Genomic DNA, 241,414 nt, shown 5'->3' on the forward strand with positions numbered 1-241,414 from the left:
ATCCTCCTCACAATCCGCCTCATAATCCACCTCTCTTTTCGGGATGGCTGACGTATGTCTTGTAAACAAATACAACAACACAACACCAGAAAAGCTAATCTATTATAATTAAGAAAAAATGTTAAATTGTATTTTGAAATAAAGCTGAATCAGGATAATAAATTTTTATGCTTTGCCGATAGAAAGATAATTAACTAGACACACTTTGTATTCTTGACATTCTGTTGAACAAAGTGTACTTTTCTCAGAGAGGTTAAATTTGTTTGCTGTGTATACTTCCCTACTTTTTTTCTCTTTTTTTTGTTTTTTTTTTAAATTTAATTTTTTTATTTTTTTATAAATATACAATGTATTATTAGCCCTAGGGGTACAGGTCTGTGAACCGCCAGGTTTACATACTTCACAGCACTCACCATATACACTTCCCTATTTTTATCATTCTGAGCAAATGATGTTGTTTTACATGAAGCTAAGATAAGATTTTCCTCCTGTATGTAAGTCTTCATCTTAGAGAAGTTCACTCAAAATTTCACCTTCAGTACAGTTTTCCTTATTTATTCATCCTTATTTGTCAACATACCTTTCTGAGAGTGGGTTTTTTAGTAATGTTATTGATCTTCGTCCACTGTGCTTTGGAAATTTTGAGAATCCACCTGTCCTGCAAGTGGGGAATAATATATTAGAAGAAATCATTACTGAGCAGTTGGAGAGATGGATGGACAGATGGAAGAGACCTCAATATGGATCAAGTAGGGTTTTTTGTCTAGTGTACGTTTATCCCTGGGCCAGTCTCTGAGAAGCTGTGAGAGTAAGAATCGTGATTTCCATTCTTAGGAAGCTTGAGATAATGTTATGCTGAGCTGCAAGTAAGATCCTCCCTAAGGGGAATCTATCTTTATCCGTGGCTCCCTCCCTGAAGGCAGGCTGGATCACTCTAAGATATATGAAGTTCTGGAAAAAATTGTTTTGGGGGCTCTACCTATGTAAACAACTTGAGTGACCCCAAACTAGTGTGTCAGCCCCATTCTAGAGGTCCAACCTCTGCTTCTGCCAAAGAAGCTGGCTTCCACACCAGCCACTGGGGTTGATGAGCTTACCAGGTCAGCATCTTGAGGCTCTGGGGTGACCTCTTAGGTGGCAGTCTCAGAACATCTCACAGCATCTGGTGGACCCTACACATGGGAGAGAAGGTTGCCTGAGTGTGTGGGTTTCTGAGTGTGTGTGGGTTTCTGCCTTGCCTGGGGGCATTGTGGGCTCCACCTGTTCATAGGTACTAGAAAGGAGACCGGAAAATGCTGAGGGAGACACTTCAAAGCACAGGGCTCCATAAGACATGGGGCTTGAGGCAGGGCTCCTTGCCTGCCAGGACTAATGGTGCTTCTAAAAGCATTTCTTTTTTCAGCTGTCCTTCCTCTGGACTCACTGTCACTTGCTTTGTCATAAATGCCCATGGTGTCCAAGGCACTAAGTAATTACTTTGGTAATAGAAAATTCCACCTCCCTACCTGGAGTCTGACATGCCATCACTGAATTTCCAAACAACCACTTTAATGACAAGTCTAGGCACAGACACACTTGTATTTACCTTCCAAGGCTCTGAACAGATTAAGGGAAGGAAATATGATCTCTTGCTCCTGACTTCAAACCAGGTGACTCCAATGTTTTTCTCCAGTGCTTAGTCATTTGCCCTGTGTGGGTGAGGAGCTGGTGGGCTAGATGGCTTTCTTCTTCTAAATGAAGAGCCTCCAACCAAAGTACGACCACAGAGCTGTAAAAGCCAAGTAGTAAAGACCTTCGGCCGGAGGCAGAACTGTCTGGGAAGCTGGAGTTCAGAAGACAAAAGTGGGGCACGGGAAAGATCGTGGAGTCTACTGCCCCCCGTCCCAAACCCAAAGAGGAGCACCAACGAATGCTGATAATGTCCTTTTCCTTTAACGCAAAGTGCCTTGGGCAAGCAGTGTGGCCATAGAGCACAGGAGACGGAATGCAGGGCGCATTCATTGAAGGACTCTTCTCCTTTGGTCGGGAGTCAAGTGGGGCTTTTCCCAGAGAGGACCCACGAGCTGCGGTTCCATCTCGTGACTTAGCTGCTTTGGAGGCATGAGGACATGGTACCCTCAGCACAGGTGTCAGTGTCGTCCTGGTGAACACTGGCAGGGACAACAGTTTCAAGGAATCTTCAAGAAGTTTTGAGGACATGAGCGACTCACAAGTGGGTTCCAGGGCAGAAGAACCCAGCAGGTGTGTTGTCCCTACCGCAGTGGGCAGACATCAGCCTTTGGTTGTGCACAAGTGAATATAGTGTTTAATACACATCAAAAGTCTTCCTCCCCTCCGCAGGAAAGTATTTCTTAGAGAAATGAAAAGAACTTGTTATGACTCTTTGAGAAGATCACGGATATTCTGGAGACTCATTTTCCTTATTCCAGAGGTGGCATGAGGACAAAGAACGCCCCATAAGTCTGCTGTGTCCTTAGTGTGAATGGTCAGACCGCCGTTCTTTTCCGATTCTCGGCAGCTATCACTGTGTTCTCTGGGCACATGCGAGGGCACAGTATCCTAGTTTTTCAAAAATGTGGGCTTCTTTGCTGGACCCTTCCCCTGGTTGCCAGTTACAGTGGTGAGTAATTATGTGCAAATGCATGTTCCCTACTGAAAGTTGTGAGAAGCAGAAAACTCGTTTCTTCAGCGTCCTTGAAAAGACACTAAGGCATGTCTGTGTGCCAGCAGCTTAGAAATGAAAATTTCCACATTCCTTGTGCCTGGTCTCATTAATTCTCTCCACCCCACTGGTGTTAAGGTTTTATAAATAAGCAAGTCAGGATTGATTTGTTCCATTTCAGCAAACTGTAAAAGAAAACAGTCGAGAAATCAATCCCGTCATCTTTCCTCCCACCCCTGCCCCCCGGCTCATTGCTCTCTAAAACTGGGCGAACGTTGGTGTAGCCCCTCCAAATTAGGTGAGAGATGATTTCATTTCAGTAATCTGCAGGGAAGTTATTTCTGGTTTGCACAAACATGCCAAAATAAGGGAGCAGTCTTCATGAAGAGTCCAGTGTGATTTTTCTCTGGCTACAGGGAAACTCAGGATGTAGGAAGACCTGACTCCTAGTATCAGGAGGGGTTATGGCATTTAGTGGGACCTACATGGATGTAGCCTAGAGGAGTGGAAGCAACACTCAGGGAAGAATCAGAACACCGGGGTGGGGGGTCCTTAAAGGTGTCTGGTTGTGGGGTTCACAAACCTGAACCTGGAGATTGCAATCAAGGGTGGCCTTTTGGATACAGACAGGGAGAGTGGAAGAATCTTCTGCTGGAGAAGATCTACTTTTGTAGGTTCCATATTTTAGGCTTCCGCATCTGCTCAGATTCCCACACTAACATAATCTGAAAACCCTCCCATGGTTCATATTCTTTCTACTACTTCTCAGCTGATTCGTCTTCTTGCCTAAACAGCTCCAGTGACAGGGCTCCCAAAGCAGCCATCTTTGGACAGATGGTCCCCAAATTCCCTGCTAGCGCTATGAATCTACACCAACGTATGAATGTAAACAGGAAACGCAGTAGTGTGAAGACCGAGTTGAAGCTGTCGGCTTCACATGATTCCTCAATGCAGTCGCTCTTCTGTCTATAGCTAATGAGGGCAAAAGCAAGTGCAAATTTATTTTATTTTAATATATTCTTAAAACATGTGAAACTACACCCCCATCTCTGACACAGGGTGTTGCTCTTTTCAAGAGGGAAAACATTCACATCAGGATTGATTTAATTTTTCCCCCTTTTAAATCATAAACAGTCCTGGTACAAGAAACAGTAGCTGTTATTGATTAAAAGTTCATTTTCCTTGCCTGGGCTGATGATTGATATTTGGAGGGGAGGAGGGGTGTTGGATTTTTGGCTGGGAGATTTGAAGTGGGGCAATTTTGTCACATTACCTGTTCTTTATAAGAGTGTTGGTGTTGGAGGAAATTTAGGTCTGGGGAAAGAGCTTTTTTTCCTCTGTAAATTTTAGTAGATGTTGGTCCAACTTTTTGTTTTATTTTGTTTCTTGCTATGCTGGGTTTATCAGCTTTAAGTACCTGCAGTGCACGTGAGCCTGTGAGAGCCCCTCTAAATGGGCTTTTAATGGTCTGTTGAATAAAGCAGCTACCAGTTCCGGAAATGCATGCATTTTATAGGTGTGTATTTTCAAAGCTTCTATTTGGGAGTGCTAGCCGAGACATGGCATTGTATATGTTTTTCACAGACTCAGTACGGCAATAAAGACTGCCTCTGGAAGCATTAAAAAGCAAGGAATAAATTTCCTTGTCCCATTTATATTTCTGACGTCAAGAATAATAATTCTTGTGGTTAAAGAAAGAAAAAGTATCTTTCCTTTAGGAAAGTCATTTGAGCTCATCAGAAAATTATAATTTCACGGGAGAGTGGCAATCGAGTTCATCGAATGTGTGTGTCTGTGATATTTATAATCAAGGCCTAGGGTTTTTGAGAAAGTAAGAAGTGATCAGCAGTTATAGAAAAATTCTTTGCCTTCAATTTTCTAATTTGTATGTGTTATAAACATTATCTCTCCTTTGGTTTTCAACCGAAGCAAACATGCACCATACACTAGAGATCCTTGAGCTTGTCAGTTAGTGGAACATCTGGAAGTGATAGTGATCTTTGCACAACACCGTTTAATATTGACATATTAAATCTAAAATAACAGAATATATAATATGACACCAGGTTTTATTAGATAGCAATAAAGACAGCAAGTAGCTATAACCAAACATTTTTTTTTAAATGTGGTGGGAAAACCTAGAATTAAAAGATACTCCATTCAATTAATTTTTCTGAAAAACTGGGGAGACTTCTTATTCATATTTAATGGCAAAGCACCTTGGCTGAAACTGAACAAGTGGGGTTCCATGGAAGCATGGTTTGAAAACCCATATCCTAGAGATGAACAGAAATTCTGAATGTGTTTCTAGAGAGCTTAGGTATCGTCAGTTGGACTTCCTCAAAGTTGATTAAAAATCCTCAGGACGGTTTAAATCTGAAGCCAAGGGAAAAAAGCAAATAAAGAAATGCTGATAAATTTGACTACCATGAAATGTAGTCAGTTTAGTTTGTTACATAAAGCTCCATAAGAAAAATAAAAAGGCAAAAAGGAGAGAGTGGAAAAAATATTCACAACACATATTATAATGTGTTACTAAATCAAAATAATACAAGTTTGTAGAGTTCAGTAAGTGACCAACTAGTCCTTGGTAGGGTAGAAAACAATGGTCAAAGGAAAATGATAAGCAATTTACAAAATAAGAAGTATAGACAGCAACGTGCATATCAAAAATTACTCAACATTATTGCTAATTAGAGGAATCCATATTAAAACAATGAAATAACACTTATTTCCTTCAATCTTTGGGTTTAGAGAAAGGAACACAGTCATACAGTTCTATGTAGAGTAGTATAATTTTTAGAAAAATAATGCCATGACATCTAGCAAAAGCTTCAAAATTTGTTGTACTTTTAATCTAATCAACAATTTAACTTCCAAACGTGTTACCATCTCTCATTTTCCCCTTATGTAAAGGCTTTTGTATGATATTTTTTGTATCATTGTTTAAAGTTGAAAAAAAATGGAAATAGTTTCATTGTCTAATCCTAAAGGACAGGATAAGTAGGTGATAGTATAGCACACAATATCACACTGTAAGGTCTTTAATTTGCGGTTGGTTACAATGTTTCCTTACTGATAGCAGTAGGTATTCATAATTTTAATGAGAAAACACAAGTTTCAAAGATGTATTATGCTATGATTCTATTTCTGTTAAATTATATGTGCAAAGTAAGTGGCTAGAAGTTTGTACATCATGGTATCTTTTTTTTAAAGATTTTATTTATTTGACAGAGATCACAAGTAGGTAGAGAGGCAGGCAGAGAGAGAGGAAGGGAAGCAGGCTCCCCACTGAGCAGAGACACTGATGTGGGGCTCGATCCCAGGATCCCGGCATCATGACCTGAGCGGAAGGTAGAGGCTTAACCCACTGAGCCACCCAGGTGCCCCTGTACATCACAGTGTCTATCTGTCATTATATCTGGGTGGGTGGAATGGAATTGTGTTTGTTTATTCTATTTGTTTTTTAATCTACACATATTTTCTTCTGTAATTATTATGTGTATCAGATTGAGGGGAAAAACAAAGGTATATTCCGTCCTGGAGAAGCTATGTAAAGAGACCAAATGATATATCTAGCCTAAGACATGTTATTATCTCCAACAATCATCTTTTCTCTCTAAAAATAATCTCTCTACAGATTCTTCTTCTGTACAATGCATTTTACCCATTTTATTCATGGGTCATCTCAGCTGGTGATGACTGTTATATTTCTCCAAGGGAATGTATAGACAGTTTCTATGCAGTAAACTCCTCCAATCACCAGTAATGAAATCAAATCACTCTAAATTAGGGTCTTTGGGAGGGAAAGGCCAAGTCAATAAATAGCTTTGTATGATTTGAATGAATCCCTGAAGAAGTAAGTCAGACTCTTGGCTTTCATGTTATTCCTAGCCCCTGGAATAAGAATGTTAGCTCAGTTGACTTAATGCTTAGGAACACAAAACAAAACAAAACAAAAAAAAGGAGAAAAAAAAGGCAATAAAATGTTAAGGAAAACCAAAAAAGAAAATAAAACAAAATTTAAAAGTCTCAGTGTCCATAACAAAGATGAGGATACTCATTTTGTCCCATTTTCTGAGCATCTATTTAGAAGATTAGTATGGCCTAAACATGTTTTAAAATGAACATAGGAACAAACTTAGAAGGGAAAAAAGAAGGAGAAATAACATACAGATTTTGGAGTTGGTGAGAACTCTAGGATTCACAGCTCAGCCCTGCATCTTGCGAACTTTGAGAATAAAGAATCCACTTAGTCCTTCTAAAGGGAGATAATACCAAAGTAAAATTAAATACATGTACGAGCCAATTAGTAAATGTCAGTTTCCTTCTCGGGAGAAGAGTAAGAGGGAAGAGGAGGAAAAAGCAGGAGATCTTCGCTTCTAACCCTCATGTTTGGGCACAGCCCTAGCAGTCTTGTGGGGAAACTATTTATGTGTTTGGAGGGAAGGATGTGGGTACATGATTGGGAGGAGGGAATATTTTAAGATAATTTAAGCATCCATCCGAGAATCAGAACAGCAACAGCAATAAAAAAAAAAATGCTGGTCATAAAGAGTAGTAACATCTGAGATGCTACGGAGTCCAAGGGACACGGACCTTTGATCTCATCTTCGAGAATCATCAGGTTCTCTCCCTGCCCCGCTTCCTCCTGGACCATGCTGAGGGGTACCCTACTGGATGCCTACTCTGGTTTTGCTGTTTGGCAAATGAGAAAACATTTTTTTCCCTCTCTTTACCCAGAATAATGCTTTGAAAAGACAATATTTGGTTGTTAAAAACGCTTTGAGCTTCAGGGAAGGTAACACTAAGACTCAAAGCATTGTTGTCCTTGTCATGCGCGGCCTGGCGGAAAGAACTCTGACGCTGGAGAAAATGCTGTCTCGCTTCCAGTCTAAGTGGGAGACAGTTTGGAGGAGATTTGAAATTTTAGGAGCTCTTGAAGCCTGGCGAATGTGGGGCAGGTTTGATTAAAAAAAAAAAAAAAAAACAACAAAAGTGTTTGTGAAGTGCGTGGTGGGGGCTGGGGCTGGTGAAGGGGAAAATGCGAGCGGACGTGTGGTATGTACGTCGCACTGAGTGTGGTTTGGGAGAGTTGGTGTGAATTAGGAATATCATGAATGTGAAATACATCTACCACAAGGTCTGCTATTGTGGGTTTGAGCTTGGAATCCTGAAGTGTTTCTTTAGGATCAAAGCTTTGGCAGAGTGAGGTGGGCACGGGGACAGGTTCCAGTCTGGCCAGAAGCAAAATCTCCACATTTTCCTCAGGAGACATGTAGTCTGAGAAAATGCTTTTGGTTGCTCTGAGTGTACGTGTTCACGTTTATTTTGGAGTACTTTTGAAATTTCTTAAGTAAAAACGCTTGTACTCGAAAACAGGGCAATCACGACAGCTGTTTATTCTCTGTCTCTCCGTCTCTGTCTTTCTTTCTCTCTCTCTCTCTCACACACAGAAACACATCAGTATTTATTCTTGGATGCTTTACTACAGTCACTACTTTTGGGTGCACACAATGAATTGGAAAGAGTCCTTTTGAGGTCCGTCGGACGCTCTGTGCCCGAGCCCTCTGGAGGAACAGACGTGCCCCAGTGCTCTCAGCACATTTCTTCTACCACAGTCAGGCTAGCTGACTAGTGAAGTATGAAACACACTCTAGGCATTTAGGGAAAGAAAAGGTGACCTGGACGGATGTGGGCACTTGCTGTGTCTCGGGGCAAAGACAGCACGGCCACTGAACCGCGTCGCACGAGGAATGCCCGGTTGGGAAGGACAGCCCTGAGCGTTTGGGCCAGATGTTCACAGCATCTTGCACCTTCCCAGGAAATTAATTTTGGGATAAAGGCAAAGCAGATGACTGGAAAATGCTCCTGTGATGGAAATTAAAAATGTCAGGGAATGAAAGACATAGGAAGTAAGAGTGCCCTTTGGAGGCAGCTCTCGCAGCTGCATCTGAGAAGAGTAAGGCGGCGTCCGCTCCCGGCCACAAGCCCACCATTCAGCCCCGTTGAATGAAATCCAAAAGGGAATTTGGCTTCACTTCCTCTGACCTCTAGAGGTGGCAGTGGAGGAGGATTGTTCCATTCCCAGTTTCCCAGCCTTCCCTTTCTCCTTCCAAACAGAAGACTTTAGTGGAGCAAAGTCTCCGCCGCTACCAAGTGGCACAGAAGCAAATTCTTAAAGGATTAGATGTTATTTCTATCTGTAGATAAGTACTCAGTAAACGTTTGTTTATTGCGTGTGTGGAGGTGGTTAAGGATTTTGGAGCGGCTCCCCTGGGTCCGAGGGCCAGCCACAGGGCGGTGCATTTTCTACGAGATGTAGCACTCACCTCTTCCAGCAGTCCTACAAGGTAGGTCGTCAGAACTCAGGAAATGGAGGCACATGGAGATGAATGTCATATTTGAGCGGTTGGAGGTTGGTAGTTGAATCAAGAACCACCCACCTTGATTGATTTACGAATGTTGAACCATCCTTGTAGCCCAGGGATGAATCCCACCTGATCATGGTGGATAATCTTTTTAATGTGTTGTTGGATCCTGTTGGCTAGGATCTTGTTGAGAATCTTAGCATCCATATTCATCAGTGATATTGGTCTGAAATTCTCCTTTTTGGTATGGTCCTTGCCTGGTTTGGGGATCAGGGTAATGCTGGATTCATAGAAAGAGTGAGAAGAGAGAAGAACCACATGGTCCTCTCAATTGATGCAGAAAAAGCATTTGACAAAATCCAACATCCGTTCCTGATTAAAACGCTTCAAAGTATAGGGATAGAGGGAACATTCCTGAACCTCATCAAATCTATCTATGAAAGACCCACAGCAAATATCATCCTCAATGGGAAAAAGCTTGCAGCCTTCCCATTGAGATCAGGAACAAGACAAGGATGCCCACTTTCACCACTCTTGTTCAACATAGTATTAGAAGTCCTAGCAACAGCAATCAGACAACAGAGAGAAATAAAAGGTATCCAAATTGGTAATGAAGAAGTCAAACTCTCTCTCTTCGCAGATGACATGATTCTTTATATGGAAAACCCAAAAGACTCCACCCCCAAACTACTAGAACTCATACAGCAATTCAGCAGCGTGGCAGGATACAAAGTCAATGTGCAGAAATCAGTGGCTTTCTTATACACTAACAATGAAAATACAGAAAGGGAAATTAGAGAATCGATTCCATTTACTATAGCACCAAGAACCATAAGATATCTGGGAATAAACCTAACTAAAGAGGTAAAGGATCTATACTTGAGGAACTATAGAACATTCATGAAAGAAATTGAAGAAGACACAAAAAGATGGAAGACCATTCCATGCTCTTGGATCGGAAGAATAAACATTGTTAAAATGTCTATACTGCCTAGAGCAATCTATACTTTTAATGCCATTCCGATCAAAATTCCACCGGCATTCTGGAGCAAATAATCCTAAAATTTGTATGGAATCAGAAGAGACCCCGAATCGCTAAGGAAATGTTGAAAAACAAAATAAAGCTGGCGGCATCACCTTACCTGATTTCAAGCTTTATTACAAAGCTGTGATCACCAAGACAGCATGGTACTGGCATAAAAACAGACACATAGACCAGTGGAACAGAGTAGAGAGCCCTGATATGGACCCTCAACTCTATGGTCAATTAATCTTCGACAAAACAGGAAAAAATATCCAGTGGAAAAAAGACAGTGTCTTCAATAAATGGTGCTGGGAAAACTGGACAGCTATATGTAGAAGAATGAAACTCGACCATTCTCTTACACCGTACACAAAGATCAACTCAAAATGGATAAAAGACCTCAACGTGAGACAGGAATCTATCAGAATCTTAGAGGAGAACATAGGCAGTAATCTCTTTGATATCAGCCACAGCAACTTCTTTCAAGATACGTCTCCAAAGGCAAAGGAAACAAAAGCGAAAATAAACTTCTGGGACTTCATCAAAATCAAAAGCTTCTGCACAGCAAAGGAAACAGTCAAAAAAACAAAGAGGCAACCCACGGAATGGGAGAAGATATTTGCAAATGACAGTACAGACAAAAGGTTGATACCCAGGATCTATAATGAACTCCTCAAACTCAACCCACACGAAACAGACAAACACATCAAAAAATGGGCAGAAGATATGAACAGACACTTCTCCAATCAAGACATACAAATGGCTATCAGACACATGAAAAAATGCTCATCATCATTAGCCCTCAGGGAGATTCAAATTAAAACCACATTGAGATATCACCTTACACCAGTTAGAATGGCCAAAATTAACAAAACAGGAAACAACATGTGTTGGAGCGGATGTGGAGAAAGGGGAACCCTCTTCCACTGTTGGTGGGAATGCAAGTTGGTGCAGCCTCTTTGGAGAACAGTGTGGAGATTCCTCAAGAAATTAAAAATAGAGCTTCCCTACGACCCTGCAATTGCACTCCTGGGTATTTACCCCAAAGATACAGATGTCGTGAAAAGAAGGGCCATCTGTACCCCAATGTTTATAGCAGCAATGGCCACAGTCGCCAAACTATGGAAAGAACCAAGATGCCCTTCAACGGATGAATGGATAAGGAAGATGTGGTCCATATACACTATGGAGTATTATGCCTCCATCAGAAAGGACGAATATCCAACTTTTGTAGCGACATGGACGGGACTGGAAGAGATTATGCTGAGTGAAATCAGTCAAGCAGAGAGAGTCAATTATCATATGGTTTCACTCATTTGTGGAGCCTAACCAATAGCATGGAGGACAAGGGGCGTTAGAGAGGAGTAGGGAATTTGGGTAAATTGGAAGGGGAGGTGAACCATGAGAGACTATGGACTCTGAAAAACAGTCTGAGGGGTTTGAAGTGGCAGGGGGGTGGGAGGTTGGGGTACCAGGTGGTGGGTATTATAGAGGGCACAGCTTGCATGGAGCACTGGGTGTGGTGAAAAAATAATGAATACTGTTTTTCTGAAAATAAATAAATTGGGAAAAAAACCTGAGAAATAGAAAAAAAAAAAAAAAAAAGAACCACCCACCCCAAAGAAGGAGTTCCTTCCATACCAAGATGATGGGGACCATCACTGATTACATCCTCTCAGACAATGATTAGGCAGTGCCGTGTTTACAAGGTGTGAAGTGGGGCAACATCTGTTATTGTATCATTGTAGAGAAGGGTCCCCCAAACTCGAATTATTCCCACCTGTTGGCTGATAGACCAAATCCATTCCAAGTTCCGTTCTGAAGGAAGCCCTTGGACTTAGAATCAGAGTGGAGTAATGTAAAAGACTACTAACATTGAATCTTTGGTGGTATTTCTGGCATTTCCCCTGACTGCATGCGATACTCGATGAATCAGGCTGCCTTTCTGAGTTCCAGTCTATTCGACGACCAAGCAGGAATGTGCAACATCACCTGCGATTTCGCCACAGAAAATGGTCTTAACTCAACGATTAAATTTGATGAATTTCATGAAAGAATTTGAAAACTGTTAGATCATTAAAGTCAGAGACACTGCTTTTCATCTTTGTGAACCCCAAACACCTGGGAAAGTGCTCAGTAAATTGGTGAAATGGGTGAAGTAGTATGACTTCATATTCAACCACAAGATTTCCATTTTTCTGGTTCAGTTTAGGCAATTGTTGCCACATAGTGGTCTCTTCTTTCCAGCGGCCTGGGGAGGTGAAAGTGACTTGTGTAGTAGACCTGAGGAGAGCACGAGAGATGGCTGAGATTTGAGCCATATGAAGTGCCCAGCTTCAGCAAAAACCCCGAAACCTGTCATGGAAATAGCAAGACTGCCTAGATTCAAGGGCACAAATGTGCTTGAACAACATATCAGCGATGGCCAGTGTTGACCAGTGACAACCAGATACTGTAAAGTTACAGAAAGCATAGTTCTTCTTGTATGATACCAGAAAGGTTGGGAGGTTTCCTCTCTCGCGACCCCTATCAGTGTTGCAGACGGCTGGATTTTAATTTTCCACCATCCTGACTGGAACACATTAAATTAGATTTAAAGAAATAAGTGTATATACCACTTACGACCCTGGCACTATGAATCAAAGTTCATACTTGTTAGAAAAGCAATATGTAACTTTTGACTGAGGAACAGGCTACATAGTCCATATAAAACGTGTGCAAGTGCTTACGCCCACATGAAGAAGCTTCCTAGCTAGTAAATCTGACTATAGGAAGCCTTTTGCTGAGCTCTGGTAGAAAACAGAATCACTCAGGAGCACCTGGGTGGCTCATGGGTTAAAGCCTCTGCCTTCGGCTCGGGGTCCTGGGATCGAGCCCCACATTGGGCTCTCTGCTCAGGGGGGAGCCTGCTTCTGCCTCTCTTTTTGCCTGCTTGTGATCTCTGTCAAATAAATAAATAAAATATTTTTTAAAAAAGAAAACAGAATCACTCAGAAATGTCTTTAAATCCCACTTATATTCATTTTATCATTTGCTATTTCCCAAGTGCTTTATACATACGAATTAACCTGAGCCATACAATAAGCCCACAAGGTAGATGATAATATTATCATTTTGTAGATCATGGAAGACGAGTGAAAAAGACGATAATCCAATAATCAACCTTCTATATTTAAGAATGGTCCAGAAAGGCTGTGTGTATTCCCACGGACTCAGTTATTGATTCTGAATGCAAAGCCCTTATGACTGGTGTCATGGCAAACAGGAAATAGATGACAGAACCTCCTAATAACTGTGTAATTTTAAGAAGCAGATCAAGAAGACATGAGAATTGGATGGGGAACAGATGGCTTTCATCTTTCCTTACTACAGTACATAGTGAGAAGAATGCAGAGTCCACTTGGGTGTTAGAAAACCAAAGTTTTCTTCCGTGTCTAGTACTCACCTACTCTCCCCTCTTGGTTAGGGGAGACACATAAACACATCACAATAATCGAACACGCACATTTGAAGCTGGGTCACCCCATTCTCTTAAAGAGGCTACAGAGAGAGAGAGGAGAAAGAAAGAGAAAAGCTTTGGAACAAAGACCAACGACATTATTTTGCTCTTGGTCCCACTGCCTCATCAGGGCTGAATCATCAAGTTACATGCATGTATGTATTAACTCTGAAGAAGTGTGGAGGGAGAGGGTAACCTTCATGATTCTGGCAGTCAGTGAGGCACAGCACCTGGGGTCATGGATTCCACAGCCTTTATGTGTGTATTATCAAGCTGTACTGATTGAGGAGAATAAAAAATTAACAGCTCTCCCTTCAAGCCTTACCTACCCTAAAATATTTTCCCATAAAATTGGGTAATATATGCTTCAAGACATGGGGATTTTCAGTCAGTTCCCCCTATCCATTCAGCACACTCTTCTCCTCTTGGTTGTTCCACAGGGTCAGAAACGGGCCCCCCTTGCCCCTACCCTCAAGCTCCTAAGCTACTCTGAGTTTTCAGCCCCTGTCACAGCTTCATTTCTATCAGCCTCTACCGGACCTAGGTATTTTGATTCCAACCAAGGATTGACTGACCTTCCATCCTGCCATTTTCCTTCCAGGGATGCCTGTGGTTTGAGCAGCTCTAACCACTTCAAACAGAGCCACTGATTAAGACACAGCTCTAACAATTGGATGCAAAGCTTCTGCTCTGACAGTGACCAGCATCCTGTGCCCTGACAAACAGCCAGTCCAAACACGCTGGAGACTAAATGGAGCTTTGGGGGAAGAGTGGTTAATTGTGTGTTGGTTCCCATGGACAGAATCCATGTTTCCATGTGTCATTTGCAGACTATCCAAGAGGAATTATAGGAGAGGCCAGATGAAAGGCTTGGTATGAGTGATAAATGGGGATGAGAAAGTGGAGACTGGTTGGGTTAGATGAACTTCTGAGAAGGTCACTTGTGGACATTAAAGCTGGGCATTGTGCCCTACATGGCTTGAATATAGGCTGTCCTTGCTTGGATTCCTGAAGTCCTGTCGTAGGCTCAACATTAGGATCCAGTTACTCACAACAGAGCTTTATTTGATCTATTTTGGTTTCTATTTGACTACACATATTTCTTGAGCACCTTCTATATGCCAGGTACTACATGCCAGAATCAAGCAATGAACAAGACAGAGAAGGTCTCTGCCTTTAGTATGGTTAGCGTCCCATTGGTGGAAACAGAAAACAGACCAATAAACAAGGTTATTTTGGGTCATAGTAAGTGTTTTGTAAGGAACAGTAAAGGGATTAAACAGGGAGAGATGCTAAGTAGTGACTGGGATACTAGAAAACCTCTTTAAATTAGGTGTTCAAAGAGGCCTTCCATTGTAGAGGGTGGAGGAAAATGCGAGAGGAGACAGAACCAGTAACAGGAAGAGCCGAGGATGGCCGCTCACAGTGAGCATTTGCAAGGGAGACGAAGAACCACACAAGACAGGAACTTAGGACCTGCTGTTCCTAAAGGAAGCCATGTGGTAGAAGCAGCCTGAAGAGGGAAGAGAGCAGACCACAGGACATTGGGGGAAGCCAACAGAAGCTACAACATGAAGACTGTAAGCTATGGTAAAGAATTAAGATTTTACTCTAAATGTAAGAATCTTTTGCACAAATGGGCTGCAAAACCCACATTTTGCTTCCTTCATGTCAACTCAATAGTCCATTCTCCTAAGTTTGCATTGACACTTTGATAGCTACATTAGGGATATCAAACCCTAATCTTTGGCCTGTACTGAGTTAAAATATAAGTATATAGGATTGAACTGTAAGTGTATAGTATTGCAAATAATTCACTAATGGCTCTTTCCATGCCAAAGATCTGTTCTTCTCTCATTTGGAATACTCCCTCTAATAGCGTCTCATGATTTACCATTTTTCTTTGGCAGAGAAATTAATTCACACATTAATTCAAGAGAATGGCTTCTGGAGATAGATTTTACTTTTATCAATTATTGATGATGGGAAAGCTATAAAAGGATTTTTTTTTTTAGAAGGGGCAGGTGATACCTCTCTTGGTCTGTTGTTAGATTCAAGTAAACAGTTTTATGTGAGAGGAAAAAAAATTGAGATTATGACTCAAACTTTCCAGTGTTAAGAAATTGTGTGTTAAGTAAGGCAAGGCACCTGCAGTGAAATACTAAATAAAATCAAAGACTCAAGCCTGGGACTAGTTTTCTCAAAAATGTTCATTGAATAGTTTCTACCATATGATTTCACAGGAGTATCTATAATCTGCCATTTCCCAGGCATCTGGGTTCATGAATATTCAGACAGGTAGAGTGCTGAGTACTTTATTGAATGGTGACATCTGGCACTCCTGGATTAAGTGATTCTTCTAGTCCTAGGAGAAATAAAATAGGTTATTAAGAATACTGGGTTTTATATAGCATTCACTAATTAATGAAGAAATACATTCTCTATCAGTCCATTGAGTTTTTTCTGGGTAATAACCTTGTACAAGTTGTTGTTATTAAGTTCCCTATTCACAATATTATACTTGACATTCACCAGTTTTGTTTAGAAGTTTTGTTTTTAAGCCCTAGGCACTATTCAAAATATTGAGTCTACTTGGATCTCTGAGAAATTTTATGACCTTATTTGATAAGCTGCAATAAACTTACTTTAATAAAAATCTGAAACTCTAGGATCTAACTGTTAAATTGGCCCTGAGGAAATTTCTGGAAATGTATGGGACCATAGTGAACTATAGATCCCAGCTCAAGACTGTTTGGCCAAGGACCCTTGGGGATTATAAACGTGTGTGAAAATCTTTTATGCATTTTGTCTTTCCATTTCTAAGGCACAACAAGTACAGGCGTAGATTGTAGGTAAAGTATATTCACATTTCTTAAGCCCATGTTTCTTATTCCAAACTATGGGCATTCAGAGTCTGTCGCTGGTGCCATAAGGAATCCCTAGACTCGGACATTGCCTGCTTTAAAGTGCAGGTGATTTTGTATTCCCCCACTATTTGTGCCTTACCGCCCCTTTGAGAACATAACTTCTCTGCACTGATGCTTCATTTCTTCACCAGCAACCTCCACACCCGTTCAGATCTTAATGTTCATGGTGCCTGCTCTACATAAGCCTTTTCTCTAAAAATACCAAATCGTCCAGAACCAATAGCTTTCATGGAAAGTCCATTACTTTGTTACTTCTGGCGGCACATGTGTTTTCCTCTGGCTGCCCAGGCTAGCGGTGCTTCCAGCAGCATGGCTAACTGGCGACCCAGTGTAGTTTCTTCTCTTCAGCCTGTCAAAGTCTTGTCTGACACAGGTAAACTGGACACGACTATAGAAACATGTCAGGGCTTTCAGTGCCACCTCTAAGCTGTCACAGCCACCCAAAAGTCCCCCTAGCATTTTGGTGAGTGGTTAAAGCTTTCTGGGTTCAGCACAGCACTTCACCCCAAGGTAAGATTTCTGCATGCAGAACTTCATCTTCAAGGTCTGCATTTTGCTTAAAACTAAAGCTCCGAAGGCTTCAGGTCAAATTCTGTTGCCGTATATTTCCCCCTTGCCATTTAGGTTTGGAGAGTCCTCAAGGGTTCCTTTTGGAACCTCGGGCCCATTATTTTGTTGCATTTCTGCTCTGCTCTTTCCACTTCGCCGCTGCCTTCAGTATGTCTATACTGACTCATATACTAGCTTTCTCTTCCAGAACACGTTTAAATAAAGTTGTAAGTAGGGATCCAAGTTGCTTTTTCATTTTATGTTCCATGGAACTAGTGAGAGGGAGAGTGACTTGTCTCTTGCACAGAACAGCCCTCAGAGGACCAGCCTTTGGCGTTCCACACTCTGCCAAAGCTGATAGACAAAGCATGGGAAATTCAGAAATCTACTCTGTAAAAATGCTTGTTGCACTCTCTTCTAATTTCTATCATGCTAAGCATCCGATTTTAAACCCACCTCTGTTTTCCCCTCAAGGGAAAGCTCTCCTAAAGCAATAGTGACCACAGTTTTCACTCAGCACCTTGCCTCTCGCACTTAGATGGTGTCTCAGTTAGTGTCTGTTGAACTGAATTTAAAACCAGCTACATAAACTCAGTAGATTGAACTTGGTCTTCTAGCACAGCCTGATTAATTGATAGCTCTTCTCTTTAAAGTTCTATTTCAGGGTACTCGTTATATCGTTCAAGTCTGACACTTTCAGAAATAGAAGGTTGAAGAATTCCATCCATAGCCAAAGTGGTTGAAGTGTTTTGATTCCAAAGTGAGAGTGTACATTGCCTCATCTGGAGCCTGAGTGTAGATGAATGTTTGGCTCTTCAAGATAAGTTTGCCTTCTATAAGATCACCTCGGATAATGGAGGAAAAGCTTCCGTCTGTCCTTACTAAAAATAAAATCTCTGGGTTTAATGGAACACAAGATGTCTCCCTTGCTCGAGATATAATGCAGCTGGGGTAGAATTCTCTGATGGTTTTTATCAAAAAATGCCCTAGTCTCCATCTCATTCCCTGAAGCACTGGGCAGCTGCCAATTCATTCAGAATCTATAGGCATCTGGGAAAGCTCTGGTTTGATTGCCTTGGTCAGGTTGGACAGAAGTAGACCCAGACATCGCTCTTCTAGGCATGGCTTCTCCGTTATTGCCTTGAAGTTGATCCACTCTGTAAGTTCAATCGCCTTGAAAATTACCTTTAGTTTTCCATCACTCACATTACCTTAGTCAGTTTCTTAGCTACTTGGATTTTGTGTGGAATATTTATCAAATTAAATCACACCAGTGGTCTCCGGGATCCGGGATCCATAAGCTATAAATACATTTATAGTTAATCATTTGACTAAATACTTTTCTGAAAGAAAAAAATATGTAAAAAAGGATATCTTCTAGGAGTTTCCAGATTGTAAAAATGCAGATCTTGTCAGCATTCTGCAATATCCATTTAATAGGGCTCTGTCTAACCTGGAATGGGAGAAAGAACCTTAGAGAAAAGTGTTAGTTCTTGGTAACCAAAAAATTAAGTGCATTTTGTGGGGGGTGGTTTAGGGTTTTTTGTCAGAACTAAGCATAAACAGAGCTAATTTTGGAGTTAATCAGATTTCAAAACTATAGGATATTTTTTAAAGATTTTATTTATTTATTTATTTATTTATTGGGGAGAGAGAGAGAGAACACATGAGCAGCGGGGAGGGGCGTAGGGAGAGGGAGAAGCAGACTCCCCCCTGAGCAGGAAGCCTGACACAGGGCTCTATTCCAGGACCCCGGGACCATAATCTTGGCTGAAGGCAGATTCTTAATGGACTGAGCCACCCAGACACCCTGAGCCTCAGAACTTTCTTTAAACAGAAACTCTCAGAACAACAAACATCTCTACAGCTTCCCAATCTCCCCAGAGCTTACAGTGGAGTTTCTGTCACAGCTGCCTGACGAGGCTAGTCACACTGAGCAGGAGGCCCAGCTTTAGAAGTAAAAAAGTGGAAGTAGAACAGTGTCACTTAGCAGCACATTGTTTTTCCAGTGTTGTTGTGGTCTCATCAACTAGAATGTATGGACAGGGATGACATATAATACCCCTTTAAGGCAAAAAGTGAGACATATTATCTCATGTAACCAAACGCTGAAGACAGGCATTTGAATTCCATCAGTCTGTCTCCCCTCTACCTTCTGGTCTCTTCTTTTCTCTCCTGGCTTCTTTCTCTGCATACCAGTCCTGTGCTCTTCAGTCAGCTTTAAACATAGTTTCTGCAGCTTCCAGGCTCACATCTCAGTTTTGACATCAGAACAGAATTGAATCAAATAGCAATTTCTGTATTTGTAGTAAAAACACAACATCGTGCTCAGTTTCTCCCTACAAGTGATTGCATCTTGAAAAACCTTAGTCCACAGATGAAATGTCAACACAGAAATCCTGAGTTTTATAAAATATATGAGATTTTTTTCAGTTAACTTGTCCAAATAAAATATGAATGTCAGGAATAATGCAGTAATAAGGCACATGAAAACCCCGTGAGACTCCGGTGGGAATGTGAAGTGGCACCACCACTTGGGGTAACAGATTTGCACTTTCTTAAAATGTTAAACATGTATCTGTCACAAAATTCTAACTTTCTCACTCCTAGGTATTTATCCAAGGAAAATGAAAGCATGTATTCACGGAATTATATGTACACCAATACTCGTAGAACTCTCATATGTAATAATGTAAAACTGGCAACAACGCAGAGTGGATGGATAAAGAAACTGTGGTATATCCATACAGTGGAATACTACTAAACAATAAAAAGGAAGGAACTGTTTATACAGACTGCAGCCAACATAAGTAAATCTCAAAATAATTATATCCAATGAAGGAAGTCAGAACGAAAAAAGTACATATTGTACGATTCTATTTATTTAAAAGTGTAGAAAGCAAACTAATCTGTCCTGACAGGAAACAGACGGCTTCCTGGAGAGTGGGAGCGCGGGGAAGAGGAGCGGAGGGGAGAGCACGACGGGGCAGAAGGAAATATTTGGCAGTGATTGACATGTTCATTGTCTTGACTGCAGGGATGGTTTCATGGTGCTTCATGGTTAAAATCATTTCACATCATACACTTTAAATATATACATTTTAATGTGGGCCAATTAAGCCAAAATAATTTTGTGGAAGTCAACTAAAGTAATGCTTAGGAAAAAAATTATAGTATAAAGGCTCACATTAGAAATGAAGAAAGGTCTCTGGGGTGCCTGGGTGCCTCAGTTGATAAAGCACTGGACTCTTGATTTTGGCTCAGGTCATGATCTCAGGGTGATGAGATCGAGCTCTGCATCAGACTCCTTGCTCAGCAGGGAATCTGCTTTAGATTCTCTCCTTCTCCCTCTGCCCCTCCCCCCCATGCTCTTGCTCGCTCTCTCTCTCTAAAATAATAAATAATTAAATCTTTAAAAAAAGAAATGAAGAAAGTTCTCAGCTCAATACTCAATACTTCTATTATAGCAAAGTTGTAGAATATAAATTCAATACACAAAAATCAATTTTATTTCTATATACAATAAATATCTAAATGACATTTTAAAATGATATTTAAAATTACCATTACAATAACATTAAATGTCTGAAGTTTTAAAGGATAAATTTCACAAAACAGCTGCATGACTTATCAGAAACTTTAGTATCAAAAGTTAAAAAGTTAAGAACTAAAATTAAAAAGACCTAAATAAATGGAAGATAAACCATTTTCATGGGTCAGAAGACTGATATTAAGATGTCAGTTTTCCCCAAATTGTTCTAAAAAATCAATTGCAAACCCAGTCAAAATAGCTTTTTCTTGGTAGAAATTGAAAAGCTAATTCTAAAATGTATATGGAAATTCAGAGCATCTAAAATAGAAAAATCAAGTTGGAGGACTTACACTCCCTGTTTCTAAGCCTATAAAGCTACATTAGTCAAGATAAAATGCTGTTGGCAAAAGGACAGACATAAGGATCAATGGGAGAGAATTGAGAATCCGGAAGTAGATGGTAATGCCGCCAAGGTATTTCCGTGGGTAATGTATACTTTTTATCAACAAATAGTGCTAGAACAATTAATTTTACCAATAAAAAGACAAAACTTGACCCTTACTTTCACCACACAGGAAAATTAATTCAAAATTGACCTAAAGGTACTAAAACTAAAATCCTTTTGGAAAAAATTATAGGAGCAAAATTTTGTGACCTTCAGCTAAACAAAGATATCCTAGATTGGACCCCCCAAAATCTGCAAATGATAAAAAATAATTGATACATTGGAGTCCAACAAAATTAATTTTGCTTACTAAAAGCAGTATTTAAAAAAATGAAATGGCAAGACACAGACTAGGAGAAAATATTGCCAAAAAATGTATCTGACAAAGAATATGTACAAAATGCAAAATACAAAACACATTTACGTCTCAGTGTTGAAAAGAACAACAATATAAAAATATAAGCAAAATATTTTAAAAGTCATGTCACCAAGGTAGAAATATAGATAATAAGTGAGCACAGAAAAAGGTGTTCAAGATCATTTGTCTTTAGGGTAATGCAAATAAAACCACAGTAAGATACCAGTACACACACATGAGTATGGCAAAAATTTAAACAACTGACCATAACAGATGTTGGCAAGGATATGTTTACAGAGCGACAGGCTCATGCACGTTGCCCGACAGGCTCATGCACAATTCTACTCTGTTTTTATGCAAGAGAAATAAAAACATAAGTTTACTCCAAAACTTGTACTCAAATGCTTATAGCAGATTTATTTATAATAGCCCCAAACTGGAAATGACTCAAATTTCCATCAACTAGAAATATTTTTAATCAGACCTCATTTTGAAAAACAAACGTGCTCAGTCCCAATTGGAAAGCTTAGAATCACATGGTTTTCTCAACTTTTATAGTCATAGCCAAATGTTTTAATTGTCAATGAAAAAGTTTTGATTTTTACCAAAATTTAGAAGACACTCCTCCAGGGCCCATTAGTACCACTCTTATAAAGGGAAGAAGAGGGAGGCTTTGTGGGTTTCACTCTTATTAATTGTCAGACACATAACATAATGCTAAAAGCAACTTTAGAAAGGGCCTTCAAACAAATGCAATCTCCATTTAGTTTATTTTTATTTATTTTTACTTTTAATAAGATAATATGTGGTTGACATAATTAGTTTAGTTAATTAAATTAATTTAACTTATTAGATAAATTAACTAGTTAAAATTAATTAATTAACTAACTAGTTAGTTCAATTAGTTTCAGGTGAACGACATAATGATTCAACAGTTACTATCATGTATCTATCATGGAAAGGTCACCGCCATAGCATATTATAGTATTACTGACTAAATTCCTTCTGCTGTACTATTCATCCCTATGACCTATTTCTTCTATAACTGGAAGTTTGTTCCTCTTATTCCTGTCACCATTTTGCCCACCCTGTTCCCCTTTGGCAACCAGTTTTTTCTATAGTTACGAATCTGTTTCTCTTTTTTATAATCAGTCTTTCCCCTGTTTCTACACATCTTGACAGGAGGGAGTCTTTCCAAATAGACACTCATTCTCTGGGCTCTGCAGAGAAACCCCAGCTTGTATGACCCGATCTGAGTCACCAGGATCCCATGTCCTCATTCGTGCACCGCTGTAGCCATGCTTTCTGAATCATTTTGATGAGAAATCAGAAGAAAACATGAGAACCAGTTGGGAAGCAAACTTTTCCTTTGATGTGCGTTAGTATGAGAACCAAGTATCTGGTGTGAACAATTGTCAATCCTTGAACACACACACACTTTTAATACAAAATTGTCACTTAAGCAAAAAACTTACATTTTAGCTGATCCAATGAAGAGAAGCTATTTGGCACAGACTTAATAAAACTTCCATATAAAACCAGCAAGTAGGGGCACCTGGGTGGCTCAGTGGGTTAAGCCTCTGCCTTTGGCTCAGGTCATCATCTCAGGGTCCTGGGATCGAGTCCCGCATCGAGCTCTCTGCACGGCAGGGAGCCTGCTTCCCGCTCTCTCTCTGCCTGACTCTCTGCCTACTTGTGATCTCTGTCTGTCAAATGAATAAATAAAATCCTTAAAAAAAAACAAAACAAAACAAAACCCAGTGAGTAGCTGCCAGAGCTTCCATGCAGAGTGGAAGTAACTTGATTTATCCTGATCCTCCGAGAGACATCCAGCTTTCCAGAAGGAGACCGGTAAACAGTAGGGAGGGCTACGGCTGAACTGGGAATGCTGCAGGCGAAGTCGGTGCTTGTAAATATGCCTTCACATTTCATTTCAGATTTCAGTCTTTACCTGTGTCCAAGGCTGGGCTCGAAGCTGGGCCGCTCCCAGCACGGTGAATTCTTGAGGTATCCGGAAATTCCTTTTTCAGAAGTAGGTGTATTTGGGCTACAAGAAGACAAAAAGTAGAAACACATGAAAAAGCGATAGAGAACATTAACTTAGTAAGTTGTATTAATTAAATCCAATAAAAGCATTGGTAATTCAAATCCTTCAGTAATCCCAAGTTTTCATTTTATTGGTAAATTCCAACCATTTTCCATGTCATCCCTTAGAAAATGTTGTAAATGTTCCCTCTTGAAGTTAAAATGTGTCCAACAGAAGGGAGAAAGAAAAAAAAATGAATTTCTGGGAGAACTGACACACACTTAGAAATTTACTTTTGAACAACTAGGAACTGGGTCCATTCCTATGAAAGAGAAGCAAAAGCATCAACAAATCCACTGTGGGCTAGAAGGTCTGAAATTTTCTCTAAACAACAATGTACATTCTGTGCTTTTGCGCCCTACATTCAGTCGGGAGAGAGACCGATATACTCCCCTCTGGAAAGGTCTTTTGCTTTCCACGCAACCCTGTTCAAATCTCCCGTCTGAAGAAGAAAAAGCAACACTGAAGAGAGATCCTTGTCCTAATGTCTCCCTGAAGGCTAGGTGGCCTCCTAGCCACTGCAGATGACGGGAATGGGGCCAGCAGATCTGTCGGTCATTGGTGTCCTTCAGAGATGACCAGATAGTCAGGAAATCAGACCCCATGGATTGTCCTAAGAGACAGCCTGGGCTGAGCACATCACTGAGCGCAGGAAATGAGGCCAAGGGTAGAGTAGGCTGCAGGGCAATTTGGTGCGCAGTTACCTGGTGAGAATCGACCAACTAAAATGAAACGAAGAGGAAAGGGCTGTCAAGTTACTCAGCCGCGGGCCCTTGAGCAACTTGGGTTTGAGCTGTGCAGGCCTCACACACAGATTTGTTTTCGGTAAATACGGCCCAGCGCTGTGCAAGCATTTCCCCTTCCTTACGATGCTCGGTAACTCCTCCAGCGTGTCTGGTTGCTGGAATCCAGTGTGCGATGCGGACAACCCACAGGGTGTGTGTTAACGGACTATTTCCTAGGCTCCCAGGACAGTCAAGCTTGGGAGGAGTCAAAAGTTACATGTGGATTTTTGACCTAACCTCCTCATTTTCCGAGGGTCGACTGTGCGTTACCCTCACCGGCCGGGCAGATGGAATTGCTACCGAGGTCTGACAGGTAATGCTTGGCAGCAGGGCGTGCCCTTAGTCAGAGGCAGGAATAATTGGAAATGGGGTCTTGTAGAGGCAAAGGTGGAAACTAACTTATTCCTCCTGTTTCAACAGATAAGGCCCCGAATCTCATCATCAGGGGGCAGGAGGCTGTGAATATTTTGATTTCTAACAAAAGCCTCATTTGCAAATTGTCCCTGGCCTTCTTGTAGCCACAAAACTCTGGCTAGTTAGACTTTGGAGCACACAAAAAAATATACCTCCTAAAATGTGTGTTTTGTCCCACTTAAATACACTAATTGATCTTGGTAGGAAAGCTTTGAATTAATGAAATATCTGAATTAAATTTATCTTAGAAGTAAGGTTTTATAACTTTCTATACTTAAACTATTTGGATTAGGCTCACAATATGTTGCTTGCTAACGTGGCACTCAGGGGACCTATTTAGTGAATGCAGAAAATGATTTTAATTATACATACCAAATATTTATATTTAGATCACAGCTGTAAATTGTTTGGAAAGGTTATTTTCACTAAATTGCTTAAAAATTCTATTTGCAATCTTTATAAGAGCCAAGGATTTATTTAATAAGCTCTCACTTCTTACCCCATGAACCTTAAAAAATGTAAGTGCCTATCCAAGGAGTCATTAATTATACATTAAGGTCTTCTAAATTTTCCTTAAACAGCAACTATAAGGACTATGCTCTGTGAACTTTAAGTCTTGTACCTTGACTGTACAAAGCCGGAACCTACATGAAAATACTCTTCCACGGTCACTTACTATAAAGTGTTCAAGCCGACCTCTCTCGCCGCTCCTCCTCCCCTTTCCCACTGCAACTTTTCTCTTTAAAATTTATCATCATCTAACACACCACAGAGTTTATTTTTCTTGTTACTTTATTCTTTGTCTCCCACCCTGGGCTATAAGCTCTATGAGGATAAGATTCCTTGTCTGTTCACTGCTCGTCTCTATCACTGGAATTGTGCCAGGAACATAGTATTTGCTCAGTAAAGAATTGAACAAGTGAATAAATGAGATGTGTCTGAGTTCTGACATCTTTTCATATAGAACACAGACATTTATTTATTAAACACATAACAGGTTTACTCCTGGCCATGTATGTTCTAGTGAATGGCAAGAGAGAATTCTGCCATAAAGAAGCCAAGTCTTTTCGCTCACTGCAGATAGAAACTGTGGGAATATTTGTGAGAGCAAGCTAAAATAACAACCATTCCAGAAGAGGGAGTAGTGGCTGATTCCCCTGAAGGTGGGGATCATTGAGGAATCTCTTCATGTTCACCTTAATATGAGTTAAATCTTAAAGGAAGAGGATGGCAACGTTTCATGTAGAAGCAGGTACAAATTAATAGTCAGGAAGTAGTTGAGGTTATGCAGCTTTTCAAATTTTATTCAATCAATGGCCTTGCTACAAGCCTAAAATTTAGTCATCCTGCCTTTAATCTTACCCCATAATTTAATCAACTTGATTGTTTCTTCTCCAAACCAATCCCCCATAATGCAATTGCTTTCTCCAGTTAACGTGTGAGCACGGGAGGGTGCGTGCGTGGGCTCACATACAGCACACACATACATGCTCAGGATCCAAGGGTTTTGTGATAAATTCTTCTATACTTTTAACAAAAATAGCACAGAGCTTTCTCTCTGTGAATCTGAAGTTTTGATTAAAAAAAAAAAAGCTTTTGGGGGGTGCTTACCCTGCAACTATCACACCTTTCTATCTGCTAGAATATTTGGAAAGAACTCAGTCCTGTTTGACCATCTCAGAACATCTCCCATACCACAGGCTTCGCACTGTGTATTAGGCAAGGGCTGGGGCTTGAAGAAACAGACATCTCTCCCACCAACGCCTCTAATACCCACTTCTCGATGGAAGCCATCAATGTCAGCCTTGTGTTAAAGGGAAATGAACAAGGAGATAATGAAGTCTCTATTGGGTTTTGTGAGTATGTGAGTTTAAAAAACAAACCAAGAGAAACAGACGGCAACTCACATTGTTGAGACATATCAGATCCATGAAGATTATTCTCTCTTAAGTCCAAACTTATCCAGACCTAGGGGCACATGGGATAACTGGGAACATTACTGCTCCCTTTTATTGAGAAAGCTCAGAGGGCATGGAATGGGCACCGAGTGGCCACTCAGCAGGTGCCTGGGAATGCTGCCTGTGACTTTAGGGACTCTCACAGAAGACAGAGATTTGCCTAAGACCGTTCCACCTGGACTTTGTCGAACTTTATCCTCAGCCAGAATTAATTTTTCCACTATTTTAACTACAGTGAAGCGCTGTTGTCATTTTTTTCTACTCTGATATACACTTGTTAAAGCCCTGTATTATTGGTTCCAATCTTTAGCCCTCACAGGGTTTCCTTTTGTTTGGTATAGGACAGGGATAATGGCATCATTTAATCAGTTCCACATTTTAGGCTCTCTCTTGCTTTCTCTCTCTCTCTCTCTCTCTGACAAATGAATAAGATCTTAAAAAAAAAAAAAAAAAAGGTAAAACTGAAAGCTGTAGAGCCGCGAAGGCCTACTGGCATCCGTGGATGTCCGAGTCCCTGGATATAGCTGTAGCCTAAACTAGTTCTGCCCCTACAGTTTTTGGTTCGGAGAACTAAAAAATTCCCACCACACCCTCCCCCCATTTTTTTTTTTTTTTTGGCTTAAGCCAAATTTAGTTAGGTTTTCCATCATTGCACAAGAAGGGGCTGGTACAGATGGAGAATGACTGAATTGTCAAGATCCATTCCAAAATTAAAGTTCCCGATGTTCCGAGGATAATTACATTATGAACTGGGTGTGGTGTGTTTCACAAGGAAAACTGAAATCTGAAATAAAAATAATATAAAACCTCAATTAAGTCTGAGGGCACATTTGTAAAAACGTACAGTGTTCCACTATTGGAACTATTTTGTGAGACCGATGGATGGATAGATAGGTAGCTGGACGGGGCTTACCCGGAGGTGTTGGATGAAGCTGGGATGTCTGTGGTCCCTGGGGAGATGGTGTGCAGGGTGTAAACGGCCTTCCTTGACAGAACATGGAGTATTGTCTCGAAGGTGTTGTGAATGCCTTTGTTCTCATGATGTCTCAATTACATCTTCCTTTCTAGATTGTAGTGGCATTCTGTAACAATACCACCTGTTACTAAGAGGTGCTCAGTATCACTTTGGCCAATAGGTTGCTTTTAGCATGTATGGGTACAGTGAAATTTAAAGCTACACTGAGAAAATCTGTCGTGGGTGGTGACCTTTCAGGGGTAGTGTTGAAATCTGGTTCATGATTAAAGCGGGGTGTGGTTAGAGAGCCAGGGACGGAAAATTCTCTTTTGGCAACGTGGTAGAGATGTGGGGTTAAACTGTTGAAACAGCCACAAAAAGCTGTTGCCAGAAGAGAAAAATAAAACTCTAACAGCAGCTTTAAGCTGTGCCAGGTACTGTGTTAAGTGCTTTATGCATGATCCCATTAAATTCTAAAAGCAATGTAGATTTTCTACTACTTTGCACATGTTACAGATGAGGAAGTGGAAACAGAGAAGCTACATAATCTGTCCAGAGTTTCACAGGTAACTGCTGGTGAAGGCTCGGTTTGCATTCATGTCTGTCCAATTCCAGCCTCCTGCTCTTTCTAACTAAATGACGGCTCATCCCGTTGGCACTTCCCTCTGATCTTAAGGATTCATAAACATTTCTCTGCTCTATAGCATGCACAGGATTTTGTTTTACTCCACTAGTCCTCATATCAAAATCTTCTCTGCTAAAAAATCAACACTGTGAAATACTGACTTACAGACATGGGAAAATGTTGAATTTCCTTCCTCTGTTCCTTGGCCCGGATTATCATGAATTTTTTTTGTTGTTGTTCCCCTCACCTGCCTTTGAATTAAAGAAAGACAAATACCATTTAATTTTTTTTAAAGTATAAAATCTCAATGTCACTTCCTATCTCTGTTAAGGAACTTTTTACAGCAGTGAATATTCTCAGAAGCCTCTAAAATTGAAAGAAAATAGACACAGGACATGTCCTGGATTAGCAGGCACCTTTAGGTGTGTTTTAGAAATCACTGTCTGTTGCTCAGTCTCCTGATAAGATCACTGTTGAAGAGGGAAAAACCTCTAGAAGAAAATTCACCCTCATAGCCACTATGGGATGGGTTAAGTGATGCTTGACCCTGTCTGAGGAAGAGCAAATGCATATGTTTGTAAGAGTCTTGTACAGGAATGTTGCGAGTCTATTTTTACCTCGAACAGGAACACATTCTTGGTCGGGGAAAATACCGGCTAATATTGATGTGCCTACAGAGAAGTGAGCATTCTGGGAAAATGGAATCAATGTAATTAAGATTTCATATTGGTTAAGGTAGACTGAGGGTTTTTTCCTGTTACTAATTAAGTTTTTAAAACATCTTTAAACACTGGGATTTTTTTTTTTTACATTAGAACTTGAGAACATGGAAGTTTGCCATTTCTCCAAATTAAAAAGAAAGTTAACAAACATACTAATTTTGAGAAATATAGACTTATTATGACCGGCCATTCAGTTATCATGCCCAAGTCACTTATCTTTCCATTCACACACAGCTTACTTCTTAGGCCAAGAAATAAGCACTTTCCTAAAAGCACTATGTGCCTTGAATATAAGACTTTTGGAAACAAACTTCTCTCAAACAATTAAATACTTGTAAGAAAAGTCAAAGGCAGCTTTTAAAAACTTGAAGTAACGGTGGTTAGGAGGAACTTTGAGGATGGGTAGCTCTGATGTTGGGGAAAGTAGAATCCAATTTCCCTCTGTCCAGCAAGAGCCTCAGTGCAGAGAGGAGAGAGGGGTCTGCACACAGACCTCAGGCCAGCCAAGGTCTTGCTTTCCGCTTCTTACACTGAAGCAAGAACACGGGGTTGGGAAACATCTTTCTGCAGATTTCTCACCAGGTGAATAGCATGCAAGCCCACCTCTGAGAGTATGTGACTGGAGAACATTCCCTGTCCTAACTGACGACAGATGCCATGCTGGTAGGCAAGGGTGCTTCCTGTATCGTCCAGCTGCAGTCATAGTACGGAAAGAAAGAACCACGGAGAGAACCAGCCCCAAGCCCCACATTAAGGCAATGGGGAGTCCAGCGTGGCTCTCATGATAATCCTCCTGGACGAACAGTAGAAATCCTATCACTATTGACAAATAGTGTGGGACTTGGGGTTGCTTTTACTCGCAGGAGTTATTCTCTTGTTTCCTTCTAGAGGCTCCTTTAAAATTTTTTAAAAGAGGTGTAATGGGTTAGATTGAAGAAGGGAAATAGCAGATAAGAGATGAATCTCATTAGTAGGAGAGCCATACTTGATGCAACATTCAGTCTTCGGGAGAAAGATGTAGTGGGGAACAGATGGCATAGAGGAGATAAACATCTCCGGAAAATGTTTCTACATGCAGATAAATCCAAGGGCAAAAGCTTTTAGTTTCATCACTCCGTGCCATTTAAAAAATTAAAAGAGAGAGAGAAAGGGATAGGAAACTGTGATACTCTTTAAGGCTATCATGTGCCAGGAAGTGAGCAGCTTTACAGTGATAGATCGTCCTGTTGTAGGCAGCCTTCTTAGATATTGAGAACAACAGTATCTGGCCCATGGCCAATGCGCAAACGAATGCTCATCTATCTGCCATAATCATCCAAAATTCACTCAACAAGTAGATGTCCCAGTATTGTTTACTAGTAGATCATTAATTACATTTCAAACAGGATTTTCAAATAAAAAGTCTGCATATAAGTCATTAATCGAGGCTCCCTTTATGGGAAGGAATAATGGAAAAAAAAACACAGAAATTGGAAGTCCCATTTGATGACCTTAAACATATGGATATAGATTTTAGTCAATGCATTTCAGAAAGAAAAGAAAAAAAAAAAGAAAAAATCTGCTCTAGAATTTTATTCTTTGCATTCTAGACCTTGTCAGGAAACACACGAGAGCATCCTCTTATCCAGGCTCGGCGCAGATTAGCATCACATCAGTGGACTGAGCTGCTCTCCTTTGAATAGTTCTCCAGGACTTGGAGCATAAACAGAAGGGTCTGTGATAGGCCAGGAGCTGAGTAGAATCCTTTGTAAATATATATTTACTCTGCAGAATTTCTGCTATAGACATAGGACTATTTGGGATAAGGGAGAAGTAGCGGGGCTCTACCTCAAACTCAAAACAAGATCTCTTTCAAACTACGAAACTGTTTGGTTAAACAGGCTCAGAAAGACTCTGGATTTGAGATCGGGTCTGCCAGGCCACAATAACAGTGATAAGTACCGACTGAGTATAGTTTACTAATGAGTTCAGGGCTCTAGGGAGAATTAGAAAGAAAGCAAATATTGGGTCCTTGTCCCTTGAGAACTCATGGCCCAATGAAAAAAGGACTACCACATAATTGCTTACAAGAAATGCTGAACTAGGGCAGGTTTTCAGCCAAATTACTAAAAAACACTGCCAAAGCTGTTTGATCAGCATGCTTGTTGGCAGAGTGTTTCAAGGATCCCTCTCAGCCTGCTCCGTGGTCTTCCACCAAATCTCACCCAAGGGACACTCAGGAGCCATGTGCTCCAGAACGCCTCCCAGAGGACATACCCGTGCACTGTCAGAGCCAGCCAAAGCGGACGACTGCCTTCCTGGGTACTTACGGCGTCTCCCTGGCTGGCAGAAGTCATCACTGCTTTACCATCTAAGTCAAATGAAGTTGCTGTTAACTTCCAGCTGACCCTGGAAACCAGTACAGCATTGCTGGTGATGCGCTTTCTAATTATTTGCAGATGACCGTAGCCAGGTCAGTGTGCAGTTGGGATGACAGATTTTTTGGCACCGATTTTTTTCTGTCTCTTGTTTTTCAACACCCAATTTGTTTACTGGTTACTTTAGTCAAGTTGACTTGGACTAAGGAGACTAGAGATGGCAGTGACTATGCAAAAAGGAAACTTGTGACTCACATCAGAAGTGCCAGACTCTTCGATTTGGGTGGGACGTTATAATGCCTCAAACCATAGCCTTCCGTTCCATTGGGGTCACCCCCAGACCACTGAGACTTTTGTATACCTATCTTTATATATTTTATATACGTGCATGTCTGTGTGTGTGTGTGGTGCATATATATACAGGGGGTGTGCACACTGCGTGTGTATGCAGTTGTGGGATCCTCGCGCCGGTGGCTCCCAATGACGCGTGCCTCCCCGGCTTGTGTTCCTGCCCTTGGGCTGGCCCCACACGTGCGGATTCTGGGCTCTGACGCAGCCAGCATGACGCAGACCGAGGCTTGAGAGCCGAGGGCACCTCGGGGCTTCTCATCTCCGCGTCCGCCTGCTGGGGCCCGAGCCCCGGAGTGAGGCGCCCCAGTCTGCCAGGGAGGCCCTGGGGAGAGACCGAGGCCTCGGCAGCCCTCGCCGGCCCGTCGTCAGGTTGAGGGTCGCACGTGCGGCTGCAGCAGCCCCTTCAACGGCGCAGCCACGGCCCCGCCGCGCCCGGGGAACCCACAGGACCCGAAGGACAGTGACGCGGTGCTGTGCGGCGCTGCTGGGCTTGGGCCGGAGGACGTCGGAGGGTCCCGGTTCCCCGAAGCGCCGTGCGCCGGCGTCGGCCCTGGAGAAGCGCCCGCGCGCGCTCTTGCATTTGCTGGTATTTCGTAATTACGGAATATTTAATCAGGAAGACGAAGTGCATGACCTGCCGGCGCGCATTCCCCATCATCAACCCAGCATCGTGACGCAGACGCCTGTGCGGCCGCGGGCGGAGGAACCGAACCCGGCCCGGCCCGCACGTCCCTTCCCGCGCGGCCCGCACCGGGTCTGGCCCTCGGTGACCCGCGGGCCCGCGCCGCCCTTCCGCAGGGTCGCGGCGACGCACACTCGCACCGCGGTTCGGTTCGGGGCGGGACGTTCTGCGACGGGGTCGCCGCGCGCTCCGTGACTCGCAGCACCGAGTGTGACCTGCGGGTCCGCCCCCGTCGCGGTGCGGGATACTTCTCTGCTGCGGCGCGGCGCCCGGCTGTGTGGACGCGGCACGGCCGGGTCGTCCGCTGGGCTCTAAGGGACAGACCTCGGAGCGGGTCCTGTGACCCACTGCGGCGGGACGCACAGTTACGGAGCCTTTTTTTTTTTTTAATTTATTTATTTTCAGCGTAACAGTATTCATTGTTTTTTCACCACACCCAGTGCTCCATGCAAGCCATGCCCTCTCCAATACCCACCACCTGGTACCCCGACCTCCCACCACCCACCACTTCAAACCCCTCAGACTGTTTTTTCAGTCCATAGTCTCTCATGATTCACCTCCCCTTCCAATTTCCCCCAACTCCCTTCTCCTCTCTAACACCCCTTGTCCTCCATGCTATTTGTTATGCTCCACAAATAAGTGAAACCATATGATCATTGACTCTCTCTCCTTGACTTATTTCACTCAGCATAATCTCTTCCAGTCCCGTCCATGTTGCTACAAAAGTTGGGTATTCATCCTTTCTGATGGAGGCATCATACTCCATAGTGTATCTGGACCACATCTTCCTTATCCATTCATCCGTTGAAGGGCATCTTGGTTCTTTCCATAGTTTGGCGACTGTGGCCATTGCTGCTATAAACATTGGGGTACAGATGGCCCTTCTTTTCACTACATCTGTATCTTTGGGGTAAATACCCAGGAGTGCAATGGCAGGGTTATAGGGAAGTTCTATTTTTAATTTCTTGAGGAATCTCCACACTGTTCTCCAAAGAAGCTGCACCAACTTGCATTTCCACCAACAGTGTAAGAGGGTTCCCCTTTCTCCACATCCTCTCCAACACATGTTGTTTCCTGTTTTGTTAATTTTGGCCATCCTAAGTGGTGTGAGGTGGTATCTCAATGTGGTTTTAATTTGAATCTCCCTGATGGCTAGTGATCATGAACACTTTTTCATGTGCCTGATAGCCATTTGTATGTCTTCATTGGAGAAGTGTCTGTTCATATCTTCTGCCCATTTTTTGATATGATTATATTATATGTTATATGTTATCTATTATATGTTATCTTTATAGATCCTGGATATCAACCTTTTGTCTGTACTGTCATTTGCAAATATCTTCTCCCATTCCGTGGGTTGTCTCCTTGTTTTGTTGACTGTTTCCTTTGCTGTGCAGAAGCTTTTGATTTTGATGAAGTCCCAAAAGTTCATTTTTGCTTTTGTTTCCTTTGCCTTTGGAGATATATCTTGAAAGAAGTTGCTGTGGCTGATATAGATTTTTATTTTTAAGTAATCTCTATACCCAGCGTGGGTTTGAACTCACAACCCTGAGATCACGAGTCACACGCTCCACTGACTGAGTCAGCCAGGGGCCCCTGCATGCTGAAGCCTTTCATTTTCTCTATTCAAGTTGTCTTTTTCTTACTGATATGTAAAAACTTCATATACTCTAAATGCAATCTCTTTGCCAAGTATATAAGATGCAAGTATGTATTAAAAACTCACTGAATATTGTCTTCTTAGTCTTTCTATGGCTTTTTGAAGAACAGGAGTATTTAACTTAGCATAGTCAAATTTACCAATCTTCTACTTTATGGTTATCTTAGGAAATTCCTTTCCATCCAGAAGTTATTTTTTATGTTCTTAAAAGCTTAAAGTTTTTACTTTCAGATTTTGGCTTTAACCCTACCCGACGGTTATTTTTATGCATGGCCTCATGTAAGAATCCACTTACATTCATTTCTCAGGTGGATGTCTAACTGTCCTACTATCACTTATTGAAAATTGACTTTCCCCACAGATCTCTCATGCCACCTTCATCACATGTGAAGAGGTGCCAGTCTCTGAGTGGGTCTCATTGTTCTGTTTCACTGGTCTTTTTGTTTGCCCCCATGTAAAAGCACAGTGTCTTAGTTACTGCCTTTATAATGAATCAGGATGTATGGGAAAGCAAGTTCCTCCCACTCTCTCATTATTCAGAAAAGTTTTGTCTTCTTGGCTCCCTCCTGTATTTTAACCTTATACCACTTCCTTCAACCAGCAATCATGCGAAGTGTGGGGAGTGAGGCATCAGGCACAATGGTAGACAAGTATCTGTTGGTGACAGATGAGTATAAAAGTGAGCTATTAGGGCCCACAAAGATTTTTGCCCATTTTTAGTGTAAAAAATGGAGAAATATGTCAATGATCTTTCCTCTCGCTCTCTCTTTCAAAGATTATTTATTTATTTGAGAGAGAGAGAGAGAGAGAGAGAGCACAAGCAGGGGGAGTGGCAGGCAGAAAGAAAGGCAGGCAGAGGGATAGGGAGAAGCAGGCTCCCCACTTAGCAAGGAGCCCAATTTGGGGCTCCATCCCAGCACCCTGGGATCATGACCTGGACCAAAGGCAGATGCTTAACCCACTGTGCCACCCAGGTGCCTCATGTCAATGAGTTTTCTTGAAAATAAATGATACCTCATTAATAATTAAAATGAATTAAGGTCAGAAATCCCTTCTTGTTAGTCTTGCTTGAGTTATTGAGTTGGATCTGATACACTAGTAAAGTTTGAGCAAAGGAAAAGACAAGTATGACTTTCATTTTTCCAAATCTGTTAGATCCTTTATTTATATACAGATCCTTTATTTATATACCGGATCTTTTATTTATACACAGAACCTGCAGAGCTGATCCACAGTAGGTACCCGATAATGATTGCATGAATGAATAACCTTTTCATTTTCTTGAATCAGACCCTAAGAACTTAGAACCTCTAAGTAGACTCCTAAAAATTCACCCATTAAGAGAAGACATTCATGTCTCTTCCCATTAAAAAAAAGAAGAAGAAGAAGATTTCCCTCATTCCACCTTTCCACTCATACCCATTTGCCATCTTCTTTTACTAATATTCACTTAAGAGTTTATTTCCTCACTAACTCTTTGATCTTGGTCTTGTGAAATTTGGCTTCTGCCCCTTCTATTTCTCCAGCCACAGCTGTCTCAATGGTTAAAGATCTCCAAGTTGTCAAATTCAAAGCTTTTTCCTTGATGATAGAATCCTCTATCAAGAAAGATAACTATTGGGCGCCTGGGTGGCTCAGTGGGTTGAGCCTCTGCCTTCAGCTCAGGTCATGATCTCAGGGTCTTAGGATCAAGCCCCGCATCGGGCTCTCTGCTCGGCAGGAGCCTGCTTCCTCCTCTCTCTCTGCCTGCTGCTCTGCCTACCTGGAATCTTTCTCTGTCAAATAAATAAATAAAATCTTTAAAAAAAAAAAAGAAAACTATTTATCAGTCCCCTTTTTTCATGAATATTTTGTCTCTGCTGAGGAAGGATCGCTAATAATCACTGGGCATAACTTAAATGCCAGTATCTACATGGGTCCTTCCTTGGTCATCTTAACTGGGAATGATCTCACTTCCTTAAAATGCCTAAGTATTTGCCTGAGCCACAATTTTCTAGGCTGTGATACATATTCCACTAATATCCACACAAATGCTATAAATCAATCTGTGAAAATTTCCAGCACCAACTAAAATCAGAAAACTCTGTATTATGCCTTCTCGGGCAGAGTGATAATACACGTTAAAAGTTCTGAAAAGTCCCACAGTAAAGAGAGCTAAGTTTAGACCATGATTTCTGGAATGTTTCTGGCACGAAATCCTTTTTAGTTATAATACTTAGTAACATTTCAGAGGACATGATGGTATGTCGAACATTAAGAAATGATACTCAACTATTTGTTTGACTCACGCTATATCAAATTTTATTTCTTTTTTTTTTTTTTTAGATTTTATTTATTTATTTGAGAGAGAGAGACAGTGAGAGAGAGCATGAGCGAGGAGAAGGTCAGAGAGCGAAGCAGACTCCCCATGGAGCTGGGAGCCCGATGTGGGACTCGATCCCGGGACTCCAGGATCACGCCCTGAGCCGAAGGCAGTCGTCCAACCAACTGCGCCACCCAGGCGTCCCTCAAATTTTATTTCTTAACGTGCTCACCTTTTCTTTCCCTCTGGAACAGTAATGCCTACAAAGCTGGGACTTTGGTGTCCTCATGGAATCATGCTTCCTTCCCAAGGGCTACTTTAAAAAAAAATCCAGATACAGACAAAGCTATCAGCCTATAGTCCCAAACACTGAAATCTGAGGGATTTCATTTATAATCCAGTGAGAATTACCAGCTTCAGGTCAGAGGGACAAGCTTAAGGATCATATTTGAGCTGAAACTGAAAATAACTATGAGGGCCCAAACATGGTATTAAGTTATGTCAAGATGGTTTAAGGAAAGAAAGCATGGCATAGCCAGGTTACACTCCTGGGTGTGTAGTGCGTGGCTATGTAGTACTGTGTCCAGATGAGTTTGCTGCTGATCATGTGCACGAGAATCTCTCAGGACAGCTTGTTAACATCTAGGTCCTTAAGCCCCACTGCAGATCCATTGGGTTATCTGGGAATTGGATTCCAGAGTATCTGCAAATTTGTTTTAATACGATTCCCAAATTATTCCATCCACACCGAAGGTTTAGAACAACTGCTCTAAATGCAGAAGATTTGGCATATCTCCAGGAAATACTTCTCACTTTACATTTCAAGAAAGCAGTTGCCTTAGGAAACTACATATTTATTCCAATGACGTTGCTGTTTCTCCATCCAAACATTTTTTGTGACTACGCCTTTTGTGTTGCCATAACGGCCTCTAAAACATTCTTTGGTATCTACTCATGGCTGTAAATCTGTACTTTGAAAGAGTGGATTTGCATGTTAGCAATGGTTACTACCATTTAAAAGCATGTGAATGAGGTAAATGGCCAAGCAAGATAATATGGTTAGGGTCTTAAATAGGGTGTGATCATGAGAAAACTAAACCAGTTTTCTCGGGTGGTTGTAATGAAGTACAAAGATGAATACATTTCAAAAAAACCTATGCATATTTTCACAATCGCTGTATTTATTTGCAATGAAAGTTGTTAAAATATTACATTTGGCTTGTAAGAACAAATACTCAAAATATTCTGTTTCTAAATGTTCCTGAAAATTCATTCACGCTCTGTACATGTACAGAAACATGTACACATGGACGGTAATTCAACATGATGCCTCAAATTTCAGCATGTTGATGACTTCTTAGCACAGATGTTTTCAGATCAAGTTTTCAGAGGATGAAATCAAGAGAGCCAAAAGCCAGACTGGAAGGGAACCTGGGGGTTGCATTCTCAGATTCTGAATAACATTTTTATTTGGCTGTTGCTTGATCAGATGTAAGTCCACCATTTTAAACATCTGCTTTTCTGTCCTGATTTCTCTTCTGACCCCAGACTTCTGTTCTGCCCTGGTGCTTGTTTTCTGAGTCCTGCTGCCTCTAATAAGGTTAGATATTTGAGCAACTGACAACAGGATCACATTTTCCTGGCTCTAAGGAGAAAATAAAAATGGCCAGTGGTGGGCAAACAAGCATATGCTTTGTTCAATTTATAGATTTGTAGATCAAATGTCACTGCAACTTTCAAGACATTTTGCATTCTAACCAAGTTTATAAAACAATCACAACACCACAAAGACAATTTTAAAAATTTCAGGATAGTTTTCCTCCCGCTAAATTTACTTAAAAAAATCTCACTAAGGGGTGCCTGGGTGGCCCATTTGGTTGAGTGTCTGACTTGATTTTGGCTCAGGTCATGATCTCAGGGTTGTGAGCTAGACCCCTACCTTGGGCTCCAAGCTTACCAGGGAGTCTGCTTGAGATTCTCTCTCTCCCTCTCCCATTGCCCCTCCCCCTGCCTCTAAAATAATAAATTCAAAAATATGTTTTAAAAATCTACTAAGAGTCAACGTAATTTTCTGAGCCTTAGTTTTATCATATGTAAAATACATATAATAATGAGATTGAGTTCAAAGTGTCCTTGGAAGAATTAGATAATTCAAGTGTAAAATACTAAGTGCTCAAAAGTGTTAGCTATTGTCACTATTTTTATTATACATAGCAACTGGCACAGTATTTGGCATATGTGGTTGAATAAGCAGTAGCTATTAATATTGTTATTTTAAAAAAAACCTTGCTAATGAAATAGGAAGATAAATTAATCAAAACTTTGGGGCACCTGAGTGGCTCAGTCGGTTGAACATCTTACTCTTGATCTCAGCTCAGGTCTTGATCTCAGGGTCATGAGTTCAAGCCCTGCACTGGGCTCCATGCTGGGTGTGGAGCCTACTTAAAATATTTTTTTACTCAATGGCTATATATCCTCAGAGTAGAAACAATTCCAGATTCTTACTTTTTGGACATTGACTAATGTATTTTTTATTCTAACCAAACATTAAAAGCATGAATTCCTGTGTGGAGCCTGATTTTTCTGACTGAGATTTGTCCACATGTAAAAAAGTCTTTAAATGCTGAAATCTGCTAAGATTTTAGTCAAAGTACTTTCACACCAAGGAAACGACAGTCAAGGAATTAACCTGAAACCTTATTCATTTACATGTTTGTGCGAGCTAAAGAATGTTCAATTTACTGACAACTGGTAAAAATAACCTGAGGTGAAGAGAGATGACCCAGGAATCCTATATTCGAAGCCAGACCCACTTTTTAAATTCTAACTTGGAGGCTAAAAATGGTTCAGTAAACTTCCCATGTCTTCTTCTTCCTCTTCTTCCTCCTCCTCCTCCTCCTCCTACTCCTCCTTCTTTTTTAAATACTGTGCCCTGCTGCACTTCTTGGCTTTTACCCGGGCAAGGAAGAAAAAAACCTGGCAAATATCATGAGATCAGTGGCTCTCGGGGCACTTCTTGTCAAGCAGGAAGTGCCAGAAATCTCATAGAATGTCTAATACAAATTTTCTCTTGCAGACTCTAGAGGTTTGCATCTGGATACACATCTGCATTTTCTGGGTGCTGGGCCAAACTGTTTATCCATTGCTAATAAACATGTCAGCAGCTTCTTTGCTCTCACATCTGTTGTGAAAAATGTTATCTTTCCTGAAGTGTATTTATTTTGTCTTTAATACCAGCTTTCATGGATTACAAAATAGAGATATGCCTTCCCTTAACAAATTCCATCACATATGCTGGAACATGCCCCATCAGAGTGATGCGATAATTTAAAGATGTATATTCTATCTCGGGTCCTGAAAAGGAAATCCATGTAAAGAAGAGCAGCAACTCTCAGAAAGGCCGCACCGAGGGAGGCGATGTGCCTCTCCATCAGGTTCATCTCGAAATCTATGCGAGACACTGTGTGCATCACAGGAATTCAGTGCAAAGTTTTAAAGATCTGTTATCGGTTGTTTCATTATAAAGGCTGTCTTCAGTCAAGCTGATGACTTCCTTGCCCAGGGAGACACCTCCAAACACTTGCTCCTCATTCAACATCGTCCAGAATGCCTGCGCTGCCGCGTCACCAGCACTGGAGCTGCTCAAAGATCTAGCTGCTCTAGAATGGAAACGCTTGGCTGTTGTATAAACAGTAAGTGGTCGCCCATATTTCTTCCTCTTGCTAGTTTCTCATTTTAACTCATACTCAAAAGGTCCATTTTCTCAAGACTCCATTCATCCTCAGCAACTCTTTCTTCCTTGCCTTCCCTCACCAAATCCCACCCTCTCAAAGTAATTAATCAATGAGAAAGGGACCTCTTTCACGCAAATAGCATGTCTGGAAATTCACCACATGCAGCTTGGAGGAGCAGGTGGGAAAATCCCGACACCACGTGCATGGTAAATGGGATGAGGGCTGTCAGAGATGTACCTGTGTCCTCCTCAGACTCCTCTGAGGTTAAGGATAACACCACATACCATTCTCTGAAATCCAAGACCTTTCCACTCAACTGGCAAATAGTCAATTCCTGCTAAAGTCAAGGAGGAAGTGGTGAAAGTCCCCAACCTTGCCACTCTGCCCCTTTAGCTCTGTAGAATAAACCAGAAAATGATGTGCCCATATATGAAGTTCTTTGTTAAATGTTTGGGTCAATATTGGAAAGAAATGTACCATTGAATTGAACAGCGATTCATTAAAGAAAATAGCAAGGATGCACACAGAATTTTAAAAGTCAAAAATTTGTTTTCTAAAGGTCAATAAAATCCATCCACTTTTGGCAAGATGAGCCAGGGAAAAAGAAAACAGAAGGCACAAGTAAATAATATTAAGAACAGAAAAGGCGACATAAGTAGAGAAACATCTCAAAAAAGACAAGAAAATATCATTGAAAGCTAAGTGATGGTAAATTTGAGGAGTTAGGTAAGATGTATGCATTATTAGAAAAATATAATTTTACAAAAGTAACCTAGAAGAAATAAAAATCCTAACCAATCTTTTACTATTAAAGAAATTGAATCAGTTGTTAAAATCTGCCTAAAAATAAAGCAGAAGGTCAAGACATTTTACAAATAAGACTATCAAATATTAAAGAAACAGATAATCTCAGTCCTACACAAAACTTTTTCAAATGGGGGGGACCCCAACTCATTTTTTGAAGCAAGTCGTAGCTAAGACATTCTTGAAAAACTATGTTGAAGGGACTCATCCTACCAAATACCTTATTCTTAATATAAAGGCTCTAATCATTGAGTGAGTGTGATGTTGGTGCAGGGGTAAACACACAGCACAGTGCAATGGAGTGGAGAGACCAAAGTCAACTCATTCAAATACAGAAACCTAACATAACAGAGTTGTTACTGCAGAATACTTAGGAAGAAGATTTGTCTTTTCAGGAAATGGTACTAGTCTTCCAGTAAATGGTTACCAGTAAATGGAAACTGGTAATTTAGTTATTCATATAAAAAATTAAAATATGATTCCATCTTACACCACACATTTTCACAAAATCCATATAAATTAAGAGCAAAATTTTTATAATTTTAAGAAAAAATTATATGAACTCAGATTATGGAAGCATTTTTTTAAATACAAGAAATGCAAATCATAGAAAAACATCAGGAGCACATGGATAGCTCGGTTGGTTAAGCATCTGCCTTCAGCTCAGGTCATGATCCTAGGGTCCGGGGATGGAGCCCCGTATTGGGCTCCCAGCTCACAGGGTAGTCTGCTTCTCCCTCTTTCTATTCCTCTCCCTTTGTGCCTGCCTGCTCCTGTATACTCTCTCTCACTCTCTCTCTCAAATAAATAAAATCTAAAAAAAATTAAAGTCATCAAAATGCTGTTAGAAAAGTTAAAAGTCAAGTCACACCAGGTGGTGGGTATTAGAGAGGGCACGGATTGCATGGAGCACTGGGTGTGGTGCAAAAACAAGGAATACTGTTATGCTGGAAATAAAAATTAAAAAAAAAGTCAAGTCACAAACTGGCAGAGGATATATGTGTATATATATATATATATATATATATATATATATAATAAATTATGAAAAAAATCTTGGAATCGAATATGTCAAGAACTCCTATGAATAAAATTTAAAAGGACAGATAATCCCAATTTTTAAAAGTACTCAAAATACATGATACATAAATCAGAGGGGGACACAGAAATGGCCTATATACCTATTTTTAATACTCAAAATTTCATAGATGCAAGAATCCTCAAAAAAATATTAACAAATGGAATACCTTTAAAAAACCATTCACTGTGATCAAATGGAATTTATTCCAGGGATACAAGGGTGGTTCAGTATTTATAAATCAATTAACGTGATCCATCACATTAATAAAAAGTATTAAAATTATATGATCATTTCAATAAATGCAAAAAGAAGCATTTGACAAAGTACAACATCCATTCATAATAAAAAAAAAACTCTCAATAAAGTATATTTATAGGGAACATAATTCAACATAATAAATGCCATGTCTGAAAAACCCACAGCAAACATCATGCTCAATGGTGAAAAACTAAGAGCTTTTCCTCTAAGAACAGGAATAGGACAAGGATGTCCACACTCACCAGTGTTGTTCAACATGGTGCTGGAGTCCTAGACACAACAATCAGACCACAACAAGAAATAAAAACATCCAGACTGGTAAGGAAGAAGTAAAACTTTCGTTACTTGCTCATGATGTGATAACTATATAGACAGAACCCTAAAGACTACCAAGAAACTACTAGACGAATTCAGAAAATTTGTGGGATACAAAATTAATATAAATAAATCTATTGCATTTCCATATATTGAACTAACAGAAAGAGAAATTAAGACAACTCCATTTACACTTGTATCAAAAAGAGTCAGATACCTAGCAGTAAACGTAACCAACAAGGTGAAAGACTTGTGTTCAGAAAACTATAAAACACTGATGAAAGAAATTGAATATGACACAAACAAATGGAAAGACACTCTGCGCTCAGGGATTAGGAAAATCAATATTTTTTAAATGTCTGTACTACCCAAAGCGATCTATAGTTTTAATGCAACCCCTAACAAAATACCAACAGCATTTTCACAGAGCTAGAACAAATAATCCTAAAATTTGTATGGAACTACAAAAGAACCTAAATGGCCAAAACAATCTTGAAAATAACAAAACTGGAGGTATCACAAGCCCATATTTCAAGATATACTATAAGATATTTCAAGGGGTCTCCAATCTGGAGGGCTTGAGGGCCAGTAATCAAAACAACTGTAGTAATAAAAAGAGAATGCCACTGGCACAAAAATGGACACGTTGATCAATGGAGCAGAACAGAGAGACTAGAAATAAAGTCACAATTATATAGTCGGTTAAGCTACAACGAAGAAGGCAAAAACATACAATGGGAAGAGAACAGTCTGTTTAATAAATGGTGTTGGGAAAACTGGACAGCTACACGTGAAAGAATGAAAGTGGAACACTTTCTTATACCAAAACCTCAAAATGGACGAAAAACCTAAATGTGAGACCTGAAACTACAAAATCCCTAGAAGAAAAGAGGCAGTAATTTCTTTGACATTGGCTGCAGAAACATTTTTCTAGATACATATTTCTTGGCAAGGGACACTAAAGTAAAATTAAACTATTCGGACTACAGCAAAGTAAAAAGCTTGTGAACAGTGAGGGAAACCACCAACAAAACAAAAAGACCACCAGCTGAAAGGGAGAAGATATTTGCACGTGATGTCTCTGATAAGGCGTTAGTATCCAAAATATATGAAGAACTTACATAACCCAACACACAAAAAACCCAAATAATCCAATTTTAAAATGGGCAGAGGATATAAACAGACAGTTTTCCAAAGAAGACATATGGATGGCCAACAGACACATGAAAAGATGCTCAGGACCACTCATTATCAAGGGGAATGCAAATTAAAACCACAATAAGATATTACCTCCCACTGTCAGAATGGCTAAAGTCAAAAACACAAGAATCAACAGGTTTAGCGAGGATGTGGAGAAAAAGGAACATTCGTGCGCTGTTGGTGGGAATTCAAGCTGGGGCAACCCCTGTGGAAAACAGTATGGAAATTTCTGAAAAAGTTAAAAATAGAGCCACCCTATGATCCAGGAATCACACTGCTGGTTATTTACCCCCAAAATACAAAACACTAATTCAAAGGGATATATGCATCCCTATGTTTATAGCAACATTATTACAGTGGCCAAATTACGGAAGCATGCCAAGTGTCCATCAATGGATAAATAGATAGAGAAGTGGTTAATAAATATCCTTACCTATCTATATCTATATCATCTATGTCTATGTATCTCTGTCTGCCTTTATGCCTATCTATCTGTCCATCGTCCATCCATCTATTTTTGACGGAATATTATTCAGTCAGTTTTCCATCTGCAACAATACAGATGGAGCTACAGGGCATGATGCTGAGTGAAATAAGTCAGTCAGAGAAAAACAAATACCCTACGATTCACTCATGTGGAATGTAAGAAACAAAATAAATGAAAAAAGGAAAGAGAGAGAGAGAAAGAGATTCAAACCAAGAAAAAGACTCTTAACCCTAGAGAACAAACTTTTGATTATTAGAGGGGAGTTGGGTAGGGGGATGGGTGACATAGATGATGGGGATTGAGGAGTCCCTTTGTCACCATGAGCACTGAGTAGTGGATAGAATTGTTGAACCACTATATTGTACTCCTGAAACTGATATAACACTGTATATTAACTATACTGGAATTAACATTTTTAAAATTAAATAATAAGAAATAAGGATAATTTAAGAAAACACAGCCACAATGAGATATCATCTGACACCAATCAAAATAAAAAACACAAGAAATAAAAAGTATTGGTGAGGATGTGGAGAAAAAGGAATCTCGTACACTGTTGGTGGGAGTGTAAGTTGGTGCTGCCACTGGAGGAAACAGTGTGGATGTTCTTCAAAAAATTAAGACTAGAATTGCCATATGATCCAGTCATTCCACTACTAGGTATTTATCCACGGAAAATGGAAACACTAATTTAAAAATGTCCACCCCTATGTTTACTGCAGCATTATTAACAATAGCCAAGTATGGAAGCAGCCCTCATGTCTGATGAACAGATAAAGAAAACGTGGTACCCACACATGTGCACATGCACACACACACACACACACACACACACTCAATGGAATATTACTCAGCCACAAAAAAGAATGAAATCTTGTCATTTTCAACAAGATGGATGGAGTTAGAGAGTATAATGCTGAGTAAAATAAGCCAGTCAGAGGAAGACAATTACCCTATGATTTCACTTATATGTGGAATTTAAGAAACAAAAAAAATAAACAAAGGAAAAAGGAGACAAAAACCCCCGACTCTTTAAATAGAGAAAATAAACTGGTGAAACAGGAGAAGGGGTTTAAGAGCCCAGTTACTGTGGTGAGCTCTGAGTAATGTGTCGAATTGCTGAATCATATTGTACACGAAACTAACATAATACTGTTAGTTAATTATACCTGAATAAAAATGTTTTAGAAAATGTTTGTGATTTCATTAGTAACTAGGGAAATGAATAGTTCTACAATCATAAATGAAATACACACACACACACACACACACACACACAAAGTGACAAAACAAAAAGTTGTACTAATCCAAATACTGATGAACATGTGGAACAAATAGGACTATAAATTGGTACAAGAATTTTAGGAAATGGGGCACCTGGGTGGCTCAGTGGGTTAAACCACTGCCTTCGGCTCAGGTCATGATCTCAGGGTCCTGGGATCGAGCCCCGCATCGGGCTCTCTGCTCAGCGGGGAGCCTGCTTCCTCCTCTCTCTCTCTGCCTGCCTCTCTGCCTGCTTGTGATCTCCGTCTGTCAAATAAATAAATAAAATCTATAAAAAAAAAGAATTTTAGGAAATAACTGTATTTAGTTATACAGAAACTACTCCTAGACTATGACCTAGTAATTTTCCTCTTAATTTTCCAACCTATGAAAATTTTTAAATACATCAATGAGGAGATGTACATAAACGTGTTCATAATAGCAGTTTTTGTAATAGCAAATAAATGAAACAATCCAAATGTTTATCCATAAAGAATGAATAAAGGGTGACATAGATAAATAATGGAATTCTTTACAGTGAAAATTAATTAAACACCAGGTACTGATAAGGATTAATTTTTAAAAAGTAGTAAGCCAGAAAAGCAAGTCACAGATGCTATCCATCAGGTGTCCATCCATCCATCCATCCATCCATCTCTGTATCTATCCATCTATCTATGATGCCATGTTGGTAAACTTCAATAAAAACAAAACTAAACATTTCTTGGGGCACACCCATAAGTGGTAAAATTTATAAAGAAAAACAATCGAATAACAAATGTTCTGAAAGGATTAAAAAGTCAGATGCAATCAGAAGGAGCTTGCAAAGACTTCAACATATTGACAATATTTTATTTCTTGAGCTTACTGGTATACAGGCATTGATACTATTATTTTTTAAAATGCATACAGTGTGTATATTCAAGTGCTATGGGAATGAATCACGTTGATTGCCATATATGATTTTGTATCTATTTATTCCAAATGTAATAAATATGGAATGTAGGAAAAGGAAAAAACATGTCAAGAATTTAGAACGGACTAACAGAAAGAAGACGGCAGACTCGGGGACCGTAGCTGTGTCCTGTGTACAGGGCTTGATAAATAAAAGCATGCCAGTTTAGAGACCAAGGGCGGTAAAGAGGGGATAGTGAACATGTCAAGATTACTTAGGCTTCTTGGAGAGAAATTTTGATCTGAAGCCAAAAAAGTGCTGGATGTGGAGCCAAGACAGAAGTATCTAGAGAGAGCTAGAGGCCAGCTGGCGTTAGCCCAGACGTGGTCCGGGGAAGGGTGAACAGGTAAGGGTGAAGTAAGCAAGCCCTAATTCCAGGAGAAATGGGCATCATTCCAGGGAATTTGAGAGCTCTTCCAGTGGTCAAGCTGACAGGAACTCTGCTGCTCTTTAAGAATCCACAACAAACATTTCCATTCATAAAGGATCAAACTTCATGTTTCTGCAGACCCGGTGTGCATAAAACATGCTCTCAAGAGGGCTTTAGAGAGATGCAGTAGATGGATGAAGGCATCTTATGTGAGCTTCTTCCTTCAGAAGTAGGAGGACAGTCCTCTGTGAGGTCTTCAAGGACAGCAGTGGTGCACCTGTTAGATGACCAAAGAGGGAAAATGACTAAATCACACTCAGGATGCCTACATTCCGTGTTTATTTTCAATGCATAGATCTATGACCTTGGGCTGCCACACCATTCCTTCGTGCTCCCGTCTTCTCATCCGTAGAACAGTTGGGCCTCCACTTCCTTCAACATGTTCCAGTTCTAAGCCTGCACGGTGCTATGATTCACAAACTCAATGATCCAATTCTAACTGCAGTTTCTCTGCTCAGATTATTTTCCTAAAGGCTAAAAGAGGAAAGAGTCCACAGAGGTTTTTACTTCCCCCAATTTTTCATTTTCCAGTTTGGCTCAGAGGTACCTGCTCTCTGCAGAAGAACCATGGGCTGGTAGCTTGCTGGGTACCGCCTTCATTCGAAGTCCTGTCTACCTCAGTACCATCACTGGACATTAAACACTTTATTCCTAAAACATATCTGTGGAATGGGAACACTAGCGGCTCAGCTTAGAGTGGCCCTTCATTTAGAAAGTGATTTTCAAAGTTAAAGGCAATAGAGACCTTTTTGGTTTCAGTATGGAATGCTTAAAGTGAGGGTATCACTTTTTTTTTCCTCTTCCACCACATGGAATTTTTGTTTTTAATGGCCTTCAAAAATCAATTTTTAGCTTAAAAGTAAATATTTCTCCTGCTCTTAAAATGCTAGCATTTGAAAACCAATATATACTGGCAAATAACATGGAGAACAGACATGCAGAACACTTAATAATGATTGAATACATAAAGCATTTTTCTTCTGTTGTTATGTGACAGTTGGATGAGTTTCAACTTCCTGTTCTCCGCACAAGCTCTAAGCTTCCAATTCTGAGATTTTTCCTTTTCTTCCTCCTCCCTGCCTCCCCATCCCTTCTTGCCTCCTCCTTCCTGTTTGGGAAAACACAAATGGTTTTGATTACATAATAGCTGCAAACTTTATATCTCCCACTTCAGCTGTTACACATCATAAACAGAAAAGTGAACTTCAGACTCCATTAAGACAAAGGTTGGTCTGGATTGTTGGGAGGCCTTTCATGTTGGTATGGTTAAAAAAAAAAAACCACATTGAGATATCACCTTACACCAGTTAGAATGGCCAAAATTAACAAAACAGGAAACAACATGTGTTGGAGAGGATGTGGAGAAAGGGGAACCCTCTTACACTGTTGGTGGGAATGCAAGTTGGTGCAGCCTCTTTGGAGAACAGTGTGGAGATTCCTCAAGAAATTAAAAATAGAGCTTCCCTACGACCCTGCAATTGCACTCCTGGGTATTTACCCCAAAGATACAGATGTCGTGAAAAGAAGGGCCATCTGTACCCCAATGTTTATAGCAGCAATGGCCACAGTCGCCAAACTATGGAAAGAACCAAGATGCCCTTCAACGGATGAATGGATAAGGAAGATGTGGTCCATATACACTATGGAGTATTATGCCTCCATCAGAAAGGACGAATATCCAACTTTTGTAGCAACATGGATGGGACTGGAAGAGATTATGCTGAGTGAAATCAGTCAAGCAGAGAGAGTCAATTATCATATGGTTTCACTCATTTGTGGAGCATAACCAATAGCATGGAGGACAAGGGGCGTTAGAGAGTAGTAGGGAATTTGGGTAAATTGGAAGGGGAGGTGAACCATGAGAGACTATGGACTCTGAAAAACAGTCTGAGGGGTTTGAAGTGGCGGGGGGGTGGGAGGTTGGGGTACCAGGTGGTGGGTATTATAGAGGGCACAGCTTGCATGGAGCACTGGGTGTGGTGAAAAAATAATGAATACTGTTTTTCTGAAAATAAATAAATTGGGAAAAAAAAAAAAGTAAAAAAAAAAAAAATTCTGTAAGGAAAAAGAAATGCACTGGGCCTAGCTACTGACCATGCCCTGAGTACCAATCGCTCAGCCTAAAGATACCAATTCTAGCCGAGGAAGAAGTGAAGCCTGGATCCCAGGACTAACACAGCCCCTGCAACATTCACTCAGCACCCCCCGGTTTTATATGTGAGTACCATTACACACCAGAATGTTAAGCTAGGATACGTAGAGCCTGCAAGGAAACACCATGTAGTGTGCACACCCTATCGATTCTTATTTTCTCTTCTCTAATCTGGAGCTTCCTTTGGCATTTAATTTTACAAATAAAGCTCTATTACTTTCATAATGCTCGTGTAAAGAAACTAGGAACTAAGAGTAGGGAAGCACTTTTTATTTTTCCACCATTTGCGAATATTCATTGAGCACACACTATGGGTGAGGCACAGTTCTAGATCCCTGGACTCCCCCAGTGAACAAAACAGACAAATTTATCTACTGGAAGGGAGGAAGGCACTTTTATAAAGCAGTATCTCCAGTTAAATTTTAAAAAGGCAGCATCAGTAAGTGTATTATACAGTCTTTCGAAGGTGAAAAGTATTGCGGGACCCTAGAGGAGATACATGGGAAATCTGTTTGGGTGGAGAGTTGTGATTTTAAACAGAGTGGTCAGTGAAGCTATGTTACAAAATGGACATGTGATCAGAGGTTATTTGAATTTTGCGAGAAGAGATGCTAATGATGTTTCCATATTTGAAAAAAAAATTATTCTGGGTAAAGACCCATTTCAACTGTTTCTTAGGTAAATCATTTATGCTGTTTGGAGATGTGAATTTAGATGTTTATCTTTATACCTTGCTTTGCAGTAAATCTAATTCATTATAATACAATAATTTGCATTGACCCCTGCTATCTAACAGGCACTCTATTAAGCACTAGGGATACACCATTAAGAAGGAATGCAGGATCTCTGTACTCTTGGAGTGTCCATTCTCGATAGAAGAGTCACCTAACAAACACCTAAAAGAACAAGATGGTTTAGGCCACGGAAATAAACAGGCCTATAGCATATAGGTGCAGGAGCAGAGTCTCTGACTTTGATCTGAGCTCAAAATGAGAAGACTGTGCCTATGTGAAGGGTGTTCTCAGCATCAACAAGAAATACAAAATCTCTGAGGAGAGAGTGCTGTTGACTTGTTCTAGGACAAGTACAAAGGCCAGTATGGCTAGAGTAAGACGGAGAGTGGCGTGAGATGATATGACAAAAGCAGACACTGTTATGAGTTGAATTGTGTTCCCCAAGATGATGTTGAAGTCCTAACCCCCAGTGCCTGGGAATGTGACTCATTTGGAAATAGGGTTTTTGCAGATAATTAGTTAGCAAATAATGAGATCATCGTGGTGGGCCCTAATCCAATATGACCATGTCCTTATAAAAAGGGGAAATTTGGACATGGAAACAGACACAAACAGAGAACATCATGTGAAGATGAAGGCAGAGGTTGGGGTATCTCATCTTCAGGAACGCCAACAATTGCCAGCAACCACAGAAGTTAGGGGACAGGCATGGAATGTGTTCTCCCTCACAGCCACCAGAAAGAACCAACCCAGCCGACATTTTCATTTTGGACTTCCAGTCTCCAGAACTGTACAGCAGTACATTTCTGTTGTTTAACCCACCCAGTTTATGGGGCTTTGCTACAGCTGCCTCAGGAAACAAATTCAGGCAGAGACAGATGCCCTAGACATTTAGATTTTAGTCTAAGTGCAATGGGAAGATGCTGAAAGGCTTTGAGGATGATCTAATGAACATCTTGAAAAAGATCATATTGATGCTGCCATCTGGTCATGGCAGTGCAACCAGAGAGAACCTGGTGATTTCACCAAAGGAAGCACAATCAAACTTTACACAGCAATTAGAGAGCAACATATACAGTATAGTTTTATACTATACTGTATAAAAGTATATATAGTATATACTGTATAATGTATATATAGTTTTATACTATACATATACTATGTATACTACATACTATAGTATGTATATTATAGTGTAAACTATACTATAGTTATATAGTATAACTATATATATTATAGCTATATATACTATATAACTACATAGTTACATAGTATAACTAGAGTGTAACAGTGTAACTAGAGTGTAACTATAAAACTATTCTCTATAATGTATATATAGTTTTATATTATACATACATTATTTATATAAATATACTATTTATACAGTATACTATATACTGTGTACTGTCATGCACAGTATGTTTTTCTTAACTTTTCAGCAATTACATTTCCATTTTTAATCTTTAAAAGCAGCTTCTTGGATACGAGTTTTAAAACTGTAAAATTTGAAAATCTGCAGATTTTCAAATACTGAAGGAAGTTCATTATGTGGCATATAATTTGACCCCTTTTGTGATTAGGAATATCCATTTTAGTTCATAAAATATTTCTTAGTTTGAATGTTATGTGATGCATGAGGCATTAACATAAAAATAAAGACAGATACGCTCTTGACAAATGTATAGTCTAGAGAAGACAGATACACAAGAGAGTATCAATCTTTGACAGTGAATAGTAATGGAAGGTATAGAGAAGGCTCTAAAGGAGCAACTTGAAGAACTCAATGATGTTTTTTGGAGGAGATGATGCTGGAGCCAAGCACAGAAGGTAAATAACAACTGGCAAATGACAGGAGGAGGAGGATATGCTCCAGGAGAAAGGAAGAGTCTGGCAAATCCATATGGTTTCCAGCTAACCGTGAGCAGATGGGAAGCCCTAGAAATTAGAGCGGTGACAGAAATGTGAGGGCAGAGAGAGGCCTGGTCGTGGAGGCCCTTGTAGGACAGCCACGGCCCTTCGACATTGTGTAGGCAACAGGGGAGATGCAAACGAGAGAGAAGATGCTCATCTCAGTATCAGCCAGAGTTCTCTGGTTGCAAGCGAATCTGAAATTGACCACTACAAAAAAGTTCGTGGCAAAAAGTTAGAGGCTTATGGAATTGAAGGAAACCCTGAAAAAACCAGGCACTGAGAAGAATTCCAGCGCAAGCCCACGATAGAGGTGGCAGGACGGTAGTGAACAGCTTACTCAGGGATGAACCATTTCCAGCTGTGCCTCAAGAAAAATGTTACTTTATCAAACAAAAACCCGTACATATGTATAAAATGCCAAGTAGTTTTTAAAAAAATTTGTTAATTAACATAAAATGTATTATTTGTTTCAAGGGTATGGGTCTGTGACTCATCAGTCTTACACACTTCACAGCACTCACCACAGCACAGACCCTCCCCAGTGCCCATCACCCAGACACCCTATACCTGCCCCCCCCCACCCCCAGTAACCCTCAGTTTGTTTCCTGAGATTAAGAGTTTCTTATGCTTTGTCTCCCTCCCAATCCCATCTTGTTTCACTTTTTTCCTTCCTTTCCCTATGAGCCTTTGTCTTGTTTCCCAAATTCCTCGTATCAGTGAGATCCTATGATAATTGTCTTTCTCTGACTGACTTAGTTCATTTAGTGTAGTCGCCTCTAGTTCCATCCATGTCATTGCAAATGGCAAGATTTCATTTCTTTAATGTAAAATGGCAAATAGTTTTGTAGAAATTATAATAAGAAAAAAAATAATCTCCACACTGATTTTTTACTCCAAAGAACTACTTTCAACCATTTTAGCTATTTGTCTTTCTAAGAGCTATCTCTGTATTTGTGAGTTTAAAAAAATGCCTATACTGCTAACCAGAAACAAACACAAAGATATCATATGGTCCTCCATGTGCAGAATGAGTTGGGGACAGTAGCAGAGATGGAAGGAAGCAGGGGGAGGCTCTGGGATGCTATTATCTTAGTACAAAAATGATTGTGCTTTGTTACTATGGATCTGAATAACTTAAATGTATGCCTTAAATTGTCAAAACCATATGTTATTTATTCTGAATATAAACATAAACATAACAGGACTACGATGCTCACCTAACATAAATCAGAGAAATTAGGGTTGCATCAAAATGCACCTGTAATGCAGGAAAATTATGAATATATATTTTGGGGTTGAAAGGAATCCTTTTTTCAGGAAAAAAAAACATTAGGGAGATGTGAGTTTGCTTACGTCTCTGTCTTGCTACGAGCAGAAATAGCAGCTCAGTCACATCTTCCATTTATTGGCTGAGCAAACTTCTCTTGATATTCATAGGAAAAATTCTCTTGATTTCAGGCCAGATTGAAAATAATCCACTTTTTCTCTGAGATGGTTTAGATATTAAGCACACAGTTTCCACTATGTCTTTTGCATTCATCAGATTCTTTTCTGTCTCAGCTTTTCCCCTTCTGATCTGCTCTGCAGGAGGAGGGAGAGCAGCTTGGGTGTTTGGTCTCACAAGATGGAGCTATGTGCTCTCAAGTCTCTTCTGAGCAGTTTTCTAGGTGAGAGAGTTGTGCTTGGTCTCATCTTTCCTTAAGAGTCTTATTCTGTAATTCTGTAAACCATCCTTACCCATCTAAATACCCACGTACCAGCACATGTACTTAAAGAATGGAGCCTATCTTTCAACACCTGAGGAAAGGTCTGAACAACTCATGGAAAAACTTCATCATCAACAGAAATGCCTCTTATGCCTGATGGTGAACAATTTTACCCCTTTAGCCAGGATTAACAGGGGTGCTTGGAAACTTTCTCCACTCTGTGATGCCTGCGGTCGACCACAGCAGTGGATTTCCAAGTGCACCGGAACCTCCCTCAGTGCTGGTTTAATACAGGGACCCCTGTGTTTCTGAGGTCCGAACTCCATCTGATGGGTCATCAAGTTTGATATGGAAGAAAATAACTTTTTAAAAAGGTGCTTTTGTTTAGCTTTTTTAAAATACTGGGGTCCTAAAATGGTAAGCAGCATCTTGAGGAGAAAGAAAAGAGAATAATCTCCATGAGTGGAATCAGATGCCTGTGGCCTGTGCCTGTTGGTTCAACAAGATAGGACCAGAGGTGACAGGAATACCCGTTATAAAAATTGGGACCCCAGTCAACCCAGTAATATCGGGTTGTGGGTATTCTGTAATTCTGTAGAAACTGTAAGAACTAAAGGAATGGTGGTCTGACTTTTTTGGTGGGGGGCTTGAGGGGGTCCACAGTTCCTCCCAGTACCTCACAAGTTTCCCTTTTCTAAAGAATATATTGCAGGGATGAGGGTGGTGAATAAGAATCATGTTTTCTTTTTGAGAGTCGTTCCTGTAGTGAGCCTCTGTGTGTAAGACATGATGTCAAATCTAGCATATATACTGGAATTTAGAAAACGGTGTAGACTCAATATGAATGGTTCAAACCCCCTCAGCATCTGCTATGTTGCTTTTAAATATCACTTGTCTCAAAATCTGCACTTCTGACCTAGGTAGAACAATAGGGACAGTATTTACCTTCCCCTATGGAACAACCAAAATAGCCAGATTAAATATATGGAATAATGATTCTCAATATGCAGGCAACAGAGGACAATGATCCCTGAGAAACAGAAAGCGCATGAGGTGAGCCCCACAATTATCTCAGATTTCCACTTTGTGGAAGTTGCCAGACCATAGCACATGGACAGAAAATCCAGGTAGAATCCAGGAGACTCACTGAGTTGAGTAGATAGGGCTGAAAATCCAGAGAGATCAAAGTAGCTGATGGTTACAAGACAGTGAACCAGAGGACACAGGGCTGCACAGAGAGAGAACTCTAATGAATGTCAAAGTATTCCCCCACCCCTTGAGTACTCATTGGAATAATGATCATTGGAACTGAGTACTCATTGGAATAATGATCAATGCGTGAATGGAAGAAAACCATTTGAACCAAGGAAAGAACTTCCTGAAAAGTTCAGTGTTAATAGTACCCATCAGTCACATAGGGCCAGGAACAGTACCTGCTCTCATCAACCCTAGGAAACTTCATAATTCACAATGAGTTGGGAAGAGTTCTTAGAAGAGACGTGCTTCAGTAGTGAAGAATAACTAGTTCTTCAGTAGTGAAGAATAACTAGTTCTAGGCCAAACACCCTGTTCTCCACCCAACAAACCTTAAAAGGACTACCCCAAAACACCAAATTATTTCTAAGTAAATTAACTGCATCCCAAATGAAAGCTCAAGAATATTATGGAAACAAAAATATCCAGTACCCCAAGATATAAAACTCAATATGTCTGGCCCCTGGTTAAAAAAAAAAAATACCAGGCATATGAAGAAACAGGAAAATAAAATCCACAGTGAGGAGAGGAGGTGATCTATTGAAATTGACACAGAACTGACACAGATATTTGAATTAGCTGAAGAGGATATAAAAATGGTTATTGTAACTGCATTCCATATGTTCCAAAAGTTATATAGAAACATAAAGGAAATTTTAAAAAAGCAAATCAAGCTTCTAGTGATGAAAACAAGAAGAGTCTGAGACGAAAAATACACTGGATGTGATTAACAGCAGATAGGATCTTGCAGGCGGAAAGATAAGTAAACTCGAAAATAAAGTAATGGAAACTGTCCAAGATTAAGTGCATAGAGGAAAAAAAAGCATAAATAAAGTAGCCTCGGTGAGCTGTAGGACAATATCAGCCTAACAGGGATATATCAGAGAGAGGAATGGGAAGAGGCAGAAAAAGTACTTTAAGAAACAATTGCTATTTAAAAAAAAATAATGAAAACTGTAAACCCAAAGGTCCAAGAAGCTCAATTATTTCCAAGTTAAGAAATATGAAAAAAATTATACCCACAGATTCCAGTCATAATCTTTTCAGAAAATTTTTAACTATAAATTCAATGTCTTCATTAGATTTAGGGCTAACCAGATGATTAATTTCTCCTTGAACGAGCTTTGGTAGTTTCTGTCTTTCAAGGAATTGGTCCATTTCATTTAAATTGTTGATCTGGTGAATTCTACCAAGCATTAAAGGAAGAAATAATACCAACTCTGCACAAGCTCTTACAGAAAGTTGAAGAGGAAAGAATACTTCATAAATTATTATTTGGTTCCAGTATTTCCTGCAGTCAAATGTTCTACCCCTGAGCTATACCCTCAATTCCAGTATTTCTTGAATACCAAATCGGAAAAAGATATTATAAACAAAGGAAATGATGGGCTAATATCATTTATGAACAAAGATGCAAAAATTCTAAAATACATGATCTAAGTAAATGAAACCATATCAAAATAGATAATATATTATTAACAAATAGAGTTTATGTCATGAGTACAAGGTTTTACATATAAAATCAAGCAATGTAATTCATATTAAATTACAGAAAGTCAACCATCTTAGCTGTAGGAAAAGCACTTGACAAAATCAGGTTCACTCCTGATCAAAACTCTAAGGAAACTAATCATAGAAGAGAAATCTCTCAATTTGAGGAGGGGCATCTAAGAAAGCCCAATGGCTAACATCATTCGTAGTGATGAGAGACTAAATGTCTTCCCCTAAGTTCAAGAATAGGACATAAATGCCTGCTCTGCTACTTCTATTCATCATTACACTGGAGCTTCTGCCCAGTAAAATATGGTAAGAAAAATAGGTAAAAAGGGATTCAGATAGGAAAGGAAGAAATAAAACTATATTTACAGATAATATATTCTCTAAGTAGGCAGTCCAATGAAATACACGGAAAGCTACTAGAACTAGTAAGTCAGTTTACCAAGATTATAGGATACAAACCAGTATCAAACAGTGGGGCACCTGGTGGCTGAGTGGGTTGACCATCCAACTCTTGATCTGGGCTTAGGTTGTGAGACTGAGCCTCACAGCAGACTCTGTGTTGCGCACGGATCCTGCTTAAGATTCTCTCCCCCTCTGGCCCCCCACCGCCACTCACAGGCGCTCTCTCTCTCTAAAAAAAAGAAAAAAAGACAGTTTCATTTCTATGTGCTAGAAACAAAAACTCAGAATTTAAAAGACATATAACTCATAATGGCATAAGAAAATATGAAATACTTAGGAACAAAGCTGACAAAAGATTTATAAGGCCTGTATGCTAAGACTTTGCTGAGAGAAGTGAAAGAAGACCCAAATAAATGGAAGAAATATGTTGTGTTTGTGGGTCCAGAGATTCAATACAGTCAAGATGTCATTTCTTCTCAAATTGGTCTGTGGATTCAACAGATTTAGAATCCTGTATATTGTTTTAGGTGGCACGTTGCCTGTGGAATTCAAATGGAATTACAAAGAACATAAAATACTCATATAATACATCTTTGCAAGAGAAGAATAAAGTCTTTAAACCAAAGACTCACTTTACAGCTAGATTAATCATGACAGTATGGTGCTGGCGAAATGATAGAAAAATAGATCAATGGAAAAGAATAAAATCCAGAAGTGCACCCACATATTTATGGACAAGTGATTTTCTATGAAGATGACAAGGCAATTCTGTGGACAAGAGGATACTATTTGAGAAGTGTTATTAGAGCAACTGGATACCCGAGTGCCAAGCGTGCCTGTGACCCACACCTCTTACCATCTGCATAAATTTAAAAGGAATCCTAGACCTAAATGTAAATTGTAAACCATAGAAGTCTCTGAAGGAAAAGTTTCTTAAGACACCAAAACATGATTCATCCAACAGACAAAAAGTCGACAAGTTGTAGACCATTAGAATGAAATACTTCTAATCTTTGAAAGACACTGTTTAAAAACATGCAAAGACAAGCTACCAACCAGGAGAAAATATTTGCAAATCATAAATCTCATGAAGAACTTGTATCCAGACCTATGAAGTACATATTAAATTCTGTAATAAGAAAACAACCAACCAACCCAATAAAAAATGAGCAAAAGATTTGAACAAGATACTTTACCAAAATAAACATATGGTTTATAAGTACATGAAAAGATGCTCAAAATCATTAGTCATTAGGAGAATTCAAATTAACACCATATCACTACACACCTATTAGAATGGCTAAAACTAAAAAGAATGACCGTAGCAAGGATTGGTAAGGGTGTGGAGGAGCTGGGAACCACTGGTGGATGCGCAAAATGTGGAGCCATTTCAGAAGACAGTTTGGAAACTTATTAAGAAGTTAACCATGTATCTACCATTATCCAGTCATTCTACTCCTAAGTGGAAATGAGAGCATCAATCATACAGAGACTTGTATGCAAATATTCATCGCAGTTTCTTGTAATAGTCGAAATTAGGAAACAACCCAAATGCCTATCAGGTGAATGGACAAACAATGTATGTTGTAGTCATACAAGGGAATACTACTCAGAAGTGAAAAGGAATTGGGATGCCTGGGTTGTTCGGTCAGTTGGTTAAGTGCCTACTTTTGGTTCAGGTCATGACCCCAGGGTCCTGGGATCAAGTCCCGCATCAGGCTCCTTGCTCAGTGGAGAGTCTGCTTCTCCCTCTGCCTGCTGCTCTCTCTGCTTGTGCTCTCTCAAATCTTAAAAAAAGGAAGGAAAAAAGAAAGAGAAATGAACTTGACAAGTGCAGCAATATAATGAATCTCAAAATAATTAGGCTGAATGAAAGAAGCCAGAAAATAAGAAGAATGTGCACAGTTTAATTCTATTTGTAGAAAACTCTAGAAAATTTAAATTAACATGTAGTAATAGGAAAAAATCCCCACTGGATTGCCAGGGAAAGAGGGAGGAGAGAGAGAAGGGACCAAAAGGGTAAGAGGACACTGGTGTAGGTGGTTGATAAGCTCGATTCAACTTCTTGATTACATTGATGATTTCATGCACATATACATATATCAAAGCCCATCAAATTATGCATTTTATTATACATCAGTACTATCTCAATGAAGGTATTATAAATGTCCTCTATTTCTTTCAAATCTGTTTACCTGCCTTTTTCACTGCCCCAAGTAGATCCTTTTTTTTCCATTTTTATCTTTTTTACTATGTTATATTAGTCACTATACAGTACGCCATTAGTGTTTGATGTAGTGTTCCAAGAGTCATCGTTTGCATATAACACCCAGTGCTCCATGCAGTACATGCCCTACTTAATACGCATCACCGTGCCAACCCACCCCCACTTCCCCTCCCCTCTAAAGCCCTGTTTGTTTCTAGGCACAGCCTCTCATGGTTCGTCTCCCCCTCGGATATACCCCCTTCATTTTTCCCTTCCGTCTTCTAATGTCCTCCATGCTGTTCCTTACGTCCCACAAACCTTTGCTTTGTGTTCTCTAATTTCTCTCAGAGAATTACTTTTTGTTTGAAATTCTGAAAAAGAATGACTCCAGCCCATAAAGGCTTTAGGAATGTTACCAGTGTCACTTTGATGTTGATTAAGACTATTTTTATGGTCTAGCTTTTATGTTTCATAAAGTTTTCATATCAGGCTAAGCAAAGAGCTATAATCACTACAGAAATTATGGTGAAAGTACATCTTTCTAGGAGCTTAAGAGTCACCCAAGTTTACCAACTCTTGCCTGGAAGACAAGAAGATTTCTACGTATCACTTCTTTCAAACAAGGGGTAATTACCACATTCCAGGCGTTATAATAACTATTTGAGGGCTTACTACACCATAGGTACTAAGCCCAACATTTAGTCCTTTCTCACATTCTTTCATGCAGGTGTTTATTATACTCCCATTTACAGAGCAGCAATGTGAGGGTCAGAAAAGTTAAATACTTGCCCACTTTCACTTATCTCAAACACAGAAATTCTTGCAAAAATGCTTTTATTTCCTATATAAATATAAAATCTAAAAATTTTTGCCTCCTAGTCATCTAGAGGTCTTTCTCTGGTTCTCTAGTTTGGAAGAAAAGAGCATTTGTCATTGCATATTCAAACACACACACATGCACACAGTTTTTGGAAGGCCTTTGCAATATTCTTTTTAGTTCTATGACTTCATTCCTAGGCCTATTTTCATTCATTTTAGACTCTGTAGTTTCAAGGTTGTTCTAGCTTTAAAACTTCTCCTGTGAGTTAAGGAGCCCAAGCATATACAGAATATTAGTTAGAAAATGTCAATAATGGACTTCAAAGGGATTGAGAAAGTTGTTATTCTTCATGTAATAGAATGGGTTGAAATGTTGAATTTCCTTTAATGAAAGGTTTTAGTACCTTTCATTGGTAAAATGTTCCTGCCCAAGGAATGTAAACAACCGGTATCTTGGTGTATGGTGAGGGTTTCTACAATAACACCTGAACAGCATGAGGTGCAGGTAGTTTTCAAAGTAAAATAGGACTGGAAGCAAAAGGGTCATGCACCTTGTCGTAAGGTGAGACGTCAGTTATGCCCCATGGGCTGTTCAAAGGGGTGCGGCAGATGTAAAGAAGGGGAAGCTGGAACAGAGCCACATAACACATGTCTCCATTTCAGTCGTGGAGCAGACGGAGCACAGAGCAGATGGCCCCTTACTTTGATGAATGATCAGAAGGGAAGCCCATGGATGCCACAGAGAAAGGGAGCATACAAAATGCTTTTAGGGACCACGTGTCAAGGAGAACTCCAGATGGGATGGTTAGCCCTCACTTCTCACTCCCACATCCCAATCCCTTAAGAAATTAACAACTGCAAAGGGTGATCCGTAAAAGACAGAACAGGATCAAATGGTTAATGGGTAGGATTAACGTTTTCTTCATCAAGTTTCCACTCCAGGCACATGGACCTACATTCTTTCTTTTGGGGGCTTTGTCACTGTTTCTTCTCCTGGAAACCCCTGCCCTTTCTGCCCAAGCCGAGTCTTTCTGCTCTTCAGGACTCTGTGCAAACTCTGCATCCCTTCAGCTTTCCCAGCCCATGATTACTGTCCCTTCCTGGATTTCCAAATTACTCCGTTTGTAACAGCCATTCTTTAATTAATAATAAATTGGATATATGATACTCTTTTTTATAAAAGAAACTTCTGAGTAAAAGTAACTTGAGATCTGAAATCATTTTAAAATTCATCAGACTCCTGCCTAACACAACATTAGACTATAGTAGATGTTGTGACTAATTTCTTTGTGACAATCAAGATCATAATGTTTATATCTTGTCACATTTGATATTTAAAAAGCACTGTACAGCAGGGGAACCATCAACAAAATGAAAAAGCAAACTACCAAATTGTGGCAGGGGGAACACTTGCAAATCATATATCTAGTAAGGAGCTAATATCCAAAATATATAAGGAACTCATACAACTCAATAGTGAAAGAAAAAATCCAATTAAAAAAGGAACAGATCTAAATAGACATTTTCCCAAAGAAGATATACGTGAAAAGGTACTCAACATCACCAGTCGCCAGGGAAATGCACACCAAAACTGCAACAAGATTATCAGAGCACATCTTTAAGAATGGTTATTATGAAAAAGACAAGTGCTGATGAGAATGTGGAGAAAAAGGAACTCTTGCTCACTGTTGATGGGAATATAAATTAGTACAGCCACTATGAAATGGTATGAACTCCCCTCAAAAATTTAAAAAATAGAACTATCATATGACCTGGCAATTCCATCTGGGGTATTTACCCAATGAAAACAAAAAAACTGATTTGAAAAGAGATATGCACCCCCGTACTTGTTATAACATTGTTTGTAATAGCTAAGATATGGAAACACCTAAGTGTCCATTGATGAATGAATGGGTAAAGAAGATGTGGTGGATTTATACAATGGGATATTATTCTGTCATAAAAAAAGGAAATCTTGCCACTTGTCGCAACATGGAGGGACCTCAAGAGAATTATGCTCAATGAAATAGAGAAATACAAATACCGTATGATCTCCTTTGTATGTGGAATCTAAACAACAAACAAAAAACAAGCTCATAGATACAGAGAACAGACTGGTGGTTGTCAGAGGTAGGGGGTGGGGAGTGGGAGAAATGAGTGAAGAAGGTCAAAAGGTTAAAAAAATGGGTACACGTTTATGTTATTGGGCAATAACCAGAAAATAGATTTCAATGAGATTATTCATGAGAATGATAGTTTTGATTTAAAAGATGATCAAGTGAAAATTGCATTATTATACCACGATCCACCTTTTTGTAATATGCACATATGTGTGTGTGGATAGAAAATGTATGAAAGGAGAAAAATGAAATACACACTGAAATATTACTAGTTATTATCTCTGAATGATAGAATTACAAGGGATTCATTCTATGATTTTCAGGAAACTATGGACATTTTACAAAGAAAATGTATTACTTTTGTATTTATAGAAACACCTATGAAACTGGTAAATAAAAATTTAATCCAGAGAAACCCCTAAATCTACAGAAACTATTAGACGACAGCAGAAAAGTACTTGGTGGGGCAGGGTTGGGGGGAGCAAATCTTTAACTCCTGAGAGCACATTGAAATTCAAGCAACATTGCCCTTGGAGAAGAGCGCCTGCACAATTTGGAAATTATCACTACATGCACAGTAGATATTTGATGTCCCGCCACCAAGGGCCCATACAAAGGAAAAAGTACATTTGGGTAACATGACGGAAATAAACAGCTCCAAGACAGCAGTTGGCGGTTCCTGGCCCTCCTGTTCCTCTTGATATTGTCCTTTTATTCATTAGGACTTTTTTGGTTGCTAGTGACAGAAACCAACTCTAACTGGCCTGTGCAAAAAGAGAATCCCTTCATTCAGGAAACTCTGGAGTGGGAGCAGTTCGTAGACCTGAAAGAGGACATCCAAGAACCAGAGCCTTGGGATTTTAGCCAGAGATACGAAGACACAAGATTCCTTCTGTCTCTGTATGACCATTGCCTCTACTTGGCTTTTCAGTGAGGACATTCTCTCCACATATCTGCTAGCGGCCCTAGGTTCACATCTTCCTGCCTTGGAAACTTGGAAACAGAAAATCTATTAATCCTAGGAAAAGACCCTGATTGGCCTTTCCTGGATCATGTGCCCAGCCTTGATCCAGTCACTGAAATGAGTGGATGTAGACCCAAGATACCCACTCTTCAACCCGACAGTCAGGGGACAAAGTTGGGTTTTTTTTCCCTTAGGAATTTTTTTTTTTTTTTTTTGCTGCCATCATATTAAAGATGGCAAAAATTCAAGAGAAAGTACAAATTGCTTCAAAAATATTAAGATAGTTCTACTATCTGTAAAATTTCTTTTTACCAAGATAAAATTCAACCAGATTCATTAAAGACCATTGTTGAGATTAAAACATTTATGGTGCATCATTGTAATTTGTATCTGAAAAATAAGCATTTGGCTATGTTAGTTTCTAGGAATATACATAAGTCACTGAAAGAAACAGTTAAGAGAATCTATCTTGCATTCCACTGGAGACTCACTCTGCTTTGGAAAAGTGCTGAAGCTACAGTGTAGGGCCCCTCCAGTGCTGGCTACCTTGCTTCTTGGCTTTAGATAGAAACATGCAGCACTGCATCAGAAACTAAGGATGTACTATATAGTAGTGGCTAACTGAACCTAAAAATTAAAAAAAGAAAAAGCAGAATTGACTAGCAAATGAAGTCATAAAAATAACAAGAAACCTGTAGCACAAACAAAATCATTTTGTTTTTAATTATGTTATAAGCAGCACTTTGTCAACTGAAACAGTTTCCTCGTTTTTACATACATGTTCAAAGCAAAAAAAGGGAGGTGGGGAAAATAGTATGCTGTAGACTTACTCTTACCTAAATGGGTCTCCTAGGAATGGATTACCTTGAGTTCAGCTTCCCCCCTCTAGGTTCTCCTTCTAGAGACTTATCCCTCTAGCTCCCTTCATTCTCACAGTAAACCAGAGTTTCCAAGGTTTATATTCAGAGTTTTCCACTTCGTGAGTTTCCGAGAAGTTTAACGTCTACCTCCCACCTGCATTTTTCCCTCTGGGTCCGTGCATCATGAGGCAGACACAGTGTTAAATAACTACTTCATCTATCGGACAGTGACCCATCCTTGAGGCTCTCCCTTGCTCTAAATCACAGTCTACAATGGGCCATATGGAAATGGCTGAGTTTTTCTTCATTAGTCAAGATGAATATCACATTTAAGGAAAGTATTCATGCCAAACAGCTTCAAGAATTAGAAGTCATGATTGAGTACTAATTATAGACTGAAAAATGCTGTAATCCTTAGGCATTGATTTTTTTAAAAATCCCATAATTCCATAGAATATCCTTCATATTATTAAAAAATTCCTTTTAAGGAAGTCAAATTCAAATGAGTTATTCCTGTCCTCCTTGCTCATTCCTTCACTGGAAAAAATCTATTTTTCCCATAATGTGAACAAAGCTCATTTTTCCCCTCCCTTTATTGAAGTATATGTGAATCATCATTACTTAATGAATATTCTTAAAATAAACACACCTGTGTAATGGTGAGCCAGGTCAAAACCAAGAAACCGTCACAACCCCAAGAAGCCCCCTTGTGTTTCTTTCCAGTTACTATATCTTCCCATTATCACATGTATTTTTGGTCTGTCTTTGAAATTTGTATCCTTCTTCAGTATATACTCTTCTGCACCTTGCTTCTTCCACTCAGCATAATGTTGAATGAGATTCACCTATGTTGGTGAATGTAACTGCAGTTTGATTACTCGCATTGTAATTCAGTACTTCATTACATATATAGAACACAACTCACTTTCCATTCTGTTATTCATGTATAGTTGGCTTATTTTTAATTTTGGCTTTAATAGTTCTACTAAAATGTTTTTTACGTGTCTTTTGGGCACCACACACATGAACTTCTAGTGGTATAAATCTAAGAGCGGAATTGCCAGGTCATAGTATACATGTGTCCATCTTTAATATATAGTATCAAACTGTTTTCTAACTTTGCTATACCAATTTACACACTCACCAGCATTGTATGAGTTTCATTTTCTTTGCTAATACATTCTAGTGGATGTGTAGGAGGCTCATACTGAGGTTCTTTTTTTTTTTTTTAAAGATTTTATTTATTTATTTGACAGAGAGAAATCACAAGTAGGCAGAGAGGCAGGCAGAGAGAGAGAGGGAAGCAGGCTCCCTGCTGAGCAGAGAGCCCGATGCGGGACTCGATCCCAGGACCCTGAGATCATGACCTGAGCCGAAGGCAGCGGCTTAACCCACTGAGCCACCCAGGCGCCCACATACTGAGGTTCTAATTTGGATTTCCCTGAAGGACTATTAATTTTGAGCACCTTTTAATACGTTCATTGACCATTTGAATCTCTTTCCAACATGTCTGTTCAAACCTTTTCCCAATAATTTGCCCAATTTTTTTTAATTTTTTCAATTTATTTTCAGAAAAACAGTATTCATTATTTTTTCACCACACCCAGTGCTCCATGCAATCTGTGCCCTGTATAATACCCACCACCTGGTACCCCAACCTCCCACCTCCCCGCCACTTTAAACCCCTCAGATTGTTTTTCAGAGTCCATAGTCTCTCATGATTCACCTCCCCTTCCAATTTACCCCAACTCCCCTCTCCTCTCTAACACCCCTTGTCCTCCATGATATTTGTTATGCTCCACAAATAAGTGAAACCATATGATAATTGACTCTCTCTGCTTGACTGATTTCACTCAGCATAATCTCTTCCAGTCCCGTCCATGTTGCTACAAAAGTTGGAGGCATAATACTCCATAGTGTATATGGACCACATCTTCCTTATCCATTCATCTGTTGAAGGGCATCTTGGTTCTTTCCATAGTTTGGCGACCATGGCCATTGCTGCTATAAACATTGGGGTACAGATGGCCCTTCTTTTCACGACATCTGTATCTTTGTGGTAAATACCCAGGAGTGCAATTGCAGGGTCATAGGGAAGTTCTATTTTTAATTTCTTGAGGAAACTCCACACTGTTCTCCAAAGAGGCTGCACCAACTTGCATTCCCACCAACAGTGGAAGAGGGTTCCCCTTTCTCCATATCCTCTCCAACACATGTTGTTTCCTGTTTTGTTAATTTTGGCCATTCTAACTGGTGTAAGGTGATATCTCAATGTGGTTTTAATTTGAATCTCCCTGAGGGCTAATGATGATGAACATTTTTTCATGTGTCTGATAGCCATTTGTATGTCTTGATGGGAGAAGTGTCTCTTCATATCTTCTTCCCATTTTTTGATATGTTTGCCTGTTTCGTGTGTGTTGAATTTGAGGAGTTCATTATAGATCCTGGATATCAACCTTTTGTCTGTACTGTCATTTGCAAATATCTTCCCCCATTCCGTGGGTTGCCTCTTTGGTTTTTTTTTTGACTGTTTCCTTTGCTGTACAGAAGCTTTTGATTTTGATGAAGTCCCAAAAGTTTATTTTCGCTTTTGTTTCCTTTGCCTTTGGAGACATATCTTGAAAGAAGTTGCTGTGGCTGATATCGAAGAGATTACTGCCTATGTTCTCCTCTAGGATTCTGATGGATTCCTGTCTCACGTTGAGGTCTTTTATCCATTTTGAGTTTATCTTTGTGTACGGTGTAAGAGAATGGTCGAGTTTCATTCTTCTACATATATAGCTGTCCAGTTTTCCCAGCACCATTTATTGAAGAGACTGTCTTTTTTCCACTGTATATTTTTTCTTGTTTTGTCGAAGATTAATTGACCATAGAGTTGAGGGTCCATATCTGGGCTCTCTACTCAGTTCCACTGGTCTATGTGTCTGTTTTTATGCCAGTACCATGCTTGAAATCCCCCCGTTTTATTTTTGTTTTTCAACATTTCCTTAGTGATTCGGGGTCTTTTCTGATTCCATACAAATTTTTGGATTATTTTCTCCAGCTCTTTGAAGAATACTCGTGGAATTTTGATCGGAATGGCATTAAAAGTATAGATTGCACTAGGCAGTATAGACATTTTAACAATGTTTATTCTTCTGATCCAAGAGCATGGAATGGTCTTCCATCTTTTTGTGTCTTCTTCAATTTCTTTCATGAGTGTTCTGTAGTTCCTCGAGTACAGATCCTTTACCTCTTTGGTTAGGTTTATTCCCAGGTATCTTATGGTTCTTGGTGCTATAGTAAATGGAATCGATTCTCTAATTTCCCTTTCCGTATTTTCATTGTTACTGTATAAGAAAGCCACTGATTTCTGTACATTGACTTTGTATCCTGCCACGTTGCTGAATTGTTGTATGAGTTCTAGTAGTTTGGGGGTAGAGTCTTTTGGGTTTTCCATATAAAGAATCATGTCATCTGCAAAGAGAGAGAGTTTGACTTCTTCATTACCAATTTGGATACCTTTTATTTCTCTTTGTTGTCTGATTGCTGTTGCTAGGACTTCTAATACTATGTTGAACAAGAGTGTGAAAGTGGGCATCCTTGTCTTGTTCCTGATCTCAACGGGAAGGCTGCAAGCTTTCTCCCATTGAGGATGATATTTGCTGTGGGTCATTCATAGATAGATTTGATGAGGTTCAGGAATGTTCCCTCTATCCCTATACTTTGAAGCGTTTTAATCAGGAACGGATGCTGGATTTTGTCAAATGCTTTTTCTGCATCAATTGAGAGGACCATGTGGTTCTTCTCTCTTCTCATATTAATTTGTTGTATCACATTGATTGATTTGTGAATGTTGAACCATCCTTGTAGCCCAGGGATGAATCCCACCTGATCATGGTGGATAATCTTTTTAATGTGCTGTTGGATCCTGTTGGCTAGGATCTTGTTGAGAATCTTAGCATCCATATTCATCAGTGATATTGGTCTAAAATTCTCCTTTTTGGTAGGGTCTTTGCCTGGTTTGGGTATCAGGGTAATGCTGGCTTCATAGAAAGAGTCTGGAATTTTTCCTTCTGCTTCAATTTTTTGAAACAGCTTCAGGAGAATAGGTGTTATTTCTTCTTTGAAGGTTTGGAAGAATTCCCCAGGGAATCCATCAGGTCCTGGGCTCTGAAACTGGAGCTCAATCACAAGGAAAGTTCAGAAGGAACTCAAACACCTGGAAGCTAAAGGCCATCTTGCTTAAGAATGCTTGGATCAATCAGGAGATCAAAGAAGAACTGAAACAATTCATGGAAACCAATGAGAATGAAGACACTTCAGTCCAAAACCTATGGGATACAGCAAAGGCGGTCCTAAGGGGGAAATACATAGCCATCCAAGCCTCCCTCAAAAAAATTGAAAAATCCAGAATACACCAGCTATCTCTACACCTTAAAGAACTGGAGAATCAACAACAAATCAAACCAACTCCACACATAAGAAGGGAAATTATCAAGATTAGAGCTGAGATCAATGAGGTAGAAACCAGAAATACAGTAGAATGTATCAATGAAACTAGAAGCTGGTTTTTTGAAAGAATCAATAAGATCGATAAACCATTGGCCACACTAATCCAAAAGAAAAGAGAGAAAGCCCAAATTCATAAAATTATGAATGAAAAGGGAGAGATCACAACTAACACCAAGGAAGTAGAAACAATCATCAGAAGTTATTATCAACAGTTATATGCCAATAAGCTTAGCAACCTAGATGAAATAGATGCATTCCTGGAAAAATATAAACTACCAAAATTGAACCAGGAAGAAATCGACAACCTGAATAGACCGATATCTAATAATGAGATTGAAGCAGTGATGAAAAACCTCCCAAAAATAATTTGCCCAATATTTAATTGGGTTTTCTGTCTTCCTAATTTGCAGGTATTCATTACATGTTCTGGGGATGAGTCTTTTGACAGATACATGTATTGCAAATATTGTTTTCCTCTTTGTGATTTATCTTTTCACTTTTTTTTAAAGATTTTTTTTTTTTTTTGAGAGAGAGAGAGATAGAGAGAGCATGGATGGTGGGAGAGGGTGAAGAGCAGAGAAGAGGGGGAAGCAGGCTCTCCTCTGAGCGGGGAGCCCACTACAGGGCTCAATCCCAGGACCCTGAGATCATGACCTGAACTAAAGGCAGATGCTTAACCCACTGAGCCACCCCTGTCCCCCTATCTTTTCACTTTCTTAGTGATAACTCCTGATGGACAGAATTTTTCACTTTAACCATCATCACTGGTTCTTGATCCTGTTCTAAGCTCTAGTTCTTACTTCCAATGATTAAATTCATAATAAGTGAATTCTCCAGATATGTGGTATATATTCAAAACTGCATCTGAGCCTTTAAATCCAAGGGCTTCCAGGGATTCCCAAAAGTGACAAAAAAACCTTCATGCTGTGAGTCTCTCCCTGACCTGAAAGCCCAGGCTCTCACAAAGGGTCAAAGCCCAGGGTCAAAGATTCTACAGCTCAAGTTACTAGTGTCACACTATGACCTCAGGCCCAGCAAATGTAAGTCCTCATGAAGAATTCACAAAACACATAGGAAGGCTCCAATTTTTGCCACAATCCAGTTTCTTAGGTAGAAAAGGAAGAGGAGAATGGGATTATATTGAACCATACATACTTAAAGGCAAAAATGTGTGAAGTTCTAAATCGAGAAGAACATCTATCATCTCTCAAGATCAATAATTTCCCCAGAATGACCCCCATTCCACATTCCTGGATTTTAGTTGTTTTGTTCTCCTTGGATTTTCTGAGTCAGTCTTACATGCTATAATATGTCCCATTTTCTATCTAATTTAAATAGTTGTCTCTTCCTTTATCCAAATATGTGTAGCTAATATAAATTTAGACAAATGCTAGAGATAAAAACACAAAAACAGTGGCAGTTTATTAGTGCAAGAATGAGATAAAACCATAGGTAAAAAATATTTTCCTCTGTTTTGTGAACATTCTATAATGCCCCCTGGCAAACCCTAGGCTATCTTGCCACTCAGTCTGGAAGACTGGTCAATGACAGTGAACCACAGTGCCCTCCCTCAATAAAGCTAAGTCCCTTTTGATATCCGGCAAAACTATAAAGAAAGATGGAAGTTACTGAACAAACCTGTTATAATTTCCCCAAAAAGCAGAGTCTGAGTTAGAGATTAGTGTGTTGGAAGTACATTAGGGAGTGCTCTTGGAATCAGTCCTTGTGACAGAAGGACAGGAAGCACAACAGCAGACGGAGATGTTAGAGCACAGCGCCCGCACCACGAATGGCTTACCTGAACCCAGCAGCGCTGGGACACGGGGACGTTCCTTCAGCGTGGTCCAACGTGAGGCTGGAGCAGGACCTTTATAACTTTCATTCATTGGACAAAGGCCGCCCTGGAAAAGGAGCGTGGCCATGAGTAAGGGAATTCCAAGAAAGAGCGGACGGATCACTGTTTTCAGCTAGCATCATTCTCAGCAGCTGGGAAAATAAGTCGTCCCCACCTAAAGGAGAAAATGGGGAGGCGGAGGCGGGGCCACAGGATCCACTACAAATCCTTTTTACATACATACAGAAAGTGTTCCAAGGATATCCTTAAGTTAATATCCCAAATTATGAGGCCATATTTCTCCATCATACAATGGTGAAAAAAAATGGAGACAACGAAGAGCCTTAAAATTTCCTTATCTAACACAATGACCATAGTTATAAACTAAGTAACCAGTATTTTAAAACTCAATTTTTAAAGAATTCATCTCTTTCTTCTCTGGAGTATCTTAAGCTTCACAATCTTTCCCAGTTATCTCCGCAAGTCCCCCCAGGGCTTTTAAATGTGTGAGGAACAATTAGGCCCATGCATCTTTTTTTTTGTTTTTTTTTTAAAGATTTTATTTATTTATTTGACAGACAGAGATCACAAGCAGGCAGACAGGCAGGCAGAGAGAGGGAGAGGAGGAAGCAGGCTCCCTGCAGAGCAGAGAGCCAGACGCGGGACTCGATCCCAGGACCCTGAGATCATGACCCGAGCCGAAGGCAGCGGCTTAACCCACTGAGGCCCATGCATCTTGACAGCCTTCTCGTCAAGGCATTCAGTACTTTCCTGTCTTGCCAGTGCCCTGCGCTGTCAGGCGAAATAGTCTAAACTGATGGGCATTTTGAGCCTCAGAGCGCTGGGCCTGCACTGTGAGGGGAGGGGCGGAGAGAATTTTTCTTTCTTATTCTGGGTTACAATTTGTTACAAAGTGCCATAAAAGTTGTGCTTGTGCCCAGAGTCCCTTCAAATCTTCCTGGAAAACGGATCCTATAGCTTTGGTCCATGTCTCTACAAGAAAACTAAAAACCAGTTCATGAAGCCAGATAGGAAGGCAGATACGTTGTTTTCCTGGTCGCCTTTGCCAACCTTAATTTTTGCTCTTACATCTCCTCTGTCTCCTTATGCATATTAATTCATGCAAATGTATTTGCAGAGACCTCAGATCCATCATCACCACAGACTACTTTTGTTATGGCAACTGTAACAAATATTTATTTTAAGTAAAAAAATTTTTTTTCATTTGTTTTGCAATCTTTTGTTGGAAGGCCAGTGCCTTTATTTTGAATTAGTACCTACTAACCAGAATTTAAATATTTCTCTTTTGTATTAACTACACCACAAACCACATAAAGCATTGTCTATGATTTTTACTTATGGTCTCTTTCAAGTAGACAGATTAATTTCAGAGGCATGTATAAAATAACTTACATGATATATATATATATATTTGGACCTTTTTACTTTCAACCTTTTGTGTAACTAAAACAAGTCTCTTATAAGCAGCATGGAGTTGTGTGTGTTTTTAATACAAATTTAATTATTTTACTCTTCTAAATATTTAGCCCATTTATAGTCAGTGTAATTACTGGTACATTTGAGTTTAAACCTACCATTTTATTATTTTCTTTTTATTGTTAGTTATATATGCTTCCATGATGTTTAGTGGTGACTCTGATATTAGGCCATGTTAAGTCTGGTACAAATGAATACTTTTGCTATTTCCTACAAACACAAATACTTTAGGACTCAACCTCTATCCATTCTTTGTGCTTTTGAAGTCACTTGGTTTGACTGATAGGTGTCTCTTAATCCCATAAGACACTATAATTGTATATATATTTTTAAATTTTATTTATTTATTTGAGAGAGAGAGAGAGATGAGAGAGAGCATGAAAGGGAGAAGCAGACTCCTTACAGAGCTGGGAGCCTGATGTGGGTCTTGATCCCAGGACTCCAGGATCATGACCTAAGCCAAAGGCAGTGGCTTAACCAACTGAGCAACCCAGGCGCTCCTATAATTATATTTTTATGATTTATTTTAATCTTTCTATTTCTCTTCATTCCATTTTAACTTCTTTTATGTCTTCCTGCATCCCCATGCTTCCATATGGGGTAATTTTTCTTCTGCCTGAAGAACTCCCGTTAGAATGACTTTCAGTGAACCTCTGCTGGTAATGAAGACTCTCGATATTTCATGGCTTGGAAATGTCTTTATTTTACCTTAATTTTAAAAGATAATTTTACCAGAATCAGAATTTGAGGTAGGAAATTCTTTTGTCTGACGTATTTGAATATGAGTTCCACAATCTACTGCCTTCCATAATCTTTACTGAAAGTTGTTATTGTTTTCTTCTTTGAAATCAAAATCTCTTATCTGGCTGCTTTTAAGATTTCTCTTCTTTTTGGCTTTCAGTAGTTTTTTTATGAATTTCCCTGGTGTGACTTTCTTCATATTTTCCTACCTGGAATTCATCAGACTTCTTTAATCTATGGCTTGATGTTTGTCAGCAGTTTGGGGAAATTAATAGCAATTATCTCTTCAAATATTGCTTCTACTCCACTCCTGTCTTTCTTCTTACCCGGGACCGCATGTACACATTTGTCAGACTCTCTCACGGTGCTATATGATCCTTATATTCTGTATTTTCCTGTCTCCTTTTATATTTTATCCCAGAGTGTTTTACTCACTTATCTTCCAATTTACTTATACTATTTAAGCTATGTATAATCTGCTCTTAAATTCGTCTACTTATTTTTAAAACTCAGTTATGAAGGAGGGCACATTTTGGGTGCAGCACTGGATGTTATACATAAACAATGAATCCTGGGACAAACAAAACCTATATATATATACATATATATTATATACAAATATATACAAGCTATAACAAAATTATATACAAACTATAACAAAAACTAATGACGTACTGTATGGTGACTACCATAACATAATAAAAAATAATTAAAAAAATTAAACTCAGTTAATGCATTTTTATTTTAAAATTTTGATTCAATTATAGACTCCAGTTCTCTGCTAAAATTTTTCAACTTTTCCTCTATTTTCTCAAAAATAGTAATCATAACAATTTAAAAGTCCATGTCTGGTAACACTAGTAAATATTTCTCCTATAGGTCTTTTTTTCCCCGAGTGTCTTTTTTCTCTGCACTTTTGCTCATTTGGTCTTGCCTACTGGAATGTCTGATAATATGTTATGAAACACTATGACTGTGTATAGAATATTTTAAAAAGAGTCTACAGCTTTTAATGGTGTAATCTCCCTGCACAAAGCATTTACTTTGCTTTTGGTGGCCATTAGCCTAAGCAGATCACATTATTCTAATCTGGGACTAAACTGACTTTAGAGTTTTAGTTTCTGCAAGGGCTGATTCTTCCTCCAGGTTTGTAACCCTTTACGGGTCCCAACTGAAAGTCTGGTTATTTATCAGATCCTTAACACCTTCACAGACTCCAGTATCTAATTTTTGTCTCTTCAGTCCCATAAATCTGCAAAAGCTGCAGTTTCTTAATTTCTTGACTGCTTCTAAATTGGGGAATATCTTAATGGGGAAACAACACCAAATGCTATGGCCATCTCTTTCTTCTATTATTTTTAAGGTCTTCAACCCTCAAGTTCTAGCTGCCTAATTATGGTTTCCCAGCGCCATCATAATTTTCTAAATTTATCTTCCATTCACATTTTTGTTTGCATGTTGATCAAATACAAACTATTCTGTCCTGGCTGGAAGTGAAAGCTAACTGTTCCTTTAAAGATGATCACCCTAACGTCTATCATGTCTACATTGAACTGAACACTTTTTGAGAGTGCTTAACTCACAAACACTTAACAATGACAACCTTCAAATTAATACTTAGGAATAATACCTAGGAAAAGATCTTTTTAAAGCAACATTAAATATGTGTGATTTCTTATTCAGACTGCTAATGAACTTTTAAATGTAAACTCTTTACATAGTCCACTCTTTCAGACAAGGCAGTGATAAACATCTTTGGATGTATACCTTTGTGTCATGATGTCTTGATTATTTCCTGAGTCGACTTCTGAAAGCATAATTCCTTGGTTAAAGTTGTAGACATTTTAAAGCGTTGCCACGTTTTTGCCCTCTTGTCTCCAGAAAAGTTTAACTATTTGCATGCTAATAATTGGACTTAATTTTATGTGCGTATCTATAACTTTGTGCATTTTTTAATTTAAGAAGAAACAGGAACTCATTGAACACTACATCAAAAACTAATGATGTACTATATGTGGGCTAATTAAGTTTAAATTAAAAAAACAAAGAAGAAAAGGGAAAATATTCGTATCCTGGAAAATACTTTTCCCCACCCATCATCCAGTCATAAAATTTACAAAAGGAGTTTTTATTTTATTCTTCACACACAGCAAAAAATCTCTTTGAGCTTGATTCAAAATATATTAAATTTCATCCATAAAGATCTTTTATTCCTAGCAACATGTTTGAGTTTATATCAAAGAGGGAGTCCCCGGGAAATTCATGTTGTAATCTTAAATGACGCAGTAATTGCCGAAGTAGCGCTCTGGTGGGAAAAGTCTAACAAATAGAAAAGTAACTTAAACTTTTGCAGGAGGTGTGACATTTTCCACATACCTGGGTAGCATGACAGCGCTTGACGCAGCTTTTGTTGCCACCCGTTGGCAAAACTCCACGTGCGTGTGTGCCATAGAAGTCAGTATATACAGTTCGTACGAGGGAGGAAAAGCTCAAGTTCTGCGCTTTGGACTGACAGGAGCAGATGCCGTGTGGCTGTCCCTTTAAACAGCTGCAGGAGTGCGGGGTGGCCTAGGGCGCCTCAGCCAGCGAGGCTCATTTTAAATTACCAGGCCCGTCTATTATGAAGTGCTGAAAAGAGAAAGAAAAACAAATAATAAAGTTACAAAATAAAGTTTATTTTATCAAAATTAAAACTGCTTCCTTCTCTCCACTTGAGAGCAACCTTGGGAGGGAGAGGCCTGAAGATTACATCGCTCTAATCCCTTAGCAGTTAGTTCCACAGCGGGAGGCGTCCGCTGCAGACACAATTATAGGGTTAGGAATGTTCACAGCTCTGGGACCTGATTGGCTGACTACTCCGCAGGGCTTTTGAATCCAATGTTTATAGGTCTAAATGAGAGCAAAGAAAGGAAAATGGTTCATAAAGAGGGTCCCAGAGCATGTATTATTGAAATAGCAGATGGAAATATTATATTTTTGAAACATTCTTTCTGGAGAGAAGTCTTAGGAAGTGTGTTTTGGTAGGACACACTGAGCCAAAAGTGGAGGCTGGACGGGAGGAGAGTTTTGTTCTCAAATTTTTGGTGTCAGCAGTACCCAAAGCCAGTGCTTTCCCCAGAAAGGGAAATGCAGGGCCGCCTCGTGTGTTTGCAGTTTCTGTTCTACGTGACAGAACCAGGGGAAGAATCCTAGAAGATACCTGATTGTCACTGCTCAGCGTGTGAGTCTGGTCGTCTGCATGTTGACCCGATGGCTCTGCAGACAGCGTGTGGCCTCCTCTTCCTGAACTACTCATGCTTCCTAAAGTGACTGAAACCTAGGCCAGGATCCAGGGCATCGTCTCAGAGAAGCTGGTATGGGCCACCTCACACCTGATGACATTTTGGTAATGGGTGGATGAAGCTGGTAGCCTGGGCACCACGCGAGCTGTGTCACTGACCGCTCCGCACGGTTTACAGAGTAAACATGGAGGCTCGCGATGCCAGGCAAAGAGCAAGAAAGCAGGCGAAGGGCAAATAAAAAATTCATCAGACTTGCTTTATTTTCCTCTATGTGGGAGCCTGTACCCAGGACAGAATCAATAGTTCAGATTTATTCTGTTGTGTTTCCAGGAAAAATACCCCACTGCTAAGCCATCAGTTTGAAGTGCTCATGGTCAGTCCAATTTCTCTGCCATTTAGCTCTCGGGACATGGTTCAGTTACTTTGCAGGCCTCAGCTATTAAGTGGATCTGCTACACTGTGACGTGATTTAGTACATGGCCACGGGCAGTTACTTCGGCCAAGGAAAGAGAAAGAATTCACAGTAACAGAATTATTCTAACCTTGAATCTAGACATGCTCTATGTCTGTGACAAGGGTCTGAACGCAATTCCTGGGTAAGTGTATTCTTACAAGGAATGCTCTCTCTCTCTCTCTCTCACACACACACACACGCACACACGCACACTCGCACACACACACACACACACACGCACACACACAGCTAGCGTAGGAGAAGGGGGAATGGTTATGATGCAATAAATAAAGGAAGTTCACGCCCGCTGAAGTCCAGGCTATTGATACTTGCTGACCAGATGATGAAGGTATTGGTAACAGTTTGAGAATTTAGTTTTTGTATTTAGGCTCTCAGCATCGAACAATAGTCCGTTAGCAAAGGCTAAAAAGCCAGTAATCTATGGCTTCTGCAAAATCAGAGGGAACAATCAGAGGGTCACCTCTGCCAAAAGAAAGAAGCGAGAACGAGAGAAAGAGACTGCAACTCATTCCCACCCCCCCGTGGGGCCACGTCAGAGCAAAGGAAAAAAATGCTTTAGTAACGGCTCCTTGGGTGACAGCATCTGCTCAGGGAGTTGGCTCAGGGGGCTCAGGAGCTCAGGGTTCCAGCCAGCAGCAGAAAGGACTCTTGGCAAAGCTGCTTCCTGTGCCTCTTTTGATCACAGGGCTCGGGCTTGGAAAGGTTTTCACCAGTCTTGTGGGTTCCCGGTCGTGCGTCAGTTCTTTCTGGCGGCGACACTTCAGTGCCTTCGGGCCGCCCCTGTGCTGAAGGCTCCCGGCTCCCAGCGCGTCCTCTCCAGCTTTGAACTAGACTCCAAGGACACTGCTGGCTGCAGCAAGAATCCCGAGCCAGAGGCTTGCAGCTGGGAGGCTAGCATTGCCCTTCTGGTGATGAGGAAGTTGGAGGAGGAAGAAATAGGTCTCATGGAGTCACAAAAAGCTCGCTGAAACAGTGAAGCGCAGAAAATGATGGATGTTCCCAGACAGTCTCCTTGCAAGGACTGTCTGCCATGGGGTCACCGGGCCACAGGCTCAAATATAGAGATCTCCAGTCTAACCTCAGACCTGCCAGACCAGAATCTCTGAGTGGGGACCGGTAATCTTTTTTTTTTTTTTTTTAAAGAATTTCCTTGTAATTCAAAGTTTCATCACTGCTAGTGTCATAGGCCTAATTCCATAAATTAGGAAACTCGGGCCCAGAAAAACTGGATCACTTGGCCAAAGTAAAACAGATAGCCTGAATGTCACATGGTGCTCTTTCCACTGTACCATACTGTTACCTGCTCTGTTTTTGTGGGGCTGTAATTGGGCTTGGGTGTCATGTTCCTAACCATGGACTGTGATCCCGTATCTCTCTCTCTCCAAAGAGGACCCATTCTGCTTCCATAGGGCCCCTTTCAAATTGCACTACCCTAGACTCAGGTAGTACTAGAAGAATATGTAGGTTCTAAGAAGCTATCAGAAGAGGTAGTACTTTTGTTCAAAAATTCAAAAATTTTGTTCAAAATTTCAAAAAATTTCATTCAAAAGTTTTGGGGACATCTATAGAGCAAGGTTTCTGCTGCCTGATTTGAAGGAGTGGTGCAGAGTGGTAAGGGTTGACAAGAGGACCAAAAATTTCCCAAGGACAAATGAATGGTTTCCCTTTTGTAACTAAATGGTTTCAGAAACACTGAATTTTGCAAAGGATCAGAGCCATCATAAGCTGAAAATAGTACCAGGAATAATATAGGCTTCTGTCACTCACATGTTACACACTAGAGTCTGGACTGTGCCAACAGGCAAGGACTATCTCAGAGAAGCCAGACTTCCATGCGATTAAATACTCAATGGCAAATGCTTGGAAGATATTTTTTAGGGTGGAAGAATAAAACTGTGTTTGGTGATACAACTTCTGGAATCAGGTCTGTCTGAATAAAAAATCCCAGACCTACCACTAACTAGCTGTGTGGGCTTGAGGACGTTATTTAATTTCTTTGAGTCTTAATTTTGTCATCTATAAAATGAAGCCTAAAAGGACTCTTACAAAATTAAAGTGTGGGAAGTGGAAGGAATTAGTGATGGGACGCTGAAGTTATTTTAAAAAAATAAATAAATTGAAGGCAAAGTGAAAGAATGCAGGTGAACCAAAATTATCCAAGGAGAAATACACCTAGACTAGTAAGTCCAAAGGACTAACAAACTAAAAACCACTTGTATGATAATTAACCTAAAGTCTCAAGCTGACTGATTTTTACCAAATCCCAAATTCTGTGCCCAGAGAAAAACTCTACCCAATCCTAAGAGTGTGTAAAGATCATTGAACATGGCTAGAATATATGTATTGGGTAAACTCCATCAGATTAAGGATTTTTAACCTTTTTTTTTTTTTTTTTTTTTTTTGGTCCCCATTCCTGTTCCCAGTGCTCAGCTGTGGAAAGAATGAATGGATTTGTAGGAGCTAATAGGGACCAAAAGCCTCAACACCTCAACAAGGGAGGAGGCTAATGAATATTTAAGTGCTTACGGAGACAGGTATTTCTGGGTGTTGGTCTGTCCGGCGTGCAGCTGGGCCAAATCTATCAGCCATGACAACCAAGGGATAAAGAAAGTTGCCCTGTTGTATTTCTAAAATGCCTTAAACTGTGTGTTGATACCAAGAAAGCTGGGGAACGATGGCCTGGAGCAAAGTTCTGATATTAGTAACAAACTGCTCAATTCATAAAAAGTATTACTATTATTATCTCAAATTAGATGACATCCTAAGAAAGCTAAAAGTTTGCCCTGAACATTCCCCAAATGTCACCACAATATAATGGAGACCTGGAGGACACGGGTTGGAAGTAGACAGCAATTTAATAAATCCTTCTCGTGGGACAGTTGGGTGGCTCAGCCAGTAAGTGTGGAAGTCCTGGGATCGAGCCCTGCCTCCAGCTCCCTGCTCAGTGGAGAGCTTGATTCTCCCTATCCCTCTGCCCCTCTCCCCACTTTCTCTCTAATAAATAAATAAAATATTTAATATATAAATAAATAAATCCTTCTTGTATTAGAGTTGAAGCCCAAAGCCATTACATGAAGGGAGGAAGGGAGATAGAAAAAGAGACGGAAGGAAGGAAGCAAAGAAGGAAGGAAGGAAAGAAGGAAGGAAGAAGGAAGGAAGGAAAAGAGGGAAGGGGGGAGAGTAGAGGTAAGAGGGGAAAAAGGGAGAGGAAAGGAGTAAAGGAAGGAAGGAACAGAAATATAAATACCGAAGACAGCACAGAACCAAACACTTAAACCAAATTGTAAGCAATTACAAACATACAGTTATTTTCTAACTTACTTTCTCTTGAAATCTCCTTTGCAGAGCAAGTCGAGTTAGTGACTATGAAATGAGTCGAACTGCCACAGAGAACAGAAGGAGCCGCCCCTTCACAGCTCTCTGAGAACCCCGCGTGCCTTGGTCTATGCAAATGATACGGTATGTTGGTTATGAGTGCGCGCTCGGGGTCGGACAGATGCTTTGTCCCTCACTAGTTCTGCGACTTCAAGCAAGTCATTTATCCTGACTGGGCCTTTGTTATTTTGTTTTTCTGAAAAAGGAACATAAGCATACAGACCTCACAGGAATGTTGTAGTTTGATCCAGAAACTGGTACATTCGAAGGCTCAACAAAGGGTAGCCATCACTGTCATCATCACCATCATTAATACTGTTGAGATATTCATGTATCTCAGATGCGTCACTTAACAATGTGTTATAGGGTTTAGTTTGAAAAGGGACCTGAGAGATGTACTCATTGCTGGTGTCCTTGGGAGAAAGACCTAAAAGCTGAATTCCCCTGCAGCCGTTGGGACGGCTATAGCAGCTGTTATATATAATCGTGTTCTCACAAACTGCATGCAACTTCTGCTATACTTTGCAATCTACCTTCTGGTTACACACAATAGATTTTACCTTTTGCTGATAGAGCAACAAAAGCAAAGAAAAATGAAATACTTGGCTTGGGTTCATACAATGAGCCATAATTATCATAATTCCCCAAATCCCAGCCCTGGGTTCAGCCAGACAAACTAGGGTTTCCATGAGGTTTAACAGTGAGTCAACCCTAGAGATATCTGGGACAATTTTAAAACGATCCACATATACTCACATTTTCTATGTTGTACAAAAGTGAACTGAAATGGAAAAACAGGGAATACAAAACAGTGTAGTAAAAGAAGTAAGGAGTCTTTTTGGTTCTGCTGTAAAAACAAGTAGATTTGATTCATGAGCCATAGGAAGATTATTCTGCCAACAGAGAACCGAAAAAAGTGAGGTCAGTTTTAGAGAAAAATGATTAACATTGCCTGTGTGGTTACTAGGTGGTTGCATGGAGACCCCAAATTTTTTTAAATAAAATAAGAAATATTGAGTCAAATTCTGGAGAATAGAATAGAAAGAACACAGAAGTAGGAATGAGACCTGGCTCTGTTCGTCAGAATTTAACTCCTTTATGGAAGTCACATAGTTGCTCCAAAGGAGATACTGAATTTAACCCTACAGAAGGCTTATAAGGGCACAATAAAAGTGGTTGTTTTTTTTTTAAAGTATTTTAAAAACCTCCCACGTTCTCTCCCCCCACAAAAAACCTGGAAAAAATGTAGCCCCAAAGCCCATTCTCTTTTACTCACAAATAAGTGTTTTTTAACTGCTAGATATTAGATGTTATCAAGTATACAAAGACTTATAACACATGGATTCTACAGTTGGAAAATTCAGAGGGTAAACATTAAAGGATATAATTATATAAAGATAAATCAAGACATGATTTGATAAATTACTAAAAGATTTCCATAGAAGACTGCTGTAGAAATCCATTCGTGTTGACGAGAGGCTGCTGAAAGCTGGAGTAATCAAGGAAGCAAAATAAAAGGAAGTTGGATTTGAGCTCAGACATGAAGGATTTAAATCATTAAAATGGAAGTGTGGGGGGATTATATTATACTGAAGGGTTAGAAATTTACCTCGTGGACATGGGAGTATCTAAAGAATTTCACATGGTAATGAATCTTTGGGAAGAGTCATCTAGGAGAAGTGGTTTGGAGGGGAAAAAAGCAAGAAGACTCACTAGAAAACACTTGTGATAGTTCATATATAATAACAAACGGAATGCCGTGATGGTTGTGGGAATGAAAATGAGGCAAAATATGTGAGAGATCTTCTGAGAGATTTTTGGGGAAAAAAATCTGCAAAATCTGACAATTGATTAGGTGGAGAAAGTAAAGATCAGGATAAAACTAGGCAAGACTGACACTGTTTTTAAGATTAAATTTAGAAGAACATGGTACCATTTACAGACCTAGGACATCAAAGGAGAATATTTTGGCAACTTTCAAAAAATAGAATTTTAAGTACAGTGTTCAGGGAGTGCTAATAGCTCTAGAAATTAATACTGGCAGCTATGCTCAGAGATGTCAGAAGAAATCGAGGGTAGGCTAGGAACCAAAGAATTGAAGGCCATATTTGACAAATCCCAACTGTCTGTAAATAAACCTACCCTGTAGACAAGGCATCATCCACTATGACATAAGCAGCATATCCACTTCACATGGCCTTAGAAAAATGAATAGCACAATTTGCTAAGATGTTACCAAAACCCAAGTGTCCTAATGTCATGCAGGTTGTATGTGGAATATGTCAACAGAATAACTTGCTACAGTACATTCTAAGAATGATGATTTATTGTCCTAATAACTAATGACAAGTACGTTAACAATTATGGTAGGCAGAATAATGGTCCCCCAAAGATGTCTATGTCCTAATCCTTGGAACCTATAATATATGACCTTACATTGTAAAAGGGACTTTGCAGAGGTGATAAAGTTAAGAATCTTGACCTGGGGAGATTATCCTGGATTATACCAGGTGGTCCCCATATAATCACATAGTCCTTTTTTAGTAAAAGAGGGGTGCAGGAGAGTCAGAGTCAGAAGCAGTTTTGAAGATATTATGCTTCTGATTTTGAAGATGGAGAAAGTGGACATAAGTCAAAGAATGCAAGAACCGGGTGCCTGGGTGGCTCAGTGGGTTAAGCCGCTGCCTTCGGCTCAGGTCATGATCTCAGGGTTCTGTGATCGAGTCCCGCATCGGGCTCTCTGCTCGGCAGGGAGCCTGCTTCCCTCTCTCTCTCTCTCTCTCTCTCTCTCTCTCTGCCTGCCTCTCTGTCTGCTTGTGATCTCTCTCTGTGAAATAAATAAATAAAATCTTTAAAAAAAAAAAAGAATGCAAGAACCTCTAAATGCTGGAAAGGCAAAGAAACACGTTATCTCCTAGTGCCTCTAAAAGGAATGCAGCCATGTCAACATCTTGATATTATGAACTTCTGACCTATAGAACAGCAAAATAATAAATTTTCATTTTCAAAGCCATTAAATTAGTGGCAACTTGTTACAGAAGCAATAAGAAACTCATACAATAACATAACATGTATTTTCTTAATAATACATACTCATTGCAGAAAATTTAGAAACTATAAAAAGATTTTGAAATGATATAAATATCAAACTTTCCTGGACATGATCGAATAACTAGTACCTGACTTGCCTTCCTGTCATAAACAACCAGGAAGCTGGACAAAGTACAAAAAAATATAAAAAGCAAGCCTTTTCAGACACAGGGCTCCACTCTCTACAGGAAGTGAGAGGGAAAAGTGAGCTCTGCAATCCCTCAGCTTTCTTTCCGAAAACCTTTTGAAGACCACATTTGAATTTCAGTCATCCAGAAGGGAAAGAAATCTTTCTGAACACCCATAGAATGGAGTAGAGACTTGAGAAGGACTACACCTTAGTTGTAGGACTAGACTAACTAAAGAGGAAAGGCAACTCTAGACTTCCATTAAAGAAGCTTTGAAATAATGAATACTGTTATGCTGAAAATAAAAAATAAATAAAAATAAAAAGACAAATGTATATTGAGAAAAAAAAAGAAGCTTGGAAATATAACCCATAACCAAAAGAAAAATGAATCAATAGAAACAGATGCAGAAATAATAGAGCGGTAGAATTAGCAGACAAGGATATTAAAACAGCTATTATAATCATAAATTTAAAGTAAAACATAAACATAAGAACAAGAGAAATAGAAACTGTGATGAATCAAACTGAACTTCAGAGATGAAGTTCATCTCTAGAACTTCAACAGATAGGAATAACCTCAGATTATACATTCCATAAGAAAAGATCCATGAACTTAAAAACCTGAGAGAAACTGTCTAGACTCTAGAACACAGAGAAAAACGGCTCAAGAAAAGGCAAGACTTAATGACATGTAGGACATCATGTGTTAATATACATATATAAATGGATTCCCAGTGGAAAAACTGTTTGAAGACATAAAGGCATAAAATTTCCCAAAATTGATAAAAACTATAACCCATATATTGAAGAAACCCATATACTCAAGAAGCAAAAGAAAACCAGAGGAAGGTACATCATTATCAAGCAGCCAGAGAAAAAGCCACATTACATACAGGGGAATATAAGAATGACTTAACGACTTCACACTAGAAATAAAAAAGCAAGAAAACAATAGGACAGTACATGAAAAGTGCTGAATGTAAAATATGTTCACTTAGAATTCGATATTTAGAAAAAATAACTCTTAAGCATGGGGTAAATGAAAACATTTAAATATGAACAAAAACTGAGAGAAGTTGTCACTAGCAAATATCTACTAAAAGAAATATTAGAGGTGCCTGGGGGGCTCAGTCACTAAGCATCTGCCTTCAGCTCAGGTCATGATCCCGGGGTCCTGGGATCAAGCCCTATATCAGGCTCCCTGCTCAGCAGGAAGCGTGCTTTTCCCTCTCTCACTCCCCCTGCTTGTGTTCCCTCTCTCACTGTGTCTGTCTCTGTCAAATAAATAAATAAAATCTTAAAAAAAAATACTAAAGGCCATACTTCAGACTCAAGGAATACCAGAGAAAAACTTGGATCTATTAAAAAAAAAAAAATTTAAAGCCGGAAATACACCAGGTTCCGTTTACTTGCCATTTATTTTGTTTTTAAAAAAAATCAACCATTTAAAACAATAACATATTTGGGACCTCATACACAGAAATGCACCTATGACAATATTGGCACAGCAAATGAAAGTATATGTACTGTGGTAAGGATGTTATATTACACACAAAGCAGTATCCTATTATTTAAAGGCGAACCTTAAGAAGTTAAAGATGTATACTGTAAACCTTTGAGTATCACTTAGGAAAATAAGGAGATACAGCTGGCCATTTTGATTAAAAGGCAGGAATTACACTGGAGAAAAAAGCAAGGCAAAATTATATACTATCTAAAAGAAATGCCTTATTTATTTATTTACTTCTTTACTTGTTTATTTTTGAGAGAGAGTATAAGCGGGGAGTGGCAGAGGGAGAAGGAAAGAGAGAATCCTTAAGCAGACTCCACACTCAGCATGGAGTGCCATGGGACCCTAAGAACATGATCCAAGCTAAAATTAAGAGTCAGGTGCTTAACTGACAGGAACACCCAAAAGTCTGAGAAGTGCATTTTTAAAATATTTTAATTTAAATTAAATTTAATTAACGTATAGTATATTATTAGTTTCAGAGGGAGAATTTAGTGATTCATCAGTTGCATACAACACCCAGTGCTCATTTCATCAAGTGCCCTCCTTAATGCCCATCACCCAGTCACACCACCCCAATTCTCTTCCAAAAACCCTGTTTGTTTCTTATGGTTGAGAATCTCTTATGGTTTTTCTCCCTCTCTGTTTTTGTCTTATTTTGTTTTTCCTTCTCTTCCCCTATGTTCATCAGTTTTGTTTCCAAAATTCCACATAGGAGTGAAATCATAAGATATTTATCTTTTTTGGACTGATTTATTTTGCTTAATGTAACTCTAGTTCCATCCATCTCATTGCAAATGGAAAGATTTTCATTCTTTTCGATGGCTGAGTAATAATCCATTATATGTACATATAATATACATATTTTTATGTATACACATGTGTATAAAATATATACATATTTTACTTTTTTATCCATTCATCTGTTGATGGACATCTAGGTTCTTTCCATAGTTCGGCTATTGTGAACATTGCTACTATAAACATTGAGGTGCATGTGCCCCTTTGAATCACTAGATGTATATCCTTTGCATAAATACCCAGTAGTGCAAATGCTAGATTGTAGGGTAGCTCTATTATTAACTTTCTGAGGAACCTCCAAACTAATTTCCAGAGTGGTTGCACCAGTTTGCATTCCCAGCAACAGTGTAGGAGGGTTCCTCTTCTCTGCTTCCTCACCAGCATCTGTTGTTTCCTCAGTTGTTCATTTTAGCCATTCTGACTCGTGTGATGTGATATCTCATTGTGGTTTTGATTTGTATTTCCCTGATGCCAAGTAAGGTCAAATATTTTTTCATGTGCCTGTTAGCCATTTGTATGTCTTCTGTGGAGAACTGCTTCTTATGGGTTTGTTCAGGTTTTCCCTTTCTTCCTGCTTCAGTTTTGGTAGTTTATGTTTCTAAGAATGCATCCATTTTTTCCCAAATTGTTTAATTTGTTGGCATATAGTTGCTCCTAATATGCTCTTATAACTGTATTTCTTTAGTGTCAATTGTGATCTCTCCTCTTTCATTTATGATATTATTTATTTGAGTCCTTTCTCTTTTCTTTTTGATAAGTCTAGCTAGGGGCTTATGAATTTCATTATTTCTTTCATAGAACCAGCTTCTAGTTTCATTGATCTGTTCTACTGTTTTTTTATTTCTATTTCATCGATTTCTGCTCTAATCCTTATTGTTTCTCTTCTCCTGCTGGTTTAGGCACTTGTTGCTGTTCTTTCTCCTGCTCTTTTAGGTGTAAGGTTAGGTTGTGTATTTGAGACTTTTCTTGTTTCTTGAGAAAGGCCCGTATTGCTACATACTTTCCCCTTAGGACTTCCTTTGCTGCATCCCAAATGTTCTGAACTATTGCGTTTTCATTTTAATTTGTTTCCATGAATTCTTAAACTGTTTGTTAATTTCCTGGTTGACCCATTCATTCTTTAGTGGGATGCTCTTTGACCTCCATCTGATATATCTTCTGATATATCACTCTGGATTCACATCTCTACACCTTCTGTCTTCCAAGAAGTGGTCACTTTTCTATTTGTAGAATTGCAGCATTTCTTTTCTCAGATCTCTGATTGATTTTACAGGTGTCCAGAATGATATATAGCTGAATTCCAGAGACTGATGAACTTAGGGTCCATACTCCTCCACCATCTTAACTCCTCCCCCCACCAGAAATGCATTTTAAATATAAAGACAGAAATAGGCTAAAGGTAAAAGAATGGATAAAGACAAACGAGGGAAACACTAATCATAGGAAAGGTGATGTGGCTATATTAATACCGAAGTGTACTTTGGAATAAGAAATATTAGCAGAAATTTAAAGACCATTTCATAATAATAAAGGGATAGGTTCATCAAAAAGACATATTCCTAAATGTGTATATAGTCAATAACAGAGATTCAAAAACTCATTAACATGAAAGTAGAAATTGAAAAATCCAAAATTATAATTGGATGCAAAAACACAGTTCTCCTAGCAATAAACAATTTGACAGAAAATGAGTCTGGAAGGTTTGAACACAATCAAAAAACCTGAAAAACAATTTGACAGAAAATCAGTCTGGAAGGTTTGAACACAATCAAAAAACCTGAAAACTATTTGACAGGATAAACATTTTTTTCAAGTATAAATGGAACACTTATCAAGATAGACCATACACAAGGCTATAAGAAAAGTCTAGAAAAATTAAACAGATTAAAGCCATACAGAATATATTCTCTGACCTCAAGAAAATTTAAAAATTAACTAATAACACAAGATATATGAAGGTCATTATATATTTAAAAATTAAACAACATACTTTAAAATAAGAAATGAATTTAAAAAGAACATTACAAAGCAATTAAGACAACATTTCAACTGTATGAACAGGAACACACTATGTCAAAATTTGTGGGATGCAAAGAAAGCAGTGCCTGGAGATAAATTACAGTTATAATGCTTATATTGGAAAGAAAGAATGTCTGCCATCAGTGATCTAAGCTTTCATTTTAAGAAGCTAGAAAAAGATTATACTATTAAGCATAAAAGAAATGCGAAAAAGGAAACAATAAAGAGTAAAATCAGTAAAATAGAAAAGAGAAAATCAACAGAGAAAAATTAAAACTCTAAAAATAACTTCTTTAAAATACCAAGGAAAATTATGAACACTTAGCTAGTTTGATTAGGAAGAAGAGGCAGAAGAAGAAGGAGCAGCAGCAGCTTAGCCACATTGAGAAACCTGGCCTGTGATACTTACTTCAAGGTAGTGATTTGTTGTGAGACACATTATGGTTAACTGGCTTCTTAGGAATTAGAGTAAGATATCAAGGAACAGGTAACAAAAGATAGTTGCAAAATGCCTATAGAAGGCCAGTTCTGTTGCTGGTAGACCCTTTGCTTCATTTAGTTCCATAAGAACTCATCTACAAACATTGGTGGTAGGAGCTAGGTTGGACATGAATTGTTCCACTGAGTCCTCATGGTTCCCTCTCCTTGTTCCTTCAGTTATCTCTTAGATGTCTCTTTACCAGAGAGGTCTTCCTTAGCCTCCCTATGCAATTTAACAATCTTCCTGGCTCCTACACACACACACACACACTTTCTGTCTTATTAAGCCTTAGACTGATACATTTTTTCTTCATAGCACTTACCACCACTGACATCTGCCATACATACCACCTCCACCACTTGGGAGAAAGTAAGCCCCACAAGGGTAGGGAGATCAGGGATTTTGTTATGTTCACCATGATATCCCTATTGCCTGGAATGTATCTGTTCACAGTAAGCAAATGACAGCCTCACAGTAGGTCCTCAACTATTTGTTGAAAATTTGGAGAAATAATACAAGGTTATTATTGAGTTTGAGAAGAAGAAACCAAACCAAAACAAAGCACACAATTCCTGGAAAAGAATTAAAATGTCTACAGGAGATATTTGTTAGATAAGAGTTGTATTTAAATTTTTTTGTCATAAATTTATGATGTAAACTCAACACCTACCTCACATTCTCTACAAAATCTTTAGTTAAATGTACAATGATTCGGTCTTGGATCAAATGTGAAATGGGATGAGGTATACTACAATTCTGACAAGGGAAATAGAATCAAACAGCAGATTTTTTAAAAGTACTTCCTGATTTCTTTGTTCTTAACCATAGATAAAGTTGTAAAGAATGATTCATGAGTGGTGAGGACAGTCTCTTCAATAAATGGTGATGGAAAATTGGACAGCTATATACAGAAAAATTAAACTCGACCATCTCATACACCATACACAAAGATAAACTCAAATGGATGAAAGACCTTAATGTGAGACAAGAATCCATCAAAATCCTAGAGGAGAACATAGGCAGTAACCTCTTTGACATGGGCCACTGTAGCTTCTTTCAAGACAAGTCTCCAAAGACAAGGGAAACAAAAGCAAAAATGAACTTTGGGGACTTCATCAGGGTACAAAGCTCCTGCACATTAAAGGAAATAGTCAGCAAAACAAAGAGACAACACACAGAATGGGAGAAAATATTTGCAAATGACACCACAGACAAAGATATCCAAGATCTATAAAGAATTTCTCAGACTCTTTCCACAGTTTGGTGACTGTGGCCATTGCTGCTATAAACATTGGGGTACAGATGGCCCTTCTTTTCACTACATCTGTATCTTTGGGGTAAATACCCAGTAGTGCAATTGCAGGGTTATAGGAAGCTCTATTTTTAATTTCTTAAGGAATCTCCACACTGTTTTCCAAAGTGGCTGCACCAACTTGCATTCCCACCAACAGTGTAAGAGGGTTCTGCTTTCTCCACATCCTCTCCAACACATGTTGTGTGGAAAGAACCAAGATGCCCTTCAACGGACGAATGGGTAAGGAAGATGTGGTCCATATACACTATGGAGTATTATGCCTCCATCAGAAAGGATGAATACCCAACTTTTGTAGCAACATGGATGGGACTGGAAGAGATTATGCTGAGTGAAACAAGTAAAGCAGAGAGAGTCAATTATCATATGGTTTCACTTATTTGTGGAGCATAACAAATAACATGGAGGACAACGGGAGATGGAGAAGAGAAGGGAGCTGAGGGAAATTGGAAGCGGAGGTGAACCATGAGAGACTATGGACTCTGAAAAACAATCTGAGGGTTTTGAAGGGGCAGGGGTGTGGGAGGTTGGGGTACCAGGTGGTGGGTATTAGAGAGGGCACGGATTGCATGAAGCACTGGGTGTGGTGCAAAAACAATGAATACTGCTATGCTGAAAAGAAATAAAAATTAAAAAAAAAGAATTTCTCAGACTCAACACACACACACACACACACACACACAAATTCAAGTCAAAAAATGGAAAGACATTAACAGACACTTCTCCAGAGAAGACATACAAGTGGCTAACAGACACATGAAAAAATGCTCATCATCATTAGCCATCAGGGAAATTCAAATCAAAGCCACACTGAGATACCACCTTACACCAGTTAGAATGGCAAAAATTAACAAGGCAAGAAACAGAAAATGTTAAAGAGGCTGTGGAGAAAGGGGAACCCTCTTACACTATTTGTGCATATGCAAGGTGGTAGGTACAGCCACTCTGGAAAACAGCGTGGAGTTTCATCAAAAAATTAAAAATAGAGTTACCCTACGATCCAGCAATTGCAATACTGGGTATTTACCCCAAAGATACAGATGTAGTGAAAAGAAGGGGCACATGCACCTAAATGTTCATAGCATCAATGTCCACAATAACCAAACTGTGGAAAGAGCCAAGATGCCCTTCAACAGATGAATGGATAAAGAAGATATGGTCCATACATACAATGGAACATCACTCAGCCATGAGAAAGGATGAATACCCAACTTTTGCATGAACATGGATGGGACTGGAGTAGATTATGCTGAGTGAAATAAGTCAAGCAGAGAAAGTCAATTATTATATGGTTTCACTTATTTGTGGAACATAAGGAATAGCATGGAAGACACTGGGAGAAGGAAGGGAAAAATGAATGGAGAAAATTGGAGGGGGAGATGAATCCTGAGAGACCATGGACTCTGGGAAACAAACTAAGGGTTTTACAGGGGAGGGGTGAGGGGATGGGTAAGCCTGGTGAAGGTATTAAGGAGGGCATGTATTGTATGGAGCACTGGGTGTTACATGCAAACAATGAATCATGTAGCATTACATCAAAAACTAATGTACTGTATGGTGAGTAACGTAATAATAAAACAAAAACAAAAACTAAGTTGGGATATGAAAAAAAAAAATGATCCACTACCCGTGATTAAGAGTACATGATTTTTCACTTACATACATTATAGGCATAGTTACTATACTTTTCAGTGTCACACAAGAGATATAAGAAGAAAATGAATTTTATCACAGCATACACTAGAACTGTAAAAATAACCAAAGGTACCGAAAATAACTGAATAATAACTTAAGGTCTTAAAATTCATAAACCATTCAAGTAGTAAGTCTACAAACCCTTGAAAAGCTAAACATGATTAATGAAGACAATTTGACATGATTGTATTTCCTATTTTTAAATTTTATATTAAAATCAATTCAGTTCCCAGACTAGGTAAGGCTGAGATCACCATAAAATGAGTATCTTTACAGTGAGTAATTTTTTTACGATTTTCTCATAATAACACATTTTACAGATTCCTAGATTATGGTGGTAATAAAAATTCTAGTTGATTGCTTATTAGCTCAAGGTTGATGTCTAATAAAATCAATAACTACCATTTTTCTGAATTTTAAGATGCCTTGACTGTCATAGGCACCATTAATTTAATAGCAACTGTGGACAGAAAAACAAGTAAGCAAACTTACTAAATATTCACACTGAATATGAGATGCATTCCAACCATGAAAAAATAGTCAAATATGGGCAACGTGCATCTTAACATTGAGGAAATACTGTACTTTGAAAATAGAAGACTTGAATTCAGCAAGTTCATTGTTCACTGGTTTTGAAATCTGTATTTTGAAAACTGAATCTTTTGGCTCAGTTGTCCAACTCTAGAAGACCATTCTGGTCTCCCTCATGAGGCAGAGGAAGGGAAGGGCTGAAGAACGGAAGAGCAGACCAGATGACCTCTGAAAGAGTTTCTAGCCCTTGGGCTCTAAGGTTGTGGTTCCATGTTTCTTGATGATACAGTTATTGAAAAGAAGAAGATCCGAATTTGAGTAGTTCATGCAAACACTTTGTGTTGATTTTCATTCTCTTCCAAATCTCAATCACAGTTCTCAGGAAATTTCTACCCTTGTAACCCTTGATTTTAAGAGGGTCCCTGAAGTTGTTGATTTTAGGAGTTGGTAAGTCATTCTTTCTACATAAAATCTTCGAAGACAAGCTCCGATAGCTAAAGTAGACACAGCTTCCAATGAGCAGGACGGCAGCTCCACTTCTAATAAGTTAATCCAATGGTTTTTGTCATGAGCAAAACAAAAAATCATGTTTTTAATCATACTAAAAGGTCTCTGCATCTTGTTAACATCTGGAGTTCAATCACTTCTGTGCTAAAAACTGGGGACTGCTTCAGCAGGGCATAAATCTTGCCCCTCATTGTACATGTGATCCAGATGCTAGAGGAGAATTAACGTTCGTTTGTAACACATCTGGTGTCGGCAGCTTTGAGTAAACTCTAATAGAAAGAGTGCGGAACTAACGTGGCATTACACCTTCCCTCGGGCCAGGGGTTCTAGCTGAAGGTAAAAGCCTGCAGGTGTCCCTTGGGGCTTAGCAATAAACCGCACTAATCAGCTCTGGCATTGTGTTAAGTGCAGGGTGTTTTGAATTTTCCACAGAAATTTCACAGCCCAGTAATTCTATATTCCACCTGTCTGCTTTTGACAACTCTTTAGATTTGCCGCCATCTTGGAACTCCAAATAAAGGGAAGGTCCAGAACCACCGTCAGGGTTGGGCTACCCCAAAAGCTGCAGGAGGGCAGATTATGACCAGAGCTGTCATGAGCAAATGACAAGACTAGCCTCAATGTAGCGTAAGTAGGGGCTGATATTCTGTGGAGAGAGGCAGTCTGGCGGGGTTGGGAGAGCATTCCCATTTGAATTGGGACATCTGAGCTTAAGTCCCATTTCAGGTGTGTGTGCAAAAGTCCAAAATTATCTGGGTCACAGTTTCTCACAAGGATAGTTGAGAGGTGATGGCTTTCTGTAACAAAAAACTCAATCCTAAATTCTTTTTTTTTTTTTTTTCCCAATTTATTTATTTTCAGAAACAGTATTCATTATTTTTTCACCACACCCAGTGCTCCATGCAAGCTGTGCCCTCTATAATACCCACCACCTGGTACCCCAACCTCCCACCCCCCCGCCACTTCAGACCCCTCAGACTGTTTTTCAGAGTCCATAGTCTCTCATGGTTCACCTCCCCTTCCAATTTACCCAAATTCCCTACTACTCTCTAACGCCCCTTGTCCTCCATGCTATTGGTTATGCTCCACAAATGAGTGAAACCATATGATAATTGACTCTCTCTGCTTGACTGATTTCACTCAGCATAATCTCTTCCAGTCCTGTCCATGTTGCTACAAAAGTTGGATATTCGTCCTTTCTGATGGAGGCATAATACTCCATAGTGTATATGGACCACATCTTCCTTATCCATTCATCCGTTGAAGGGCATCTTGGTTCTTTCCATAGTTTGGCGACTGTGGCCATTGCTGCTATAAACATTGGGGTACAGATGGCCCTTCTTTTCACGACATCTGTATCTTTGGGGTAAATACCCAGGAGTGCAATTGCAGGGTCATAGGGAAGCTCTATTTTTAATTTCTTGAGGAATCTCCACACTGTTCTCCAAAGAGGCTGCACCAACTTGCATTCCCACCAACAGTGTAAGAGGGTTCCCCTTTCTCCACATCCTCTCCAACACATGTTGTTTCCTGTTTTGTTAATTTTGGCCATTCTAACTGGTGTAAGGTGATATCTCAATGTGGTTTTAATTTGAATCTCCCTGAGGGCTAATGATGATAAAATGATGAAAATAGACTTCTGGGACTTCATCAAAATCAAAAGCTTCTCCACAGCAAAGGAAACAGTCAAAAAAACAAAGAGGCAACCCACGGAATGGGAGAAGATATTTGCAAATGACAGTACAGACAAAAGGTTGATATCCAGGATCTATAATGAACTCCTCAAACTCAACCCACACGAAACAGACAAACACATCAAAAAATGGGCAGAAGATATGAACAGACACTTCTCCAATCAAGAAATACAAATGGCTATCAGACACATGAAAAAATGCTCATCAATCCTAAATTCTTAGAACAGCCTTTTCATTAACTTTGTAATACAGCTTTCCTTTCCAACCTCCTTTATCCTCAATATATCTTAAGATGTAAATTACCACAAATATCCTGCTTTTTAAAAACCTATTGCATACTTTTGTGCTTTGGGTTCTTTGTACTATACCCCAGGGTAGAGGTGGTGTCTAGTGGGAGCATTTAATAAACTCTGCAGGATACATCTCACGTTGTCACAGACGGGCCTCAGATTATATCACATGTCCATGAGCAAAGTATTGGTGATAGTCAATGATAAGGCATGCAAATGCTAGCGGGTGGCTGGAGGGTTTAACTTGGGATTTAGAAGAACATCTAGTAAACGATGACTGTGTTTGTATGATGGCACTGTGCTCTGTTGGGGGTCAGGCTCCGAGGTCAGGGAAGTAGGATGCTCACCCCAAAAACATCTAAAGGAAGATCAGATTCACATCTCCCCATTCACGCTCTGCCTGGCTCCTGCACTCACTGAGGGAAATTGTGGATGAAACCTTCCACCTTATTCTAAGTGTTCTTTATTTAAAGTTGGCACAGCCCGTATGGTTGAATTTTATGAGTTAAATGTGCATTTGACGCGACTTTGCCAATCATATGTTTTGAATTTGGTATTTGTAACTATAAGTAGAATGCCAGAAGAAGCTACTTTCCAATTTAAACTTGAAAACTGCCACACCACCAAATGAATCATATTGAATAAAAGAGATAAGACATGAACACTGATATACGTTTATAATCTCATTACAAGAAAAAATGTGAATGAAAAAAGTAGGGTTGACAAGAGTATTAATATCTTAAAGAGACAGATCTCTCTCAGTGTTAAGATCCTGATAACGTCCCTTTGCTTTTGTTTTTGTTTTTTAAATGTATTTTCTGAGTTCTTTTCTTTAAAATATTTTATTTATTTATTTGAGAGAGAGAGAGAGAACATGAGCGTGAGCAGAGGTGAGAAGACAGGGAGTAGACTCCCTGCTGAGCAGGGAGCCTGATGCGGGACTCGATCCCAGTATCCTGGGATCAGGACCCGAGCCGAAGGTAGACACTCAAAACTGACTGAGCCACCCAGGTGCCCAACTCCCCTTTGCTTTTGGTTAGCATGCATGTTTTCTGCAGTACTTTCATATGTGTCATTCATTCACTCATTCATTCGTTCATTCATTTTCTCTGCCTATCTGTGAAATCACACCCCACATCAAGCTTAGGGAAGAAGGAAAACAAAAAAAAAATGATCATATCCATCTAAAATAAAGCCAGACAGAGAATTCTTCATTTGTTCAATGGAAAAGTTTCCTAATATTAACCCCTTATCGGATGTGCCATTTGCAGATATCTTCTCCCATTCCATAGGTTGCCTTTTAGTTCTGTTGATCGCTTCCTTTGCTGTGCAGAAGCTTTACATTTTGATGTAGTTCCAATAGTTTTTTTTGTTTACTTGTTTGTTTTTGTTTTTGTTTTTGGCTTTTATTTCCTTACCTCAGGGGACATATCTAGAAAAACATTGCTATCGCCAATGTCAGAGAAATTAATGCCTGTTCTTTCTTCTAGGATTTTTATGGTTCCAGGGCTCACATTTAGGTCTTTAATCCAGTTTGAGTTTATTTTTGTGTGTGGTGTAAGGAAATGGTCTTACTTCATTCTCTTGCATGTACCTGTCCAGTTTTCCCAACACTACTTGTTGAAGAGGATTCTTCTCATTGGATATTCTTTCCTGCTTTGTCAAAGATTAATTGGCTATTTAGCTGTAGGTTTATTTCTAGGTTTTCTATTATGTTCCATTGGTCTGTGTGTTTATTTTGTACCAGTAGCACACTGTTTTGATTAATAGAACTTAGAGTTTAGAATTATGAGACCTTTTTTATTTGTCTTGTTTAAGATTGCTTTGGCTATTCAGGGTCTTTTGTGGTTCTTACAAATTTTAAACTGTTTGGTCTATTGTGAAAAAATGCTGGTGGTATTTTGAAAAGGATTGCATTAAATCTGTAGATGCTTCGGGTGGTAGAAACATTTCAGCAATACTTGTTCTTCCAAACCATGAGCATGGAATGTCTTTCCATTTCTTTGTGTTGACTTTAATTTCTTTCATCAGTATTTTAAACTTTTCAGAGTACATGTCTTTTACCTCCTTGGTTAAATATATTCCTAGGTATTTTATTATTTTTGGTGCAGTTTTTTTTTTTTAAAGATTTTATTTATTTATTTGAGAGAGACAGTGAGAGAGAGCATGAGTGAGGAGAAGGTCAGAGAGCGAAGCAGACTCCCCATGGAGCTGGGAGCCTGATGTGGGACTCGATCCCGGGACTCCAGGATCACGCCCTGAGCCGAAGGCAGTCGTCCAACCAACTGCGCCACCCAGGCGTCCCTTTTTGGTGCAGTTGTAAATGGGCTTGTTTTCTTTCCCTTTCTGCTGCTTCATCATTACTGTATAGAAATGTGACAGATGTATGTACATTGATTTTATATCCTAAAACTTTACTGAATTCATTTATCAATTCTAGTTGGATTTTTTGTGTGTGTGTGTGGCATTTTTAGGGTTTTCTATATATAGTATCATGCCATTTGCAAATTGTTTAAGTTTTGCTTCTTCCTTACCAATGTGGATGCATTTTATTTCTTTTCTTATCTGCTGTGGCTAGGAGTTCCAGTAATGCGCTGAATAAAAGTGGTGACAGTGCACATCCTTGTCTTGTTCCTGACCTTAGGGGGAAAGCTCTCAGGTTTTCCCCCTTGTTTGTGAAGTTCACTGTGGGTTTTTCATATTAGACCTTTATTATGTTGAAGGATGTTCCCTCTAGACCTACTTTGTTGAGGGTTTTTATCACGAATGGATGCTGTACTTTGCCAAATGCTTCCTCTGCATCTACTGAGATGATCCTGTGGTTTTTATCCTTTCTCTTATTGATGTGATATAGCGTGTTGATTGATAAGTAAACATTGAACCACCCTCGCATCCTGAGAATAAATCCCGTTTGATCCTTGTGAATGATTTTTTTAAATATATTTTTTAATTTAGTGTTTTTTAAAGTATTTTGTTGAGGATTTCTGCATCTATGTTCATCAGAGATATTGGCCTATAATTCTCTTTTTTTGTCTGTTTAGCTTTGGTATCAGGGTAATACTGGCCTCATAAAATGAACATGGAAGTTTTCCTTCCTCTTTTTTTCTTTTTTGGCACAGTTTGAGAAGAATAGTTTTTAACTCTTCTTTAAACATCTGGCAGGATTTGCCTCCAAAGCCATCTGGTCTAGAACTTTTTGTTTATTGGGAGTTTTTTGATTGCTGATTTAAGTTCATTGCTGGTAATCAGTCTGTTCAGATGTTCTATTTCTTCTAAAAGCATTAAACATACCAAGATGGACCATACTAAGCTGCTGTGTCTTGTAATTTTTAGGGTAACCACCAAAACAAGGACATTAAAAATTATAACAAAAGTCCAACTGAGGAGATAAAAAAAGAATATTTTTAAAATTGATTTTTATAAAGGAAGGCAGGGAAGGAATAATTTAAAAAAAAAAAAACAGAAGAAGGGGAAAATAGAAAACCAATAGCAAAATGGCAGACAAAAACCCAGTTTTATCAGTAATTGCATCATATATAAAAATTGAATATACATATTTAATATTTATGAATATATATATGAATGAAATATTTCAATTAAGATTTTCAGACTCGATTTAAAAAAATACAATTACAGCTAAGTAAGAAATAACACCATAAATATAAAAATAAACAATGTTTCAAAGACTAGAAAAAAGACATACCAAGTAAACATTAAGTTAAAAAGCAGTTGATGGGGTGCCTGGGTGGCTCAGTGGGTTAAAGCCTCTGCTTTCAGCTCAGGTCATGGTCACAGGGTCCTGGGATCGAGCCCTTCATTGGGCTCTCTGCTCAGCAAGAAGCCTGCTTCCCCCTCTATCTCTGCCTGCCTCTCTGCCTACTTGTGATCTGTCTGTCAAATAAATAAAATCTTTAAAAAAAAAGCTGTTGATATGACTACACTGATATCAAAGTAAACTTTAAGTAGAGAAGAATTAAGAGAGATAAAGAGGTGTATTTCATCATATTAAAGAAGCCAATTCATCATAGGAACACAGAAACCTGAACAATCACTATCAAGTTTGACTTAAAAAGCAAAAAGGGAGAGGGAGGGAGGGAGAGAGACAGGTAAGAGGTAGGGCTGGCCAGGGATGGGACAGACTAGGAAGAGAGAGGAAGGCAGAGCGAGAGACAGAAGTGCCCAACGTCAAAATAAAACAAGATATGTCATTACAAGCATTAAAAGATTGAGAAGTATTAGAACAACTTTGCATCAATAACTTAACAACTTAGTTTAAGTGGACAAATGTCTTTAAAAACATGGCATTAGTAAAGCCTGTGATCAGGCGGAAGAGAACCATCTTGGCCATGCTATGTTCTGTACCTCCCAGCAGAGCTGAAGGAGCTGAAGGCAGCTTACATTCTTCCTACCCATACAGACCCTGGGACCTGCAGAGCCCCTGCTGCACCGAGACTGCCTTGATGTAGGGTGACAACATTCTGGGTTGCCTAGGACTGAGGGATTTCTCAAGACAAGGGACATTAAGTTCCAAAACCAGGAAAGTCCCAAACAAACCAAAATGAATTCATCAGCCAGAGCCCTCGCTCCAGTGGAAGGGCCTAGTCTGCATCTCCTGGCAGCCTCAAGGGCTGAGCTGGGCAAATCTGCATCTCCTCGCACAACCACGACCAGCTTGTAGCACAGGCTTATCCTGTGGTGCAGCTTTGGGGAAGCTGATAACACCTTTAAAAGATTTCTCACCTAATTTACACAATAAGATGGTTTAATCATTGTTAATTGTCAGTAATGATGGTATTCTCTATATTAACTCAGAATATCAAGAATATTTTACCCTGCACCCATGCCTACATGTATTTTCTAAGTGGAATTTTGTGTTCATATTCTCGGTTATCTACAGCTACTCTAGTCTTACTAACTTGCATCCTCTACCTCTCCTAAAATGTGTACCTCCAAACAATATATTATTGTTCTTAAATGTGAACACAAACAGCTGTAACCCTATGCAGTAGCTACACATTCTTGCATTAAATCAGATGAGAGAAGATAATGGTGAAATCCAAATTCCCATTTTTACGCAGGTGGCATTTTTTAAAATTTATATATAATGTAGTATTGGTTTCAGGGGTACTGGTTTGCGGTTCATGACTCTTACAGAATCCGCAGTGCTCGCCACAGCACATGCCTTCCCCAGTGTCCATCCCCAGCCACCCCACCCTCCCAACATCCTTCCTCCAGCAGCCCTCAGTTTGTTTCCTGAGATTAAGTCTCTTACGGTTTGTCTCCTTCTCTGGTTTCATCTTGCTTCATTTTTCCTTCCCTTCCCTTATGACCCTGTCTGGTTTCTCAAATTCCTCATATCGGAGAGATCATATGATAGCTGTCTTTCTCTGATTGACTTATTTCATTAGCATAATACCCTCTATTATATATATATATATATATATATATATATATATATATATATATATCTCACATCTTCTTTATCCATTCATCTGTTGATGGATATCTAGACTCTTTCCATAGTTCAGCTGTTGTGGGCATTGCTGCTAAACCACTGGGGTGCATGTGCCCCTTTGGATCACCACATCTGTTATCTTTGGGGTAAATACCCAGTAGTGTGATTGCTGGGTCGTAGGGTAGCTCTGTTTTCAAGAGCGGCTGCACCAGCTTGCATTCCCACCCACAGTGTAGGGGGATTCCCCTTTCTTCACATCCTTGCAGATATCTGCAAGCTTTTTTTTTTTTTTTTGAAGGAAAAAACCCACAGCCCCTACACAGACCTTTCATTTCAGTTTACCCTAGCAATCTTTTTCTGCTGTCATCCATTTAATGTTTTCCTTTAAACAAGAAACTCAATAGCTAACGTCAGCATGATTGCATGAGAACTAATTTGGAAAACATTAATAAAATTACTGCTTAAGGTGTTTGGGCCCTCAATTCAGTGGAAGGTTTCTTTCCATTAAACAAGGAAAGGACAGGAAAGGATGGGCTTAATCCTCTGGGCATTAAGTCATTTAAACTTCAAGAGTCCCATGTCTTCTGCCAATATTTTGACTTATTTGTATTTTGAGTGCTGAGTTTGAGAAGTTCCTTATAGATTTTGCATATCAGCCCTTTATCTATAGTGTCATTTGAAAATATCTTCTCCCATTCTGTGGGTTGCCTCTTTGTTTTGACTGTTTCCTTTGCTGTGAACAAGCTTTGTACTTTGATGAAGTCCCAAAAGCTCATTTTCGCTTTTGTTTCACTTGTCTTGGAGACATGTTTTGAAAGAAGCTGCTGTGGCCAATGTCGAAGAGGTCACTGTCTATGTTCTCTTCTAGGATTTTGATGGATTCCTGCCTCATATTGAGGTCTTTCATCCATTTTGAGTTTATCTTTGTGTATGGTGTGAAAGAATGGCCGAATGTCATTCTTCTGCATGTGGCTGTCCAATTTTCCCAGCACCATTTACTGAAGAGACTGTCTTTTATCCATTGGATATTTTCTTCCTGCTTTGTTGAAGATTAGTTGACCATAGAGTTGAGAGTCCATTTCTGAGCTCTTTATTCTGTTCCATTGATCTATGTGTCTGTTTTTGTGCCACTACCATGCTGTCTTGGTGATCACAGCTTTGGAATATAGCTTGAAATCAGGCAATATGATGCCCCCAGGTTTGTTTTTCTTTTTCAACATTTCCGTGTTGATTCAGACATGAATAGACACTTCTCTAAAGAAGATATACAAATGGCTAACAGACACATGAAAAAATGTTCATCATCATTAGCCATCAGGGAAATTCAAATCAAACCACATTGAGATAACACCTTATACCAGTTAGAATGGCAAAGATTAACAAGACAGGACAATAAATGTTGGAGAGGATGTGGAGAAAGAGGAACCATCTTACACTGTTGGCAGGAATGCAAGCTGGTACAGCCACTCTGAAAAACAGTGTGGAGGTTCCTCAAAAAGTTAAAAACAGAGCTACCCTATGACCCAGGAATTGCACTACTGGGATTTCACCCCAAAGATATAGATGTAATGAAAAGAAGCAGCACATGCACCCCAAAGTTTGTAACAGCAATGTCTACAATAGCCAAACTGTGGAAAGAGCAAAGATGCTCTTTCATCGACGGATGAATGGATAAAGAAGATGTGGTCCATATATACAATGGAATATTACTCAGCCATCAGAAAGGATGAATACCCAACTTTTGTATCAACATGGACAGGACTGGAGGAGATTATGCTGAGTGAAATAAGTCAAGCAGAGAAAGTCAATTATCATATGGTTTCACTTATTAGTGGAACGTAAGGAATAGCATGGAGGCATTAGGAGAAGGAAGGGAAAAATGAAGTGGGGAATAATGGGAGAGACAAACAAGAGAGACTACGAATTCTGGGAAACAAACTGAGGGTTTTAGAGGGGAGGCAGTGAGGGAATGGCTTAGCCCAGTGATGGGTATTAAGGAGGGCACGGTTGTGTGAAGCACTGGGCAACATACACAAATAATAATTCATGGGACCCTACATCAAAAACTAACGATGTACTGTATGGTGACTAACATAACATTAGAAAAAAAAAAACACAAAAGCTTCAAGAGTTAAAAAACAAAAGGTAAGAATTGCCACTCAACGGGGAATCATCTCTGTTTCTGGAAATAAGGCGAGGATTCATTGGCACATAAGCAACACTCACTTTCCTTTTTGCTTCCCCTACAAATTAAATCCCTTAGTGATAGCAAACCTTGATTTGCTTAGGAGCTGCAGAGGCAATGGTCACACCCTAATAAACTCTCAGTCTCCCAATGCGTAGTCTCCCAAGTCAACACAGACGCTTAAACTTGGAACTGAACACTTACTCAAATAAGTTGGGACTCCCTAACTGCTCCTTCACTGGGGCTTCAGAGACTTAAGTTGTCACCAGCCAAAAGGAAGAGCCTCGGTGTCACTGAAGGCTATTTCCTTGAGATAAAGGGCCATTTAATTTTGGAAATCACCAAAAGACCACACAGAAATTGTGCAGAAAACATTGTCTTAACCCTGAAAGGAAAAACCTCCATGCTATTGTACCACATATCCTGGGTGAATGTTTTTTCAGTAAAAACAAAGTGGGAAGAGACACCAGGGAGAGCTGAGTGGGCGGAGTGACTTCCGTGGGAACGTGAGCTTTGAAAAAATGACAAAGGTTCTCTTTAATCCAAAAAGGGGAAGACAAAAACAACAACAACAAAAATGGCCTAAGCTTACAAAAAATAAATAACTAAAAATATACAGGATCCCCTCCTAACTTGAGAAAATTAGCTTGTAATCAATATTTAAAGGTTTTTTTTTTTTAAAATAAAAGGTCAAAAGAGAAAAATTCCTCTAAATGCACATCTCTGGTTAAACAGTAAAAGTTGTTTAAGGAGCCCTTACATAAATTTATAGATGATGGATTCAATCATTTGTTAAACAAAGTAAATTTATTAAACAAAAAAATTAAATTTATTAAACAAAGTAGAGTCTGGGAAATGTGGCATAGGGGCCACTTTACATTTTCTTTGATGCGATGCAAGTACAGTTGTGCTCTCTGAGCTGGTGAATCTTGGCCTGGTGTACTTCTATCTCTGATTTTCAGACTTAAGTCATTTGGTTCTATTTTGTAAATAGCATATCATTAAAAACCTCTTCTTTTTGAACTCATTTACTTTTTGCATTATATATTATAGATATGGTCAGTCTTATGCTAATTTATTTTGTTTTATTAATCATGAGCTTTTTCTCTGCTGCCTCCTTTCCTGGCTTCTATGGGCTACATCACATTTCTCTTTATTTTCACTATATACTTTATTATTTTACCCACGGTCCCTGTTATTTTTCCTTGAATGCATAAATTTTGCTTCAAAAAAGGGAGGAAGAACTAGCATTTGTATTTGTGCCTAAGTAAAATGAGATCAGTATTCCTAAAAACCTGAACCCCTCCCACCAGAGTAGAAAGTCAGTGTTCTCTAGATTTAGATGTATGTTCTAAAAACCAAGAAGGACTGTAATGAAATGTTTACTTGGAGGGATCACCGTGTTTTACTGATGTTGACAGTTGCTTCTGGCATTCCACTCTTTACAAGAAGACACAGCAGAACAGGAGCCTCCGGGGAACACAGGCTCTGCCTTCGCGAGCCGGCACTCCCACTCTTCCATAGGCATGACCTTGAGTGCACGATTTCATCTCTCGAAATTTCCAATTCTCATCTGTAATCGAGGGATCCTAATGGCACCTACTTCATCAAATTTGGGGGAAGATTAAATTCACTGAGATACTGAAAACTAAAAACTAAAAATAGTGTATTAGGCATTAACATTGACTGTTGGTAACAGGTCTTTGCGTGGACCATTTCTTTCAGCCAGGGTATGGTGGAAGTAAAATTTCGGACACCTGATCGGTTTGAAATAACTCTATTTTGTCCTCACTCTTAGAAATGTTTTTTTGAAGGAGTAATGCAAAGGACACAAAATTCAAAAGGCAAAGAAGGAAACACTGTGAACACTGACTACGTGTTCTGCCTCTGTTTCCCACCCAGACAACCAGTTCTCCTCCGCAGAAGCGATCGCTGTGAACAGTCCCTAGCGGTCCTTACAGAAAGAACCTCTGTAGGTGCGGGCACACGTGTGCATTCCCGTGCTCCGCGGAGCCTGTGCTCGTGCGTATGCACATCTATTTTAACACTAAATCATAATGCGCCAAATGTACTTCAAAGATAATGATGTGTCGACACCTTACTCCTTTTAAGGGATTCCTATTATTACATTGTGTTTACCTGCATAACGTATTTCATTGGGGCCATAGTATCAAACGCGTAGACTGTTAAAAACTCTTCCATTATAAACAATACTGAAACAGATAACCTCAGAAATACACACATTAAGTGTGTTCATAGGGTAAATTTCTACCAGTAGAGACATGAAGACCAAGTCCTGTATGCACTTGTGATCCTGCTAGCGACCACCACGTCGGGCTCCAGGGAGGTTTAATAACACACACGCCCACTAATTTTGTGTAAGAGTTCCTGTTTCACTCACCTTGACCAACATATCATGCTATTAACCTTTACGATTTTTGCCAATCTGGTGGGTAAAAAGGGATATTTTAGTATTTTGTGTACTTCTCTTGTATGGGTCAAGTTAAACATCATACTTTTAATTATTATTTTTTATTATGTTGGTCACCATACAGAACATCGTTAGTTTTTGATGTAGTGTTCCAAGATTCATTGTTTACATGTAACACCTATATCACTTTAAAGGAGATATGAGGGTTTTTAAAAAATTAACTATTCATTTGAGCTCTTCCAAGACAACTATTTTCAGCATAACTCATACAAAACATAGAGTTGGGCTTTTTGTTTTGACCAAACGTGTTTGGTTTTTTTTTTTTTTTTTTTCCTGGGAGGTAATTTATCCACTTACATTTGTGGAAACCAGTCTTGATTGATCTTAATTCTGTCATTTATGTCATGTTTTCTGTTCTTACTGCTTTTACTAAAACGTATCATACTACATGATCCATTTTCTTCCTGTTGTTCTCTGTTTATGTGTTCTTGATTTTAAAAGCTCTTAATAAAATTAAAATGATAGTTATATTTTTTAATGCAAGGAAGCGTATATCTCAGACATTATCTGACTTAATGGGATATGTCTACCAAATCTTAAAAAAATTGAAAATTCCAAAACAAGATGGGGTCGGGAGGAAGCCAAACCATAAGAGACTCTTAATCTCAGGAAACAAACTGAGGGTTGATGAGGGGTGGGGGAGGAAGGGTAGGTGTCTGGGTGATGGACACTGGGGCGGGTCTGTGCTATGGTGAGTGCTGTGAAATATGTAAGCCTGATGATTCACAGACCTGTAGCCCTGGGGCAAATAATATGTTATATGTTCATTTAAAAAAATTGAAAATTCCAATGACATTTAAACTGTTCCAGGGGAATTTTTTTTAAGTCACAGATAAGACATAAATATTTATTACCACTGCTTTCTACTTCACATTGTCCTAGAAGTATTAGCCAACACCATTAAATAAGAAAAATAAACCAGGGTAATAAAAAGGATGGAAAGCAAAATTATCATCATTTGCAGATGATATGATTGTATAATTGGAAAAACAAGGGAATTCATTTAAAATAGTATAACTCTGTAAGGTGTCTGGGTAAAAAAATTAACATACAATGTCGGTCCCTATACCTACAAACAAATCCCACTTAGAAAACCTATAGGAGAAAAGATCCCACTTAGCAAAGTAGTAACAGCCCCAAATCCTAGCAATGTGCTTAACTAGAAAAAAATAGGATCAATGTGAATAAAGTTTAAAAATTCTCTTGAGAATCACAAAACACACTCAGACACACATTCACATACATATATATATAGACACACATCCACATATGCACACTTACACATAAAGAAAAGTAAAGAATGTGCTTGGAATGGAATATCCAAAAATATTTAAAAAGTGAAAGTCACCTAAGCTAATTCATAAATTTGATGCATTTGTTCTAGAAGGTAGGTGTGGGACTAGGCTGACTCTAAAGATCATCTAGAAAAATAAACAAATAAAAGTAGCCAGAAATTTTCTGAAAAATTGAAGAGAGAGAAAGAAACTACTTCTACTGGGTTTTATAAATCTAATAAAAATTTAAAATTTGCTATTTGCACATGAATAGGCAGGCAGGCCTATAAAAGAAAAATGAAAATCCAGAAGTAGATCCAAATACATACAAGATCCAAGAAACATTTCAAAATGGCATTGAAAATATGAATTATATAATAATTTGTGATGGAAATCTGGATAGCCACCTGAAAAATACAAATTTGGATTCATAACTCTCACTAGATAAATTTAAAATTCATCAAAAATTTGAGTGAAGAAATAAAATCATGAAAGTAGTAGGAGAAACCATGAAAAAAATTTTACTCCTTTAAGTGTGAAAAGTTTAAGTACAAATGAAACCCAGAAGCTATACAAAATTGATAAATTTGACTATATGAAATTTACTTAATATTTTGAATAGCAATAATCACAATAATCAAGGTCAGGGTCAAACAAAAAATTGAGAAAAATTGTTTGCATAAGATATAAAACTCTAATTTCTCTAATATATAAAGAATTCCTACTAATTAATAAGGAAAAATCCAACAATCTGTTAGCCTAATGAGCGTAGACTGTGAACAGACAGATCACAGAAAAGGAAATATAGACAACTCTCAAATACATGACAAAATGATCAAGAATTGCCACTTTAAAGCACATTATAATGGAATTTTTTAGTCTAAAAGATTGGCAACATTCAGAAAGAGTGACACTTGGATTTTGGCTGGCATTTAGGGAAACACCCTTGTAAAGATGCTACGTGCACTGAGATCAATAAAACCCGTTTGTAGGGTATTTTGACCATAATAACCAAAATCACAAAAACACATACCCTTTAACTGGCAATTCCCCGTTTAGGACTCTGTCCTAGAGATTTATTCACACATGTAGTAAAGGGATATATATATACGAGATTCCTCACTGCGGTGTGTCTGGAAAAGCAGACTATGGTCGCCACCTGCGTACTTCACATAGAGAACTCCTCGTTCAACGGTAGCATTGCTCGTATACTCGTATATGACAACTAGTAGATAAAGGAAGAGTTTTATGTACAGATAGGGGATGATCTTCAAGATTTTTTTAATTAAAAAATTTTTTTATTATTATGTTTAATTTGCCAGCACAAGATGTGTTTTTAAAGGAAAAACGGGATAGAGGATATTGCGTGTGATATATGAACATTTAAGTAAAAATTAACTGGTAGATTGGAAGGAGCACATAAAATATATGTATCTGAACTCTGGCCACTATAGTCCACATTTCAGCAGTTCCAGACCTACCGTCCTCCACACGCGGCATTTTGTCCAACCACTACACACTTTCGATCATATTCTTCCCTGTGGAGGCTGTCCTTCATCTTTATTTTTCCTTATCAAAGTTCAACCCATCTTCAGATGCTCCTGTAAAATTAATCTTTTGCTTCTTTTCTTTCAACTTTACCATCTGAACCTGGGCTTTTCTCTAATAAATGTTAGTAAATTCTATTAAATCTACATCATGCTGGAAGAAGAGAAGGGGGGGTGAAGGAACAGCTTAAATACCTGTCTGCCAGACACTTTAATGCCCCATGTCATTTAATTTTATAACAACCATAAAACTCGGGTTTTATTCCAGTTCCAAATGTTGAAACTAGCTTGAGGAGATTAAAGAATGTTCTCAATGTCACACATTAATAATTGGACATTCAGAGGTTCAAGTTCAGTATCTAGGATCCTAGGATTTCCCTTCTCCACCATAGAGACTTATACTTGAGGGATTTTTGCCACTTTTCTGGAGAACCCAAACCTTTGAGATCATCTAGTTCAACACCCTGGATTTAAAAATGAGGACAAGAAAGATGGAGGGGTTAAGTGCTTTGCAAACTAGTTATTGTCATTGGGGTTGGATAGAAGGTCTATAAAAACACGTGTATGTAATTAGGACTAGGGATGTAAGGTCAGCCTAGTACTTTACACTTTTATACTGGAATTTAGAATTAACAGGATAATTGATGGACTTTAAAATTAAAACGTTGTCACATACCATGGACCGTGGAGGTTCAGGGGTGAAAGCATAAACATCTGAGAGCGAGTATCCACCTGTGAAAATTAATGTCTATGACATTTATAAATGTGCTTTAGTGTAATTAATTCTTTGCCAAGCATCTTTCTGTGCAAAATGGGTTCTTGACATTCTGATACAAAGTCCATGTGCCCGACGATAAAATACCGAGGCCTCCAGTGTGTACTTGCCTCCTCCCTCTAATATCTGGCTCCCATCCCACGGCCTCTACCACTCTGGCTCAGGAAGTAGGCAATTTCCTGCCCTAGCTGAGCCGGATATTAAGACCTCTTTGTTCCTTATCTCTGAGAAATAACACCTCTCTGTAATATTTCCAACGGCTGGCTGACTCGTGGTCATACCTACCTAGAAGGCTCTCTGCTGTTCTTTAACATTCGTGTTGACTGGGGGAGAGCTCTTTGCCCACATTCTAAATGTAAGTGTTGCGGGGCGGAATGGAGCACGCTGCATTATTACAGTTTGTAATTGTCTGATTTTAGGATAAATGAGATTTGTAAAAGGATGGTAAAACTAGAGCATCTTCCTTTCTGCCCCTCCGCTGCACCCCAGCTCATCCACAAACAAACCTACCATTTTATGGCAGTTTGCATCTGTGGAAGCATCCTCTCTCCCAGGAGACATAGTAAGTAAATTCATTCATATTGGTACAGACAAAACTGAAACTCCTCGGCGTGTAAGACGGGCAATTTGACTCTTCTCCTTGGAAGCAGTACACATAAAGATAACAACTGCTGACAACCTCTTGGTACATCCCGATGTGTAAAGACATGACGTATCGATCTGTACACGCGGCTGTGTTCTCTGCTTCACTGATGGTTAGTGATCCCATCTGCACATCCACAGCTTGTCCAGTCTCCAGGCTTCTTCCATTTGGTGGGATGTTCGTAATACAATATTCCTATTCAACACTTCAAAGCCCTTTCAAAACATTTCACTCTTCATGTAATGCATGCCCTACATTCCATCTTCTCCTGTTGGGAGCTCTGATACAAGAAAAGCTAAAAGCCGTTGGTCATGACAACCGACCACAGAAAATACTATTCAGAAGTCAAAAGGTGGGAGCACAGTGTAGTCTCTTCCTTCATTAGCAGGGTTACAGAAATCAAAATATCTTAAACCTGAGAAATCTTAAAGGTCATTTAGTCTCACCAGCTCGTTGTGAAATTGTGCAACCTAGGCAGGATTAAGAGTGTTTTAAGTAGTGGTGTGAAAAAGTTCCAGGTAGAGGGAGTCACATCTACATGGACACAGGGATGCTGAGTGGACCGCCAAGACACTCGGACTAGATGGGCCAGTCAGGAAGGAACAGAACCTAAGATTAAATAAGCAGCGTTGAACAAATTTACAAAGGATCTTCAAATGTCCACTTCCACATTTCCAATTTGGTGAATAATTTTCCACTTTTCTGGAGATTTAGACATTGAATCATGTAGCTTAGATTTGGAAAGGAACTCAGGATCTCAACTTCTATTTCTTTTCTTCACTACACTTAACTTCATTTAGTTGTGTTTTTTAAATTTAATTTTAAAATGTTTGCCATCCCCTAGATGCACAGTTGGCAGGCATATAGTGAGTACGCCAGAGTTATCTGCTGAGTGAACGAGCTCTTTCATTCACGTCTACACAGAAACGACATCCTCGTTAGAGCTTCCGGAATGGTTGACTTCCTGACTCTGGTCTCTGACTGTCCTCGGTCACACGGAGCCCGGCCGTCACCCAGGTATCCCATGTCCTTATCAAGTTGCCATGGTTGAGAAGGAACCAACTTCTTCCGAAAGGAAGGGGTCAGACTTTGGATTATCGGGATACTGTAGGTCGGAGAACGAGGATGCTGAACGCTTCTCGTGTCTCTGGCGGCCGCAGGCTTCGGGCAAGACCCAAGGGAATGTAACACGGGGCCTGTGCGCACTTCTCAGAAAGCCTTATGGGGTCGGACACTCCGATGCCCGATTTCCAGACGAAATCGCCGAGGCTCGCCTTTGCGGACTTAATTAAGGACAACAGAGCAGTGACGTTGATTCGAAACCTGGTCTGGCTCCGAAGTTCAGATTCTTTCTGGCTTGCGACGCGACCTCCACTGTAGAAAACAGAATTGGCGCCTGCGAACGCGTCGCGCAGAGCCGAGGGACAGGTCTGCCCGCGGCCCCCGGACCGCTGTCCCCAGGGCCGAGACGCGCGGCGCCTGCAGCCACTCGTTGGCCGGAGCGCGCCGACGTCGGGCCGGGTCACCGCACGGTGCGCCTCGGGCCGCGCGGTGAAGGTCACCTTGAGGCGGAGGCCCGCGGACGCCGCAGGAAACGTCTCCCAGAAGAAGGCGTCGCAGAACAGGGCGGCCGGAAGGCTTCCCCGGGCCCGACGCGCCGGCAGGCCGAGACGGGGACCTGCAGCGGGTCCTGAGCAGGTTCTGTTTCCTCCGCCGCGGCCCGTCCACCCGCGCGCACCGGCCCCGCGTCCGCGGTCGTGCCCGCGCGGGTCGCCCCAGCTCTCTGCACCCCGCCACCGCCTCGGGGCTCGGGACGGCGCGCCCGGGGTGCGACCGCGGGGGACCGGCCGCCGCCGACACGGAGGACTCGCCCCCGTGCAGACGCGCGTGGGCACCACGTCGGGGCCAGGGAGGACGCGCACGAGCCCGGCCGAGGAATTCCCGGAACCGTCCGAGTTCCCACCAGAAACTGGGGCGCGTGCCCTGAGTTTGCTTCTCGAAGCAGATGGAACCGGCCTCTCGCGGACGTGGACCCCTTCCTGGACGTCCAGGGCACATTGAAAAGAAAACACACACGGAGCCTGGCCTGCAGGCAGCCGCACCGACCGCCTCCTTCCCTCGCCGAGGGGAGACTCCGCAGGGAGCCCAGGAGTCCGGCCTGGGCATCACCGACACCGCACGAGGGGGCTGGGAGCCCGCAGACCTGCCCCGGCTGCTGGACGGGCGCGCGGCTGCGCTGCGCCCCGCGTCGTCGGGAACCCGCGGTGCCAGAGACACAACTTTGGAAGAAAACTCGGCTGCTCCTGAGCAACGCCCCCCGCCACCCCGTAAACTTGCAGCCTTTGGCGCAAACGTTAAATTTTGACTTTCTTCCACTTGCCACAAGTCCACCCCGAAGCCGATGGGGCAGGGAGGGGCTGTGAGGCCAGGATGGGCTGGGGTCCACCATTCCGTCGCTCAGCGGTGACAGCTGAGGCTGACGGTGGCCTATGTCAGGGACTTCGGCACATTAAGCTAAGCAGGTTAAGAAAAATATTGAAAAATGCTGGTGGAAGGGGCGCCCGGGTGGCTCAGTGGGTTAAAACCTCTGCCTTCAGCTCAGGTCATGATCCCGGGGTCCTGGGATGGAGTCCCACATCGGGCTCTCTGCTCAGCGGGGAGCCTGCTTCCTCCTCTCTCTGCCTACTTGTGATCTGTCTGTCAAATAAATAAATAAAATATTTTTTAGAAAAAAGAAAAATGATGGAGGGAAATGGTATGAACTGTGTGGAGAGAAGTCTTAATTCAAGAGCGGACCTGATTTCCTTAGTCTTAAGCCTGACATGCCTCAGATTCCCAGCGCTCCACGGCTGGTACGAGGTCATGGAGATGAGGTGGAAGCGATGTTCAGTCCTTGCAGGGCGTCCCGTGAGAGCAAGTGCCACCGCCGGAGAGAACGCAGGGTTTTCCAAAGCCAAGACCGCTCTCCGCGTGTTCCGAGAAGCCGGATGCGCTTCTGAGAAGGACGACCTCGCGATGGGCAGCGCAGCAGCGGGTCGTTAAAAAAGATGCCGGAAGCGCGGACCTACAGTGAAGTGCATCAGGAAGGAAGGAGAAATGCACATCTTCAGAAAAACTCAGTTCTAGCTGGATTCACAGGAAGAAATGAGACTATGAACCCAGGAAAAGAGAGTTGAGGAGGAAACGACGCCTCTAAACAGCATGTCTTTCTCCGGGTTGTCCCATTACTTTCCTTAGGGAAAACCACCTGGGATGTGTGGAGCTAGAAGGAGGATTAGAGGTCACCTACCCCACCCCAGTTGTCGCACAGTATGGGAACGCGAAGGCCCGGAGGTTAGTGGCTGACCCACGGCTGCACAGCCCGTACCGGGACAACCAGGACTGGACTCCGTCCTCCAGACTCCTGCTTTCCATTTCTGTCTTCTGGTTGGGATCAGAAGAATCTGGATCTAGGATTGATTCCCATAACAACTGTTATATGATAAAATGATTCTACAAGTTCTCTGTGCTGAGTTTTCTCATCTGCCCTGTTTCACGGAATTATTAGAATAAAATGAAGATGAAGCATGTAGCATTCATTGTAAAAGGCAAATGGGACTATTCACAAATGAAGAATTCCAACCAGATGGCATCTCCTGGGAGCTTAAGGATGGGAATTAACTGTGTATCTTTCCCAGGTCCTAACATACATAAATAACATTGAAATGAGCCTAAATACTTCCATTATAATAAAGTCAAAATAACTTAAGATTGTATATAACAGGGAAGCCCGCTAGTAGGGCTTCTTCCAGGAGGCTATATTATATTTTCAAAATAATAAATCTACCCTTTGGAAAAAAGCAATGTCCCTCTGCAACATAGTATTAGATCTAGGAAGAATTTAGAAACATAGAGTTGGTTGGAAAAAATAATTTGATTACATTTCCAAATGTCAGAACTGAACAAATAACTTCTTTTTTTTTTTTTTAACAAATAACTTCTAATTAGTATTAAACTTATTTTCCTTATTCCTTTGTTCCCAATTTCTATAGGGAAAATCCTTCCTGAAACTAACCTTTCCTATATTAACAAACAAGATAAATGTAATTTAGAAATTTATACAGAATCACTCGGACCGTTAATTAATAATTCCACATAATTGACATCTACTTAAAAATATCATTAGCATTTATGAGCAAAATTACTTTAAATATTTCAGTTTAAACTTATAATTCAGTTTAAGTTTAGTATTTGAACTTTCTAAAAATAGAATTACTCCATTGATACAACCCAACATTCCATTTACTACCTAGTTTTAAGTGGAAGAACATGGATCAGATATTTGAATTCCTAAAATGCTGGCCCTTAAAAATTTATGGTTTCTATTTGTCCCTGTATTTTCTTAAATATCTTTTTTAAAGTTTTTATTTAAATTCCAGTTAGTTAACAGTCAGTGTAATATTAGTTTCAGGTGTACGATATAGTGATTCAAAACTCGCGTACAGCACCTGGAGCTCATCACTGCAGTGAACTCCTTAACCCCCATCACATACTTCACTCATCCCCTCACCAACCTCCCCTCTGGGAACCAAGAGTTTATTCTCTATAGTTAAGACTCTGTTTCTTGATTCTCTCAATCTTTTTCTTTCTCTTTGCTTGTTTGTCTTGTTTCTTAAATTCCACATATGAGCGAAATCACATGGCATTTGTCTTTCTCTGACTGACTTCACTTAGCATAATATTCTGTAGCTCCATCCATGTTGTTGCAAATGGCAAGATTTCACTTTTTGGTGAGATATACGAAATATAAATATCTCGCATCTTCTTTATCCATCTATCAGTCGGCGGACACTTAGGTTGTTTCCATAATTGGGCTTTTATAGATAATAGAGCTGTAAACGTCATGGTGCAGGTCTCCCTTTGAATTAGAATTTTTACATCCTGGTAAATACCTAGCAGTGTAATTGCTGGGGGGTAGGGTGGCTCTATTTTTAACTTCTTGAGGAACCTCCATATAGTTTTCCAGAGTGGCCATACCACTTTGCATTCCCACCAACAGTACAAGAGGGTCCCCCTTTCTCCATGTCCTCATCAACACCTGTTGTTGATTTTAGCCATTCTGACGTGTGTGTGAGGTGATCTCTCTCTGTAGTTTCTATTTGCATTTCCCTGATGTCTTTTGGCCATCTTTATGTCTTCTTTGGGAAATTTTCTTAAACTTCGCTGCTAACTAGGGTATCAGATTCTTTATGTTAACATTTTTTTATTCTGTCTGCATTCATCATTCACTACATGAAAATGACACGCTCTCTCATTCCAGAAATGGCTGAATTTCAGTGGGTATATTTTGTGAAACTCAACTAACTTTCTGCCAGTACTGTGAGCAAAAAAAAGGTCCAGATTGCCACGGGTAATTTTAATTTTTAGCTCTAGAGGATAGCAGTGATAGCTATCTTCACCATCAAAAAGTTCCAGGCCCAAATTTTATCAAGTGATCTGGTATTGTTGCCAAGGCATTAAGATATCTGAGAAACATGAAGTTGGTCCTCAAATTTGGTTGCCCTCACTGAAGAAACTCCAAATAGTGTATTTTAATATATGGAAATTTCACTGCCATCAATACTTTCTTGGGTTCCGAAATTCCTGTGAACATTTCTCAATTTGCAGAGACGGAAAAGTGCTCTCAGGGCCTGGTCACCATTCTCACATCTTGTGACATCAGTGCCTCTCACACGCGAAATCTGAACTGTCAAAACGTAGTCTTGGGGAAACTTTGCTAGCCCAGGACAGAAAGCAGTATTTTAATGTCCATTGACAACTTCTTGAATTTTCAAGTTTAGAAAAAACTTTAGCCTATTCCTATTCTCCTAATTCAAAGGAGAAGTTCCACAAAGGGGGGGGGGGAATGACTGTACGGGATAAAAGAAGACATCCATAGCATTTGGTCTGAGCAAACTATACCAACAGGGACTTGCTTAGCAATAGTCTAGCTCAGGGTCCTCAAAGGAAACCAGAAGACTGGGAACGTCGGCAAGTGACCTGCATATTGTCCAAGTTGGTATGAGATATTTATCAAAAGTTCAGACAAGATAGATCAACTAAAGCAACTGGCTCCAGAAGTCATTCCGTGAAGATTCAAAGAATGCTGGGAGAAGGGTCACATATCACATCCGAAAACTAGATGCCGTCACACTGCAGACCACAGGCTTTGGACTCAGACAGATCTGGGTTTGAATTCGGGCTCTGTTGCTTACTAACTGGTTGACCTTGTGAAAGTTACTTAATCTCTCTGAATCTCGGTTTCTTCATCTGGAAAACGGGGATAACACTGACTACCTTAATAGACTGCTATGTGATTAGGGAGGCACAGGGGGCATGAATGCCTACCAGTTTTTGGCTCATAGCAAAAAAAAAAAAAAAGAGAGAGAGAAAAAAAAGTGGCTACTTAAGGGGATCACAGATGTAACCAAAAGATTTTACAAAAAATTATGTGGACTACACGGAAAGGAGCAGTGTCCTATCATTGGAAGTCAGACAGCATGACCAGTGCAGAAACTCCATTTAAATCTTCTAGTTTTCTAAGTAAAATGGCTGATTATTAGTAACCTTGTAATTCAAATTCAGGACTAGACTAAAAGTAGATTTTGCTAATAATAGGAGATGATTTGAAACGGGTAAAAGATATCTAGATGTATTCTCATCAGACAACTGAAAAATTTACCAACAAAGACAAAAAGCGGTAAAAGCACAATACTCATCAGAATATTCCTTATTGGTGATTACTAACAGTTTGAAGATGTCCCCTAAGAATTCCTTCATTTGGCTGGATAAGTGTAAAATGACACGATAGTGTTTTCATTGTTCTCTGAAATTGGTTGTTGTCTATCTTGTACTAAAACCATTGGTTAAAGAACTAAAAAAATAGATTATAATGTTGAGGTATACATAAACCAGATTCATATTTTTATCCTCAGAGGGGCTAAAAACATATCCTGTGCTTCAAAATTTTAGTTTTAGTTTGACATTTTGAGAAACAATACTACTTCCATTTTATCAGAGCACGTTGCTAGAGTCTTGCATATCCAGAGAAGGGTAATAGAACTGGGGTGTGGAGCATACATGGACTGGATAAAATATGTTCAATATCATATCTTTCCATATCTAAAAAACAAGTAAACGAAAAGATTTTTCAAAAGCTGCAGGAGGAAGTTTGATGTAATCTTTGTGGCCGGTAAAGAAAACAGAAAACAAGTGGAAGCCCCACCCCTCCCCCTCCTCACCCGTTCCCGCCTTCCCCATGAACAGGCAGGGCATAAAATAATTTCCAGAGAAACATGAGATTTTTCTTTATCAAAGAGGGGCAGAGGTTATAAAAAGGTTGAGAAACACGTTTAGAAACCCAGCAGCTGGAGAACTCTTTAAACATCACGAGGGACAACGTACTCTCCCCGTGAGGCATGCTACAGGAAAGAGATGAATTGAAGCCTTTAATCTCCTCTGTGGTAAATGAAGCCCAAAAATCAGATTATAAACACTGGGTTACTAGCTCAAGGGGTTCCACCAGAGATGTTATTGCAGTGACTATGTCCGACCTTTGTTGCTATCTGGTCTCTTCGGAATAAACTTAAGTCAGAGGAACAAGATCCCCGGGTGAGGATTCACTCTTCACACGCCGCCAATCCTACACTCATTTAAAGAGGAAAATGGCAAAACAAATACTACTTTTACCGTTGTCAGTTTTATACGAAGTTTTAGGCATTGCTTTTGAAAATGACCTTTCGCTTAGCTGAGACAAGACTGACGCGCATTTTCTTCTGGCAGAGCAGGGGCACTGGAGCCTTCAGTCGGAGTCTGAAGATTTGCCTCACTGGGATTTCTGCTCAGCATGTTTTCAACCCTGTTTCTTCGGTGTGGCTCCTCATAAAGGTTAGATTTTTTTTGAGTTGAATAATATTTTACACAAAAGAAAAACAGATCCTCTCTCTCTGGGCAATAGTGAGTAGTTCAAGATGATCTGCGTAGCACGGAACAACCCCAGTCGTGGCAAGTTCCGATATCATACCTGCTGCTGAGTTTCCGAATGTTTCAGGGAAGTTTGTTATTAATGACAGTTTGTGGTAATACTCATTACCTGTTTATATTGCCAAAATTACCAGCTGACACTTGAGCTTACATGAACAGAACAACGGCTGAGCTCACATTAAAGAGGGAGTAAGCATGCTAGAGGTGACAGAACCGTGCCAACAGTGGGCTGGGGGGGACTATTACGTGGGTGAAGATTCTCTGGGTCTTGCTCAGGGACTGGGCAATGATAATGCGGTAGAACAAGGTCAGGCTTAAGCTGAGATCTCGGACAGCAGTGAGGTTGTTTGTGGAGTTGTGTAACAGAAACGTCTGAGCAGCTCAATAAACGTGTCACACCTCCTGCCTGAAGGGTGCTTCAAGACCACGTTCATTGGCCGAAGCAGCAGAGCAGGGCCACTATGCAGACGAAGGGCTGACAAAACAGTTGAGCTCATCCAGGGATGGGATGAAATAGGGTCATAAAATCAGTCACGAAAAACACAGAGCTTTTTGGATCATCTGTAGCAGCTGGGCTGATCCTCCCCCTCATGTCCAGATGGACAACCCCAAACTCCCCTGCTATACGCGCACGTGTTATCCCAGGGGACAGCTTTGGACTAACCAACTACTGTGCTAGGTGGCCTTAATGCCCGAGATTCTCCATGGGCAGTGGGTCCCTGACATCAAACTCAGAAGACCTCTTTGAGAACCAGCTGTGGAACCATGGGCAATGTGGATAAGCCATTGCTTTCGTAAGACTGACCACTGGATGTGTCTTGCCAGTCTTGTCTTCCCTTCGGTGTCTTGCCAGCTAAAACAGGTCTCTATGAGCCAATTGGATGGACAAAGAGAAATAGACACCAAATGTTAGAGGCCATTGGTGACTGGATACGGATGAAGGAAGAAATCAGGACATGGACCTATACCACTAGCCCTGCCCTTCAAAGGAGGGTTAATTCCAAAGGACTCACTTTAGTTATTCTGGTCAAGGAAACAAAATCCCAGTAGACCCTCTGAAGGTTCTAGTCAAAACTCAGTTATTTGCTTCAGAATAATGAATTCAAAAAAATTACTCTTGGGTTTAAAACGATGATGTCTACATTTACTTTGGGACCTAATGAATCATTTGGGGTTGTCTGAGTCTGCATATAACACAAAAGTGACATAACAATTTGGAGATCAGAGAAACAAACACGCATATGTAGGTTCACTCTCAGTTAACATATGCCGGATATATCTGACAGTATTTTCAGGATTTTGCTATCAACTTCTGTACCCCTGATATGACTAAGACCGATAAGCCATTTTCTCAACCCTTAAGATGTCTTGATTTCAAGAATGTAAGTTCTATTTAACATCTGAACATCCAATACATACCAGAGGCAATGCCTGCATATGAATGTCAGTTAACCTCAAACAGAAGTGGAGCTGCTCACCTGGGGTACAGTTTCTTACCAACAGATACACAGTTGTGCAAGGATGGAGGCAAAATGTAGTGTTAATATGCATCTTTCTGGTGTTTTCATCAGACTAAAAATTGGTCAAGATTATTGTTTTGTAGCTTGAGTTGTAGACTTTATTTCTACATAACACAAGATGCCTATCACTTCTGAGATAAGGGAGTTTATATTTTATGATAATTATATTTCAGAGAGAGACTACCTGAAGGAATTTGAAGTAATCTGTAGTGATTTTAGTTTGAAAAATGGTTTCTCCTGGAGCAACTGGCCATAAACCTACCATTTGATGGATCTGATCTATTGCTTGGAAAATGCAAGAGAGGGAAAGGGCAATGTCTTAGAAAAACTTAGGGGTAAAAGAAAAATCTTAAAATACTGCAAAGCAATTAGAAATGTGAAGCCATGAGTAGCAGAGTATAATTCTTAACACAAACAATTGAAGTAAACTCAAATTCTCAATAAACTTAGGACTAACAATAGTTTTTAAACTATTTTTTGCCAAAGTCAAACCTCTTAAGACACTAGGTGATCTGTTTTAGGCTAAATATAGGCAGACAGACAGACAGATCATAGTTAACAGATCACCTAAAATTCAAAGTCATGGACTAGCCTTAATTTAGTAGCTGTCTTTGGACAGCAGAACAGGCAATCTTAGCAGTGTAAGTTTAAAAATGTTGTGAACAATCTGAAATAGCAGAAGTCAATATAAAATAAAAATCATCAGAGCAATTAGGGGAATTGAATAATGTCTGCCTACCAATTTTCAAGCAAGCCCGAATTCACTATTTGAAGTATCAAGTATATCATTTGGGGCTCCCAGCCCTGGAAAGGAGGAGCTATCTTGTTGAACATCATAACCCTAGAGTCCGCTGCAAGTACACAGTTGATAAATATTTGTTAAATGAATGGAGTGTGAAGATTCCAGAAACTTGGCATCCTTAGGCCAACAGTATTGACATCCCTGCCATCACACAACCTGTTGCACTTTTAAGTTTTATGTCTGGGTTCTGAGATGAATCCACAGGACAGAAAGCTTTTCGCAATATTAAAAATGTGGGACTCATTTTTCAGAGCTGAGCACCAAGGTAAGAATGACCTGGAGAACAAAGCATACAGAGAGGGAAGACTCTGAAATGAAGTATATACATCACACTTATTAGAATAACACCCAGGCAGCTTACATAGAAACTAGTATATGACCGGTAAAGAGGGTAGTGGTTCAGTCACTCATATAAAGACCTGTAGCAGTTCCTATCATATATCAGCAGCTCGTGGCTTCCCTGACTTAATAAATGCCCAAACATGGATTTCTCTTGCATAGACGTGCACGCTCAGTAAGGTGCGGCAGGCATAAATCAGAATCCAATCCAAAATTCTCCTCACGAATGACAGATTTTCAGAAGTCTGACCTTAACCTTCAGTCAGTAAAAGCACTTTTGTGTTTGAAACATACCTATTCATGATATGCGACTCGTTTTATCTTGTTTCCATATGGATGGGACTGGCAATGGGGGAAACAATGACAAATCTGTCTGGACTGGAAATGGTCTACCAATCCTCCCTCCTCTCCAATCTACTTCCTGCTCCCTTGCCCCCAGCTCCAAGAGAAGCTTGGCTCCAAGAGAAGGACAGCATGAAGGGCTAACAGGGGTGCTCAGCCGCATCTTCGTACTCAGGCACATACCTGTCTAGCAGCGGAAATGAAAGTCTCTGCCACCCTACTACCTAGTGCTGTGCTGCTCCTGTCTCCGGCATTCATCACCGAGGCAACAGAAGCGCAAAACCTTCCATTGCTGTCTTCAGTCCCCTCCCCCCGCTGAGCCTGGGATAGGCATTAAGTAAGGCCGCCTTTGCGCAGAGCATTTCCCCCCTCGAACATGCTCTTCTCACAAGCCCCCTTTGTTCCCTGCCCTCCGCCCCACTATACGCGACAGCAGCAGTCGCCCAGATGTTCTCTATCACAGCCTGAGCCCTGCCAGCAAACTTTGGCACACACCAAAGTGCACTGAGTACTGGCCTCCAGAAATACCTTATTCCCCCTCTGATTTCTGCAAATATTTTTAAATGTTAATGGGTTCCACTCACCCACAACCTAAGGGGAGGTTACAGAACAGGGCTCTGTGTGTCCAGCAAATTAGCAGCCTGAGGACACTGCTTGGCGCCTGGGTTCTGTCCCGCCCTCGGGCGTTGGCTGGGGTTCTCCAACCTTGAACTGCGGAGGCCAGTTTGCCAGCACATAGCTTTCTAGTGACAGAGGTTAGATGGGCGGTTGGCAGGAAAGTTACTCCAAGCTACAAAAAACAAAGGACCCTATCTTGCTCTGAAAGTTTTGAAAGCAGAGAGATCCTTTGAGCGTCCCTGAAATAAGGTTTTGAATTTTTTTTTTCCTCTTACTCAGCCTCTTCCATTCCCGCCCGCCCCCCTCCCCAATTCAGTACCTTGGCACAAAATAATCTGATGGGTGCTCTGGAACTTTGGCTATCATGCACCTTTGGAAGTACATTAAAGACAGAAAACAGTACATTAACAGGAGTCTCTGTGCAAAATGGACATTTGGATCTCACATATACAGGTAGGAAGGTGATAGGTATTTGGAGGGAGAAGAGTAGGAAGACTGTGTTTGTCACAGGAGAGACTTACTCCTCTTACTCACATTGTGACAGCTGTTTTGGGCTGTAGCTGGGGCCTTGACAAAGTGTGTGGAACAGAAGAGATCATTGAAAGCCACCCTTAAAGAGCCTTTGTTTTTATTCCCATCCTGGTAATCTCGCTGGTACTCTGGGAACAAACTGCTTATATGTTATCCACCGCTAGGCCCTCGTTTCTCCGTAGCTAAAGCTCTCTTGCTGCTTACAAAGTCACACATGTCCTGCCCCTGCCCATGCTGGGGAGGGGACGAACTGAACCTTGGGTCTTCTGTCTCTTGGATGTGGGCTTTGGAGAATCACGCTGTCTCATGCCACGATCCAAAGACTTCAGAATGTGCCAGGCACACCATTGGTACTCCTGCTTTAGGTAAAATTGAGGAGTAGAGAATCAGGAGGACCCTGAAAAGATCTGACCGCAGAGCAAATGCAGGGTTCTACAACCCAGATAAATCTTGAAAATCTTGAGAAGTAAAATCGTCTACCCACATATCAGCTTGGGCACTGAGGAAGGAAACCACATCTTAATGCCTACATTCATGTGATTTTTCTATTCCTCTGTCTTCATTAGCACTTTTTAAAACTTTCATAGGACTGTCCTGTCCAACCAAGAAATGGTATGAATGCTCACTACAGGAATTTCCCCAAGGACCCACCAATTCTTCCATGGAAACCACCGACTGACAGGTATAGCCCCTGGATTCTTTGAATCCTTTGCTTCAAAACCTTCCCCTTGATCTTTTTACCAATTCTGGACTGCTTGCCTGATCTTAGTCAATTCCCCACATTGAAAGATCAGATTTAAGCAAAACTTACAATCCTCAATAAATTTTGACCTTTCCCCCAGCCCTTTCTAGACACGCCCAAAGCTCTGTAAGGCCATGCTCATTTCCCCACCCCACCAAGCAATAACCTCTGCCCTATCTTGCCCACAATCGTATTGCATATTTAGGGATCCAACCTGAGATGAACTAATCTTTTGAGATTTTGAGTTTTATACTTAAAACTGGGGGAGGTGGGATGATTTCTTTCAATCCTATATCTTCTCAAAATTATTCTTCTCCATTATTTAAAAAGTTCTGACATGATTTAAAAACTGAAATTATGAAGAATTTCCATTATGAGCTCATTCTAAAATGAAATTAAATAAGTTTAAGAAGTAAAACTTCACTTAATAAGCTAAAAATATAGGCAGAAACCATGAGTTCCATCTCTAAATTTGAGTGATGACAAATTATTTTGGTGCAAACTGAAATATCCCTAAATGTTTATGTCAGTATCAACACTTGGATTTTTCTGATGTGGGAAAATCTAGCATACAGAATTTTATCGTTGGCAGTCCCCGCAAGTGGGATTTGCCCTGGGTCTGTACTGGTAAGTCTCCAACACAGAAGACACCTGCAGAAGAACAAGAGTGTAACCAGGATAAAAGCACACATAAGATTTTGCTACATTTGTTTCTGTCAGCAGCCCAACAAAGAACAGTTATAAATGTCTGATATAGGTGTCTCAGCAAAGAGTATGATTTTAACTACAGAGACTACTAAAACCTCTGGATGAGAGGTGTGCTGGGTCAGAAAAAAGAACTATAGGATGATCACTGCCCAATTTACAAGGATCTTTGGGGTTTTTTTGTTTTTGTTTTTAAAAAAAGGAAGTGCAAACCCAGGGAAGATTCAAGGTGCAACACTGTTTCTAAAGCAAAGTCAGTAAATTTTAGCTAGGATCCTGCAAACACTTTGGCTTTCCTTTAAAAGAGGTCTGCCAGTTTGAGGTTTGAGGACCATTGCTATACACTCTAAATCCTATCTTGGGCCAACATAAAGAAGACAAGACTTTTGGTTCAAAAAAGCCACTATATATAACTGTTCATCTGTTCTACCTCCCCCAAATCAGAGAAAGCATGAAAGTCAAAATAAATCCACAGTAAGACTGAAGTGCCAGGAAAGATATCACCAGTGTCCATGAACTGGCGGATGAAATCAGATTGAGTGCAAATTCCAAAAGATACACACACACACACACACTCACATACACACACCCCTTAAATCCACACAAATGAAGGAGACACTCTCCTGAAAATCTAAGTTTACCTAGTAGAATCCTAGATTAAATCTGTGAATCAGAGACAGCAGGGGCTGGGAGGAATGGACCTGAGTGAACAAGTAATTAAGGGCACAGAACAGCTGACCCCAGCTCCGCACGCAGAGCCACTTTGGTGTTGCCCAAAGCAGAAAGCACAAATACTGGTCTTGCATAAAAATGGGAGTTCTCATCCAGGATGGGTAGAATGGGCTGTGGGAGGGGTATGTGCCCTTGGCTATGCTATCGTAAGGGTTAGGAGATCTCATAGAAGAAAACAAGTATCTCCTACCCCCAAGCCTGCCTATGTCATACCCTTTGCACAGCCAACAGGGCTAATTAGCAGGGGACAAGTATCATTCCCCAGGCTGGTGAAATGTGTCCCAGCAGGCAGCAGTGATCGGCCTAGCCTGAGGGTTTCGGCTTCCTTTATGGCACATGGACTTCTTTGTCAGATGCAGCCTAGGGAGTCCTTCTCAGAATAATATTTTGAAATGTATAAGATTTTGAAAATGTATACGATTATAAGTGAAACCAATTACATTGAAAGGAAAGTATCAAAATATCTTTAAATTATAAAAATATACTTGCTTCTTTATTAACACATAAAATGATAGGATCTAGCAGCAGGCCGAACACGGCCAAAGTTTCAAAACAGTGATGATTATAATTCACACTGACAAACTACTGTGATGTGGAAATGTGTGTGGTGTCTATTAGTGACAAAGTCACAACATCCTGAATTCTATCTGCATTGGTCTGTGGTCTTCAAGTTAAAAACCTCCAGCGGCCGACTCACCAGCAAGCATGAGCAGGAACCAAGTATCAACTGCATGAGAACGCCAACCACTTGTTTTAAGACTGCAATGTTGTGTGGAGGGTCCTCAGGAAATCAAAAATAGAGCTACACTATGACCCTGCAATTGCACTGCTGGGTATTTACCCCAAAGATGCAGATGTCGTGAAAAGAAGGGCCATCTGTACCCCAATGTTCATAGCAGCAATGGTCACGGTCGCCAAACTGTGGAAAGAACCAAGATGCCCTTCAACGGACGAACAGATAAAGAAGATGTGGTCCATATATACAGTGGAGTATTACTCCACCATCAGAAAGGACGAATACCCAACTTTTGTTTCAACATGGACAGGACTGGAGGAGATTATGCTGAGTGAAATAAGTCAAGCAGAGAGAGTCAATTATCATATGGTTTCACTCATTTGTGGAGCATAAGGAATAACATGGAGGACATGGGGAGTTGGAGAGGAGAAGGGAGTTGGGGGAAATTGAAGGGGGAGACGAACCATGAGAGACTGTGGACTCTGAGGAACAAACTGAGGGTTTGGAGGGGAGGGGGTGGGGGTTGGGTGACCCCGGTGGTTGTTATCAAGGAGGGCACGGATCGCATGGAGCACTGGGTGTGGCGCATTAACCATGAATCTTGGAACACTGAAAAAATAAAATAAAATAAAAAAATTTAAAAACCTGCAATATTCCACAAGAGAGCTAATTTCTAAAGAAGAAAAAATGCAGGAATTGGAAGGAATCATCAGAAAAACACAGTTTGTAAACTATAGATAGTTTCAAAAGGAAAATATGTCAAATTAAAAAAAATACTTTGAAAAAGGTTGCGATGAAAAAGAAGAATTTTTGGAAATTATTAAGATTATTAAAATGCAGCTGAACTGCAGAATGACTGAGACCTCAGATTAAAATAGTAAGCTGGAGGGATAAGCCAAAAGACAGTATCAGAGGGGTGCCTGGGTGGCTCAGTGGATTAAACCCTCTGCCTTTGGCTCAGGTCATGATCCCAGGGTCCTGGGATCAAGCCCTGCATCAGGCTCTCTGCTCAGTGGAGAGCCTGCTTCCTCCTCTCTCTCTGCCTACTTGTGATCTCTGTCAAATAAATAAATAAAATCTTTATTAAAAAAAGATAGTATCAGAATTCAGTGACAAGAATAGAAATTAAAAGGAAGAGATAAAAGATTGAGATATATATATCTAAAAGTTCTGCCATTCATCTAGTAAGTCCATCTAGTAAGTGTTCAAGAAAGCTAAAGTTAAAAAAAAAAAAGGAAAAAATAAAATAAGTAGCAGAAACAAGAACAGCAAGACAAAATTTCTACCAGATGAACAAAGTCTCTTCAGTAGGGCAAGCAGTAACATCTAGACATACTGTATTAAAATGAGTTACCTCCAACATTAAGTAGGAAATTGTAATAGACTATGAAAGAAATAGAGTATAACCAGGTGGAAAGAAAAATTAAAACATCCTTGGACCTCTCACCTGTAACAACAGATGCCAGGAGACAACAGAACAATACTTTGAATTAACCAGGAACAATCAGAATTCACATGAAAAATTAAACCATCCTTTAAAAACCAGGAAAATTTTAAAAATTTTTAAAAAATATAAACCAGGATAAATAATCATATGCAAAGTCTGAGTGGAACACATACAGCCTTTCTGAAAAAAATACAAAATAATGTACTATAACAAACTAAAAAACTGAATTTAAGAAAGAAGATAATATAAGAAAAAAAATTGTAACCAAAAGTAAAGTCTGCAGTTAAGTTCAAGTAACAACTGATGACTGAACCTAAAGTTAAGTCAATTGCTAACGTTTTAGCAATTGATTCCTAAGGAATCAGGAATCAAAAACACAATGATAGGAGAATATACAAATACACCCAATCAATGAAAAGGATTCCAAAAGATCTTAAAATGGAAGTTGATGGTGTGGTGTTGAAAAATTCTGCTAAGGGATGTGTGTGCTCTGCGAGATGGCAGAGATTCTTCGATGCAGATTAATTCTGGATGTTAACAGTAAGGTTGTTATCACTATGTGATTATAAATGTATACAAATAATTTTCAATCGGAATAACATAGGCACCCCATATTATTTTCCTCCGCTGCTTTGGCCCTAAAAAGTTTCAGACCCCAAATCATAATGCAGCTCTAGAAAGTATAAGACCTTGAAATGTGGTTTCCGTGTCTTGTCAACATTCTTGGCTCCATTTTATTTTTCCTATTCTTATGTTCCCTCAATTTGGATTTCTTTACTTCTTTAAAAAAGATCGTGTATATATTTGCACATGTGTGTGTATGTCCATGTTCACATATATGTGTGTGTATATATGTTGAATTTTAGGTGAAATATATATATCATATATGAGAGAGATATATATATATATCTCCCAGGCAGGGATAGAAAGAATATATATACATTTATAGTCTGATGGGTGATTTCAATTAACTAAAGACAAGGATACGGTTTAACTCATTACTATTTAATCTCCATCTTATTAATGTAATCCAAAGATTACCTAGCCCAGAACTGTCCTAACCTTAAGATGGTTTTCAGACTCTCTACTCTTCTGAAAATCAATGATAGCTTCACTGTAGCTCTTAAGCACATATGTGGAAAGAAAGCAGAACTTGAAACATTCAAAGTGACCAGCTAACTATAGTAATGAGTAGGCTTCTTTCAAGCAAAACAAAGCAAAACCAACACCTGACTTGTAAGAGTGTGTTACTAAGAGCACAAACCCGGGAGGCCGACCGCCTGGGTTGATTCCAGCAAGCAGGTGTGGCAACTTGGACAAGTGACTACAATTGTTTGTGTTCAGTTTTCTCATCTGTAAAATGGGAGTGGGGGGAATAAAAAAGGTTGTTGTGAGGCTTCAGTAAGATAATGCATGAGAATCTCTTGGAATAGAGGCTACCACAATAAATGTTAGCTACGATCATTTTAATAAAATATTTCCCTGGCAGACATCTTTCTCAGAATTATATTAGCATCCTATCCTACAAATGATGGTTGTTTTGAACAATCCAGCTCAAAGCTCATTCAGAACAGAACAGTCAGATTCTTTATGAATAACAGATGACATAAATTTAAAAAAACTACTTCTTTGACGTTTTCTATTTCCATTCCTTTCGTCGGACCATATAACGGATAGTTTATTAGTAGGCATTTTCTCAGAATGATCCATCTGAAAAATTACTAAGTCCTGTTGAAACCTTCCCAGGTGTCTATGCCCACAGCAACTTACTAGTCCATCTTACCCAGTTAAACCAATTTTTACCATTAACAAAGGCTTTTATAACTGATGGCTTCCATACTGCATGTTTAGCAAATATAAAGGAACCCATCATCAATGGTTTGTTGCAGGAGGCTGGCGTGGACTGGCAAAAGGTGATTTACACACCTGTTCTTACCTCCATGTTTCAAACTTACACTATTAGATATCATCCAATGGAGGTGGTTGTTGACTTTTTTTTTTTTCTGGAGAGTTTTTTGTTAAAAATTACCAGCTCATCACTACCTCTTGTCCAAAAGAACCAGCCTCTTTGCAAAGTCCCAAAGTTAAGAGTACCCACATTATCTTTTAAGATGCAGCTTTTACAATGTAAAAAGCAAGTATAAGATACCCTGATTTGCATATATAAAAGAAATGTATTATAAAAAAGAACAAATATATTTCTATCTGGAATATCATAGTCATGGTATTTCTGTTCTGGGTTAAAAGTCTGAGCACAAATCTTTTCAGATGCAACAGTAACTATTGTGGAAATGATGTGGTTTGATTCCGCATACTAAATTAACTTGGAAATGTTGATGCATGATGTAAGTACTCTTCGAAATACAGTCTGTTTTATTCAAAGAAGTTTAAATTCAGAATATTTTATTTTGTTCTGGAAATTTTATAAAGGGGTTTTGCCAAAAGCATTAAATATTTGATTCTACTTGTTAAGATTTGCAGGAACTGCTTTAAATTTATTATAAAAAATAACAGCAACAGCAACACATTTTCCCCTTTCATTAAGGTAGTGAAAAAACGAACTTTAAGAGCTTTTCCATAAAAATGCTCTAAAATATTCCATTAAAATTAAAAGGCAACTGCCATTTCACACGTGGTCAGATTTAACTATTCGAAGTTATTTTAGGTATATCAGCCCCCAAAGACCAAACTACCTGAGAGTCCAGCTGTGTTCAAAGATCTCCAGAACCCAGCCTCCAAAGCTGGATAGGGCTGGTGCAAAGGGTTGTTAGACCTGAGAAGGAAAGGATAGTTCTGGTAGTATTCCATGTGGTTAGTATTCGAGCCCCTAAAAACCCTCACTTGATTAGAGGCTCCTTAATGAAGCAGCCACCCTGCAGTGGTCAGGGAGAAATCTACACTAAAGCTTGTTTAGAACCCAAGCCCAACCCAATATTGGGAGCTTAACCGCCACCCCTCCCCACCATCAGAGATGGTGAATTGAGAATCTTAATAGCAAGCAATCTTCCGGGGTTGTGAGAAATAATGGCATTTCAGTTGAAATCTTAAGCATTCTGATTATAAAAAGTGTATTTAAACTGCTACAATAATATGCATATTTGCCATTAAATATTATACTCCTTCTGGTATGGTTCTCCTTGCCCAGTTTTATTTTATGGCAATATTTATGCATTTTAAATGTGCTCCAAACATTAGTTTGCCACAGAGATACGTACTTTCCTGCATGAGTAATTTATGTATTTCTTAGGGTGGCCCATTATACATATGTTTAATTAGCCTTAGAATCAGATTGTTAAATAGTTGTTTAAATGTCCCAGATATCAAGAAATAAGAGTACCCTATATTTTTCAGGAATTTATTATTGACTTTTGCACTTAAACCTTAACAACATTTCACCAGTATCCTTGTTAGGGTCTCCCAGAACCCCAACAAAATTTGACATAACTTACTTTTACCATAGTACCAGATGCTTAAGTCTTTGGAATTTCATTTTTGGGTATAAGAGAAAGTTATCCAAGAAAAGTAAACTAATGACTACAAGATTAAAAAAACAAAACAAAACAAAACAAAACTATGGACACAAATGATACAGTAACTCATTTAAAAGCCAACAGACTTGTCAGAAAGTGTTAACATCTCACTTCCTGCACTAGTGTTAGAAAAAGGATAGAAAAAGGTAGGAGTGTTTTTGTTTGGCTTGCTTAGCCGCAAGTGAAAAGTACAGGGCTTGAAACCATCCATACTTGGGGTATAATTCTGACTCTCCAATTACTCATTTGTTTGATCCTGAGAAAGTTGCTCAACTTCAAGTGACTTCTAGATTTTATCAGATTTCCCCTGAGATCCACCCAAAAATGAGAAAACAAAAATAATGAACACTGCTTTAATGATCTTATTTACACAAATATGATGTTAATACTGAGACACGCTAGAGCAACAGTAACTGTCAGATTAGGCCTTAACCTTGCCTCAAAATATCCCTCTAAGAACCTCTCAGCCTTGGCCTTAGATGATTTCTTTTTTTTTTCTTTTTAAAGATTTTATTTATTTCAGAGAGAGAGAGAGACGGAGTGAGAGAGCATCAGAGGCGAGGTCAGAGGGAGAAGCAGACTCTCCATGGAGCTGGGAGCCAGATGTGGGACTCGATCCCGGGACTTTGGGATCATGACCTGAGCTGAAGGCAGACGCTCAACCAACTGAGCCACCCAGGCGCCCCCTTAGATGATTTCTTGTTGTCACGTATGGCTCTATGTCATTTCTCCTGTCGAGTATGGAAAGTGAAGGATTTCTTCAACTTCCCACACACTCGGTACTTGCTTTTCAAGCCAGGCCACTGGCTCCTCTTCCACCTCCATCAAGGAAGGGGCAACTTCCAGTCTCCTGGCCTGCAGGCTTACCGCGAGCGTAACTGTTGGTTGGAAAGCCGCCAAATGTCTACGAGCGCCGAAGGGACACGGGTGGTTGTCATCTTTCTCTTGCTGCCTCCCGCCACACCAAGCGCCCTGGCAAGGTTGCTGCCCCTGGACACTGCGTTCCCTCCAGAGCCCCTCGTTCCCCAGATTGTAGAATATTTGGACCAAGTTCAGAGAAGAGTTACTAAAAGGATTAAGGGGCCGAGGGGACCAATTTATGAGGAACTCAGAAATGTTTGGTAAGTGGCAATTACCTTTAAGAAGGTGTGGTGGCTCTGACATTAAGTTTGGATTTCAAGCCTTAGTTGGCAAAAAGGCCTCTTTTCAGGCTTCCACATCCAGAAATACCCTGAGGAAGGGGCGGAGTCTCCCTCTGGCTTGGCCCTCCGACCCCTGCTCAGGCCAGCTGGGTGGTCCGCACCGTCCAGTGCACTGGCCTCCACGCACCGGCGCAGGCAGAGCCCGTCCGAGGTGCCTGGAGGATGCTTCCAGATGGTGTGCTCAGGCAAGCCCGGGTTGCGGAGGGCTCGTTCCCCCTTCCCAGTAAAGCACGCGTCCGCATCCCATCCCCACCGTCGGCTTGATGGGGGGCCCCATTTAGTAGGAGCCGCTGACCGAATCCCAGTGTGCAAGTCTGTATAAGCACACTGCTCGGAATTTCTTCGAGAAGGACAGTCCCCACGTGGCCACAGGGGAAAGCCTGAGAACGCAGATGACAGTTAAGGAGGCTGAGAGAGAGAATTCCTCGTAGCAGCATGGCCCCAAATGTTCCAGGTGATGTTGCTCCGTGTTACACACACTGGAAAAGAAAAGAGCTAAAGACTGGAATAAATGAAGTCAGCCGGGGTGTGGATGCGCGTGTTTTCAGACAGCAGCGTCTCTGCGCCATTCACATATCGAAGTCTGCTGTCTCACTAAGGCGGGGCAGTAGGGTGCATACTATTTCCTAAATTCCAACTGGGCTTGGGATACTTGATGCCCAAAGCACAGATCCTCTGTGCCCACCCCGGCTGCACCCAGCGCAGGAGAAACGGGGTGTGCGCCGCAGCCCGGGCTAGAACGCAGCTTTTAAAGGGAACCCACTCCTCTTTCCACCCCCCTGGCCTGGCTGCTCTTCACTTAGAAGAAGCTTTTCATCCTACATAAAAGAAATGAAATTTGTCAACTAGAAGCATCGACTTGAAGCTACAAAAGATCAAACTCGAAGGCCTTCTGCTTTCTCGAGGGATGCGGGTAAGTGTGGATTTATTATTTTTTTCCTAAGGAAGCCCCCTCCCCCCCCAAAAAAAAACTGTACAGGCTTTGTGTCTTGCAAAACTCGCTGCTGCCATAGCAGATGAAAATAGCCCAGTGGTTCTCACCAAATTAGTAAGTTGGGATTGAAACAGTTGAACTTAACTTGCTAATGATATGACAGACTAAAATGCACTTTGAATTACTCGGGGGTCACCTTTGAGAGAGAGAGATTCATCCTCCTCTGTGGCTAAAATGTATATCCAAATAAGAACTAAATCTAGATCCATTATTTCTATACTCTTCATAACTGCAAGAACTTTAACCATCTCACTTCTTAGCATTCCTCGTAAGACATTTCCTGTATCTACTATCTGGTTAAATAAGCACCTTACCCGATAGTCTTACTTCTGCCCTCCCACCTCTCGGCATTTCCCACTGTGAACCCACTCTGAACGCAACACGCTGTACATATTGCCATGGATGGAATTCCTTCTGAGGACCATGTGAAGTTTCTGTATCGATTTTTTTTTCCACGAGTGGGGCTGCCACAGTTAAACTTGAAGGTGCAGTACTGCGATCTGACATTCTACCTCAGTTCTTCACAAGCTTCATTTATATTGGTCTTGTCTCTTGGGATTTCCCACAGGCTGAGTAATTTCCAGCCTGATCCTCCTCGTGTCTGATCTCTAGTTTGACATTGTGCCTTCACAATCAAATCTTATCATTTAATCCAAAACAAAAACTTTATTGTGACTATTAAATCAGTAATAGTCACAGACTGACTTTGGTAATTCATTTTTACCATGGTTGAGAAGCCAACGTTTAAGCTTTGACTACTGATGCTCAAAACTGCACATTTCTTCCAGACTACTCATATTTAACAAGATATGCTAACAACCACACACACAAATCACTATCCAACCACTCTGTGTCTTCGACCAAATAAAGCCTTTACCCTCTCATTTTTCAAGTAAACTTACAGTCCAGATTATAAAACCAGGAATGAGTGTAAAAGCCAAACATTTTACCTTCCTGTGTTTTCTTCCCAGCATCTTCCTGAGCTGGTGACTATGAAAATATGCTAAGCCCAAAATAGCAGTTGTGTACTGCTGGCTTGGCCTCAGTCATTTCCAAGCCAAAGGGGAATTGACAGACACCCCCTTTACAAGTCCAATGTTTGTAAATATCCTATGAAATGACTTCATTCACTCAATGATTTCTGGAGGAAGCTGGCAAAATAACGTAGTAATTAAACTGAGGACTGATGGAAACTCTTAAACAGGAGAGCTATTTTGCACAGCAATTCACATCAATGCTTTTAATGCATTTTCACTTTAAAAAAATTGCTTGAAATACTAGGGCAGTTAAAAGGAACTGCCTCTTCACTGAGACACATATTTAAAATTCCAGTAGAGATGGCCTATGGAAAAGAAGGAGAAACTCAGTTTCCCGGTATCATCTTAGAATCAGTATGATTTAAGTATGATGAATTGTGAAATCAAAACACAACTGTATTCAAATGTAAGTAGAAAAGACATCCCAAAGCCAGAACATCATGTACTCAAGACCCACTGCCTGTGCGCCAGGTACGCACACCGCGGTGAGTATGCGGTCTGCGCTGCCCAGCATCCATTTGGTTCCTCCAGCTGTTTGCCAGCATGCCCTGATCCCTCCACGTGGTCACTCATTTGTTCAACAACACTGAGCCGCCACCTCAGGCACTGCCCTAGTTGTCATGTAGCTGTAAACAAAAATACTTTCCCACATACCTCTCCTAACGGCCTAATAGTTATGTACTTGGAGACAGACAAAAAATTCTAATACAAAGTAATAAATTGGAATCCAAAAGCAGATAGGAGCTCTGAATGCTTCCCAAAAGAAAATGCAAGGTGTGAAATTACTCATGTCACTTCATTTTTTATTAAGTATTTTTAATTCCTGATTAGTTAGCACACAGTGTTATGCTAGCTTCAATTATACTATAGTGATTCAAGGATTCTATACACTACTCAATGCTTATCACTGTAAGTGCCCTCTTTTTTTTTTAAAGATTTTATTTATTTATTTGACAGATAGAGATCACAAGTAGAGAGGCAGGCAGAGAGAGAGGAGGAAGCAGACTCCCTGCTGAGCAGAGAGCCCGATGTGGGGCTCGATCCCAGGACCCTGGATCATGACCTGAGCTGAAGGCAGAGGCTTTAACCCACTGAGCCACCCAGGTGCCCCGGTAAGTGCCCTCTTAATCCCCACCTCCTGCTTCACCCAGACCCCGCCTACCTCCTTCTGATAACCATCATTTTGTTCTCTATAGTTAAGCGTCTATTTCTTGGTTTGTCTCTCTCTTTTCATCTTTGATCATTTGTTTTGTTTCTTAAATTCCACATATGAGTGAGATCATATGGTATTTGTCTTTCTCTGAATGACTTGTTTCACTTAGCATTATACTCTCTAGCTCTATCCATGTTGTTGAAAATGGCAAGATTTCATTCTCTTTTATGGCTGAATAATATATATATATATATATATATATATATATATATATATATACCACCTTTCCTTTATCCATTCATCTACTGATGGACCCTTGGGCTGCTTCCATAACTAGGCTATTGTAAAAAAAAATGCAAAAACATAGGGGTGCATGTATCCCTCTAAATTAATGTGGTTTTTTTGTGTGTGTTTTTAGGGTAAATACCCACTAGTGTGATTATTGGACTGTATGGTAGTTCTATTTTTTAACTTTGTGAGGAATTTTATACTGTTTTCCACAGTGGCTACACCAGCTTGCATTCACACTAACAGTGCATGAGGGTGTCTTTTTCTTCACATCATTGCCAACACTTATTTCTTGTGGTTTTGATTTTAGCCATTCTGACAAGTGTGAGGTGATCTCACTGCAGTTTTGATTTGCATTTCCCTGATGATGTGTGATGTTGAGCATCTTTTCATGTGTCTGTTGGCCATCTGGATGTTTTCACTGGAGACATATCTCTTCATATCTTCTGCCCACTCTTTTAATGGAATTATTTGTTTTGGGGGGGCATTGAGTCATTCAGTTTTTTATATATTTTGTATACTAAGCCTTTATCAAATATGTCATTTGCCAATATCTTCTCCCATTCAGTAGGTTGCCTTTAAGTTTTATTCATTATTTCCCTCGTTGTACAGAATTTTCTAATTTTGATGTAGTTTCAATAGTTTACTTTTGTTTTTATTTCCCTTGCCTCAGGAGATATATCTAGAAAAAGGCTGCTACAGCCATTGCCGAAGTATAGGACTTCATTTTTAAAAGACTCTAACATACAAGTAGCCACCATCTTTCCTAGTACCTGATGGCATAGATACAAAGCCTAGAAAAAAAGGAAAACTTTTAGGCCATTCGTAACAATTTAAAGAATGAAGTAAGACAAGTTGGCAAAAATCAAGACCGACTTCGGGAGACCAAGCCAGAAAATTCCAAGGTAGAGTGAAATTGGATGAGTTAGCGACTAAAAAGAATTTGTTACACTTCAGAAATATTTCTCATTTCTCTTTGTCAGTATTTAACTTAGTAAATATTCTTCTGGATGAATAATCATATTCCTTTGAAAATACAAATAACATGTGGGTGTGAGGTAAAGGGCTGTCAGTCATTCACATTCTGCTTGTATGAGCTACATAAAAATTTAATGAAATGTTTGGCACAGTTCTTTGTAAATTAAGGAATGCTGTAAAATCAGAATGGCAGTGTAGTTAAGATCACAGATTCTGGGTCCATTCCACCTGAATTTGAAATCTAGCTCTATTAATAACAAGCTATGCAAGTTTAGGAACTAATTTAATCTCTCGATGCCTCAGTTTGCTCATCCACAAAATGGGAATAATAGTTGAAACTATTCCACAAGGTTGTTGAAAGGTTTAAACAGTTAATATACGTCAAGTACTTAAAACAGTGCTGGGACTTGCCCTTTTGTCCAACGGAACAACAGAGACTGGTTTTATGCTCCCTCCTAAAACTACCAAAAGCAAACAAATAGATATGAAATAAAATATGAAAGAATGGTTATCAAGACACAGTACATCAGGCAATGAAGGACAGTGATCCCTGAGACATGGGAAACAAATGAAGCAATCCCGAATGATTGCCCTAATTTACTGCTTTGAGAGAGTTCCCAGAAGGGAGTTACACAGTATAGAAGGGAGTTAAGGGGAGGATCTAAGCAAAGCTTTCAGGGCTCCCTAAGTTGAAGAGATGGAGTTCAGAGTGTGAGCAGGGGGCTAGAAAGTGCAAGACAAAGTACCAGTGAGGAGAGAGTTAAAAAAAATTAAAAAGCTGGTGCAAAAACAAGGAATACTGTTATGCTGAAAATAAAAAATAAAAATAAAAAAGCAAAACAAAAACAAAAAAACAAAAAATCCCCAAAAACAAACAATGGGGATCAGCAGAGAAGTGACAAGCAAATGCCATGTGAGCAAACTATGTAAGACCAGGGAAAGAACTATCCAAAAGCACCAGAGAGTATAGTACGCAGCACTCACATAGGACCAGGAATAGTGGGTATTGTCACCGGACTGAAAAACCTCAAAATTCATGGAACATTTGGTTAAGTACTCAGAAGATTCTTATCCCAGTAATAGGAAGTAATTAGTCTTGACTAAATATTTCTCTGGTCCGATCTACCACATTTTAAAATTATTCTCAAAGGGGTGCCTGGGTAGCTCAGGGGGTTAGGTGTCCAACTATTTATTTAGGCTCAGGTCATGATCTTGGGGTAATGGGCTTGAGCCTTGTGTCAGGCCCTGCACTCAGCATGAAGTCTGCTTGAGATTCCCTCCCTCCCCCTGCCTGTGTGCTCTCTTTGGCTTTGTCTCTCTCTCAAATAAATAAATAATTTTTTTTCAAAAATAATTCTCAAAAAAGAAAAGACTATCTCCAAGTAGGAACTGCATCTCAGAACAAAGTTCAAAAATATTTATAGGAAAACAAAAATAGCAAGCCAAATTCACAAGGTAAAATTCACCATGTGTATCAAATCAAAGGTTACCAGGTATGAAAAGAAGGAGAAAAATATGAATCAAAATGGGGGAAATTAGTCAGCTGAAACTGACTCAGAACTAATACAGATGTTAGAATCATCAGAAATGCCATTAATCATAAGTAATAATGACATCACTATTATATTCCACATGTTCAAAGAGTATGGACAGACATTAAAGATACAAAAAAGACCCACACTGAACATCTATAGATGAAAACTATAATTTTTGTGATGAAAAAGACACACCAGATGGAATTAGTAGAAATTAGACATTAGACAAGAAGATATTAGTGAACTTGAAGAAGCAATAGAAGCTATACAAAATGAAGCAAAAAATATTAAAATACAGAAAGAGCTTCAGTGAACTATAGAAGAATGTCACGTGGTCAACAGACATGTAATGGAATCCCCCAGAGAGTGGGGAAGATGGAAAATATATTTGAAGAAACAATGGTAAGAAAATTTTCAAATTTGATGAAAACTAAAAATCTACAGACCCAAGAATCTCATTTAACCTTAACATAAGACATATGAAGAAAAGTACACTATAGAACATCATACTCAAATTGCTCAAGAACATGATAAGGTACAAATCTGACAGGCAGACAGAATAAAAAAATAAAATTATATATGAAGAAACAAATATATGATAATAGATTTCTCATCATAAAGAACACAAACAAAAAGACATGGAGCAGCATATGTAAGGCATTAAAAGAAAAAAATCAAACTAGAATTTTATACTCCGTAAAATACCCTGAAGAAACAAAAGCAAAATAAAGACTTTTTCATTTAGGCAGAAGGAAAATTATACCCAATGGAAATATGGATCTGCACAAAGGACAAAAGAGTACCAGAAATTTTACCTATATGAGTAAATATATGACTTTCTTATTTATTTATATCTTTGAAAAAGATCACTGTTTCAATGAAAATAATAATACCTTGTGAGGTTTGTAACACATATAAGTAAAATGTATAAAAATAAAAATACAAAGGCCAGGAGGGAAGAAGTAAAAATATATATTTATGAGTTTCTTATACTGTTAAGAAATTATAACATTTATATTACATGACTGTCAATTTTATATAGTTAAAATATGATGCCAAACTGATCACTAAAATAATAAAAAAAAGTCATAGCTAATAAGTTACCAATGGAAATGAACAAAATCTTTAGAAAAGAAGAATACAAAAGAAGATAGGGAAAGGAAACAACATATGAGACAAAAAGAGCAAAGATTGGAATGTTTTGTTTTGATTTTAGATTTTAGCTCAGAGGTTTAAGACCTAAACATAATAATCACGTTAAATATAAATGGTATAAATGGTATCAACACACCAATTAAAAGGCAGAAACTGTTAGATTAGATAGAACAGCAAGACAAACTCTGTGCTGCCTGAAAGAAAGGTACAAATAGGTTAAAAGTGTAAAACAAACAAACAAAAAACAAGAAAAGGAAAAAGATATATCAAGTTAATATTAGTCAAAGAATGTTAGAGTAGTATATTATATACTCTATTTATATAATATACTATATATACTATATTAATATAGTATATTAGTATCAGATTAAGATTTCAGACTAATATTACCAGGCAAAAGAAGGGAAGATTTTGTTATTATAAGTAGATCCAAAAATCAACAAGGCACGCAATCTTAATGATTATACCCTAATAACAGAGCTTTAAGACAGATAAAGCGGGCACCTGAGTGGCTCAGAAGGTTCAGTGTCTGCCTGTGGCTTAGGTCATGATCTCCAGGTCCTGGGATGGAGCCCCATGTCCTGCTTCCAGCTCAGTGGGGAATCTGCTTCTCTCTCACCCTCTGCCTCTCCCCCCCCATTCGTGCTCTCTCATTGTCTCTCTCTCTCTCAAATGAATAAACAAAATCTTAAAAAAAAAAGACACATAAAGCAAAACTGACACAAGTGCAAAAAGAAATGGACAAATACACAATTATAGTAGCAAATTTCAAATCTCTTCTCTTAATTGAATAAATAGAAAACCAGTAATGATGTGGGGGACTTAAAAATCACAGTCAACCAAAACTGACTTGATTGGTACTAACAGAACATTCCATCTAATGATAGTAAAATACACACTCATTTTACTTGCACACGAAACACTTCCCAAGAGAGACCACATTCTGGGGCATAAAACAAGTCTCATTAACTATAAAAGTATTCAAATGAGACAAACTACTTCTTTGATCACAACAGAATTAAAATTAAATGAGAGGTCTCTAGAAATCTCCACGTATTTAAAACTGAACAACAACTGATTTTGAATAATCAGTAACTAAAAGATGAAATTTTAAAAAAACAAAAAAACAACTTGAAGGAAAACAATTTAAAAAATACATTAAAATGTATGGAAATCTGATAAAGCATTCTATAGGAGAAAATTTATAGCACTGAACATTTATTTAGAAAATAAGAAAGGTTTTAAATCAAGGACCTCAATTTCTACTTTAGAAAGAAGAGCAAATGAAACCCAAAGTAAGCATAAAATAGTAAAGATTAGAAAAGAAATAAAAAATGTAGAAAACTAATAGAGAAATTCATTAAAACCAAAAGCTGGTTGTTAAAGAAAAACAGAATTGATAAACCTCTAAGGAGAGTGATCAGAGACAAGATACAAATTACCAATATCAGGAATTACAGAAGTGTTATCAGTACAAAACCTAATCATTAAAGGGTAATAGATGTTGGGGGTCCCCATGCAACCCTTAGTTTTGATAATTAGCACTAGAAAAACTCAAAGAGCTCAGAAATGCTATTATAGTCACAATTACAGTTTATTACAGTGAACAGATACAAATTAAAATCAGCGAAGGCAATGGGTCACCTGGGTGGCTCAGTTGGTTAAGTGTCTGCCTTTGGCTCAGGTCATGATCCTGGAGTCCTGGGATCAAGTCCTGCATTGGGCTTCTTACTCAGCAGGGAGTCTGTCTGCTTCTCCCTTTGACCCTCCCTCTGCTTCTGTTCTTTCTCCCTCATTCTCTCTCTCAAATAGAAAATAAATAAAAATCTAAAAAAAATTCTTATTTTTATGCCAATACAGTCAACAACTTAGATGAAACAAGTATCTTAAAAGAAAAACCATGAAAAGTCACTCAAGAATAAATAATCTAAACAACCCTATATCTATCAAAGAAATTCAATTGGATGGTCAAAAAGTTTCCCACAAAGAAAACTCCAGATGGATTCACTGGTATATTCTACCAGGTATATAAGGAAGAATTAATATCAAAGCTATGTAAGTCTCCCACAAAATTGAAAAGAAGAAAAAATGTTCCTCATTTGGTGAGATCAGTATTAACCTAATCCCAAAACAAGGCAGACATCACACAAAACAATTACACAGTAGTATCTCTCATGAACATATGCAAAAATTCTAAACAAAATTTTAGCCAATCAAGTCCAAGAATACATAAAAAGCATAATATATTATGGCTAAATAAAGTTGATCACAGGATGCAAGACTGGTGTAACACTGACCAATCAATGCAACTCACCATGTTAATAATCTAAAAAAGAAAAATCCTGTTATCACCTCAACAGACCCAGAAAAAGCATTCAAGAAAATCCATTATCCATTCTGATAAAAGCTCTTAGCAAACTGGGACCAGAAAGGAATTTCAACAGCATAAAAGGCATCTACCAAAAAAACCTAAAACAACACTATATTTAATGGTAGAAGATTTTTATGCTTTTCCCCTAAAATGAGAAACAAGACAGGGTATACGATCTCAGTTCTATTCAACATTATGCTGGTGTGTCTTGGCCAGGGCAATAAGGCAAGAAAAATAAATAAATGGCACATAGATTCAAAAGAGAGAAGTAAAATTGTGATTTGCAGACATGATCATCCATGTAGAAAATCCAATGAAATCTACCTTAAAAAATGCTGCTATAACTAGTAAGTGTACTTATCATGGTTGACAACAAACAAATCAATTTTATTTCTATATAGCAGATACTCCCAAAAAACTGAATACTGAATTAAAAGTGCTATTTACAATGGGACATGCTATTAACTATTTGGGGATAAATCTGACAGAAGATGTGCAAAATCCATATACCGAAAACTGCAGAATATTGTTGAAATACTATTTTAAGGTTTTGTTAAAAAATATTAACAGTATCTTGATTTTTCTCTTCTCAATCTATTTTTAGCTTTTTATTTACTAAGCAATGAGTCCACGGCTGCAACTAGCACCACTAAATGGGGTTAATGTTATTCACCATCAAAGAAATTCATACTAACAAGGCATCTGAGAATACATGAAATGTGGAAATGTTTCACTTCAGTACATGGAAAGGTTTAGTCTTTCAACATTTATGTGAAGGCTCAGTAGGCATCAAACATTCTGTTATGCGCTGGTTGAAGAAAAGATGCATCCCCTGATCTTATGGAGGGGTTGGAGCCCTTACCTAATAGAGGGAAAGAGAAAGTAAACAAGGAAACAATGCAAATTACTTGAGTTGTAATTACTGCTGTTACAGCAATAAAGAACACAAAATGGGGGCGGGCTGGAGGGGTGCTGTTGGGATAAGGGGGTTTCTGAAAGTCTAAGTGCACATTCAAGTCAAAACCTGAAGCCGAAATAACCAGACTGAAAAGGGAAAGAGTACTGCGGCCAAAAAGGACAGCATTTGGGAAAGCGCTGTGTAGGGCGGTAGGGGGGAGCCTGACATGTTCCCGACTTCCAGAGGAAGGCAGTGGGGAGTGCAGGACTGTGGAGTAAAGGGAAGGATAGGCCTAATGATCCCGTAAGGGAGGCAGGAAGGGCAGAGATCACACAGGCTCAGGTAGGAACTGGTATTTCATTCGCAGCAGGCCGGGAAGTCATTTCACAGTTCTAACCAGATGACACACACTCGATTTTCACTTTTTAGAAGATCATCTCTAGTAGTTCTGGTAGAGAATCCACCAGAGGGAACAGAAGGATCGAAGTCATCACAGATGATTCCCTTTTGCCACAAACACATGAAACTGCGGAATAACATGTAACACGTGCTTATTTACAAAGAAGAAAATACAGGGGTGCCCAGTGGCTCGGTCAGGTGAACCTCCAACTCTTGATTTCGGCTCAGGTCGTGATCTCTTCTGCAACAGGTTCCACGCTCAGCGGGGGGTCTGCCCCTCTCCCTCCCTTCCCCCTCTTCCACTCCTCCCACTCGTGCCCCCACACTCCCTCCCCCACTAAATAAATCTTCAGGGGAAAAAAAAGAAGAAGAAATAGATCCTAGCACGTAAAAGCAAGCAGAAAGGGGCGTAAAAAGCGAACCCAAGGGGGACTCTGCCTGCCTACGAGCGCGGGGTCGGGGCTCCGGTACACGTCTGAGGACAAGGTCGCCCAAGTCAGGTTCCAGCCTGCAGACGCCGGTCCACGTGCTAAGGGGACCAGAGCACACCGGCCTGCTGCGACCCGAGCCCTGGCCATGCGGGGGCCAGAGATCCAACTTTAGGTCACGAGCTGAAAGAACGACTCTGCATCTGACCCAAAGCCCCCGCAAGACCCAGCGCCCGCGAACCGGCCTGCAGAGCCCGTCGGCCCACGCCCGCGCACCTCCGCGCGGCCAGCACCACGTCGAGGCTCCGCTGCCAGGGCTCCGCGGCCCTGAGAGGCCGGACACCACGAGGAGAGCCTGGGGCTGTCATCCGGACCGACGCCGGTTCCGGTCACCTCACGAGCCGGCGCTCATTCGGGGCCGATGAAACCCCTTTAAAATACCGAGATTTCCTTCTCTAGTGAGATTATTGATAATTCTTGAAATTCACCCAGAACTTTAAGAAAAGTTTTCGTATAAACTTAACATGGGGTGTGCGGGCGCTTCGTTTTCGCCACACGCTTGGGACCTGGAAGCCATCACCGGCCGGACGGCTCCGCCTGCGACAACGTTCGGTCCGCGTCCCGGAGCCGGAGCCGGAGCCTGAGTCCACGTCCCAGAGCCGGAGCCGGAGCCGGAGACCGCGTCCCGGAGCCGGAGCCGGAGCCGGAGCCGGAGCCGGAGTCCGCGTCCCGGAGCCGGAGCCGGAGCCTGCGTCCCAGAGGCAGCGCGCACCGCCGGCCCGTCCGAACCGCACCTGCATTCGGGTGCGGGACACGAGTCCACACGGGCCGCAGGGCTGCGCAGCACGGACGCTACAAGCCGCTCTGGAGTCCGGAGCCCGCAGGCCGCACGCGGACGTCCGATCGCCGGCTCCGTCGGGCCCTCCCGGGACCTCACTCACGCACCCGATCGCGGGGTGCGGCCCCTACTTTCCGCTCGGCTTCGTCCCAGCTGCGGCGAGCACGGGCCCACGGAAGCCGGGGGGAAGGTAACCAACCCACGGGGTTTTCTCTTCACAGCGGCGACTCGGATGAGAACACGAAGGACGGAGCCGCGGGACCGTCCTGCCGTGTCTGCACGTGCCTTCGTCTGTCCGGCTCGGCCTGGGAGCGGGGGCGCCGGCCTGCGCTCGAGGCCGAACCAGACCACGAAGGCAGGACCCGGGAGAGCAAGGCGCGGCGTCTCCCGCACGCCGGCGCCGACCCGGCCCCGCACCGTCTCTGAACCAAACGCCGACGAGAGACCCTGTTCCGAGAGATATGGGCTGCGGCGTCCCCCGGGAAGAAGCTACAGGTACGCGAGAACCGTTCGCAGGACGCGGCAACGACCGGCCGTCGGGTCACTCGGGAGACCCAGCCCCGCAGGACGGCCGCTGCACGCGTCGGCTCCCTTCCCACTGTTCCACCCAGGCCCTCGACACGCTTCCGCACATGGTCTCCGCGCGCCCGGAAAGCCCCGCCCCGCCACGCCCCTCCCCGCCCAGCAAGGGGAAGGCCCCGCCCCAGGCCCTTCCCAGAGGACCCGGCAGGCAGCTGCGCCCGCGCTTTCCCGCCACCGACGTGCAGCCCCTTCCGAACTGCCTGTTTGTCTCCACCCTCATCGCAGCGCCATTTCTCCCCTTACCACGTGAAGCTGTTAACCCGCCGAAGGCAGGAGACAGCGCGAGAGAGCAGACTCGGGTGAAAGACAGAAATGTCTCCGCGGCCGCGATTTCCTCGGGCGGGTTGTCCGGCAGCGCCGGAGGCAACTCGGACGGAGCCGGGGCCCTGCGACAGGCGAGAGGGGGCCTCGTCGCCAGATCGCGGAGCGCTGATTGGTCGGTCGGCCGCGGCCGGGAGAGAACCCGGATGTGCCTGGGCCGTCGCGTTGGCAGTCGGGGCTCCGAGGTCTGGGCGTTCTGGGGGCGCGGGCAGCCGAGGCGCATGGCGCGGGGTTGGGCCGGCTTCTCTGAGGAGGAGCTGAGGCGACTGAAGCAGGCTAAAGGTAACGGGACGTGCCGGCGGAGGTTTCGTCTTCGGGTTTAGTGCGGGCAGGGGGTGGGGAGGGGGGTAACGTGTTGGTGTTTGGAGAAGGAGCTGGGCTTGGAGGGGGATGGGGGCTCCCGAGGTGCGTGTGTCGGGAGCCGGGGCGGGAGGGGCGAGTCCCAGGAACCGGGATCCTGTTGTAGGAGGGGAAGTTCGGGATTCCGGCTCAGCGATGTGGACGTGACTTTTCCCGGCGGAAGGAATGGGCCTTGGGACAGGCGGCGCGCCGACAGCCCCCCGTGGCCTGTGGAAGGCTGCGGCGTGAGCCGGGGCCGCAGCGCTGGGGTCGCGGGGAGGGGGCGGGGCACCGCGTCCGGCTGTGAGGAGTTGACCAGAGTCGACAGTGGCTGGGCAGGAGGGAGCGCAGGGGTCCGCGTAGACGCGAGAAGACGGTGCTTTTCACAGGACATCTGGAGTCTCGCGTCCGCTTCTGGTCGCCAGATGACACCAGCTCTGCCTCCCGGGAGCGAGAGCACCTGGAGATTTTGAGAGGTGCGTGTGAGGTCGTCCCTGTGGACTGCGCTGTGAGCCGGCGTGCTCTGCTCCCCTCGCTGGGCCGTGCGCGTTTTGTTCGCTGGTTTTCTTGTAATGGAGGAACTGGTTTTGCCGTTACTTGGTGAGAAGCTCTTGGTATGAATTATGCTTTGTTTGTGGTTGACGTTTCGTGAAAGTGGAGGTGCCACGCGCTCCAGCGCTCCGGGTACCGTCACTGACAGACCTGGCATTCGTTTTGTTAGTTTGTGATCAAATTGGGTGTTGCTCAGGTGAGTCTGTGCCTTGTCAGCGCAGATGTAAAAACCCAAGGCTGACGTGGAAAAAGTGGTCAAGTAGGAACGTAGGGCCAGGGTGGGTTATGCCCGTGGAGGGACTTTTGATTGGCCCAGAGGTCTTCAAGAATTGTATCATAGGGGCGCCTGGGTGGCTCAGTGGGTTGGGCCCCTGCCTTCTGCTCGGGTCATGATCTCAGGGTCCTGGGATCGAGTCCCGCATCGGGCTCTCTGCTCAGCAGGGAGCCTGCTTCCCTCTCTCTCTGCCTACCTGTGATCTGTCTGTCAAATAAGTAAATAAAATCCTTTAAAAAAAAAAGAATTGTATCATAAAAGGGATACTACAGTGGACTCCTACCTTGATGTTCTCATATTCCTTCTGCTCTGTGTTTGGAACATCGGTTCACATACTTGAATGTACAGAGTACAAGTGTCCGCGCTTCTGGTCTGACGAAGTTAGCGGTATCAGCTTCTGTATTACACGTTCGAAGATGAACCAGGCCTCCTCCTTCAAAGCGCCCCTAGTCTAGAGGAGACAAACGATAATGTAACGGGTAGTAGAAACCTTACAAGAGCTTGCTACAAAGTTAGCTGGGGGTTGGGTGGAGCTTGGAAAGATTTCAGAGATTATGCCTTAGCAGAGGTGAGTTTGCCAAGGGAAAGAAAACTTAATATAGACTAAATTATAACAGTAGATTCATTATGTAGAAGTACATTTGTAAATATCTCTGCAGTTTGGGGTAGACAAGAGCCGGAAGGATGTTAGTGTCCAGGCCTGTCTACCGTAGCGAGACTTAGAGCACAGTCACCAACCACCGGTCTGTGTCTGCCCTACTTGGCATTTTTGTACACCCGTAGCCAAACACAGTGATTGGCATATAGATCTCGTAGCTGGACCTCTAAATCTTTTTACCTCGGATTTCTCATTTGTAAAACTAGAAGATCTGAACTTTTAATTTTTAAGGCTCCTTCCAGTTGTTCTCCAACCTTAAAAATACAATTAAGTAATCCATGAAGATGGAGTTGGTTGCTAGCAAAAATATGCATGACAGCACTCTAGAGAAACCCATATGCACATGAGGAAAGATTAAGAATGTTCTTTTTTTAAAGATTTTATTTATTTATTTATTTGAGTTAGAGAGGGAGAGAGAGCACACAAGCAGGGGGAGTGGCAGGCAGAGGGTGGAGGAGAAGCAGACTTGTCGCAGAGCAGGATTGAGGCGGGGCTCCATCCCAGGATCCTGGAATCACAACCTGAGCTGAAGGCGGACGCTTAACCGACTGAGCCACCCAGGTGCCCCTGTACTTAGAATTCTTACTTACAGTATTAAAAAGCTGGGAACAAACCAAGTGTTTGTTGGGGGGGGGGATAAGTAAATTGTATTATAACCATCCAGTGGGCTGCTGTACAGCTACGCGAATGTATGAAGTATAATGTATGAAGCATTAACATTTGTAAATTTTGTAAATAAAATGCATGAAAAGAGCAAGTCTCAGAAGAGCAACCTGATACCATTTGTAGGACAGAATCATGCGACATAGGCATATTCTTTGGGAACATAGGACATCAAAGTGCAGGATACTAGAGAGGCAAGGAAATCTTATCTGGAAGGGGCAAATACATCGGGAATTTCAACAGTATTGGTAATAATGAAATCAAGTTGAGACAAGTTATGCTACCATAACAAATAGCCCTAATATATCAACTGTTTAAAATAATGTTTATTTTTCACTCTAGCTTCATGTCCAATATGGTCAGGCAAGTCACTCTTTCCCATATAAGGACTTCACATTGTGTTTTGGTGCTATCATTTAGGGGTTCACCATGGCATGAGGAGAAAAAGGTTGAGAATTGAGCATGAGCAACTCAGTGCTTCTGTCAGTAAATGATCGGTGTCACTTGTACTTACCCTTCATTTAACAAAAGCAAGTAATATAATTTGGAGGCCAATAAGTGCAATTATTTGTGTGTTCCAAAAGAGAGGATGACATCTGTCATTTAAATAGCAGTTATGTCTATTATAGTCATATTTTATTTATAAATGTTACTGTTTTTAATTATCCATCCAGGTTGGATATGTGCCTATAACACATACATGTGTTTGATGTATGACTTATTTCATACCAAAAAACTGAAAAAAGTGCAGCTACAATGCTGTCAATGTCTAAAGAAAATATTCATAATTTACTTATTCCTAGATCTTTGCTGGGTATATTATGAATATCTTCTCTGAATATCTCCTCCTAGCTTGTAACTTGTCTTTTTTTTTTTTTTTTTAAAGATTCCATGTATTTATTTGACAGAGAGAAATCACAAGTAGATGGAGAGGCAGGCAGAGAGAGAGAGGAGGAAGCAGGCTCCCCGCCGAGCAGAGAGCCCGATGCGGGACTCGATCCCAGGACCCTGAGACCATGATCTGAGCCGAAGGCAGCGGCCCAACCCACTGAGCCACCCAGGCGCCCCTTTTACCTTTTGATAAACAAAGTATTTAATTTTAATATGGTGAAATTTGTTAACATTTTTGTGTCTTAAGAACTTGGTACCCTACCATGAGGTGATAGTACCCTACCGTAAGATATTAATGCTTATTTTCAATTAAGAGTTTTTAACAGTCATTTTTATTGTAAACTACAACAGATTCAAAACGCTGCATAAAGAAATGTGCTTCTAATAAGAATTTTAAAGTTTTGATTTGACATTAAGCCCTTAACCCATTTGGGGAATGTTTTGTTTGTTTTTGTATGGTGTGAGGTATGGTATTATCTTTTGCTCACAGCAGTTTTTTCCTCACGTCCATTTACTGAATGAGTCCACCTTCTGCTTTTGATAGGCCGGGCCATCTCAGTCATGTACCAGTGCTCCGTGCATGTCTGAACCTCTCCCTGGGTTCACTCTTCTATTTCGTGAGTCATTTGTCTATTCCTGTGCTCTCTGTCCTGCTCCATTGGTCTGTCTATTCTTTGATGAATACCAACTGTCTTTATTATTGCAGCTTAATAGTGGGTTTTGAAGTCAAGTAATGCCAGTCTTGCAGTTTTGTTCTTCAGTATTATACTGGGTATTCTGAGTCTTTTGCCTCTCCGTATAAACTGGAAAGTCATTGTGTCAGTTTGCACAAAATATCTTGGCTAGGATTTTGATTGGAATTGCAGTGGATCTGTAGATCAAGTTGAGATGAACTGACATCTTGACGGTATTGAATCTTTTGTTCATGAATATGGAATATCTCTCCATTTAGTTCTTTGATTTCCTTACCAGAATTTGTAGTTTTCTTTATAGATCTTCTAGTTTCTTAGATTTATTTCTAAATATTACATGTTTTTTAGTGTTAATGCAAATGGCATCGTGTTTTTAATTTCAAATTCTACTTGTTCATTGTTGGTACATAGGAAGGCATTTGACTTTTGTATATTAATCTTGCATTCTGCAACCTTTTATAATGGCTTATTAGTTCCAGGTGCTTTTATATCATATGTTCTGTTTTTAAGTGGCCTAGTTTATTGTTTGATTTATTACTTGTTACTTGATTATTGTAGCAGTTTTAATCTCATATGCAGGTTCTGTGAAAATGCAAAATACAATGGAAGCTGCAGTACTGATTTCTTTGGGACTATTAATTCAGCTTCGTGAGCGTAACAGGGAAGTAAACAGTCTCAGTGGCATTTTCTGATGGTGCGGCTAAAGACCTGTGGTTAAGAATAAGTTTCTGTCCCAGAATAGAGGGGGCTACTTTGTGTTTCTGGCAAAAGCAAACAGTAATAACATTTTACTTTTGATGGTACATGTATCTTCTAAAGATATTTTCTTTACCTGTTTCATTTAATCCTTATACAAACTCCATGAGTTAAGTAGAGCAGGTAAATTTTCACCCCTTTGACATATGAAGAAACTGAGGTGTGGAATAATTAATTGACTTGCTTAAGATTATTGAGCTGGACAAAAGCAGTGCTGGAACTGTGACTCTAGAGCTTTTAATTCTCCTTTGGAAGATTTAAATACTAGGCTTGTTTTGCTTCAGAAGTCAATGTACGGAATTTTAAAAGCTCTGTTTGAGTTCATTCACAGAGACTTCACCACAGTTTCTTTTCCCAGGTATTTTGTAAACAATACCATTTACAGATCTTATTAAATACAGTGTGCTAGTGAGTAAATTCTCCCACACTCTGTCTTAAAAGGTTAACACTGACATGGATAACCCAAAAAGTATAGTGAGGTATTATTTATTTTATAGTGCTTTTTTAAAAAAAAAATTCCTCCCAATTGTTTTATCATCTTCTATTGGTTTGCTTAGGCTGCTATTAAAATTAGCTTGCATATATTGATTAATGGCTAACTGACTTTGGGGAACACAACCTTGCTCTGCTCTGGAAGACAAAAGCTAACAATTGAGGGTTAGCTAGCATTCTTGGAAATAAGAGATTTCATTCCGTTATACCTCGTGCATATCATCTACCTAGGTATCAGATAGGCCTAAGATCTGCTATTAAGAAAGGTGCAGCCTGTCTGTAAATGCAGCCACTGTTTTAGTTCAGGAGAGCAGATAGAATCATAAATCAAATTTAAGACCAATCAAGGATGCATTTGTTTACCTTGTGTGGTCAAATTAGTTGATTCTTGAGGCAGTTCTCAATTCAAGTTGAAAAAGAAGCCTTGCATTTTTATTCTGAGGCCTAACTCAGCAGACAAATGGACATCTTTTAAGGTAAATTTTGAGTTGGGACAGTTTTTTTTAAAATATTAACAGTGTGATTGGAGAACTGTTAAAATGCTATGGGAAGATGGTTGTTTTTCCCTGGGCTTTTGTGGTAGGGAAGAAGGGAGAAGCGCTGTAGAATTATTATCAGAGTTTAATGTTAATCCTTTATTTTCTTAGAGAAATTCTGTTTGCTGCTCACACAAGGGAATTTTTCTCCGCTCTCTTTTTCACACAGATCCATTTGAACCACAGCGACGTCTCCCTGTGAAGAAAAGTCGACAACAACTTCAGCGGGAAAAAGCTCTTCAAGAGCAAAGCCAAAAACTTGGACTTCAAGATGGATCAAGCTCAGTACCTCCAGAGCAGCTGCTTTCTGCACCAAAACCAAGCTTTAATAGTCCAGAAGCACATTCTTCTCTCCGTGTTCCTCCTGGTCCTCTTACACTCACCTCTCCTGTCGGTGATGGAAAACCACAGGGGACTGAAAGTCCACCAAGGGAACTGGGACTTGAGAATTCCCATGATAGTCACAAAAACACCGAGGTTCTGCCCCCAAAGCCAGACTGCAGAATGGAAAAAAAGAAAGTGGAATTGTTAGTAAGTCTATATATCCGTGAGACTTTTTTCCATTTTACTTTTTTTTCCTCAGTTAGTCTTTGAAGAAATAATAGTTTTAACATTTTCTCCTTTATGTGCTAACCTAGAAGTATAATGCATATAATGCATAACCTGTTAAAGAATCCTACCCCTAAATGTATTGTAAGCGTTAGTGTTGGGCGTGCCATACATGTGACGTCACTTCATCTTTGCAGCAGCTTACAGTACCTATTCATGATTTTTACTCCATAGATATCTTGGACTCAGAAAAGATAACTTTATTCACAAAGCAAATACATAACTAGTAAGTAGCAGAGTTGGAGTTCACGTATAGGTCTTTCTGGATCCATATGTGAAGAGATACAAAGGGATGGTCCAAGGAAAGTTGAAAAGGAGAGAACTAATAAAACAATTCAGCTCCATCATTAGATTTCTTTTTATTCTTTGTTTAATGTGCTTTTATTAGAAACTACCTCCAGAATTTAGTTTAGAGACATTCTTTATGGAAATTGCCATTCTATCACTTGTGAATTCTCAAAATATTTATCCTATAGCTTGTGTTTTAATATCCGCTCATGTTTGTTTCTTCCTGGTTTATCAGTGTGGCATTTGTTTCTGTTTTCCATTTTCTGAGTCTCACAGTATCTTGGGATTTCTCTGATCCAGATTCTATGCTGTGAGTTCACAACCCAGAGATCATTTTTACAAGAGCTACAAAGCTGCATGAATTCTGAAAACAACATTGAACAAATGCATACATTTAAATGTCTTTAAATGTAGTTTATCTGCACAGACCTGAGACAAGTAGGGGAGGGTGGGTTTAAATTGAGCTGGACAATTTAGAATGTTGTTAGGAAAAAGAGTTTTTAGCTACTTGGGAAAATTTTCATAGAAGACGTGCAATTTGGGAGACTGTTGTTGAAAAGGAGGAATTCTGAGCCTATAAGAAAGGGAAAGGAAAGATCTGTCCTACAGAATGCTCGGAGATGGCATCTCACATCTGTGGAAGAGGCAGAAGTGAGGCCAGAGAATAGTAGAGAATGAGGGAGATGAAGAAGGATGTGAAAGCTGAGGCTTCCTGTCTGTCGAGCTCCCTGATACAGTCGTGTATCACGAAGGCCTCCAGGGAGCGATACCCTGATCAAAACAGAGGTTAGAGAAAATGGAGGTGTCCGCATTGCAGCGCGTTCAGGGGAGGGCGCTGGCTGAACCGGAACTCGAGCACTGGGTGAGAAGATGCCTGCGATCGTGAAAATGAGAGTGGACCAGTGCCAGTTCCAGGGTGGAGGCGGTGGGAATGGGGAAAAAGTGATTAATGTGGAACTGGTTACTAGGTCTGGGACTAGAGAATTTTGACAACGATGGCCATAAGAAATGACAGTAAAAGGAATGAATAGCTGGATTGTGACCTTGTTTGAGTTGATACCACGTTGTTGAATTTATGAGAAATTTTAATCTAAGTCTCTCAGAATCGAACAGATGGAAAGCTATTTTCAGATCTTTGAAGTTTCTTGGTAGCCCAGCATTCAAAACTTAGCTCATGGTGTTTTACTCTGTTTAAAAATGTTTGAGAGCTGGAAGTAAGCAAATAAAAAAAAAAAAATGAAATAATTGTTGTTTATCCTGAGAGTATTAAGTGGTAGAGACTTTTAGTATAGAAACTCTAAAAGATAAAACATGGTATTAGCTACATGCCAATTTATTTTGCTCTCCATTTTGCATATAATACATAATTAACTTATACAACTTTCTTTGTTCTCCTAAGAAATGCCATAGTACTCTGGCTTCCAGTTTGTGGCTTCCTAGATTATATACATATAATGGATTTCAAAGGTCCAGTTTATGTAAGCCTTCTTGACTTCAAATCATAATCTTGGTTCTTATTAGAACAAAATAACGAGCTGCAGATGGGTTCCTTTTAAGAGGGTTTTTGAAAGAAAATATACATAATCTGGTTGATTAAATTTTATACAAAGGGGGGCTTAGCCTGGTAAGGTGTAGGTTGGGGTTTCAAAAACTAATTTTTCTAAATTTTTTGTTCCCTAGGCAAGAAAAGTCTCGTTGGGAAGTCCTCCAGGAGGAACAACGGCTAATGGAAGAGAAAAATAAACGTAAGAAAGCTCTTTTGGCTAAAGCTATTGCAGAAAGGTGAGGCACCTGAACTAGGAGAGGTTGTTAGTAACCTGGGATCGGTTCTGTCATGTTCTGTATTTGTTTTCCCTTGTCTCTTTTGATAAATTGACATTTTCTCTACAACATTCCTTTTTAATTGTTTTTTGTAAAGTAGGTTCCATGCCCAGTATGGGACTTGACCTCAACAACCCTGAGATCAGGAGTCACATACTCTACTGACTGAGCCAGCCAGGCAGCCCTCTACAGTGTTACTTTTAAAACTATACAAATCACCTTTTATAAATGATACTGAAATTCCAGTGTTCATTTATTAAAGAGGACTTTGTAAGCCTAAACTATACCGAATTTGTGAATACAGATGCAGTTAGAACTTCAGAATCAACATCAGTGTTTTCCATTTTAACCATCTACACATCCTAAGGAAATGGTGAACAGCCATCAGGATAAGTGTATTAGCAACAAATGCAGGTTTTAATTTTGATGTGGGGAGGCTTTAGTCATGCGACAGGTAAAAGAGTAAGATTGTTTATTCCACATAAGTGACTTCCACTCCCAGAAATCTTAATTGTGTTTTCTATGGATATTTTTCTTGAATAATTTACCTGCCCTCACTAATACACAGTACAACGTTTCATCAGTGATTCAAGGTCACCATTGTGAGCCCTCTGCGCTATTAACATGCACTTCGACTTTTCTGTCACCTCCCAGTGTCATTTTGTTTTTCCTTTAGTACACTGTGCTAGCCTCCAATAGCAACATTCCCATTTGAGCCACTTTCCACCTCTCTCACCTAATCTTTCTGCCCTTTTAGTTTGTAATTTCCAGTGTGCTGTGGCCTTAGGCAACCAAACTTAGTCAATGAAATAATGGTTGAGAATAGTAAGAATGAAATGCAAGCGATATTGTTGGCATTTTCTTTTCAGATCTCCTGAAAAAACCTGGCAAAACTGTTGGTTATTGAAGCTGGTGTATATGTTGGGGGAGGGGAAGGGACAGGGCTAGAGAGAAGGTCAGGTAGGTGTATGAGTCATTCCGAATTTATCTGTCAGGGATATATGTATTTGAAAATGATGATTTTTTTTTTTCTTCAGTTGGTGCCCCTTGATCTTTCATAAAACATAGGAAATATGCAACTAACTGAACTTACATTTCAAGAAAAACAACAACATGATTATTGAAAGTGAAAAGTGGTTTTAGAAATCACTTCAGTTACTAGTCTTCAGCTTCAGAAGGGGAAGCTGTTCACTGGGGATTTTACAGAAAGATTTATAGGCTCAACACTTGTCCGTTATTTGTATTTGGTTGAAGACAAAAAGTACTGATACAGGCAGAAATGTAAGGAAACATAACCTGATTAGATTATTAATAAATGCACCAGTGAAGTACTTACTGTTAACTTTTTATAGGCAGGAAACAAGTGAAAATGCATAATGGAGTAGAAATCAGGAGATTATAAGTGGAAATATAATCGTTTTCTGGGGGAGTTTTATTCTGTGAGAATGGGCATGAAACTTTGAAATAAGTGAAATCAGATTGAAGGTTGGCTTTTGTATTCTGTTTTTTCAGTGTGTTTGGGGGTGGTGAGGGCACTGAAGTTGGATGTGCTTTTAAACAAAGGGTTAAGAGTGTTTGGTTTTGAGCCCCAGAAGGAATTTTGAGGAACTGTAGTATTGTCGAAAAAGCAAAAATTAAAGTAATAAAACTTTGGAGGAAATGGGTCCTAAAAAGGTTAAAACCAAAAAATATAAAGAAATGGTGTTTAATACAGGCATCAGTTCTTTGTCCACTAAGTATCAAACACATGAAAATGGGCTTAGCAAGAATTTAAGGCTAGAAATTTAGAAAGCTTTGTTGGATGTTCCATGTAAAGAGAATACAGATCTATTCTTTCAATGTTTATTCTCATCCTCGTGAATAAACATAGACCGATAAGTGAACCATTCGTTTTTTTGTTGTTTTTTTTTTTAAATCTTACGTTTTCCTTTGTGTTTTGGAATAATAAGGGAAAACAGAACAAATGCAGTCTTAGAGATAAACCAAAATGTTGTTGCCAGCATTTGTTTTATTTCAATTTGTGCTGTTTTTTTTTCCTAATTTTTAAAAATTATACATTAAAGTCATATATACAGTAGGTTGCTTTTTTCACTTAATATTGTGTATAGATACATGATTTTAAAATGTTTTTATTTTTCTATTCATTTTTCTAGATCTAAAAGAACTCAAGCAGAGACCTTGAAACTAAAGCGGATTCAAAAGGAGTTACAGGCTCTAGATGACATGGTGTCAGCTGACATTGGAATCCTCAGAAACCGGATAGATCAGGCCAGCCTCGAGTATTCGTGTGCGCGGTGAGTTGAGAGAACTCTGACCCAGCAGTCAGAGCAAATTAATGTTTATGGCCGGCAGAGCCAGGAGCTCTCAGGTGTGTTGTCATTGAAGCCTCGTAACAGTACCATAGGTGCGCTCTTCCTGTTTGGTACTAAATGCAGCATAAGTCTTCCTTAAATTTGTCCCACCCTAGTTCATATTCCTGTTAGAGCGTTTCTTGCATTATTTATTTACGTTTTAGTCTTTCTTGCTAAACCATCAGCTATGTAATGTTTGGGACTCTTAAGTGTCTAAATGACTTGTCCCCAAATTCTGTTGTTCTAACACCAACTCTGTACTCTTTCTATTAAGAAATTTTGGTATCTGAGATGGTCCTTAGAGATTAGCCTAATTCTCATTTCAGTTTTCATCAAAGAAAGAAAATCTAGCTTTTTTTTTTTTTTAAAGCCTATGAGTATTTTAAAGAAAATACCACTCTGTCTTGAAAGCCTGAAGATTTTCCCATTTTTGTTTTTCTTTTCAGTTGTATTCTGATACAGTAGTTTGCTATCATGTGTTTTCTTGGTTTCAAGAAACCAAGAAATTGGTTTCAAGAAATTTTTAGTGAAAAATTCATCGTGGAGAATTTTTAAAATGAACTAACACATGTAAAGGATTACATGAACTTTGCAAGCAGAAAAAAGGGCAAAAAATTAGGTCCAATTTCAGGGTTTTCAGTCCTTTCAGCATTGCTTTAATCATCCTGAATTGTCTTTTTTCACAAGGGAATGCCATGTTAATGACTCAGTTTTGCATCTCTCTCTGTAACACTAGAAATCAATCAGAATGCCTCATTAGTCCAGGGTAAACCACAGCATCAGAATGTTTATTTAACAGTTTAATAAAGCAGAAATGCTTGATTGTGGTTTTTAACTCAGGGTTTATTAAGAAAGAGGTTTGTGGTGTCCTTGTGATTTTCGTAATTGTTGTTTGACCATATGTTATTAGGCTTAATGGGTTGCCTTTATTAATTAGCTGCTTAACTTAATGTCATCAGTAGCTGATAACTGGAGGTTCCGGATTTCTATTAATAAGGTCATTAAGGAGGTAACCAAGATTTTATTAAGATAAAACTGATCCTGGATTTTCAGTGTATTTTATTCTCTGTAACTTAAGTTTACCAGAGGAACACTCTTAGGCCTTTGTAGCCCTTTATATGGATAATTCAGATTATTGTGGATACCTTTACAGAAAATCATGTCATTATATTTTAATTCTGTGGTAGAGGAGGCTGGAGAAGGATACTTTTGTTTACTGAACATAATATAAGAAATGTCAGTTTTAGTCTTCAGAGAACACAAAGAAGGTTGGATTACTGGTTAAAGAAGAAAATATCCCATAATATATAAGTGTATTTAATGAAATTTTAGTACGTTTTTACATAGTAAGAAATTTTAGATAAAATTTTACGTCTTTTAACAAAGATGGCAATTTCTCGTGGTATTGATACTAACATAGTTGTATGTGAATATCCATATTGTATGTGTGAGGCTGTTTTTAAAAAGCTAAGGTGTTGAGAGAAATCAAAGAGAAGCCATAGACAATTGTGATTAGGACCAGTGTTGTATCTGGTTCAGTCATAAGATTAAAACATTTTCTAAATTTACATCTGTGGTTATTGAGAAATTAGAGGTTGGTGATACAGTATTGTAGTTTAGATTTCTACTGGTAGCTAATCCCCAAGGCAGCCAGTTTCTCTTGGAGATCTTGTGTTTTTTTCTTTTTAAATAAAAATATTATTATATTTTTTTAGTATAGTGCAGTGTCCACAAAAGGTTCTTAGATAATAATAGTCCAGACTTTGCTTTAAAATTAGTTTCTATAGGGCATTGTTAGAATAGATCACTTTAAGGAGACCAGCACTTTGAGTGAAGCAAATTGAGAGAATTATTGCTTCTCTTCCCATCTGTGATTACCAGGCTACCGTATGCTTCATTAGACCAGCTTGTGAAACAGAGTGGCTGTGTATAGAACATTTCTTTGACCCTTCGTGGACCAGGAAATACTGTAATTGGTGTTTGCTATCTATGTTTAATAGATGCTCCCATTAACATATACACTTACATGTGCATCCACATACACACATATATGCATAAATGTTTTATGTATAATTTATAGAAGTAAAAATAATAGGGATTTTGGAAAACAGCTCTTTATTAACAATTTTAATAAGAATGTAAGCATAGCAGACCTCTTTGTGTCAAATAACGTTTGACTCCCAACATCATGGAAAGCTGAAAGAATGCAGTTACATCCTTTCACAACACAAGACGGTCCAATACTTAAAATACTGTGTGATCGAATTCTTTCTGTTGGAATTATTAACTCCAAGAGAATAGTGTTTCCTTTTTATCCTCAGAAATGTGTTTTTTGTTCATTGACACTGAGCTTGAGAAAGTTCATCTAGAGCATGTTTTTCTCAAGTCTCCTACTCTTGAGATTTCACCGTATGGGATCGGTTTCACCGTCTAGAACCTAGACTGCTGTTTTGGCCTTGATATTAGGTTCTGAGGGCTGCTCTAACAAGTTACCACAAACTGGGTGATTTAAAACACAGAAATGTGTTCTCTTATATTTCTGGAAGCCAGAAGTTTGAAATCCGGGCGTTGGCAGGGTCGGTCTTCTTCAGAGACTTCAGGGCAAAATCCAGTCCTTGCCTCTCCCAGTCCGTGGGAGCTGCGGGTACTCCTTGGCTTGTGGCTGCACCAAGTTCTGTGCTTCTGTAGTCACATTGTTCCTCCTCTTCTCTTTCAAAACTTCCTCTGCCTCTTTCTTAAAAGGATACATGTGACTGTATTTAGGGTGCAGCTGGATGATTCAGAATAAACTCCTTTCAGAATCTTTAACTTAATCACATCTTTTACCATGTAAGATAATATTCACAGATTCTGGGGATTAGGAAGTGAGTGTCTGTGGGTGGCCATGTTTTTAACCTACCACAACATTTGTCTTTTGATTTGTCTAATAGCTGCGACATGTCTTCATCTGTCGACTTTCTCTACTTTGTCACTGTGGGCAGAAAATGAAAAATACTAATTCTGAAGTGCGTTTAGTGAAAGCTGAAAATAGATTACACATATGGTGTTTCTAGTCTTTTTTTTTTTTTTTGATCTTTTTGAAAGATGATGTAATACTTTGAACAAAACAGTAAGGAAACTAGACAATGATTATTTATTTTCACTGGGGCATCATCCTTTAGGTCATTCCATCATTCTCTGTTTTCTTATTAATGTTTTTCTGCATAAATGGGAATAATTGATGAGTAATAAGGAAATAATTCCCAGGGTGATAAAATGGCAAAATATTTCAAGATACAGGAATAATATATCCTATCTCAACAGTCCTACAGTGTATCTCAGGTGTATAAAAGGATCCAATGGGTCCATACAGTAATTGCAAAATGTAGTTTTATTCTGTCCTTTCTTAGTATAAGAACCTTTATATGTTGATCCTTACAAATAGTTAGAAGTGCTTGGAAAAAGAATAAGAAAACTAAAAGTGGACCAATGGAACCAAACAGCATGCCATGGGTTAGTGGTTGAGTTCTTAAAAAATATCAGGATACCAAAACCAAGAGACAGATTCTAGAATCCTTTAAATAGCATTCATTAAATCACTCGATGTCCCTTTAAAATAACAAAACAATTCTGTAATTACATTTCCAGTTCAGTTTATTTTACTGCGTTACATATAATGCTCTTACTATTCTGTCCCAAAACGTCATCATACTGAGTTGGTATTACTCACCCGACCCTCCGGCTTGCAGTGCAGTTTGTGAAATTAATCAATATTTCAAACATAAATCACTCTGTGCACGAATATATATGTATGTTTCTGGCCAGAAGAACTTTAAGTAAATAAACAAAATGCAAAATCTTCAGTGATTTATCCAGGGTGAAAGATCAATGGAAACCTAGGGACCTATTTGCAAATTTAATTTCAATTCAGCATTCATGAGCCCAGTCAGTAAATCTTTACTAGCTGACTCTGGCTGGCTGAGGGAGACCCCAGACCACAGAAAGGAGGTTTGAATTGGGGGAAGGGGCAAAGTATCATATACCTATGGAGATATTGTCAGAGCTCTTAAGCTTGATGCAAGAACATTCATAAACAGGACATGTTACAAAGTTTGAAAATGAGGGATTCACATGTCCAACAAGGCTCCTTTGGAAACAATTCTTTTATCATAGAGGGTAATTGAAAAACAGCTAGTTTTCTCATTCTTAGAGTTACTAGGTGATGGTTAAAAAAAAAAAAAGAATGGTAAATGAACATTATGTAAATAAAAGTTTTCAAGTATAAACACTGAGTCCTGAAACTTTGCCTAATTTTAGCTTGAGATACACTACGTGTTTAGTGATAATGCTTTTGGATTCTGGTGCTCTGAAGAAGTTCTGTTTCTTAAGTGCCTACCAGGCACTGGGTGAGACACTTTCCCTATTTATACCGCTTAATCTTAACGCTCCTATGAAGTAATAATATCACTGCCATTTTACAAATAAACCAAAACTCAGATGAACTTACTACCAAGGATCGCTGTACTAGAATTTTCAGACGTTGCACGTATATTCTCCAGCCTCTTCCTTAGGAACTAGGTGTGTTTTATACTCATGGTGCTGACCCTGGGCCACACCTGATTAAAACAAGGATGGGCCACTGACCCCAGAACATTCAGTCCAGAGGCTAAATAGGAGTTGGTGGCCTGGCTGGACGCTAGGAGCTCTGTCCAAACTAATGCACCACGCTCAGCCAGCCTCGTTCCCTCCCTCCCCCAGCCGCCCGCCACCAGAACTGGGGCACTGAGAAGCTAGCTGAGTGGAGTGTATATGGTGCAGAGCCACAGCTGGCGGCCGTATTGGGCTGCAGGTACGATTGGAAAGCCACAATGAGAGAAACTGTGGTTGCTGAGCATTAAAGAGAATAGTTTTTGATTCTGATGACATGCTTGTGAGGTTGCCTCTTGTATACTACAATAAAACCCACTTTTCACCTGAGCTAGTTTGACTGGACATCTGTTCTTTACATCCAGAAAAGGCCTTGACCAAAACAGGTACATACACAGTAAATGGCAAAGGCAGGTTTTGAACCATAGCTTTTCTAAAAATCAAACCCTTTCATTTTTTCACTATATTCTTTTTCAAGACAGAGAATCTTGCGTTAGGAGATAAAACTGTTTCTGTTTTGCTGTAACTGTAGTGCCAGAAAGTACTTACTACAGTGAGTTGATGTAGGCAGTCGTAAAGGTAAGGCACCATGACTTTCACAACTGTTAGTGGTTATTAAACTGAACAATTAGTTGATAAATGTGGGCCCGTCTCTTTTCCTGGCCAAAAAAAAAAAAAAAAAAAAAAGAAAGAAAGAAAGAAAAGGTAAAAGACAGTAAACTGACTAGTTTTTCTTTTTGTGTCAACCTAATACAAAGGAAAAAAAGACATTACAGGGTAACTTCCCCAGTAGAATTACCTTACTTCTAAGACTGGTGTTGCCTATCTTTGGGATGAGTGTGTGTGTGTGTAAATAGAAAAATGCCCTGAACAAAGTCTAACTTTTGTTGCAGAATGGAGAGGGAACAACTTAACCCAGGGATTCTCAACGGGGGGCAGTTTATGCCCCTGAGGAGACTTTTGGTAGCATCTGGAGACCTTTTTGGTTATTACAAATATTTGGTGCTACCAGTGGATGGGAGAAAGCCCATGATGTTGCTGTGCGTCCTACAATGTACAGGACTGCTCCCTAGAACAGAGAATGATATGTCGAAGTGGTTAATAGTGCCAGCATTGAGAAACCCATCCTAAACCTATCCTGAAATGTTTCTGTTCTTCGTGCTTCTTGCTTCTTGCTTGCTTCTTTCCTCACCTAGTATCATTTACATTCACCTTGCAACCACTGTCCATATCCTTCTCTACCAAGATTCTTCTTCCTTTTCTTATCTGTTAAGAGATACGGATTTTTTTCTCTTATTTTGTTTGGCCTCTCATACATGTTGACCAGTTGTGTGCTGGAGCTAGGTTACACTGGTTCATGAGAGCAGATTTTGTGTATCTCTTTCCAGTTCTGCAGTCAGTGATGTCACATTAACAGCCTGAAATTGGCCATGGTGGTGATAGTTACAATGCAGAAATTGAGAAACACCTACAAATCCGGGCTCTCCCTGACCAGAGCTAGCTCACCACTGAATTAACCTCTCAGCCTGCTTTTATCCAAGCCCATTTTCGGAAAGAGGAAATGAATGCAGAAGAATGTCATTACATTAGGAGGGTCCAAATGTGGGTGTTGTAAAGGTTTCAGCATCACCAGCCTGGTTTGTCTGACATGTAGGACAAGTGTACATAAAATATGAGTATCCATATCTGCATTATACTTCTTCATTTTTTCCCAGTTCTGGAGTTTAATTATTGTTTCTAGGCCCTCCTTTGAATATCTTCTTAAGTGGAAAACCAACGGACCGATCTTTGTACCTGTCCCTACAGGAAGCGCTATGACAGGGCTGAAGCCGAGTATGTCGCGGCGAAGCTAGAGCTACAGCGCAAGACTGAGACCAAAGAGCGACTCACTGAGCACCTCTGTACAATCATTCAGCAGAACGAGCTCCGCAAGGCTAAGAAGTTGGAAGAGTTGATGCAGCAGCTGGATGTACAAGCTGACGAGGAGAGTCTGGAGCTCGAGGTGGAGGTGGAGAGATTGCTTTACGAGCAAGAAACCGGAGCAGGGAAACAGGTGCTTCGCTTGGAGAGGCCGTTTCAGCCCTCTGGGGAGAGTGTGACCTTAGGATTTGCCGAAGAGAGCAAAAATGATCAAGAACACGCCACTTCCCTAAAGATAGATAAACAGCGTGAAAATCCCAGCAGCATTCCCCTTCAAAGTCCAGGCCAAAATCAAGAAATTAAAACTCCTGTAAAGGCCATTTCAGCTGCTCTGACCACATGAAGTGCCGGTGTTTGTTCACGTGGCTAGTACAGGGTTCAGTAGCGCGCGCTTGTGCTGGAGATCACGCCGTGAGCTCGGATAAGTGCGTCTTTAAAACTGTGTTAATTTCTGAATCCCTGGTTAGTTTTAGTAGAACATGTTTGACATTCTAAACCCTCACATGATGCTAATTTTCTACGGAGGCGCACAGCTCACCTTGATCCCGGGCCAGTTCTCTTGGTGTACCCTGATAACTGGGGGAGAACAGACGACCTAAAAAGACAGAAGAAAAACTACATGGTTAAGAGTGTTGTTGGACCAGGTAAATATGGAAAAGTAAAAGGGAAAATAATACTTAACACCTCACTGAACTCGTTTGACTTCTCCTAGGAGAGGTGTTGATGATGAGAGTCCTATTTTGTGTGGTCAGTAAAGAGACCCCAAAATTAACATGTGAAAAAGAGACAGAAGGACAAAAAAAACGAACAAAAGTAGCATGTTGAATTGTTTATTGGATCATAACTAGAGCCTCAAAACACAACTTGGGAGATGGAGTTTACGAAAGACACTTAAGTAATGTTATTTTTGTCTTCGGTTTGTCTTCTAAATGGCTTTAATTCACACCCTAAGTTTTGATTACTTGATATACACACACAAATATAACACTAATACATGTAACTTTACTGTTAATACACGTCTTTAATCAGCACATTGTTTAAATCTAGACAGCGAAAACATTTCTACAGCGAGGGTGAAAATAATACAGGAAACCTATCAAAAAAATTGATACACTTTCTAAAGTTATTAGTAAATATGTGTTGGATGTAAATTACCATAAAACATTTAAATTGTTAAAATGATGATTTTCTTAATGTTTTAATAGTTTGTTAATTATTGTCATTAATACTTGGCCACCATATTGTGCTGTATGTGAATGTGTAAATAAATACTGTTGGTTTGTCACAGAATCTGTGAATTCACATTAAATCGTGATCTATTTATCAAAAATTCCAAAAAATAGAAATACTACATTTTAAGTCTTGAAAAAAGAACTGCTATAAAAGAGAATAAGGACAAATGTAATATTGTATTTATAGTAATGCTGAAAAAGTTGGGTACATTCTATTTTTAAATGAGTTTGTTTGAGGGTATCCTAGCAGTGTGGATGAGCTGTGTATTTTTATATTATGTAATTTGAGTTAAAATTACAGCTTTCCATTACTGACTTCTCTAAACAGGCATTTATATAGATAGTTGTGTTTTTATTTATGAATGATAGTCATAAAAACTGAAAGCATCATTGTCCAATATACTCTTATTTTTCTAAGTAATAAACGAGTCTGATACATCTATAATGTGGTCTTTTGTTTACGCTTAAAAAAGCCTCAAGCATTTTAGTACGTCTTCTTACGCGCTCCATGGTGGTTACACGCTCCGTGGTGGTCACGCGCCTGTGTCTCCCTGTGGTAGATGCCGTCATCTGCTTTTTTGTGAGCGTCTGTTAAGGGAAATTCATCAGTGAATTGGTTCGAAGATGAGCTACATACAGGGATCTATAATCTGCTTCTCAGTCAGAGGATTTATAAGGTAGATGGAGAAAGAAGAACCATGAAATAAAGGAATTAGAAGTGACCTCAGAGATACCTGATTTTGCCATCTTACCTTATGGAGGAGGGATTTGAGAGCCGGCGATTTCACGGAGGGCATGTTGGCGTAAATGTCAAGTGCTAGTAACGTCGCTGGTCTAAAACTCTTGGTCTGTCTTTTAAACACGTATCAGGCCGTAAAGTTCACTGCATCCCTCCACTTGAAATTTTTGTTTTATAACCCATTCAGGGATTGTGTTTGTGCTTGTGAAATGCTCTCAAATATGTCTATAAATGGTCCGCTGATACCATTATTTGGAAAAACTTGCTTTGCTTGGCTTTCCCAGGGTGGTATCCGAGTGCTCAGGTGATGATTTAAGTGACAAAGTTCTATTGCCTCAGTTTTGCACGAGGCAGCTGTATTCCATGTGTGGGAGGAGGAAGCGCGGATGAAGAAGGGGGAGCTCATTGGAATGAGGCCCATATGCACTGGCTTTGCCAGGGTAGCCCTGATATCTTTTAAAAATCTTAAAACATACTTCGAAAGACTTGATATAAGGATTCATAAATCCACACATAATTGTTACTTTCTGTGAAGGAACTTACTGGTTCAAAATTACTGCCCTGAGTTGATTGGAGCACCTTGTAGAGCTGTCCCTCTTCATTGTTAAACTCCTTTTCTCTTGCTTCTCTTGGAGCATAAGGTTATCAGGGCTCTTAGTAAGGTGATGTGTAATTTAGGAGTTACCTACTTTGTGTTCTCTCACTCGTTCTGTTTGAAAGATAACCAGTGGCAGTAATATCCACTCATTGTCTTAAAAAACCATACTCTGAAGGGTAAACTTGTACTCCTGCATTTAAGAGTTCTGATACCTTGATTCCTACTACTTTCTTAAAATAAAACCATTTTTATAGGTTCCAGAGAATTTCTTAAAGCACAGTTCTCATTGCATTTAAAATACAGTGAGAGTTTTTCATGCTTTCCACCTCTGCATAATTCCGCTGAATTACAGCACTTGCGAGTGGTAAATCTTTGTACTCACTGAGAGCACAGCTTGTTTCCAAGTCAGATGATAGAAATCTCTGATTGGAATTTCCAGAACATACATTATTGCTAGATTGGCGTTTGAATTAGTAAAAACTCAGCCTTAAATGTCTCTCATTCTTTGTGTGGATTTAGCAACACAGTACTCTCAAAGAGCTTTATCTAAGTATTCAGCAACTTCCTCTTCTGAAACATTGGCACAGAACGGACTCAAGTTATTCTGACCCAGGCCATTCCCAGTGACCTTTATAAATGATGTTTTGGGTTTTGTATTTCTAAGGAGCCAAGTCAGCATTTTAAAAGGCCCTGATAGATATAACTCAGTCTGCCAGACAAGACCTGGGGCCACTCCGGACCAGGGTAATTATACCCCCTCTCAACGCAGATCTGCCCCAGGCTTGACTTGAACTACTCTCTGGAGGGACGAAGCAGGACACTGTTCTCCATCTGCCTTTACCTTAATGTCAGCTACTTTTGCAAGCCTCCTAATCCCAAACAGCTGTCTTGAAAATGCAACATTATCTCTTTATGCAGTTGATCAAACCACTGTATGTAGCTACATACATGGACAGAGCCATGTGAGAGGTGATCTGCCCCTTTTTTCCTTAAGCTTATCATCTACCTGAAGGACCAAGATGTACACTCAAAGGCTGATACAGATCATATCTTCTTGATGGGAGGCAAGATGACTGGTTGGAACACAACATGGTTGCATCCTCCAGAAGTCCCAAATTTTTAGAACACTTCTAATTTTAAATACTCTGTACACTTTCCACCCCCCTCCCCCAATCTATGAATGTATCTAGGGCCTGCCCTATCTTTCAGTTTGCCTTCAGCAATAAGGGGCAACACACGCTCAACTAAAACAACAAAAAGTCTCTGGTACACAACATGTACACATTCTGAGTTCAAAAAAAAATACAGTCACCACGACAGTGAGACTATTGAGAAAAGAGGGGGTTTTTGCATGATTTCAAAGAGGGGGCCACTGGGATTCATCAGTGCAAAAAAACCCCAAGTATTAGAAAAAGGAAGTACACGCCTTTCTGACAGAGGGTTGATGGTGTCCTACACGGAGAGGAGCATAAAGATAAGAACTCATTACAGTACCCGCAGGTGTTGCCGAGTCAAAGAGCAATAATGACTGCCCAAGCCAGAGCAAGGTGGACATGGAACAGACCCGTGTGAACTCAAGGATAACTCAACATGAATGTGTGTTCTAAGATCACATAGAAGAGAGGTCGTTCCAAGCCAAATGACTCTAGGAGCCTAAAATAGAGCCATAATTAAGCAATAAGACGTGACAGGGAACGCATTTCTCAGTGATTATAGCATGCCTCGAGGGATAAGTCAGTAGGCCAAAGGTTCATGTGACGAGTGAAGTAATAACCCTGCGATGTATAGCATCACACTGTTGGAGGGAGAAGGAGACGGAAATGAATAATCAGAGTTTGCAGAGTTGTTTCACGAGCTGTTATTCCAGTCGTTGGGCAGTAATACCCCCACGCGTACAGTGCGCGTAGCTGTCAGTTGCAGCCTACACCTAGAAGCTCTTGGTTGACACCAGAGCCTTCACTCGTGTTCTAACCCTGCAGACATGTCCATCTGCTTATCTTCTCAACCAAACAAAAATCAAGTCATGAAGATACAGACTTGGAAGTGCCCAGCCATGTAGATGGCACCACAGTCTGGTAGAATTTTCATTGCAGGAACATAGACCTAGATTTTATAATTGAAAAATAGCTGAAGCTACCACCCGAAGTCATTTGCAATATTTCGTCTCATTTACCTGCTGTGCATTTCCCTCAGAATCTACCAATAGACATGGCCCCACCATCACACAGGTCCAGAAACATCGCTGGTCTTCTAGTCTGAGCTTTCCTTAAGCGCTGTGCTGCTGGTGGGAGTCAGGGAGAACTCCAGAGCCAGTGGGCAACTGAACCACACTGTGGTAGAGGCAGGCCTTTCACCCAGATGAGAAGCAAGACCCCCACTAAGCACGATGGGATGAAAATTTTCCAGACTGACAGATGCCTTGAAAAGCGAACAGAGGCAGTTGTCTGACTTCCAGATCCCTCTCCATGTTTCTGCGGTTCTTTTTCATCACTTCAGAACATCTTTAAAACTCTTCTGAACCAACCTCAGAAAATGAGAATTTTTGTGGTTCTTCATGTCTCCCATCGCACAGGCTAAGGCTGTACCCTGGACAGAATCCTGGCCAAATAGTGCTTTAACTTAGATAGCCCAGGCGACCAGTGCTCTCACCTGCCCCCAAAACCTGCTCTTAAGGAAATAACTGACGGCAGTGGTACAGACGGAGTGTTTGCATCCCTCCAAAGTTCATGCACTGAAACCTGACTGCCACGCCAGAGTGTCAGGACATGATACTTGGGGGAAGTGATTAGGTCCGGAGGGTAGAGTGCCCATGAATGGGATTAGTGCCCTTATAAAAAAGACCCCAGAATGTTTTCTTGCTCCTTCCACTGTGTGAGGACACAGCAAGAAGTCAGTCCTTTGTGAACCAGGAAACAGGGTCTCACCAGATACTGAATCTGCCAGCACCTCGATCTTGGACTTTCTAGCCTCCAGACTATGAGAAATCAACTTCTGTTGTTTCTAAGTGGCGCAGTCTGTACCACTCGGTTACAGCAGCTCAAATAGACTTAGACAACAGTTCTTGGGGAAACGAAGTAGGTTACTTTTCTCGTGTGTCCCCATTTAATACAATGACATATATTAAAGCAATGTATTTTAGCTTGCGTAGTGGAAATCTTAACCACCACCCCCCCCACCAAAGGAATTTCAAGCATCAGAGAGCAGATGTGAGAATGAAGGTGGAGTAAGCTGCCTGGAGAGGAGATCCTGCGGTCTTACTCCACTCCATGAACTGGGAATTGAGTCCCCGCAGCCTTTATTGCCCATGGCATTTTAATCTCCATTTGAGGAAAATTACCGCAAGCTGTCCTCCCCCGATTTCCTATTGCTAATGCACATGTAGTTGAAGAAGTGAAACCACATCTGCCATTCTAGTCACATACATGGCTGCAGAGTAAACCATCCCCTAACTGTCTTCAAACAGCAGCCACTTTTTTCTCATGACTCTATGGATTAATAATTTGGTCTAGGCTGGGCAGTTTGCTGATACTGCTGGGATCTCTCAAGGGGTTACTGTAATTTGGTGGCTTCCCTGGGGCTACATGGTCTAGGAGAGCCCCACTCACATTCTGGCAGTTGGTGGCCTGTCACTTGGGCCTTTTCTCTGGTTAGTCTCTTATCTACAAGAGGGCTAGCTTGAACTTCTATTTATGGAGGTCCCAGGGTTTCAGGATGGCAAGACAAGCTAAAGTTGAGGCTCTACTGTCCCATATATCACTTCTGGTGCATTCTGCTGATGAAAGGAAGTCATAAGAGCAGCCCAGATTCCAGTGGTGGGGGAGTGGACTTCGCGTCTCGTTCGGAGAAGTAGGGGACTCACATTGCAAAGGAACCATCATCTAGAAATGGGAGGACTGGTGGTGGTCATTTTCTTAAACAATTTACCACAGTCTGCCCCCACTTGGCATGGTAATTCACATTTGTTTCCCACACAGAATGTCCTACCTCCTCCCCAAAAGTCTCATCCCATTATGGTTTCAGGCATGCAGTCCACAATCTCATCATCTGGTCCAGCCCTTATGTGAAGGAAATTCCTCAGCTCTAGTGCCTTTGGTGTGGGTGTGGCTCCTCTTCATTTAAAGATCTGTGAGCTAAAACGAAAAGTCACCTGTTCCCACACCTCAGCGTGCAGTGTGAGACAGAACAGGATAGCTTCCATGGACATTCCCTTTTAAAAAGAAGAGGGCCAAGAGGCAGAGAGAAGGCATTCTGAAATCTAACCTGGGGTCCATTGTCACGTCTCCCTCTTCTGGGGAGTATAATGAAGGGCCTAGTTCTTCTCATCTCAGGGAGTGGCTCCCTAGTCCAAGAATGCCTCCACAATTCTTGGCTCTGTACTGGGAGATACCTTTGCTTTTCCGTAAGAAATGACCCATGTTTGCAACTGAGAAACTTATCAGCCTGCTTCCTGTCCATAGAAACAAGAGGGTCCAGAGTCCTTTCTTCATTTTGGAAAGTCTTGGTCTCTTTCAGTTCAAACTGGTGGTGGTGATGTCAATTTGACTCTCTTAAAACTTTGTTGGTTCTCTTGACTTTTAGTGGAGTTCACACATAATTCCAAAGCCATGTTTGCAGTTATTTTTTAATGAAAACCTCTATTGATTTTGTGTATGTGAGGGAGATATGACACAGTGTCTCTACTGTGGACTGAATTATGTCCTAAAATAATGTATGTGGAAACATTAACCTCTGTTGTGACTGTATTTGGAGATAGGGCTTACTTATAACTAAGGTTAAATGAGGTCATAAGGGTGAGATCCTCATCCCATAGGATTAGTGTCCCCATAAGAGGCAACAGAGAGCTTATACAGGCTCTGTCTCTCTCTCTCTCTGTCTCTCTCTCTCTCTCATTCTGCCTTTCATATGAGGACACAGTAAGAAGGTGACCATCTGCAAGCCAGGAAGAGAACTCTCACCAGAAACCAAATCTGATGGAAATTTGATCTTGATTTTCCAACCTCTGGAACTATGAGAAATACATTGATGGTGTGCGGGCCATCTAGCCTGCGGCATTTTGTTATGGCGGCCCAAGCTAATACCAATTTTGGTAGCAGGCAGTGGGATGCCGCTGTAACAAATTTCATCCCACAGCTCCAAAAATCTTAACCTATTCTAACATCTGAGGTCTGAAGTCCAGAGTCTCATCTGCATATCCTCTCACTCAGGTATGGCTTCCATAAAACCAGGCTTCTCAAAAGGGTAAATTTTACTCCATATAAATCATGCCTCAAAAACGAGATTTTGAGGAAAAATAGGAACTTCATTATTTTATTTTCTTACCATTCTATGTCAGCAATTTGGACTAGAATCAGATGGGAAGTTAGTTCTTTTGCTGTTCTATCCACAGAACCAGTAACAAATAAAATGGTTATTTTAGGAGAATAATTTGAGGGGTAGTTTTTTATGCAGCAGTAGATAATTGATATGGTTCAGGAGATTGAATCAGGAGCTCTTGTATGTGTGTGCACAACCAAATTCAATCTGGCCATAAAGGAGGCCAGCCACCCTTAGGGTAATTAGCGGAAACTCTGCCCCATCTAGGGTGGGTATATGCCATATCCAAATGATGCCTGCGTGATCCGATCAGGACATCCATTGGGGGAAGTATTAGTGCAGAGCTCTGTGCTGAGTGCTGAGCCCACTCTGGCCTGGATCTCAAGACCCAGAGATCGGGACCTGAGCTGAAACCAAGGGTCAGGGGCTTAACCACCCAGGTACCCCTCAGGATTTGGTTTTTGACTGTTACCTGTCCAGGTTGACATCCTCTAAGGTCTATATGGTACCACTGGTTCCTCTTACTCAACTCTTATAGATTACATCTTCAACATCCCTTAGACTAGACTGTGGGAGACCTCCAGGGCTGGCTTTCTCTCAACCCCTTCTACATGTCTCTGGGGGCCACTGAAAACATTAGGCTTGCCTCCTTTACCACTCTGGGACCATGGAAAACTCTGAAAAACCCATTCCCCTTTTGCTCTAGATGTGCCCAACAGCTTCTCTGGCACAGTGCTGGTTGGAGGGGGGTGGATCTCTCTGACATTTGCCATCTTTTGGATTCTAGCCCGGAAAGAAGGCACATGTCTTCTTGTTCTTAGAACCTGAAAACTCCACATTCATGCTAGGGTTCAGCCTGTTGGGGGGTTGGTGCGGGGGAGAAGACAGTGTAAGAACTGCTTTCAGAGATTCACCAGCATCCAACCCTCTTACTCTGCCTTAGAAGAGTAACTTGTCTTCCAGCCAGGGGAATTTTTATTTTACGTGGGCAGGGAAAAATTGGCTCAAATTGATCAAATATTCTTCCAAATCTTTTTTGTCTGAAGCCTGAAGCTCAGTCTTTTAAACTCAAAAGCCAAGAATTTGTCTCTTTTGTTCTCTGGTTCTGCTGTGACAACCCTCCCTTGAGGCAAGGAATGACTCATGGTCTAGCTGCCCGGATGGGGGAGGGTCAAGGGTAACAGGAAATCACAGGGAAAAACACATTTGTTAATACATCAAAATATGATCCTGCAACACTAGGATTTCGATTCTCTTTCTTACTCTCTGTTAAGTGGAGACAAACCCATCCTTCTCCTTTCTTACAAAGCCTTCTGCTTTAGATAGGGTTCTTTGGGATGTGAGTAATAAAAATCAACTCATTCTTGCCTACCATCTTTCTGCAAATGAAATGCAGGTGCTGGGAGAGGGGGTAGGGAGGACTGAAGGCAGAGACAGAAATGTAATCACGTCTTTTACCAAGGCACCGAAGACCTCAGTTCCTAGCCGGACCACGCTTGCTCTGATTTCTGCCCTTCCTTGCATGCTGGTTTTGTTCACTCCACACTTCCTGGCCTCTCTGTAGATGTGGTCTAAATTTCAACTCCTGCAGCTATGGTGAGACCAAAATCTCGCGCGCTGCTACCTGAACTCCAGTTGAAGGGCTACTGGCCTCAGTGCGGTCAGTGACCCAGCGGCTGTACCTGAGGGAGGACTTGTGGACCATGCACCACCAATGGAGAAGAAGATTCTTGAAAAAGTGGAGGTTGAGCAGTAACTCCTTAGATCTCTAGTCTACCACGGCCTGCATGGAGATGATTTCACCCACATTAACCTGTGTCAGCGGTTCTCCTATAGCGTAGCTCTTGCCATACTGCTTATTGTAGAGCTAGTTAGGGATATGTCTGCCTCTTCTAAGAGACCACCAGCAACCTGTGGGCAAGAACTTAATTTCCCTTCTCCACAAAGGCAAACGGAGTGCCCTGCACATCACAGGCACTCAGATGTATTCTTTGAAAGACCGAATGAATCAATGAATGGGAATGAAGGAAAGTTAATTAAATCAATAAGCCCCCCCCCCAAATCAATGGATACTTCAAGAGAGAATAATAGGGCATTTATATGGTAGGTAAAATTTTGTAAGTATAGCCATATAACTTCTATTACGGGCTGCAATTTTCTTCAGGCAGGGAAAGAGTTAAGCAGTTTTGCACTGTGTTCATGGACTTCTGACATGATATAAAACACTACAATTTTGGCTTTTCCATTTTAGCTGACATAGTTTAAGTTGATGAATATTTTGATTTGTGCCAGTCTCAGGCAGTTTTAAATGCTATCCCTGCAGGAGTCAAGAAGTCCAGTCATAATCATAACAATATGCTTGTCAGTCAAAAGCACCGGAAGATTGTTTAGGTGCAAAGAAAGCATTTTCCCCTGAAAGGAAACAGGGCAATTGAAATCACCTACTTTTCAAGGCATTGAAGTCAAAACTGTTACCAGCTTCATGGTGTGAAAATCCAGGTCTGGGCACCCCCTTGGTCAGACTCCAGTATGTCCTGGGGCTCTCCAGCCAAAAAACAAGTTACAGTCCAAAGTTCAGCAGAAATTAGACTAAAGAGAAAGCACAGCCATCAAGCTTGATTTCCCCATCATTATTTGCAGGTCACCATTTCAGCAGGGAATGCGTAATGAGTTCCCTTCCATCCTTGCAGTCAGTGCACCTTGGAATAGATTTGCAGAGCCAACTAAACTGGAGAATTCATGCAATTACACAAGGTCTAAGCAGAAGAAAGTGATTTTTTTCCCCCTGAACAGACCGAGCAAATAATACTTGATAGAATTGACCTAAAGGTTATACCATTGGAACTGTTTGCATTACAGCAGGCAAAATTAAAACGTTCACATAAAATTGAGTTCATTAGGAAATGGGGAAAAGCCAGAAACTGGTGTGGGAGAAAGAAAGAAGAAATGAACAGCCCGGAGAAATGGATTTCAAAATTGGAGGCAGCCCAGAATTATTCAGACCTTTGGGTATGTTTATGTCAGGACCTTCTTTTTTCAGTGTTAGTGCGACCTTAGCAATTGCAGCTGCTCACCAAATTTGCTCAGCAGCACTGCCCCAGCCGAGGAGAGTTAAAGCACAAACCTGGTACGCCCCTTCTAAGTTTATTGCATTAAAAGCAGCTTTTCCATGGAAATGAACTGGTTAAATAAAAAGCTACTATAATAGAAAGAACACCTTTCACCCCCAAAGAATTCCATATACCCCATGCTGATATCAAAAGAATCTCCTCATGGGAAAGAGCAATGTGGAAAGCAGAGGGAACAAAAATCTGGTGTTCGGAGCCCGCTGGGAGCTTCAGACAAATATGAAACAATGACTTCATGGAGTAGATAAATTTTTCACATTCTTCAACCAGTTTTATTGGCTAAATGCTCATGTATCCAGTTGTATGCACACCAAGCCGGCCCCAAGAAGAATCTGAGCGGGTATTTAAAAATAACATCCAGGGTGGAAATGTAATAATATGCTAGCCTTTCTGTCCAGCGATTTTCCAGTGTTTCTATAAGTGGGTCATTCTTGAAGTCACCTAAAACCATGTCCTCTCTCTTACTGACAAGGGAATGGTAACTTGGCCAAGGTGAAACAATTTTCAGCAATCATAGAGCGGGGGAATGTATACTCTCACGATATCTAGGTCCAAACTCCACATTCCCCAATGTCCCCTAAGACGCAGCACCAACTCCGGCAGGCCACGGTGCGTCCTGGCTCTGGCTCTGGCTCTGGCTCTGGCTCTGGCTCTGGCTACGGCTCCCAGTTCTGTCCTGGAAGAGTCTTTTCATTTAAGCCACTTTCACTTTGTCCCTGATTGGCCACGCCCCTACGTGCCTCTGAGCCTTCCTGTACTGTTTGCCCTTCTTCCCTGTCTAAGCTCTGTCTTCCTGTCCTTTAGACTGGGTGCCTCCATGAGACTCTCATGGGCTGCACTAGCCTTTGCCGGACCCGGACGGCTCTCATCTGGATTCCTGTCGGCTGATGCGCAGCCTAGGCTACCTTGCCTTGTGAGATCACTCATGATTTCATTGGTCCCTGAAGGCCATGGAGGATAATAGAAAATAGAGAAGCTAGAATCAGACTTGGTTGGAGATCGAGGCTCTGTCCCTAACAAACTGTAGTAATTTAACCTCTCTGAAGTTTCCTTTTCTCATGTGTAAACTGGAAATCATCAGACCCAGCTTACAGAGTTCTTGGCAATGTCAAATAAAGTCATGTATCCAAAACCCTTAATCTCTTACTCTATAAAGTAAGTCAGAGTTTTGTCTCTTGTACCCTGCCATCTTTCACACCTAGAAGGGTTCCTAGCACAGAGTGGTGCTCAAAATGCTTATCAACTCAATTAATTGCTAAGCAAATGCTAAATTAATTTATCATAAGCATTAAGCTTAATTAATGCTTATGAACATTCAGTGTGTAGTAAACATTGCCTTTCTTCTGTTTTGTTTCCAGTATCTGTAATTTTGGAGGACGGGGCTCTGCATATGTCTTCTGGTTTACTCACTGTGAGGAGCTCTGATGAGTGTTTTCTCCTAGTCCTTGGCCTCCCTGTGTACTAGGTGACTCTCAATGGCACCTGAAGATCCATGTGTCATGGTGGTTAGCCCGTTTGTCTCTGAACTTCAGCGCTACTCCCCACAGATGGATGTCATAGCAGAGTAAGAACAGACCATCATCACTGTTGTCTTAGGAAAAAACAAGGGAGCTAGAAGAAGACATCGGACAAATATGTACATTTATTAACCTTTTTCACCAGCCCAGCGTGCTGAGATTCATGCCATAGAACTAAAAAATAAAAGCCTAACTGCCAATAATAAAGGTATTAAAGAAGGAAAGGAGGATGTAAGGGAAGGAAGGGGGGAGAGGGGAATGGAGGAGGAAAAGAAGATAGAGGGAGAGAAAAAAAGCTGTGAACATACCGCTGTTGTCTCAAGGCTGCGTGTTTTACGTTTGTTCCCAGGCCTCTCGTGATCATTCTGGCTCCGGCTGGGAACAACCTCAGAGGAGTTCTGAAATCCCAAAAGGATAGTGGTATTTAAAGTCCAGAAATCTCATAACAGAGTCTCTTCTTCAGAGATGATGCCAAACCACTGTACATTGGCCTCTTCTATCAGAATGAGAAACTAGGTCTGAGATGCTAGAAGATCCCTTCTTGACTATAACCCAGGGACCTCTCCATAATTTTTTTAATCAACTTGGACTCTGATGTTGTGCACAGAGAGACGGTTGGGAGCAGTCGGGACAGGCTTTCCCTTGGCATAATGGAAACCACATGCATCATTATGGATTTCTAATGCTCCATTGAGTTGGGTACATGTTCTTTGAAGAAAAGGAAGCCATTTCCAACCACATTTCTCCTGATTTATGCACGAGCCCCAGAAGGTCCAGACAGGTTGGAAATGATTTGGTAACTGGAGAAGTGACGGGGTGAGAAAGTATACTTTGTAAAAGACGACGAACTTGACTCACTTTAAACCCTTGCCTTGGGCAGTGTGTGCACTTCAAGCTTACCTCATGTCCGTAGTTTGCATCAGATCGAGGGCGAAAGGCTGCACAGCTCGAAGAGTTGGGACCGGATTGCTTTGGTAAAAACACTTTCTACGTTGGCCAAACATAAATCAGTCCTACAAGGCACCTGTGATCACACGCCATGATTCACTCTCCGCCCTGTCTTGTTTCTCTTCTATTCACATGTTTTCCTAACCAGAAAAGTAGAAAGCAGTGAGGATTTTTTAAAAATAGAAATGTTACAATCAGCCCCCAGAGAGACTAGAGGAGTCCAGAATCGCACAAACCCAGAGCACTGGACACAGGTGACTGCATAGATCTTAGCAAGGAAGCCGGGGTCAGACAGAATCTGATGGTGGATGCGAGAGGTTTTCATCAGGCAGCAAGGAATGAAGTCCGGGATTTCAGCACAATGTCTCAGAGCCGGCGGCAGCTGCCGCCTGGCAGCTAGGGCTCCACTCTCCTGCGGGGGGCAGGTGGTCTCCGAGACCACAGGCGTGTGCCTCATCTTCTCCTTCTCCTACTCTTTGACCTATAAACCTTCCAGTCCAGGAGAATCTGGTCACCCATCTTTTCAGGTCACTCTTGTTTATCCGTGGGAAACCTTGAGGGTTGTTTCCTTATGACACCTTGGGTTTTGCCCTTAGTACATTTCTTCATGATTGTGTTACTCTTTATTGCTATCTTATGAAAAGTGGTCTTACCTTTGAGCCCCTGCTGTATTTCCATTAGCAAATGCCTTTCTTCAAGTCCCATCAGAGATGGAAAAATGACATAGAAAAAGACACCGGGGTAATTTTGCCCTTTTGCAAATTTTGTAAACCAGTCAAGTAGGCTTGAGACTTTCTGCCCACCAAATCCAGCAGTCGCGGAAAACAAACAAACAAAAAAACCCACAAAACTGTATATGCCACTGTTTCCAGTCTTCTATCTATTTTTAAAACGATTCAAATTGCTGGTTCTTATGATACTCTATGCCATTTGTAAAATTTGTCACTTATCATGGGTGAGTTGTTTCAGTGACAGATGCTTAGTAAAACAACTAGTCCATATCCACTAATGCTCTGCGTAGTTACTAGGATCTGACAGAAAACAATTATTCTATTTGTAAGCAACAAGAGACCAAAGTGCTGCTAAGTGCTTGCTATTTCTTGGGTTCTCCTGGGCCTCACCACCAGTTAGGAGACAGATTATGGTTTCATCTTCAAGGAGTTAATTTAGTTTGCATTAGGCATTTTATATAGTGCATTAAATTTTGCACGTACTTTAGTAAATAAATGGCAGGCTTCAATTTGCCAAACTCTTGAGTGGAGATATTCCACAAATGTCTGTTTGTTTAAAATGATCACATTTTAAATCAAACTTACATGAACAAGGTATTCAACTTCTGCACCTGGCAACATGATGGTCTTTTATCATATGTCTCCTCGAATAAGGACGATTAGCCACATTTTAAGATGAAGAATGGAGGTTCAGAAAAATAACCCAGCCAAGATCATACAGTTCTGGTTAGCAGGCTCGGGATTTAAGCTCATGCCATTGCCATTTCCTCCTCAGTACGTGCTATGAGAATAAAATAACATTTTATAGCGATATAGGACGTCAGAGTCCGCCTGTCCCGATCCTGCTGGATATTCCTCATGGCCAGTTAGGGTTGACAAGGCCATGGCCATTACCATTACTTTAGTTTTATAGCTGAAGAAGTAGCGGATCAAGGGGTTAAGGAATTTAACAAAGATTCCATCTCTTGATTCCTAACACAGTGCTCTTTTCCAAGTACATCCTACTATCTTCTGAGACTTCCTTCTTGGCACTACCCTTGCCTCCTCTGTGGTGTTTGTTAGCTTGCAGTAGATGACAAAGCTGGCGATAATCACATTGAGGATGAGGAAGGGAATGTCCTGTTACACACACAAAAAAACTGTGTATATTTTTTCTCTGGAAACTTACATGATTGCTCCCATTTGTACGGTCATACCTGTGGTCTGTCAACTTGTTTGATTAACTGGAATATACTCTTCAGGGTAAAAGGAATAAACGTTAGGTCTCAAAGTTATGTGCTTCCTACAGCATAGTGCACAGCCGAAGAGTAAAACCTGTCTAGATTTTTCACAGTAGGAGATGGTTTCAAGAGCTTTAATCTACCTCACTGATCTCCTTTCATAGATTTCATTCCTTGAACATACCTTTCTTGAACATCGACCATATGTCAGGTGCTATGATACTAGAAATCCATCAGTGAAAATCAACCAAAATTTGATTCCTGGGTTGAATAAAAAAGGTATAGTGACGGGGGTGAGGGGGTGTGTGAGAAGAGAGACAGTCATGAACAGCAATGACCAATATCCATTTGTTACATTTGCGTATACATAACAACTATGTGCAAACCTATCCCAGTCGAATATATACTAGAATAAAGCAGTGATAATAGATCTACTGAAAACCAGATAGATTTTGAACCTCAAATCTTGGGCTGTGTATAGTATTTCTGACAGTTTATTTCTTTGATTCGTTGTTTTTATTTTAAAATCAAAACAATAGTGATCCCTCTAACTACTCGAAGAAAGAGTTGGGAGGAAAAGAAAATCACAAGATTCCAAAATAGGAATTAGAGGAGCAGCTGGTGTGGACTCTTCTGCTGCCCTGACTGGCTTGTGGCGCCTACGGAGGTGGCTGCCGTTGATCCCCTTGCCGCACTGACACTTAGTGCTGGTCCACTGGGAGGGCCCCTCGGTTGTTGCTGAATTTAAAAATTATGACGTAGGTCATTTAAGATTTAAGGGAAGAAGTCATTTGTTCTGTCCTCATTCTTACTGAGCTGTCATGTTGTCTGCTCTTCCCTGAGGTTACTGTCTTCTCGAGCTTTATAATTACTGACAATTTCTCAAGCACAGTTTGAGAGTGTCTGGACTGCCTTTCTTACAAGGGGTGAGGATCTGCCAAGGAGCCCTTCCCCAGAACACGTTTTTCCAAGTGTGCAGTTTTCTGTCTCACCTTCCCCCGAGCTATTGTCTGAGAGGCATTTAGCTTTGAGTATATAATAGGAAAGTCCTGTTTAAGAATTTTGATGTTGGTGTTGCATGGTCATTTCTAATAGAAATGGAACATCTCGTGGGTTGTTGACTGGGCTTAGGATGTAGGAAAACAGGTAATAAAGTCAAGCCAATCATGATACATCCCATTTGTAAATGGTCTTCACGGTTGCCACTCTGAGCCCTACACAACGTGGCAAGGATATACAGCACATACGTGTCACAGTGGCTAGCTCATGTAGAGTGCCATTCGTCATCTTAACCGAACAACTACATCTTAACCAAACAAAAAGTTGGATTTGGTCCAACTTGTATGGAAGAACCTTTAACCCTTTCCTCAATTATCCCCTTTCCCAAATTCCCAAAGAGTTCTAAAACGTCTAAGAGGGGTTTCACAAGCTCTTCTGAACAAGTTCCCTCAAACAACCGTGTACCGCCCACCATATTCTCTCCTTCTCTGTTTTTCTTCAGTGATCTTCCTATGAAGAGTCTTCATCATGCCACTAGAAGTGGGCTGTTTCCTCCTCCTGGTGGTCCCTTAGTCCCCGGTGGCGCCCTCACTGTCCTGCACTGTCTGCTGCACTCTGGGGCAGCAGAGAGACGTCTCTTCCCCTTGCTCTCAGAGCTGTGTGCCGTGCCGCCTCTGCTTCCAGGGTCTTCAAGGGGGACAGCATTCCCAGCTACTCAGAGAGATTTCTTATTCGCAAGTTTTTCTAAGTTTCAGACAATCGTCCACAGGGGTTGTTGAAAGACTAGTTTCTCAGAAGACTTCATGCTGCGCTCCTGTCTTGGCTCCCGCTCCGGAGCCGCTAGATCCTGAGGCAAGTGTTAACTAACCGGTTAGCCTTTGCTTGGGAAGTCCGATAGAGAGGGGATGAAGCGAGGGAGGATGAGAAGGAAGAGGAAGTAATACTGCACTGGCCATTGCTTTGGATACTCAATTCACAACAGTAAAGAGACGTAGCTGGTGAAACAGCAGGTGTATCCAGGAGGAGCTTCTGCAGATAGACTGTGTGAAGAAATGAGGCTCAGAGCAGTCAATGGGTATGAAGAAGAAGAGGAAGTTCACTTAGCCAGCCTCTACCTATTTCCCTTTCTCACTGGTTGAAGTTGGCCTCGGGGAACGCTGCTTCTGGTTGCCCCCATCTTGGTGGTGGCTGCTATGCCGATATGTCATGCGTGTGATATGTGTCGTGAGCCTGCGGCATGCTGTTCTGTCCAAGTCCGGACACGGGAGGGGCGGCTGAGGGGGAGGGCTTGGCGTTCACAGGCAGCAGACTGCTCACCCCGCAGAACGCAAGGCAAGGAAGCGGGGAGGGTCTGGTAAGCGAGGGGCTCCCCGGTAGTCGTGAGAGACGCCTAGAAGGTGTCCGTTCACCTCCAGGTCTCTCCCTCACACTCTATCCTGCTCTTTCCCATAGTCTTGTGAGCATCAAAGGCCCCCAGGAACTCTGTAATTCAGTTCAAGATTTGGTTTACTTTGATGTTTGTGCTACAGAAACGCAGTCCATTAAATTTTGACAGTGTCAGGTATAAATCAGTTTTGAGGCCATTGGGTATCTCTTTTTAGCAAAACTAAAGGCTTAAAAATGAATAGAGTTTCAATTGAATAATATTTCTCAGGGACTTCTTATATATTTTAAAGATTGAAAAAATGTATCTGATGCGTTAGATAATCATCAAGATGGCACGATGAAAACTGCTCGTATAAAGAACCTAGAAAAACTAAACTTCCATCCCTAAGACACCTTGGACTGCTTTAAAGAGAGGCAAAATGGATGCTTACATGTAAATAAACTAAAATAAAAACCAATACACCCTGAGGGATGGGATTGTTTTAGCTCACATAGTGAAATGAAAAGTGGTTTTTGTTTGGGCCTTTTTAGTTTGTTTTATTGATATGGTTTTAACTTCTCCATGGTTAGAAATCAAGTAATTTTCTTCTATTCTATTATAAATTGCTGGTGGGTTGGTAAAGATTCAGTTTCATTCTGATGTTTGGAGAAAATGATCTTTCTGTTCCATATTCAAAGATAAAAATATCTCCCAGCTGGAGAGATTGTCAGTGCCAGGGCCAGGTCCCTCTTCAGGAATTTCCTTCGGGGACTTGGCCCTTCAACTTCCAAAATAACAATTGTTTTTCAGCTTTTCTGAAATCAAACTAATTACCAACAGGGTTTGGTTTTATGACATCGCATGTCCTTCTTTGGCCTGTGATAGTTATGTCCTACCGGCTGGCGCTGAGCAGGAAGAAGCTGCAAGGAAGCCTCCGTCTGCGGGGGAAGAGGGAGGGAAGGCGGGGAGAGCGGGAGTAGGGGGCAGACCCCAACTATTAGACATGCACGTTGGAATTTCAAAACAGGCCGTAAGGCCCGGTATCCACGCAGAGAGCAAATGTGTATCAGATGAAACGCCCACACTTTGATCTTTCTTAGAATGTAATTCCTTTTGGCAAAAATTCTTTCTTCTCCATACCCATTACAGAAACTAACTTGTCGTTGCCAATCAATAAGGATAAAACAATAACACTAATGTTAACACCTTCCAATGGGAAAACGGTGTTGGGAACTGTGTACTATCTGTTTTTGGCTTGATTTCATATTTAAAATGGGATTTGGCAAAGTAACTAAGGGCTTCTGTCTACCTCCTCTCTATCCTTTCCAAACCCTGTGCATCTTAATAAACTGATGTCAGAGGAATCTGGCAGGGTGCTTCGTGATGGCCTCTCAAATTAACGTATACGTAGGGCAAAAAAGGCCTTTCTGGAGGACGCATCCTACCTCAGGCTCTAACGTATTAGCAGTTACTGTCCAGTGATGCTAGCACCTGAGATACTGTGGAGAAGAGGTGGCTGATAGTTGGGGGGGGGTGCAAATTACATAATTTCTGTATGTTTTTTTTCTGACAAGAGTGACATCCTTCTGAAGGCAGAAAGTACAACCTAGATCCAAGACGTCAGCACTCCTCAAAAAGGAAGGCAGTTTACAACAGGAAAATATTTTCATCTGTGGACTAACCTCAAGAGCAATCTGATGTTTGTTAGACCTTCCTTTCTTGAAACTATCCGTAGCCATGAAAAGGGATTATCACAAAAAAAAAAAAAGGGATTATCACTTAGTAAGAGCAGAAGACAAAACGCACATTTAAAGAGAGCCCGTTACGTGCCAGGCACTCTGCTAGCTGCTTTATAAATATTATTTCCTTTAGTCTTTATTATAACTTTACCTGGTTGTTATTTTTTAAAAGATTTTATTTATTTATTTGACAGACAGAGATCACATGTAGGCAGAGGCAGGCAGAGAGAGAGGGAGGAGGAAGCAGGCTCCCTGCTGAGCAGAGAGCCTGATGCGGGACTCGATCCCAGGACCCTGAGACCATGACCTGAGCTGAAGCAGAGGCTTTAACCCACTGAGCCACCCAGGCGCCCCTACCTGGTTGTTATTATCCCCAATTTGGGAATGAGCAAAATATGGGTTAAGAAGACAAAAATTAAGTATCTTGTCTAAGATCATATATCTAATAAGAGAAAACTCCAATAATAACCATGAAAGCAGATCCTACATTTCTCTCTAGTGGGTGCTGTGGTGCACTGCCAGATGGCTGCCTTCAGGACTGAGACATTGAGTCCCCCAACTGTGGGAAGTGGTAGCCACTGGTGGCTCACTGGTGATGATTTCTCCAGGAGTTGGCCTCGGCTAATGAGAGTAGCCTTGCTGAAGCTAGCGCCCCCTTCCCAGGGGGCAGCCTACAATCACAGACTAATAGTTGAGGGGTCACTAAGGACTGGCGCCCTTGTCTCAGTTGGGAAGAACCGGGGGCCAGAACTCCTCAGCCAGCTGAAGTCTATGTTGTGATGCATCACAACACAACCTTTCTATGCCGGTGCTGCTTCCTTGACCCACTTAGCCGTTGTTGTCCTCAAACATACACTCCCATCAACTTTTGCCTATACATTTCCATCCCAGAGTCCGTGTTCCGGGAAGTCTGACCTATGATGGCCTTCTGGAATGCACATTAAAATGGAAGCAAACAAACCAGAAAAACAAGTGTGATGCTAGGACACAGAAGAAACGAAAAGATAAACAAAAACCTGCCTCATCATTTCAACCTAGTGGTTCTAGTATTCTACATAGGGCTACTCGGAAGTGACACCCCTGCTCCAGGTAAAATTCCATAAATCATAGGCTTTTCCTCCTTTTAGAATCAAAATGAATGTGAAGGAGTCTTTCTTTCCCACCCCACCCTCTCCACCGTCACGTCCCGGTTTTAAAAACAATTAATAAGGCTAAAGTAACAGACTTGGCCATGGTCACCCAGCTACTTAGTAGATGAGGACCCAATGCTCTATCCAAGACATCACTCCCTAAAACACAGCCAAGGTCACACTTAACTTTTAATTGGATTAAATTAAAATGCTTTTATAGTATGCAGCATATGCAGTAAAGGATGTAATTCAGAAATGCTTGGTTCTCTCATCCCAATTTTAGAGTGAATGATATATAACTATTGTCTTTCAAAACACAGAAAAGCAACTCTTAATATCATGCAAACATTATTCATGCTCTTTAACTGAATCACACTTGATTCTGCTTATTCTAACCACATAGTAAGTATTATACATTCACTTGAAACTGTTGTCATTCACCCAGCTTTAAGCAATACATTTTTCCTCTCTCTCTGCCATCCTGTGCTAATTTTAATTTAAATTTCGCCATATTACATGATAAATTGTTTATTTCCCTTAAAAAGAACAACTTCAGTGTGCCTTCCAGGACTCTAAGAGTTCTTTTTTCCTTCAATCAGCTTAGTTTACAAATGGGGGTCTTGGAAACTGAAAGAACATTCCGTTGCACAAGGGAAAATTTTCGCACCGTGCTTCTAACCCATTGCCTTGCCCACACGCATGTGCGAGCACATGCACACACGCAACCCGCATCCTCCGTCGAGCTTGAGGGCCCACGGGCGGTTTCCTGGGCCGGGTTGGCGCCGCCGGGTTGCCAGCAGGGAGAAAGGGCTTTCCAAGCTGTCACACGCTGGGCGTGTTGAGAGTGCGTGGTTATGTAACACCATATTTTTTAATACAACTGACAGTCTGTCTTGAGATTTAAGTGTTTTTTGACAGTTTTTATGCACCTGTTAATTCAAAGCTCTTAACATATGCCAGTTAAAAAGAGCCAGGCACTAAAACATCGAGCTTTAGAGGCTAAATATGGCTCAGCTGCAATCCCAGGAAGGCAGGCAGCAGGCAGCAGGCAGGCTGACGGAACAGTTCCTTCCTCCAAGATGGAAATCAGCTGTAGCCTCCTCTCTGTGACCCCAACACACTATTTCTAGGTGGGGTGGCTGGAAACACCATCTGATTTCTCGGGGAACAGTGAGAGGCGGCTTGGGTCCTTAGCATGGTTGGTTACGCTGGATAATGCTCTGTTGTATTTAGACGGAGACCTCAGGACGTAAGGAGACCTTGGTGTCCTTACAGATGCTCAGGGGAGCAGCCTTCCCCCCGAAGTCCGTTTAGCACAGCTCCGCATTGGCCACCCCTCCGTAGGCATCTACGGCGCACTACACGCAACTGGGGATAAGTGCCTGAACTTTTCCATTGCTAACTCCGATGTCAAGGGCAAAGACCATGCATTCCCCTGTAACACACAGCGTCCTATTTCTGGTGTAAAGAAAAATTCTGTCAACCATAAATAAGGGTGAATAAGGGAGTCGTTTTAACAATAGTCACATGCCAAAATATAAGCAGTCTCTGTGCATACAAAGTAACTTATACTCAAAGCACTAAAGCAGCGTAGGTTGGAAGAAAAATAAGGTTTTGCTTTTATTGTTCTCTGGGACTATAGGGGGCAAGGTGTGGATTATGATACACTTCAAACATGTGGTACATTTCCCGCTTGAGGGTGCAGAAGTGTTGTGCAGGAGAAATATAATGTCAGCTGCTGACGAAAATCTGTACATACTGTAATTGAACATTTTCTAGTAGGCACATTTTAAAAAGTAAAAAACAGGTAAAAATTTTAATAATGTATTATTCATATCCAAGATATTATCATTTCAGTATGTGGACTTGGTTATTTTTAAACTTTATTACTACTGTTTTTTTGGTGCGAGGGCTTTGAAATCTGGTGTATATGTTGTATTTTCATCCCAGTTCGGACTAGCCACATTTCGAGTTCTTAGTAGCCAAGTGTAGCAAGGACAGTTTTAAAATATTGGCCATGAAAATGTTCCAGCAAATGAAAAATAACACTTAATGACCTTGGGGCATATTTCTAGAAACTGTATAACGGCCGGGGACCTGCAGAGAATCCAACAGCTTCTTCTCGTGTGTCCTTCCTGTTCCAGCGCATTTCTTTTCAGACAATTTTTCAAGTGTCCCTCCCAACTTCACAGCAGCGATCATCAGACTCAAGGTAAAGAACCGTAGGAAAACAGGACTACCCAAAAGTGGAATGAGTTGCCTAGATGGCACAGCAAATTTCGTGTCATCGGAGTATTTGAGTAGCGTCTGAATGATTATCTGCATGGATGCCGCGGTGAGGTTCCGTACCGCGTCATCTGACAGCACAAGGCGGGGTGCACAGCAGTGAGGAACTTAGGATTTAGAGCCAAACAGACCTGGGTTTGAATCTCATCTCCACTATTTGTGTGGCGACAAATATTTTTACCATTTTGAGCTTCAATACTCTCATTTGTAAAACAGAAGTAACTACTTTGTAAACTTGTTTTGTGAAATAAATGGAAAAAAAGATAACAGCTCTTACCACAATGTTCAAGAAGATAGAATTATGACTATTCAGCATAAGAAAACTGTCTGTAGACATTTGGTACAAAGGCAGATTACGGAGCAGATATGGCATTTAGGATATCGGTCATCACGTCTTCTTTAATTTCTGTAATCGTGGTGTTCTCTCGTGGCCTACCATGGACATCAGTTACTAAGTTGAGATGGTTGCTAGACTTTAGAATGATTTGCAACAAAATGGTTCCCTTCAAAATTGTTGTCTTATTTTTAGGGGAGAAGAGATTAACTAACTTTCATTGAGTGTTGAGTTTTTTTTTTTCCTCTTTTTCCTTTGCTTTAACATACCAAGCACTTTCTCTATCTTATCTTAAAGATCGCATGGGGTGGTGTTCATTTTAGGGGTGAGGATATTGAAGATCGGAGAAGCCAAGGGCCATACAGTTCATAGGTGGTGTGGCTAATACGTGAATCCAGACCTGTCTGACTTGAAAATTCATGCTGTTTCCAAGACATGGGAGTGGCCAGATTTGACTTTCACTTATTTGAAACTTTCAATCAATAGTAGAAATCAATAGAAATAATGTTTCAGTTCATAGTAAAATACCAACATTCTGGCTCCTAGCCTGACTGTTGTTAAAATCCATGTACCTCTGCTAGCACCATCTATACCAGAAAGGGGGTTAGTGCTAAACCTGGGAATCATGACTATTGTCCACATCAGTCTGCTTGGACTTTTTCTTCTTCTGCTCTGCTGAAAAGTTTATCTCTTGGAAGAGCTCACTTCTGATGTAAAAAATGCTAGAAATTAGGACACAAGACAGAGCAGATATCTCACGAGACTCGTCTTAGAGGCACAGGGAACACGCACCTTAGACAAATGGTCTCAGGGCAGCAATGGTGGCCACCTGAAGTGGGAGTCATCTACACACGTCTGCAGACTGACTTTCCAGGTGTGTCTGTCCTGACACAACTTGGTTGAGGTTGGTAGAGGGGAGAGGGGAATGGAAGCGGCAAGGGAGAAGCACAGAAAGAGGTTGCTTGAATGCTGCTGCCCCGACAGTCATTTATGGTGAGTCACTGTCAGTGCCTTTGGAACATGTCAGTCATGGAAGAAAACAAAAGCCCTGGCAGCTGTTTGGAGGGTCTTTGCTACATCAAGTCTAGTGTCCACGTAAGAATGTCCACACTTGGGGCGCCTGGGCGGCTCAGTGGGTTAAGCCTCTGCCTTCGGCTCAGGTCATGATCTCAGGGTCCTGGGATGAGCCCCGCATCCGGCTCTCTGCTCTGCAGGGAGCCTGCTTCCTCTCTCTCTGCCTGCCTGTCTGCCTGCTTGTGATCTCTCTCTGTCAAATAAATAAATAAAATCTAAAAAAAAAAAAAAAAAAAAAGAATGTCCACACTGTTTCCTGGCTTTCAGAGCTGTCAGAATCCCCCAGTACTTTGATCAAGGGACAGAGAGGAATAATCCAGTTCAAACTGCATTTGTATCTAAAAGGTATTCAATTTAGTTTAAACAAATTTCCATGTTTCCCTTAGGCTTTCTCATTCCAGAAGAACTGTTTCTGCAAGTTGTATGTAATTATCCCTTCTGGTCAAAGGTGAGAAGGAAATTAGCATCACAATGGCGAGTTGGCTCCCTGGGTGTTGCCAGCTCCCAGGGTTCCAGGGCTCCACGGATGACTTGAGTGTGTTAAGCCTCCATTTACAAGCAGGAGAGTGCAGCAGAGCCCATGAGGACAGCATGAACAATTTCTAATCATAGACAAGCATTTCAGACATTCATTACCACACAAGCCATCAGTGGATTAGATCTAATAAAGCCAAATGCTTGCAGACCGCAGCCCTGGGCTGCTTTGACTCTTCCAAGTAATGCAGAGTCAAAACTGGCCCACACCACACCCTGCCTTCTTTTGAAACCAGCAAGTGGTCCTGTATTTCCTCATAAGAGGGTGTTAGGAAACTAGTTGAAAGACAGTAGGCCCAGGCATTTGGGTTTTAGTACTCTATTTGGTTAGAGAACAGTAGGAAGCGATCTAATGATTCAGCACAAGAAAACGTTTTCAGAAACTGTAGGAAGTCGGAGGAGGCAGACGTTTTGAGAGGAGGTGAGGGAGGCCCCTGCACTATTCCTAAAGAAGGAAAATAACTCATCGTTTTCAATAAAAAGAAACTGCAGACTATTCTTCCAGAAATAAACATGAAAAACTCCAAACACACACACACACACACACACACACACACACTTCTGAGATAGATGCCAAGTACTGCTCTAAAACCATGTGAATTTTTCTCTCGTGCATTTGTCAGCCTGACTCCAAACCATTTTATTCTTTCCTCATTTCTCCTCTCTGTTCGGTCTGTTTTTAGTTCGTTGCTTCTTGGCAGAGCTTCCGCTGGAGCAGAGCGCGCCCATTCTTTCTGCCCCCCCCCTCTTTTTCTTTGCTTTCCTTCAGAAAGTTTTTTAGGTTTCTCAAAGTTCTTTTCTAGTGTTCTTTCTTCTGGGCTCTGTAGTGACTCTGCGAAAATGGCCAAGACCAGAGCAAAGGCAGGGTGTGGCTCTGGGGCACGCTCTGCCCTCCTCCGCCGGGCCTCTATGCAGCATGTGAAAGGCAGGCCGGCCAGTGGCCCCGCACATGCTCACGCGTGCGAATGCCTGCTGCTTGTGACCCCCTTCCCTGCGAAGGTTTGTAGCGCCCCCAAACTTCCCCCTGTGAGCAGACTTGCCCCACACCGCCATTTTGTGTGGAAGACTTCCTTCAGAAGAATCTTCCAAGTTGCTTTTAAGAACTAATTTTTGGGGACCCAAAGAGGAGAGGTTACTATCTTAATTTATTTACAGATTGCTTGGGGGAGCTGGAATGGATTTAGCTCGTGTTACTGTTTCCATCATATGCGATCAGACTGGAAAGGACATTTAACATTAAAACACACTCATAAGTGTGCTTCAGATCAGGAATGCTCAAAATAAATAAATAAATGAAAGGGCAAATCAATCCCTTTAAAAAACTGAGTTACTTACATTTGAATTAACCCTGTAGTTTAATGGGACAGTAGAGTCAGCGTAGTTTTTCCTCTTTAGGCCCTGCCCAAGTTCACAGACATTTTGTATTTTTGAAAGACTTACCCGTGAGGACTGAAGCTCACTCTGTCTTCACATAAAATCTGAAACAAGATTCTTTTCCTTTTACTCTATCAGGAGCTTTTCTCAAAGACATAGAAACACAGAGCCATTCGTGAATGATGTGCATAGGATTTATGAACAAAATTTAAATCCACATTGTGTATAGGATTTTAAAAATCATCATGTTAATTTCAGGAAACAAAAAGGAATTAACGCACACAAGTGCAAAGACTAATGTGGGAGAAAATCACCTGACGTATAAGATGAGACACGTGAACTGGAATGATTTGACTTGGCTAACTGCAAGAAAAAGTCGTCAGACCTTCCCCTCTCTAAGGACATAGCCTGGGGATTGTCATTTCAATCCCTTCTGCAATTGCTCTGCTGAGGGCTTTTGAAATATCCTGTATCTACAGATGATAAGAACCCACAGCCAAGAGGGAACAGAGCCTGTGGCCATGTCTACATGATGCCAAACCCTTGGGTAAAAACTGAAACCATTACTTCAGTGCCTTGATGATTTTCAGGCACTCAGCTCTTCAGCATTATAAAGGAAAACAATTCAGGTTTTTCAGTTTTCTTTCTGCTATTTGTCGTTGTGTAGCTATAATCAATGTCCAGATAAGTATACGTTTTCTCCACCAAAAAAAAAAAAAGGTTTAAAAATTATGCAAAATAGGTAATTCAAGAGAAGTAAATCTTAGAGACACAAAATAAACAGCTCGATCACGGTGCCATGGTTACCTGTGTGCCTGGATTAAACACAAACACATAAGCACACACACATGTAAACACACACACATGTGAACACACACACTCAAGCACCAATTTAGAAAAAAAATCCAGTTAAGACAGATTTTCCTCTGTATCGTTAGATATTTGATTGTTACTATCTTATTCTTACTCATCCATAAGACTGACAACTCCTATGAGAGTAAAACTTTGCAGAAGTATATGATTTCTCTTTGGAAATCTGCAAACCATTTTTCCTTCTATTACTTGAAATATTGTCACTGTGGTTTCAGTTATGTGCAGAGTATATTTTAAAAGCACTGCTCAAGTCCAGAATGCTCTGAACTTGTCTGTTATTTTAGTGATCGTATGGTTGCTAAAATATAAGATAATTTATGTGCAAAAAAAAAATTCCAGCTTTAGTTTCTAAAATACACTTAACCTATTTTTAGCAGAAATGAAAATTTTATCCAAAGAACACAATTTATAATCTTAAATTAAGGCATCCAAAATCAAGATGTTGAGAGTAAGTATTTTGTGTTTTAGTAGCATAAAATATTTGCCAACAAGCTTACCTTAATGTATATTAATTAGGAGATGGAAAAATGAGGGAATGCATTTTAAGTGACCTACTTTACAGTTGACTTACTTAAAATGGATTTTTAATGATTTCTAAAATATTTTCTTAAAAAAATGAAATGAAAATGTTTAAACTATTTGATAAAAGCTGCTTTCAAGAGGCACACAGTGTACTACTGACCTTTTCCCTGAGCTTGGAGTTCTCCAGAAGTTCCCCCGGCCATAGGCCTGTTCATAAACATCAGACCATAAAGACATACTTGTCGTACCCAATCTTGCTATCTTCTCAGTTGTTCATTCTACAGAAATAATTCCTCCTCCATTTTCCTCACCTTTTAAAGGCAACTGCCTTTAGGTGATAAATACATGAAATGATATTCATTTCCAAGATATTAAATGTCATAGCTGAGGTCATTTTAAGATTAGAAGGAATCAGTATTTTCCAGATAATACACTTGTATCTGTGCAAACACATACATGTGCTTAAATAAGTTTGGAAATGTGTAGGATTACCTATAAAGTTATAAATTACAGTGCTCGAGAAAACACTTGACCTGGACACTGAGAAACCATATAATTAAATAAAAATTGAAAACCTTTGAACATGTCCAGATTAGTATAAATGGCTTCACAGACACAGATTTCATGTTTTCATTTTGACAGCAATGAAATATTTTGTTTATGTACATTCACTTTAAAACCCTACTTAAAAAGCATGGCGTATAAGGCACTTATGCACATGTTTACCATATATTTAAAGACAGATTTTAATGAGCGAGGGCTGGAAATCCATAAAGGTTTGCATGTCAACACTGGTTCCATTGTAGAAAATACTTTCCTTTCTCTATTTCATTTCTAAAAATATAAAATGTTTGGAGAGTGTGGAGGATAAGAGAGGAGAAATGCTCTGAATAAATGCATACTCATTCTAAAAGTGCGCTTGCTTCTTTCTTTCTTTCTTTCTCTCTTTCTTTCCTTTTTCTTTCTCCTTCCTTCCTTCTCTCTCTGTCTCTCCTTTCTTTCCTTCTTTCTTCCACTTGAGAACAAGAATAAATAAATGTGTGCAGAGGTGAACCGACACAGAAATTGCGGTGTGGGGCGCAGTGTCGCCGCAGTGATAATGAAGAGACACTCTTAGCCCCGTGCTCCTCAAATGCTCTTGGACATTTAGAATGTCCTCAGCATGTTTGCTAGGTCATTTAAACTTTCGAAAATCGTTATTTTGTCTATTCGTCAAAATTTCAAAAGTTGGAGCTTTGTGATTTTTTTGAACAAGGAAATTTAAACTAGTTGCAAAGCAAATACTGCCAGAGAAAACAGACACATTTAAAAAAAATCAGAAAGGAAGAAAAAAAGGAGATATAAAATGAGAATAACTGTATGGAAATTAGAGAGAGAAAGAACTTTGGGGAAGGGCAAAGAGGATAAAGTTAACGGAACTGAAAAGGTCTGGTAAAAGAATCAAACACCAACTTAAAAATGTGGAAGCACAGTAAACATCGCAAATATGCCCCTGCAAACTCCAGTTCTGCAGGCTTTTCTACTGCCACACAAAAGTGTATTTTTCAGGCAAATTGGTTACAGCAGTGACCGTGCCTTCTAACTGCAGCAAGTAGAAATAAGGCAGTAAGTGTGGCGGGGCCTCCGCAGTGTTCTCCGCCTTCGCAGTTCCCTGCCCGGGATCCTGCGCCTGACCATATGGAATCCATCTCATCCAAGGACACGGACAGAAGAGGGGTTTGCGGAAACCAGGGCTGCTGCTGGCTGTTTTAACGGCATGCCACAGGGAAGTTTTATTTCCAATTGATTGGTTACAAATCAGATAAATATCGCTTCTAATGAAAGCAGCTTTGAACTGCTGGAAATGTTATCTATGGGAGTCTGGGGTTTATCAAAAGTCAAATGTAGCTTTAATCACATCAACATGCTAATTACAGGCAAACAATAAAAGCTTTAAGAAATGATTGTGCACGTTTTATTACTATTGACAGTCACCAAGGTATATTTATTTCAAGAGGTAATTGTCAGAAGACTTTCTCCAGAAAGACTTGTTTGTATAATTAAGTACGTGTTATGCAAGCTTATCTGCCCATCGGTTCCTGCTCATTCGGTAGCTCCCCCAATGCCTCAGAACACAGAAGCAATTAAAAAAGAAAGGCTCAGGGAGATGGTTTTCCAGTATTCATTTGTGAGGGATTAAAAAAAGAAAGTCCTAATGTGCTCTGAAAAAAATCAGAGTGTACTGGAGTTAGAAATGTGACCACTCACTAAAAACTAAAGAAATAAAACAACAAAGGTGATTGTAAACTCTTCATGATCAATGATGTAAGAACAGGAAAAAGTTAGAATGGAGGGTGTATATTTTCATTTAGAGTAGAAGCTGGGGGGCAGGAGTTTTTCTCTTTGTATACAAAATATTCAATGAAATGGGGCCTTCCATCCTAAAAATATATATGATGAGAATGAGACAAAATGGAAAGTAGCAATCAATGGCTGCCTAGACCCCAGTACCACTGGGTTTATTATTTTTCTGTGGATTTATTACATAATCCCCCAAAATGCCTAATTTAAAAATAAGAGCCTGAAAGTTTGATAACATCATTTCAAATCTGCGCAGCCACACATGCTTTTCCATCCTTATATAAACAACAAAGGCACATTTACAGTTGCCGCCCTGAGCATTTTTTTTAGGCTAGGACACCTGAAACATATTTAAAAAAAAAAAAATTCCATCTTACTTTTAATGACAAACTGCTTTGTGACTGGACTAGAGGAAAAAATAAACCTTTCAAACTATAAACTATTTTTTGTGCCATAAAGAATCATTGAACTCTAAAAAGGAAAAACCCTAATTTAAAAAATATCATTATTATATTGAAAGGTGTTGGACTGGATTTAATTCTTTCCATTCCCAAATATTGGCCTCAGTTCAGTTTCCATTTCATTCAAAGCAATTAAAAATGTGGCAAATCCTTGATCAATTTTCTTACCCTTAAACAGGGTCAGTTCTGAAGTTGTTGTCACATTTTAATGGGTTCAGAGTCAGTTTATGCAAGAGACAATCAAATGTTTGCTTTTAAAAGCCCTATAAAAAGTAAGAGCTTTTAACCTTTTGAATGCATTAATAAAATGCTAATGACATCATGGCCAAGACCACATTTGGAGGTTCCCCAAAACTCCAAATGACCGTTTTGAAAAGAAAACAGAATTTTAATCAAATGATCTGTTATTTTAATGACCACTTACAAAACAGGAGATTTATTGAGAAGCATAAAGTTTGTTTGCATGAGTGAAGGCAAAGCTTTTAAGAATTACCTTCTTCTGCGTCCCCCCTCCCAGTTCCTTGCAATATAATACTACCAAATATTTGTGAATTGTGACTCAAGTCTGCAGTCTTATTTCTAGCAGAAAATAAAAAGGAGGCTGGAAACCAAAAAAGTGGTGCCAATTTGTCTGCCCAGGCTCTGATTATTGGATGCAGAATTTTTTTTTTTTTTTTCTTTCAGGGGAGAAGGATTTGGTGGGAATGTTTCTCCCTTCAGGGTGAGATATCTGATATCCATCCCGAGACCAATCATAAGGCTAAACTTTCATGCAAAACTGCACAAGGGGAAAAAATTAAGTCTTTGGGTAAAATTCTCATCTAAATTTGCAACAGATCTCTCATTTCCGCTGGGCAATTATGGTGCTTTTTGCCATTTCTGATTGCAAGACACACTGATTTTTTTTAAAGTTATTTCTGATAACTTGAGAACCTTCTATCCCTAACCCCCACCCCCAACTCTTCTTCCTCTCTTTCGAATCTCTGTTCCTCATTTCTGTCTCTCCTGTCTAGAAGTGCTATCCAGTGACCCCCGGTGCTGATTAAAGTTTCTTGGGTGACCCCTGAATGCATTTTATTACACTGGCTGGTCATAAAACCTGCTTAAACTGCTGGCTTATCCAAACTCCTGCCTCTTCTGTGGAAAGCCCCACAGCGAGCCCGACCTCAGGGAAAATACAAGCAAGCACACCCGGAGAACCGAGGAAGGGCATGCAAGTCTTGAACACAGACGGCCAGGACCAGGGAACCACGCGGCAGAGGGACGGCAAGCAACTTAGAAAGAAGACGGACGCTTGCAAGGCCTCTGGAGGAAATCCGTGTATTACTAGTATGGATGGGACAGGGTGTCGTCGAAACATAGGGAAAGAGGGGAAAATGACGATCTTTGGTGTTTTGTTCTTTTCCTAAAGTGACGTACAACACTGAAAGAACTTCCAACGTAAAAGCAAGGCATAAGTCACACAGATTGGCATAAGGCATGTCTGAAAACATCGTCCTCCTAAAATGAATCCCAGGAAGACATTTATTCAGCTTTTGGAAAGCAACATGAAGTGACTAGAAAGCTTTTTATATTTACGTGCCCACTGTGTCTGGGTAAAAATATGTATTATTGTATTTAGATGGCTTAGGAAGAATTAACTTACAGTTAGGCTCAGGTTAGCCACTTGTTTTTCTGGGCTGCCAGGAGGTGAAGAAAAACAAAATCTATAATCTTCACAGTCCTGCATGGGTGGCATTTCTGTGGCAGAGATAAGAAATGGCAATGCCGGTGGGAGAGGCCAGGGAAGTCGGCACACGAAAGGAGAGTGGTGGTTTATGGGAATCCGAAGCCTCCAAGCCCTGGACTTTCCCTGACGCTAAACCAAATGTACACGTGTAAGTGTGTGGGAAATCCAATTTAGCATTTGGAAATAAAAAAATGTTTTAAATTCCATTCCCATTTGCAAAGTCTGAAAATAAATCGGAGGGGTTGGTTCTGATCCTTGAGCCAGAGAAGAATAGTCTGGAAGCTTGCTGAGAGCAGTCCGTCTTCAGTTTGTAGATGAGGAAAGCAAGGTGCCCCTCTGTTGGCCTCACAGGCAGGAGGAATATTGGACACATGGGTAGCCCCAGCATCTCTCCAAGTACACACAGCAGAGATCCATGGGACAGGAGAAGGACACAGTTTTCCCACCCGTCAGGTCCCCATTTCAGTGACACTCAAGCTGGATGAGGTTCAGAGTCTGCTCAGAGCCCTTGACGTTCCTAACGTCCAAAGGACAGGCTCCCAGGCTGCTGAGCGGTTTTCTCCTTACTGCGGTGGTCACTTTAATACCAACCACAACCCGTACAAAGGTAGTATCAGGGGCCCTATCAGGGGCCCAAAGCGATCATTAATGACTCTTTCATTGGTAATAGGTGGTTAAAAGTGATTTGCGAGAGTTACTCTTGAAATCATTTCTTTTGTGTCTCTGTTTTTTTAACCCCTTAGAAAATGTGCTGCATTATTCTTCATTTTGTTAAGACAAAAAATACAAAATAACCATGAATTCAACTCACTGTGGATGACAGGCGGCCCCTTGTACTTGTGTGTTCTTCTCATATAGCCACTAAGCAAAAGTCAAGCATTGCCTCAAAAACATTAGTGGAAACTGGTGACTTGTCAGTATCTCTAACAGGCTGGTGACTTCTGCTCCATTTATTTCAGTCTTGATCTAACTTGATTCATTCAGAGATTCCTCATAATGGATGATAAACCTGATGAACTACTGACATTCAACAAGCGTTTCCCCACATGCAGCCTGCGCTCCGCTGGGAGCAGGACTTGGATATGTCGCTTTCCCTGCCGTTGATCTACTGAGCATGGTGATTTACAGATGGAAACTCTTTACTTCTTACTTAACCATACAAAGTACGTTTGGTTATTCCTGGTGTGTAGATGAGGAAACTAAGGCTCAGAGAAGTTACGTAATGGCCCAAGTTCCCAAGCTAGTAAGGGACAAAGTCAGGAATGTAAACTCAGACAGTCAGACCCTCTGCCCTGCCCTTCTGTTCCGATTCATTCATTAACCAGCATCTCTTAACTTTGCCAAGTGCCAAGCAGAGTACACAGAAAGCAAAGATCTCAAGTGCATCTGGTGGCTTATCCTATTTTTCTCAATGCGTTAGGTCCAGGATGTATATTAAGTCACAACTCAAGGTTATGTTCTTTCATGAAGACTTCCTCAGTAAACTCGCTTATTCTCCACTTGATAAATCTGTTTCTTATCCCTTCTTTTCTTGGTGGAATATACATTTCTTTTATTTTTATTTTTTTAAAGGTTTTATTTATTTATTCGACAGAGATGACAAGTAGGCGGAGAAAGGGGGGGAAGCAGACTCCCCGCCGGGCAGAGAGCCCAATGCGGGACTTGATCCCAGGACCCTGAGATCATGACCTGAGCTGAAGGCAGATGCTTAATAACTGAGCCGCCCACTCCCCATGATCTTCATAGTTTTATTCCAGTTCGGGGTTCTTTGATCTCTTGAACCTATGGATTTATAGTGTTCATCAAATTTGAAATTATTGTGACCATTATTTCAGCATTATTTCTTCAGAATGTTTTTCTGTCCCTCCCCTCATCTCCAACACATAATCCTCCCACACTGGGATTATGTGTAGATTAGGTTGCTTCAAGAAACCTGTAGCTGTTTGTTCTTTCCTCAGTACCCTTTTTTCCTCTCTGTGATCAATTGTGAAGAGTTTCTATTGTTTTGCCTTAAGGTTCACTACTCTTTTCCTATGTCACATCTAATCTGCACTTAATGCTGTCCAGTGTATTTTTCATTTTTTGACATTGTAGTTTTCATTTTTATGAGTTCAGTTTGGTTCTCTTTCACATCTTCCATGTCTCTACTTAACATACTCAATCATTCCTTTAACTTCTTGAACATATATAATGTAGTTATAATTGTTTTAATGTCCTTGTCTATTACTTCTATCATGTGTCATTTATGATTTGCTTTTACCAATTTTTTCATAGTAGTTGCATGCTCGGTAATTTTTGACTGGATTACAGACATTGTGAATTTTACATTGTCAGTGGCTTGGGAGTTTTTTGTTAGTTTCCTTTGATCATGTCTATTTCTATAAATATTCTTGAGCTTTATTCTGGGACATTGTTAGGTTATTTGGAAATAGTTTGGTCTTTTGATCTTGCTTTTAAGTTTTGTTAGAATAGAACATGACAACATTGAGTCAGGAACTGTTTTTTCCTCGCCTTGAGACAAAATCCTTCTGAATATTTAAAACTCCACGCACTATGAGGCTTTTTAGAAGATTGGTCGTATTGTTTTCACTGGTCTTTTCAGATTTTTTCCCCCTCAGTCTTGGGTATTTCATTAAATGCCTGGGCTTATCTGTATTTAGCTGCATACTTGAGAAGAACCCTCTTTAGATGTCTAGAATTTTCTTTTTTAAAAAAAGATTTTGTTTCTTTATTAGAGAGAGAAGGAGAGAGAGAGCAGGGGAAGACAGAGAGAGAATCTAAAGCAGACTCTATGCAGAGCACAGAGCCTGATGCAGAACTCTGTCTCATGATCCTGAGATCATAACCTGAGCCAAAACTAAGAGATGGACACTCAACCGAACGAGCCACCCAGGCACCTCTAGATGTCTAGAATTTTCTGGGTGCAGCTCTCACTTATCTGGTACTCTGCCTGTAAAATCTAGCCATACTCTAACCCCAGGCTCCCAGCTCTGCCTCCTCAGCTTAGGGAAACTGACACTATCCACCTGAATTACCCTACTTGTGCCCTGGCTGGAAATCTTGCATAGACTATAAGCTGGGACAATTGTAGGACTCACCTTGTTTGTCTCCCATCTTTCAAAATGATTTTCCTTCATTGCCTCATGCCTGTGGACTTGAAAAGCAACTTTCACATATTTTCTTTGTTTAGATAGTTGTTTTATGTGGGATGGTAATCCATTTTGATGGGAAGTAGAAATCTCCACATCTGCAGCAAAGTATTACCATGGTCTAAAGCTACTAGTTTCTTTGGCAATGTAGTTCCTTAAAATCTTGGTAGACATAACATGTGAAAAATCTGGTAGGTTTCTCATCTACTTGCACAGTTCTCTATATGCCAATAACCATGCTCTAAATCTTTTTAGGCATAGTTTTCAGATCTGCTTTATGTCTTTGTTTTCTTATCTCTATACTTGTCTTTTTCCACTTAACAGTAGCCACCTGGAGGCTTTAGGCTTGAAGGTGAAAAATTGGAATGTGATCAGTTTTGTCAACAGAGAGGTTTTATGGGACATTTTTCCCTTAAATTTTTTGTCATTACTATCTCATACTCTTTGAGGTTGATTTAAACAAAACAAAACAGTTTTCCAACCCTGTGTGATCTAAAATTTCTCTTCTCTCTATAATTCTTTTAATTTCTGCTTACAAATTGGCCAATTCTTTTTCTGAGTTCATCACTTTCTTGCTTTTTGACAAAAGCAATTAGCAATGGCAATATTCATTACTAATTGTTTTGTTTTCTAATCTTCAGGTATGCATGTGGTCTGGCCCAATGCCCAAGTTAGACAGGGATAATTTTACCTTTTCTTTTCTTTTCCTTCCTTCCTTTCTTCTTTTTTTTCTTCTTCTCTTCTCACCTTTTTTCTTTTCTTTTCTTTCCTTCATTTCTTCTCTTTCTTTCCCACTGAATAACATCCATTTTTCTTTCCTTACCCTGATGCCATTTTTATCACTGCCTGCTTCACACTACTGTAAAAATTTTAGACTTTTTATTTCAACAATACCTTATTTCAAAACATTAATCTCTGTATTAGGATAATTAATATAGCTGTCATAGAGGAGAAATGCCAAAAATCTCAAAGGCTTAGTGAGATAAGTTTAATTTTCTCATACATTACTTAATGTAGATTGGCAATCTCCTTCAAACAGTATGCCTTCTGAAACATGTAAGAGAAATGCAGGAGGCGCATCATTTCTTTACTGCCTCAATTTTACTCACAGCCCATTGGCCAGAACTTGTCACATGGTGCTAACCTAACTGCAAAGATAGTTGGGAAATGTTGAGCCACAAAAGGGAGAAATTGGGAGAAACAACACACACACGATTATTAACTAACTCTGCCATACATGCTAATAACTTAGTATGGTATCATTCACATTTCTCCTATGGTCACATCCTTCTATTACATATTCATAAATACCCATATACATAGCATCTTATCATTGTTTGCTTTATAAACGAAATCATATATGTTTCCTTATCTTTCCTTCTATTCAAAAATATTTCAAAACATCAAAAAAAAATCAAAAACACCTACTGGACATCTCTCCAAATTAACTTTTAGATTTCTAATTCATTCTTTAAAAAAATGATTGTATTTATTTATTGAGAGAGAAAGAGAAAAAAGAGAGGGAGTTCATGAACAGGGACAGAAGAAAAGGAAGGGAGAGAGAGAATCTCAAACAGACTCCCCACTGAATGCAGACCTGTATGCAGGATTAGATCCCACCACCCTGAGATCGTGACCTGAGCCAAGAGTCAGACACTTAGTCAACTAAGCCACCCAGGCAGGAACCCCTAATTCATTCTTTTTAATGACTCCCTCCATTATATCCCATGGTATAGTTATACCATCATTTACTGTTTATTTGTTCAGGTATATTTACTTTATTATTTTATTTTTGTTTGTATCAACTGTGTTTCAATATATATCCAATCATATAAAATCCATTTTTTAAAATTAATGGTTTTTTCCCTCCATGGGATAGATATCCAGGAGTGGACTTACTGGGTTAAAGTATACATGTCTGGTATATTTTAATATTTTGCCAGATTATTGTCCGTAAAAGCTGAAAGCACTCACATTTCACCTGTCTCCATGAACCAACAACAATATGTGTTTTGACACTTGTTAATTTTGTCAATTTGATGAGGAATAAAGAGAACTGGGAGGGGGGCCTGGGTGGCTCAGTGGGTTAAGCCTCTGCCTTCGGCTCAGGTCATGATCCCAGGGTCCTGGGATTGAGCCCTGCCTCGGGCTCTCTGCTCAGCGGGAAGCCTGCTTCCCTTCCTCTCTCTCTGTCTGCCTCTCTGCCTACTTGTGACCTCTGCCTGTCAAATAAATAAATAAAATGTTTAAAAAAAAAAAGAGAAAGAGAACTGGGAAATAGAAGTTAAAGTAAGAATATCTTCATATGTTGGTTGGCAATTTGATTAATTCTTCATATCATTTCCTATTGGGATTCATGTCTCATTTTTGTCAGTAAGTAAGAACTTCTTATTTTTATAGTTAGTAAACTTCTGGTGATCTTCTGAATTGTGAGTTTTTTCCCAAATAAATTATATAAATGTTTGGATATATTTATTTGTAAATACTTAATATTATAATATATAATATGATAGATAATATCTTGTCATTCAAGAAGTTTAATTTGTGTATTGTCAAAATGATTTTTATGCTGCTAAGTCTCTCCTGCCCCTGAATTACACTTGTGTACTAGATTTTCTTGCTCTATTTTATTATATTTTGTAGATTTAAGATTTTTAATCCATATAAACTTATTTTTTATGTAAAGTTCTTTCATTTTTTTCAGATGGGTAGGTTTTTGTGCAGCACTTTTAATGAAGTAATCCATTATTTTTCCTCTTTTCACATATCAAATCATGTATTTTCTGGGATTCTCTATTCTGTTCTACTGGTTTATTTGTTTCTTACCATGCCTATAACCATATTAATTCAATTTCAACTGTTTTAATAGTATGTTCTGATAGTCCCTATTCACTATTCATCTTTGTCAAAACATGTCTGGCTATTCTACGAAATATTTGCCTCCTTGCAAAATTTGAAGTTTTTCTGTCCACTTCCCGAAAACTTCTGTAATGTTAAAACTGATATTATATTAACTTTAATAATTTTTTGCAAATGGACATTCTTATTACATCAGATCTTTCCATTAAAAAATTGAAAAGACTTTATTTGTGAAAATTTTATTTTCTTTCAGTTGATTTTATGTTTTCTTCATGTAGGTTATGTTCCTTTAAAAAATTGTCTACACATATTTAATAGTTTCTTCTGATTTACTCACTTGAGCTACCTCTACAATAATGTTCTATTTTAACAAGGTTTGTACGCACCCCTGTCTTGTTCTTGATTTTATTGAAATTGCTCTAATGTTTTGTCATTTAGCATAACCTTTAGCTGCTGGTTTTGGATAAATATACTTTTTCAAAATTGGGAAATACTGCCAAATTTATTAAATGGCTTTTGAATATCTAGTGATATAATTATGTGGGTTTTTTTTTAAAGATTTTATTTATTTGAGAGAGAGAGAGAAAGCAAGAGACCATGAGCAGAGGGAAGGGCAGAGGGATAAGCAGACTCCCTGCTGAGCAGCGGGCCCAATGCCAGGCTCTATCTCAGGACCCTGGGATCATGACCTGAGCCAAAGGCAGACACTTAACTGACTGAGCCACCCAGGGGCCCCAATTATGTGGGTTTTTACCTTAAGATTTCTAATGATGGATTATCTTGATGATTAATGAAATATCCCTTCATCCTTGCAATGAACTATCCCTGTAAAAATAACTGTTTATTCTTTTCATGTATCATAAGATTCTGTTTGCTTATCTTTGGTATGGATTTTTTGCACCAATATCTATGGGTGAGATTGGCCTTTATTATTCCTCTTTTGTAATATTAATTATTAGATTTTAATATGAAAGCCTTGTAGGCTTTGAAAAACAGGTTGGAGAATGAAATAGTAAAACCAACATTGGAATTATCTATTTTTAAATGGTTAAATGAAATTTAGGAATTAATTCAGCTGTTTCTGATACTACCTGTTTTTTTTTTATTTTTATTTTTTTAAGATTTTATTTATTTATTTGACAGAGACCACAAGTAGGCAGAGAGGCAGGCAGAGAGAGGAGGAAGCAGGCTCCCCACTGAGCAGAGAGCCTAATGCAGGGCTTGATCCCAGGACCCTGAGATCATGACCTGAGCCAAAGGCAGAGGCTTTAACCCACTGAGCCACCCAGACGCCCCACCTGGCACTGTTTTAACGGAAAATCTTTCATCATTTGACAGTCTCTTCTGTGGTAATTGATTCACTCCAGTTTTCCTGCATCATATTCAGTAATTTTATTTTGCTAGGAAATTAGTCTTTCTTTGGCTTCTCAAAATTTGTTAAAAGTTGTATGGAAAGCTCGTTTATAATTCTTTTTATCTTTTATGAATATAAAATTAAATACCTGATCATTATTTATTTATACTAATCTCTTAAAGATTTAGCAGTTTTGTGAAAAAAGTTAATCGTATTACTATTATTTTTCTTTTTTAAGAAATCTACTGGGTTTATGCCTTTTTTCATCAGTCTTTTTAATTTTCAGATTAGACCTTTATTTGAACTGAGGGAAATCTTCTATTATTTTCTTTTTATTGCATCTCATTTTGTGCCTTTTTCTTCCAAAACTTCTATCATCCACATGTGAGGCTCCTGCTTTATCCTTCAAGTCTCTTTTTGAAATTCTATTTTGTGCTTTGAGATATTATCTTTACTTGATATTCCAAGCTTAATTTGACTCTCAGTAGTAACCAGCTATTCCATCAACTCATTTTACTGAATTGCCTAGTTTGGAAATTGTAATTTTACATACAGGAGGTGTGAGGGCTACCTGAATCTTTGTAAGTTGTCCTCTGTTCTTCAACACCTGTATGTAGTATTATATATGTATGTATTATGACCTATAATGTTCTTGTGAACAGCTGAGCTCTCATCAACTGATGATTTTTCATTATGAATTCATTGTGTAGTTACTGGAACACATCAAGTGGACTGTAGGCTCTTGAGTTGTAGAAGGTAAAGAATCCCTTCCAAACAAGAGGCTGACTCCTGTTGAGAGACTGTGTGAAACCCTCCTGCTCCTAGCTCTCCTCCCTCTCTTCTAAGCCCAGGAATCATGAGAGTTCAACAGTCTGCTTTGCTCCTCCTTGGCTCTTAAAGGCCAAAAGACCAGACACCTACAATGGAAGTAATGTCAAATTTCTTCCAAGGGTTTATGTGATCTTAGAACTAGTTACCTTCTAAGATCTGTAGTTCCTCAGTCTTTACCTCTAGGATCCTCAGGCTCTCTCAGACAGAAAAAAAGCCTTATGTGAGATTTCTCCTCTAGGTGTCCCATGAAACTTGGCTTCATTAGTACCTGAGTAATTAGTACCTATATCGACCAGCTTAGGAGGTCTGGAGACTGAAAGTAGAATAGGCTGAAGTTGGAATAAAAGGGAAAACAAAACACATTCAGGTTACCACCTTCCTAGAAACTTCCTACTATTTTTTTCAGAAATTGTGGCAACTGGAAGAACCTAGTAACAGAGTGATGGAGACTGTGAAAAACTGGGCACTCCATCCAGTTATTGCCAAGGAAGAAGGAAGGTCCTGTGTGGTAACATCTCATTTTTTAAAAAAGAAATCATAAATCCAGAATTTTATATATCATCTTCCCATTTCAAAATATTGATGATTTGTTAATTTTTTCCCCCCACAAATACTTTGTGGGACAAACCAACTATGTCTTTAGGTTGAATTTAAGCCTGTAGGCTCCTAGGTTAGGATTTCTAGAGCAGATGGTAGATCTCTGGATGATAAATGGCCATCTCTAATTTTGAAGTTCTGCTCATGAAGGATAACTATTTTGCCTTCTTTTTAGGCAAGTGCCTTGCAGGCAGAGCCATGTCCTCTGTGTAGCTTTGCATTGTATTCCCCAGGGCTCCAAGTATAGCATAAGGTGTACAGGGGACACTTAATGTATATTTATGGGATGAAGAAGGCGATCATGGTGCCACTGTCAGGAACTAATGGAGCTTTGCTCTGGCTTTTGTGAATACAAAAAGTACTACAGTAAAGGAAGGTACTGACGGTGGCATTTGAAAATGAAAGAGGGATGAGGCATGTGTCGTGAAAAGAAATCCCCTGAAATTGCTTTTAGTGGAAGTAAGTAGAACGTACACTTTTGAATTGTCTGTAAGACCAAATGTTTTCGAAATCTCAACTGTTCTTCTTTCCTATGGCAAAGAGTTAGCTGGATAGTGAATACTGCTTAATGAGAAAGATAGAAGTTTTGTTCCAACAAACTTGTGGATTTGAGGATTTCATAGTCTAACAACCATCTAAATGTGAAGTCTTGTCTAATAAGGTAGAGTGTGAGGATGAACTCAGAACGGGAGATTTTTATTTTTGTCTATCTGACACACTTTTATAAGAGACTTCTCTAGGGAAAGAAAAACAATGAAATCATTGTGAGGAATCTGTGATAATGGTGAAAAAAAAAAAAGATTGAGATGAGGACTCAAACACAATTTCAAAATTTGAGGGAGAAAGGCCAAACATCAGGTTTTGGATTGTAGTCCTACTTAATCCCTGATTGGACTCTGATGGTCTGTTCACCACAGTGCTGCCTGGAATAACCTGAGTCCTATTCCTAATTACAACCTGCCTTTAGTGTTCCTAGACAACATCAACATGTAAGGGATTGATAGAGAGAATCATGCATGCTGAGTAACGTTTGTGACAAAACACCATTTTTCCCTAAGAGCATGGAGAGAGGTCAAAATATTAATGTCTAGACTTTCAAGACTGTTGTTATTATTCTGAAAAAAAAAAAGTGTCATTCTATTGAGTTATTAGATTTGTTCTGGACTTATCATTGAACCCATCTCATTTCACTCTCTAATTTTAAATTTCTTTGTTCATTAATTTTCTGTCTCAGAGTTTGAAACATGAGTTTCAAAACAGGCTATTATTTTTTTTTAATTTTTATTTATTAAAACAGGCTATTATTAACCTCAGAGAGTATTGGGTCTACTTGTACATGATAAGGAATGTAGAATGTTTAATAATAATACACATTTGTTTATAACCTGTCTACTTTTCAAAGAAAGGATGTGAGGTGTGCTATTCAGAGTGAATGAAAGAGATTCAATCAGCCCTTTCTGTCTGGGAATTTGAGAATCTGAGTGTACCCAAAGAAGACCAAACATGGCAATTTTCTCCAGGACTGTCACATTGCCCTATTTCCAAAGACTGTGACACTCAAAGAGTTTACAGCTGTGCTGTCATCACAAATTTAAATTTGACACTGGTGATATCATAAGCACAGAAAATAATTTTTTAAAAATATCACAGCTGAGTTTTTAGGTCACATAAAGTATCATTAGAAAGTGTGCTCTGTGTAGAGACTACTGACATTAAAGGATATACAATGAAGGGAATTTATTATTAATGAATCTGCTGTGTCAAATTCTGTGTTAGCCCTTTCATATCCATGATCTCATTTACTTAGCCCCATAATAACTCCATTAACTAAGTACTTTATTATCCTTATTCTATACATGAGCAACTGGAGGTTTAAAGAGGTTAAATACTTTCCCCAAGATCACACAGCTGGTAAGTGACAGAATGAGGAAGCTTAGCCATGTCTACCTGATTCGGAAGCATGTGCTCTTCTCATTACAACTGGAATGTTGGAATTCACATTAAGTTCTTCCTGGGTCTGAATTAAAGACCTGCTCTGTGGCATCTCTCAGGAATCAAATAAAATAGAAACTAATGAAAATAGCTGATTCACCTCCTAACAAAGCGTTAACACACCACAGTAGTGAGGGACACGGCCTCATCATTGAAATAAAATTATGGCAGGAATGAAAACTTTCTCAGCTATCCCTCTTATGGGGGCCATGACATCTAAAAGTCCACTATGAGTGTGCCTTCCTTATGCCCTCTTTGAAAAACAGAAGCTATTTCTCTGGAGAACAGGAAAGGCTTATACATGAAATAAATTCACACTCAGGTGTCTGGTATGCTCTCACAGGTGTCAAGTGTGCCTTTTATGAGAGGACAGGAAAAGACAGTCAATACATTTTGTGTGTAGAAGGCATAAGGGCAGAAAAGAAGAACGGAAATCTGTAAATGAGAGAATACCATTTTATCACCTGCTTAGGTCCAATCTTAGACACAGTACTTCAGGAAAAAGGAGAAAATAAGATTCTGGTGTATTTATCTTTGGGTGATCTAAAAACATGCAGTGGGTCTGAAATGCATAACCATGTCCTGAATTTGAAGGAAGACTGCCTGAAAAGAATCATCATTTTTTATTCCATTCTAGTATTCACTGATGGTTTGCATCATTTTTTAAAAGAGTTTATTTATTTATTTGACAGAGAGAGAGAGATCACAAGGAGGCAGAGAGGCAGGCAGAGAGAGAGGGGGAAGCAGGCTCCCCGCTGAGCAGAGAGCCCGATGTGGGGCTTGATCCCAGGACCCTGGGATCATGACCTGAGCTGAAAGCAGAGGCCTTAACCCACTAAGCCACCCAGGTGCCCTGGTTTGCATCATTTTAAAGGTCAAGTACTAGCATCAATTTTTGTCTGAATTATGTACCTTTATGATTTTTATAATCCTGTACATGAACAGTACACTGTGAAGACTGAAGTGGTGATTTCTTCCCCTCAGCCTTGTGAATTTGACCTTTGAGTTGTCATTAAGTTTGAAGCACAAATTATGGATATGACTAAGACAGGTAGTACACAGCAAATGATGTAAAACCACAGTGACTTATTTTGTCTCACTGACTTTCTTACTCAATTGAACCTTGTGTGTAATGTAACTAAATATAAAATGTACCACAGGCCCTAAGGATTAAAAGACAAGAGACAAATTCCAAGCACTGCCCATAGTTGGCAAAACACAAAGTTCCATTTTTAAACAACTTTTTTCAAGGCTTCTGAAAACTTACCCGCTCTTCATGAAGCGCCGCCGAGCCCTGTCACAATGAGACCGGCTGATGGGGCCGGCAGCCATCTTGTGCAGTGAAAGAGTGTCTGGATCTGAGCCAAGGAAAGCCAAAGTGATCAATATTACATTCTGAAAGCACCAATGGACCCTTTGTCCCAGGACTAACACTTCTGGGAGAGGTGCCAGAAGATTCACGTGTGCACATGTGTGCGCACACAGTAACATGATGATTCAGGAAATCCAGTCATATGGGAAGATCAAAAGCACAGCAGGATATTCCTGTGACTCTGGCATTGGTCAGCACTACTTCAATGTCCACATCTAAATACGAAGGCAGCGTAAAGAGTCTACAGATGGAAGATAAACAGAAACTTGAAAAACCGTGCTAAGGCAGCTTATTTTTCTCCCGTTGTCCTTCCACCTACCATGAGCAGCCCCGGTGCATTGTCACTCACTCCCTCACATCACTTTGAAGTATGGTTCTGTCCCTGAATCCCAGAGCGTGGATGCCAGCCTGGCCTGATCTCACCTCTGTACGCCTTCTGCCCTCCGGCATGCTCACAAGTGTTTGGAACATCTATTGGGAATGGAAGGGAATATGATCCCAGACCCAAGTCCAGACGGCTACTAGAACATGTCATGTGGCCGGCACCAAACAAGATCACATTGCCAATTTAAAACCAACTAAATGACCTCAGCTTTCTTGGGAAAGAAAAAAGACCATGTGGCTGATGGGAGAACAATGAAAAGGTTTAGGATCCCTTTTCATTGTTCTCCCATTTATTTGATCCCAAAGATCATTTATGTGAAAAATCAAGGCCATATCTGGGGGGTGAAAATACATATTTAATGGATAGCATTATCAGAAGAGCCTCATGAGATACTCTTGCTACTGTTGTCCTTACAAATAAATTTAAAGGACACATTGAACCTGGGAGGAAATGCATATTCATTTAAGAACTTTTTCATACATTTAATATCTGTGTCTCTCATCATGTTCACAATTTTTACAGTCTTTGTTAGGAGTAGCTTCTCATCATGTTTCTATGAGGAAGATCATCATAATTACAACCTTATGCTATGGGAGCGCAGAAAGAGGTGACTTGGCAAAGGTCATGTGGCAATGCCATTGCCTGTCTGGGAATGTCCTAGACAGGAAGGGAACCAATAGATCTGGAAACCATTGTGAATTGTACATTCCAGTGTGCCTGGCAGAAAGCAGTGCTCAGGTTGCTCCAGCCAAAGCTTTGAGCTTACTCAGAAACACGAGTGCTGGATACGGATGTGATGTCACCAAGAAGAAGAAATCAGATTTTAATAGTACTAACTTGAACAAAATCTTATTGGAAACAATTTCCAAAATTACTGTTACTATTGTGAAGCATTAGCAATCAGACAGGGAAAGGATGAACTGCCCTTCAACCCTGGGGCATTTGATCTGGCATTTATTTATTTATTTAAGATTCTATTTATTTATTTAACAGAGCTCACAAGTAGGCAGAGAGGCAGGCAAAGAGAGAGGGAAGCAGGCTCCCTGCTGAGCAGAGAGCCTGACATGGGCCTCCATCCCAGGACCCTGAGATCATGACCTGAGCTGAAGGCAGAGGCTTAACCCACTGAGCCACCCAGGCGCCCTAGGAGTTCTTAATATATTCTTTGACAGTTATGTGCCTTGCAAATAATTTTCCTCAACTATGCCTTTTTCTGTACATAATATTTACATATTGGCATGTCCCACCTCTAGCCTTTAAGACAGGCCAATGCACCAAAAAGAAATGTAGCAATTTCACTTTGATTTTCTGTCAACTCCATTCTTGTTCAATTCCTGTTACAACTTGCTTTTGACTCTTGGCTCCATTTACGTTGTGTGGACCTAAATCTGACCTTTTGTTTGATATTTGAACTTTGATGTTTTGATATTCTGTGCCCCCTAAAAATGTTATCTCAGTTCTTTTCCTCATTAGAGATGAGGAAATCCTCTATAACTTGTGTACCATGTCCTCATGAATGTGGTAAGCCAAATCCTTTGGTCTAGCATTGAACTTCTTAGCAAATGCTAAATATTTATCAGCCTGATTTGTTTTCTTCAGAAATATGTCACCACCCTAAATCATCTCGTTCATATATTCTTTTGCTTCTTTTTTATGTTCCGTTGCTCTCTGTCCTTCTACTACCATGTAAACTTCATGAGATCAAGGACTTTGTCTTTTTAAAACCATACTCTCAATACTTGTGGAATGAATAAATGAATCTAGATGTTCTTTGCACTACTTCTGAATTTGGGGAAGTAATTCTAGTACCAGTCTTTCTAAATAAAGCTCTACATCATCCTTACACCATAATATATAGCTAGGTGATGTTAGTTAATCATTTTTGTTATTATTTTATTCTCACTACACCTTTAGTAAGTGTGGCAGTTTTGAAAACATGGCTGTTAAGTCTTTGGTACTTCTCCCATAAAGAGTCTATGTCCCATCCCCTGGATTTGGGTGAACTCGTGATGCACATGACTTCTCAGGCTACGTGATGAAAGAGCATGAAATTGCCACCTTGCTTGCTGGAACACTTGCTCATGGAATCCTGAATCATCAAGAAGTCCTACTACCATGCTGTGAGGAAACCCAGCCCATATCGTCGCACAGAGGAGTTTCAGCTGATAGCCACAACTGAGTCCAGCCTTTGAATTGTCCCACATGAGTCACCAGACAGGTAAGAAGCCTCTCCATGATTCTGTCGCCTGCCATTCAAGTCATTCCCAGTCATTTTGAGTGTCTTCAGCTGAAGCCACATATACCATGGAGCAGAGACAAGCCATATCCACTGCACTGTGCCTCGATGTCAAAAGATACCTGGAGGGCGCCTGCGTGGCTCAGTGGGTTAAGCCTCTGCCTTTGGCTCAGGTCATGATCTCAGGGTCCTGGGATCGAGCCCCACATTGGGCTCTCTGCTCAGTGGGGAGCCTGCTTCCCCCTCTCTCTCTGCCTGCTTCTCTGCCTACTTGTGATCTCTGTCTGTCTATCAAATAAATAAATAAATAAATAAAAATCTTAAAAAAAAAAAAAGATACCTGGATAAGAGGAATGTCACATTAATTCTTGAGGTCAACATTCTGGTTTTTAAAGTGGAGAGACCAGATAAATAACATCTTAAATTAAGATTTCTAACCAAGTTGATGATAATGTGGATTTATCACAAATAAAAACTCCACCACAATAGATCAACCTTCCAAAGAAGAAATATTGCTTTCAATACTTTTTGTCTATTTATCCTACTTCAGGAGTGTAAACAAACAAACAAACAAACACCCCAGAAAACTCCAGAAGATCTAGGTCTGCTTCTAAGATTTCTGATTTAAACAAATCATCCCAGAAAAACACCTCAAGTTGACCAATGTGACTATGCCCTGCAGTCCAAAAGCACACTAAAGTGTGTATAATTTAGTCATAAGGCCCCGTTATAATGATAGATACTCATTGTTCATTGACACTAAAAATTCCCACATATAGAATAAGGGAACCAAAATTTAGGTTTTTGTGTTACCTACCTGGCTTTTTCTTCTAAGTCTTCTATGGGACACCCCTTCCTGTTCCAAGCTTCCAATGTCTACTCCATGGCCTATTCTCAGCCTTTTGTTTTTCTCAGTGTCATTCTCATGAGTGACTTAATCTACTTCCTAGATGCTGATGGCCTTCACTTTTCATCCAATTCAGATTTCTCTTTAAGTCATTCACATAATTCAATTCTGAGTCTATTCTCCTAGGGATAGGATTTCCTTTTCCCCAAGGGTGGTTGCTGCATGGATACTGGTAAGACACTAGAGTCCAGGGTCTAGCCAACATCTGGCTCTGTGTGTCGACTTGCCTAGACCATAGGGAAGGTGAATGGAGTCTGAGGCTTAGTTCAGGGCTTAATTCTGGACTTGACTAGGGATCTAGAAAGAAGGTAATCCTACAAAAAATTTTTAAAGAATCAGCAGGAAAAAAAATATGTGCAAAAGAAAAATATGTGCAAATCTTCTTCCTGGACATGTTATATTGACGATCTGTAGGTACCTCAACATTTCCAAAAATTGAATTTGCTTTTAGACTGTAAGGTGTATGAGAACTTTGTCTAATTTGCTCAGCATTTTTAACCAGCACTTAACAGATTGCCTGATGCAGGGTAGATTGTCAATACTGACTGAACAACTGAACAACTGAATGAATGAAATATTCGCAAAACAGTTTCCCTCCAAATTTTCCCTGTTTTCAGAATGGAGTAATTGTCTCCTTCAGTTTCCCCCAGCCAAGAACCTCAGAGTATTCTAAACCATGCTCTTCTCCTTGTCCTACCATACCCAATTGATGATCAATTCTGTCCATTCCATTTTCTGAATATCTGCCTTCCTTCCCAACTCCATGACCGTTGCCACCTCCTTCAGCTTCTACATGGCTATCAGAGGGGTAATTCTAAACTTAAGTGCTACTGTGTCACACTCCTCACCAGCTCTGCCACTGAACTACGTTGCTATGGGCAAGTACTTCAACCATGTTGTGCCTTATGGTGGGATGTTATGGGGCTTAAATGAATTAATAGGTGCAAACCATTTAGAACTGAGCCTGGGAACATGGTAACAGTTAATAAATGTTCCCAGTATTTTTATTATTGTAACTTGGTATTCTTCAATGAACTTGCATTGTCTGTAGAAAAATAAAAACAAAACAACATAAAACAACCCCTTTGGCAGGCATGCAAGACCTTTCTTATCTGACACTGCCCACTGGTCTAGCCGCATTTCCCATTCTTCTCCTCATTGTGAATTCTAGTACTACCAAGCCACTTTGCTGTCTCTATCCCTTAGTGCAATCTTTATAACGGCACACACTGTTGTCATCCCTTTGCAAACAAACTCCTCTTACCATTAAAGTCTCAGCTTTAGTGCTTTGTCCCGTCAAGAACCTTGCTGGATGACTCTAGATAAAGTCAAGTGCTTCCCCAGAAACCACCACTTAACTTTGTGCATATGCCGCTTAAAATTAATACCTTACTGTGTTATTAAACCTTAAGTAGCATTTGTCTATCTTCATTAAATAGTATACTTCTTTCAGGCAGAAATAGTTCTTTTGATCTTTTTTCCTTTTCCCTTGTACCAGGGTCTGGCATTTAGTATATGTTCAATAATTATTTGTTGAACAAATAAATACATTGCCAGGAATGACCTATAGTACTAACAGGGAATAGTATTTCGAACAAAGGAAAAAAAACTGCTATTATTATTCATGACTCTACTGGGACAACTGCAGTTCTGCACATTTAGTGAGGTAAGTAAGTATATATGTGCATCCTTTGAAGAATCCCATAGTTTGCGGTGTGTTTTACCTCTGTGTATCCCTTCTCTAACACTCTTCCTTTATGTAGATCCAAGTGTCCGACCTACACCATTTTCCTGAAGAATTTATTTTAATACTACTTGAAAGGCACAGGTCTCCTGGCAACAAATTCTCTCAATTTTTGTTTATCTCGGAAAATCTTTATTTCTCTTTCTTTTCTTTTTTTTTTTTTTAAAGATTTTTTATTTATTTATTTGACAGAGCGAGATCACAAGCAGGCAGAGAGGCAGGCAGAGAGAGAGGAGGAAGCAGGCTCCCTGCTGAGCAGAGAGCCCGATGTGGGCCTCGATCCCAGGACCCTGAGATCATGACCTGAGCCGAAGGCAGCGGCTTAACCCACTGAGCCACCCAGGCGCCCTCTCTTTCATTTTTGAAGGATAATTTCACTGGGTAAATAATTCTACATTCGTAGATCTTTTCTTTCAACACATTAAATATACACTTTCACTTCATTTCTTCTTGCTTGCATGATTTCTAAAAAGAAGTTTGATGTAGTTCCTACCCTTGCTCCTCTGTAAGGTGAAGTTTTTTTCCCTTTGTTTTCTTTCAAGATTTTCTCTTTGTCTATGATTTTCTACAGTTTGCGTTATGTGCTCTTATGTAAATTTTTGGTTTTTATCTTGCTTGGTGTTCTCTGAGCTTTCTGTAACTAAGTTTGATGTCTTTAATTTTAGGAAGTTCTCAGTCATTATCACTTCTAATGTTTCTGTTCCTATCTGTCTTCATTTTCTTTCTGATATCCCCGTTATCATATATTCTACCTTTTGCAGTTGCCTCATGGTTCTGTTGTATTTGTTCACTCTTCTTTCTCTTTGCATTTCCGTTTTAGAAGTTTCTATTGACATTTCTTCAATCTCACTGACTCTTTCTTTGGTTGTGTCCAAAGACACATCAAAGCCCATCAAAGACATTCTTCATTCCTGGTACAGTGTTTTTGCCTTCTAGTATTTTCTTTTGATTCTTTCTAGAATCCCCATTTCCCTGCCTCTATCGCCCACTTCTTGCATGTTGTCAGCCTTTTCCATTAGAGCTCTTTACATAGTCATTGTAGTTGCTTTGAATTTTCAGTCTAATAACTCTGACATCCTTGCCATATCTGACTCTGTGATGCTTGCTCTGTTTCTTCAAACTGTGTTTTTTTGTCTTTCAGTATGCCTCAAATTTTTTTTATTGAAAGCTAGACACAATGTACTGGGTAAAATGACCTGGGTAAAATGAGGTAAATAGGACTTTTGTGTGAGGTTTTACACTTACCTTATTAGGAGTTAGGTTGTGTTTAGTGTTTGCTGTATCTGTAGTTGTTAGAAGCTAAAATTTCCTCTCATGTCCTTGTGTTTGTCTTCCCTGATGACTTTGGGTTTTCCTTAGAGATTTCTCTTTAAATAAGGTCTGAGGAATGCTTCCTTTCAGTTGTATTCTCTAGTTATTATACGTGAACCTACTGGTATGGTAGTAAGTTGTGGGCAGAGGAGAAGGGTCTTGTAGTCCTGTAATTAGCTGTCAGTCTTTTGGTGAGCCAGTGCCCTTGGGCTGTGACCTTCATACGTGTTTCTCAGTCAAACCCTCCTTCCACTTAGGCGAGTCAGGAAATAATGGTGGGCTGGGGTTAGATATTTCCCTTCTCCCAGATCATTTAGGCTCTGGTAAAATCCCAGTCAGTTACGTTCTGTTAAAATTGTTTATTTTGAGGGCAAGCCTTGTTAAGGAGTATAGAATACTCTGAGTGAATTTCAGAATGGCCAATTTTCCTCTCCCCCTCCTGAAAATACAGGAGATTTTTACTGGATGTTCTTTGTGAGAACCTGGTGAGACTCCCAGAGGTAAAACTCACAGAAGTATGGGGGATTCCCTAAAGTCCAGCTCCTTGGAGTTTTTAATGCTCAAACTTGTCCTCAAACACTAAGTCTTCAGCAATATGTCAGTTACAACTTAAATTTTCTTACTCTGCTACTTGTTCTCACAGAGGTTTTGTGCTCCTGGTCTTCTGCTCTGGTAAGCTGTGGTTCTCTGTATATACCTGTTTCTCCAATTTGATGGACAGTGGTTTGCCCTGTGATGTCAGTTTTCTGATGGAACTAAAAAGTTTTTACTTTTTGTTTGTTCAGCTTTCTTCTTGTTATGAGGATGGCAATCATGATTGTTAGGGTCCATAATCAAAGGAGCGAGACTGATACAAAGCGAAGGTCAAGCAAAGCTTTATTTCGCGCTAAGCATCAAGAATCAAACTGACCGGTCAGGGCCGTCTCTTGCAAAGAGGTGACCCCTCCCAGCCTCACAGACTAACTTTTATAGAGGTAGTTTACCCGGGCTATACACAGGTGGCCAATGAGATTGCAATACACAGAGAAAACTGCACAGTCATGCTAAGTCTACCACACACAGAAAAAAACAAAAAAAAAAACAAAAAAACTGCTAGGTAACACATGGGTAGCCAATTGAATTTCAGTTTACCCTAGTAGATATATGCGTGCCCCACTGACTGGATGTCTTCACCTGGCCTGACCCGCCCTTGTATCTAGGCTTTGCAAGTAAGTTCCTCTGGGAGGGGCAGGGTCAATCTAAATTTACTGCATAGGGTCAATCTAATTTACTGTAACAAAATGGCTTCCTCTGGCCAACCAGGCCCTTACAATGATTTCTAAGTTTCTTACATGTTGGACCAGAAACCGGAAGTATAATTTGTGATACATAAAATTATAAATACATGATTGTTTCAGTAGGTTAATTGTTTGTCCCTAAGATAAAAGTGAGTACTTATTTGTCCATCTGTGGCTAGATGACATTGTTTCCTAGAGGTGAATAATAAATAGCCCAATATTATCTGTAATTTCATGCTTCATTTCAGTTCTACCATGTCAGAGGAGCATTGTCTTTTATTTTTTCAAGGATTTTATTTGTTTATTTGACAGAGAGAGAGAGCAGAGGGAGCAGGGGAAGGAGAAGCAGACTGTGCCACCCAGTGCCCCAAGCGTTCTCTGTTAACATCAGTGCTTATATTCACTGTGATGTCATAACAGAGATTATAAAGTCAGTATTTTCTTAATAAGCTAAAAATAGTTTCGTTCTGGTGAGTCAAATGCCATGGGATGACTTTTTCTGGTAGGTAATGAAGCAGCTAAGGAATGTGTGGCTTTTATGGAAAAAAGTATGGAAGAAGTGAGTGGTCCTTATAAGGCTGGCATTCTTAAAATGATTTTTTTTTTTTAATAAGCATAGGGTGACTACAAGGTAACTACAGTGCAGACTGAGACATGCAGGTTTCTAGAAAACAACTATAATTTCCAATTTACTTGTCTTTTTAATTGTCTTTTTATTGGAAAGCCTGATGCTTTGGTAGAATGGAAAGTATTCCATCAGTCCATCCTTTGCTGATGCTAGGACCAGCTAGTCACTGATATACATACGCATGGATTCTGGAAAGCAGAATCTGAATGAAGCATGGGGGAATTCTGGAGACCCAGATTCTAAACTGAGGGGGCTTACTGCATGCTATTCTTAAAAGATGAAAATAACTATTGATAGGTTTTAATTAGGTCAGATTTCATTGGTTCTTACCCCAGCAAAGACAATAAAGAATTTGTTGGCTAACTCTGGATGTGGTCTCCTTGCATGATGTTAACTTTGATTATTGGTTGTCACTCAGTGTGTATGACATTGTAACTAGATCAAAAAACCTGTGCCTTAAAAGTATATGTGGAATAATATTTTGTGGTATTAACCAATTTTTTCCTCTTCTTTAAAATAAAAGGTACAGGGGGCGTGCTTCCCCCCTCTCTCTCTGCCTGCCTCTGTGCCTACTTGTGATCTCTCTATGTCAACTAAATAAATAAAATCTTTAAAAAAATAAAATAAAATAAAAGGTACAGGGACACCTGGGTGACTCAGTCAATTAAATGTCTGCCTTCAGCTCAGGTCATGATCCTAGGGTCCTGGACCAAGTCCCACACTGGGCTTCTTGCTCAGCAGGGAATCTTTTTCTTCCTCTGCCTGCTGCTCTCCCTGCTTATGCTATCTCTCTCTGACAAATAAATAAATATATGAATAAATAAAATCTCTAAAAAATAAAATAAAAGGTACACATCTAGCATGTAGCAAATGATTTCAGAAAATTGTTTCTCTAACTTTCTTTTAACAGTATTCACCCTTTTCAGAAAAGTAGTAAATATGGAACACAGAAGCCTTCCGCCAAATAGACTTTATTGTTGCAAAATCCCCTTTGGATTTAACCCAACCTAAATGAACTCAGTATAAAACTATAGGAACTTGAAAAGAACAAGAGAACAAGACAAACAAATTAGAATAAATAAGGAACTTGGAAGGATAGAACATAGAATACTGAACAACCGTATTATGCTATTATGAATAGCACCACAGCTTGGCCTTGTTTATATCATTACTATTGTATTTCCTCCTCCTGTCCAGTGTCTCTCTCTGCCTCTTTGAATGCTCTTGACCCTGACATTCCAGCTGCTATGTGTATCACATAAAAAGTTGTTTCAATCTTTGACATTTCAGTTTAGGAATTATTCCAGATTATTGATCGTTCTGAACTCCTTGAACCCCCTCACAAATTGGTTATCTTAAATCTCAAATCTCCCCTTACCTTTGCATCTTGGATTTCTCATATGTTGGTAACCCAACCTCAAACCATCCTGACTATTATGGGTTGAATTGTATCTCTGTGTTGCCCCCTCCCAAAGATATGCTAGAGTCCTATTTCCCAGTATTTCAGACTGTGACCTTATTTGGAGAGAGATTCTTTAGAGAGGTAATCAAGTCAAAATAACTGGTGTTGAGTATGACAGTTTCCCTATGAAAAGGGGAAATTGGGACATACAGACAGAAGCCTACAGCAGGAAGCTCCTAAGAGACACAGGGAGAAGATGGCCAATTACAGGCCAAGGAAAAGCCTGGAACAGATCCCTCTTTCACAGACCTCAGAAGTAATCAATTCTGCTGACACCTTCATTTCAGACTTTAGCCTCCAGAACAGTGAGATGACAAATTTCTGTTGTTGAAGCTACACAGTTTATAGCATTTTATTGTGGAACCTCTAACAAACTAATACACTGGTCCTTACTGGACATTGCCTTAGGATGGTGCTTCTGATGACATTTTTCTTTCTTTCTTTTTTTTTTTTTGCCTCTAAGCATGGAAAGCAAATGCATAATGTCCTCCTACTCCATGAGATACAGCAGCAAAGCAACATTCCTTACACTCCCACTTATCAGGAGGGTAAACTGAATGGCCACACCTTGGTCTTCTAAAGCACTTTGCTTTATGTCTACATACTAGTAATAGTCTCTTTCAAAACACATAATGCACTATTATATACATTAGCAACTGTTTGTTAAAGATATCATTGGCCCATCAGCCATATTATCTACATGTAATCCCATGTGAGAAACATAGTGTTTTGCAATTGGGCAGGCAGTATCTATAAAAATTTAAAAAGTAATGAGTCTATAGGCAAGGAATTCTACATGACCCTTAAAGGAAATATAAGTTTGGAGCATTTGAAGATCAGGGAAAAAAGCCAGTCATAGTCTTTAGATGTGTCACAATGTGGATCTTCCTGAAAAAGTCTGTTCTTTCCCTTTGTAATTTAGAGTAGAATGGAGTAGAGAGGAAAATACCCTTAAACATCAAATTTGTTTCCTGTCTTGCTAATTTTGGCCATTCTAACTGGTGTAAGGTGGTATCTCAGTGTGGTTTATTTTTGAATAAAATATTTTATTTTATTTTGAATCTCCCTGACAGCTAGTGATGATGAACATTTTTTTATGTGTCTGATAGCCATTTGTATGTCTTCATTGAAGAAGTGTCTGTTCATGTCTTTTGCCCATTTTTTGACATGATTATCTGTTTTGTGTGTGTTGAGTTTGAGAAGTTCTTTATAGATTCTGGATATCAACCTTTTGTCTGTAGTGTCTGCGAATATCTTCTCCCATTACGTGGGTTGCCTCTTTGTTTTGTTGACTATTTCCTTTGCTGTGCAGAAGCTTTTGATCTTGATGAAGTCCCAAAAGTTCATTTTTGCTTTTGTTTCCTTTGCCTTTGGAGGCATATCTTGTAAGAAGTTGCTGTGGCTGGTATCAAAGAGGTTACTGCCTATGTTCTCCTCTAGGATTCTGATGGATTCCTGTCTCACGTTGAGGTCTTTTATCCATTTTGAGTTTATCTTTGTGTACGGTGTAAGAGAATGGTCGAGTTTCATTCTTCTACATATAGCTGTCCAATTTTCCCAGCACCATTTGTTGAAGAGATTTTCCACTGTATATTTTTTCCTGCTTTGTTGAAGATTATTTGACCATAGAGTTGAGAGTCCATATCTGGGCTCTCTACTCTGTTCCACTGGTCTATGTGTCTGTTTTTATGCCAGTACCATGCTGTCTTGGTGATCACAGCTTTGTAGTAAAGCTTGAAATCAGGTAACGTGATGCCCCCCGTTTTTTCTTTTTCAGCATTTCCTTAGCAATTCAGGGTCTCTTCTGATTCCATACAGATTTTAGGATTATTTGCTCCAGCTCTTTGAAAAATGCCGGTGGAATTTTGATCAGAATGGCATTAAAAGTATAGATTTCTCTAGGCAGTATAGACATTTTAACAATGTTTATTCTTCCGATCCAAGAGCATAGAATGGTCTTCCACCTTTTTGTGTCTTCTTCAATTTCTTTCATGAGTGTTCTGTAGTTCCTCGAGTACAGATCCTTTACCTCTTTGGTTAGGTTTATTCCCAGGTATCTTGTGGTTCTTGGTGCTATAGTAAATATAGAGGATGTGGAGAAAGGGGAAGCCTCTTACACTGTTGGTGGGAATGCAAGTTGGTGCAGCCACTTTGGAAAACAGTGCGGAGATTCCTTAAGAAATTAATAATAGAGCTTCCCTATGACCCTGCAATTGCACTACTGGGTATTTACCCCAAAGATACAGATATAGTGAAAAGAAGGGCCATCTGTACCCCAATGTTGATAGCAGCAATGGCCACGGTCACCAAACTGTGGAAAGAACCAAGATGCCCTTCAACGGACGAATGGATAAGGAAGATGTGGTCCATATACACTATGGAGTATTGTGCCTCCATCAGAAAGGATGAATACCCAACTTTTGATCAACATGAACAGGACTGGAACAGATTATGCTGAGTGAAATAAGTCAAGCAGAGAGAGTCAATTATCATATGGTTTCACTTATTTGTGGAGCATAAGAAATAACACAGAGGACATGGGGAGATGGAGAGGAGAATGGAGTTGAGGGAAATTGGAAGGGGAGATGAGCTATGAGAGACTATGGACTCTGAAAAACAATCTGAGGGGTTTGAAGGGGCGGGGGGTTGGAGGTTGGGGGAGCCAGGTGGTGGGTATTATGGAGGGCACATATTGCATGGAGTGTGTGGTGCATAAACCATGAATTCTGTGGGTGTGATGCATAAACAGTGAATTCTGTTACACTGAAAAGAAATAAAAAAAAAACACATCAAATATTTTCTGTTTGGCCCCTTTGGCTCCTTGGAATTTAGAACATTTAGGATGAAACTTTTATTTCAACATAGACCTCACCCACACCATGTAGCTGTGACCCTTCACTTTGTGGATCCTCAAATAGGAGAGGAAAGATGTTGTTGCTGATAGGAATCAAATGGATAGGGCCCAGACACTGATCATATGTGTGTCTTAAAGTGATTTTATAGTGTAGCTAAGACAGCACTCAGCCCATACATGTGACGGTATGATAGGCTTCTTATGAATTATTAGTGTGAAAACTCAGAAGCCTTATTAAACACCCAGAAGAAACAAGTCGTGTGCACCTGCTTCTGTAATCCTTACGTAAGCGAAGGAAGAGTTGTGATTTAGACTGTTTTGTGGTTTCTTTGGCCTCTGTCTGCCCCAGAGAAAACAAACACACACACAGCTGTTATAGCACTTGCTTTTTGCTCCAGAAAAGGGCAAGTATGGAATAGAAATCTTGAGTGCCTGCAGACATTGCCTAATAACTAAAAAGTGACAAACACAGCAGGTCTCTCCTGCTTCGCAGTAAGGAGGCAGTAATTCATTATAAAAGCATCTCTACACCTGCAGTGATGGCTTTTTCATGTTCGTTTGTGCAGCAGAAGCTGTCTTTGCATAACTGAGTTTGAAGCTGAGGAAGTAACATCACTACTGTGGGCCTGGAAATAGAAAGCATAACAGTAACCACAAATCAAAAAACAGTAACAGATATGCACAAAAGGTAAGGAATCCAAGCATACCAGTAAAGAAAACCAGCAGCCCATGAAAGAGAAAGAAATGAAAGGATCAGAGAAACACTGATAAAACAAAAACAAAAACAAAAACACCCACACAAAGCAAGTAACAAAATAGCAATAATACATATTTATCAATAATTTTTTTGAATGTAAATGAATGAAATGCTCCAATCAGAATACATAGAGTGACAGTGGGTTAAAAAAGAAGACCCATCTATTTGATGCCAACAAGAGACTCCTACTAAAGACCTAAAGACACCTGCACGTTGAAAGTGAGGGGATGAGAAACATCTGTCATGCAAATGGATGTCAAAAGAAAGCTGGAGTAGCAATACTTAACATTGAACAAAACAGAATTTGAAACAAAGGCCATAAAAAAGGACAAAGAATGACATTACATAATAATAAAGGGGACAATCCAACAAGAAGGTGTAATAATAGTAAATATATATGCACCCAGCATTGGAGTACCCAAATACATAAAACAGTTACTAACAAATATAAAGGAACTAATCAATAATAATAATAATAATACAATAATAGTAGAGGACATTAACACCCAACTTACATCAATGCACAGATCATTCACACAGAAAATCAACAAGGAAACAGTGGCTTTGAATCATATGCTGGACTGTATGGATTTAACAGATATATTCAGAACATTCCATCCTGAAACAGTATAATACACATTCTTTTCAGGTGTGCATGGAACATTCTTCAGAATAGATCACATAATAGGACACAAAACAAGCCTTAACAAATTCAGAAAGATCAAAGTCATACCATGCCTCCTTTCTGACCACAACACTATGAAATCAGAAGTCATCCACGAGAAAAAAATCTGGAAAGACCACAAACATATGGAGTTTAAATAACATGATACTAAACAATGAATGGATGAACCAGGAAATCAGAAGAAATAAAAAAGTACATGGGAACAAATGAAAATGAGAACACTAATGGTTCAAAACCTTTGAGACACAGCAAAAGCGGTTCTAAGAATTCTAAGAGGGAAGTTTATAGCAGTACAGGCTTAACTCAGAAAGCAAGAAAAATCTCAAATAACCTAACCTTACACATATGAAAGCTAGAAAAAGAACAACAAACAAAACCCCAGACCAGCAGAAGGAAGGAAATAATAAGGATTAGAACAGAAATAAATGATATAGAGACTAAAAAAGCACAATAAAACAGATTAGTGAAACCAGGAGATGGTTCTTGAGATCACAAAATTGGTAAAACTCTAGCCAGACTCATAAAAAGACAGAGAGAGAGAGAGAGAGAACTCAAATAAACAAAATCACCAATGAAAGAGGAGAAATAAGAACCAATACCAGAGAAATACAAAGTATTGTTAGATAATATTATGAAAAATTATATACCAACAATTGGACAACCTAGAAGAAATGAATATAAATTCTTAGGAACACATAATCTACCAAAACTGAAGCAGGGAGAAATGGAAAACTTGAACAGATCAGATACCAGCAATGAAATAGAATCAGTTATCAAAAAACTCCCAAAAAACAAAAAAATCCAAGACCAGATGGTTTCACAGGTGAATTCTACCAAACACGTAAAAAAGAGTTAACACCTATTCTACTCAAACTGTTCCAAAACAAGAAGAAGGAAAACTTCCACATTTATTTTATGAGTCAAGTATCACCCTGACACCAAAACCAGATAAAGACACCAGAGAGAGAGAGAGAGAGAGAACTACAGGTCAATATTGCTGATGAACATAGATGTGAAAATCGTCAATAAATACTAGCAAACAGAATCCAAAATACATTAAAAACATCATTCACCAGTATACAAGGTTGGTTCAATATTTTCAATTCAATCAACATAAGGCATCACATCAATTAGAGGATGGATAAAAACTACATGATCATCTTACCATCTGCAGAAAAGACATTTGACAAAATACAACATCATTCTTGACAAAAGCCCTCAATGAAGTAGGTTTAGGACATACCTCCAAATAATAAAGGCCTCACAGGAAAGAACAACAGTGAACATCATACTTGGGAAAAACTGAGAGATCTCCCCTAGGGTCAGAAATAAGACAAGAATGTCCACTTTTGTTAAACATAGTACTGGAAGTGCTACCACAGCAATCAGACAACAAGAAGAAATAAAAGGCATCCAAATTGGTAAGGAAGAAGCAAAACTTTCACTATTTGCTGAAGACATGATATTATATACAGAAAACACTAAGGATGCCACCAAAAATACTCTCTTAGAGTATACAATAATACACTCTTAGAATTGATAAATGAATTCAGTCAAGTCACAAGATACAAAATCAATATGCACAAATCTGTTGCATTTCTATACACTAATAATGAAGCTGCAGAAAGAAATTAAGAAAACAATCCCATTTGCAATTGCACCAAAATAATAAGATACCTAGGAATAAACCTAGCCAAAGAAGTGACCATACTCTGATGAAGGAAACTGAAGATGGTACAAAGAAATGGAAAGACATTCCATAGTTCTGCATTAGAAGAGCAAATATTATTAAAATGTCTATAGTACCCAAAGCAATCTACACATTTAATGCAATCCTTATTGATATACTAAGAACATTTTTCATAGAACTAGAACAAAAAAATCCTAAAATCTATATGGACCCACAAAAAACCTCAAGTAAGCAAAGCAATTTTGAAGAAGAAAAGTAAAGCTGGAGGTACAGCAATTCCAGATTTCAAATTATATTACAAGGCTATAGTGATCAAAACAGTATGGTGCTGGTACAATAGACACATAGATCAATGGAAAAGAATAGAAAACCCAGAAAGAAATCCACAGTTTTATGGCCAGTTAATCTTCAAAAAAGGAGGAAAGAATATGCAATGGGAAAAATACAGTCCTTCACCAAATGGTGTTGGGAAAACTGGACAGCTACATGCAAAAGAAGGATACTGGACTACTTTCTCAAAGAATACACAAAAATAAATTCAAAATGGATTAAAGTCCTAAATGTAAGACCTGAAACCGTAAAAATTCCAGATGAGAACAGACAGTAATTTCTGACATTGGCCATAGCAACTTTTTCTAGAAAGGTCTCCTGAGGCAAGAGAAATAAAAGCAAAAATAAACTATGGGGACTACATCAAAATAAAAAGCTTCTTCACAGCAAAGGAAACAGTCAACAAAACTAAAAGGCAACCTACAGAATGGGAGAAGATATTTGTAAATGACATATCCAATAAAGGACTAGTATCCAAAATACATAAAGAATTTATTCAACTCAACACCCCCAAAATTCTAATTTAACAATGGGCAGAAGACATAAACATTTCTCCAAAGAAGTTACCCAAATGGCCAGGAAACACATGAAGATGCTCAGTATCATTCATCATCAAGAAAATGTAAATCAAGGAGCACCTGGGTGGCTCAGTGGGGTAAAGCCTCTGCCTTCGGCTTAGGACATGAACCTGGGGTCCTGGGATCGAGCCCCACATCGGGCTCCCTGTTCAGCGGGGAGCCTGCTTCCTCCTCTCCCTCTCTACCTGCCTCTCTGCCTACTTGTGATCTCTGTCAAATATATAAATAAAAATCTTTAAAAAAAAAAAGAAAATGTAAATCAAAACTACAATGAGATATCACCTCACACATGTCAGAATGGACTCAAGAAACAAATGTTGGCAAGCGTATGAAGGAAAAGGAACCCACTTGCACTGTTGGTGGGAATGTGAAGTTGTAGATCCACTGTGGAAAACAATATGGATATTCTTTAAAAAGTTAAAAATAGATCTACTCTACAATCCAGTGATTGCACTACTGGGTCTTTACTCAAAAGGTTCAAAAACCCTAATTTGAAGGAAGACATGCATCCCTATGTTTCTAGAAGCATTATTTACAATAGCCAAAGTATGAGAGCCATCCAAGTGTCCATTGATAGATAAATGGATATGGATAAATGGATAAATGTGGGGTGTGTGTGTGTGTGTGTGTGTGTGTGTGTGTGTGTGTTTGCAAGGACATGGATGGAGCTAGAGTATTATGCTAAGATGCTAAGTGAAGTAAGTCAGTCAGAGCAAGACAAATACCATACGAATGCACTTATATGTGGAATTTAAGAAACAAAACAAATGGGCAAAGGGGAAAAAAAGATGAGCAGACCAAGAAACAGACTCTTAACTACAGAGAACAAACTGATGACTGCCAGAGGGGAAGTGGGTGGGGGAATGAATAAAACAGGTGCTAGGGATCACACTGTGCACTTCTGATGAGCACGGAGTGATATATGGAATTATTGAATCACCATATTGTACACCTGAAACTAATATTACACTGTATCTTAACTGTACTGGAATTAAAATTTTAAAATAACAACAAAAACTCCTACATTATGAACATCATCCCAAACCAGTATACACCAATGACTTCACTATTTTAATAGCTGCATAGTAGTTAATTAAACTTATAATGTATTTAGTCATTATCTGATTACTTGGTTCTTTCCACATTTTTGCATTATAAAAAATGCTATTATGGATATTCTTGTGTATAGATTGTTGTGCTCCTGCTAATTATGTTTTCAGGATTTATTTCTAAAAGCTGAATTATTATGTCAAAGCATACAATTTTTTAAATACAATTTGTCAGAATACCCTTTAGAAAATTGGACTTTTCCTGTACCTTTGTTTTGGCTTAACTCTAAAGCAATTTTGGCAAATTGGGAGAAAAAAGTAATTTCTGTTGGGAGTACATAAAATTTACTGATTAATTTAGGACTAACTGACATTTTTACTACACTGAGGTAGTTTCATCTGAGGATGTGTTATGGTTCTCTTCAAAGCAAGTCTCCTTTAATGTCCTTCAAAAGTAGAGTTTACGTTTTGTAAGCCCTATACATTTCTTTTTCATTTTATCCTTAGATATTTGGCACTTTATTACCATTATGATTAGGGTGTTTTATTTAACATCGTATACAATATCTATATTTAATTAATATTTATATCTATAAAACAGACCATATTTGTCTGTTTTAATATTTATTTATTTATTTTAGAAAGAGAGGGAGTGAAAGAGCATGAGCGGGGGTGGGGGCAGAGGGAGAGAAAATTCTCAAGCAGACTCCCTACTGAGCACGAATCCATACCCTGGGGTTGGTGGGCGTAGATCTCACCACCCTTAAGATCTTGACCTAAGCTGAAATCAAGAGTTGGGTAGTTGGGCGCCTGGGTGGCTCAGTCGGTTAAGCCGCTGCCTTCGGCTCAGGTCATGATCTCAGGGTCCTGGGATCGAGTCCCGCATCGGGCTCTCTGCTGAGCAGGGAGCCTGCTTCCTCCTCTCTCTCTCTCTGCCTGCCTCTCTGCCTACTTGTGATCTCTGTCTGTCAAATAAATAAATAAAATCTTTTAAAAAAAAAAAAGAGTTGGATAGTTAATGGACTGCACCATGCAGGTGCGTCCCTGACTATATTTGGAATGTAGGAAAACTATGGAACTTTTAATATTTAATTTCTAACTGGCTACATTATTGAACTCATTGATTCTAAGGGGTTTTTTTTCTATTGATTTTCTCTGGTTATTGAAGTGGACAATCATATAATTTTATAACATTTGATAAATTTGCTTCCTCTTTCCAATATTGTAAACCAATATTGTTAAACCATTCCCTAGTTTTCTTATTTACTTGTGTTAGCTGGCATTTCCTGGACAGTCTTACACAATCTTTGTGATCATAGGCTCACAACTTTGATGGGAATTTCTGTAGAGTTACACCATGAGGCATGATATTGTTCAATTAGGTGTTTTTATAATAATACACCTGTTGTTATTACTACTTTATTAATGAGTGTATTTTCTTTTCCTTTTCCTTATTTTTTGGCAAAAAATAAAATATGAAATTGAAGTTATGTTTCTTGTTCCGTGATACTTTTTCTCCTTCCTTTTATAAAGGCAACCATTATCATGAACTTGATGTGACTCTGTCAACTCTACAATTTTAGATCTTACAAATCTACAAACTCATGAGCATTATACAGTATTATTTTATGTTTTTAAAGCACTTATGGAAATAGTTATGATACTACCATACTGATGTATATTTCTGCATCTTCTATACTCAATTTTCAAAGGCTGTAGATAGATTGACATATTTATACATCTTGATATGGAGAGATTGTTTATAGGTGCTGTTTGGTATTTTGTCATGTGACTAAACCAGATTTTATTTAATCCCTTCCTTTATTAATATTTCCATACTCTTATTTTTTAGTCTTCAGTTATAATTTACTCTTTATTAAACTGAGATATAATTGACACAAAAATACTGTATTAGTTTTAGAAATACAACGTAATGATTTGATATAGGTATATTTTGTGAAATGATTAAACTAATTTTCATTAGCATCTATCACCACACTTAGTTACAATTTTTTAAAAATTTACTCTTTCAGCAACTTTCAGATGTGAAATATAATATCATTTTAACTATAGTCACCATGCTATATTACATCCTCAGGACTCATTTATCTTGTTGGTATAATTTGCTTTAAATGTATCTTTTGTTGGTATATTCCTGGAATTTTCCTCTAAGTATTGTCTGACCAATTCTGACATTTAATAATTAATTTAAATCTGTTTGTAATATTTTGAGTACTATATACTTGATTTTGTGTTTTATATTTACTGTGCTTCTATATATTTTCTCTCTCTATCTTTTTTTTTGCTTTCTATTGATTTTGTTGAATTTTCTTAATTCTTTTTTTCCTTTTGTGGTTTCAGAATTATGCATCAATTCATATTCTTTTAATGGTTAACCTCAGATTTGTAACATATAAACTCAATTTACCTTAATTGAGCAGTTTAAAATTAATCATTATCAGTATCTTCCTACCAACAGTGCAAAAGCCTTAGAATGATTAACTCCACACTCTGATTTTCCAGATAATTTTTGTCTAGAATTTTGGCTAAGCTTGATTTTTTATTACAACAATTTAGTTATTATTTTTGTATTTACTCATAATAACATCACAAATATTAAAAAACGAGCAAGCCAACTTTCTAGAAGTCATTGGGTGCATAAATGGGAATTTTTTTTAAAGGAGTCTATTTATTTATTTATTTATTTGATAGCGATCACAAGTAGGCAGAGAGGCAGGCAGAGAGAAAGAGAAGGGGAAGCAGACTCCCTTCTGAGCAGAGTGCCTGATGTAGGGCTTGATCCCAGGACCCTAGGATCACGACTCGAGCTGAAGGCAGAGGCTTTAAGCCACTTAGCTACCCAGGTGCCCCCAAAATTTTTTTTGACCATAAAGAAAGATAGTAAAGCCATCTAAGGGAGATTAATAAATATGTTCAGAGTATTTAAAAAAAAATAGAAGAGGTGATAGCAATCATTAGGCAAGAACAGGAGACAGTAAGAAAGAACTAGTTAACATAGGTAGTCATTGAAATAAAGTAACTCAGTAGATATGTTGAACAACAGACCAGATCCTACTGAAGAAAGAACTCATAAAGCAGAAAATAGATCTGAGGAAATCAAGTCACTCAAAACAACACAGAGATAGATACAATATAGGATAGAGAAGTTAGGAACATGAAGGATGTAATCACCAATTCCAGTATATGTTTGAAAAAAAATTCCAGGCAGAAGGCACATAGATAATGGGAGAAAGATAATGGTAGAGATAATAACTAATTTTTTTTCCAAAACAGAAAAAACACACGAAAAAGAGCATATCAAATCCTCAGTAGGTCATAAAAAAGCCCACCTTTATTCAAACTAGGGAAATTAAGAAAATTTACAGCAAAGAGAAGATCAAGTCTCTAGAGAAAAACTTGATGCAAATTATTTTTTTATTTTTTCATTTTTATTAACATATAATGTATTATTAGCCCCAGGGGTGCATTGAACATTTTTCCATTTCTTTGTGTCTTCCTCAGTTTCTTTCATGAATACTTTGTAGTTTTCTGAGTACAGATTCTTTGCCTCTTTGGTTAGGTTTATTCTTAGGTATTTTATGGTCTGGGGTGCAATTGTAGCTGGGATTGACTCCTTAATTTCTCTTTCTTCTGTCTTGTTGTTGGTGTATAGAAATGCAGCTGATTTCTGTGCACTGATTTTATATCCTGACACTTTACTGAATTGTACAAGTTCTAGCAGATTTGGAGTTTTGGGTTTTCCACATAAAGTATCATACCATCTGCAAAGAGTGATTGTTTGACTTCTTCTTTGCCAGTTTGGATGCCTTTCATTTCTTTTTGTTGTCTGATTGCTGAGGCTAGGACTTCTAGTACTATGCTGAATAGCAGTGGTGATGGTGGACATCCCTGCCGTGTTCTTGACCTTAGTGGAAAAGGTCTCCGTTTTTCCCCATTGAGAATGATATTCACTGTGGGTTTTTTCATAGATGGCTTTGATGATATTGAGGTATGTACCCTCGATCCCTACACTTTGAAGAGTTTTGATCAAGAAAGGATGCTGTAGTTTGTCAAATGCTTTTTCAGCATCTATTGAGAGTATCATATAGTTCTTGTTCTTTCTTTTATTAATGGATTGTATCTCATTGATTGATTTGCAGATGTTGAACCAAACTTGTAGACCTGGAGTAAATCCCACTTGGTCGTGGTGAATAATCCTTTTTAAAGTACTGTTGGATCCTATTGGCTAGTATTTTGGTGAGAATTTTCGCATCTGTGTTCATCAAGGATATTGGTCTGTAATTCTCTATTTTGATGGGATCTTTGTCTGGTTTGGGGATCAAGGTAATGCTGGCCTCATAAAATGAGATTGGAAGTTTTCCTTCCATTTCTATTTCTTGGAACAGTTTCAGGAGAATGGGAATTAATTCTTCTTTAAACGTTTGTTAGAATTCCCATGGGAAGCCATCTGGCCCTGGGCTCTTGTTTGTTGGGAGATTTTTTTTTTTAAGATTTTATTTATTTATTTGACAGAGAGAAATCACAAGTAGGCAGAGAGGCAGGCAGAGAGAGAGAGAGGGAAGCAGGCTCCCTGCTGAGCAGATAGCCCGATGCGGGACTTGATCCCAGGACTCTGAGATCATGACCTGAGCCGAAGGCAGCGGCTTAACCCACTGAGCCACCCAGGCGCCCCCCATTTTTGATGACTGCTTTAATCTCCTTACTGGTCATGGGTCTGTTCGGGTTTTCTATTTCTTCCTGGTTCAGTTTTGGTAGTTTATACATCTCTAGGAATGCATCCATTTCTTTCAGATTGTCAAATTTGCTGGAGTATAGTTGCTCATAATATGTTCTTATAATTGTACTTCTTTGGTGTTGGTTGGGATTTCTCCTCTTTCATTCATGATTTTATTTATTTGGGTGAATTCTCTTTTCTTTTTGATACTTCTTGCTAGGGGTTTATCAATCTTATTAATTCTTTCCAAGAACTAGCTCCTAGCTTCGTTGATTTGTTTTATTGTTTTTTTAGTTTCTACTTCATTAATTTCTGCTCTGATCTTTATTATTTCTCTTATCCTGCTGGGTTAAGGCTTTCTTTGCTGTTCTTTGTCCAGGTCCTTTAGGTATAGGGTTAGGTTGTGTATTTGAGACCTTTCTTGTTTCTTGAGAAAGGCTTGTATCACTAGATATCTTCCTCTCAGGACTGCCTTTGCTGTGTCCCAGAGATTTTGAACAGTTGTGTTTTCATTATCATTTGTTTCCATGAATTTTTTCAATTCTTCTTTAATTTCCTGGTTGACTCATTTATTCTTTAGCAGGATGCTCTTTAACCTCCATGTATTTGGGTTCTTTCCAACTTTTCTCTTGTGATTGAGTTCTAGCTTCAGAGCATTGTGGTCTGCAAATATGCAGGGAATGATCCCAATCTTTTGATACCAGTTGAGACCTGACTTGTGACCCAGGATGTGATCTATTCTGGAGAATGTTCCATGTGCATTAGAGAAGAATGTTTATTCTGTTGCTTTGTATTGGAATGTTCTGAATATATCTGTGATGTCCATCTGGTCCAGTGTGTCATTTAAGGCCTTTATTTCTTTGTTGATCTTTTGCTTGGATGATCTGTCCATTTCAGTGAGGGGGGGTGGTGTTAAAGTCCCCTACTATTATTGTATTATTGTAGATGTGTTTCTTTGATTTTGTTATTAATTGGCTTATATAGTTGGCTGCTCCCATGTTAGGGACATAGATATTTAAAATTGTTAGATCTTCTTTTTGGACACACCCTTTAGGTATGATACAGTGTCTTTCCTCATCTCTTGTTAGAGTCTTTGGCTTAAAATCTAACTTGTCTGATATAAGGATTGCCACCACAGCTTTCTTTTGATGTCAATTAGCATGATAAATGGATTTCCACCCCCTCACTTTAAATCTGGAGGTGTCTTTGTGTCTATAATGAGTGTCTTGTAGACAGCATATTGATGGGTTTTGGTTTTTTATCCATTCTGATACCCTGTGTCTTTTGATTGGGGCATTTAGCCCACTTACGTTCAGGGTAGCTATTGAAAGATAAGAATCTAGTGCCATTGTCTTGCCTCTAAGGTGACTGTTACTGTATATTGTCTCTGTTCCTTTTTGGTATACTACTTTTAGCCTCTCTCTTTGCTTAGCGGACCCCTTTCAATATTTCCTGTAGGGCTGGTTTGGTGTTTACAAATTCTTTTAGTTTTTGTTTGCCCTGGAAGCTTTTTATCTCTCCTTCTATTTTCAATGACAGCCTAGCTGGATATAGTATTCTTGGCTGCATGTTTTTCTCATTTAGTGCTCTGAATATATCATGCCAGTTCTTTCTGGCCTGCCAGGTCTCTGTGGATAAGTCTGCCGCCAATCTAATATTTTTTTACCATTGTATGTTACAGACTTCTTGTTCCGGGCTGCTTTCAGGAGTTTCTCTTTGTCTGTGAGACTTGTAGTTTTACTATTAGATGATGGGATGTGGATCTATTCTTATTGATTTTGAGGGGGTTTCTATGCACCTCCTGGATTTTGATACTTGTTCCCTTTGCCATATTAGGGAAATTCTCTACATTAATTTGCTCCAATATACCTTCTGCCCCCCTCTCTTCTTCTTCTGGAATCCCAATTATTCTAATGTTGTTTCGTCTTATGGTATCACTTATCTCTCAAATTCTCCCCTCATGGTCCAGTAGTTGTTTTTCTCTCTTTTGCTCAGCTTCTTTATTCTCAGTCATTTTGTCTCCTATATCACTAATTCTCTCTTCTGCCTCATTTATCCTAGCAGTAAGAGCCTCCATCTTTGATTGCACCTCATTAGTAGTTTGTTTTTTTTTTTTTCATTTCAGCTTGGTTAGATTTTAGTTCTTTTTTTTCTCCAGAAAGAGCTTTTATTTCTCCAGACAGGGTTTCTCTAATATCTTCCATGCCTTTTTCAAGCCTGGCTGGAACCTTGAGAATCGTCATTCTGAACTCTAGATCTGAAATATTACCAATGTCCATATTAATTAGGTCCCTAGCCTTCGGACTGCCTCTTGCTTTTTTTTTTTTTTTAATTTATTTATTTGACAGACAGATCACAGAGAGAGAGGAGAAAGCAGGCTTCCTGCTGTGCAGAGAGCCCTTTGTGGGTTGGATCCTAGGACCCTGGGAGGCTTTAACCTACTGAGCCGCCCAGGCGCCCCTCATTTTTTTTTTTTTTTTATGGGGAGTTTTTTTCCATCTTGTCATTTTATCCAGATAAGAATATATGAACGAGAGAATATAATACTATAAGGGTGGAAAAGACTCCAGAAAAATGTACACTAACCAAATCAGAAGAGACCCCAAATTGGTTGGAGAAGAAAAGAAGAAAAGGAGGGGTAAAAAGAAGTTTAAAGAAAAAAAAATTTTTAGATATATATATAGATATATATTTATATCTATATATAGAGATATAGATATATATAGATATAAATTTTTTAGATATATATATATCTAAAAAATTTTTATATGACTGGTGAATAGAACAGAGCCACCCACTTGATTTTGAGTGTCTTTTGATCTCTTAGAGGAAACTACCTCCCAAAATTTTAAAGAAAGAAAAACTTATATATATATATATATATATATATATATCCCTTCATCGTGTTTATATATGGATAAACACGATGAAGGGATTTTTAAAAAAAATATATCTATATATGGATATATATATGGATAAACACAATGAAGGGATGGAATGTGAGTGTAAAGATGAAAATTTTTTTAAAAATCTAAAAAAGGAATTGGTAAGTTGGTTCAAAAAGAAAGAAAAAGAAAGTGGAGAAAATTTGGTCAGGCTTGGGACTTGAACAAAGCACTGTGCATCTTTTTTTTAAGAAAGGTATTGTTAAGATAAAGTAGTTAAAAAATGTTAAAAGAGGAAAGAGAAAGGTTAAAACATTAGAATAGGAAATAATTAAAATTTAAAAAATTAATTAACTTTGCAAGACTAAAGAATCATGGAGAGAAAGCCATGAATTCCATGCTTTGCTTTCTCCTCCTCTGGAATCCACTCTTCTCCTTAATCAGTGATCTTGGTCTTAGCTGGATGTTCTTGCTGATCTTCTGCAGGAGGAGCCTGTTGCTCTGATTCTCAAATGTCTTTGTCAGAGGCAGAACCACACCGCCCTTGCCAGGGGCCAGGCTAAGCAATCTGCTCAGGTTCCCTCTCTGGAACTTTTGTTCCCTGAGCGCTTTCCGTAGAGCTCTGGAGGATGGGAATGAAGATGGCTGGTCTTTGGCTGGAGGAGCTGAGAGCTTGGGCCCACTCCTCAGTGCGCCCTTGGAGAAAAGCCGTCATTCCCTCATGTGCCCCTGGTCTCCAGCTGCACTCAGGCTCAATCAGCCTGTGACCAAGTGTTTCTATTTCTGGTGCATGGCCCCGTTTGGAATCTCCAAACCCAGCAGATTCCTACTGGTCTGCTCTTCCAGTGGATGAAGGTGGATCTCCCCAGATCTCTCACTTGTGGGGTCCTGCTCAAACAACAGTGGCCTGATTGTACTGTGGGTCACAGTTTAAGGTAGCCCCGAGCTGATAGCTCACTCCTCAGCTCTGTCTCTACAGCCAGCTTCCCCGCTCTGATACCTGGCAGCTCTGGGACACTCAGACACCCCCAGTCCTTCTGTGGCCCTGCAGGACCTGAGACCAGACTGTCCCCGTGAGGGCTCCACCCCCACTAGCCTCTGGAGCAACATCCCTCAGTGGAACAGACTTCTAAAAGTTCAAATTTTGTGCTCCGTTGCTCCACCGCTTGCCAGGAGTTGGCCCTTCCCACCACGGTCTATCTTCCCATCACTTCAGATTCACTTCTCCACATGTCCTGCCTTTCAGAAAGTGGTCAATTTTCTGTTTCTAGAACTGCTGCTGTTCTCTTCGATCTCCTGTTGGGTTTGTAGGTGTTCCCAATGGTTTGATAACTATCTAGCTCAACTCCTGCGACCAGATGTCATCTCAGTCTGCCAGCCCTCCACCATCTTGGCTCCTCCTCCTCTGTGCAAATTAATCTTCATGGGTTTTCTTCAGGACTTCCCTTCTGGCTCAGGCATTCCTTTTCCTTGGTTTGGGGTTTGCCTGCTCAGCCTGCCATGTTCATCTGAAGTCAATATGACTTTCCTTTGTAATTCTAGTTTTAATTATGTTTATTAAGTGGTCAGAATCAGTTTCTCAGGCTTTCTCCCATAGAGCACCTCCCCACCATATCTCCCAACCTCAAGAGCTTTTCCCTCTATTTCCTATTTAGAAATCCAAAAAGAGATAACCTCACAGAATTTTATCCTATATCAAGAAAAAACAAAGGCACCTGGGTGGCTCAGTCGGTTGGATGTCTGACTCTTGATTTAGGTTCAGGTCATGATCTCAGGGTCGTGGGATCAAGCCCTATGATAGACTCCACACTCAGTGGGGAGTCTGCTTGAGATTCTCTCTCCCTGTCCCCATTCCCCCCTCTCTCTCTCTCTCTCTCAAATAAATAAATAAATATTTTAAAAAAAAAAAAGATGGAAAGGCTTGGTTTGCTTAGGAGGCCTGAGTTAGCCCTCTGAAGACTCCCTCCTCTCCTTTAATGTATAGAAGAGATCCAGAAATTCACAAGCCCCATGGTGTGGGAGGTAGGAGGTAAAGAAAGTAATTGAGTTGAACCATTGGACTTTTATGGTATTGCTGTGGCACAGGGTGAGGAGACTTATGAAAAGGATCCTGGCAGTGGGGAGCTGGACCCAAGGGGCTGAAACGGAGAGGGGTATACTGGATAGAGTCCAAGTGGGCCTTAGGGAACCAACATGAATATTGATTTAACCATCTAAGAGAAAGCAAGTATATGTTCATCAATAATAACTGCAAAAGGGAGGCCAGAAATTGGTCCCATACAGAAGACCTAGTAATCAAAACAGGACTTATCTGTGGATTGTGGATCCTACTTGTGGATCTTATAATCTCTCTCCCCAGTATCTTTGAGGCTTGAAACCCTTCCCTGATGTGCTTAGATGCTCCTAGAGGAAAGCCAGGGGATGGAAAGCAAGTGGAAAGAGGAACACCAGAATCCCCAAAGAGACTGAATTATCTTGGAGAGACTATTTGGTTCTAGAACTCTGAGACACCATTAAATACGGAATTTGAGGTTTTTTTGGTCCTGCTGGATGAAGGGCTTGGGACTAGATCAATTTTAGAAATTAAAGAAATTACTTTTTTATTTGAAAAATATAATGTTCAATCATTGACTCTGCCAAATCATTGTCTAAATTTCAGAGTGTTTATCTCCCCTCTTAGACAGTGAGCATACCATGAGCAAACCTGGTTTTTTGTTTGTTTGCTTGCTTGCTTGATGGTTTGTTTTAATCCTCAGGGTCAGTAGGCAATCAACACATGTTGAGTTGAGTAAGTAAATGAATGACTATCCAATGCAGAAGGGTCTGAGAGATTTAAAAAGGGACGTAATTTGCTGGTTAAGACTGAGACAGACAGGCGTGAAAAATAAAATGAAGACAGACATCTTGTTGAGAAGTAAAGTTTTGAGATGAATAGTTAGAATCTGCAAATATAGAAAATCGAATTTTTTAAGGTCACTGTGTTGAATTCTATTGAACCTTTAATCTCAAATATCATTAAAAGCAATGTGAACAAAAAAGAATGCTGGAATCTTCACTTAATATGCTGCCCGACTCAGTATTTATACTTTTATTTGATCTTCAATAAAGCTCTCTTTGTTCTCATACATGAGTAATGGGTTCAAGGTTTTTATTAGTTGTCTTGCTACAGCAGGGTGCAGTAGCTGAAATTCTTCTTCAACCTATGGAAGTATAGATTCATTTTTCAATGAGACTCTTGTCTTCAGAAAGAGCACATTTCAGCAACACAGTCCAAGGTCATGATAACAAGTCTTTCCTATGTCTAAAAATAAGAGTCTGACTCCTAGCAACTGAGGAACATGCTTTTGATAATACTTATGTCAATGTGGTATGGCAAAGGAATCTTAATTACAAACAAAAAAAATTGGAACCTTTTAAACAAGAGCTGGGTAAAAAAATAATCTAAGTACAAGTATACTTTGATTTATAGGGTGTTTAACCCTACGTTTTATAATTCTTTTCCATTTTTCCACCAAGAAAAATAGTAAGTCTGAATGCTACTGTACAACTTTTCTCGTTACTCCATTCCCAGGGGAAGAAAGCAAAGAGAGGCTCCAAAATACTCAATGGTAACCCAATTTGGGGATATGGACCTTTTGGTGAGATAAACAAAGGGACCGATGTCCTCTTCTTCCTTCTGATATTTCTAGTTTTTTAATTGCTGCTACAGTCTACTCAAGAGGGTCAAGTGAGAGTAAAGTAGAGGCCATGGGAAGGTAAGCAGGGACTCCTGAGGCTGAGTTTGTATTAAAACTTACATTTAGGGCGCCTGGGTGGCTCAGTGGGTTAAGCCTCTGCCTTTGGCTCAGGTCATGATCTCAGGGTCCTGGGATCGAGCCCCGCATCGGGCTCTCTGCTCAGCAGGGAGCCTGCTTCTCCCTCTCTCTCTGCCTGCCTCTCTGTCTACTTGTGATCTCTCTCTGTCAAATTAAAAAAAAAATCTTAAAAAAAAAACCTTACATTTACAGGTTCAGATTATTGCATTGGCACTTCTGTAAATCACTAATACACACCAGCATGACACACTATCTGTCAGTGTCATTGGCAGCACGTGCCTAATTGTGGTCAGAGAACCAGGTTCTAATCATGGCTGAGTGCCCTCTCCTACTCTGGGAAAATTACTTAACCTTGGTTTCCTTACTGGCAAAAGGGGGTAGTAAAACCTACTTTCTGGGATTATTGTGAAGATTAAATGAAGTAATGGATATATAAAATGGAACACAGTATTTGGCTTATAGTAAATACTCATCAAATGATAGCAATTATTGCTATTACTGCAGTTCCAAAGTTAGGAGATTGAGGTTAATGTTAATGGCTGCATAGCTAGGAGGAAATTTCATGGCCTGTATATTTTAGACATCTGTTTTCAGTGCTATGTACTTAGTATATCACTTAATTGAACACACAAAAGTATATTTAAGATCCTGCTACATACCAGAAGGCAATTTGTAAGGATATTTGATACTTGTTAAGCCAACTAATATTCTGTTTTAAGGTGTTTTATTTTTTTTCTTACATGCTTCTACTCATCCTTACAGAAATTCTCTGTGGAAGACAAATAGTAGATAAATGGCAAGAACTAGGCCTCCAATTTCTTGCTTGAATTATAGTTCCTGTAAAAAATATAGTGTGGGATGTCTTCATCTTGAGAAGTGGAATATGAAGGGAACTGGCTTTTTTAAACGTAAGAGAAACAAACAAAATGTGTTCTTTATGTCTGACATTTTCCTATCAACACTATCTCTGTGAGCCTCGATCATATTAGTTTACATAGCAGCAGGTAATATTCAGTTATATCAGCATCATGCTATATATTCATAATATTGAATATTTGGATTATTTGCAGTTTAAGTCTGTTACAAATAGTATTGTTTATTTGAAAGTCTGTTGTTTATTTTGTGAACTTTCCAGTTTTGCTTCTGTTGTTGATTGCTAATTTCATCTTGTTGTGGTCAGGAAAATTTGGATGGTATCTGTCATTTCAATCTGCTGAGACCTGATTTGTGGCTAACATATGGTCTACCCTGGAAACTGCCCTGTGTGCACTGGAGAGGGACGTGAGTGCTCCTGTCGTCAAGTAGAGTGCTCTGTGAGGCCTGCTCCATCTAGTTGCTCTATGCTGTTATTCAAGACCTCTGTTTCTTTATCTTCTATCTACTTCTATCTGCTCTTCAGAGTTAAGCATTGACGTCTCCTGCTATTGTAAAGCTGTTTACTTCTCCCCATAATTCTGTCAGTTGTTGCTTCCTATATTTTACTGGTCTGTCATTAGGTATATAAATGCTTATAATTGTTATATATTCTTGCTGTGTTGAAACTTTTATTAATATACAGTGCTCTTATTCATTTCTTTTAACCTATGTTGATATAAAACCTATTTTGTCTAATATCCCTATAGCCACTTTTGCTCTTTTTTGGTTACTATTTGATGAAATATCTTCTTCCATCCTTTCACGTTCAGTCTCTGATTTGGATTTAAAGTAAGTCTCTTGCAGACAGCATATGGTTCCATCACACATCATTTCCTTTTTGAATGGAGAGTTTAATCCATTTACTAATAAGGAGGGACTTAATTCTGTCATTTTGCTATTTTTTTTCTATAGGCCCTACAGCTTTTTTGTCCCTCATTTCTTGCATTACTATCTGCTTTTGTGTTTAAATTTTTTATAGTCAAACATTTAAATTTACTTCTCATTTCCTTTTCTATATATTCTGTAGCTATTTTCTTTGTGGTGACCATGGGGATCACATTTGACATCCTAAAGTTCAAACACTGTAATTTAAATTTATACCAGTTTAACTTCAGTGAAATACAAACTCTACTCCTTTACAGCTCTGTCACTACCTCTCCTGGTGGTGGATGTCACAAAATTACATCATTTACATTGTGTGCCCAAAAAGCTACACTAATAATTCTTTTGAATGCATTAGTCTTATAAATCATATATAAAGCAGCATGTAGAGTTATAAGCCAAAGTTACAGTGACACTAGCTTTCAGATAATAACCTTAAAAAATACATTAGTCTCTTAAGTAATGTGGAATAGGAAAAGTGAAGTTACAAACCACCATTAAAATAATACTAACTTTTATAACTGCCTTTGTATTCAACTTTATGAAGATACTTGTTTCTGCAAATGGCTTCAATTTACTATCTAGTTTCCTTTCATTTCACCTGGTAGGATTCCTGTGAGTATTTCCTGTAAGGCAGTTCTAGTTGAAATGAACTCCATCAGATTTTACTTATTTGGAAATGTCTTAATTTCTCCCTCACTTTTGAAGGATAGTTTTGTTCGATACAGGATCCGTTGGTTGATGATGTTTTCTCCCCCACGTTGAGCACTTTGAATATATTGAACCATTGTCCTCTCACCTCCAAAATTTCTAATGAAAAAAATCTGCTAATACTTGTATTGAGGATCCCTTGTATGTGGTTAGCTGCTTCTCTTGTGCTGCTTCAAGATTATCTTGGCTTGGTTTTATCTTTGGCTTTTGAAAGTTTGATTATGATATGTCCCAGTGTGAGTCTCTCTGAGTTCGTCTTATCTGGAGAATGTTGAGCTTCTTAGATATTTATATTCATGTCTTTCCTCAAATTTGGGAAGTTTTCAACCATTATTTCTTCAGACATTCTCTCTGTCCCTTTCTCTTTCTCTTCTCCTGGAACTCTCACAACGTGTAAATGGCCTGCTTGATAGTGGCCCACAGTTCACTTCAGCTATGTTCACTTTTCTTCATTTTTTTTTTCCTTCTGTTCTTCACATTTGATAATTTCCACCATTCTACCTTCAAGTTTGTGGATTTTCTCCTCTGCCTGCTCAAATATGCCTTTGAATTCTTCTAGTGAATTTATCATTTTAGTTACTACTTTTCAGCTCCAGAATTTCTTTTTGACTCCTTTTTATGTTTTCTTTCTCTTTGTTGGTAATTCATTCTGTTCACACATCATTTTTTTTTTTTTACTTTCTCTACATCTTCCTGTAGTTCTTTGAACATATTTATGACAATGGTGTTTTTAATGCCTTTTCTAGTAGGTCTTCTGTCAAATCTTCTCCAGGAACACTTTTTGTTTATTTATTTATTTATTACTTTTAATAAGCCTTATTTTTCTGTTTCTTCGTATGCCTAGTGATTTTTTGTTGAAAGCCAAATGTTTGGGGTGCCTGGGTGGCTCAGTTGTTAAGCATCTGCCTTTGGCTCAGGTCATGATTCCAGAGTACCGGGATCAAGCCCCACATCAGGCACCCTGCTCAGCGGAAAGCCTGCTTCTCCATCTCCCACTCCCCCTGCTTCTATTCCCTCTCTCACGGTGTCTGTCTCTGTCAAATAAATAAATAAAATCTTAGGAAAAAAGAAAGAAAGAAAGTAAAACATTTGAATCTAATAATGTGATAACCTGGAAATCAGATTTTTCTCCTTTCCCAAGGTTTCAATTATTGTTTTTGTTTATTGCTTTTTATTGTTGCAGACTGTCTGTGTTCCAAAGATCCACCTGAGGGGCAAACTTAAGATCTTCTCAGGTCTTTCCTGAGCCTGCACCTTTTCTTGGGTGTGAACAGTCACTTTCTAATTTTCCACACATACAGTTGCTTGTGAATGTCCTAATCTTTATTTATTTTACTGTCGTTGAGAGAGAGAGAGAGAGAGAGAGAGAGAGCGTGAGCATGAGTCGGGTGTGGAGGGAGGCAAGGAGGGAGGGTGAAGGGAGAGGGAGAGAGAAAATCTTAAGCAGGCTCCACACCTAGCATAGAGCCTGATATGGGGCTGTTTTCCAAGACCCTGAGATCATGACCTAAGCCAAAATCAAGAGTCAGGCATTTAACTGTCTGAGCCACCCAGGTGCCCCCTGAATCTTGTAATCTTTAATGTCTATCTCCCAAATGGGGAAAAAGAGTAAAATGAATGGAGAGGAAGGGCACTGGCCACTAAAACCCCTAGAAATCATTTTAGCTTGAGGGGAGGGGATTGCAACAATGGGGGAGTATGACAGTAATTGTCATCCTCCTGTTCATCTGCACCTCTGTGATCAGAAGCAGCAACCAGTAATTAGAGCACAGATCCCTGATGTTGGAGGATAGTGTTCTTTTTGCCCAATCGGGATCTAGTAATTTTCTAGCTGCTCTAGGAACACGTGCACAACTGCCTGCCGTGGGGCTTAGTATTAACCTCAATTTACCATCCATATATTAGACAGATTCTGCCACTGTAATTATCTACTGGAGAGATAATTTCTGGTGCCTCCTACTCCTCCAGCTTCCCAGAATACTTTCTGCTCCACAGCATTTATTAACCTCCATGCGTCAGCCTGGATATTTTCTTCTGGTCTATTTTTCAGCTCACTAATTATCTTTTGAACTGTGTCAAATATCCATTTAAACTTATATACTGGACTTTCAAGTTCAGTTGTATTTTCAGTTCTAGAAATTCCATTTGATTTTTTAAATTCCACTGGTGAAATTCTCATGATACATTACTTTAGTTATGTTAATTATTAGTTGTTTTTTTTTTTTTTTAGTTTTTTAAGTCCATGTTTGCTTTCTCTGATATCTGAGCCACCTATTTCTGTTGTGTGTTGTTTCTCTTGGTCTTGTTTCTGAATATGCCCCTTTTTTTAAAGAATGAAATGTTAGACATTTTATATGAAAATTATAGTGACTCTGGATGTTGTATACCTTAATAGAGAATACAGCTTGTCTTTGAAAGCAAAAGAGAGGCAAATCAGCTCAATTCAATGGGCAATGAACTCAATTTTGTTCGATTCAGTCTGCATCAATTTGTTTGCATTCTTTAGGGTATAGTTTACTAGATCTCCTAACAGAGAGCCTGAAGTATTTATTGTGGCTTTTTCTCCTTAATATGCCATGAGCTTCAATTTTTATCTTCCTGCCCCTGTCAGGTTGCCAAAATGTCCGATCTAATTTTTATTCACATTATGCTATGCCTCTTAGCCTTTTGCCTGGTTCAACTTAAATACCTTGAGGGGACAGACATGTGGATATTGGTCTCATTTGTCTCAGCCTCCCTCTTTTATGAAAGCTCAGCAATCCCAAACTCAAGCTTATCTTCCTTTAATGCCATTCCATTGATAAAGCTTTGCTGGAATCCCTGCTTCTTTTTTTTTTTCCAATTTATTTATTTTCAGAAAAACAGTATTCATTATTTTTTCACCACACCCAGTGCTCCATGCAAGCCATGCCCTCTATAAGGAGTCCCTGCTTCTTAGCAGGAACTTTCTTCTTGTTCTTGCTCTACACCAAAATGTGGCAGGCAACCCAAGGATAAAGGGGAGATGGACAAAGTTTGGTTTGTCTCAAAAAGCATTCTTCTCTGGAACATAATCATTTAAGTCCTAGTTGCCTTATAAGCCCTCTGATATTTGGGGTGAGGAGGATCTAATATTTCAGATTTTTCGGGCTGCTCTCGGTGGGAACATGGTTGGTCTGCTGCAAGCTGCTGCGTCATGGCCCAAAGTGGAAACTATCACTTTGTGAACTATCATTGAATATTCCCTATTTGCCAGGCATTCTGATGGATCCTTACCTATGTTATCTTACATTTTTTCAGCAGTTCTTTGAAATGCTGAAGCTCAGAAGGACTAAGTAACTCACTTGAAATTTTTAAGACATAGAACCAAGGAATCTACCTCCCTGAGCTGCTAAAGCTCTACTCTTCCCTCATGCTAGGCTCAAAGTGGGACATAATAGCCTGTCTGGTAAGGTTAAAGATTAATGGTCATTTGGTCCAAAATAACATAAAACCAGATATTTGAGATCCTGTATAATAATTTTTAATGGGGAAACTGAGACCCCTGATAAATTAGAGAGATCAATAAATCATACTCTTCAAATTTTGAAGGAAATAATTCAGACTTCGAGCTTAAAGGAGCAGCAGATACTCAAAGGAAAAATTCCAGAAAGAGGAAAGGATTAAAAGGCGAGTGGCAAAAGGAAGTTTTTTAAAAAAAAAATCATGTTGAGAAAGGTGGTTCCGGTGTTTTAATTAGCAATAATCGCACCTCGGATAAACCTCGTTGGCTATGATACTGCCATTGCACGAAGCTGGTTCTTGTGTTTTAAATGTGAAGCTGGACACCAAGTTCATGAAAAGTAAGGGTGTGTATTGTATAAAAAGGAGAATGGTGACTTAAAATGTTGAAGTTAATAGTTCATGAGCCACAAAGTGTTGAAATAATACGTTATTTCAGGTCTTAAAAATTTTTTAAATGTGTAAATCTCTTTCTATTAATTCTCCCCTCTTCTTCTGTAATGATAAAGAAGCAAGAAAAGAACTAGTCTTATTTGCAGTCATGCCTTTTATACTAAGTTCCTCATATACATGTTATCTCACAGCAAACTTTTGAGGTGAGCAAAAAAAATATGGCCCTGAAACTTCTTACCGCTGTTTGCCATGGAGCAGAACTTAAGATGAGCCAAATCCGGGTGGGTTTAAGATGATAAAAAAAAAAAAAAATAGAAAACAAGGAGAATAATACATACGTATACCTAGCAAGTGTAACTGGCCCATAGGAGATGCAGCTAGGCTCTTTGTTCACCTGAAGCTGGTCTTAGAGGGAAAGGGGAGAACTGGGAGAAGAGAAGGGCAAGCCCCGTTTGGAAGGAGAGATTTGCGCAAGGACTCTGGAGAAGAAAGCAGGTGGCGGCTGGGCTGCACTTGGCTCCAGATTTATGAGAGCAGCAAGCCAAAGAAGGTGATCCGAAGTGGCACACCCACTGGGTAGGCTATAAATAAGCACTAAAGTCAACTGAAGGACCTTATGGGTTTCAACTCAGCCAGACTTACCCAGGCCCAAAGCATTTTGTAGCTCTCCTTTAAGAGCCCACCCACTTTTGCTTGGCTAAGAAATAGTGCTCCAGGGCCCAAAAGTCGGGGAGCCTGCAGAGGCAGAAAGCCAGCCTGGGACCTCAGCTCAGATGTCTTGTGAAGGGCCAAGAATCTAGTGAGCAGGCAGGTCCTCTAATTCTGAGTGTGATATGAGAAGCCACCAGGCTTTAGCTGTTCTGGGGCAGGAGGAAAGAGTCCGCAATGGTTTCCCTGGCAGTTCTGTGTGCTGCTGCTTGCCTGGAACCATTCCCAGTTTGAAGCATCTTCATCACATGCATTTGCCTACCCTTGAGGGACTTTTCTAAAATGGAAAGACAGCAAGGATTTAGCTTCCGGTTTCTTTGTGGTGCCCAGAGGAACCTAGCCTGGGCTATCTGATCCTAAGGGAAAGAGCAGATGAAGGAAATCAACATTTGTTGAGTAAGGACTATGGCAGGACATCTTTCTTTTGTCTTCTTAATCCTCCCAACAGCCATTTGCCCGTTTGTGGTAGGTCTGAGTTTTCCTGGTTTAGAAAGCCTCGGCTTCCTCAGGAGAAAGAAGTTGTAGTACCTGCACATTCATGTTTCCTCTGAGGGTATTTCACGAGGCATTTTGACTACTTGTTGTGTTTTATATATTGGAACACACCATAATATCATAGCTGTGCACGTCGCCTGTTCATTTGCTCTGGTCTTACTTAACCTTCAGGACCATCAACCATCCCTTATAGACTGTATAGTGATAGATTAGATGCCAGCTATGTAATGTAGGCAGACCTTCATGATAACCTGGATAAGCTGGAGTTGGGGTCAGAGAGAGAGGAGTTTGGGGTAACTCCTGAGTTTCCTGCTGGGGAAAGAGGAGGGGCATGGAGAGATTAGGAGAGTTTGGTGTTAGACATGTTGAGTTTAAGGTTCCTTGATGAATGAATGAATGTCAGCAAGAACAGAGCTATCTTTTTTTCTTTCTGGACTTACTATATGTTAAGCCCTGTGTTAAAGGGCTTGCATACATTCTCATTTAATTCTCACAAATATATGTCAGGAGGGGCCATGATTAGCCCTATGGGAAAGAGGAGTAAACTGAGGCTTACAGAGGTAACTAAATTGCTCACTTTGCCCAACGTGACAGTAAGTAACAAAGCTTAAGCTTTAGACACTAGACTCATTGACAAATAAGTGGTAGTTAACCTGTGAAAATCTATGAGATCTTACAGTAACAACCTGTTCAATGGAGAGGGTGGGGAAGATGAAAGGCAGAACCCTGGAGAGTAGCAACATGTAAGAAGTGAGCTGCAGAAAAGGAATATTCTCTGAAGACCAGGAGGTCTTCAGAGCAAGAGAGGACACCAGGAGAAGAAATTTCAAAAAGAGAATGTTCAGTACTGTTGATAACAGCTGAGCATTTAGCAAAATAAGGTCTAAGAGTATTCACTGAGTTTGGCAATGTGCAGATTACAG

The 241,414-nt window shown here is 39.8% G+C and overlaps 1 protein-coding gene, 1 long non-coding RNA gene and 1 pseudogene across 3 annotated transcripts; 1 reads left to right on the forward strand and 2 right to left on the reverse strand.

Annotated features, from left to right (window-relative positions):
• Positions 1-46,282: 46,282 nt before the first annotated feature.
• On the reverse strand, positions 46,283-141,745 carry LOC122918477. 2 transcript variants are annotated; one of them, XR_006386613.1, is made up of 4 exons: positions 141,693-141,745; positions 74,362-74,613; positions 69,712-69,814; positions 46,283-47,008 (listed from the first exon to the last, which is right to left on the reverse strand). It is a non-coding gene; the product is annotated as an uncharacterized LOC122918477 (long non-coding RNA). The 2 variants fall into 2 exon arrangements; XR_006386612.1 differs by lacking the exon at positions 46,283-47,008 and adding an exon at positions 56,650-56,679.
• A 100-nt stretch (positions 141,746-141,845) lies between these two features.
• Positions 141,846-160,910, forward strand: GORAB (golgin, RAB6 interacting). Its single transcript, XM_044266944.1, has 5 exons — positions 141,846-142,052; positions 147,793-148,150; positions 150,201-150,302; positions 152,495-152,635; positions 159,125-160,910. Exons 1-5 carry the CDS (start codon positions 141,917-141,919, stop codon positions 159,579-159,581), a joined length of 1,194 nt encoding a protein of 397 aa, XP_044122879.1. The 5' UTR covers positions 141,846-141,916; the 3' UTR covers positions 159,582-160,910.
• A 78,171-nt stretch (positions 160,911-239,081) lies between these two features.
• On the reverse strand, positions 239,082-239,190 carry LOC122918905 (annotated as a pseudogene).
• Positions 239,191-241,414: the final 2,224 nt, after the last annotated feature.

This window comes from Neovison vison, chromosome 10, assembly GCF_020171115.1.
Source record: "Neovison vison isolate M4711 chromosome 10, ASM_NN_V1, whole genome shotgun sequence".
Lineage (NCBI taxonomy): Eukaryota > Metazoa > Chordata > Mammalia > Carnivora > Mustelidae > Neogale > Neogale vison.

Coding starts and splice junctions, on each gene's coding strand:
- GORAB (XM_044266944.1), top strand. CDS start 141,917: ATGTGCCTGGGCCGTCGCGTTGGCAGTCGGGGCTCCGAGGTCTGGGCG. Junction 142,053..147,792: donor GCGACTGAAGCAGGCTAAAG/GTAACGGGACGT, acceptor TTTTTCACACAG/ATCCATTTGAACCACAGCGA. Junction 150,303..152,494: donor GCTAAAGCTATTGCAGAAAG/GTGAGGCACCTG, acceptor TCATTTTTCTAG/ATCTAAAAGAACTCAAGCAG.